The sequence below is a fragment of the Myotis nattereri genome (genome assembly GCF_964212035.1).
Source record: "Myotis nattereri genome assembly, chromosome: 11".
NCBI classification, from domain to species: Eukaryota; Metazoa; Chordata; class Mammalia; order Chiroptera; family Vespertilionidae; genus Myotis; species Myotis nattereri.
Window position 1 is genome coordinate 54,700,308 of NC_138086.1, and position 288,358 is coordinate 54,988,665.

The window sequence follows — 288,358 nt, forward strand, 5'->3', positions numbered from 1 at the left end:
GAAGAAGACAAGGAAATAAATGACCTATACCAAAAAGATAAAATGGAGGAATCTTTTCCTCTATTGTATCATTGAATGCCACTCCAAAATCCAACATCAATTAACAGATGTGATCTGAAACTCCCTTAGATATAACTAAATTTAAACCCACAAAGGGGGTGTTGTTTCTGGTTCTAACTAATCTAAAATTTGGCCTGTTCCTGCCTGTGTTGACTGATTTGAATTCCTACTCCAGAGTCTGTTCTTTTAATTAAATTGTTGATATTTTCCTTAACAGTCAGTGACCTAGATTTTTCTCCTTAATTAATTCATTCAAATATGTGTGAAGCACCTACTATATTCATTCAAATATGTGTGAAGACACTGTGGATAAGACATTAATGAGTCACAGTCCTTGAATCTAAGGGACAGGGTTTAGCAGTGGTTCTCAACCTTCTGGCCCTTTAAATACAGTTCCTCATGTTGTGACCCAACCATAAAATTATTTTCGTTGCTACTTCATAACTGCAATGTTGCTACTGTTATGACTCATAATGTAAATATCTGATATGTAGGATGGTCTTAGGCGACCCCTGTGAAAGGGTCGTTAGACCGCCAAGGGGGTCGCGACCCACAGGTTGAGAACCGCTGGTTTAGAGGCATATAATCATGTAGGAGAGGAAATATTTTTCCTTCCATTCACCTTCCAGGTCCATGGTATCAGAAGTTATGCAATGATAGAGAAACTGCCATTAGCTCTTTATAGTGTTTCCCCGCCCTAGCCAGTTTGGCTCAGGATAGAGCATTGGCCTGTGGACTGAAGGGTCCCGGGTTCGATTCCGATCAAGGACACGTATCTCGGTTGCAGGCTCCTCCCTGGCCCAGGCCCTGGTTAGGGCTCGTGCAGGAGGCAACCAATCAATATGTCTCTCTCACATCAATGTTTCTCTGTCTTTCCCTCTCTCTTCCACTCTCCCTAAAAATCAGTGGAAAAAAATATCCTCGGGTGAGGATTAACCAAAAAAAAAAAAATTACATATATATATATCGTGTTTCCCCACCTTGGTAAGGTAAGAGAGAATTCTAAGATGTGTATATTACTGATGGCTTATTGATTTCAATAATGTCCACTGAGAAAAAGTTTAAAATTATCAGGTAGATATTTGGAGCATAACCAATATATTACATGCATGGAATTTAGAAACAAACAATACAATGAATTGCAATTTGTGTATGTAATAATTTATGTGAAAAGTAGAATTATGAGTCTCATGTATAGATGTGCTCTTGGGTAGAATTGTTAGGGCAACCTTCATTAGTTCAGATCCTCATCATCACATATCATGTTGCTCTATTTTATACCTCATAGTTTTAATGGAGGGTCCCTTTCATTCACAACATAAAGCACTGAAGGGCTGAGTGGAATCCAAGGGTGGAGTGCAGCTCCACTCTGCAACATGGAGCCTGTAAACTTATTGAATACTAGAGGCCTGGTGCACAAAATTCATGCATTTGGGGGGGGGTGTCCCTCAGCTGGGCCGGTGCCCTCTTGCAATTGGGGACCCTTCAGGTAGGGTCCCTAGGCCTGGCCAGCGATCAGGGCCTATGGCAGTGATGGCGAACCTATGACACACGTGTCAGAGGTGACACGCGAACTAATTTTTTTGGTTGATTTTTCTTGGTTAAATGGCATTTAAATATATAAAATAAATATCAAAAATATAAGTCTTTGTTTTACTATGGTTGCAAATATCAAAGAATTTCTATATGTGACACGGCACCAGAGTTAAGTTAGGGTTTTTCAAAATGCTGACACGCGGAGCTCAAAAGGTTTTCCATCACTGGCCTATGGGGGCTTTTCTTCCCCTGGCTGCCTGCAGCTGGCCCTGCCCCCACCGCTGCCACTGCTTGCCATCTGTGCGGTGGCACCCCCTGCCCCACCACTGGTCACCTCCCTTTGCAGGCGACAGGCATGGGGTATGATTGCTTGGCTGGCTGGGGCCTCCCTCTGTGGTGCAATTGATCGCAGGGCCCCAGATCGATCACCCCACAGAGGGAGGCCACACCCACCCGCCGCAGTGCCACCAGCCTGGTGGCCTGGGCCTCCCTCTATGGCCACCAGCCGGGTGGACCGGGTCTCCCTCTGTGGGGCGCCCACCTCGCAGGGCTCCACAGTTGATCACCTAGCAGAGGGAGGCCCCACCCACCCGGCCGGGGCTCCATGATCGATCACAGCAAAAAGGTGGCCTGGGTGGGGCCACCCTCTTTGGGGCAATCAATCCCAGAGGTCCCCACCCCCGCCTCCCATCGATCCCCCAGCAGAGGGTGACCTGGGCCTCCCTCTGCGGAGCGATCGTGGCCAATGGCAGGGTCCCCCGACCAATCGCATCGCACCTGCCTTGGCTGGCCTGGCAGCAGTGCGTGTCATAGCGTGGTCATCCGGATGGTCATCAGGATGGTCGTTCTGCTGTTTGGTTGTTTGGTTGAATTGCATATTACACTTTTATTATTATAGATTTGACCACAGTGAATTTCATAGCATACTTTCATCTGTCTGTGTCTCTTTTGGTCTCCCATGTTTTCCCCCATATTTTAGCTCTTCCTCTTTCTCCTCCTCTGAATTGGTTAATGCTGTGCTGCTATTTGAAGGCAGGCCATGATTGATAAAATAGGGGTTTTCTATAAAGTTAATAAAGATTCAAGCCAAAATAAAAGAAATTTATTTCTTGAATATGAATTTGTATCTGACCCAGGAAGCCTAGAAGATATATGTCTTTACACCTAATATATAAACCTGGAGCTAAGGATTTCCCCCTCCTCTAATGTAATAAGAAAGTAGAAATTTTTACTTAAAATAAAAAAATACAGCACTAGGTTCAATTGATGAGAAATATATATAGATATACCTGACATTCAGTGCAGTTCAAAAATCATTTATTGAGCACCAAAAAAATTGTATTGTGATCACAAAGATAAGACAGTCCCATATATCAAGTCGGAGAAGTAGAAAAGGAACCAAGAGCTTAATCATGGTATAAATCAATTATTAAAAAAGGAAAAATATCATAAAACATACAGAAAATGAAGATCAAGGGGGTGGGGCAGGGTGGAGGGGGTCAATGGGGGAAAAAGGGAGATATCTGTAATATTTTTAACACTAAAGATAAATTTTGAAAAAATAAAGAGAATGAGTACCTAGCTCATATCAGACAATCCCTCAAAAGGAGGGTAAACTAACTCTTAAGAGAAAAGCAAAATTAAGGACACCAGTCCTATTGGATTGGGGACTCTTATGACCTCATTTCATCTTACTTATTTCTGTAAAGACCCTATCTCTAAATATGTTCATACTAGAGGCCCAGTGCATGAGTAGTGTCCCTAGCAGCTGCTGGCTGCCAGCCGGGTCCTCCCTTCCCCCTGGTCAAACTCCCAGTCAAACTCCCAGTCAAACTCCCAGTTGGGGGGATAATTTGCATATCAGGCTTTTATTATATAGGATTCGGGGGTTAGAGTTTCAACATATAAATTTTTGTGGGGACATAATTCAGTCCTTAACACCAACTAAAATAAACTTGATTAATTAAATTAAATGAATTCCATAAGTTGGATATCAAAATAATGATACAAACATACAGATGGTATAGCAATACTAATGTATTATTTATAATTTTATATATATTATAACTGTATTAACTAAGGAGCATAATTAATTAAAATTGCTCTTGTTCAAAAATGGAAAATGGAAAGAATCTGAATATTTTTTTATTTTTAATGTAACTGAGCTATTATGAGGTGTCACATATACAACTGTGATAACAGATACATTCATCTAGACTATATAGCAGTAAAGGAAATGGTATACTCCAGTGACTGCCTTAAAAATAAGGAGGCCTACATCATTAGTTTTTCTTTGTTTCCTACTTTGGATTACATTAAACTGACCAAAACTTATATTATAATTAATCCATTAAAACAAAAGCAAAGTTTAGACATAGAACATTAATCAATTCATATTTCAATAAGTACATAGGCCAATAAGTCATTCAACCAGCTGTGTCTTTTTAAAGGCATTGGTAAATAATCAGTGGGACTAAAATTAATTACATCTTTTATTTCCTCTAATCCCTCACACACATAGCAGTGTGAAAGTATCTGGAGACAAAGAATAAGCTGAGATTCAGTCATAAATAAGATTACCAATTTAGCATATACACCAAGTAGTACAGGGCAGGATCATAGAGTTCTTAAGTACAGGGCCAAAGCAAACCAAAGTGCTAAAAAATTAGATCATAGATTTTTCCCAGGGACATAAATATATATTTTTTTAATGTGTGAGATTTCATCCACATATAAGGACTTTTAAAAATCCCACTTGTGGCATGTCCATCAATAATTTCATTTACCAATTATGTTTTTTAAACTTTCATCAAATAATTTGATTCAATTATTCCTGATTTTAACACTTTATAATACCTCATACCCAGGGGCCTCAACTTTATTCAGTTTACAGATCAACATGGCAAAAATCCACGACCTGAAACTTCCTAAAAAATAAAGTATTTCCTCTTTAGAATGTAGGTGAGAGATGACTGGGAATACTTACGTTAAGTATCAAAAACCATTCCTTACTGCTGATTCTTCTTCCTCTAGGGACCAAATGAGGACTAATTCTATCTAGCCTCACACTCATGTTGGCTTTGCTCAACACTTAGTCTTGTCTCCCACAGCATTATCTCTAGGATTACTTAGAGGCATCCTAGCTGGGCAAAAAGGAACACAGATCTAGAAACAGGCTGCCACTTCCTATGACTTTGGGAAAATCCCTTAATTTTCCAGTGCTCAGGTTTCTCATCTGTAAAACTGGGGAAATAATGCCTACCTCACATGTCAGGAGGGTTAAATGATAATAGTGGGTAATATATAGAACAATGGCTCTCACAGTAGATCCAAACAAACAAATAAATTAGTACATTATATTCCCTAATCTGACCAAATGCTGCCCTCCCTCCCAAATCTTTTTGCTATGCCTGTGAAACACCAGAATAGTTAGTGCTGGCTTCATGGGCATGTGACCCATGCAGTCACACAGGATCCAGCACTTGGACCCACACTTGATGAAATCTTCATCTGCTGCCATTTTGAAATTCTTAATAATTTTTAACATAATGTCCTCCATTTCCATTTTGCTCTGGGCACTGCAAATTATATAGTTAATCCTAACGATATGTCATCATGAGATTCCCTTGTCACTTCAAACTCGTCTCTGAATATTCTCAATATCTTGTCTTAAGTCCATTTTCCTTGTAAGAGTCTGAAGTGGACGATTTTGATCAGAAGGTAACGAGTCGGGTGTGTCTCACTCCCTCCCATTTGAAGATTGCACTATCAGTCTAATGGTCCACTACATCTCTCACTCTCATATACTGATCCAGTCACTCATGAAGTTTGCTCTTGACTCCTTCTCTTCCTCTTCTTCATCCCTATTTGTGCATTAATTATTGGTGATTTTGGAATTTATATGGCTGAACCCTTTGAAGCCCAGATCCTTCTGTCAGATCCTTCCTCTCACTTCCAATCACCTGTTCCCCTCCACCTCTTCCCAGCCAGTGATGCTGACATTGCATCACCACTAACGCACCAAACCTGAAATCATAAAATCCAATCACCCCTTCTTTGGTTGCCATCTACTGTTCTTCCAGCTTGCATTCTCAAGTACTCATTTTGTAAGAATTTTTCAACCTCAATGAAACATCAAAACCACTGACTTCACTTTTCACTCTCCTTCTACCTACTTCCTTTTCCTATTTCCCGTTTAACTTGGCTTTTAGTCCACATTTCCTAATTGAAATAATTCTCTTTCAATTATTTTACCTTGCTTCTATTTTGTTTAGCACCCTTCTTCTCTCCGCGCCCCCCCCCCCCCCGCCAAAAAAACCCAAACAAAAACAAACAAAGAAAAAACACCACTGGTTGAAACAATTTTAAAACTTTTTCATCCAACCCCTGAGAAGCTTAATGAAATTATAGAAAATTACCAACTAATAAGAATAAAACCACTGAAGGTATGCTAAAATGTTCATATGGATTCTCAACACTTCCTAGTGAGCCTAATGCACTTCCAAAGTAGTTTCACTCCCCAAAATAGAGTCATACACAGCCCATTTATATTCCTCCAGTCTCTTCAAACTGTCCATTTCTTTGCTCCCCTCATTGAAAAGCTTCTGGATGAAATTTTACTAGTAGTACTTGCTAATCCTATGTCCTTCTCTTGAGTCTTCGATTTACAACATTATAGTCTTCCCCCGCCCCCCCCCCCCCATCTCTCCAAAGAATATTTTCTTGTTCATGTCACTTGTGGCCATCATTTTGCCAAATCTGCTTTTCTATTCTTACTGTCTCTTCCCTTGGTTTCCAACTATTTGAAACTTTTCTGTCTTCCTCACTGGTTATGCCTTCTAAAATTCTCTTTCATCTTAGTATTTGCCTGACTTACTCTTATCCAATCCCATGGTGTAAACACCATCTACATAAGGTGAACAAGTTCCTCATTTTGTCATAGACTAAGAGGGTTCCCAGAACTTGGGACTTTCCCTCCTAAAACCAGGACTGTCTTGGGTAAAGAGGACAATTAGTTACCCTACATTTATATATTAATGACTCCTAAAACCATGTCCCTAGTCCAGACCTCTCTGATGTGCTTTAATTACTCTTTGGTTTGTAATATATAGACCAAACTTCAATTTGTCCAAGTCAGTACTCTTGATTTTTGCCTGCATACTCTTCTTTCATTAGCCCTCATCTCCATAGATGTCATCATAATGTACTAGTTCCTGTGGCGAAGAAAGCTAGAAATCATTTATGGTTTCTCAAAAATGTTTTCCATCCCCAGTACAGCTGCCACCACCTGGTCCAAGCCACCATCATGGTCTACCTACACCATCATAATGTTCTCCTAGCTACTCTCCTTCTTTTAACCCTTGAGTCTTTTCCAATCAGTTTGGCTCAATGAAAGCTGGGATAACTCTAGATGTAAAGGAGAGAATTCTTTTGTAAAACATATTAAGACATTTCTTTGTAAACCATTTCAGTGGTTTCCCATTGCTCTAAGAAAAGCCACAGGGCTTCTCCACCAACCTTTGGAGAGGATGAGTTTGTTTTAGTTTTCATTTTTTTTTTTTTTTTTGGTTTGTGTTTTGTTTTCCGAATCCACCATGTACTGAAGTGATTTGCAACATAAGATACAGCACTCAATATGAATTGCCTGAACTGAGATGAGTCCAGTGACCAAATGCTGGAGTCGGAGGAATGTGAAGTTGCTATAAAGTTTTTACACTTATGTACTTACCTTGTTTGTTCACCATAAGTGGTCACAACTCAAAAACTTTTTTGGCAGTGACCTTCAAGGCCCTGTCTCTCTAACTTACCTGACACAACCTATCATGTGCTCCTGACATAGCAGGCACCCTGACTTCCTTTCTGCCTTTCAAACAAGCTCTCAGCTTAGAATGTTCTATGTCCAGCTCTCCACAATAAAGCTTATTCTTACCTTTCAAGTCTCAGCTCAGATACTCTCCTCAGAGGGGCTATCTCTAACCATCCCTCTCTCAACTGAGGGTCTCTAATGATTCTTTGAATTATAATATAGCTAACCCCCTTTAAAATGCCTTCTAGGATGCGCATATGTTTTTGTTTTTAATGTTTTAATTTCAAAATTAATTAGGATTAGTAGAATAATACCACCTTTTGCTTTCCAATACTGCCCTTTCTAAGAAAACTAGTATTAGACTAGTGTGCAGCATGTCATTCTTGCTGGTACAAATACAAACACACACACTTGTGATTTGTTAAAAAATACATTTTTATTTGATTTCAGAGAGGAAGGGAGAGGGGGAGATAGAAACCTCAGTAGCGAGAGAGAATCATTGATTGACTGCCTCCTGCACACCCCACACTGGGGATTGAGCCCGCAACTCGGGCATGTGCCCTGACCAGGAATCAAACCGTGACCTCCTGCTTCATAGGTCCGACTCTCAACCACTGGGCCACGGAGGCTGGGCACACTGTGTGTTTTTTTAAATGAGGTCATTCTTTACATATTATTATGTAAAATAATTGTTCACCTAACAAAATATTTTAGACATTTTTTTTTTAATTTAGAAACCTAGACTAAACTCCTTTATAGTTTCTCTTGAAGCAGGTACAGTAGTTTTATGTAAAGGAAATATTTAAATATGGTTTGAATTTGCGAGTCTTGTTTTGTTTTCTGTTTGTTTCACTAATTCTCTGTTCTTTTCTGCCTGCACCAATTCATCCTCTCTCACACCCACAACCCATGTGATTTTTATTAAAATCTTAATGTCTTCAGTTTCTTATACTGTGTTTTGTGCATTGATCTCTTTGTTTCTCTGCATCTTTTTTTTCTCATTCAGCAACTGTCAAAATCACTCTAAGACAAATGACATAGATCTTACTCATTGTTTGTGATTGTCTTTTAATAGCCTATACTGTGAATGTATTTTTTTTTAGAAGACCATTCACTCTTTAAGCCTTTTGCCTCTATAAATAGAATAAGCGTCCTTGTTTGTATATTTTTATATAGTGATGGTTTTACTTATAAGGTTCTGGTTATTTTTAATTTTATAGACATTTTAAATTTAATTCTAAAATGGTGGGAAATTTTTATAATTCTAGTAGCAAAGAATATGCCATTTCCTTCACAGTCCACCAGCAGGTTTATTGAAATTTTTAAATTTTGTCAATCTGCTTTGGTAAAGTGATTATCTCTTTATACTACATATAGGAAATTTGAATTTACTTTTTTGTGAATTCCCTATTCATAGCCTTGATGTATTTTTCCATTAGGTAGTTTCTCTTTTTCTTTACAAGTTGTAAGGACTCTTTCTGTATCATAGACACTAAACATTCATCTTCATCTAGGTTACTATCCTTTTAATATTTCCTCCCATTTCTATTATTTGTCAGTTAACTTTATTTATGTTAGTGTAGTGGACATTTGTCATGCTTATTGCTGTCCTAGGAATTATTGAACGCCTTTTCTATATGTGTAAAATTTCACATTTATGAGTCCTGTAGAAACTTGCTTTCCCAGGCTCTCTTGCAGCTAGGACATAAGAGCCTCTTCCTATTCACCTGCCCGTAACTTCAACTTGGAAATGATCAAGGCAAGATAGGTAGCTGTGTGATCAGTGTACTACAGAGGCAGTAATGGCACCTCCTGAAAAATAGTCCCCCATACAAGTTCGTTGGTTGATCTCTCCCCATTACTCCCACCCTCCCCTACCGGGGGGGTAAGGGAGGGATAAGGACACATATGTAATACCTTAATCAATAAAGAAAATAAAAAAATAGCCCCCCAGTTATTCTCCATTACAAATTTCTTTTCTGCATCATAACCCATGGGCACACAGCAAGAGGCTGCAGGATCACTACTGTCCCTAAGGGAAGCACATAGCTGGATCCCTCACCCCTTTGCCAATAACTTGCAAACAAAAGCTGTTTAACAGGAATGTCAGTCATTTTAAAAACAAAAACTGGCGAATAGTTGTGTCCTATTGGAGAGGGACAAATTGCAGTCTGTGGGCGGGTGAGTGAGAATGTTTATATAGTTTTTTATTAAACTTTAGTATGATGCCATAGAGTCTGCTTATTTGCATATCTGTTTTTTTAAGAGAACTGATATTTTCATTTCTTACATATAAATATGGTTTTAATATGGTCTAACAACCCATTTACTGGTGTTTTTCAAGTGTAATCTCTTCTGCTTACAGTGCATGCAGACAAAAAAAAAGAAAGAAAGAAAAAACACTTAAAATAGACGCTTTTGTTTTCAAGAATCCTAACTGATACTGGTATCTATGCAAATATAAAAGTTATAATTTTTATTTCAACTATATCTCTTTTTTATTTGTTTTATGTTTCTGGTAATGTTATGACGTTCCCCCCCCCCACCCTTATATTATATTTGTAACCTTGATAATTTTCTTCTAAATATTTTACATTTAAATTGTAAATCAATTGGGAACAATTAAATGTATATATACATATATGTATTTATATTTATATATTATTAGGTTATATTTCTAAGAAGATTTCTAAATAATATGTGTAAATATTGTATATATAGAGAGATATCTTGTTGCTAAAAGAACATCTTTTAAAGTTGGAAACCGTCTATAATCTTCACTAATAAACACTAGCCACACTTTAAAACATGGCTATTGCAGCTAAAGAACATAATTTTAAAATTTATTTTTAATTAATTTAAAAGTTAAGTTTAATAGCACTTGTGGCTAGTGGCTATACTATTGAACAGCACATATGATGAGGATGGACCCAACTTAGTTTTCTTTGGATAAATTTCTCATTGTAGCTGCATTTATTAAATGGCATTCTTTCCCCACTGGATAGAGATACTAACATTGCTATATGTGAAATTTTCATATATAGATGCTTATTTTCTAGATTCTCTGTTTTTCATGAATCCATATGGCTAATACCATATTGACTTGATTAAAGTGACTTTATAGTCTGATGAATAATGTGTGAAGCAGATTTCCCAGTTACTCCTTCTTCCAAATCAAACTCTTCTTGGCTGTTCTCAGACATACATTTTTCTAAGTGACTTTTATGTCATTGTATCCAATTCTAAAATCAACCTTAATTAAGTTCTATTTAGAAATGCCACAATTTATAGAATAATTTTGAGGAATTGGCATTTTTACCTTATTAATTTTTCCTGTCCAAGATCACAGTGTTATTCCATAGTTCAAATATTATTATATGCCCTTTCAATAAGATTCACAGATATTTTCACATAGATCCTGTGTTTTCTTTTTTAAATTATCCATAAAAATATAGATACACTTCCATTTTTATTGTTATTTGCTAAGATAACAAACAAAAGTTGGTGATTGATACATATTTGTTGTTATCTTTATGAATTCTCTTATTTAAGGGTTTTTATTGATTTTGATTTTAATTGGAATCTTGGGATTTCTAGATATACAATATTGTCATGAGAAGAAAACCCTTTGTTTTCCAATGTTTATACTGGCTTCCATTTTTTTAATTGACTATTCCAAAGCAATGTTAACTGAAGTCTTATCTCACTTTTGTTTTAATTGCAATGAAAGTTTTATAATTTAGAATAATAATTAGTTTTAATTTGCAATAAATTATTTTGTCATATTGTGTAGTTTACTTTTTTCTTTATTAAGGTGTTACATATGTATCCTTACCCCTCCATAGTCCCCCTCTCCCCTCCCCACTCGTGCCCTCACCTGCCTAGTGTGCCTTGTCCATTGTTAGGATTATATGCATGCATACAAGTCCCTTAGTTGATCTCTCCCCCTCACCCCCACCCTCCCCTGCCTTCCCTCTGAAGTTTGACGGTCCGACCGATGCTTCTGTGTCTCTGAATTTGTTTTTCTTCATCAGTTTATGTTGTTCATTATATTCCACAAATGAGTGAGGTCATGTAATATTTATCTTTCTCTTACTGACTTATTTTACTTAGCATAATGCTCTCCAGGTCTATCCATGCTGCTGCAAATGGAAGGAGTTCCTTGTTTTTTTACAGCAGCATAGTATTCCATTGTGTAGATGTACCACAGTTTTCTAATCCACTCATCTGCTGATGGGCACTTAGGCTGTTTCCAAATCTTAGCTATTGTAGATTGTGCTGCTATGAACATAGGGGTGCGTACATCCTTTCTGACTGGTATTTCTGGTTTCTTGAGATATATTCCTAGAAGTGGAATTACTGGGTCAAATGGGAGTTCCATTTTTAGTTTTTTAGGAAACTCCATACTGTTCTCCACAGTGGCTGCACCAGTCTGCATTCCCACCAGCAGTGCACAAGGTTATTCCTATTAATTTAAAGACTTCAGAATGTATTGATATTACCATATAATTTTGAATTTTTATAGATTGATGTAAATAATTATATTCGTAGTTTGCTGGATATTAAAAACATCTTTTTTTTTTTTTACAAAGATCTTTGCATCTGCATTTACATATGAGATTGGGCTATACTTTTTTTTTTAAATGCTGACTTCATAAGTTTTTATGTTAAGGATTTTTTTCCAGTGACTATAGGAGCTTAAATAACATGGCAATTATCTGTTTAAAAGGTTTGATAGAAGCTGTGAAAATCTGTGGTTTGAGTGGGCTTTATTAATGGGAGATTTTTAAACTTCTCAATCACTTTTATGATTTTTGCCTTCAGTATTTTTTGTTTTTTTACCTTCCCTTGGGGTAATTTTAAATAAGTTAGAGAAGTTTAAATTATGTTAGAGAAGCACTTATGTCAATATGTCTAATGTTTTCACATTTGTTGCCATAGAATTATCTGTAGAAATATTTTATTATTTAGTATTATTAGTATTTGAATCGCATCTCTATGTTTCATATCTCATTCCCATTCTTGCATATCTTTCTCCTTTTTATTCTCTTAATCAGGCTTCTTTTTCTTGCTTCTCAAATCTCACTTGACTTTCAATGTGGTTAGTTATTGAATGATTGATCTCTAAGACCTGAAGTTATAATTTTATGTCAAGCTTTTTATATAATATTTGTAATTCAATTTTTATTATACATTTGTCATTTATAAATGACACACTTTTTATTGTTACCTTGAGTCTCCAAATATAGCTCAATCAGAGGGTGTATTCCCACTCAGTGATCAATACTGTCCCCCAGGTAGGGCCTACTATGGGGAATCCGGGGGATACAGGGCAGGAACTGTATCTGGTAAAGAAGGTAATGCCAACTCTGTTGTGGGTGGTTAGGTGTGAAAGGATGTGAAGAGAACAAGAAAATTCTTGTTTGACATTGTTATGAGCTGGAGTGATAATCTTTGAGTTCTGCATATGTAAAGCTGACTCTTTCAGAATATTTCTTAGATTCCTCAGAAACCCTCCATCTGTAGAGAAGTGGCTCCTTTTTGGCTGGTTGATTATTCCTTCCATGTTCTTTAAGAATCCTTCAGGGCCTCTTCCGTAGCTCTCCCCTGAGATCACATTGCCCTTCAGGGAGTCCTGAAACTGACAGAAACTGAGATGCTTCGGTGCAGGTCTTCTCCCATGCATGGCCCACGCATGGTGTGTTCAGAATCACACAGGTCTCCTTTGCTTTAAAAACTTCTGAGCACAAGTGCTAGTCTCAGCTTAATTTCATTCTCAGTGTTCTCTTTAAAGCGCTTTCCTTTAGATTTGAAGTAAAGAACGAAGCAATCTCCATCCTCTGCCTTTATAATGTGGACTCACAGCACAGTTATTTCCAAACAATTCCTTTCTCTACATTATACAATGGTTCAGCCTCAGAAAATTTCTCTTAAGCAATTTTAAGCCGAAAGGGGATTACTTTATTTAATTAATGTGTGCCCAATTTTGGCAAGGCAGTAGCGTGGCTCCAAGTGAGCCTGCTGGACAGACTCCCAGAACCACTGCCTGATGTTCCATCAGGCAATGGCCACAATCAGGAAACTTCAACCAACACTTTATACCAGTAGTTCCTGAGGTTACAAAATGGGAGAACTCAGACAATGAATTCTGCAGTAATGCAATTTTGCTTTTTGGCCTATGGTGGGGATAGGAGACAGAGGATAAACAGGGTTAATATATAAAATATATATTATGCTAGAGCAGTGATGGCAAACCTTTTGAGCTCAGCATGTCAGCATTTCGAATAACCCTAACTTAACTCTGGTGCCGTGTCACATATAGAAATTTTTTGATATTTGCAACCATAGTAAAACACTTATATTTTTGATATTTATTTTATATATTTAAATGCTATTTAACAAAGAAAAATCAACCAAAAAAATGAGTTCGCGTGTCACCTCTGACAAGCGTGTCATAGGTTCGCCATCACTGTGCTAGAGGTTGATTATTGCTATGGAGACACACACAAAAAAAGAGTGTTGGTTCTTGCACTGAAGCGTCAAAGGTTAAATTCTTGTCAAGGGCACAGACCTGGGTGGCAGGTTCAATTCAGGCCCTGATCAGGGCACATGGGGGAGGCAACCAATGGATGTGTCTCTCTCACATAGATGTCTCTCTCTCTTTTCCTTACTTCCACTCTCTCTAAAAATCAGTGGAAAAAAAATATCCTCCAGTGAGGATTAAACAAAAGAAAAAACAAAAGGAGGGAAGGGAGTCTGGTATATTACTATTGGGGGAAAGAAAATTCCACAAAGAAGAGGAAGAATACCTACTATGTTTAAGAAACAAGGAGGCCAGTGGGGTTAAAGCAGAGTGAGAAAGGGTTGAGTCATAATAAAGTGAGGTCACAAAGTTATTGGCAGTGGAAGAGGGTGAAGCTACAAAGTAGGGGCAGATCATGTAGGCCTTCGGAGTCAGTGTCAGGAATTGGATCCTTACTGTGAGATGGAGACCTACTGAAGGGTTTATTCAGTGGAGTGACAGGAACTAACTTATTTTAACAGGATTCCTCTGGTTTTTGAGAATATGGAAAGATAGATTTATTGGTCCGCTACTGAAATCATATGAGTGAGATATGATGGTGATTTTGATGAGGACGCTGGCAGTGGATGTGTTAGATGTGATCAAACTCAGCATAACTTTAGCTTAAAAATGTGTTAGTGAATCAGATATGGAGTGTGAAAGAAAAGTCAAAGACAATTCAAGATTTTTATTTGAGCAGCTTGAAGGATATAGTTTCCATTAACTAAGATATGGAAGACTACAACAGGAAATTTGAGTGAGGAATGAAGTTTGGTTTTAGATATATTAAATTTGAAATGATTGTTAGACACTCAAGCTGAGAATTAAAAGAATTTGATATGTGAGTCTGGACATCCATGGACATTTCCTATTGAGATGTGAAAACAAGGTGCCACCTTGTTTCCCTAGGAAGACCCTTTCCCTTGTTTCCATCACTTACTTTTTATTCCGTTCATATTTTCATTTATTTATATTTTTGCTCTGTGCTTTAAGGTATTTCTTCCCCTTGATGTTTCATATCTTAGCAAGAATCATCCTCTCTTCATTTACTGATATTAAATTTAAAATAATTCAAGGAAAAAAATGTTATATATACACAGACACTGCATGTGAATGTCCTAAAATGTTCTTATTCTTATTGTGTTAAATCAAGCAGCCCCCACCCCTCCAGAAGCTCTGTATCAGAGAGGCCTGTTCTGAGTCCTCTATTTAATGTCTTCTTTGTGTACTGGTCCCCTGAGAAGGGGTTTTATCCTGTGTGCTGCGCTAACTGGAGCTCAGGGGAAAATTTTTACGCTATCAAAATCCTGAATGATGAAAAGCTTCATGGTTTGTCCTCTTGGACCTGGCGAAAGGCAGCTGGGAGGCAGTCAAATTGTTATCAAAGTACCAGCAAAAGACAGCGGGCTCCCAGGTTTCTGCTGAGGATTCAGTCCCTGGGGGTTATAAAAACCAAGAACCCTCACTGGGGCCTATATGGGCTATGGCTCAAGATATGCACAGAAATTCAGATCTTCTGTTCCCTATCCTTGCCCTGTATTCTGGACTCCATGCCAAGGATAGAAAGCCTCCATTTGTTCTTTCTTGATGTGAAAAAAAATTACCAGAATTGTCCAGACCTGAGCTTCATCCATTCAATATTTTATTGCCAATAGAGGACCCAAATAGCTATGGGAGGCCATAATGTGGGAAATCAAAGGAATATGAGATAGCATTGATTTAGTACCTAGGTACTTTACATCTTATCTAGTGCTTGGAACTATTTCACAAGGTAGATATTATTGACTTCATTTGTATATGAAGAACCCTGCTTTAGAGGGAAGGTAAGAAAATGCCTATAGTCACTCAGTTTCACCCTAAATCTTTCTGACCCTTAACCCCATGGCTTAGCCACTGAACTCTATACTCTTTAAATGTTGTTACTTTTCCTAAAATATTGATACATATAAATATGTCTGAATACTTTTTCAATATTTCTTGATATTTCTGCATGTACTGCCTCTTGGGATAATACCCTAAGTGTGTCAGCCAGTCTCTCTGCCAGTAAATGGTAGAGTGGCTATTGGAACCCAGGATTGGCTGTCTCCAAAGCACATGGTCTTTCCACTACACATTATTTTTTATAGTAAAATATACATGATTTCTATATTAGCCTCAGTTCCCTTTTATTAACATATATATATATATATATATATATATATATATATATATATATACTATTTTGAGAAATCACAGGCCTTAGGTAGATAAAAGCAAATTTCTCTGTGTCTTCCTAGCCATAAAGACATTCCTAGAAAGTTCTGATTACCTGGCTTGATACATCTCAGTTATTCCTCAGTCTGAATACATCGTGCTTTGAGTTGGTCCTGGGAGTATGCTAAACCAACTTGGCAGCAGAGCTGGTGAGGTGTGTTTGGCATAATCTGTACATCCTCCTAGAACTACCTTAGTCCTTCTAACTTATCATATTGATAGTGTCTGGAGTAGTCATCATTGTTAAAGGACTGGAACTTGTCCAGGCCCATATTTTTGGACTTCTCTCAATCTCTTATCATGGCCCCAGAACCATGCTCTATTAACTACTAAGGACCACCCAGGAATAGCATTTAAATTGGATGTAGCCATATCAAACTTCCCAGAGCTCCTTGGTCACCCAGGACCACCCAGAGAGAGCACAGAAGATCTAGCAAAGTTTTGGTTCAGGCTCAAATTGCAAAGAGTGTGATGTCTTTGGCATTGAGAAAGCAATTGGCTTGGATGCAGTATATCATCCCACCACTTGGCTTCAGTGATGTGTATGAGCATCGGCTGTCTTCATGTGAGGATCACAGCCTGTGAATCGTAAACTGCATCTTCCAAGAATGTTGCAAAAGCCCTCTCTCCAATATAGCCTACCCAATAGATTGAAGAAAGCTTTACCTTTTTCCTTTGATTGTCTTTGATTCTTGGTAAGTTCAGAACATTTTACTATCTATAGTGCATTGTGATTGTTTAGGTATATTGTATCAGATTCATGAAGGATATTGACATTTTCATTCAGCGTATTTCTGCCCATGAGTTTGGGGAACAACACAATATGAAACATATAATGTAAAGATAATATCAGGGTGAATCCTGTGAATTGTCAGGAGTAGGTAGGTACCTTTTTGTAGTGTAATGTATTTGTATGTCTTTGTTTTACAAGAGCAGAAGTGGGATGTAATGAATGAGCATATTGAATCATTCTCTAGCTAAAAAATTTTGACCTTTTGAGTATATATTAGCACTGGCATATTCCAAACCTTTCTATTAAATCCCTTGAGCAACCCCAAATTTATATTATTTAAAAGAAATTTTTCTTGTGTAAAGAGATACTAGTATAGTTACACTGCAAGTCACCATATAATCTGACCTAAGCATAGACATGCCTTTAGAAAACCCAGGATGCTGCTTTTCCTGCAACCATCCATCAACCTAATGACCGGGAATGTAAGAAAATTCTATTTATGATATTCCACTTTCCCCCAAAACCAAGGACAGAAGGTTTCATCAGTTTATGAAATATTTAAAATTTCATCTAAGATAGATAAATTGAAGCCCAAGTGATAGATCTAGTGGAAAAAGGTAAAATTCTGCTAGATTTATTTGTCTATTTCTTGAATAAGAGGAGGGTTAACCCAAGAGTCATTTGTCAACCACCATGTGGAATCACTTACACCAGACTGAGCCATCAATTAAATTGGAAAGCATTTCCATTTACTTTCTAGATTATAGAAAAAAACACAAAAAACAATGCTTATACAAATGAGAAAGAGGGAGCAGCAAGACTATGCCCGGTTGATCCAATCCCCCGAGTTCCACCAATTCTATTACCATAGATTGTCTTTCATCACCTCCTGGATTTTCACCTTCAACTGCACTGCAATACTAGCATCCAGTTACACATCCACACCACTGGTTCGCAGACAGACTAAGAAATCTCTCCAATTTAGTCATTTATGTGTCAGCAAGCAGGGAGCACAACTTCCCTCCTTGCCAGAAAGCTTACTTCTGCAGCACTGAAGTGATGGCCAGACATTTACAAGCCATTTTCTTTGGCTGACAATTTTGTTTTTAAACCCTTAATGGAGCATCTGCAACTACTGTTTTATTGAACTAATTTCAAATGCAGTCGTGTTTCCAGCAATCTATGACAGTTTTAAAAGTTTGAAGAGACCACTAGTTGGAGACAAGAGTAGAGTAGATGTCTTTTATTGGGATTTGTTAACATCTTACTAAACTATGCTATAGAGATACTTTAGGTCAAGCAACAAGATCCCTCTTTAAAAATAAAAAATTCCATGTCAAGTGATAAAATGAGAACACACAAGCCAACAAATTCCTATTCCAATATACAACTATCACAGACATATATAAAAAAAAATATAAGGTGAATAATTTAAAAGGCCCTGAAAATGCCACAACAGATTAATTTTAAAGAATATACACTCATTTATTAAAAAAAGAAACATTTTGCACCTATTATATTGTATATGCTAGGCACTCTTAGATTTATGGGACTCATCAGTGACTAAGGTATCTGAGTTAGGAACTGCCATTCTGGGGGTAGTGAATGCTGAGCATATTGAATCAAAGGTAATATATGAATTACAGATCTTGCTAGCATGTGATAAGTGCAAGGAAGAGGAGTTGGGTAAGGGAGCTCCTAAGTACAGGAATTGGGAAGCGGTGTCAGGCCACAGAATTTGGGTGGGTCAGTAAACTATTTTAGTCAGGATCCAGTAACAGATACACTGAAAAGTCTATGGCTTGAGAGGATTGATAGGTGCACAAAGTGTAGTGTTCTGTTATACTTAGAGAGAAATCAATCAGTCATTTTAATAAGTTAAACTACATTATTTATACAGTATTTCCACTTTACACAGGCTGTGTACTTGTCATATCACCCCTGTTTTTACTATATGTTAATATTATTTTAGGTTTTGTAAGTTATTTGGTATGATTTGATAGGTTATTATTTGGGTCTGGGAATGCTCAAATTTTTCCCATACATGTTAATGATAATTGTTTCTTCACTTATGTCATTTCAGCTTACGGAAGCTTGCATACGAGTGCCCTACTTTCAGACAGCATGGAAAACCTATATGACCAGTAAAAGTTTAAGAAGGTACTAACTACGGTATAGAAAATCTTCCATTGGAAATAAGAAATGTATATTATGTTACACTCCACAATGAGGTCACATCCAAAACTATAATAGTCAATAATCAATTATTGCAATGTAACACAAAGCCATTCTCGGAAGCTGAACAACTGGCAGAAGTTTTGAGTGATCTCCTTTGCCTGAATTACATGTTTACCATTGAGAATTGTATGAAGCCAGGTACAGGATGTCATTGCAATGTCTATTTGAATCAGAGGGGTTTTGCTTCTAGATTTACAGGACATTTGGCTTCTATTCTTTGTTCCTCTATCCCATCAGTTATTTCTCAGGAGACCTATATTGCCCAGTCTTGTAAAATGGTCCATGCAGTTAGCGAAGGATAAAGATTGATGGAAAATATCCAGTTCTTCTCTCTGTTCCTCCAGTTCCTACTTAATTTTAGCTCCATCTGTAGCCATGAGAGTCAGCCTAGCACAACTACAAAAATAAGCACACCCAGAGTCTGAAGAAATAAAAAGAAACTTTGAATGTGAGAGTGTAAGTAGTTGTAAGCTTAAAAATCAGGTATACCTATGTTTTCTCTTGAATATTTTTGTTTTACTCAGCGATTTTCTGGGAGAGGAGTATTCTAAGTTTATACATAAGAGTAAAAATGTTAAACCTTGCCGGGGTCCAACCCCAGCAGGTCCAGGGGTTCCCAAAGGCGTAGACGGAGTCGGCGAAGAAGGAAGGACACGGAGACAGTGTTCAGTTGATCAGCAGCCTAGCCAGGATCTCCAGCCAGGATCTCCAGCCAAGTTCTGGTCTGGATCTCCAGAGAGGTTCTGCTTAGGATCTCCAGCCAGGTTCTGTGTCCATGTTCTCTTGCTAGGTTCTCCAGCCAGGTTCTGTAGCCATGTTCCCTCACTAGGTTCTCCAGCCAGGTTCTGTCCAGGTTCTCCAGCCAGGTTCTGTAGCCAGGTTCTGTAGCCAGATTCTTCAGCCAGGTTCTGTTTAGGTTCTCTTGCCAATTTCTGTAGTCAGGTTCAGTCCAGGATCTTTTGCCATGTTCTCTCCAGCGAAGTTCTTCTGTCTCTAGGTTCCGTGTAGGTTCTGTCTTCTTAGTTCTGTGTGTAGGTTCTGTCTCTCTCAGTTCTGTCTTCTTACATCTGTATTTATACCAGTTGATTCCAATCCTATCAACCTCTATTCCAAAGGTTAGGGCGTTTCTTATCTCCATTCCAGGGAGTAAAGATTATGTAGCTTAAGCATGATTGTTCGTAGTTAAAGTGATTACCCACCTGGCACTTAGTTAAGAGGTTTTATTCCCTCCCTAACTTCAGGGGAAAATCCCTACCTGGGGAAACAACCTTTCTCAGAGACCTTGGTTAAAACACATAGTGCCAAGAAGGTGAGCAAACATATTAAGAACAGTATGCCATATATGCCAGGTCCCTTGAAATAGCAAGCATGGACCGGCTCCCGGCAAAACCTTCTCTGAAATTTTGAGAGACTGTGTGATAAGTTTGAGGAATATGATATGAACCAGGCTAGTATGGTCTTGCATTCCTAAAGCTTACAGTATGATGAAAGTGTACAAACGTAAAGGTAAAAATTAAGTTAAATGCAATAACTGCAATAGTGAGGCTATAGGATTCTGTGAGAGAATTTAGAATAGACATTCCCATGGGCATATTTAAGGATTAAATGCAGTCCATTGTATATAAACTTTAACTCAACTCAAACTTTCTCCTGCTCTTAAGAAAGTATGTGGGGATAAAAATTAGAGACAATAGCTCTTTTATAATAATAATTAAAATATATATTATTTTATGCTAAGATATGTTCCATATCTTAAATTGGGTGCATGTAGGGTATAATTCCATGAGAAAATAAAGCAACCCAAAATATATTAGTATGGTTGGAGATGAATAGCTATAGCTAATGTCCATTTATATTAAAAGTAAAGAAATTATATTAGTCTATAAGGTGGTCAGTGCTTTAGTATGGTCATCCAATAGATATCACATTTTCAAATTGCTCACCTAAATTCATTGTTAAAAAGTTATACATAATAATGACTTGATACTGATTTTAATACTCAAAAGTAACAATGAAATGGAGCACATTACAAATTACTTTCACAATTCACCAAATATAAATACCTTTTTTAAAGTATATATATATTTTTTTATTGATTTCAGAGAGGCAGGAAGAGGGAGAGAGAGATTGAAACATCAATGATGAGAATCATTGATCAGCTGCCTCCTGCATGCCCCTGACTGGGGACCAAGCCCACAACCCAGGCATGTGCCCTTGACTAGAATCGAACCCAGGACCCTTCAGGCCTATGCTCCCTGAGCAAAACCAGCCAGGGCTAAATATCTTTTTTATGAGAAATAACCAAAAGACCTTTGGAAAGAGTTCATATTGATTTCAAAATGTCATTTTAGAAATAGAACTTCTTATAGTAGAATCTTTTAACCTCTACTGCAAAAAGACTTGTCTTTGAGTTTATGTCTCAAAAAAACAACAATCAAGTTGAATGGTCAGAAATATTTAATTCTGTTTATGGATATGTACTATTATCAGATGTTTTAAAAAATTTTCCACAGGAAATTTATTGTAGTCATTCCAATAGCCAACAACTGGGACAGATGATAAAAGGTGCTCAAAGATTAGCCAGCTGGATTTTTAAGGTTTTTCATAATTTAAGATGCCTTTCAATTTCCACAGTAAGAGTTGAGTCCACTGAATTTTAGTCTTGAGTCAGACCAGAGTTACTGTGGTATGAATTGAATAAAGGAACACTTTTTAAAAGATTTATTTCTTTCCTGTTTTCTAACAGAATAAATGCCCACTCAATCACTGATGTAAATTTTACTATAGGGGACCCATGGAAGTAACAGAGATCACAGTCCCCAAAATCAGAGAATCTGAGCAAATCGTTGCTAAACTCAGGTTTATATCAGTCCAAAATAAATATCTTCTAATTTCTCCATCTAGTCTTATCCCCTAAAAGACTAAAAATTCTACAACTATAGCTGATCCCATCCTAGAGCAGATAGTACCAACAAAATAAAAGTTAGTACCAAAAAATAAAATAAAATAAATACATTTTTTCACTGTTCATAATCCCCAAGATAGTAGTTGTCAACTGGCCAGGGAATGTGTCTATGTGGGCCAAACCACAGATAAATATTTTATCAAGTGTATATTTATTTTACTATTTGGCATATCATAAATATGATCCAAATTTCCCTTTCTTCGTGAAATGTTAATATATGTGTTCTGATCTAAGGCCAGAAATCTCTGCCATATCAGTGATTTTAAAAGAATAGCAAAATAAAATTTTTATATTATATCCAGATATTTGACTTCATGTATTTAAAAACCTAGATTTATATAACTAGCCTCAATAATATTTAAACTATGCATGATATTCAAAAATAGAGTATTCTTATTCTTTAAATACATTTCTAAAGAAAATATTTGAATTCCTAAATTAAGTAATGTACTTTCTGTGAATATTTTTGTGTGGCATATGATATTACAGTACATGCTCAAAAAAGACTGTAGGATTTATTGAAAGATCAACAAGTATATAATGTCATAAAAATATCTAATCACATTAGCATAATGTTAACTGTGATATTATAAGCTTTCATGTATCCAGGTCAATGTAAAACCCTTTCTCACTAATGCACTTAAAAAATTCACTTTCTATATATAGGGGGGAAAGGATATCAAATTTCTTTTAAAAATGTTTTGCAGTATTCTATTTTAAAAATTAACTTTTTCAGAGTAATTAAAATGTGACTATAATTTGTAACTTAAGAAATTTGACTGAACACACATATTTTCTTTCCTTTCTTGTGGCAACCCACTTAAATTGACAGTAACAACACAAAAATAAAGAATACATTCATAACAGGGAAAGGAATGGAAGGATTAGTAGTATACTAGAGAATTCAAGAGCAACAAAATGTAGATGAGAATCCTTTTCTGGGCAGTCAGGCAGCCTAGGTACCCTAACATACCCTGCCCTAAAAAGAACTAAGAATGCTAGATACAATGTACATAGCATCAGTTACATTTGTGGATATGCTATAAAAGGGTAAGGATTATTTGAGGCCAAAAAATGAAGTGAGAGAAACTAAACAAAAATTTTGTTTTTACCTTGAAGATATTTGCCAAACTTAGAAAACCTTGAGACCTAGTTTTCAAGGTTTAAAAAATCAGGAAACAGAAATAAGTCCTAGAGCCAAACCAATGTGGAAAGTCTGATAGATGATTTCCCACATAGACTTGAGAAGACCGGGTGCCACATTCTCAGCTCATATTTAGTCAGTGTAGTTGGTATAATCTGGGAGTTCTAGCCAGTACAATAAGGCATGCATACATAAATATGTACATATGTACATAGAAAAATGCATACACATTGAAAAGGAGAAAATAAATTTATCTTTATTTGCAGATCATATGGTCATCTATGTAGAAAACCCTAAGGAATCTACCCTATCAAAAAAAAAAAAAAATCCTACCAGAACCCACCTCTCTAAAAAAACACACAAAACTATTAGCTAATAAAAGTATGAAACTTATAGTATATAAGTTCAATATACAAAAATCCATTATGTTTATACATTAATAAATAATTGGATACTGAAATTTAAAAAGCAGTAGCATTTACCACATTATTGAATAAAATGAAACACTTAAGGATAACTTTACCAAAATATGTATAAGATCTGTATATTGGAAACTATGAATTGTTGCATTAAAAAAAGAGCTAAATATATGAAAATATATGCCATTAGAAAATTCAATATTGTTAATGCCAGATCTTCCCAGTTTGATTTTTAAATCCAACCAACAAAAGTAAATTCTAGTAGACCTTTTTAAAATAAAAAGAGCACTATGCTAAGTGAAATAAGCCAGTCGGAGAAAGATAAAAATCACATGATCTCACTCATTTGTGGAATATAATGAACAACATAAATTGATGAACAAAAATAGATCCAGAGATATGGAAGCGTTGAACGGTCTGTCAAACCTCAGAGGGAAGGCAGGGGAGGGTGGGAGGCGGGAGTAAGAGATCAACCAAAGGACTTATATGCATGCATATACGCATAACCAATGGACACAGACAGTAGGGGGGTGAGGGCATGTAGCTTGGGGGTAGGAGCAGCTGGGGAGAGGTCAATTGGGGGGAAAGGAGACATATGTAATACTTAAAGAATTTAAATTAAAAAATAAAATAAAATAAAAATTAGCAAGGTGATTCTAAAATGTATATACAAATTCAAAGAACTATAATAATCTACTGTATTGGTCCACTATTTTGAAATAAAAAACAAATTGGCCGAAACCGGTTTGGCTCAGTGGATAGAGCGTCGGCCTGCGGACTGAAAGGTCCCAGGTTCGATTCCGGTCAAGGGCATGTACCTGGGTTGCGGGCACATCCCCAGTAGGAGATGTGCAGGAGGCAGCTGATCGATGTTTCTCTCTCATCAATGTTTCTAACTCTCTCTATCTCTCTCCCTTCCTCTCTGTAAAAAATCAATAAAATATATTTTAAAAAAAACAAAAAACAAAAACAAAAACAAATTGAATGACTTACAGTACATGAGTTCAAGACTTGTTTTAATGCTATAATAATTACAGGATTTTTATAAGATCAGTGGAAGAGAAGAGTCTAAAAATGGAATCATATATATAGTTAATTGATGTTTAACAAATATATCAGGGCAACTAAATAGAGAAAGGGTGATCTAACAATAAAACCATTTTTTAACCACTTGGGAAAAAATTAACAGGCAAGTGAGACCCTCAATGTGAATCCATTAAAATGATAAAAATTAAGAAATCTTTAATACCAACCAACCATTGGAGAATATGTTGATGAATACAATCTTTTGTATGTTACTGTTGGAAGCATCTTTTGGCTCACCACACTGCAAAATATGTTTTCATTCTTTTGAAATTGAATAATCACATACCCTATAGCCTCGCAATTTCACCATATGAGTATATTTAACTCTCATATGTATGAACTATGAAACATGTACAAAAGCATTCATTTTAGCACTCTTTGTAATATGAAATAAGTAAACTACTAAATATATATATATCACCAAGATGACAAATTACAGTATATTAACACAAGGAAGAATTATATGGTAGTAAAAATAAGTTAACCAAAACCACATGTGCCAACATAGAATGAATCTTGAAGCATAATGTTAAGAAAAATATCTAGAATCAAAAGATTACATATAGTATGGTAGCCTGCTTATAAAATTCATAACCAAATAAAACTTACTATTAGTCATTTAGTTCTTAGTTATTGTTGTGAGAGGGCAGTATAATGTAAATACATACATCAGCATGTGGACCAATGAAAATGAAGTATAAACCAAGAATTATGATTTAGTTCCTAGATGTTCATTTCAAATAAATATGTAAACATATAAATAGAAAGGAAAACAAATAAGCAGATGAAAGATATTAACAATATTCATTAAAATATATTTGTTTCTCAGTAGGAAAAAGAGAAATATTAGTAGAATCCTCAGGGAAAATAAAAGAAAACAATGCAGGAAAACAAGGGACTAATGAAAGTGAAGCATTGAGCTACCCATTGAGCACAATAATGAAAGATTGATAAGATGGACTTTATTAAAATTAAAAATGTATCTCTGCAAAAAACAATATCAAGAGGTTAGGAAAATAAATGACAGATTGGGAGAAAACATTTATAAATAACACATCTGATAAAGGACTGTTATTCCAAATATACAATGAACTCTTGAAGTCAATAAAGAAAAGCAACCTGATTTTAAAAATGGACCAAACACCTTAAGAAACACCCACCAAAGAAGGTATACAGATGGCAAATAATTATATGAAGAGATGCTCCACATCATATGTCAATGAGATACCAGTACAAATTATTGGAATGGCAGGAAGGGCCCAAATGCTGGTGAGGATGTGAAGCAACAGAAATTCTCACTTATTGTTGGTGGGAATGCAAAATTTGGAGAGCAGTTTGGCAGTCTCAAAATTAAACATATTCTTACCATATCATATAATAAACATACTCCTTGATATTTACCCAAAGAAAATGAAAACATATCCACACAAAAATACACACAAATATATGTATAGCAGCTTATTCATAACTGCAAAAACTTGGAAGCAACCAAGATGTCCTTAAGTAAATGGATACCTAAGTTGTGGCACATCCAAACAATGGAATATTATTCAGCAATAAAGATAAATGAGCTATCAAACCATGAAAAGATTTGGAGGAATCTTCAATCTTAGTATATTACTAAGTCGAATAAGCCGATCTGGAAAAAAAAAAGCTACATACTATATGATTCTAACGATATTACATTGTGGAAAAGGTAAAATTATGGAGACAGTAAAAATATCAGTGGTTGCCACGGGCTGGAGGTGGAAAGAAATGAATAGACAGAGCACAAAGGATTTTAGGTTACTAAAAATATTCTGTATGATAATATAATGGTGGACATGTCATATGCATTTGTCTGAACTCATAGAATAGACAACATCAGGAGTGAACTCTAATGTAAACTATAGACTTTGGGTGATTATGATGGTCAGTATAGGTTTATCATTTGTAACAAGTATACCACTCTGGCGGGATATGTTGGTAAAGGGGAAGTTATGCATGTATGGAAGCAGGGGTGTATGGGAAATCTCTGTAACTTCCCCTCTATTTTGCTGTGAACCTAAAATTGTTCTAAAAATGTTTTTAGGGAAATACATGTTTTAGATTAAGTAAAACAAGTAGCAGAACACAAAATTAAAAATTACAAGTGGCTGCCTCTTTGAAACAAGACTTAGGTAAAAAGATGAGTGAGTCAGAGAACTGCTGTTTTTCATTATAAGTCCTCCTGTACTAGGTGAATTTTTTCCTGTTAAAAGAAGCACTTTTGTCTAAATCGATAAATGGATAAATAAATAACACAGAACAAAATGGTTCTTGCTCAGAATTTTTTTCATTCCGGTAAATAGTGGCTGCCACACCTTACTTTACATCTCCACCCAATACTGTTTTTAATCCTGTGTGGAAATATGCTATTTCATATCATAAAGTAGAATCGTTATCTTTTTTTTTTTTTTTTCATGAGAAAACCTAAATAAACTGAGCTAAATTGCAGGAAATTTCTGCAATAGTTTGTAAAATATTTTATAATAATCTCTATAAGAGAGTTAAGGGTCAGTGTCAATCATAGAAAAGGAAAATAAAGAAGCAAGTGAGAGTCCCTTGGAATCATGCAAACTAATTTATAGCCAGGGCACAGCTGGAACTTAGAGATGCCTCAGGGCTGCAGGGACAATGGCTCAGCCTCCAAACAGCACTGCCCCCTAAATGGAACACACCCAAAGAGAGACAGAGATGCTCTAGGTCTGAGGTTCACTCAGAGACTTAGGGCCCTGGGACCAACCAGCAGAGAATCGAGCCACTGCTGAGTCAGCCCCATGCTCTGTTCCCGGTTAACTTTACACAAAATTCATGTGGTTTGTCTTCTTTGATTTTTTTCAGGTTTACAACTGAATAACATCTTGAAGGCCAAAGCACTTTTTTCTGCCCTTTCTTCCGGTAGGAACAGAGGTGACAAGTTGTGAACGGGCCCTCTAGTGAGGTGACTGATGCCTCACTGGGTGGTTGACTATCTCTGCTAGCAAAAGGACACAGATCTCTAGATGTTGTCAAAGAGCATATCTAAATCCCATCAGGGAGCCAAATGCATTCTCTTCCTTCTACATTTCAAAGAGATTAAAGGAAAATTCCAGTCTTGTCTTCCTATTGCTAGTTGAAATTTAGTCTTCCTTCCAATTTCCTTTTCAAGAGACTAATCCCAATACATAGCAACGCAAGTTCATGGAAACCCAAAATCCAACCTTTCTAAAATTATCCCATGTTGTTTAGCAAGTGTATAGCGTAATTGGGGATTGTACCAAATGGATGATTAACATTCAGTTGGTTTTTCTATATGTTGTTTACTAATTCACCATGTACTTTGCTCTCCTATCTTTACTACATATTCTCTAACCCTTTACTTTTCAGAACTGAGTGTATCTTGTGTTTTTGTATCATCTTCAAATTCAAAGAGGAATGAGGAGATAATTTCACAGACTGGGTTTCCCAAAAAAGGAATGATTAGTAAGAAATCACTGTAAGTCTCCTGATGAAATGTGTTTGTAGTTCAGAGCACTTATACTATAAAACATTAGCATAATATAATTCCTCAGATGATGAAATACAAGCACATCAGTGTCATCTTTCACCTCACTTTACTAGCTGATCCTTTCTCTTCTTGTACGGAGAAATTTTCAAAGAACATTTACCTATACGTGAATTGTGAATAGTATATCTTCATGTTCAGTGAGAAAGCTGTTATTGAAAGGTGGATCTGTTCCAAATCTCTCAAGCATCTTTTTATTTTTAATATATTTTTATTGATTTCAAAGTTACTGAAGAGAGAGATAGAAACATCAATGATGAGAAAGGTTGATTGACTGCCTCCTGCACGCCCCATACTGGGGATCGAGCCCACAACCGGGGCATGTGCCCTGACCAGGAATCAAACTGTAGACCTCCCTGTTCATGGATTGATGCTCAACCACTGAATCATACCAACTGGGCCAAAGCTCTCAAGCATCTTAAAGTATCTGCATATATGAAGGGCAGGGGTAATTTGCACACATGTGCAGATGAAATTGTGCTCAGAAACATACACACCATGCGCACTGGCCGTCATGCTGTTCCCCCAACACATCACATGGCCTCTTGGCCTGAGGCTTCATATTTACTCTTGTTCCTATGTATGAAGATAGCAATATGGATCACTCCTTCCATAACTTTATGCTCTGTTCAAATGCCACTTTCTTGGGTGTCACTGAATTACCAAATTTAAATGTACAACTCTCTCATCCTAGCACTCCACATCCTTCTACCCTGTTTCATTCTTTTCCATAGCACCCCACACCTTCTACTATATCTATACCTTATTTATTTTATTTATGTTGTTTTCTAACACCAATAGGCCTAGCACATCAAGATGCTCAGAAAACATTATTTGAATAAACCCATTTAAAGATGATGCAAATAATGCCAGCTTGGTACCCTGATAAACTTCTTAGTGTCAGTTCTCCACTATAAACATGCATTTGCGTTTACATTTCAGGAAAAGAACATGCTCTTTCCAATATCCAACTGTTGTTTTATTTTTTTCTCTCAAGAGACTTCTTACTTCCCTCCTTTTCAATGGCTAACATCTTTCTGGCCTTCTGGGCTGTCTTTATCCAGTGTTTATTTGATATTTCCTAGTTCACTGAGGACTACCTCAACGAAGGGGTTTTCCAAGTGAAAAAATCCCACAAAGAAAAAATAAATCAACCCTTCTGCAGGAGATCACATAGGCAAAGTGATAAATGGAATTATAGGCAGTGGTCTACCGAGAAGGAGGATGAAATTGAACTGCCCAAGGAATCCCTTGCTTCCTTTCCTCAAATGAGATGTGTCTGGCAGGGGTCCCAACTACCCCCACTCAAAGGGCAATCTGGACATAATGGCTACTTTCCAGTCACTCGAGAAGTTCTCCAGCAACTGTGTCCGGAGAAGATGTCTACAGTGTAGGTATGATTTCAGAAGATGGATCTGCCTGCATGACTTCTTGCCTGGACTTGGCTGGGACTTTTTCCATCTATTCTAATTTTTTTTCAGTCTAGATTCTTATGAGTATTGAATAATAAGTGTATTTTAGATGTCTCTAGTAGCTGAGATCGAGTCTGAGACAAAAGACCTCTGAGACTGAAATATAAATAGAGAAGAGTTCAGGATGACATCATGTTGTATGCACACCAGAAGTGACCACAAATAACCTACAATAACCTTTAAAATTAGTTTTTTCCTGACTTCATAAAACAATATTTTATTTGGCAGGCATGTATTGGCAAGCTCTTTCAAAAATTCTATTTGTTTTCTGTATCCAGGAAGACACAACCAGTGTTTTCACATAGGTTTCCTTCTATGCTGTGGTTTTGCCATTTTCTGCTTCTTTATGAGTGGCTGCTGCAGAATATTTTTCTTTGCGACATTTATTAAGAGTAACAAGGATATGAATGATAAACCATCCTCATAACAATACAGGGTGGGTTTCTGCTTCCATATGTAATGCTGACAAATCTAAAGGACAGAAGTAGAATTTGTCAACAATGATATGGTTGCTTTATTCTGAGGTTATATAATAACATGCAGCTGGATAAAAAATATATTACAGTGTATTGAAGGAAATCAGTCCATGTGTCCTTAGATGCATTCATTAAATCCAAGTTAGAAAAAGAATGAAAAATCACAACATAGCTTTGAAAAAGGTATAGGATCCTCCAAGTCAAATGAAGGTAGAGGAGTAGACAGTAGTAAAATATAATCTCAAAGTTACTGCATAGCGTAGCCAATTTGTTCTAGGGTGTTTTTTTAAGTTCCCACTATAAAATAAAAGTAATCTATTTCTAAATATTTTAACATATTATATCATCCTTTCTAAATCTGATTCATTTCATATCCCTCAGGTTTTCAAACTTTTACTTTTTCCTAAAAGACAAAGATGAGTAAGAAAATCTTTTCTAAATATAATAAAAACAAAATAAATATTTCCCAAATAAGCAGCACTTCTAGAAGAAGGCACTCTATTTCACTTTCCTTTGGTTACTGGTAATCTTTGACTCTCACACAGGCAAAAGAAGAAGGTTCCAATAATTAACCTCGCGCTGTTGACCTAACCAAAATTAACTGGCTATGCAACAATTTCGTTGTCCATATAAAAACAGGAAGAGAGATTTCCCCAAGTAACCCTTATTCACCATGAGAAAAACAGCTGGCCCTCTCTCCGTGTACGCCTGTGGGGCACGGATGAAAGGATGTATATTTCTGATATCCTCTCTTGTAAATGGGTGGGTGTGTTTTTTTTCCAGTGGAAATGTGCCAGCACTCAGTTCCTGAGAGGCGGAGACCCAAGAAAGTCTGGTCAAAATATTTAGAATTGTATCTTTATAAGATGAGGTCTGGGAAAATGAACAAAGTTTCCTTACCAGTGTCACAGGGACACTCACTGCAGAACCACAGTGGAAACCTATACCTTTTCTTCTGACGAGAGGAGGGAACAATTAATAAGAAACACTGCCCTTCCAACAACCAAAATCAAAGTTTTAGTACCAGACTTCTTTGTGTCCTGTTTTCCAGTAGTTCTGCTACATTTCCCACAGTACACTGCTGGGATTTTTTATTTTTTATTTTCGCTACGCATGCTCACACATCTGTTGCACATGTGTGATCAACCGACGAGATGTTTTGAGCCAAATGTCCTGTTAAATGGACAGAGTGGGCATAGCATTCCTTTGAGAGTTAGATTTGGCCTCTGGTGGGTTGCCTCTAAATGCAGTGGTGTAATAAAGGAAAGAAATCTGCTCATTTGAATTGCATTGAAATGAACTGTGTCCTCCCCTAAAATACCATATGGTAATGATCCCTGGAGGTATGGCCCATAACACCTAGGCCTGGCAGACTCCACTGGAAGGCTGTAAACGTCCCTGTGTAGTGAGACTGTGAAAGGCAAGATAGTTGACAAGAAGCATGCAGGGTGAAACAAGAATCCTATCTGATGTCCCTCAATCAGCCCGAAATGAAAGAGAGTAGATTGAACAAAGAAATCCTAGCAAGTCGGCTTGGAGAAATCCTTCTCTCATTAAAAAGCAGTTCTTGGATCTCACCTCCAGTAAAGTGAAACCGTATGGAAACAGAGCTGTTTCACCTGAGCAGTAGCCAGAGTTTTTTTGCAGCAAATTATCTCAATAAGACTCGAGTGCATGTCTGCAAAGCAAAATGCAGCCTTCGTAATCAAACCTCCACCAGAGCCGAGAGCAGATGGAACCAGTAACCGGAGACGCTGAGAGTCCTGCCTCTGCTTTGGCTAGCATTCAGCGAACCTGATCCTGCCGCAGGTAGTAGCTAGTGGCCTGCATGCCATTCTATGAAGTCTCTCAAGGGACACAGGTGCGCGTGCACACACATGCACACACGTGCACGCACACATGCACACACCAGGCTCTTTTACCAGAGAAATTATTCAGGTGAAAGTGGTGGTGAGATACTGAGGTGCCTGTGTGCCAAATAATAGGAAAAATAGGCTACTTTACCCCTAACAGCAGTGAGGCACTGCTATAGAAATTAGAGTATTATATTTAACTGCAATAAAACCCCACTAGCCATTAGTAGTTGTAAAATTTTCACTTATATCAACAGTTCAGTTCTGGCCTTTCCTTTTATCTTTCTTGTAAAGGGACAAATTTTCCACTGATTTAGTCTATAATCAAATATATTTATAGAAATAATATGGGAAACTTACCTTAAGACATGAAGTTATTCCTACCTGAATTGTTTCTATGTTAATAAATTCAGCATAAGTGGTGTATGTCTGTTCATGGGTGAAAGAATTCCTAAAGCTATAGTTTCTTCTCAATCCTCACTTTTCCTATTCTAGAAGCTTTGACAACTAAATAAAAGCCCATCTACTTACCCAACTTTCAATGTTGGATTTATGTACTTATTGTTCTTTATTTCCTGAAAATTTATGTGTTCTTTTTCATGTCAAATGTGACTTTGCACTTTGATTTCTACAATTCCTTTGTGATCATTTTGAGATATTCAGTTATATGTAACACATAGACATTGTATAATGAAATAATAGCAGCTAGCACGTATTGGGCAGTTTTATCTTAAATTAGTTAATAGTAACTCATTTAATCTTAACCCTAATCTAGTAAAACTGGTATTATTATTGGCCCCATATTTTACAGGTGAGGAAATTGTGATTTACCGGGATTTTGTAACGTGCCTAAGGTTATAAGTAGACAATGCAGCTGAGGTGTAAGCCATCTTGTTTCTGGAGCCAGAGTTCTGAAAGGCCTGTTACACCATCATGTCAGAAGGGGTTTGTGTTTTATTTTCTTTGGTTTGGTTTTTGAAATCCAGGCTCTAGAATGGTCATTTCAAACATGTCTTCCCTACCTTCTAAAACCATTGAAGGGGGAAATTCTCTTAACCTCAATCATTTCATAGTACTTTTCAAAACCATTCTGTAACAATATTTTTCCTCCTTCAATTCTGAATATTTGCCCTGACTAAAGTATTCATCTCTTGTCTTTAAATTCTGCCTCTCATGATATTATGAAACTTAATTTTTTCGTCAACCTTTTATTTCATAGGGGAAAAACAACAACACAAGTTTCTTTAATCTTACCACAGAAATCACCTTTTTCTCTTACTTTCTAAACCAAGCTATTTTGACAAAAGTAGAGACCTCGGAGTAAAAATAAATATATTTTGTTTTGAAATATTTTGAAAGAACTAAATGTGCTTTAATTGAAGTCTTCATATTGATAAGGTCTCTTCCTCTCCTCGTTTGAGTCACTTTTATTTGAGGACCTCTATGAATTGGGGGATCAAAATATGGCTCTTGGAAATCATGTAGCAGGCAACTGACAAGTCCAGTGATATCTATATTTCAGAATAACCCTCATGTTATTAAGACAGGTGTTTCTTCTTTTATTTATGGTAAGATCTTCAAATTTGATGCTGAGACACCACATAAATGTCAGCCTCTCTTTGCCACTGGAATCTGAAGCCGTCCTCAAATCTATACATTACAAACCTGTTTATCATTTGAACAGAGGAACCCAAGCGCAAAGTGTGTGGGAAGAATATTTATCTTATTTTTACAGATCAGAAAGCTAAGGCATAGAGATTAAACTATATTTATGGGGTCAATAAAAGATCAACAGAGCTGTGATGAGCCAAATCTGCATTCCACAATAAGTCTGAAAATAAATTGGATTTCCAAGTCATATATTACCAGCATTTTAAACATCTTTTAAAATTAATATATTCATATATTCATGCCTTTCATTTCAGCTCTAATCTAGGCTATCAACAATTTATCAGGTTCACAGGAAATTCCCAGCACAGTATGCCAACTGATTTAAAAGCATAAAGTCCAAAGGAGTCACATCCAGACATATATATATGCATTTTTTAAATTTATACGACATATATTTATAAAATGCTCATTATTATCTGTGATAAATAAACCTAAAAGTACTAAATTTGCTTTAGTACTAAATTTGCTTTATATGGGGACAAGACTACAGAAATACAAATTCTCACACTTCTCAGCTCATTTCTATAGCTGTTTTCTGTTAATAATGCTACAAATTGTTAAATATGTTTTAATAAAAGCAAATAGCATTCTCTACCCATGAGGATCTCCAAGACTAGAAGTAGGTCTAAGAATATTTTTTTAAATATATATTTTTATTTCAGAGAGGAAGAGAGAGATAGAAACATAAATGATGAGAGAGAATCATTGATTAGCTGCTTCCTGCACACCCTCTACTAGAGACTGAGCCTGTAACCTGGGCCCGTGCTCTGACTGGTAATCAAACCATGATTTCCTGGTTCATAGGTTGATGCTCAATCACTGAACCACACTGGCCGGGCACTAAGAATATTCTTAATAATTCTTCCAGATATTTCATTTTTGAATTAAAGTTAAGAAATTAACATTTATAGATTCTCTTGTCTCACACACATACAGAAATAAGCAAATAAACCAAAAATAAAGATTTTGCACACTAGCCTCAGAGGGATGCCTCAGAGACTTTTTGTTCAGTTTGCTCGCAGCTAACAAAGATGTGCTGTGTGCTAAAGCACTCCTGTATGTATAAGCAGGACTTTGAGCCCAGCAACATCTCTGTTTGCTTTCTCTTCCTCCCCCCTCCCTTCCCAATGTCCTTTTACTTCCTAATTTGCCAAATCAAATACTAAATCAGGAGCAATAGCCTACAATTAGCCTTTTCAATTAAAATGCAGAGTTCAAAGTTGACTCCAGAATGAGTAATGGCTTTTGAAAACCACAGCCAACAGGCAGCTGCCAGATTATTACAACAGTTTATTTAACCTCAAAACATCTGATCAATTTTATTATCTCAGCAGAAGGGAGCCATCCTGGAGAGCGGGTTTAAGATATACTGCTCATCCTAAATGCCTGAGAGAAAATAAAAGTTCTTCAATGCTATGCATGTCCTTCTGCCATCACTTCGCTGAGAAAACAAACTCGAATCACACTTTCTTCATGTGAAAGTCAACAGAATTAAAGAAACTGAATGCAAAAGCATCATGACATCAGCTGGGGCAGGAGTGCAAGGAAGGGGGCCAGGAACAGACAATTTACAAAATTACAAGGTTTAGAAACATTCAAACATCCGGCTCATGATGTTTGGGGTTTTTATTCATCCAGAAAGGAGACACAGAGAGGGCCGCCAGCCTCACCAAAACAAAAAAACATCACGTTTCCAGAATCCTGACTTGGCTGTCTCCACAATGCTGAATTTACTTTTCTCAGATCTGCTCTAGGGGTTGAGGGTTCCAGGGGAGTGAAATCTCATTCTACAAGTGGGCTGAAGGACCCTCAGAGCCCTGTCTCTCCGCAGCCAGGCCAGAGCACGCAACCCTCTGGCCTCCACAAAACGTCTGGGGTTTCTCCCAACTCCTACTTTCTGACCCTTCCCCCAGCCTGTGGGCCTCCCCTGCAGATCTTGGGATTCCGTCTCCCCCGAGCTTCTGGGAGCCCAGAACAACCTACCCCATAAACAGGTTGTGCTGCCTATTTCACCTTCCCTACCGGCTTCATCCAGGCGCCAGTGGATAGGAACCCAGATCTTCAGCAGGATTTCTTTTGTTGTTGCTGTTAAATGTATTTTTATTGATTTCAGACAGGAAAGGAGAGGGAGAGAGAGATAGAAACAACAATGATAAGAAAGAATCGTGGGTCAGCTGCCTCCTGCATGCCCCACGCTGGGGATTGAGCCCTCAACCTGAGTATATGCCCTGACCAGGAACTGAACAGTAACCTCCCGGTTCACAATCACTGTGCCACACCTGCTGGGCGGCCTTGCTGGGTTTCTATCCCAGTTCCATTATTCACTAACAGAAAATTCTTGGGCGACTTACTTTATTTCTCTGTGGCTCCGTTTTCCCACCTGTAACTTATCACTTTGCTGTGAGGATCACGTGTCAAGTGCTGAGAACTGGGCCTGGTGCGCAGGAAGTGCCATGGACGTTTTAGCTGTTTTATCTTTCACTCGGGAAAGGGATGCAGTCCTTCGTTCCCTTTGGCTCTGCACCTTGCCTGTTGGACTGTCCTGCCCACTCTCAGACCCGGCTCCCAGCTGTTGGAACGTCTCAAAGAGTCTGGAAGGAGAGGTCAAACAGCTAGCTACCTGGGCTGTTTTTGTGTCCAGACGTTGGAGTCATGTTATAAGAAAGCTTTATGTACCTCTCATCTTTCCAGCAATTTAACCACCTTGAACAATGTCCCAGGTAGACCGAAAATACAGGTGATCCCCAATGATAGTCTCCAAAATCTACCATAGGTCACAGCCACACAAATATAGCTAGATACTAAATCCCATCACTGCATTTAGTATTGCATGAGTATTATATCTTGTGCACTCATTTCAGCAACTGTCGACTTAAAAGAAGAAAAAAAAAACATTCAAAGAACAAATCAATTTAGAAAGTGTTCATGGGAAATAAACCATTAATTTTTACAAAAAGACATCAGTATCCCCCCCAAAAAATAAATAAATATATAAAAATCATGGAAACAATGTTTAAAATCTATTCTTTCTTTTTGTTTTATTTTCTGTCTTTTACGTGTATTCCCCAATCCCATTTCACTCTTCCTTCTAGAACTATGCGAACATATTTGATAGCCTTGAATTCGCAGGAATTTTATATAACATACAATGTTATATGTATATTTTAACATAAAGTACATTGATTTATACCCTAGTAATCAATAAATGTTATTGATTTATAAAGATTTTGAATCATTCTGTATTACTTTTAATCTTTCAACAGTGCTCTTACTATATATATATATATATATATATATATATATATGTATGTATAGTATACATATACATATACATATACATATATACATACATATATACATATACATATATATACATATATATAGATATATGTTATTTTGTGTACATCTAGTTTGTTGCTTTTAATTACTGCAGAATATTATAAAGTGTGTGCCCATGACATTTTTACCTAATCTCTCAATGCATGCTATTTAATTAACAACAACATAAATACTAGTATACAATAATCAATCTACTATTTGACCAACCTGGTCTAAACTCACAGTGATTCTGATAATTCACTGAAGGGATTCTTTTTCTTCCAATATTTTGCATAAGAGTTTACCACCTGAGTTATCCAGACAAATCATTCTCTTTCACTTTCCAGTAAAGATACACTCAGAAGCACTAGCATTTTTTTTTGTTTTGAAATCCGATTGTTGGCAACCGACATGTTTTGTTGGTAAAAGTAAATATCTTGCAGAGACACAGACCAATATAAAACACAGACATCTTAAAAGCTTTGTGGAAATAGGCCATGAATAAAAAGTAAATAATAAGCCAGCCATGTTTCCAGCATCTACAGCATTTTAATTATAAAAATGTAGGATATGCACAAGATCCCAAAGATGTTTATTCTTCTGCCTTGCAGCACTATTGGACATAATGCAAAACTGAAAACAATTTAAATGCCTTTCAATAAGAACCTGGAGTCAAAATAAAATATGGGATTTTATGCAACTCCAAAAAATGAAGTAATTCTGTAAGTACTGACACAGAAACATCATAAAAACACATTGTTTCTGTGGAAAAAGCCAGCCACAGAAGAGTATTTCTCAGATGACCCCATTTTTGTAAAAAAAAAAGTAAAGGAAATATACACGTATAATAATGTGAATGTATAAAAGATTGTGCAGAAAATATCCAGGAAGATTCAAATTGCACAGAGGGATAGCAAAGCCTAAGAGAAGGGGGAAAACATTTTACCTTTTAATTTTTGTCTGCTAGTACCATTTATATATTTCAGGTTGTCTACAACAAATATTAATTTTATGCTAAACTTTTCTCAACATAAATAAAATAAAACAAATAGGCCTGGCTTTTGAGGAAGGTTAGAGATTGGTTTTATTTTCAAATTGGGTAATGGACGAACCGATCCGACCCACTGACAGCATCATTCGGACGAGCAGAGGCAGATGTAAGAAGGAACCAGAGCAGATAGCTCCCTCACCCCGTCTCTTCCTAAAAGGCAATATAAAGTCAAAATAACATAGCTGCTTTCACACTGACATATCACTTGAAAAGATGTGTGTGTTTTTTATTGTAATGAACTAAGAGGTTAGGAAAAAAACTACTTTGTAGCCATTGATGCTGACAGTAGGGTAACTTAAAAAATTAAAAAGTTTTTTAAAATAGTTAAGATGCTAAGAAATTCACTTTTTATTAAAATACATTTGAAATAATACACCTGCACTGTTTCATTGATGAAAATTATGTAAATACAGTTTAAAATGTATATTGCCAATAAAAAGGTAATATCTCAAATTTTCATAAATATTTTACTTTTGAACTTTAAAAATGTTTTAATGTTCAGTGCTTCAAAATAGGTTATAAATTACTCTAAGATTTTTTCTCCAAATATTCAAACATAAAAAGTTCAATCCAAAACAGAACTTGGAGACTTATGTCAAAATTTGACTGTATTTCAAATTATTTACAGAAACTGGGGAAAACATAAGAAGTCTTTAATGGAAATATGAAAATAAAAAAGAGGAAAATGCAGAACCATGAATCCTAGAAAATGATTAAGTAGTGCATTTATCCCTGAGAAATACCCATTTTGAATTTTCCTAAGACAGGTAAGAAGTTGTTACTTTTTTTAACCTAAGAATTAAAAATTAATTTTGTTACTTTATAATCGAACCAGTTCTCTAGCGAAGTAGTTATCTTAAATGTATGGAAAAGCTATAACAGAAAGTGGTAAACTAACAGGTAAATATTGGAACTATATCCACGGCAAATAAAGCAATAACAACAACAGTCCTAACTAAATTTGGTAAAATATACTCAGTGTAAAACATCTTATTGACCTAGATCCATTTCCACACAATGATTTTAAATTCTGGCCTTTTCACATACATATTACTGTTACATAGAATGTACTACATGAGTTTCTTTGCAAATTTTTTTATCAGCACATTTCCTATTTTAAAGAGAATAATGTTAGAATACGAAATAAACTAGGTATTTGCAGTTGAATCTTGCTTTCTTGCTAGCTTACCAAAAGCAAGGCAGCTGAAAGGCAATATTTATGATGTTATACTCCCTCTAGTGCCCATTTTTAAAATAGAGCGTTAAGTAACCTCCCTACACACTTCAATGTATTTTGAGCCTCAAGACTAGCATGATCCTGAATGGCAAGGGTCTGTGTAGATTGTCTAGTCAATCATTCCTGTGATGCAGAAACCTCAGAGGTTGTCGGCTCATGCTCAATCCAAGTTCCATTCCTTCAAGGAAGCTACTGTTTCTACCTTGGGATAACTGTCGCTCGCAGGTCATTTTTTGCCCCTCATTAAAGCATAGTTAGAAAGAACTCATCATAAGAGTAGCCACTAAACAAATGAAAAAATTTAAGTATGTATTTTAATTATGTATTGTTTCAAGCAAGAGTAACAAAATAAGAATATACCATTAGTGATCCATGAAATTACAAACATAAAAATTGTCATTATCCATTACCGAGCATATCCCAAACTGAGTGTTGTACCTAATAGCAAAAGTTTATGCAGACAAATATGCCCCCAAAATGTTTGTTAATTTGCATTTTTAAAATGTCCCATTCACTTTGTATAAAACTACACAATGCATCGCTATTGTAATGAACACCTAGTGCAACTGATGATTTTTGCTAGCCCACAGTGGCCGAGGAACTCTGCGTGGAACCTAAAAGACCTTGAGGGACCTACAGCCCAAAGGGTAAAACAAAAATGTCTGTACAAAGGACCAGAAATTATTCATAGTAAAGGAACTCAAAGAGAACCTATCCTACATATGCTCCATTTCAGCTCCCCAATTAAATAGATTCATACTGACATTCCACTATTGTGCTATACACCCCTTGAGCAGGAAACTCCTCCTGCACCCTTTTCCCTTTGAACTAGCACAGAACATCCCACTGAGTAGATGTGTAAGTCATGCTAACATGAAGATGAAGATGAATCCCCAGGCTTAATGCTTGGGTTCACCAATATGTATTCATTCCCATTTACACGATAGGAGAGATTAACTTGCCTTTCAGATTATCTGCTACTGATATATTTTGGAAAGGTATGGAGAGCCACTAGACTTAGAACAGGTCTCAGGGTGTGTCATGGTGGGGGAAACCTTGGCAGTTAGGGGACCAGCAATGTAGGATGGAAGAGAGGTATTTAAAGGACTAGGTAGGAGCACCAAAGACACATACTTGTCTAAAGCCGCCCAGATCCACCATCCCACTGAAAAGGAAGCTCAGCTCTTATCAAAAGCAAAGTGCTACCCACCCCAGAGGAAAATTATAGGACTTTTTCTATAAATAATAATTTTATCAACCGTAGGTCTCCTGAGAAGCACAATTACATGATTGCTGGGGTAAGGCAGAAGAGATATACTGGGGTATGCACAACTAGATAGCAGATCTCTTTGTAGATTAGATTGCTTGGGCATGCATTGATGTTTGTACAACTTACTTATATGGTGTGGGGGATGGCAAAGGTGATCATAATTAAAAACATACTCTATGACCAGGTCAACTGCAGGGGTAAGAAAGAGCTATGTGAATTTTTGCTTTTATTTTCTAAACACTATCCTATCTAATAATAGGCAAACATGGTAATTCACTGTACCTCCAACACACTTCCCATTGGCTAATCAGGGCAATATGCAAATTAACTGCCAACAAAGATGGTGGCCAGCAGCCAGGCAGCTGAAGCGAACAGGAGGCTTGCTTGCTCCAGTGATGGAGGAAGCCAAGGTTCCCCGCCTACCGCTGCCGGCCTCTGAGCTGCACTCTAAGAAACAATGTTGGAATTATAGAGTTAAACAAACCCCAGAACCTGCTTTCAGCCAGTCGGCCTCGGAGCTGGAGCTGCAACAGTGTTTTAATTATAGAAGCCAAACAAACCCAGAGACCTGCTTTCAGCAGCCGAGGTCTCAGAGCTGGAGCCGAGCCTCAGAGCTAAAGCCGGCTCTCAGTTCCAGTGACAGCCATAGAAGGTAAATAAATCCCAGAATAAAAAATGAAAAAGAAAAAAAGGAGAGGTTGGGAGCTTCAGTCACCCACCAACCTGAAAATGGCCCTCAGCCCCTCACCCAGACTGGCCAGGCACCCCAGTGGGGACCCCTACCCTGAAGGGGGTGTGACCAGCTGCAAACAGCCATCATCCCCGCATCCAGGCTGGCCAGGCACCCAAGCAGGACCCCCACCCTGATCCGGGACACCCTTCAGGGCAAACCAGCCGGCCCCCACCTGTGCCCCAGGCCTCTATCTTATATAGTAAAAGGGTAATATGCAAACTGACCCTAACAGCAGAAGGACTGGGAATAACTGGTCACTATGACACACACTGACCATCAGGGGGCAGACGCTCAATGCAGGAGCTGCCCTCTGGTGGTTAGGGCACTCTCACATGGGAGGAGCTCTGCTTAGCCACAAGCCAGGCTGATGGCTGCCAGTACAGCAGTGGTGGTGAGAGCCTCTCCTGCCTCCTCAGCAGTGCTAAGGATGTCCGACTGCAGTTTAGGTCTGCTCCCCGCTGGTAAGTGGACATCCCCCAAGGGCTCCCGGGCTGCCAGAGGGATGTCTGATTGCCATCTTAGGCCCAATTCCCTGGGGAGCGGGCCTAAGCCAGCAGTTGGTCATCCCCTGATGGATACCAGACTGCGAGAGGGCACAGGCTGGGCTGAGGGACCCCCGCCCCTCCCCCCCCCCCCCCGAGTGCACAAATTTTTGTGCACTGGGTCTCTAATCTACACTAATAAAAGACAAACATGCAAATTAACTGTACCTTCGCTATGCCTTAAGCCATGCCCACCAGCCAATCAGAGCGACTATATGCAAATTAATCTAACCAAGATGGTGGCCGGCAGCCATGGAGCTGGAGAAAGCAGGAGGCTTGGTTGTTCCAGTGATGGAGAAAGTCAAGGTTCCTACCTGCCGCAACCAGCTCTGAGCTCCACTCAAGGCAACAAAGTTTCAATTATAGAAGATAAATAAACCCCAGATACCTGCTTCCAGCCAGCCGTGGCCCCAGAGCTGGAATGAGCAGGAGGTTTCTGTTTCCCCTGGCGATGGAGGAAGGCAAGCATCTCACCTGCCCTGGCCGGCTCTGAGCCATCAGCCCCTCACCCAGGCTGGCCAAACCTCCATGGGGTGAGGGTCCCCACTGGGTGGGGGGGAGCTTGACCAGCTTGCAAACAGCCATCAAACCCTCACCCAGGCTGGCCAGGCACCCTAGTGGGACCTCCACCCTGATCCGGGGCATCCTTCAGGGCAAATCAGCGGCCCCCACCGGTGCACCAGGCCTCTATCCTATGTAATAAGAGAGAAACATGGTAATTAGCCATACCTCCACTACCCTTCCCATTGGCTAATCAGGGTGATATGCAAATTAACTGCCAACCAAAATGGCGGCTGGCAGCCAGGCAGCTTGAAGCGAACAGAAGGCTTCCTTGCTTCAGTGACGGAGGAAGCCAACGTTCCCCGCCTGCCTTGCCGGCCTCTGAGCTTGCAGTTTAAGAAACATTGTTACAAATATAGAAGCTAAACAAAACCCCAGAAACCTGCTTTCAGCGAGCCGGGCTTCAGCCAGCAGGACCGCAACATTGTTTCAATTATAGAACCCAAACAAACCAGAGACCTGCTTTCAGCAGCTGAGGCCTCAGAGCTGGAGCCAAGCTTCAGAGCTAAAGCTGGCCCAGAATAAAAAAAAAGAAGAAAAAAAGGACAGGCTGGGAGCTTCAGTCACCCGCCAGCCTGAAAACGGCCCTCAGCCCCTCACCCAGACTGGCCAGGCACCCCAGTGGGGACATCCACCCTGAAGGGGGTGTGACCAGCTGCAAACAGCCATCATCCGCTCATCCAGGTTGGCCAGGCACCCCAGTGGGGACCCCCACCCTGATCCAGGACACCCTTCAGGGAAAACCAGCCAGCCCCCACCCGTGTACCAGGCCTCTATCCTATATAGTAAAAGGGTAATATGCCTCCCAGCACCGGAATCAGCGGAGCCACGAGGCCTCCCAGAACCGGGATCAGCATGACAGGGGGCAGCGCCCAAAACCCCTGATCGCCCTGCGTGACAGGGGGCAGGGCCACAACCTCCCTATCTGCCCTTCTCTGTTTGTGACAAGGGAAGGCACCCCAACCCCTTGATCAGCCCTGCTCTGTGCCTGATGGGGGGAGCTCCCCAACCCCCTGATCGGCCCTGCTCTGTGTGTGACAGGGGGCGGCGCCCCAACCCTCCCCCCCCCCCACGAGCCCTGCTCTGTGACGGGGTAGAGCCATAACCTCCCCATCGGCCCTGCCCTGAGTGTGACAGTGGCAGCGCCCCAACCTCCTGATCGGCCCCTGCTCTGTGGGTGATAGAGGGTGGTGCCCCAACTCCCTGACCCACCCTGCTCTATGTGTGACAGGGGGCGGTGCCCCAATTCCCCTATCGGCCCTACTCTGTGAGTGACGGGGGGAGCTCCTCAACCTCCTGATCAGCCCTGCTCTGTGAGTGACAGGGGGGAGCTCCCCAACCCCCTGATGGGCCCTGCTCTGTGCGTGACAGGGGGTGGCACCGCAACCTCCCCATCAACCCTGCCTTGAGTGTGACAGGGGACGGTGCCCCAACCCCCCCAATCGGCCCTACCCTGAGCGTGACTAGGGGTGGAATCGCAACCGCCCGATCCGCCCTACTGTGTGCATGACCAGGGGCAGCGCCCCAACTCCCCAATCGGCCCTGCTCTGAGCCCGACCAGGGGCTGCACCTAGGGATTGGGCCTGCCCTCTGCCACCCAGGAGCAGGCCCAAGCCAGCAGGTCATTATCTCCTGAGGGGTCCCAGACTGTGAGAGGGCAGAGGCCGGGCTGAGGGACCCCCTCTCTCCCCGGAGTGCACAAATTTTTGTGCACCGGGCCTCTAGTCCTATATAATAAAAGGGTAATATGCAAATTGACCCTAATAGCAGAATGACTGGGAATGACTGGTCACTATGACACACACTGACCACCAGGGTCAGTACACTCCCACAGGGGGAGCTCTGCTCAGCCACAAGCCAGGCCGATGGCTGCCAGCACATTGGTGGTGGCGGGAGCCTCTCCTGCCTCCTCAGCAGCACCAAGGCTGTCCGACTGCAGCTTAGGTCTGCTCCCTGCTGGTAAGTGGACATCCCCCAAGGGCTGCCATGCTGCCAGAGGGATGTCTGACTGCCAGCTTGGGCCCGATCCCCCAGGGAGCGGGCCTAAGCCAGCAGGTGGACACCCTCCGAGGGGTCCCAGATTGCAAGAGGGCATAGGCCGGGCTGAGGGAACCCCCCGAGTGCACAAATTTTTGTGCACCGGGCCTCTAGTTTTTGTGCCCCAGGCCTCTAGTTTCAATTATAAACCTAGAAGAGTCTTGATGCAGAGTACCTTTTGGCTAAAAGTACATTTCCCAATTGGAGAGTATATTTACATAAAGTGTTTGATGTGTGCTCAAATACATTCTATTGATAGATTCTCATTATTCTGATGGCTAAGCTGTAATATTTAACTTCCAATTCTCCAATACAGGTAGACTGTACTTCCTTCTCAATGCCTTCCATTTACTTCATTGTCAAAAATCCACACGCTAAGAACTTGAACAAGAGACCTTACGTCTGTAGTAACACAGGCTGTGGCCTTTCCACATATTAGATAAACTGTATTAAAATCATCTTTGTTACCTTGATATTTCTCCACATGTCATGTTCAAATGTACATAATCTATGGAGAGACTATAGGAATCTTGGGACAAATTAAAGAAAGCTTATCTTTTGAATCATATGATTCATATATGAATCATAAAAGCCTTTACATTCTTATTTTACTATCAAGGCCTGAATCAAGTCCTTTCTGAAAGCAATTTGACATGAGATAGGGGTGGAAGGAAAGATGTGGTTTGTGATTATCACACTAAGATTATGCTGGTCATTGCTGAGAACCCCAATGTAATGAAACATTTGGAATAATCAAATGCCGAATGCTGTGTTTTAAATGTCAATGTCAGTAAAATAAATAACAAGTACATTTCAGAGCTTTTGTGACAGAGCAAAGGTTGCAATACACACACACACACACACACAATATGTATGGGTACATACATAGAGATGTATACAGATTTTGTTTCACTGCTAAATTGATCTCAGTGCATAAGCTGAAGTTCAAACGAGAAGAAAATTCCACCACCAGGTGGAGCTTAGCTTCCATTAAAGCAGCAAATGCATAAAAAAGATTTCAAGGGATTAAATTCTTTGTATATCTTAGGGAAAGACTGAAGTAAAAGGTAAACAGCAAAGGAGCGTGAGTATTTTAAAGGCAGCTGATTATAAAGAACTGTAAGCATCCTTACGAGAGAGTACTCAACGGACCCGTGCTAGGTGGCCACCCCAAATGATTTGACAACTGCCTTCCTTCCTGTTCTTTTCCATTTCCTTGTGTGAGAATATTGTTAAATTCCTATGCATTTAGGCACTTGCTAGAAGAGGGCCTGTGAAGTAAGATTATCAAAAGAGGTAGCATACATTACGAAGAGATTGTACAAGTTATGTTACACATTAGATGAAATGAAATGCAACACCTAGGCCTCTAATGCAAAGCCTGATGATTCAAGTGATAAGAAAAGTAACTTCTGCCCTCTTCACAAGGAGACAAACCTTTCATATGAATCATGATTCATCGCCACCTAATCAATGTTTCAGGTGTCTACAAAATTGCTCACTGTGAGTTCAGAGTGTTTCTAGGCCTTGAAGAGCAGCCAGGTGTAAACTGAGATTCTGTGTTTGTCCTTCAACTGAAGAGAAAAGATGATAGAGAAATTAGCATGTAAGCTAGGTCTTAAGGTGTGAATTTATACCTTCTACCTCCTATCAAAATAAAGAGAGGTCAGGGAAGGTATCCCAGTCCAGCAGAAACAGGAATGGATATTATAGGAAGAATGGGGATTGAACCAACATAGGACAGGGGACATATTCTGGGAGAAAGCAAGAAAATGAGTCCCCATGCAGAGCAGGTGTGTGGTCTGCATTGCCAATGAAGATTATTATGTATGAATATGTATTTATTACATATAAATATGTACAATATATTTTCTGCATTTCCCTTATTTTAAAATATACTTTGATAAATCAGTGATACATAATCTCTATAAGTTCTTGTAGTTGTATATAAAACACAAGCTTACAATGCAATTGTTTTAGAACAACTTTCAAGAAAATGTTGACATGAAAAATATTTTTTTTCTTTCTCTACATTTTCTTTCTTTCTACACACATGCACGCACACACACACACACACACACACAATCAAGAGGAATTACTAAAGATATCATAATGGTGAAATTAAACTTATGGGTTGTCTTTCTCAAGAGGAAGTTTTACATTTAAATTTTAACTTTGGGTCAAAGACAATAAAAAGACCCCAATTTTCAACTCATGTGCTGAAATAGTTGCAAGAAGAGATTCCTATAAAAAAAGCTATAGATACCTCAATATATCAAAATGTCCCCCATCTTATTCACAGATTTATATAAATATGCAAAGAGAGTCACTAATTTGTCATTAATGATAAATTATATATGTATGTATATATATACTGAGTGGCCAGATTATTATGACTACCTGACATTTGTAGGCAAATTAGCTATAATTTTACACTGAAGTTGCTAGAGGGCCAGACCATTATAAGTAGGAAAGCAGGTTGTTTACCATGACAGTAGAAGTGGGGTTTTTTCTGAAGATATGGGTAGAAAATAATTGAATAGAAAATAATCCTCTTTAATCTCCCCCTGAGTTTTTAAACTGTATTATTGAACTGCCCAGTTCAAGAATTCAGTTGCCTATTTTACTGAATGGAGGTATGTATGACCTGATAGTCAAAGAATGCTATTCAAAGACATCTCGTGGAGTCAATGCCAAGAAGAATCGCCTCAGTATTGAAGGCAAAAGGTGGCCCATATCTTCAGAAAAATCACTTCTGTTGTGGTAAGCAACCTGCTTCCCTATTTATAATGGTCTGGCCCTCTAGCAACTTCAGCGCAAAATTATAGCTAATTTGCCTACAAATGTCAGGTGATCATAATAATCTGGCCTGTGTGTGTGTGTGTGTGTGTGTGTTACTAAAAGGATATAAAAGTGTTTTCAGAGTTTAAGGGCTGTTTGATATTAAGCATAAATTAAAAGTTAGTAAAATAAAAATAAAATTCCATTTAGGCAACATATAGAGTAGTAGTTCTCAACCTTGGCTGCACATTAGAATCACCTGGGAATCTTTTTAAAATCCTGATTTCTAGGCCTTATCCTCCGGAAATTCTGTTTCTTTGTTATGGGGTGGGGCCACAGCATTAGTAACAAAGAAACAGAATTTCCGGAGGATGAGGCCCAGAAATCAGGATTTTAAAAAGATTCCCAGGTGATTCTAATGTGCAGCCAAGGTTGAGAACCACCGATATAGAGGTTTGGGAAAAAGTAGTTTTATGTATAACCCCATAATTAACCCAAATCTTTTAATATCCATTAAGATTCCCAAACCAGAGCCAAGAATATTTGGTCTATAGTTTCTTCTCCTTGCTATCTTATTAAAGCATCTTGCACTTCTCTGAAGTTCCTGATTTATAGTGGAACTTGTGGATATTCCCACTGGGATTCTCCAAACTCTCCTAATTTGTTTACATATTTTGGCTTCTTTCCAGATTCATGTGAACAGTAACTGATCCAAGACACGAACAGGCGGAAATGTCTTTGAATAGCATTCTTTGACTATCAGGTCATACATACCTCCATTCAGTAAAACAGGCAACTGAATTCCTGAACTGGGCAGTTCAATAATAGTTTAAACACTCAGGGGGAGATTAAAGAGAATTATTTTCTATTCAAACAAGGAAAGCCAAAAGGAACTATGAACTTAACAGGGTCTTAAAAACACACACAGGATGAGAAAGAAATTCCTCCAAACTATTGAAAAAAAATTAGTAACATACAGATTTTATCATCTATTTCCTCCTCCTCAAAGGGATGTTTTGTTATCCACTTAGACTGAAGAGCTTGCTTTCAACCAAATTAAGGGCCCAGATGTAAAGAATGGGAAATAAGAAAAAGAAAAACCTGACATACCTACAAACCAACCAATTTTGTAATGAGGTAGAACAAAGACAAAATGGATAGCTCCAAAATGGCAATGTTCCAGAAACCTCATTCAGTTAATCTACTAGATGCTTTGCCAAACCTTATCCAAATAACCCAATTATTACAGTCTACAGACTAGGGGAAATTCTTAAAAAATTGGCCTCCATGTGGAATCTCAAATCATGTCTCCACTTGGGTCAAAAGGATCAGTAGGATTGCCTTGTTAAGCTTTTGCCTCTGGGCTTCACTGCAATTTTGCAAAATGGAAAATGATGGAATGCATCCAGGTAAAATTCTGGATGTAGTTTTAAATCAGATTTAAAAAAAAAGGAACTTAAGTAAAGAACAGTCCCTCCTCATTGTAATCTAATTCTCTGAAAAACTGTCCAAAATAAAGGCAGAAATTCTGCTCTGGGTGATCATGAGCCCTTATCCTGCATCTGCCGTTTTTCAATCATCGTATCACAAGGTTCATAAAGACCTACCTCACAGAGACCATGCTAGGATTAATTAAGGTTAAACTGGAAGGAAAAAAAATTTTGCACTAGACAAGCCAGGGTTTATCCATGCTGCTAAACAGCCCCAGATGTTTTAACAACTGTTCAGATTATTTGGTAGCATCCTCACTAAGTAGAGAATACATTTGCATAATGCATTTCAGCTGTGAAGACATTTTTAAAAATCAAAGATTCCAATATTTCAGATGGGAACAGAAAAACAATCTGGCTCCAGTCAGGTCGAACTCATACCGAGTACCATTCACCACCCCAAAGTTTTCCCACTGAGTAAGCATTGTGAACATATGTGCTGAGGGAAGTCTCAAGGCAAGGGAAGACTTCACACTTCATGCCTGAACAGCCTCTAGACCAGCGGTTCTCAATCTGTGGGTCGCGACCCCTTTGGGGGTCGAACAACCCTTTCACAGGAGTAGCCTAAATACATCCTGCATATCAGATATTTACATTACAATTCATAACAGTAGAAAAATTAGTTATGAAGTAGCAATGAAAATAATTTTATGGTTGGGGGTCACCACAACATGAGGAACTATATTAAAGGGTCACAGCATTAGGAAGGTTGAGAACCACTGCCCTAGACCTTCCTTTCTATCCTAAAGATGGTGATGGAGTTGAACTTCTCTTTGCATGTCTTTCTGTGTTGCTGAGGCATAAATGGCTATATGCAACTGCAATTCATCTTTTTCCTCTTATACTTTCATTATCCCAGTGTCTGATCATACATTGCCTGAGGAAATCCCAACAACTATAGAGCTCACAGAGATGGTATTGATAATACTTGTATGTGGGCATCAGTCTTTGAAGGTTTTCTTGGCACATGCAGATCCAAGGATGTTCCAAAATGTTTGTGTGTTGAGGGTGGTGATGGGCAAGGAAAGGAAGAGAAACACTGACAGTATAGAAACCATTTTCTTTTTCTTGCTATTAAAGGGAAAAAAAGAACCTTCTAGCACTTTAGGATCATTGCCATGACCAACATTTCTCCTTAGAATCATTTTGCTTTACATCCTAGACTTGTGAGGGCAAATATACCAAACACTGCCACACTTGGTTACCAACTAGTGTACAATACAAAAGATTCAAAACTCATTATTATTTTTAATATATTTTTATTGATTTCAGAGAGAAAGGAGACAGAGAGATATAAACATCAATGATGAGAGAGAATCTGATTGGCTGCCTCCTGGATGCTCCTTACTGGGAATCGAGCCTGCAACCTGGGCATGTGCCCTTGACTGGAATTCAATCTGGGACCCTCAGTCCGCTGGCCGCCGTCCTATGTACTAAGCCAAACTGACCAGGGGGAAACCTGTTATTATTAAAAAACAATGAACATTTATAGAACTCTACTGTTGGAAGTCAACTAAACAGCTGGGCTTGTTTATCCATTTGTCAGTTCTTCTCCTGGTGGTGGCAGACGTGGGAGAGAACAAGCAGCAACATAATAGTCTCTCACCTCTCGTCTAGATTTGATATCCAGACCTATCAAGGGTGCACTGCCATTTTGACTCACTCTATTGGTGAAAGCAGGTCACATGATGAGCCCCAAAGTCAAGAGATAGAAATATATTCCTCCCATGAAAGCAAGGGGAGAGAAGGAATATTTCTGAACAATAATTCAACCCAGCACACTCATGTCAATATTAAGTGATCACAGTATTATTTTACATTGTGTCTGAGTACAGGTTTTAAATCCTTAGCAGCCACTATATTGCAGGAAAGCTGCTAAATATAAGGGGAGAAAAAAATCTAGTTGAGACTTCTGGTTTTGCAAATATTTAATATATCTTATAGGCTAATAGATCTGGATACCACATTCTATCTTTATACCAAAGAAAACATCACATTGTTATATTTTCAAAATAAATGTTATATTGTTATTAAATTGTGACTAAGTTAGTATGAAAATGTGCATATATACAATAAATATCAATGAAAATTGCCATTTGATTTTAAAATATCAGTGGTTTATTTAGTTATTTATTAATTACCTATGTTGTTTGGTAAAGAGAATATATTGAGAATCTTTAATAGTAGTTTGGTACTTTTCATTTTAAAAATACCCATAGTTTTCTCAATTTTGAAACTAAAAACTAAAACTGTGTAAGAACATATATAAATGTTACAATATCAAAACCATCAACACGACCACTTCTAGTCCACTTATTTTAACCATTTTAATAAATACTAAAGGATATGTATTTTTCATTTATTCTGTTTATTTTTAATTAATCTTTTAAAATATCTCCAAGTATCCTTCTTCCAAATGACTTTCTTTACATTTTAATATAAACATTTTGATGCTTCCTTGACATAATTAGTTTAAACATTAAAAGGAAGTAAACTTTGCAGATTCAGTATAAAAATATTCTACTGCAACTTGAGTTTTATAACATAAGCATTGTGTTAATATATATAAAGTAAAATTTGCTTTTAATAAACCAGCATGAGAAAAGAAAGGTTTCCTGCAAACAAATGCAAAACGCTTAAACTGACCACAGAAAGAATGGATAGAATATGGATCTGGATAGAATATGCAGGTCTGGATTTTATCTGTAAATGAGTATATATGCAACAAGTTATCTCTCAAATTGAGCACTTTAATAAAACACACACACACACACACACACACAACTACTACCTCTTACCAATATGTCATTAATCTAAACAGTGGTGACACTGTTAAATTCCTAAAAAGGCTTTCTTTAAATTGTATTTATTAATCAGCATACATTTAGGTGGGTGGGGAGAGAGTCTTTTTACAAAGTTGTCCACAGGTAGAAAGCAATTTCAGCAACCTTGAGGCATAGTTAACTGAGTAGTTACTCTCAGTTTTAAGGGATTTTGGAAAATAAAGTGAAAACACAGTTCTCATGAAAGTAATTAGGTTTACAGAAGCTGGGATGAAAATGTAACTGTGAAGTGGCCTCTGAGTCTCCTAAACAATAGAAACAACTCATTAACCTTTCTCTCCTGGTCATTCATTTTCTCCACTCCCTTCATCCTTGGCTACAAGGTTGTATGTATGTTGGAAAGATGGCTGGAAAGCCAAGCGCTTCAGGACTTTCCTCTGGTAACTGGGCAGACTGACCCACCTTGTCCATTCTTCCAGGGCTCCCGTGGAGCCTCTGGCTTGTTCCCCACAGCCTCTCTGCCAGGTGCCCTCTGTGGCAATCGTGGTTATACAGGGAGCTGCGCTTAAAACATCTCCTGTGGTCCTGAGTCTAAGCCCTGCCTTTCGTTACTGGGCAGCCACGTGGCTCTGGGCAAGGTAGTTGAGACCCCTGAGCATAACTTCCCATCTCAGCAGTGAAAGATGTGGGGGGATTTCTTTAAGTGATTTTCAATGTTGTGAATCACTTGTAAACTATAAAGAAAAATAAAATTTGATGATGATGATGGTAGTGATTAGTTTAGACACAATTTCATATTTTATTAACTAAACCTCATTATACTAACTGCTTCCTATTACCTTAGGGTAAAGTCATACTGCTTACTCCCAGATAAAGTCTTGTCTGGTATAACATTCCATTAGCAGGCTAAACTTTAAAACACTCACCCTTTCTTTTGAATCGTGGTAACATTTCCCCATTGGCCTGTATAAGCAATTTCAAATTCTTAAAAACATTTTCACTTGAAGACTTTGACAGGTTTCAGAAGGGGTGAGCCTTCCACAACACAACTAGTTCACCACCCCTAGACAACCTAACCAAAATTCACACATTTCCCATAGATGTTCACCCTCAAGATTTGAATTAAATGATTTATTTTATATTTCTTAACATCCTGAGAGAGAAAGTAGCAAGCCCAGAAACTCAGATCCAAACTACATTGAAACAATGCCTTTTATGTAGGGGAATGAACTGTAGTATTCACTCCATGTCCATTGTTTTCTACCGACTATCACTTAAATGTAACATACACTCTCCGACTAAGAGAGATACTTGAGAAATATAGGAAAACTCATCCAACATGCTAAGAAGAAATTCCACTAGGTAGATATGTTATAGAAAACATCTCATGCAACTTTGATAGTTTCCATGTGCAGCCTAAGCCCTTGAATAATCTAATCTATTGTGTTCTTAGAAAGTCAATGTAGCCAGTCCCAGCCTTGTGGCCCAATGGTTGAGCATCGACCAGGAGCTCATAGTTCTATTCCCGGTCAGGGCACATGCCTTGGTTGCGGTCTCGGTCCTCAGTAGGGGGCATGCAGGAGGCAGCTGATCATGTTTCTCTCTCATCATTGATGTTTCTATTTCTCTCTCCTTCTCCCCTCCTCTCTAAAATCAATCAAAAATATATTTAAAAAATAAAAGTAAGAAAGTCAGTGTAAATATGGAGTAAAAGGCATCTCTAATGACTGCATGCACATAATTATACAATGTAATTAATATAGGGGAAATCATTAATATTTAAGGTGTACATACCAGTGGAAATTTGAAAGAATAGAAACTTGACTTAAAAAAATAGTATCTGTATCAAAAGAATAATTAAATTCTTGCAATGGCTCCCTGTCTTTTTGAAGACTAACTTGGGCTTCACTAAAATAACTTCACTTTTATGAAGCTTTCCAGTCTTCTCTTAAATGCATTCAGAAAGATCAGAGACCTTTTAAAATGAGTAAAAATTATGTAATCTAAGGAGTATATTACATCTCATTTAGGAATCGTGAGTAATGTTGAGGGCCAATAGTGAATATATTTAAAGAATCTCTACAATCTCATTGTTTTCTGTTTGTTTTTATGTTTTGTTTTGTTTTTTAAGGCATGGAAAATTAGAACACAAGTCAATATCTAATGATGACAACACAATTTTAAAGAAATATAATTCTGAACCTTATCTATTAGTTTCATTACAGTGTGATTTAGTAATTAACACAGAGAGAATAGTTTAAGATTTCTAAGTTCTCATTCCTTGGAGGATTAGCTCACACATGATTGTTTCTATTGATCTTTCATACTTTTGTAAAAAGATTATATGAAGGCCATTATTTTCCACTTACCTATCCTTACCTTACCTGTTTGGGCAATTTAAATATGACATGCATGAAAGTAAATTTTTATTTCACAAATATAAAACATTAATCTACTTTTATAACCCAAGCATCATATCCTACAAATTATGAGACATAAAAGACAACTTAAATATGCTACCACACACAACAGGGAGGGGAAGCAGGACAGAGGAACTTAAACATTTCTTTAAACTCAGTAGGCAATTTTCTCTGTGTCCTTCATGCTACCAGTAGCTGCCCAATGAATGCAGAATTTCTCTCTTTGATGAGTGTAGCAATTATTGTGGCCCCTTGCCTTAAACTGTCTTGGAGCTTCTGCTCATCCTGAAAAGAAAGGGTAAAACAATATTTTGGAAAGATGTCACATGCTAAATTTAGTAAAGAGTTACTTTAAAAATAAATATTCATTTATTTAAATGTTTTCCCCAGCTTCATAGAGATATAACTGACACATAATATTGTATAAGTTTCAGAGACACAACTCAATTATATATATATATGCATATATATATATATATACACACACACAACTCAATGATATATATATATATATACACACACACACACATATACATATGTGTGTGTGTGTATATATATACATATACACATATATATCATTGAGTTGTGTGTATATATACACACACACACACACACACACACACACACACACACACACACACTAGAGACCCAGTGCATGAATTCATGCACCTTGAAAGGAACTGTGGGCCTCAAGGCTGCGGTGGGCACAGGGGCTGGTCTCGGCCCATCCTCCATACCCCGCCTGGCCCCTCCCACTGCAGCCCCTGGTCCCATCTGCCAGCAGCCCCACTCCCACCACCACTGCTCCCATGCACTGACAGTGCAGGCCCCACTCGCACCCGTTGACAGTACGGAGCAATTGGGGCTGGCACCGTCAGCAGGTGCAAATGCCAGTTGCGGGTGTGAGCAGGGCCGGCACCGGCAGTAAGTGAGAGTGGTGGCTCTGGCGCCAGCAGTGGGTGTGAGAGGTGGCTGCTGGCCCTGATCGCCCCTCAGGAGCAGGGCGAGGTGGAGAAGCCCTGAAGGATGAGCGGGGCCAGCACCTGCAGCAGGTGTGAGCGCCAGGCAGGACTATGGCGCACAGGAGCAAAGAATTTTCAGTAACCACCAGAGGCTCACCCCGATTACAGCAACCAGCACCCCACCTTGGTCTGGTGACCCCACTCACCTGCTCCACTATCAGGCTGTGGCCGACACCAGCCATGTTCCGTGCGTACCCCCTGGTGGTCAGTGCATGTCATAGCAACTGGTTGTTCCACCATTTGGTCTATTTGCATATTAGGGTTTTATATATATAGATAGTAGCAGCCCAGTGCACAATTGGTGAATGGGTAGGGTCCCTCGGCCTGGCCAGTGATCAGGGCCTACTGGGGGCAGGACCAAGCAGGCCAGGGAGGGAGGGGCTGTGGGAGGTTGGATGGCGGGGGAGGAGGAACTGCAGCTGGGGCCGGCCAGGGGGAAAGTCCTCAGGAGGTTGGCCAGCTGGGGGAGGGACCAGAGGACGTTGGTCGGCCACGGGAGGTTGGCTGTGAGAGCACACTGACCACCAGGGGGCAGCTCTTGCATTGAGTGTCTGCCCCCTGGTGGTCAGGGCATGTCATAGCAACTGGTTGACCGGCCGTTCGTGTCGTAAAGGTTGCTTAGGCTTTTATAATATAGATATTATCAAATTATGAAGAGAATAGTTACCACATCTATCACTTCATAGTTACCATTTGATTCGGGCGGGGGGGGGGGGGGGCTATAAAAACATTTAAGGTCTACTCTCTTAGCAACTTTCAATTATACAATACAATATTGTTAACTATAATCACCATGCTGTACAATTCTCAGAACTTATTCACCTTGTAACTGGAATTTTGTACCGTTTGGCCACTATCTCCTCATCTCCTCCATCCCTCAGCTCCTGTTAAAGACCATTCTATTCTGTTTCTATGAGTTCAAGGAGCTACTGTTAAGGTCGGCTACTCTTTGGCCTTGGAATTCTATGAAGCTCAGCCCATAGCCACAGACAGGGACTTGGTTTTCCCCAAATAAAGGAAAAATGCTTTTGCAAGCACCTTTCATTAAAGATAAAAATTATCTAATGAAGATCACTAGAAAAAAACTGATGTAATTTCAAATGCTAACAGTACGAAACAAAAGATTCTCCTATTTAATAAAGAGGTAATATGCAAATTGACCATCACTCCAACACACAAGATGGCCGCCCCCTGTGGTCAAAGATGGCTAGCAGGGGAGGTCAGTGGTGGGCAATCAGGCCAGCAGGGGAGGGCAGTTAAGGGGGACCAGGCCTACAGGAAAGGACAGTTGGGGGGACCAGGCCTGCAGGGGAGGACAGTGGGGAGGGACCAGGCCTGCAAGGGAGAGCAGTTGGGGGCAACCAGCCCTTCAGGGGAGGGCAGTTGGGGGTGACCAGGCCAGCAGGAGAGGGCAGTTAGGGGGGACCAGGCCTACAAGTTAGGGCAGTTGGGAGGGACCAGGCCTGCAGGGGAGGACAGTTGAGGGGGACCAGGCCTGCATGGGAGGGCAGTAAGGGGTGACCAGGCCAGCAAGGGAGGGCAGTTGGGGGCAACCAGGCTGGCAGGGGAGGGCAGTTGGGGGAATCGGGCCAGCAGGGGAGCAGTTAGGTGTCGATCAGGCCGGCAGGGGAGTGGTTAGGGTGTGATCAGGATGGCAGGCATAAGCTGTTAGGGGCAATCAGGCAGGCAGGCAGGCAAGTGGTTGGGAGCCATCAGTCCTGGATTGTGAGAAGGATGTCCGATCCCGCTGGGATCAGGCCTAAACAGGCAGTCGGATATCCCTCGAGGGGTCCATATTGGAGAGGGTGCAGGCTGGGCTAAGGGACACATCCCCCTGCACGAATTTCGTGCACCAGGCCTCTAGTCCTATATAATAAAATCCCAATATGCAAATTGTCTGAACAGTGGAATGACTGGTCGCTATGACACACACTGACCACCAGGGGGCAGACACTCAATGCAGGAGCTGCCCCCTGGTGGTCAGTGCACTCCCACAGGGGGAGTGCTGCTCAGCCAGAAGCCAGGCTCATGACTGGCGAGTGCAGCAGCGGAGGGGATAGCCTCCACAGCAGCGCTAAGAACCCCTTGGGGGATGTCCAACTAGGATAGGGAGCAGGCTGGGCTGAGAGACCCCTCCCCAGTGGACGAATGTCATGCACTGGGCCGCTAGTTTTCTTTTAATCCAATATCTGACCAACTTTAGCTCTTCACTGAAATTTGACTATTTCATTGATAAGCCTTTTCTTCATCTTGCTCCTGGGTGTCCTCTGACAGACTTATAAACTGTTTGTACTAGTGTGGGGGAAGGGAGGGGAACTGGGAAGGAAACTGGCTTTTTTGTAAAGTAATAAAAGGAGTTTTAGGGATCAAATAAGCAGGTTTAGGAAATTTTAGAAATAAAGAAGGTCCATGGGGGAGGAATGCATAGGTGAGGGTTTGGAGCCACCAGAAGGCATACATTCAGAGACAAAAAAGGTGCCACAGGATAAGGGGAGAGGAAGACATACATTCACAGAAGATAAGGAAAAGCCACAGAGTATAGACAGTCCTTGGGTTACATTGGACTTGACATACCTTGTTTCGTGGTTACGTTGCCATCTCCCATTTATATAAAAAAAAAAGTTCTGTCATTTTGACGTATGTACGTATGTGCTTTATGTTTTTTATTATTTATTTACCACAAGTAAATGTCAGGAATTGTTATCTTTAAATTTTTTTTACTGTTTCACTTCATTACTGCTGTGTATGTGCTCCATGTGAGTGACGTAGGTGCTTATGTCGGTGGGTTCTGACTTAGGGCGAAAATCGTGTTATGTCGCCGTAGGAATGGCTCTCCCATGTAACCTGATGACCTGCTGTATGGGGAAAAAGGAAACAAACTTCCACAGAGGATAGAGAAATGACAACAAATGGCATAAAGAGGAAAACAGATTTTCACAGCAGATAGAGAAATGTTATAAGGTAAGGCGGGGAGAGGGAAAGGGGGTACCACGTGGGCTTTGGCCTTTGAAACTGATACGATTTAACAAAAGAACCAATGAGGAGAGCTTGGGGGCCCTAAATTAATGAAAGGTCCAATTAGAAAGAGTCAGGTTCAAACAAAGAACTACAGCATGTATAAACAGGAGACAAAGGGACACGAGGCAGGATTTTTTATTTTATTTTGCCCATTAGAGAGAGAGAGAGAGAGCGAGCAGGCATTTCCCATTTGGGGGTCTCTCCCGAAGAGATCTGCCCAGATGGAATTTGTATATGCTTCCAATAAACTTCTACATTTTTATTAAAGAAATCTGTTAGTCCACAAATTTATTCTTCATCTTTGTGGGACAAGAACCCACAAGAAGAAGTCTGTACCCTGAACCCCACGTTTCAGTAAGATCAGGCAAATTTGTGAAATGAGTTATCTCACAAGTTGTTAAGTGTTGTTTTGTCTTTGAAATCATATTGCCTATTTAAATGTATTTATTCTAATCATTCGGGCTTCTTGACACTATGAAGAAGTGGCACTATGAGGGGGAATGAAAAGTGGAAACTGCTAACATCTTTCAGGTGTCTGGGTGAAGAATTGTGCTATGTCCCAAAAGTGGGATCTGGTCATCAGTCTCTGAACCTGGCATCAACCTTATGCCTTCCAACAAAGTGTCACCAGCACCTATTGCTTCTGCTTCCTTCATATTTCTTGAATTAATATTCTCCCCTCAAACTGCCCCTGCCAGCAAAATGTCTCCGCCCTGAATTACTGGAACAATCCCATAAACAATCTCTCTAAAGCAGTGGTTCTCAACCTTCCTAATGCCGCGACCCTTTAATACAGTTCCTCATGTTGTGGTGACCCCCAAACATAAAATTATTTTCGTTGCTACTTCATAACTGTAATTTTGCTACTGTTATGAATCGTCATGTAAATATCTGATATGCAGGATGTATTTTCATTGTTACAAATTGAACATAACTAAAGCATAGTGATGAATCACAAAAACAATATGTAATTATATATGTGTTTTCTGATGGTCTTAGGCGACCCCTGTGAAAGGGCCGTTCAACCCCCAAAGGGGTCGCGACCCACAGGTTGAGAACCACTGCTCTAAAGTCTTATACTGTGTCACCCTGTTTCTCACCCAGCAAGTCAAAATACTTATTTTAAAATATCAATCTGACCCCATCCCTTTCCTGTCTAAAATCCTCTGATGGCTACTTCAAACTTCAGGATCAAGTCTGAACCATTTACCTGGTAAAGACAAGATCTTTAATCCTTCCAGCCTCTCCTTAAAAAAACACTCAAATCTCCAGGCCACACACAACTGGTGAAGATTACCCAAGCAAGCCTTTTCCCTAAGCTTTATCCCTTTGCACCAGCTCATCCCTTTGCCAGAAAAGCTTTCCCATTCCCTTCCCAGCTTAGCTGACCCGAGTTACTCTTTGTGGTTCCACCCACATATCAGTGACTCTTGAAATCGACCCTAACTCCTAGCCTCCAGCCAAATTTGGGTGAGACGAATCTGTTTCCACAGCTGTGAATTCCTCTAGCACACTGAATTCTAAATAGTCTTTTTAGTTGACCATTTATTTCACCACATGATGTTTCTTGATGTAAAGAATTTTTCATTTTATCTTTGAATATGAAACACTTAGCTCAATGCCTAACACATGGTTACACTCCATAAATTATAAGGAATTCAAAGCAAAGGAGGCTCTATGATAGAGATATCATCACTCTTTCAGTTTAACTCATTTGTTAACAATGACCACTATTTGGTTTCTTTGTTTACTCCTATTTGCATGTTTAGCCAGAAGCCTTGGCGGTAGTACAAAGAAGAATTTACCACTGCCACCATGCCTGGCCCTCAGTTTCTCATCTATGAGGATGGTGGTGAGAGACCACCTCTGTTAAGCTACTCTTTTCATCAACTTCCTGGATCTGGTTCTAAAGGGTGAAGCTGGGAAGGACACACAAGGGGCTGAATGGTGGCTACTTGGCTTCCTGCATGTGGGTTTTAAGGACATTTCAATATTGGATTTCAAATGCTGTACTGGCGTCCAAATATCACAAGACCTAAATCACATAAAACAAATAATTCTAAAGCCAAATATGTTGGGGCTTAAAATGTGATCCACTTATATGCCACATCACTCATGAACAAAGCAATAAGTATTCTCAAACTGAATAAGATACAAGCCAACTATAGATATATATTTGTCACTCTTGATTAATTAATTACAGTGTCACAGGGTTCATAATGCACATCTACTCCCAAATCTCATTTATTAAATTAAAACATAAAACAGATGATGCTAATTAACATTTCCCCTTAGAAAATAAATAGAAAAAGGCTATCTGTGTAGCCTCTTTGAAACCAGCTTATACTTGTCAAAGTGAAAGTAGCACAGTAACAAATAAAGGAGGAAAAAAAATCTATTTAAGATTGTAGGGTTAGAAAAATAACATTTCCATATCTTGAAAAAAATTTTCTATGCTCATTTTCATAGCTCCATAACTTACATATCTTTAGCTAATTAAGAATTTAAGTAGGAATATTCCTTAAAATTCATTTATTCCTGCATATTTTATAGGCATCATTTGGAAAGATTAGAATTTGGTGAGAATTTAGTGGAACCTGTTATTCCACTGCATATTTGTTTTTCCTGTCTGCCTCATCTCTATTGATCATTTCATCCTTAGAAAATATGGAAATTTAAAAAGTAATTAAATAAAATGGTGTGATACACAAAATTCTAGTGGATACAAAGATCAGATAGTCAAGCAATTATGGATTGCAAACTCATCTCACAAGTCTAGATGTCTATAAAAGTATTGATGACACAGGTTGAAAAAATGCACATTCAAATAGGTCTTTTAAAAAAGCATTTCTTGATGCCTGTGGGTATCCAAAACTGTCATTAACCCTTAACCAGGATGGAGAGTGAAAAGGCATTACAGGTGGTCATTTTATTATCATTCACACATATCCTATATAATAAAAGGCTAATATGCAAATCGACTGAACGGCCATTCAGAACGACCGGTGACTATGATGCGCACTGACCACCAGGGGGCAGATGCTCAATGCAGGAGCTGCCCCCTGGTGGTCAGTGCACTCCCACAGTGGGAGCGCCACTCAGCCAGAAGCCCTGAGCCAGGCTCACAGCTGGCGAGCACAGTGGTGGTGGCAGGAGCCTCTCCCACCTCTGCAGCAGTGCTAAGGATGTCCGACTGACGGCTTAGGCCCGCACCCCTGGGGAAGCGGGCCTAAGCCGTCAGTCAGACATCCCCCGAGGGCTCCCAGACTGCGAGAGGGTGCAGGCTGGGCTGACGGACCTCCCCCCCGCCAAGTGCATGTATTTCGTGCACCAGACCTCTAGTGTATGAATAAGTATATATACGTGAATGTCTTTGTGTGTTCCAAATATCATGTAATATAAATGTTTAATGTTAACACCAAGGAAGCAAGGTAAACCTGAACACTGGAAAATCATGTTGATGATGTGCACTCTTGATATGATGGGATGCAAATGTCATTCACCTTTGTGGTCTTCCTCCCCAAAACCAGTAACCCCAGTCTAACTCATGAGAAAACCATTAAATGAATTCCAATAGAGGGGCCTCCCACAATATATCTTTCCAGTACTTCTCAAAACTGTCAAGATCATCAAAAACAAGGGAAATCTGAGAAACTGTCACAGCCAAGAGGAACCTAAGAAGACCTGACAACAAAAGTCATATGGTATCCAGGAATAAAAATTAAAAAAAAGAAAGAAAGAAGGAAGGAAAGAAAGAAAGAAGGAAAGAAAGAAAGAAAAGAAACAACATTAGGTAAAACTAAGGAAATCTGAACAAACTCTGGACTGTAGTTGTTAATAGGGGAAACTGAGTGCAGGCCAGATATGAACTCGGTATGATCGTCTCAATATTTCTGTGGATCTAAAGAACAAATTGCATTATTTTTCAAAAAAGGTATGTGTTTAATTGCAGAGTCCAGAATAAACAAGAAATATTTGGGGAACAAGAAATTATGATTAACTTTTATTATGGCATGGAAGCTAGACTTTCCAAAGGTATTACAGGAAAAGTGGGTACCCAAATTCCCATAGTAAGAAGTAAAGAAAAAATTACCTAAATTAAATTTATCAGCACTTTATTTACCATCTGTAACTCTAGCAATTTCCAGGCTTCAGATTTACTTTGATTTCTACTCACCAGCCATAAAGAGCACTAGCTATAAACATGGCACAACAATGTTTACACACCCATGCATAAAAATCCAACATTTGTTGAATTTAAAGAAAAACAGGAATATCTTTAATGATATGTGTTAAAGTCTACATTATTGCTATAATTGCAATTACTTATTTTATATTATCACTAAAAGCCTGGTGCACAAATTTGTGCACATTGAAAGGAAATTAATTAGAAATATTTTAATATTGCTATTTGTCCTTTTTCTATAATAGAAGTGTCAACCAAATTCAAGATGGACAATGACTGATGTGGAAACACATGTGTGTGATTGGTGCCAGCAATATATATATATTTGTTTAATTAGACCTGCTTTCTGATTTAGCTAAACTTTTTCCAGACCAGTGAAGCACCCTAACTTCTCCTCCAAGTAACTGTCAGCAACACAGCAGTAAATATCAACATGAAGCAGATTATTATTGTAGATCATGCAGGGAGAACAAAGGGTAAAATATTTAACTGCAGTAGTGTTTGACTATATTCTGCACAGTGAGAAAACCTGAAGTAATTCTCAAGTTCCACATTTCTTACTTCTTTTCAGTCAGGTCAAGTTTCTAAACTCTCTAAATCTGTTTTCTGGCTAATGAAAAGAAAATAGGATTCTACTGAGTCTCCTATCTACCTACTCCAGGACTTCTATGAGGATCAAATGAGATGAGGCATGTGAAAATGCTTCACAGACATTTGGTTAAAGTTTGTTTGAATTTTTAAAAATTTCTTTATTGATTAAGGTATTACATATGTGTCCTTATCCCCATTGCCCCCCACCTCACTCATGCCCTCACCCCCATTGTCTGTGTTCACTGGTTAGCCCGTGGTCGGCAAACTGCGGCTAGTGAGCCACATGCAGCTCTTTGGCCCCTTGAATGTGGCTCTTCCACAAAATACCCCGTGAGGGCGCGCATACAGTGCGATTGAAACTTTGTGGCCCATGCGCAATAGTCGGTTTTTGGCCTGGGCGAGTCTATTTTGAAGAAGTACTGTTGATATTTGGCTCTGTTGACTAATGAGTTTGCTGACTACTGTGTTAGGCTTATATGCATGCATACAAGTCCTTTGGTTGATCTCTCCCCCTTACCCCCATCCTCCCCTACCTTCCCTCTGTGGTTTGACGGTCTGATCAATGCTTCCCGGTCTCTGGATTTGTTTTTGTTCATCGGTTTATATTGTTCATTATATTCCAAAAATGAGTGAGATCATGTGATATTTATCTTTCTCTGACTGGCTTATTTTACTTAGTGTGATGCTCTCCAGTTCCATCCATGCTGTTGCAAATGGTAAGAATTCCTTCTTTATTACCGCAGCATAATATTCCATCGTGTAGATGTACCACAGTTTTCTAATCCACTCATCTGCTGATGGGCACTTAGGCTGTTTCCAACTCTTAGCTATGGTAAATTATGCTGCTATGAACATAGGGGTGCATATATCCTTTCTCATTGGTGTTTCTAGTTTCTTGGGATATATTCCTAGAAGTGGGATCACTGGGTCAAATGGGAGTTCCATTTTTAGTTTTTTGAGGCAACTACATACTAAGGCCCAAGAAAGAATCATAAGAACAATTCACAAGGTCTCAGCTTTCTGCTGACAGAAGACGGAGAATGACAGCAGCACCTCCACAATTCAGAGGAGCTCCTCCTTTCTCTCCTCCCCACCACCCACCTCACAATTTGGACAAGGAAAGTCTGCAGTTCCAGAAGCAAATGACTAAGAAGCTGCACCTACGAGTGGGTACAAACAGTCACTTTCCTATAATATTAGCCCATGTCTTCAGAATTCTTACTTACTGTCCCTTTCAATATTCTCAAATGACACCTTTGGCAAAACTGTTACCAGTATACATAAACTCAAAAAACTCTTTAAAAGTATATTTTAAAACATTAAATGCTACCATTGTACTACACAGGTCTCAATATTTGAATGAAAGAGGTGTAAACAAATGATGGTATTATTTTACATATGATCTTATATGATAACAAATCAAATTTCGTTCTCTGAATACAAATGATGGTATGCTGTTAGAATTACGTTCATGTGGATTTTGTAGAACACTGTCTCAAAGAATAGCAGGAAGAGCTATGACATCACTGTTGTCCAAATCTTTATAGACAACCGGAAAGGAAATCTTAGAGATAATCATCTTCTATACATATCATACCTAAAGAACACAATGAACTTCAATTGTAACTCAGTTAAAAGGAAAACTATAAAGGAAAATATATGTATATATATATTTAGGCTTCAGATGTCTCAAGGGATTACACAGCCCTTCCTGAAGGGTAAACTTTAGGATGTCTCAGTAAATTCCATGCCGAAAGCCTAATTAAATTCTTATGAGCTACAAAGCTGTCCTGAAATTCAGATGCTTATATTTTGATATAAATATTCTTCTTCCTTCCATCCTTGTTTTGGTGAACTCATGCAAAAATCACCTAAGTGCCACAAATTTCAAACACTCTATATAAACAAATAAAAGTATATATACAGAGATCTACAAATATCGATATCTATCTATACAATATACAATTACAAAAGCCCTAAATTGTAGACTTTATAAGCATTTTAACAGTTTTGTTACATTTATAAAATAATTAATTTCAAATTTAAAAAATCTATACATTTTGCTGATTTGGAAGAGGGAAAAATCTAATGGTAACACACTGTCCCCTAGTGGAGATGAAAATAAATGTTTGGTGTTTGTAAATTTCCCAAATTGCAGGAAAATGCAGTCTACCTGTTGACAGAATTTGAGGAAAACAAAACAGTCTTTTCCAAATGAAAGCATTTTCCTCCTGCTCATTTGAAAGAACTATGACCTAAAATCTCAATAATAAAGTACTCGTGAAAATGCACTTGGGTTTACTTATGAACTCATGGGAGTTTTCATCTCCTTTATTCTCTATGCTTAGCACAATGCCTTGTCCATACTGTAGATGCTCAATCAGTATGTGTGGAATGAGGGAATTAAGAAAAAATCATTGTTCAATAAAACTCTGGGGGGCAGCACTGTGACTTTGTTAAATAGGAAAGACCTGAACCAATGCAGTGCAAAGAGCCAGGGTGCAGTGGGGTAAAACACGGCAGCCAAAAGCACCAGACGTCTGGCCTGAGAAACAAGCAGTTCATTATTGTGTCAATTATTCCTAGATCTGGGACTTGTCACACTGTCATGCTTTATTTTCTTACATCATTCATAATATAAATTCCACAATTTAATGAAGTTGAAAGAGCGATCTCATACACAATGTCCCTTATAATTAACAAAACTGTTTTGATCTTACACAACTCACCCCACAGTTACCATGTCCTGTGAGTTTTCTATTGTGACATCCTTCACCAGTCATACCCTGCCCACTCTAAGTCCACATCCACACTATCCTGGAGCTGGATTCCCCGAGGATGCCCTCACTGACTACTTCTCTTTGCCTTTGGCTACTGCTCTAACCTCATTACAACAGCCATTTTCCTTATATCAAACCCACATTACTTACAGCACAAACTTTATCTTAGCATTCCAGGCCATCCACAAACAACCTAATCAACTCCTCTAACCATAGTTCTCACTCTAGGATTATGACATCCTGGTATAATCCCTGTTATTCCGTCTCTAGTCAAAATGTTTCTCAGTAACTTGCTTTCTATTCACATTGATTTTCAAACACTTACCTGTGACAGTTTCCTTGTATGAAATCATCTATTTTACTGAATATCAGATATTTTCACTGTCATGGTCTCACAATTCCTTATTAATATTTTTCTTAGGTTCCCATATGTATATATCTTATTTTCTTAGCTAAATTGTAGATAGCAAAAGACAACTCTTTTGACTTCAATTGTAACTCAAAGTACTACGCTCATAGTAGGTACTCAATAAATATTCACTAACTGGATTAATTTGCTAATCAATTCTATAAAGATCTGACTTTATATATAACTATTAAGACATCTTTGAAACATTAAAGTTTTTAGATAAAGGATATATCATTATAAAATAAATTAAGGAAAAAAAAGTATCTATACTTTGAAACCAGAACGATGTCAAAAGCTAGAATTTTGTGCTATGTGATTCCCTCTTCTGTGAAAGAATGCCTGGTCTGCAAGATAGGCATAAGGGACCCTGGTAAATTTACACTAATATACCCAAGTGTGGGGGATAAAGGCAGACGATGAGGTGTCTGCACAAGAAGAATAACTACATACTACACGTTGGAGGATAATGGGTATTGTTTTTGTAATGCAGGAGAAATAATAATAAGGGCAGAAAGATTACTCAGAAATGTTTCTTTTTGAGTGGATGGGCCCAGATGTTAGTAGAAAAACTTGATAATTTCTCCTGAAGCAGAAAGATTGGTTAATTTCCCCCCATAAAATATAGTTTCAATTTTTTAATTACAAACTTAATGCAAAGAATTAAATTAAGTGATTCAAACATATCTTCCTGATAGCAACATGTGTGTGTGTGAGAGAGAGAGAGTGAAGAGAGAGAGAGAAGAAGTTTCTGTTAAAATAATTTTGAGCAGTGAAAAAAAGAAAAAGATGTCTGGTTAACTACCTTTAAACTCATATGTTGGTTAAATGGGTGAGTAGCTAGTATTCAAAGTCTTAATCTCAGAATCCCACAGAACAGTGTTTACCATTAAATTAAAAGTTCATTTTCTGATAGTGCCCTTGGGGGTCCGGATTTGTCTTGTTTCAACAATGTTTGGAAGGAACAGACCTAAGGACACCCCTTTTTCCAGCCTCAGACCACTCTCCTGTGTCTTATCCAGTCACCACTTTCAGAACCATCTCTGAGATCAGCCAACACACCGTTTTTTTCCTACTTTAACCATGAGCTCCCAAATTCATCAAAATTATTCCACCCAGGTGGAGGCTGCGGTCAACTGCCTGCCCAGCCTGCATCTGCGGGTCCCCCACACCTACCTCTCTCTGGCCTTCTATTTCCACCGTGACGTGACGATGTGGCTCTCAAGGGTGTGGGCTACTGCTCCCAAGAGTTAGGCCTAGGCCTAGGAGAAGGCCCAGGAGAAGTGCAAGGGCACTGAGCATCTCTTAAAGTTGCAAAACCAGAGCGGTGGCCGCATCCTCTTCCAGGACGTGCTGAAGCCTTCCCACAGTGAGTGGGCAAACCTCAGGACACCAGGGAAGCTGCCATGGCCTTGGAGAGGAACCTGAACCAGGCCTTCTTGGAGCTGCCTGCCCTGGTATCTCCCCGCACAGAGCTCAGCTCCATGACTTCTGGGAAAACCGCTTTCTGGGTGAGGAGGTGAAACTCATCAGGAAGATGGGCAACACCGGACTCAACTCCTCAGGCAACTGGTCCCCAGGCTGGGCTGGACAAGTACCTCTTCGAAAGGCTCACCCTCAAGCACGACGAGGAGCCTTTGGAGCCCAGAGGCCTTTTTAAAAAAATATATATATTTTATTGATTTTTTACAGAGAGGAAGGGAGAGGGATAGTGAATTAGAAACATCGATGAGAGAGAAACATCGATCAGCTGCCTCCTACACACCCCTTACTGGGGATGTGCTCACAACCAAGGTGCATGCCCTTGACCGGAATCGAGCCCGGGACCCCTCAGTCCGCAGGCCGATACTCTATCCACTGAGCCAAACCAGTCAGGGCCCCAGAGGTCTTTGAAGGGCCCTCTGCATCCCCTGGTGTCTGGCTTTTACCTGAGCTTCTCCCCAAAATTACTAGCCATTCTTTTAACCAACCTAAGCCCTCTTCCATGCATTGGACCAAATAAAACAATACAGCTTTTTTTCAGAAAAAAAGTTCATTTCCTTCCAAAAAGGAGGCTTTAAATGCAACCTAATAAAAAAAAAAGTGTTCTATCCTGACCAGACTGGTGCTGGTCAGTCTTAACTAGCAAAGGACTAGTCTGGCAAAACTTCTTCTCAGAAATGAAGCAGGAACAGGACCTTTTCATGGAGAAGACCACAGATGGTAGATTACCTGTAGTGCTTTTTCCCAATGAGTAACAAAATATCAGCAGATATGTGAAACAACTTTCTACGTGGAAAGAACTTTCTAGAATCTTCAGAATTAAATATCTTCTCTGAAATGAGACTACAAAGTGAAGACAACATATTAGATTTTTTCTGATTTTTAGTCTCAGAAAGATTCAAGAGAGTGATTCAATCATAGAAGTATGCACAAAGTAGGAATAATTTTATGTCACAAAATATTTCATGTAGATATTAAATAAATGTATTTGAATTAAAAACCTCATTTGAAATAGTGTAAACCTGCTTTGTCCACATAAAGATGAATTGGATAAATAGAAGATAGACTTGAAAATGTCTAGAACTCAGAAGAATAAAGAAGTGAAAATAGTATGAGAAAGTTCAAGGTGTTAATTAAAAAACTAAATTATACAAGGGAAACCTGGGGAGAAATCACAATAGATATTACAGAAGTCATTATAAATAAAATGCAGAAGGAAATTCCCTAATGAGAATAAAGATCAGTCTGCAGATAAACAGGTGTCATTTAGTGCTTTACAAAATTACTAATAGACACTCAAAAAGAAGCCAGATTCAGATGATACATTCAAACTTAAATATAAAAATTCAACAGCTTCTAGCAGACAATACAGATTATTTTGATTAAATAAGAATGGCTGATGTGTAACTTTTCTGGAATGCTAAATACCACCAAAAAATGAGATTTAAGAAAAAGATTACCTAAGAATCTAGGCTAACTGACAGGACAAAGTGAAAACATTGTGGAATAGGCAAGGGTGCATATGAGTGAAATATGCAATGAGTACATACCCATTAGTGGAACATCTCCTTTTTTAAGAAAGTATTTAAATGTTTACTTTATCTAACAGTGAAGTAAGTGAGAAAAAAAGTGGGGACTCCTTTCAATGACTTTATTTTAGGAACTCAGCTATACCAACTATAAATTATATATTAAATATTAAGATGTAAAGAAACAGACATAAGAGTTTTATTCCCTTATGAAATATGTAGCCAGCCAATTCAGATAAAGGCATAAATGCATTTGTAATTACAAGTTAAGAAGGTAACAACAAAACAATTTAACATCAAAAATAAATCCAGAATTAGAATTTTCATGCACAAAGTATTTTTTAAATATATTTTATTGACTTTTTATAGAGAGGAAGGGAGAGGGATAGAGAGTTAGAAACATCAATCAGCTGCCTCCTACACATCTTCTACTGGGGATGTGCCCACAACCAAGGTACATGCCCTTGACCGGAATCGAACCCGGGACCCCTCAGTCCACAGGCTGACGCTCTATCCACTGAGCAAAACCAGCCAGGGCACGCACAAAATATTTTTAAAACTATCTAAAAGACATCTAATTAAGTAAACATGAAATCACAAAAATGATGAAGCAAGACTAGACTTTAAAAATAAATATAGTCAGGCCGGCATGGCTCAGTAGTTGAGCATTGATCTATGAACCAGGAGGTCATGGTTCGATTCTGGGTCAGGGCACATGCCTAGGTTGTGGGCTCGATCCCCAGTGTGGGGTGTGCAGGAGGCAGCCAATCAATGATTCTCTTTCATTAGTGATGTTTCTATCTCCTTCTTTCTTCCTCTCTAAAATCAATAAAAATATATTTAAAAAATAAATAAATAAATAAATAAATACAGATTTTACAAAAGAAAAACATTGCTGAATTTAAGCCAAGAAAAAAAAATCTCAAAATAGGGGTCAAACAACAAATTAGACAAAGCTGAAAAGAGAATTACTGAAACTGAAGATAGAATTGAAGAAATTACATAGAAAGCATATCAGAGGAAACAAGAAACAGAAAACAAATAAAAGAGATTTGGCAGATATGATAAGAATTTCTGTATGTATTTAATTAAAATCCCAGAAATATAGAATGGACAAATAATAAAGAAGCTATTGCTAAAAAATATCCATAAGAAGTTATCAAATACATGAATTCATTCATAAAGGAAATCCAATGAATTCCATGATGGCAAAAACAAAACAAAACAAAAACAAAAAACCAACCCAAACTCAACAAGTAGACAAATTAGGAAAACTGATACAAAGAGACAATATTAATGCAGCTAGAGAGAAGAGACCAAAGAGGACTAACCATTAGACTTACAACAGTCTTTCTCATAGCAACAATGACAGTAAGAACACAATGACAATTTGCAAAGTGCTAATCACAAAATGCAAAAACTAACTCTCTGTAAAATATATATTTTTATATATACAGGGGTGGGCAGAAGTAGATTTCAGTTATAATATAAATAATATAATAATTAATAAATAAGTAACAATACAAAAATAAACTGTCCCACATGCTCACAACTATAAACCTACTTTTGCCCCACCCTTTATGTATCAACCTCAAATGCTTACACACATCTACAAACACTATGAAGAATGAAGACAGACTATGTGCTTCCTCAGATAAACAAAACATAAAAGTATTCCTAAAAATACTCTCACGCTAAAGGAGATATTCAAGTGCATAAGAAAAATGAATTTTAAATAGAAGTTCTAATAGGGTAAAATAAAGAAGTGCATTCAAATAAATACATACACCTTAAAAAAGGCAACATTTCCAAAAATAATCAAACTAACATTTAAATACAAGGGTATTTAATATAACAATAGAAAAATATTTGATAAGAACAGCATCATAAAATGTGAAAGGTGAATAATCAAACAATATGTTCCAAAACCCATGAAATTGTTGAGAATGTAATTAAATGTTAATTTTAGATGTTTGCATAAATAGGCAGTCATATTTCAAAACACATCTAAATGTCTAACAATTGAAAAAATATAAGTAAAAAAAAAATTGATGCTTCTGGGAGGTTAAAGCCAATGGCAGTTCCCTCACTACTTTCTCCAAAAGTTGTATCAAACAACAAGAGGACCAAACAAAACTACATAGACACACACACAGAAAACCACCAAATTTCTCATGCCTGTCACAAAAGGCAACATAAGGCAGGCTGTAAAGAACTTGGAAAGAAGGAAGAGGGGAACTACTGATGAGTGTAAAGTCAGTCTTAAACCATCATCAAAAAGAGTAAGCCTGCCTTAAGTGTGAAAACATCAGTGTGGATGTATAACTAGAATGACCAATGGAAAGTGACTTTAAGTGGCAGTCTCCTGCTGGCAGAGAAAAACACAAAAAGGAAGAGAGAAGCAATCTCTGGCAATTCAGTGGTAAAGGGGAAAAGAAGAAAGAGAAAAAAATATATAGAGTTCCAAAATGCAAAGACAAACTATAAAGCTGGAGGACACACAACTCCTTCCATCACCACTGAAAAAGAAAAATTAACTAAAGAAGCTGGGTTTTGCTACATTGACAGAAGAGGGCGGCATTGAATTAGGTATCCTGTAAACTAGCCAAATACACACACACAGAGAAAAATAGGTGAGAACTTAGTACAACTATACAGAGAATTACACAAATGAAAAAAACAATCAACCACTTCTACTAATGAACTACTCTCCACATCCCTCCCCGCAAAATGAAACAAAAAACAATCAGTAAAATAAATAAAGCAGACAAAACTCCAAACTGAATAGACTTTTTGCATAGTTTTGACTTCCAGACCAATGTTAATATTTCAGACATTCCAAAAAATAAGACAACCAAAATGGAGGGATAATCCAAAATTGATTACTTACAACATCAAATAAACTCAAATATATTATAAATAACCAAACAGAAGAGGAAAAGGAAATACATAACCTAATTAACTTTGTGAAATAGTATTTTGATTCTATACATTACAAAAAAAATCTGTATACAACTATCATACTCTAATAAGTAAATTTGTTATCCCAGAGATATGGATCAGCAATTCTGAAATTACATTTATGTGTATTCCAGGATTGAACAAGTAAATACACTGTTGATAATGAAAGCCAGATTCAACATTGTTTGAAAAAGAGATTACATATAAGGAAAAGGAAAGCCTAGAAATGTTGAATTGGAAACAGAGATTCCAGTACAAGCTTGTGGTTTACTTTAGATAAATGGTAGGTTATACATAAACACACACATATAGAAAGAGAAATAAGTGTATACAAATACATATTTTCCCTAGCAATATCTGCTGAAAGGGCTAACAAACAAAGATACTCTGGAAGCAATGAGCACCCTTATTGCCCAGCTCTTGGTTTCTAAATACCATTATCTAATAAAAGAAATTCTGGTTCCTTGGAGAAATTGCTGATTATAAGTCTGGGAGATAAAAAAGAACAAGATGAGCCTAAAACATCTTTTGGTGCCAAAAAGTAAGGAGGTGCTCAAAACCTGTTGAGAACATTTTGAAATACAACAGAAGGTAACATGAAGGGGCTTCCAATGACCAAATCTGACACAATTGGAGCAACAAAAATAATGAAATTTTAAGCAGACCTATGAAATAAAATTAATAGCTATACATCCATCTATATATACAAAAGCCTAAGTGATCACTACAACTGTACGACCGGATGACCGGCTGGTAGCTATGAAGCGCACTGACCACTGGGGGCAGACGCTCAACACAGGAGCTGCCCCTTGGTGGTCAATGTGCTCCCACGGCCAACCTCCCACAGCCGGCCAACTTCCCACAGTCCCTCCCCTCCACCGGCTGGCCCAGATTGGGACTGGGCAAGATGGCCCTGATCGGCCCTGATTGCCAGTCAGGCTGAGGGACCCCCACCTTGTGCATGAATTCGTGCACTGGGCCTCTAGTAGATGGATAAAAGAGAAAGAAAGAGAGACAGAAAGCATGAGTGTTAGAAAATAGCTCTTCCTTATTGAAGAATTCCAGTTAATTTTTGAAAGAAGGGTGGAAACAGAAAATCACCATTTGACAAGCACTACCATATAACTGTTTCTAGCAAGAACCATCAATACACACTAAAATTAACTTGTGAAACTATGTTAATTACTGTTATATTTACGTAGTCTTAAGGTAACCCCCACTAGATATTTATTACTTATAAAAGGAAAAATAATAAGTTTTAAGTGAATACACCTGGCAGGCACCACCTTAACTAAGGTATCATAATTAACATCAACAGTAGTGAGACACATAGACATCATGTAAGCCCTGATATAATGCACTGAGAAGAATACATTACTTTTGTAGAGATCTTGCCAAGAATGCATAGTCTGGATGTATTCATCAAACTTAAATTGAGAGACATTATACAATATTACAGGCCAATATTTATCAATAGTGCAAGGCCATCAAGACAAAGACTGATGATGTATCCCCGATTAAATGACACTAAAAAGAGATGACAACAAAATGCAACATGTGTTCCAGGATTGGATCCTGGACCGGAAAAAAGGTAACACTGGGAAAATTGACAAAATGTAATATGATTTGTAGACTAGATAATAGTGTCTCATCAATGTTAATTTCCAGATTTTGATACTGTAATGATGTAGGATTTAATACTGAGGATTCTGGACTGAGACTATACAGGAATTTTTTGTAATATTTCTGAATTTCACACTTTATACAAAGTCAACACAATACACACTGATTAAATCATAAATGATTTGAGGTTAATAAGAAAGGAAAAGGTAAATATGCAGGTGAAATTTAAGAAACAATCAGCAGTAGTATGAAACAGAATTATACCTTACAAAATCACTAGGGGGAAAAGTAAAAAAAATATAACATACACCATGAGATAAATCCTATTACTTAGAAACTTAAACTAAGGGAGATTGAATAACTTGTCCAAAGCCATATAGATAGTGAATGAAAAAACAGACTTGAAACCAAAATCAGAATCCAAAGCGTCCAAGCACTTAACAACATTAGGGACATTCTTATCTAAGAAAACATGCTTCTAAATGACTATATCCAGTAATTGTCTTGCATAGTTTAATATCAAATTTAAAAATATAATTTTTTCTTGGGATATTTAAAAGGCTCAGCAGCAAAAAAAAATTACTAATTTATGTTTAATGACATGAATACAAAGATGAGAGAACTCAATCTCTTGGGTCAAGAATAATAAAATCTCTATTTGTAAGTAATTGGGACATTGATTCCAGAATTTGTGACATTCAGATAAAAGGTAACGGCAAGAATTTTTCAGTGACTACATTTTAAAACAGGAGTTCTGTAAAAACAGATGTATGGAACATAAAGCAAAATTGTATTGAGTCAAAATGCCATTTTCCTTTATAGTTTATATGGTCAGACATACACATTGCAAAGGTAGGCAGGAAGCCTGTCAGTTTCAGGAACTGTCCCGCCCTAAAATAAGAAGTCATAGGGAACAACAAATCCCAGAGTCAAGTTGCCGAAGCAAAGGCAAAAATAAAAACTCAAACCAAAACATACATTGATTTGACTGTCATGGTTGGTTGGGTTTGGCATGATCCCTGGCAGGCTCTGTTTTACATTGAGAAATGATGAACGTTGGCTTTCTCTGCCGACATGTTTGCAGTGAGGTGTAGAACATAGGAAAGGCTAAGCAACATTTTAATGATTGCTCCAGCATTATAATAAACTGAAAAAGATCTGGGAGAGCACAAATAAGCAGCACATTAGAAATCTCCTGTGGCACCCTGGAAACCTTACAAAGGAAACGCTAACATGTTTTCCATTCACTCAGCCTAAAGCACAATTCTCCAGTTTCCTGGATATCCTAATTTCATAAAGAATAATTGAAGTGTCATATAGAACACACACAATCAAAAGGAAAAGAAGGGCTACAAAATCCTTCTTCCTTTTAATTGTTGATTCATTCTGATTGGGATTGGATGGCTTTTCAAAGCAAATAAATGCCTGCTGGCTATTAAACAGAGAGGAGTAATAATTATAAAATAAGGTGTGTCTGGGTTATGCACATATCCAATGAAAAGAGTGAGAGATACTAGTGAACACTGAACACTGAGTCATAAATGCAAAAAAAAAATGATAATCTTTATAGGAATGTATTAAAGATAAGACATTTAAAAGTAAACCCAAGTTCAGCAACAAAAAGGACTTACAAGTAATTGCATACATCATTCTTGTGAAAAAAACAGAGTCCTACCATAGAATGAAATGTTTATTTCTATAATTTGAAATATGAAAAGAAAACATGTACTAAGACATATAGCCGGCTCAGATTTGTTTTGCTTGGATTTGAGTACTTTACTTGGAAATAAGTTCTCATCATTTCAGCACAAAAACATATACTTACAGAGACTACCTATAAAGACTAGAGCTTACAGTGGCATTCTTCTAGATCATTGTTAGAAGTAAGCCTTGTGAAGTTTAGGAAAAGAAAGGTAGGGCAGGTTTGCCCAGTCATCATGGAAGAACCCTTCGGGTTTGTTCTTCATGTTCTTGATAATCAATAGTGGAGGAACATCCTGATTTGCAATAATTGTTTTCATTCTGAGGTAGCAATGTCTTGGCAATCCCTGTATAGCATGTTACCTTTCTACCTTTAACTGATTATGTGGTGGAGAGAAGAAATAAAGTGGTTGTTTTACAACGGAAGCAAGTAGGTTTGTTAGTCAAACAGTAAAAGTTCCTTGTTCTTAACTAGGAACATTTTAGGCATAGAATTTTTAGAGAACACAAGACATTGGAAAGAGTTTTTTATATCTCATAACATTATTTTGGCTGCTTATAATAAGCTTATTAATCCAAAAAAGGAAGTTATGGGTAGGTTGTAAATATAATTGATAAATGCTATATTTAAATATGCTTAATATTTAAACACTCTATGGAATGACACTAAGCTTTTTTTAAAAATATATTTTATTGATTTTTTACAGAGAGGAAGGGAGAGGGATAGAGGGTTAGAAACATCGATGAGAGAGAAACATCGATCAGCTGCCTCCTGCATACCCCCACACTGGGGATATGCCTGCAACCAAGATACATGCCCTCGACTGGAATCGAACCTGGGAGGGACCCTTGAGTCCGCAGGCTGACACTCTATCCACTGAGCCAAACCAGTCAGGGTGACACTAAGCTTTTAAGTATTTATTCTTCTTCCCTTAGTAACAAAATAATTAGTTGTCATTTCCTGCAGTCTGATATGTCACTAATTGCTAAGGCACATAGTTTGCTATAAAACAGCAAAAAATACGCTTAAGTTATAGAAGATGAATATCGAATACAGATGAACCATATGAAACTCAAATTTCAGATAAGTCCAAAGGCAAACTATGTTAGATTCATGAACAGTTATCTTGTTTGACAAAAAATAAGATTAAGAAACCCCAGTAGCTTAGGGCTCTCTCTAGCAATACCCATTTTTACCTGGACCACAGAGGCCAAGGATTTTTTTTTAAATAACTGATTTATAGATTTTAGCAGAGGATCACCCAACATGTTAGGCCACCAATAAAGATCACGTGATGATGATGATGATGAACTCTAAAATATCAACTGAGTGCCAAATTGTGTGCTGGAGAGACACGGGAAGAAGTCATAATGAAGTCTTGAAAATGTCAGGTAAATCACTGACATTTTCAAATTAAGAAATAGGTAGAGAGAGTATTTTTAAATATAAAGCGAGGGACACCTTGAGTAAAGTAATGAGGATAAGATCTATATGTCTCAAATACATAGTAAAGAAAGGTTATACAGAATTCCCTTATTGATTCAATTCTAGTTGCAGTTATGGAAAAATACTACTCAAAAAGGGGTGTTAGAGGAGAAAGTATATGTTTTAATAAGGTGAGGGGAGGTGTGAAAAGAGAGGTTGAGAGGATGATTTCTTCAAATGAAACCTAAGTCTACTGAGAACAACAGTCAATAACTTTAAGAACCTTTTCTTGCATTTTATCAGACAGGTAAAAATAAAAATAGAAGTGACACAGAAATGGTCTGAGAAGGTGACCAATTCTGATATTCCTAAATTTGTTTTTGTAAATTATGAATGAACTAGAGGCCCAATGCACGAAATTCGTGCAAGAATAGGCCTTCCTTTCTCCAGGTGCCAGCATCCAGCTTCCCTCTGGCACCCAGCCGAGACCCAGACTTCCCTCTGGCTGCTGGCAGGCACGTGGAACCCGAGCTTCCCTTGCAGCCCAGGCTTTGTCCGGAAGGTCATCCAGAAGGATGGCTGGTCTAATTAGCATATTACACTTTTATTATAGATTGCAGCCAGACCAAACAAAAATTTACCAGTCAAAATATTAGCAATGTCCCTAAAATGTTGTGAAAAATTAAATCTAATCATAAAGCAAAGGTATCAATGAGAGGTTCCATATTTAAGTGTATACTACATCAAACTTTTCTGATAAGAAAAGAATAATTTTGTAGTATGATTACTAATATGACTGCTTTAGAGTCTCGATTTTTATATTTAATTTCCCTAAATGGAACAGATGATTAAAATGGTAAATAAATACCAGTAAGTGTCCCTGGTCAAACTCAAAACCATTTTATTCCAATATACTTAAGCAAAGAGGGAGAATTTTCTGCCTTTTGATGATCATGTTTTTATCATTATGGTTGGGTGTTCTTGGAACTGTTCACGACAAAACAGAAAATCTGTAAAAGAATGTTTTGAATAGGCATAATTTCAAATGCACGGCCAGCAGGTTTTAATAAATTTAAACAAGTATAGTGTCAAGCAAAAGGTTAACATATACCTCTGTGAAGACCTCTGTTTGACGGGTCCTTGAATAGTTTGTGGTTAGGTAAGACTTTGTTACATAAACTATATATTGAGCTTTATGCCTTGTAATTATGTTAAGTGTTATTTGTGAAAGTTCCTTCAACGTATTTGAAATTGTGCTTCCTCAGCTGGCAACAATTACAGATTCAGAGACCACCAGAAATAATTCTTCAGTCCCTTTTGGGATCCACAAGCTTGTTTGAACACTGAAACAAGGGTACGGGAACATTCCACTCAGATAATGAATAAGGCCGGAGGGAAGGTTATTCTTTTCCATGAAGAAGAAAACACTGCTCATAAATGATTCAAAAGCCAAAAGAGAAATGATAATTCTACCAACATATGCAACTTTGTCTGAAATCAGAGCCATCCTATGCAGGATTTTGAACTTTGAAAGTTAACAGCTCACACAAGTTACTGACTACTTCTTGCCCAGTCAGTACATTCATCTAACAAAGCAATTTCCATATGAGCAACCACAAACATTTCTGGCTTTGGTTGTTAATCTCCCATGAAAAACTATTTCCATACTATTTTTAACTTATATATGGTAGTGATTATCTGTTTATCTCTGAAGCATGAAAACTCTTACAGTGCCCTTTATAATGTATTTATACCATTTTCCCTCCCATGTCCTTGGCAGATGGAAGTATTCACATCTTCCTCCCAGGAACAAAAGTTGAGAAGCACATTGCTTTTCTTTCAAAACTGGTTCCCCTTTGTCTCCCAGGTTCTCACACTAGTAGGTCCACTTCTCACTAGCTTTTCAATTTCAACTTCTGAGATAAAAAATGCAATTGTGTGATACTTAAAGCCAATTGATACCGAAAAGTAGGTTTGAGCAAATGTAATTCATAATTCACCTTGACCATATGTTTATAAAATTAAGTATTAAATATTTTACTAGAAATTAGGACTTGAATTTAAAAAGCATGGGCATCCTTTCAAGATATTTAAATGAAGATATAAATTAAGATTTCTTACACACATTTTAACAAATATTTTAAATTAACTCCCTTAGTACACTTAATATCCATATAGTATGAATATTCTTTTATCTTTACAGATGAGAAAAATAAACTTTAGAAAAATTACATATCTCATATTAGTTTAGAAACCAAATAAGTGGTAGTTGTGGGTATTGAATCCAGTTCCATCTAAATTTCAAAAATAACTTCTATGATTCTGTGCTCTATCCTTTCTGAAGTTCAAGAAGGACTGAATTACTAACTTGATAGACTTCAAATATGAAAAACCTAAAACAGAGTTACAAATTGATGCTACCAATTGCAAAACTACACATGGGCTTTATTCTTAAGGAACTCATAGTTGAGTGTTGGAGACAAACATTTTAATTTCCATGTTGTCTTTTAGAGCTGTGTCCTTTGCATCAATTACATGGAACATTAGCATAACACAGACAAGTTTTCATGGAAAAATAGGATATCCATTGTCTATTTGGGTAGAGTAAGAGAAAAGTAGTGGAAAGATATATAATATATGTAATTATATTAATATTGTATATAATATAAAATAGAATTATATTATGTAATATAATTATAGTAATTATATTGTATTAAATATAAAAATAACATAATTACATTAATATTAATCATATTAATAATTTAAAGCAATATATTATATACACATATGTAGATAGATATAGATATAGGTATAGAGATATAGATATAGATATAGATAGATATAGATATAGATGTAGCTATAGATAGGTATCTTCCCACTACCCTTATTTTACTTCATCTCAATAAACAATGGATACCTACTTTCTTCCATGGAAACTTCTCTGTGAAGTGCTAATAATCCATGTATTTTATAACACACATATATACATTTACACATACCTGTATAAATGATATGCCTATGTATGTGTGTATATGTAATATTTTAATATTTATGTATGTATGTACATCATTATTTTAATATTTATGTCTAGATTAAAATCTCTAAATGTATTCCCTCTATCTGAGAGCTCTGAGTTCTATACTTTGGGTCAAGTTTGAATTCACCAAGATTATTTCTTGAAACACTCTATTACAGAAAATAAGATTAAGGTACATTTTACAAAGGAGAACTGAGATGTTCAACTATAATATAACCTTTTTGATGTGGATAACCATGAATGGGAAATAGTTGGAATCAAAGAATGAAAAGGGACTTTTGCTCTTTATTATATACTAGAGGCCCAGTGCACAAAAATTTGTGCACTTGGGGGGGAGGGGGGTGGTGTCCCTCAGGCCGGCCTGTGCCCTCTTGCAGCCTGGGACCCCTCGGGGGATAACCACCTGCTGGCTTAGGCCGACTCCCCGGGGGATTGGGCCTAAGCTGGCAGTCAGACATCCCTCTTGCAGCCCGGGAGCCCTTGGGGAATGTCCACTTGCAAGCAGGGAGTAGGCCTAAGCTGCAGTCAGACATCCTTAGCGCTGCTGAGGAGGCGGGAGAGGCTCCCACCATCACCACTGTACTGGCAGCCATCAGCCTGGATTGTGGCTGAGCAGAGCTCGCCCTGTGGGAGCGCACTGACCGCCAGGGGACAGCTCCTGCATTGAGCATCTGCCCCCTGGTGGTCAGTGTGTGTCATAGAGACCAGTCGTTCCCAGTTGTTCTGCTGTTGGGGTCAATTTGCATATTACCCTTTTATTATATAGGATACTTCTATCTTGTTTTCTAAAAGAACATGGGTTTATGTATTGATTTTTGTAATGATAACAATGCCAAAGGCATATTGGCATTCAAAATTAAATACTCAAAGGAAATCTGACTTTAGACACAACTATATAAGATCTCCTTTATTGGCATATGATTGAGAACACTAATATTTAAATTTTATTTTCTATCATCCTAATCCAACAAGAGGTTAATTTTCCCGTTCAACCTTGATTGACACTATACATGAGTTTTTCATTAGAATACCCACTGCTTTAGAGGATCTATATTTTTCATAAGCTTTTCATACAGAAAAAATAATTTCAGAGTAAATCTAATAAATATTTCAGAGCCAGATTATAAATATTTCAGAGCTTTTTCATTACCATATCACATACAGTATACCAACCCATGATGAATTATAGTGCATGCTTGCAATTACTATCTTGCAAAAATATGAATATTTAGTGCTAGTTAAACAATTAATGCCTAATTAAAACTTTACTAAAATATCCTGTAGGAAAAATATTTTACTATGTAAGCTTTATTTATTAATGAAGGGACAAAAAAATAGATAACATAAATATTAAAACAACAATAAAATCAATATGCTATATAAATAAGCAAAGTTAACAGAACATAAAGTATGTCAATTATTCATATCGCTCTAACTGAACTCTTTACAGCTGAAGATAGATATGTGAAATCAAGATAATCACTTCTAGAGAATGTCTGCTGTTTACTTATCACCTATCATAATAATTCAAGTAGGACAAATCATTTACAGCCTAAATATTTATAATTCCCCCAAGAAAAGGATTTGGCTATTGAAAGGTATAACTGAATAAGGTACTATATCTTGGGGGGTGGGGGGGGGGGGCGTTAAATTATCATTGAATGTATCCTGAAAGATAGAAAAGTCATTTGAAGTATTTTAAAAAAACTATTATCCAAGATTGTTTTCAAATCATTCAGGAGCTTTTACAATGATATCCAAATTATACTGCAAGTTCACATTTACCTGTATTAATAACCTGTATTTTATGTTTTACCTTACATCAATGAGGTGCATATGCTCATTATAACTGCTATCCTACACATGCTCCAAACCATAAACATGAGGAGGAGGATAAGCAGTAGAAGCTGAAGAGCTGCACTGTAAGAACATTGTTACCTTGGGTATCTCAGTAAGCTTCTAGAATTCTATTTTCTTTTTCCTCTGCAACACTGGGAGAAGAAAACCTGACATGTCCACCCCTGAACCTACCCTATCACAAAAACATTTTCCTAAGGTTTAAATGTGAGTTCTGATAAAGTCCTGATCAAATATAACATTTTATGAAGTCACCACAATTTTTATTACTGATTCTCTTTATGCTACTGGGGGGTGGGAGGGAATGTTAAATTAAATTAAAATGGTTTAAAACAGTTTACTAATAAATAGTTTAAATCTTTTCAGAAAAAACAATACTAAAAATAATACTAAAATAATATAAAATAGAAATGTGATAACGGATATCAGATGCTTTTTGCTTTCTTTTCACAACTAGACTCCACCTGCCTTCAGATGTCCCTGGTGCCTTGCATATAGTTGGTACTTCACAAAAATTGATCAATAAAAGAAAGAATGAAAAATTTATCTCTTATGTTACCTAGACTGAAATCTGCTATATGGCTTAAGAGTTAATATAGCTTAAATACTCCCAGCTTAGATATTTGGCATAATTTTCTACCTTGGAATTCCATCTATAATTGCACTGCTCTCACAGAGCAGAAAACCTGTTTCAAAATACAGGGCAGTGCCATGGTTAACAGGCTGTTTGGTTAGCCACACTCTCCATAGATATAATTAAATTTAAGGTTATTATAATTTTGCCCTCATTAAAATTATTTGTAAATAAAAATATCAAATAGAATTATTGCTCCTGAAAAAGTACACCCGAAGGCGTACTATACAGACTAAAAGAAAATATAAGTACCATAGTTGTTATTCATCAATTCATTATAGGACTGGTTTTTAAGTAACTTTCCTTTATTCATAGAAATTACTATGCAGAGACATAAACAATTAACTACAGAGTTGAATGGCCTCAGTTGAAGAACCAGGATGGGGAGCAGAGAAACCTTCCTTCTCTGGCCCCTCACTCCCCACCCACAGAAGCCCCAGGAGGGATCTGACCAATATCTCTGCAGAGCACAGTTCAAACACCACAGCCTTATATAATCCTTTCTACCTCAGTCTTGTAAGAACACCCTTTCTCATTCACAGGGAAACATTTATGAGATTAGACTATTTCCCAGCATCTCTTGTATATCTGTTTCAATAATCCAGGACACACCTACACTAATAAAAGACAAACATGCAAACTGACCATACTTTTGCTACACCTTAAGCCATGCCCACCAGCCAACAGAGCAACTATATGCAAATTAACCCAACCAAGATGGCGGACGGCAGCCTCAGAGCTGGAGCAAGCAGGAGGCTTGGTTGCCCCAGTGATGGAGGAAGCCAAGCTTCCCGCCTGCTGTGGCCGGCTCTGAGCTCCACTCAAGGCAACAAAGTTTCAATTATAGACGATAAATAAACCCCAGAATTAAAAAAAAGAAGAGAAAAAAAGGAGAGGCTGTGAGCATCCGTCACTGGGGGGCTTGGCCAGCCTGAAAATGGCCTCAGCCCCTCACCCAGACTGGCCAGGCACCCCAGTGGGGACTCCCTACCCTAAAAGGAGTGTGGCCAGCCTGAAAACAGCCATCAGCCCCTCACCCAGGCTGGCCCAGCCTCCATGGGGTGAGGGTCCCCATTGGGGGAGGCTTGACCAGCCTGCAAACAGCCATCAGCCCCTCACCCAGGCTGGCCAGGCATCCCAGTGGGGACCCCCACCCAGAAAGGGGTGTGACCAGCCTGCAAACACCCATCAGCCCCTTACCCAGGCTGGCCAGGCACCCCAGCGGGATTCCCACTCTGATCCGGGACACCCTTCAGGGCAAACCAGCCGGCCCCCATCCATGCACCAGGCCTCTATCCTATATAATAAAAGGGTAATATGCAAATTACCCTAACAGCAGAACAACTGGGAATTACTGGTCACTATGACACACACTGACCACCAGGGGGCAGATGCTCAATGCTGGGTTAGTGCACTCCCACAGGGGGAGCTCTGCTCAGCCACAAGCCAGGCTGATGGCTGCCAGCACAGCAGTAGTGGTGGGAGCCTCTCCCGCTTCCTCAGCAGCACTAAGGATATCCGACTACAGCTTAGGTCTGCTCCCTGCTGGTAAGTGGACATCCCCCAAGGGCTGCCGGGCTGCCAGAGGGATGTCTGACTGCCAGCTTGGGCCCGTTCCCCCAGGGAGTGGGCCTAAGCCAGCAGGTGGGCATCCTCCGAGGGGTCCCAGACTGCAAGAGGGCACAGGCCAGACTGAGGAACCCCTCCCCCCCAAATGCACAAATTTTTGTGCACCAGGCCTCTAGTCCTATCTAATAGGGAATATGGTAATTGATCCTCATGCTGTTGCAAAGATGGCGGCACCCACAGCCAATAAGGAGGGAATATGCTAATTGACCACCCTGCCCTCAAAGATGGTGGCGCCCATAGCCAATAAGGAGGGAATATGCTAATTGACTGCCTCACCCTCAAAGATGTCAGCACCCACAGCCACAAGATGGCCGGCAGGGGAGGACAGTTAGGGTCAACCAGGCCAGCAGGGGAGGGCAGTTGGGGATGATCAGACCAGCAGGTGAGGGAGGTTGGGGTAATTAGACAGGCAGGCAGAAGCAGTTAGGGGCAATCAGGCAGGCAGGCAGGCAGGGCAGGCAAGCAGTTGGGAGCCAGCGGTCCTGGATTGGGACCCACAGGGATCGAGCCTAAACCAGCAGTGAGACAAACCCCAGAGGGATCCCAGATTGGAGAGGGAGCAGGCTGGGCTGAGGGACACACCCCCAGTGCATGAATTTCGTACACTGGGCCTCTAGTTTATTTATAAATTTAAGTCATTCTTAGCAAATAGAATGCATTGTTATTACATTTGAGGGTCACAGACTGCTGAGAACATTATAGTTTTTTAGAAACTATTTTTGAGCACCTAGCATGCCTCAGACGCTAAAGACAGGCATGAAACATTTTACTAGAAAGAGGAACCAATGCACATTTTGCATGTTAATACCCAATGCTGGTGACGAACCTGAGGACAAGAACCTTTTCTTAGTCCTCCCCACATGTTCCTTTAATGCCCTACTTCCTGCATCTTCCACTGCTATGTCATTGGGGTCCTACAGCAGAAATCAGAACAAATCAAGGCTACCGCCTGGTTTTGCACCAAATGTGCCCCTGGAACAAAGTCATCCATCCATTTTCTATTGGTCTGGGCTGCCTTTGCACTACAAGGGCAGAGGTGAGTACCCTCAAAGCCCCTTTATCTTCTTTCACCTTTTATAAGCAAAAGTAAACTATTTTATAACAACGTACAAAAAATAATTTTGACATGTAGGCTTAAATTATACAATTTCTTTAATATTTAATCAATGCTCGACACCTGAATTTTATGCAAAACACCAAGAAACCAATGTTGCTATATTTTTCTTCTCTTATTTATGTAAATGATTTAAAAAATAGACCCTAAATGAGCTAACAGCTGTACAGAACTTTTGATTTAGCTTTCTACAAAGACTAACAAATCTAAAATATTAAACACAAGAGATTTACGTGAGCTATGTAAGTATGAATATTAAAACATTTCATTTTAAAGGGCATACTAAAAAGGTACCATATATATTCTAGCATTCACTATAATTCTTATCCTTCCCAGAGAGTAATTATTATTACCAGAGTGTTAGGAAGATTATTTATTTAACTGCATTTGAAATTGCTTGATAAGAAAACTCTGGCAAAGCATTGGTATGAGTAATTTCAGGCAAGCCTAGATTTCACGGAGTACAAAATATGCACATGTTCATCTACCAAGTTCAAACATTCAGTTTCTATAGCAATTTAAATGCAGGAACATACTTAATGGGAAAAGGTTCTAATTTAAAGAATAAAGTTCCATATTGTACTATAGAGATTGTATAGGGCAGAGGTTCTCAATCTGTGGGTCGCGACCCCTTTGGCAGTCGAACGACCCTTTCAAAGGGGTCGCCTAAGACCATCCTGCATATCAGATATTGACATTATGATTCATAACAGTAGCAACATTACAGTTATGAAGTAGCAACGAAAATAATTTTATGGTTGGGTCACAACATGAGGAACTGTATTTAAAGGGCCAGAAGGTTGAGAACCACGGGATAGAGAGAGAAAGACTTTACACATTGAGATGCTTGGTAATTTAAACATAAATATTGAAGAAACTGTTGAATTTTAAGTTAGTCATGGGCAAACAATGGTTCCAAAATAGTCCCCATTTTCTAAAGGAAAGTGAAATTCGGGACAAGTTTCCCTAGGTTTGTATACACACGCTAATATTTTCAATTTAGTTGGCTACCTTCCTAGCCTGTTCAAAATGCAATGTCTACCATATAAGCATAGATCTGTAATAAATCTACTCTTGAGAATAATGTATAATTCAAAAACCTATCCTGTGTTAAATTTTAATGTGGTTTTAAGCACTTTTAGATGTTAGCACATTAATGCTTTATAAATCACTAGAGCAAATAGTAATGAGTTTCAACTCTAGTTCTTAGATGCTTCCTGCTCAGACAGGATTATGATAAGAGCTCACCAAGATGATTTAAAGATGAATTATAAATGCCTGAAATATATAAATAGAAAATTATAGTAAACATTTGTAACTGGGTAGCTGGTAGTCTTATACTGTATTTGAAGCTCCTGGTTAAAAAAAATGTTTGAAAAAATAAAAGATATTCCTTATCTTGTAACTGGCTATGTTTATGAGTGCAAAGCACTCATAAGCTATATACAGAGTCCATATTAATATCATTACCATCACAGCCAAAACCATCATCTCATCTTAGAAATAAAGCAAAATAAACAAGCCAAAAACACCCCTCCAAAACACATCTATAGACAATTTTCCTCTCTGGGTATGAAGCACTTGAAAGTACACATGATAGAAGTGTATGCTTCTGGGTGATCAGAAGGTGAAAATTTTCACTATTAAGGAATCATTTTACCATATGACACACAGGGAATTAAACACTTCTCTATAATTTTGAGACTAAAGTCAATAGAAATACAAGATCCCTAGTAGGGGGTGTGCAGGAGGCAGGATTTACCTAATAGTTTATTTCCTCTCAATTTAAACTTCCTCTATACTTTCAGAAAATTTTAAAATTTATTTTAACAATTAAAACAAAAACTTCCATCTTTTTAAGCAAAAATTGTTAAAATGAATAGAATGGCTATTCAGGAGCGATGTTGGAGTGATTCCATTCATTTCAAAATCACTGGTGATACCCAGGTGGGGTGGCTCAGTTGGTTGGAACATCATTCTGTACACCAAAATGTTGCATGTTTGATCCCTGATTGGGGCACATAGAGAAGGCTCTCTTTCTCTCTCTCTCTCTCTCTCTCTCTCTCTCTCTCTCTCTCTCTCCTCTCTCCCCTCTCTCCCCTTCCTTACTCTCTCTCTCTCTCTCTTAAAAAATCAATAAACATATCCTTGGCTGAGGATTAAAAATAAATAAATAAATCATCACTATTAAGGATGCAAAATGTTAGGGTTGAACCTGAACAAATCCTCTGACACACATTGAAAATATGAGCCAGCGCCTTTTAGTAACTGTGCATCTCACATTAAAAATCTGCTATAGGCAGAACCAAGATGGCAACATAGGTAAACACCAGAGAATGCTGCCTCGCACAACCACTTCAAAAATACAACTAAAAGACGGAACTGACATCACCCAGAACCACAGGAAAGCTGGCTGAGGGGAAATTCTTCAACTAGAAGGAAAGAGAACAGCATACCGAGACTCAGAGGAGGCGCAGTGTCTGAAATACAAAGGTGCAGAGGTGCACACGGAGCTGGCTGGCAGCTGAGGGCGCGGTTGTCATTTTCAATCGGGAGGGAAGCTCAGGCCCTGAGTTCCAGTTCTGGGCAAGTCTCTAGGGACCCAGACTCAAACAGGAGAAGCGGGACTGTCTGGCATCGGTTGGAACGCGAGTGCAGCTTTCTCTCCGAGGTTTGCAGCGGTTGCTGGGACTCTGAGAGGCAGAACCGCTGGGGACAGGACTGAGAGCAGCCATAACTGCTCCCTCTGCCTGCCCTGTTGATCCCGTGTGACCTGTCCCGCCCAAGCCCTGCACAAAGCCATTTGCCAGATAGCCTCAGGCAAAGGCTAGATTAGCACCTCCCCAGAGGACAGAAGTTTTCCCACTTCAGACACAGCTGACTCTCACAGCCAGTTGGCCTGGAGGTCAAATCCCCCCAGTATTAACTACAACAATCAAGGCTTAACTATAACAAGACTGCGCACAAAGACCACTAGTGAGTGCACCAAGAAAGCATAAAAAATGCGGAGACAAAGAAACAGGACAAAATTGTCAATGGAAGATATAGAGGTCAGAACCACACTTTTGAGGTCTCTCAAGAACAGTCTAGAAGCCGCCGATAAAGTTATTGAGATCTACAAGAAATCTAATGAGACCCTCGATGTTATGATAAAGAACCAACTAGAAATTAAGCATACACTGACTGAAATAAAGAATACTATACAGACTCCCAACAGCAGACCAGAGGAGTGCAAGAATCAAGTCAAAGATTTGAAATGCGAAGAAGCAAAAAACACCCAACCGGAAAAGCAAAATGAAAAAAGAATCCGAAAATACGAAGATAGTGTAAGGAGCCTCTGGGACAGCTTCAAGCGTACCAACATCCGAATTATAGGGGTGCCAGAAGAAGAGAGAGAGCAAGATATTGAAAACCTATTTGAAGAAATAATGACAGAAAACTTCCCCCACCTGGTGAAAGAAATAGACTTCCAAGTCCAGGAAGCACAGAGAACTCCAAACAAAAGGAATCCAAAGAGGACCACACCAAGACACATCATAATTAAAATGCCAAGAGCAAAAGACAAAGAGAGAATCTTAAAAGCAGCAAGAGAAAGAAACTCAGTTACCTACAAGGGAATACCCATACGATCGTCAGCTGATTTCTCAACAGAAACTTTGCAGGCCAGAAGGGAGTGGCAAGAAATATTCAAAGTGATGAATACCAAGAACCTACAACCAAGATTACTTTATCCAGCAAAGCTATCATTCAGAATTGAAGGTCAGATAAAGAGCTTCACAGATAAGGAAAAGCTAAAGGAGTTCATCACCACCAAACCAGGATTATATGAAATGCTGAAAGGTATCCTTTAAGAAGAGGAAGAAGAAGAAAAAGGTAAAGATACAAATTATGAACAACAAATACGCATCTATCAACAAGTGAAACTAAGAATCAAGTGAATAAATAATCTGATGAACAGAATGAACTGTTGATTATAATAGAATCAGGGACATAGAAAGGGAATGGACTGACTATTCTTGGTGGGGGGAAAGGGGTGTGGGAGATGAGGGAAGAGACTGGACAAAAATGTGCACCTATGGATGAGGACAGTGGGTGGGGAGTGAGGGCGGAAGGTGGGGTGGGAATTGGAAGGAGGGGAGTTATGGGGGGGAAAAAAGAGGAACAAATGTAATAATCTGAACAATAAAGATTTAATAAAAAATAAATAAATAAAAATTAAAAAAGAATCTGCTATAGAAAAGGAAGTGCCTTCTATTTTGTTATTTTTAGAATTAAAATAAATTATTAAAAGAACAAGACCACCACAAAGGAAAAACCACAAAGGAAAAAAGTTGCAAGTTAAGGCTGTCAGTCAGCAACATTTCCTCAGAGCACCATATGCTGTGAGAAAATACCAGGGGTGCTATTTTCTAATCACTAATAAAAAACAAATACTTGCCTTCTGAGAATTACGTCAGAGACCCAGCAGGGCTTCAGAATGGTAAAAAGGACAATGTCAGTGAGTGGGTGTTGTGCTCTTAATGCCTAAAAGAACCAAAGGTAGTAAATCATATTATTTGTTAATTTGTTGCCTCTTCCAAGGCAGGGGATATTTGGGTCCGTAACAAATATGACAAAGGAGTTTCAAAAAACTAGAAACCATTGCCTTAAATCACCAATGGACCAAAGCCAAAATTGGAAGAACTCAGTTTTCTTTTTCTTTGCTTAATAGTCTACATAAATTAAATGTAGATTTTGAATATGTAAAAATTCATATTTTAAATTACACCCCCACACGCACACACACACTCTGTAGTGGGGGTGTGGAAAAAACCACTACCTTGACCTCTAAGAGTTTTTTATTTGTGCAGCACCAATACTACTTACTCAGTAAATATATTGTTATATATAACATTTTCTTCAAAATATCTGCAGAAACATGAATTAGGTTTATTTTCTATCTTAAAGGAGCTTTTAGTTTCTAACTAATATATGCTTCCTAAGTTCAATGCATTTTTCAGAAAGAAACAAAACCAATGTTGCACATTATTCAGCATATATTCTGGTGTAATTAATTGTGATCAGCTTGATTATCAAAATTATTGATATTTTGGATTTTATATATTTAGAATTCCAGCTTCTAGGACAAATGAGCACTTGGTAGATTATTTACCTGACTTTTATTTATGCTTAGCTTTAAGTAAAACTAACAATGCGAATTTGAGCTTATCCAAAAGAATACAAATTACAGCTCTATTCACCTACCAGAAAGATTCACTGCCATTTTCTTATAACAATTTCTTCATATATAAATTACTTGTGAGGTATTCAAACTATATTTATAATATTAATATAAGTCAAGGGTCAGTAAATTACAATTATTCGAATCTGGCTCTGTGGCCCATTTTTGTTGAATTCATAACCTAAGAATGTTTTTATATTTTTAAAGGGTTGTAAATAATGAAAAATAAAAAATATGGGACAGAGCCTATATGTGGCCTGTGAAATCTAAACTATTTACAATCTGATCCTTTACAGAAAAAAGTTTGCGGATTCCTGTTATAAGTAATTTATCATCATTTTTTTAAAATTCAAAAACTTGATTTAGCCATCTTTCGGAATATATTTACTGTATAAAGTAAAGCAAAACTCCATAATTAGAATGCACAGACATATATGTTATCAAGTCATGTTTCTTAAACGTTTATCACACAGAGGAAGCTAATTTGTTCACTATAGCACAGATAGCCAGCAGGATTATACAAGAGGCTTTACATTCACTTAGTTGTATGTTCATTAGTCTCATGTCCTTGAAATTATAAGGTCCATTTATAGAGGAAGAACCTAAGCCTTTAGAAGACTAAGTAATTTTTCTTTAAAAAAATAAAGAATTTTTGATAAATTCACTATGTAATAATATTTTTATTTTAAGTAACAGTATAGCTCCCTCATTTTGGACTTTCCAACTTCCCTTGTTGTGATTAAGAAAAATGATATAAATGGAACAATTTCAAAATGGAGTCTGAGCCGCCATCCCACAAGAAAGGCCCTGCACATCTTGCCGCTTGAACCTTTGGGCGATTTGAACTGGGCAAAAAGCCTTTGGACTGAGCCAAACCAACACTGTCTTCCAAATAACTGTTTGTAAAGCTAATAGGAAAGCAGACATCCTGACTACAAGGACTGAAAATTAAGGACATTGTTTAAAATTGGCACCACCATGTATAGCTAAAGAATAACTTAGCTTATTAGCACCAATAGAAATTCCTTTCTTAGTTTATTAGCACCAATAGAAATTCCTTCCTTCTATTTTCATGTAATTATTTCCCTTCCGTTCCTCATAAAACCCTCTTGCCTTCACCCCATAACTGAACACTCTTTGATTTCTGCCTGAATCAGTGCTGCCCTATTGCTGTTCTTGATCACAAATAAATGCTTGTTGTGTCTCACTTGGACTGTTTTACTTTTAGATTAACATGCCAAACTACTCATCAGGCAGACCTGAGGAGCAACTACTAGAATTATTAGTAAATGTCAAGCATAAACAATATCTTCCTATATTGTATTTTTAACTTTTATCAAAATAATGCCAATTAGATTTGTGTTGTGTGTGGCAGAGCTAGACATTTAACCACGCAACTCAAGATTATAATTATAGACTAGCATTTGAAACAATTGCATCTAGAAAGCCATTTATTGGGTAAATTGTGTGAAGTTTAATGGTAAGTGGCTCTCAGGTGATTTAGTGTGCTAAAGTAATCCAACAAATAAGCAGTGGTAAATAACTTCTTAGTGGGTAGTGGCCTCCCCCCACTATTTGTAATGGGGTGAGCCCAAACCAAACAAAAACAGAGCTCAAGATTTCTATTTCCTGGAATTTAATATAAACATTTACTGAGCACTGGCTAAGTTTTACGGGTTTGATTCCCAACATATATTATATGTTGAATGGGAACGGATGCTTACTAAGAGTATATCATGTCTAACTACTTTCGTCATACAAATGTAACAGTAAAAATGCATGCCTGAATTTTTAATACATAAATAATCACTGATCAATTTATTTCTTCTTAGACTTAGTATCCAGATTCAAACTGGAGAACACATGTGAGATTTTTCTTATTTTTAAGACTTCATTACAAAGCATGAAAGTCTTTTTAATATAGTTTTCTTTGATTAATACTTTTGTATATTATTATTTTACTAGTAATTTCAAAAGTTTGAAAAATCACGTTATTGCACTTGAATTCTAACATATTGCTGTTTTGTGTGCATTGCTTTATTTATCATTACCATTAAACCATGGGCCAGCTATCACTGTCATACATCAACATCCTCTTGTTTTAATAGTGCAAAAATTCCTGAAAATCATATTTCTGCAATATCCAGTGAAAGTTATAAGTGGACTTACCTCACTGCACAAGCTACAGACCATTCAGATATTGCTGAATTTAAAGTGGTGGGACATGCAACAAGCTGCCTACTAGACATATAGAGGAGGAACACAATGATGGACTAAAGAAAATTAAAATTTAATAAAACAAATGAAAATGGGTTCTTTAAAGTCGAATAGTTTGAGAATCAATGATTTCCAGGATATAAGGGGAAGTCAAGCTGAGGGAATAGCATAAATATGATTCAGGTCAATGTAGATTCTGTATAAATTTCTTAAAGACTAAACCAGGTTTATAAATTAACTAAGCAAACACCAATGAAGCTAATCTCTGTATATTCTTACTGAGTTATTTAGCAGCAAAAAGTAATTTTGTTACCTGAAATTTAAGACATTGGTTGGGGTTAGTTTATTGAAGCATTAGCTAAAGATCATATTTAAAAATAGCTCAAGGGTCAGTCAACATTCATTCTCATTTTATCTCATTTGCTTTATCTCCGTAACTGTCACTCCTCTGTCTGAGTTAGAAAAGCTCTTGGCCAGTTTTGCCCACACTTGTACTTTGCAGCCAATTTCTGTGTCGAGGACAGACATTGGCAGCTGTTTCAAAAGGCTGTGCCAAGGTTTAACATTCTTTCTTGTGGTTTGCATGAGTGAAGGGAAGAAATTCTAAATATGCCCCTGGTCACAAGAGTCAGGTGGCAGAAGTTTGACCACACACAGAATGCTCCCTTTGGTGACCTAACTTCACTTGATGTTCCTACTCCCTCCGTTCTCTCAGGGAGCAGATGCTGGGATTTTATGGATGGCATCTTAGAAGACCAGAGATGCACTAAAAGCCTTATGAATGAATTTATAACATGATAAGCCTACTCTTAAAAAAATTCCATATTATATTATGTGGAATATTTTCACTGCCATCAAAAAATGGAATTTTATGGCAAGAAATCCAGTCCTCATGTCAAATGATCATAACAGTGTTGTTTTGTTTTTCTTTAACTTTTTGGGGACTCCCAGTACCCTAAGAATCTGATGAAAGCTGTGGATCTTGTAGAAAAGTGCATCATACATCGCCTGAAACGAGGCCAACAGCCCTAATTTAAGAAACCCTGATAGAATCCAATCCTTTCATTTTACAATTACCAGAATAAAAAAATAGCTCCAAAGAGGTGACATCGGTTGCCTAACACCACAGAGCAAAGTTAGCAGCAAAAACATACAAGTTTGTTCACTCCAAATCTAATGCCCTGAAGAGACTCTTAAATTAATTTGTCTGATAACAAAGACTTCAAAGCAAGTTATAGAAAGCTCCTGGGAAAGAGAAGAAATACTTCTCATGTTTTTGGAGATGTGGGGAAATCTTTCAGAGCTACTGTGTGTGGTGGTGGTGGTGGTGGTGGTGTTTTTTCTGAAGAGACAAGAAATGAAATTCATAAGCTTCCTCTTGTTGAAGAAGATAAGCAACTGGAGTTAAATAAAGTACCTGGAAGAACATCTAAGAGTTGGAAACAATATGATTCTGCAACGAGTCTGTAGTCATTAGGATAAAACCAAGTCATCCTGAACATTATCGTAACAAAAGAATTAATTAATAAAAGAATATTAATTAAATTTATAAAACAAACAAAAAACATGTCTCCACCCTCCACCCCCTTCTTGCTGCCCCCTCTCTTCCAGTTTGGACCCCAGGGCTCACTACCACCATCTACACTGATGACAAATCAGAAACCCAAACCATCGTAGGCCCTTCCCTCTCCTTTGTTCCTCTCACTCTCTAAACCTATCAATTCTAGCCTGAGTGGTAGCTCTTGAATCCACTTTCTGCTCCCTTCCCCATCAGCCATGCAAGTCTCAAACTCAATCACCTCTCACCTGGCCTTGCTTGCTTTCTACTCCCATCTCTTTCTACCTTTCTTCCCTTCCCATTCATCTGCCACGCTGCTCGAAAGGATCTTTGTATCAAGCAAATCTAATCACATTCCTCTCTGGCTCAACCTCCTTCAGTGGCTACCCATTACCTACAAACTTCCATTGAAATTTTATTGAATTTATGAAATATCTTCAAAATGTTATATGATCACTTTATCACCTTGCATGTTTTAAAATAATTCTCATTTTAGATCACTGTATTATCAAAGATTATATAAGTTATCCCTTATCCTTTTTAAACTCACTTTATATGTAAAAAGGAAATTTTTCTTGCTGTCATTGAAAAAGGATAGATATTTGTATTGATGCATACTTATTATTAAAGAAAAAAGATTTAGAGCATATTGCATATTAAATATAGACTAAACTATTATTCTGTTACATAATGAAAAAGAGATAAAAATACTATTATACTCTGAGATTTGAATTTTATTTTTTGAGCTTAATAAATCAGATTATTTCTTTTTTATAATAATTCTAGAGGCCCGGTGCATGAAATTCGTGCACTGGGGGGGGGGGTTGTTACTCAGCCCAGCCTGCCCCCTCTCACAGTACAGGAGCCCTCAGGGGATGTCCTACTGACGGCCTCCCTCTGCGGAAGGCAACTGGGCTGATCAGGGGAAGGTGCCATCCCCATCACCCTGCTGCTGCCACAGCCGCCAAGGTGTTTTCATCAACATGAATCCAGTTCCTTTACCACGAAAAAATGACAACTTTCTTTAGGCATTTTCAAGATGTGTCTTTCATAGGACATGACATTTCTTTTTTTTTTATCCTCACCTGAGGATATTTTTCTATTGATTTTTAGAGAGCGTGGAAGAGAGAGGGAAAGACAGAGAAACATCAATGTGAGAGGAACACTTCAATTGGTTGCCTCCTACATGAGCCCTGACCTGGGCCCCAACAAGGGAGGAACCTGCAACCTAGGTAAATGCCCTTGATCAGAATCGAACCCTGACCCTGCAGTCTGCAGGCTGAGGCATTATTCACTGAGCCAAACCAGCTAGGGCAGGATATGACATTTCTTAGCCCTCCAGCAGTGGACCTTCATTTTTTTCCTCCAGGAGTGAGGTGGAAAAACCCTAGATCACCTTCTTGGATTCTTATTAGCCAAGTTACCAAGAACACTGCAGGTGGCATACAGGGAGCTTAGCTAATGAGCTGTCAGAAAAGGTGTTTCCTCTGCAGCTGACACACGGAGGTGGGACTGCTGGCAAGCTGCAGCTGGCATCCCCACCCCCGTCTCTGGGCCTGCTCAAGCCTCCGCTGAGACTTGGGCAGGGCCCCCCTGGCTCTGCTCTGGGCCTCAAAGCAAGCATTCCTCCTGGCCACTCATGCTGCCTGCTCTCAGCAGCTGCCCCATGGGACTGGGGGACTCTGGCGGGGCTGAGAGGACTGGACGCTGCCATCTTGTGGCTATGGGCGCTGCCATCTTTGTGATGGCGTGATGGTTAATTTGCATATTACCCTTTTATTAAATAGGATGTCATGCTTAAAAGGTAAGATAAAAGAGTAAATATGCTAGAGTATCATTTGCAAGGACTTCTTCACAGTGACATAAATCCCAGGAAAATATTCACCTCCTCCACAGGATTCAGAATCACCAAATGGCTCATGAAGACTTACTAGCATTTTACCCAAGGACCTTCTGAATATTCTGCCCCATCACTGGGCCCTTCACTCCACTTACATCAACTAATATAGAGTTCCCTAGACCCATCCCCTTGAAAAATGCCAAATTTTTCTTAGTTTTCCTTTGATTTCCCTTTTCTAAATATAGACATTTCTATTCATTCTTTACACCCAAAATAGAAATCATCTATTCTCTGAGGCCTTCCTTCGTATTTATAGAAAACATGGCAGAACATATAGAAAACCTAACACAGAATAGACCCTGGAAGCTACTTTTATTTAGAGTGATTGTATAAGTCTACTTTCTTTCTGATCTAAAATTAAAATGCAGAATTCTTCTCTATGCATCTTCCCTAACCTTCTTCAAGAAAAATCCAATCCTTCTGGATAGTTTTAACTAATAAAGACTGTAAGTTTTGTTCATTATTACATATGATAAAAGAGAAACACTGAGAGATTAACTTATCTAAATCATATAAGTAAACCAGCAATAGTACTAGGTATATAATACATTTACATCTGTCTTATAAACTAAACTGAAGTACTTGATTTTTGACATCTGGGGAATAGAGTCCCATTTCTCAAATATGTTCAGCCTTCATCAGTTCCAGGAACTAGATCAATGCCATAAACATATTCTTGCCATTGAAGAGCAACATAAGACCATATATGCTATAGCTGCAATCTATGTATAGGACCACCCCACACGAAGAAAACTCACCCATTAACTAGCTTCCTATGTGCCTTTTGTCAGATGGAACCCACATGTACATGTACAATCAAAAATAGTCTTTTCATTAGAAAATACTTAGATTGAGGCTTTAAAAATGCCATAATTGCTTTCTTCTACCTCACTCTCTTCTTTCTCCCCTAACCCCAGTTTGACTGCTATAAAAATCATAAGCACTCCAAAATTATTGAAATATATAGCTCTTATAGCAAACTTGGTCAGGTCCATTTCTATACAGGCCCTAGCCTCTGTAGACTGAAGGAACAGACTCAGTTTATCTTCCTATTATTAAACCTTGGGGTTGAAAAAAGCCATGAGGTTTTAGTTACTTTATCCTCACTCTTTTTATATTTGAAAAGCTCCAAAAGCCGATATTAAATTTTTCTTAATTGAAAGAAAGTGCAAAATTCCCCTGATCACATTCTGTCTAAACATGAATGTTTTTATGGGCCCGCCTTTCATTTACTGCCTCTTAAATGTTATAATATCCTTGTTTGTACACAAAATTAAATTTTGTTCAATAGGCTTTGTTAATTACAATAGTTTTGCCTGTTTTCATTTGTGAAGTCTTAGAAGAAAGGAGATGTACTAATAAATAATTCTCTATTTAAATGGTTTTTTAAAAAAATAACACTGGAGTAGACAGTTGCAAGAATATCTCTAATACTGTTGTTATACCCTAAAGTATTTTTAGCAGACCATCAGAAAGAAGATTCTACAACTACTGTTATCTATCGGTGAAAAATGCATGGGTCTAGCTAGAGCAGCGGTTCTCAACCTGTGGGTCGTGACCCCTTTGGGGGTCGAACAACCCTTTCACAGGGGTCGCCTAAGACCATCGGAAAACACATATATAATTACATATTGTTTTTGTGATTAATCACTATGCTTTAATTATGTTCAATTTGTAACAATGAAATTGGGGGTCACCACAACATGAGGAATTGTATGAAAGGGTCGTGGCATTAGGAAGGTTGAGAACCACTGATCTAGAACCTCCAGTGTCTCCTTACTATCAATTGCGCCAAATTTAAAGTCTTTGGACTATTTTACAATACTCTCACAGAATATGGCCTTGCTGGGCCTCCACTGGGCCTCCACTGCTCTTGGATACCAACCCAGAACCTCTCTGCTCTAAGTATCTTGCTCCTTTCCATCTTGCCACCTTTGCCAATGCCCTTCTATTTGCTTTTTCCAATGTAACAATACAATCCTAAGATGGTTCATAACCTCTAGAAAAAAAGCCATCTCCATTTTTCTAACTTACTTTCATCTCCAATTTTTCTCCTCAACATGGTGAAAACAATTTATGCCTTTTCTTTGCATATGACAATTCCCCTCTGAATCTTAGGTAGCATTTATTTTTTTTTTTTGCATTAACATCTTACTTATTTTTTATCTTTATTCTTCAATCACAGCTTACATTCAACACTATTTTGTATTAGTTTCAAGTATATAGCATAGTGGCCAGATAATTAAATACTTTACACAGTGATCACCCAATATTTTAAGTACCCCTTGGCTCCATACATAGTTATTACAATGGTAGAGGCCTGGTGTATGAAATTCATGCATGGGTAGGGTCTCTAGGCCTGGCTGGCTATCAGGGACAATCGGGGCCTTCCTTCTCCTGGCTGCTGGCTGCTGGCTGGGGCCTTCCTTCATTCTGCACCACCCCCCAGTGGTCAGTGCACGTCATAGTGGGTAGTCGAACTCCTGGCTGGTCAAACTCCTCTCTGTCGGTCGATCTCCCGAGGGGACAATTTGCATATTAGCCTTTTATTATATAGGATTATTGAACATACTCCCCATGCTGTACTCCACATCCCTGTGACTATACCATAATTTCCAATTTGTAATTCCTAATCCCTTCACCTTTTTTACCCAGTCCCCCCCACATCCCCACCCCTCTGGCAACCATCAGCCTGTTCTCTGTATTTATGAGTCTGTTTCTATTTTGTTTCCAACTTCTCTAAATTTGTAGAAACTTTGTTAGGCCATAACCCAAACTGGCATTTATTTATATGCTGCCTCCTAGCTGATTACACTGAATCAATGCAATCTTGTCATCTGATTTCTAAACTCCGTCAGTACAGGAAATATGTCTTATACTTTCTTTGGGCATTTCCTACCAGATGCTGCCTATAAAGAAGATCAATACTATATCCAAATGTACCAACAGATTAAAACATCGCCTGCTCCAGGTTTTCCAAGACAAGCAATCCAGTCTGGAATAAAGGTACAGAGTCCAAGTTGTCAGTCTATCATTCATCAATGTGTTTCCTTCACCTTGCTTAGTGTGGTACTTTGGAAAGGGAATGGGCTTGTGGATATTTCAACTTTCTACTTCTTAGTTGTCTTATTCAGGCAAGCACTGTCATCTTTGAGCCTGTGTATAAAGTTAAAAATAAGAATACTTACATTTCACAACTTCTTTGATTTCCTTGAATATACTTGCATGTCCTGCCTCAGGGCTCTTCCCTCTGCCCTTTTCTTCTGGGAAAATATTTCTTTCCTATCTATTTATCTATTTAAATCCTATCTATACTTAAACATAATATTCATATAGAAGCTTTACTTCTTACTCCTTTCTCATCTCTATTTATTCAATGACCATTTTCCCCGGGAAGCTCTACCTTGCTAGAAAGCATGGACACATGGTGTTATTCCACACTGTGTATTCAGTGCTCTGTGTAAATATGTGAAGATTAGTTACTGAATATTTATTTCCCTTACTTTTTTCTCTTAGTTTATTTTTATGATTTATTATGATTTATTTCTCATAAGTGACTTTTTCTTATTCTTGGATGTGTTAGCATTTGATGATAGTCACCAACAACCATGCCATAATTTGAGGTGGAAAAATACAAACATTATGTTATTTATATAAGGAAACTGACAAGATCAGGCAAAAATGGGCCACATCGCCTTTGCATAAACTGGCTAAAGAGAGGACTCATGGTAAATGCTAAACTAGCTGCTCATTTTGACACCTATAATTACTTCTTACAACCTGATTCACCATAGACAACATGGTTCTTTTTTTTAACCAATTAATGTGAAACTATTTCATATTAAGTGAACAGAGAGAAAGAACTACAAGATGGAACATGAAAAGGTAAATCTGGAAATCCCTCTTTGAACACAAACCATTATTAATATGTACTTCACTGAAATATTCCTGTGACAGAGAATATGAAAATATTAAATTTACAAGCATTAATGTTTCATACCTGGCATCAGTGTGTTTGATCTCATTAAACCTGAATAAGAATCCAGGCTGACAAGTGAAGTAAAATACATATACCACACATACACACACACACACACACACACACACACACACACACACATGATTGACATACACTGAAATAAAAATTGACATAGACATTCTCATTGAAATGAGAAGACACTTGTTATCAAAACAAGAGAGTTCTAACATCATTTAATCACAAATAGTAGTGTGTTTATCTAAAATTCTAAAAATACACCATGTATACAAATAGATTATCTTGTTTAATTTGGAGTGAAGTTAAGGTTAATCAGTATACCCAAAAGAGGAAAAAAAGAAATATGTACTACTTGGTTTTATTTACACACTGTTAATTAAAATAAAGTTTCTCAACAAACAGGTAATGAAACCTACCCAAGCAGTTACAATTAGATTTGGCGGACAGTACCTGGCAAAGCAATGGTCCCTAGGGGGGCTTCTCCTATAAAATGACAACCACATACAGTTAAGGATTTGTGGGCAATGCCAGCACCTATGGGAAATTTTGTTAGGGAAGTTTCAGGCTGGAGGATGTCAGAAATTAAAAATCAAACTCCCAGAAACATGACTTTCTATATACTCCTTAGCTGGCAGAATTGCACAATTTATTACACACATTTAAAAAGACATCTTATTTCCACATTAATACCCAATTTATATCTTCCCTAACTTATAAAAGAAAGACTTCATTCAAATGGGTACAAATACTCTCAGGAAACACTAAAAAGTACATGTACCACATTAGTAAAAAGAAATAAAGCAAGGACAGAAAATTATAAGGTAGAAAAATTCAATCCTTTCTTATTTTAAGAAATAGAAATTTTGTTGAAAGATAAAGCATGCTTCAGCGGTACATTTGCCTAACCCTATAATTTGTCTAATGCATTTTTATGATTGAACATGGCTAATCATAATCTAAAACTGAGATCCAGGAAGGTGCATTATACAGAAATGGAATACTTCTCATAAACCGATAAAATTACTGCCAGTAAACATTCACAGGGAAGCATACCTACTCAGACAACAATATTGTAGAGAGCTTTAGGATGAAATACTAAATCTTTAAAATTCAAGAATAAAAGAATTCAATGACATTTAATTCAATGTCCAGCTAACTCACAGTGTGACTCAGCTACCTAATAATTGGTCCTAAATCAGAGACCTTTATGGGATCATCACTGCAGTAGTGGCACCCTCAAAGACTTTTCCACAAAAGAAAACTATACCATTCACATACTTCTTCTAAACAATTGTCAAAATGAGATTATTTCCAACAATCGTCCTTTTGTCTGCTTAGATCATGGGAAAACAACTCTCCATGGATCCAGAAAAATGAGGAGTACTTAAGAAAAATAAAGACAAACAAACAAACACAAATACTAATATTACATTATAAGCAAATGATTTAGACTTCCCTGGTAGACATGATAATATACTGGTTTTAGGATGCTCTAAATTTCTGACTAACAGCTAGCATTTCTAATTAGCCCATTTATTAAAGGGATCTTTTAAGCCCTAAACATATTAAAATAGGTTATTATCAGCCAATAAAATATAGAAGTACACATCACAAGTATCCCATAAAGTAAGATGTCATTACTTCTGTTATCTAATCTCTTTGAGAAAACTATTCACCCAATATCCTCCTATTTCCTTTGCAGAGGCAGAAAGCAATTAAAACAATTAATTAACAAATAAACCATAAATGAAAAGCCAGAAGAGAAATACTGGAAGCCAAGATCTTTTGAAAATTTTTATAGAATATATTTTTAGCTGAAACACATTATTTTTAGATCTCTCACCCTTGCATATCAGGAGGCACCTGCCCAGCATCAACAAACATTTTAAATGTCACTGCCACGCTTTGTGTAACAGAAATGACTGCCCAGTCCTTTATAATTAAAAAGCTCATTTAGATACAAATTTAAATAATAAAATATAAAATTCTCATATATTTTTATATTACTTGTTTCTTTTACATAACCTTTCTTTAAAGTATATCATTAATTTTTAACCTCAAAGGTATTTTTGCCCAGGCTGGGTGTCTCAGTTGGTTGGAGCATTGTCGGTACACTAAAAGGTTTCAGGTTCAATACCTGGTCAAGGCCCATACCTAGGTTGGGGGTGCGATCCCCGGTCTGGTACATATGGGAGGCAACCGATGGATATTCCTTTCTCACATCTATCTATGTTTCTCTCTCTCTCTCCCTTCCTCTGTCTCCAGAAATCAATAAAAACATATTGTCAGGTGAGGCTTTGAAAAAAATATTTTTCAAGAAAACCTAACTAGAACAAAGGATGAATTTCCCCTTAGAAGTAAGGGTTTCTGCCAGTGGTTCTGCATATTTTTCCCTTGCCAACATTTGAGATCTATTACACATTCTTAACAGGTACACTTGCTCATTGGCATCTCCTCGTACTAACTCTTTTGACAACCATGGTACAATTTTTTCAATAAGTTTATTTAAATAGATAAAGGTCAACTATGTTACAAACCGTAGTTTTCTTCCTTTCCTATTGAATATGCCATTTCAGTACCATATACTTTCTTCGCCTCCCTCTCCAAACTGGCAGAGTATGGCTGATATTCTACCTCCTAAACAATCTTAATTTGATAATTAAGACCCTCCTCCCCAGGACTTCCCTGCACTATTGTTTGTCCCTGGGCTATGCATATATGTTCTTTGGTTAATCTCTACTTGCCCCTCTCTTCCCTCTGAAATACCTCAGTCTGTTACATGTTTCAGTGTCTCTGGATCTGTTTTGTTCATCAGTTTATTTTGTTCATCAAATTCCACATATGCATGAGATCATGTGATACTTGTCTTTTGCTAACTGGCTTTTTTTGCTTATCAGAGTACTCTCCAGGTCCCTCCATTCTGTCTTTCTTATAACTGCATAGTATTCCATTGCGTAAATATATGTACCACATTTTTTTTTATCCATTCATCAATTGATGGGCACGTGGGCTGCTTCCAGATCTTAGCTATTGTAAATAATGCTGCTATGAACATAGGGCTGCATATATTTCACTGATTGGCGTTTCGGGCTTCTTAGGTTATATTCCTAGAAGTGGAATCTGGTTCAAATGGCAGTTCCATTTTCAATTTTTTGAAGAAACTCCACACTCTTTTCCATAGTGATTATACTACATTTCCACCAGCAGGGTACTAGGGTTCCCTTTTCTCCACATTCTTGCCAGCACTTGTTTGTTGTTTTATTTGTTGTTGTTTTATTTACTTGTCACATTCTGACAAGTGTGAGGTGATATCCCATTGTTGTTTTAATTTGCATTTCTCTGATGATTAGTGGCGTTGAACAATTTTTCATATGACTCTTGGCTATTTGTATGCCCTCTTTGGAAAAGTGTCTATTTAGGTCCTCTGCCTCATTTTTTAATTGGGTTGTTTGTCTTCCTTTTGTTGAGTTGTAGGAGTACTTTATATACTTTGGAAATTAACCTCTTATCAGATGTGTTGGGAAAATTAGACAGATACATGCCAAAAAAATTAATTATATCACCAACTTACATCATATACAAGAATAAACTCAAAATTAATAAAAGGTTAAGTATAAGTCATGAAACCATAAAAAAATCCTAGAAGAAAACGTAGGCAGCAAAATATCAAACATTTCATGGAGCAGAATTTTCACAGATACATCACCTAGGTCAAGAGAGACAAAGGAAAAAAATAAACAAATGGGACTACATAAAAATAAAAAGCTTCTGCACAGCAAAAGAAACAAGCATCAAATTGAAAAGGGAACCCAATGCATGGAAGAGAACATTTGCCAATGATACATCTGATAAGGGGTTAATTTCCAAAATATATAAAGTATTCATACAACATTTCATTAAAGCAACTCTGAAATAAAAAATAACTTCAAGTTTTCCCACACACTTACAGTGATGTTCAATTTATTACCCATTTTCCCAGTAAAATGTCATAGATAGCTTGCCAAAACAAAACAAAATATATAATCTTTCAATTAAGCTATAAGTGTAAATCTACACTCATGCACTGTTTCACTCCATAATCATTTTATATTTATTATGTAGAACAATTTTGTTTTTCACTTAACATTTTCTTGATCTCCCACCTACATGAGAGGTATGACATATGCTAAAAAGGTAAAAGGCCTCATATGAACTCAAAATTGAATATATATATACAACAACCATATTATTCTTAATCCATCAGAAGATATTGTCCGGGAATTAATTTTTTTACTGCTTCTCAATGGCAAAGACACCCTGGGATATACAATTAACAGACACATGCTAGTTTTCATTGATTGTTTTTAAAGTAAAGTAAATACAGTTTTGAGGGAAAATACATTAAGTAAAGACAAAGTCCCCCAATCTAGTCACTATTAGTAACTGCATTTACTTTCTTTGTTTTTTCCTAATGCTTAGGTGGGTTGAGATGTTTTTGTTTTCATTTGTCCATTCCTTTATTGTAGATTGATTATTTATAACCAGAATCATTTCTCATATGCTTTTGATTATTAGGCATAACAAATATTTCCCATAACTGTTAGTAACAATTTTTAATAAATTCATAACCTACAACTGATGTTATATATATCAGTTTAATAACCTTTCCTATGGAGTCTTTTAAGTAATTTCCAATGTTTCGGATATTTTTATGCTTATACTTTTCTACAGTTATAATAAATTGGATAAAATGTCAAAAGTAAAATTCTGGGTAAGGTAATATAGACAATTTAAGACTGATAAGTATTTTGAAGGCTCATTTTACTCTACACATTTTTATAGTTTTCTTGTCATGGCTTAACAAGGTTGGTGGTAGTAGGAATAGAAAGAAAAGCTCAATGATTTTGTATGTGGCCCCTCTTTATATGATACTAGAGGCCCGGTACACAAAAATTGGTGCACTCGGAGGGGAGGGGAGGGGAGAGGGTCCCTCAGCCTGGCCTGTGCCCTCTCACAGTCTGAGACCCCTCAGGGGATGACCACCTGCTGGCTTAGGCCTGCTCCCTGGGGGATTGGGCATAAGGTGGCAATCAGACATCCCTCTGGCAGTCCGGCAGCCCTCGGGGGATGTCCACTTGCCAGCGGGGAGCAGGCCTAACCTGCAGTCAGACATCCTTAGCACTGCTGAGGAGGCAGGAGAGGCTCCCACCACCACCGCTGTACTGGAAGCCATCAGCCTGGCTTGTGGCTGAGCAGAGCTCCCCTATGTGAAAGCGCACTGACCACCAGAGGGCAGCTCCTGCATTGAGCGTCTACCCACTGGTGGTCAGTGTGTGTCATAGTGACCAGTCATTCCCAGTCCTTCTGCTGTTAGGGTCAGTTTGCATATTACCCTGTTACTATATAGGATAGAGGCCTGGTGCACGGGTGGGGGCCGGCTGGTTTGCTCTGAAGGTGTCCTGGATCAGGGTCCAGGACCCGCTTGGGTGCCTGGCCAGCCTGGGTGAGGGGATTATGGCTGTTTGCAGCTGGTCACATCCCCTTCAGGGTGGGTCCCCACTGGGGTGCCTGGCCAGTCTGGGTGAGGGGCTGAGGGCCGTTTTCAGGCTGGCGGGTGACTGAAGCTCCCAACATCTCCTTTTTTTCTTTTTCTTTTTATTCTGTGATTTATTTACCTTCTATGGCTGTCACTGAAGCTGAGCGCCAGCTTTAGCTCTGAGGCTTGGCTCCAGCTCTGAGACCTCGGCTGCTGAAAGCAGGTATCTGGGCTTTGTTTAGCTTCTATAATTGAAACTCTGTTGCAACTCCAGCTCCGAGCCCTGGGCTGGCTGAAAGCAGGTTTCTGGGGATTGTTTAGCTTCTATAATTGCAACATAGCTGCTTAGAGTGCAGCTCAGAGCTGGGTGGCAGCAGGTGGGAACCTTGGCTTCCTCCATCACTGGAGCAAGCAAGCCTCCTGTTCGCTTCAGCTGCCTGGCTGCCGGCCGCCATCTTGGTTGGCAGTTAATTTGCATATCGCCCTGATTAGCCAATGGGAAGCATGTCGGAGGTACAGTTAATTACCATGTTTGTCTATTATTAGATAGGATATGCAAAACTTACACTTTAGATGATCATTCATTTAGTTTTGTCTCAAAGCCAACTGATGACTAGGAGAGTAACAGTAATTGCAAAATGAGAAACACTAGAAATATATGTTTTATGTTTCACAGGGGATTGAAAATCCTCCAGGTGTTAAGTTATAGAGGAAATCCTCCAGGTGTCACGTTATAGAGGAAATGCCATTTATGGCTAGTGGCATGGTCCCAAGGCATTGGCACAGTGAATAAGGGAAAGCAGTGGCAGTCACAATAATGAGCTACCTGTAGTCCCAATAACTAAGGAGGCCATTGTAAAAGAATGCACATGTTACTGAACCTAAGAATTCCACCTCCAAGATTCAACTATTTCTCTTTTACAAAAATAAACACACATGAGCATGATAGCACGTACTTACACACCTTAATCATCCCCACAGCATCAGTAGGTTATCAAAGAGCTTACAGCAATTGAAACAAAGGATAGACTTAAGTATATTAGCACAGAAAGTCCCCCAGGATGTAAAAATCCTTATGTATACATAATTACATAAATATAGACGGTTTAAATTATGCATAGAAGTATATCTAGGTTAGTACCACTAAAATGTAAGCAGTCGCTTTCCTTGGAGAGAGGGTGAGATTAACAGGAATTCATTGGCTGATGTATGATGCATTTATTACTTTTCAACAAATATACATGTTTGAAATGACAGTCTACTCAGTCAAATAAACATAATTATGACTATCAAAGAAGTCATAGCTTCAGGATATGGTTCCACACAATTCATGATTATCAAACATCTTGACTCCTGGTTTTCCAATAATAACAAGGACAAGAACAAAATGTGTGTCTGGATTTCCCATATATACTCAGAGGACACTGTTGGACATGCAGAGCCAGTGACAGACTCAGTGGAGGGAAATATCAAAGAGGGGACTCAGTCCCATCTTCAAAGGTTGCAATGAGCCCTAACTGGTTTGGCTCAGTGGATAGAGCGTCGGCCTGTGGACTCAAGGGTCCCAGGTTCAATTCTGGTCAAGGGCATGTACCTTGGTTGCGGGCACATCCTCAGTAGGGAATGTGCAGGAGACAGCTGATTGATGTTTCTCTCTCATCAAAGTTTCTAACTCTCTATCCCTCTCCCTTCCTCTCTGTAAAAAAATCAATAAAATATATATTTTTAAAAAATGAATCAAATATATTTTTTAAAAAAGGTTGCAATGAATTAAGTAATATTTGTTAACTTATATTGTAAATTTGCTGAAGCATCCATCAGAAGAGAGCTAAGAAAGATTTTTAATTTTCTAAGTTTAGCCTATAATTTTGTAATAGTTTTTCTCATGTGCAAAAAGTTGAAAATAAAGTATTTAAGTGAAAGTAAAAGCTCCTTGCTCATATCGTCATAATTTCCACTTTTTAGAAAAGGTTTTACAGTAATAATTTACAGGAGATGAGGTAAGCAGTCAATAAAATGAGAATCTTCCTTTTTTAAATTTCATAATGATATCAGAGTTAAAAACAAAATCTCAATTTTAATTTGTGTCATGAAATAATATGCGGTGATTTTTAGACCAAACAGTAGAGACAACGTTTTCTTTCCTCAGGTATTATTACCATCATGCTACCTAGCTCATAATTATAGGCCCCTTAAGCATATGGACCATGTGGTTTCCTTTCTGTTCTATTTCTGCATGCCTAATTAGTCACGGTATAGTGAAAACACACAGTCTTTAGCAAATTTCTAGGGGATTTTCTGTTCCTAAAACTTGAACCTCATAATAATATTTCTGGATTATGGCCCCAAAAAATGCACTTACCATTTTTTATTTAGTTTAGACAGAAATATTTTATTAGCATTTTAATAACCCATGCTAGCATAAGCACTGTAACAGAGAAAAACATATGGAATGGCATTTTCTAAGCCTATCAATATTTAAAATATTCTAGCTATTTCATTTTTTTTCTGTTAACCTTTAAAGATCTAAAGAAACTCATTCAACAAAGAGCAAGTATCTCCATTATTCAGTAAAATTATAGATGCCATGAAGGAAGCAAATACATAAAACACGAGAAAACATGTAAGGCTCCATATAAAGAGAAAACGGCCCCAATTTGATAGAAGCATATATACATTTCAGTAGTTGTGAGGGGATGTGGGATGGAAAGAAATTAAATAATTCCTTAAGAAGTGGGAGTTGCTGAAGAGGATACATGAACTTGATGGGAAGATGGAGAGGCAAAACTTCATAGAAGCAAAACAGGAAGAGTGTGAAGGAGAATCTGAAGATTTCTCCGGCCGAGGCAGACAGATGCTTACAGTTGATACAACATATGCAGAAGCTGGGGGAGTGCAAATACCCAGGATGAGTGTTTCATGCCACAATGTGCTCTAGTTTATGGTTTACAGATAAATGAGAAATTGCCTCAATGCCAGGAGATATATGGATTGGGGTGAAGTCATTATTTCCTTCTGTTTACGTAATCTTTGTTTTGTGCTATTTTACAATGAGGACAACAAGAACAAATGTGTGACGGTATGGGGTAAAGACATGACAAGCCTTCTTAGAAGTTTCAAGATTTAAAGGAACACCATTTCAGCTCTTCTAGCCATAATAATTGAAAAGAAAACAAAAGAAAAATAAACAAAAAAAGGCAAAGAAATGCAGACTGAATGACTGATTCCCATGCAAACATCTAGTATGTTTAGTACGTTGCAACCTCATTCAGTATCTTCTGGCCGCCGGTGGACAGACACACAGCAAGCCTACAAGGCTTCAGTGTTGGCCTTCATCTCTTTGGCTGATATAGGTCTTTGGGACTGGAGCTCATCTCAGCAAGAGTGTGGCTGAGCCTATCTCATTAAGTCCCAGTATCAACCAGTATAATAACAAAGGTACATATCCCCTAACGGTGAATAAAGCCACTGCAAATGTAGGAAGCCTAGGACCCACAGAACCTGGTTAGGCAAAGGAGAGTCATTTCGCTGTGACCAGATCTCATTTACTATTCCCTGAGATAAAAGGTACACGTGAAAAACTCAGAATCTAGATTGATTTCTACCCAGAGAGCAATATTGTCTGGAAAAGTGTGGCTGCATATTTACCAACTGGCGAGTGGGAAGCATTAGCGATCAAACATCAGATGTTTGAGCAAGAGCTACCACATACCCACTTGCGTGGAAACTCTGAATCAGCAGCAAAGCCAGAAGCATGCATCCTGCCAAAGAATGAATATTCACTGTTGCCAGTACCACACAGGTTGAAGTAAACATAAATGCAGACAACTGTTACCATTTCGTATTGATATTCTGCCCGACAGCAACATCAAAGATCAAAACACAGCACAATGTAATCAAGGACGTGTAGGTAGTGTGAAGAAATGAACTGGAGACTAGCAGTGATCAGAGGCTCGGCTTTCCCGGGTGGGAAAGAATGCTACACAGGAATAAAATACAAAACACAAGGAGAATCCCAAGTGAAAATACCCAAGACAAAGAGCAGGCTTTGGGAATCCTTTACAAAGAGAGCATTGCTTCAGCCAGTCAAATCTGTGTGTGCTGATTTCCATCTGTCTCAAGTCTCTGAAAATGTATGTATCACTACTCAAACCATTCAATAGTAAATATCAGAGGGGCCTTTACTGACATTACATATATATTTCCAAGGCTCTCATACAATAATTCTTTGGTTCACCACAGTTTATCAAGATCAAGAAAATAAGTTCAAAAACTGAAGCCTAGATTTGCAAACATGAGGCTAAAATGAAAGTTCACCCAACCATATAAATGTCAAGTCAGCTTGCAGACACATAAACCAGATATCCATCTGCTAGCATGTGCATAGACCCTCACAAGGGTTTGTTTTCACTGCTCCCAATGTTTCACTTTAAGATGTCCAGCCAAGGCCAAGCTACAACACTGCTTTTCATTGTTGACTTTTAATAGAAGACAACTCTTTCTTGGAAATACTAATTCACATAATGCATAATGCAAAAGATATTGGGATTTGAATCTCTTCTAAAGCATTAGGAACAAAACATTAAGTACAGTGCTGTTTGGATCACTGTGTTACAGAATGAATCAAGTAACTATAATTAAATAATATGCATTCCTCAATAGATTTATTCCATTTGGCTTCCTCTGTATAACTGACAATAAAAAGAAATCTTCCAAAAACACAGGTCTGATCATGTTATTCCTCCAGTTAAAACTTTCAAAAGCCTCCCTTGTCTTTAAAAACAACAAATTTTTAGTGTGGCTTTTGGAGCCAACTTTAAGCTGGCAACTTCATAGCAAAGAGCAGAAGTTTTTCCAATATTTTCCAGAAGGAGGACCCATTTCAACTTTAGAATTGCTCACACACAGTATACCACCCAGTATGATCACAGCAGAATTTTGATTATTTATCAGGTGAATAATGCATACTGATAAGTTAGCAATGTCATAAAATTAACTTTACCAATAACACCTATACAGTAGGCCCTCAGGTTACGTGGGAGATCCGTTCCTACAGCACCACCTAACGCAATTTTCGCCGTAAGTCGGAACCACCTACGTAAGCACCTATGTCACTCACATGGAGCATATACACAGCAGTAATGAAGTAAAACAGTAAAAAAAAATTAAAAGAAAGATAACAATTCCTGACCTTTACTTATGGTAAATAAATAATAAAAAACATAAAGCACATATGTACATACGTCGAAATGACAGAACTTTTTTTTTAATAAATAAATGGGAGATGGCGATATAACCATGAAATGACATACGTCGAGTTTGATGTAACCTGAGGACTGCCTGTATATCTTTGAAAATGACATATTTATTGTTTAGAGAAAAATTCTGAGAGCAAAACAGATTTAAACACTTTGTGGACCATGGTTAAGGAACCTCTGTCCTATGGTGAAAAGAATAAGGAATTAGCAATTTCTTGGGCACAATATGTATTTGTACTGTTGAAGCTCTGATGTTTAGAACTACACTTTCAGAAAGAGTATGCTCAGCAGCTTGGCTAATGTGGCTCAGTGGCTGAGTGTTGATCCAGAAACAAAGAGGTCAATGGTTCGATTCCCAGTCAGGGCACATGCCCTGGTTGCAGACTCGATCCCCAGTAAGGAGGTGAGCAGGAGGCTGCCGATTGATGATGTTTCTCTCTCATTGACCCTTCTATCTCTGTATCCCTCTCCCTTAGTCTCTAAAAGTCAATAAAGACATTTTTTTTTTAAAAAAAGAGTGTGCTCAATACTTACTTGTAAAAAGAATGAACTACTGAAGCCCAGGGTTCTAGTATTAGTGACTAGGCTTTGGGGCTTGTAGTAGTTGCTTCCTCTAGTGGACTGGCTTTCCTGCGGTCTCCAGGTCTCCACAAGACTCCTTCCCTTGGCTCCTCCTGCTAGTCACTGCCTAAATGCTGCCTTCATAATAAGGTAACCAGACGTGTGAGATTCTCATGGCCACTTAACTTACTCCAGTTAGGTTTTTCTTCCAGCACGTATCATCTTCTATCATCTAGCTCACTCACTAGAGAATTTTCTTTTGTATTATTTTTACTCTGTCTACTATCCACTGGAATGCAAGCTCTGCAAATGCAGAGACTTCCTGTGGTTTGTTCACGGGCACATTCCAAGCTTCTAAAACAATGCCTGGCAGAGTGAACTTTTTTAAAATGATTAAATATTTGACAAATCATGCCATCTCATTGATTCTGACCCTTCATCTGTAAAAAGCAAAAACAAAACAAAAAGTATAAAATCTCTCCTATTCAATTTACAAGAGTGGTTTGATGTGATCCAATCATTGTTTTAAAACTTATGTGATTAAACTTGTAATTCTTCCTAAACAGATGGTAAGGAAGAAGAAGGTGGGAGAAGGGAGCCTTCCCCTCTTGCCTAGTGGACTACAATTTGGAAATAATAATTCAGCTCCTCAGCCAACTGTGGTTGAATTCATGAACCTGATCTTATACATTTCATAGACATGACTAGTTTGACAATAAAGATAGCCAACATGTTTTAATTACAAATTATAAGCCATCCTGTTTCAATTTGGAATGTGTTCTTTTCCCCAAAATGCCTTCAGCTTGCCAAAGATGACCAGATTAAACAGTAGTCAAGAGTATGATCCACCTTAATACTCTGAAACTTGCACAAACTTTTGAAATTATGCTATGTGAGTTTAAAACCTTTGTTTTGTTCTTGGTGGGTTTTGGGTTTTTTTTTAAGCGGGGGTGGCGGGGGGTGATCTGAAAATGCCTAAAAGATATGGAACATTTTCCAGGAATGTTCCTAGGGAGTTGGCACTTGGCAATAGGTAAAGTGGAAAATCTATTGCCTGAGAAATTCCCCAGGTCATTCTGATAGATTCCTGCACCAACACCGTTACTACCCCACCCCACAAAGATCTGTGGAGACAAAGCTTAAATAAATAAATAAGGCATGGAAAAACACCGTTTAGAAGGCTCTTTATAATATACAATTAGGAGCCCAACCCAAAGCAAAGTAAGCTACACAATGATCCCTGGAAGCAAAGATAATTAAGATAAGCAGATAATTAAGATGAGCACTATTAGAAAAACAGTGTTATGGCTCCCTAGTACTCCCTGGAACATAGCTCACCAAGCCAATTCTGGCAGGGTAAGGGAGCAAGCATCTAAGAACAATTCCCCCTGGAACCGAGTAGTTCCATAGAGATCTTGCTTTAAGAAAACAAAACAGGTTTGATTTTTAAACTGACTTGAGATTGTGCTCTACTTCTCTACAAAATTGAAACTGTTTTTCTAATACAACCCCACCTCCAGCTGATGGAGGCAGCCCAGGGCAGGAAACAATCCCTCCGAGCGCCCATGATGACACAGCCAGGGTCAGATCTAACTGCACGGAGATGGGCACGTCCCAGAAGAGCCAAGACGGGCCTCAGCCTCTCCCGCATCCAACTGCTGCAGAACAAGTCCTGGGAAGTCCTCTGCTTCCCTCTGGCCAGGAGTAGGGTCTGAGGAAGTACAGTGATACCTGACCAAGCAAGTTAAGATCCTCTTCCTACCTTTGGGACCAGGCTGTGGGTGCCCTGTTATCAAAAACCTCTTTCCCTGATCTAACCTTTTCTTGGGAATGTCTTCAGGCTGTGCTCCCCAAGGCCCCTCCCGTCCCTGCACATCCATTCTTGTAGTTCCACAGGAATAACCACTTGCTACAGCTCCATTTCTTGTTCTTTGTGCCTCTGTAAAAACTGATGACAAAGACTGCTTCTGGGTTCCCAAGCACGCCCAGGCGAGGATTCCTTTGGTTACTCTCTGCTCCATATCCCATAGTTAAAGAAAAACCTTCCCAAGCTGCATGCCCAGCAGCATCCATCTCCACATAGCCAATTGAAGATTGGATCGCAACATAAACAATATAATCTAAAGAGGAATGTAAACTAGGTTGATTGTTAGGATAAAGGAAAAGTCCACAAAATGTTAATAAGTAACATGGCTTTCATTTCTCTCTCTCTCTCTCTCTCTCTCTCTCTCTCTCTCTCTCTCTCTCTCTCTCCCCTCCCTCCCTCCCTCCCTCTCTCGTATTTTAAAGAAGCTCTTCTATTAATGCCTCAGTGAGCAGGTGAGCACTATGGTCCAAATCCAGTTTAACCACTTATTAGCTCATGTATAGAGTGTTACAGTTTCTGTGTCTGGGATCCCTAACCAGTATGTGGTAGAGCTATTAATATCTATATGACAGGTCTATTCTGAAGTTTCAATGAAAGTGTATAGGTACTCACAGTGCTCAAAAATGTTAGTTGTTTTCCCCCACACAACTCTGCTTCTTAGGACTCATATTTTGGGTGAGGTAGATGGACAATAAGCATATTTTACATAAGTATAAAACACTGGGCACCAGATTGTGTTCAACTGCGATGGAGAAAAGGGATGAAAGGTAATGGGGGTTACTTGAGTGGAGGAAGGGCAGGATCAATACACCCTCGTATAATCTGGAAAAAAACAATATGATAAAGGAAACTAAAGCTAAGCAATACAATAAGCAGTACAAATATATGAAAGCTCTAATTATGTTTTTCTGGAAAGAAGACAATATGGCAAGGCTGACAGATATGGTAGAAGAATAGTTCTCAATCTATTCCCTTCCACTCTAACAAAAATAAGAATGATGTTCAAGGTATGAACTAGCTGCTCCTTCCTCTCTCCATGCAGCATGTTTGAACAGAAATGAAACTAATGGTTATTACTATTATCATAACTGATTATTTTTATTAAAATAAATATTTTCCAAACTTTGGAACTATTTTTAATAAATAATTTACAAGGCATTTCATGAGTGATTAAAAATAACTGTGATTGGCAATATTTCAAGAAGAGTTTTAAAGTCCCCTAAAAATCTGATACTCTGTAATTCCATAAGTTATTAGTAGACAAGCATCCAAATTTATACCATGTGGCCACAGCTATTGGGTATCTTTATCTTACACATTTACTAAGATGAAAAAAATGCCCTAAATAATAAATTGTCTTAGACGATTCAGGAAGTTATAATAAATCACCATTGACTGATTAGATTAAAAAACAAATATTTTCTTCTCACAGTTCTGTAAGGAGGGAAGTCCAAGATCAAGATGCAGACAGATCTAGTGTCTGGTGCAAGCCCATTTCCTGATTTGCAGATTGCTGTCTTCTACTATCCTCCCTCACATAGCAGAGGTTAAGGGTCCTAATCCCATTCACTGGGCTCCACCTTCATGACTGAATTACCTTCCAAAGGCCTCTCACTTCCTAATACTTTCAGAGTAGGGTTAGGATTTCAACATATAAATTTGGGATAAACATACATTCAGTCCATGACATAAACAGATAATCTGTTGTTTGGGTCTGTCCAGCATGTGTCCCCCAAGCTGTTGAAGTTGGTACCATAATTTTCTTTTGGGAATGCACCCAGTCCTTACACTCATCCATGTACTATGGGTAAGTTGGCCTGGCTCCAGAGACAGGCATATTAACTAGGCCTGGTTAATAAGATGAACACCCACATTGGACACAGTGGGTGTTGGGGGTAGGAGGGGACTTTGTAATGTATTTGATTGTCTAAGCACTATGCTTACACTTGTTAAAAACAAAAACACAGAATAATATTAAATATAATTAAAAATTAAATTAAAAATGAAAATAAATAAAATGGTACATTAAAAAATAAAGTTAAGAAACAAGTTGCAGGGTAAAGAGACAGACAACAGAGTAAAAAAGCAATCACCCTTTCAGTATATGGGTCCAGCAAAGTCTAAAGTCATAGATTTTTAATTCTATTATTAAATCAATTTGTGGTGTGTTTCTGACATTTGCAATTAAAAATTCCTGACTGATGAGCCAACTAGTTCACCAAATTAATGCCACTTGCTTAAAAATTCATTCTGCCTTGATTTTCCTCCAATAAATTTAATTGAAATTGAAAAAAAATGCTGCATTTTTTTAAAGTTGTGAAATAATAAAATTTTGTTCAGAAAGTATATTGAAATATATATTCTAACATATAGCTACATAAATATTTATACACATTTATTAATATATATGTTAAAAACAAAAAAACCTGCTTTTCAAAATATTAAGGTAACCAGTTGAAAATTTTAAAATGAAATTAAAATTGACATGTCTATGTTAAGTAACTAGTGTTTTTTTTATTTCATAGCTCATTAAAAATTATTACATTTACCTAAGTTATAGTTTTACAATTTTCAAACAATACATAGCCTTCATTTTTCTTTTTAAAATAAATTTTTTTAATAAATGTGGTATTCTGGTGAAACAATTTTACATTTCCCATTTAAACTCTTATAAGCATTAGTAAATACATGGAATTTAATACCCAAATATTATAAATCAATTAAAACTCTGACTGAGAAGGCTAGAAATTAGCAGTAATTTAGTCATGATACGCCAGACAAACTGGATACTTGATGAGACAATTACACAATTCTAAAATTTCCATTTAAGTTTAGCATGTAAAATTAAATTAAAGGTCATGAGAGAAAAATTCCCTTCTTTCATAAATCTTGTTAAAGTCAGGGAAACTATAACACTAGACACAAATTTAGTAATTTCTGTAACTTTTCTAAGATGTTTTAGAAATCATAATTTGGTGTTTTGGATTTTACTATTTTTGTTTACTGTATATGATAGGAAAAGCGCAGAGGAGGCAGCTCTTTGTTATTCTGCCTTCGAACATGTGCTTTCTAATACCTGAACCCCCGAAGGTACACTAGCTGAAAAGGTCCGCCAACTCAAGGCACAGGCTTCCACAGAACCAGCCACCCTGGCAAAGAAACTACTTCCTATGACTTATTTTCATGAATTCACCACAAGGGTCGCATTTGCCAACCTCTGGGATACACATATCTGTGAAAATAAAATCCAAATGACAAACAGCCGATGAATGTTAACACCCAATGAATCTGATACAGTTCTGTCAGTGAAACCTCTCTCATGCAGGGCAAGGGTCAGAGCTCAGACATCACGTGACTTCCTCCTGATGCCTGGCAAAGGGCCTTTCTTGCACAGACTTGAACACAAAACCAAAAAAACCTTTCTCTCCAAGGCCTTAAAACAATCAGCAAAAAGATGAGGAAAGGTAAGAAGCATTCACTTGTGACTTACTTGAGAAAGTATATTTGAGAAGAAAACCATGTTCTGAAGACATTGCTGGCAAAACCTTCTGTTCTTTTAATTTATGAGGGGCGGGGGGGGGGGGGGAATGCAAACCACAAAACAGAGGGCACAACTTGAGAAAATATGACTGAGGCTTTCTGAAATCATAGTGGCCGGTTCATTTTTTGAAAATTATTAAGCTCCTCCGCAACTGTGTTTATATAGTTCTTTGATTGGTAGTTTTTAGGCTAAATGCAATGCCTTCATTATTGAATTGCTATCAAGGTCTAGAAATGTGTCACCACATGTTTCAACCTTTGCTCTATGAATAGCATATTTCGGGAAATTATATAGTATCTTCATCTTAAATATTAGATCATACCTATTCTCTTCAAGAGCCAGAAAGGAGAACTCAGAAACTGCCTTTTTAGCAACTTCTTACTAGTAATCTAGGTTTTTAGTCTGTTTCTCCTCATGAGGGTCAGAAAAACAATCTGTGCGAACCCTGGGCTTTCTTACATTAAAAAGAGAGAGACCACCCTCCCTGAAGAGCCTAAATCCTTTAATTGCATCAAAACATCTTAAATATGAAGTCAGAAGTTTAATAAAGGGATGAGAGGATTAAGATGGTGAAGACTATGGCATAATTATGTTAAACTCTGGTATACATATTTAGCAGAACTTATTATTCCTATTCAAAATTCAAAACTAAACAGATTGAGTCAGACTTAAAGGCATCTCCATAGTAGACAAGCAAGAAATAACCTGATATTTCACTAGAAAGGAATTAGGAATATAGAGTATAATGTAGATGCCTCAGAATACTATAAATGCATACATTCATACACTAAAAAGAAGTTTTTATATAGCTTGGTATTTAGTAGTAAGTACCTTTTCATAGCAGCATACCCTCAAAATGCTCTTTTGTTATCTTACTTTATAAGAACAGAGCATAAGGTTGGCTCAAATCTGAAAACTGAATGTAAGGACATTCCAGTAAATAGCATTACATTAGTTTAATGGTCCCTATTTTAATATATTGCACATGACCCTAATTTTAAATTGAAAAACTATAAACAAAAATCAAACTTCCTTTTTTTCAGTACTTCCACCAAAAAATCTTTGTGGCAAACAATTTAAAAAAACATAAATAAAGCATGTCCCATAGTAAACAATTTACTGTGTTCCTGATACCTCTGTTTTAAGGTATGTGGCCTAGTTATAAAATTTATTATGATTTAGAAGCATTTAGGCCATAAAGATAGAATGAGAATCACTTTTTTTTAATCCTCACCGGAGGATATTTTTCCATTGATTTTTAGAAAGAGTGGAAGTGAGAGGGAAAGACAGAGAGAAATATCGATGTGCGAGAAACACATCGATTGGATGCCCCCATGCACAAGCCCTGACCAGGGCTCAGGCTGGGGAGAAGCCTGCAACTGAAGTATGTACCCTTGATGAAATCGAACCCAGGACCCTTCAGTCCGCAGGCCAACACTCTATCCACTGAGCCAAACTGGCTAGGGTCAGAATCACATTTTTCAAAAGGAAATAGAGTAAAAACTCAAAAGATTAAAATATATATAAGTTTAGCTGAAAAATGTGGTAAGTCATCTCTGGTTCTCTTTAAACACGACTTTCTTATATTCTTCCTAATACAGGTTTTCAGCATAATATGGTGATTAAAAATATACAAAATATAAACACTGACCAAAGCATAATAATAATAATCATGAATAGTGTCTTTGTGAAACATCTGTGTTTTTTCTGTCCATTAAAATCCAGATTATAAAAGAGTTGCTGTAGATATGTTTGTTATTAAACCAACTCATTTCCTAATAGCATTAGTATATAATTGCCATGATGCATTCAGTAAGAGGAAGTTGAAGCTTAATTAAAATATATCTTTACCAACTGTCAAAAGTGAGTAATGAGATGAAATGAAAACTAATAAACCTCACCATTTTCCAAACACAAATCTATATGCCAAACATTACTCATATCTCCCCGATTCTCATTGGAGACAGTCAACTCTGTATTTCCATTGTGATCATAATCAGAAATGCTGATAGGATTTTCAGAGAAAATAAACACATGTTCTAATTTTATAAACTATTCTCTTTTCTAAATATGGACTGTTTGGGGCAGATAATAAGAAATTTACATACAACCAACTCTTGTTGCTGGAAAACCGTTCTTAGTCCATGATTTTGGAAATCTTACCTTTAATCTAAATTACATGGAATATCTAACAGTCAATAGGCCACGAATATTTCAAAGTACTCAGACTCATTGACATAGGATGTCAAACCTCAAAATAATTATTTTGGCTTCACATTTCTCCTGTTTAGTTTTACTTCTCAATCTACTTGAGATTTTCAAGTCTCTAGCATGCACATCATGTGCTCTCCCTGATCCAGTTAAACACTGCAATTTTAGCATTCTTTGTACAGCTGCTTCTGCAGTCTGGATAATTAGTGTCCATAAAATGAAAATAAACAGTAAAGTTATCTCCCTCCTTCTAATGTTATTTAAGGAAAGTCTGCATAAGATTGCTACGAGCAGGATATATACAATGCATTTTATTGTAAAAGGTTGAAATAATGCCACATACGTTAGAAAAGTCTCCACTTTCTAGGGACTAATTATCCAATTTGTTCTTTCAGCCTATTTTTTTCTATTTTACTAATCCAAAACTCAGAAATTTAATTAAATGTTATTTTCAACTTTTTAACGACATTGATAATACAGCAGGAGTTTTACTGCAGGACAATATGACGCCCAATGAAGTTTCTCAGTATTTTCTACAAGTGCACAAACATGTCTTCCCTGAAGATTACCACCAGCAGGATTCCAGTTATCAGATTCATTGCCTTCTTTTTGTCTCTAGTCCTTCTCACTTACTATTTCAAGTCTGTTTCCTGGAAACTTTTCCAAGACTCTGAGACAAAACACTTACATACTCTTAAGGTAATGGGTCACTGAAACTGGTTTGGCTCAGTGGATAGAGCGTCGGCCTGGGGACTGAAAGGTCCCAGGTTCGATTCCGGTCAAGGGCATGTACCTGGGTTGCGGGCACATCCCCAGTAGGAGATGTGCAGGAGGCAGCTGATCGATGTTTCTCTCTCATCGATGTTTCTAACTCTCTATCTCTCTCCCTTCCTCTCTGTAAAAAATCAATAAAGTATATTTAAAAAAAAAAAAAAAGGTAATGGGTCAACTTTCTCAAATGCAACACTAAAAAGTCATTTTATAGCAATGATTTTTTTTTTATTACCTGGCTTCACTAACCTGAATTGAAATAATATAGCCTATTTTTAAATATATGCCCCCAATGCATTTGATATGTATCTGGCCTGAATCAAGCTCTTTAAAAACAACTATACAGAAAACGTAAAAACAAGTGTCCATGTCTTTGGCATTCCACCTCCCTGTTAAACCTGCCCTGGCTGTGACTATTAATATGTCAGGAGAAAAATATATGCATGTATGTGTAATCATATATTTAATTGTTTGTGGCAAACAATTAAAAATGTAAATAAAGCATGCCCTATAGTAAGCAATTTCATATATATATATATACACACACACAGTTTATGTGTATGGTTGTTGTTTTTTACATTTAAATATTTCTAGCCCTGTTTTGGTTACAAACCCCTTAATTTTCATGGGTACAAATAAATACAATTTTTAGTCTGCAATATGAGCACTCATATTACGGTGGTAGGCAGCATCCAATATGGCTCACAGTGGTCACCAGCTCCTGGTATCCATGCCTGTGTAATTGCCTCCCTTGAATGTGGGTGGAACGTGAACAGAATGAAATAAGGTGGCAGGGGTGTCACCTGGTGATTACATTACAGAAGACTGTGACCTCCATCTTAGTTCTCTCTTTTGCTAGCACTGATGTGAATGCTCTAAGGACCGGCCCCCAATGCAAGGAATACAGGCAGGGCCCCATCCACAAGCTTGTGGAGAACTGAGGCCTCATGAAACAGCCCAGAGGAACTGGTCCCTTCCAATCCACCTAAGTGAGCTAAGAAAGCACATTGTTCCCAATGGAGTCTAGAGATGACCACGCCCTTGAGAACTGCCCAGAGCCAGAGAACCCACAGAGACTGGGAGATAATCATGCTTTTAAGCCACTAAGTTTTGGGGTAATTTATTATGCAATAACAGCTAACAAATACACTGTTCAAAGGAATTAGTTCATTAAGAAATTTCCATGGCCGTTTTCATTCATAAAAGTTGATTCTTTTATTTTAAAAAAAAATTAAGGGGAGATCTGTAGCAGAGGTTTGTATCTAATATCCCATGTCATTTAGATGCATCTAAGTATAATAGCTGACGGCCACCCTCTCTAGTAGGTCTTCCAAGTAAGCTAACCAAACTCCACAAGACAGTTTTGTTTTTCAAACGTACTCAATTTTCAAAAGGCATTATGTTTTATGACCTTCACATTTTCCCAAAGAATGACTAAGTCTAACAATAAAAGCCAAAACAATATTGAAAGTGAAAAATATTTAGTCTCATAAACATTCCCACATCAAAAGAGCGTGATTACTCTGCACAGGGTATTATGGGTTTCTGTAAACAGATTTGGTGCTGCTTGTTTGGTGTGCATGCTCTGTGAGTCAGTGCAATGGAAAGTACTGTGTGTTTAGTAAATAATTCCCAATTGAATTCCAAGTAATTGCTCATTGTAGGAAGTAGAGTTTTAAGTCTAGCTTACCCCAAGATTATCTTTTTTTTTTTTTTAATCTGTGTTCTGCTACTTGACAACATATGCCTATTTGTTCTGCAAAGGATCACACACTTGCAGGGTAGCTCTTGTCTAGAAGACAAAAAGCAAATGAAGTGCATATGAGAGGGAAATATTGGTGCTAACTGTATTCTACAAATGCAGGTCTTTTGGCACAAAGGTATCCTAGAGTAGGGTAATTACAAAGAGATTCATGGTCAAGGATGTTTTCTGAGTATCCTTACAGTACATACTTCAAAACCCAGACAATCAAGGACAATAGAATTTAAATCATCAAACAAACAGATCTCATTTATATTTTGTGACAGATGAATTCACACAGCTTTATCTAATTGAATGTTGTTACCAAAAAAGCTTCGTTTCATTGTAACATGTCCTAATTTGGACTTGTATAGAAAGATTTTTATAAATCTTTTTTTTTTAAATACAGGGCTGTTTTTGGCAATGTTCTTCTTTTTTGTATGCCTTCTGGTACTATAGTTGCAGGAGCAGAAGTAAACGTGGCATTCAGGAGCAGGAAGAGTTAATAGAGCTCCTCTGGCCTATCCCCTGACCTCTTCAGGGCTTGGTTCTCATAGTTCTGCTGATTGGTGCACCCTTTCCAGTAACCCCATCTTGTGAAAACACTCATTAAACCAAACAGTGTTTGCAAAAGTGCTCTATCCCACTATATCAAACCCAGTGGAATGACAATTGAAAGGAGAAGAAAGGGGAAAGGGATAGACGAAAGTGGTGCACACTCCCTGGCATGCTAACATGTTCCCTCTTTTCTTTAAACTCTCTCTGATGGACAAAATTCCTAGTCATGGACTGACTGTTTGTGTCCCCCACCCCAAATTCATATGTTCAAATTCTAACCCCCAATGGGATGGTAGCAGAAAGTGAGGCCTTAGGTTGGTGATTAGGTCATGAAAAGTGGAGCCCTCACAAATAGGATCAGTGTTTCAATTAAGAGAGACCCCAACCAGGCCTCACCCTATCCCCACACTGTGAGGATAAAACAAGAAAATGGGGGTCTGCAACCAGGAAGAGAGTCTTCACCATGCCAGCCCCTGACCTCAGACTCCAGCCTCCAGAACTATGAGAAGTAAATGTCTGTTGTTTATGAGCCACCCAGTCTCTAGTATGATGCTACAGCAGCAGAACAAAGACATCCCCCTTGTCTTCTACTTTGAGGTATTGGGGGGGGGGGGAGGACCAATTCCCTCTGTGAACTATAATAAGAGATGTGAACTATAATGAATAATGTATAAATAAAATAAGGAAATAATAGTACAGTAAGTTTTGTGGTCACATATGAAGAAAAAAGAAAACCCAGGCTCAGCTCCAGAATTTCCTGTGTCAGAGGAGACGGTGGATGGTGCCACCTGGTACAGCCTGCACACCTCCTGTGTCTTCACCTTCTCATTCCACAGAGACTTTATATAGTTCTGACTTCTGCATTTTACATGAAAAACCGGAGGCCTAGAAAACTGGTATCACTTTATCAAGATCATAAAGCTAGTTTTTCAATCACAAGGGAAGACATTAATCCAGTGCAATAAAGAAGTTAAAATAATTTGGGGAAGCTCTTTAACCATGAACCTGTTCACTTTTATCTCTAAAGAGCATGTTAAATAGAAAACTGCTATATAACTTTCTAAATTTTATAGACTTTATAAATTTTATTATCATAAAAGTTCATATGCAAATTTATTTTTCAAAATGTATACTTGCAAATACTTCCATGAAAAAATATCATAAAAATATTTTAGACTTCAATTAAATTAGTACTGTGAACTCAAGGTATTGGCTTGAAGAGTTCAATCCGGAAATGCCAAATTTCTATAAGTTCACTGCTATATGATCAGACATAAATTTTCAAATAATTAGAACACATGCCCCAAACACATAATTTTATATCTTGGACCTCAATGATGACTTGCCCAACAAAGTTAAAATAATAGGATGAATGAAGAGTAATATTTTATGTATATAATTATTAAAAGGGAACTAAACTCCTATATATGGATTAAACTATAAGATCTGGTTTTAATACTATTCATAGTTGTGTCTGTATGATTATTTCAGAAAGAAAGATAAGACCTGATTTAAATCCATTTAACAAATTGTCAAGGTAAACTTTATGCTACATTTCTTGTCTAGAGCATAAATTTCAAATATTTTCTGATTTATTAACAATTTGAGGAACTGAGCACTGAATAATAGAGTCAGAAAATTTTATACTACATATAAATGGTCAAGCCAGGCCTTTGATCCTTAAGTCTAAGATACCCACAAAGAGCTTATTTTAAACTTTTAATTTTTTGAGTCACTAGAATATTTTAAACTGAGTTTTAGGGAAAAGGTTATTTAGTGCTTTATTATACTGATATAGCTAAGGAACTAGCATATTCAATAAATTAACAAGAAATATCTTTATGATTAGAAAAATGCATACATATGGAGCATATCTAGAGTTAAGCAAAGGATTTGTTAGTTTCTTGTGTCCATAGAGAAAATATAAAGAAATTGAGTTGAAATAGTATGCAATTAGATGCATTTGTCAGTTATTGAATTATCAAAGAATTATCATTAATTGATCACAAACAGTATTGTACAACATTTAGAGGTACTAAAAAAAAGAATCTATCTTAACCTTTTCCATATGAATGTTTCCCTAAAGGTGTTCAAAAATACAAACAACATCTAATTTGTAAATTATATGAAGAAAGAAACTATAGCTAATTAATCATATGCTATAGTTTACACCAAAAAAGGTAGTAAGACTGAAATACTAGAAAAAAACTAAGTTTAAATTCACCAAACACAGAAAGTCTTATACATGTGTATAGAAGAATTCTACACAAACAAAAGCTTAACAGCATCATGTGTTTAAAAAATAGACTTGCATAATTCTATTTAACTATAAACATCATATACATCAACACAGTGAAGGTGCAGCCAAAAAATCAAGACCATCTACATTATCAGAAAAATCATGTCATAACAAGGCTGGTCTTCTTTAAGCCAGAAAGACTATATGCGTAGCACAGATATTGAAGTCAGTTCACTATATTCTCTCTTCCTAGAAGGGAATATCATTAACTGGAAACCTATCCAAAGAAGCACTTGATGTTTTATCTTATGTAAAGTGGCTAAAAATCTGGAAAAGCTTCATTAATGAGAGACTTAAAAGCACACACAGTAACTATGTAAAGAACGTAATGGTTATCGCAGAGACGGATTAGATTCAGGGGAAAGTCTAGTGTGGGGACACTACAAAAAGTCGTATCTTACACCACCGTGGAAAGAACGAACCAACACTCTTTTCACTAAACAATAAACAGAAGATTCACCTTATATCTTTTCATATCCTTAGTGTTAAAAGAATGCCTGTTAAGTAAGCACTCAATATTAGAGATACCGATATAACTGAATGGAAAAATTAGTATAACTAAATGGAAGTATAAAAAGAGTGTGTCTGGAGGTAGAAGTTTCTTTACATAGGGCATATATGTGAGGAATGTTTCCCCAAGTTTGTTTTATGGAACATTAATCCCATGAATTATCTACAGTTAAAGGGTTACAGGAGAACATAGAAAATGACACACCCCTTGTCCACAATTTGAATAGATCAATCACTGATTTGTATGTAATGGATTTGTGAGAAGGCCTTCATTAAAGAAGTCTGTTTAACTCTATTCCTTGATGCTTCCCATTTTTTAATCATAGCCCCTTTTTAATGGCATAGCTACTGAACATCAGGGGATCTTTGGCAAATACTATTTAAGGTGGAATTATGCACAGGACAACTTGTTGGGCTAATAAGAGTTAATTCACACCTGGATCTTTGAGGACAAACATGTATTAAACATTCTCACATATCTGAAAACAACCTCATTATTGTTCTTTTAAGAAGAGATAAGCTGCCCTAAGTATGCTTCCTAAAATTATGAGAGGCATATATCTTTTTTTAAATGATAGCAATATGGTTTATTCAGCTGTGCCTTAGTACAGGCAAGGGGCTTGCCATGGTGCTCTTGATGTATAAAGGCCAGATTTTCTGCCAGTTCTTTTTTAGCAAAGACACCAGGAAATTGACAGCTATGAGAATGTTGTATACAAGCTCATCATCTGTCATCTTCACATGGCCAATAGCCACTGGCAGACAAAGCAACCTCTTCATCTCGAATTTGATCGTAGATTTCACTTTGTGGACTTTGGCTACCATGTCTCACTGGGGGTCAACAGGAAGGGAACTTGCCAGCCTTATTCAGGCCTGGGCCTGGGATTACTGGGATCTGTTTGATGAGAGACTCTGAAGCCAAAAAGGCATCATACTTCCTGGCCAGCTTCTTGGATGTCCATGGGAGGTTATTCACAGCCTTGGCCTCATCACAGTGCTGCTGGTCCCCAGAACACATATGGAGAACTTGAGGCGGGAGTGGATTTAAGCCTGAGAGTGCCCAAGAAGCATTTGTCCTTCTGAGGGTCATGTTACTTCAAGCTGATCTGCAGCTCCACTCTCTCCAAAAACTTCTCATGCTTGTGCTGGTTCCCATACAGAACTCCACACATCACCTCCTACAGAGTGTCCTGGGAGACTTTGCTGCTCATGGCTCCTCGAGTGGCAAAAAACAGAAAAAAGAGAGGCATATCTTGAAGTCCTTGCAGGACCATCTTCTCCCCACTTTTGGAAGCTTAGCAGAGAGCTGGCTTAGCAGATCCAACTTTGCTCAAAACAATGAAGCAGATACCAAGCAATAGACAGCAAAGGTTCCTCCTTTCCATTAAGGCCACCTCTCCAAACAGGTAGCCGTCACAGGTACAGAGTCACATATACACTCACCTGACTCCATTCCACAAATGTAGGGAACATGCCAGGGGTGGGAAATTGAACAGTTTTATTGCAAATATAAATTCTACAAGGGTTACTAGGTTTAGCAAATAAAAACGCAAGATGTCGTTATATTTAAATTGCTGAGTAACAACAAAGAATTTTTAGTGCAAGTACATTCTATATAATATTTGGATATCTATATATATAAAAGCCTAAGTGACCGTCGCAACCGAAACAACCAAACAGACAACTGAACAGGCTGCGTGGGACGACCAGGCCGGCAGAGGGGTTAGTGAGGGCTGACCAAACAACTGAGGAGCAGGCGGCATGGGGTGACCAGGCTGGCAGGGGGGTTAGTGAGGGCTGACCAAACAACTGAGCAGCAGGAGGCATGGGGCGACCAGGCTGGCAGGGGGGTTAGTGAGGGATGACCAAACTACAGGGTAGCAGGTTGCATGGGACAACCAGGTCGGCAGGGGGGTTAGTGAGGAGCAACCAAATGACTGAGCAGTAGGATGCATGGGGCGACCAGGCTGGCAGCGGGGGCAGTGAGGGGCAACCAAATGACTGAACAGCAGGCTGCGTGGGGCTACCAGTCTGGTAGGGGGGGCAGTTGGGAGTGACCAGGCTGGCAGGGGAGGAAATGAGGGGTGACCCGGCTGGCAGAGGGGGGCAGTGAAGGGTGACCAGGCTGGCAGAGGGTCAGTTGGGGGCAACCAGGCTGGCAGGGGAGGCAGTAAGAGGTGACGAGGCTGGCAGGGGAGGCAGTTAGGGGTGACCAGGCTGGTGGTGGGGGGCAGTTGGGAGCAACCTGGCTGACAGGGGGTGCAGTTGGGGGTGACCAGGCCAACAGTGGGGGCAGTTAGGGGCGATCAGGCAGACAGGTGAGCAGTTAGGAGCCAGTAGTCCCAGAGTGTGAGAGGGATGTCCGACTGCTGGTTTAGTCCTGATACCTAGGATCGGGCCTAAACTGGCCGTAGAACATCTCCCGAGGTTTCCCGGATTTGAGAGGGTGCAGGCTGGGCTGAGGTGACACCCCCCCCCCCCATGCACAAATTTTGTGCACTGGGCCTCTAATCCTATCTAATAAAGAGGGAATATGCAAATTGACCATCATGCCATAACAAGATGGCTGCGCCCACAGCAGAGGCAGGGATTCCATAACACAAAATGGCTACACCCACAGTGGAGGCCGAGTTCCTGTAATGAGCCTTAACAAGCAATCAGCAGTGGCAGTGGGCTGGGGCAGGGGACCTGAGGCTGTGCCCCCGCCTAGTGGGGCTTGACAGGGGACCTCAGGCCATGCCCCATGCCCCGGAACCAGACTAGGGGACCTGAGGCCACACCACACGCCCCAGTGCTGGGCCATGGGACCTGAAGCCGCGCCTCCCACCCATGGGGCTTGACAAGGGACCTCAGGCCATTCCCCCTGCCCAGCAGGGCTTGACGGGGACCTCAAGGCACACCTCCCACCCTGGCCTGGGCCAGGGGATCTCAGGCCACACACCCGACCTGGTAGGGCTTGACAGGGGACCTCAGGCCATGTTCCCTGGCCCAGGCCAGAGGATTTCAAGGTGCAACCCCTGGCCCGCGCCAGAGGACATCAGGTCGCGCCCCCCGCCCTGGTGCCAGGCCAGGCAACCTGAGGCCACACACCCCACCTGGTGGGGCTTGACAGGGGTGGGGCCAGCTGGGTCTGGTTCTTGCGCAATTTCGAGGTGCACTTGGGTGGGCAGGGACTTGACTCTGGTTCCCATGGCGCGCCCCAGACTCTGATAGGAAGATTTTCATATACATTTTACTAATTTTCTTTCATCTCTGACACTTCTATTATAGAGAAAGGGCAAATAGCAATATTAAAATATTAAAATATTAAAATATTTCCTCAAATTAATTCCCTTTTAATGTCCATGAATTTCGTGCACCAGGTCACTAGTCTATATATATATAAAAGCCCAGCTACTGGAACAGCGGAACAACCAGAACAACTGGTCACTATGATGCACACTGCAGTGGCCAACTGGCCCTATCCAGGCCCCAATCACCGTCCCCCCAACCTCCTGCGGCCCCTCCCCCCAGCCGGCCCCGCCCCTGATAGGCCTCCCCCACCCTGATCAGAGGCAGGGCCAGATGGCCAACCTCCCACGTCCTCTCCCCCCCACAGGCCCAGCCCCGATGGCACCCATCGGGGTGGGCCCACCAGACCCCACCCATGCACAAGTTTGTGCACTGGGCCATTAGTAGTTATACCAAAATTTATAGACTGTCTGAAATTCAAATTCAACTGGGAATGCTATAGTTATCTGGCAACCATACTCACCACTGGAATGCCAGCATGGTCCCTTTTTCTTAGCCTAAATAATAGAATGAAGAAAGTCCCTGGGACTGTGTATACTCTACCATTTCTCAGCTTCTGAGATTTTCCTCAATGAACTCTATTTTATGTCAGTATAGTGTGGCACAGGTGTGCATCTATGATCCTTGCATGACACAAAAGAAGGAACTGATTTATTTTTACCACTGTAATAATCTACAGTGCAATCAAAGACAATCTAATGAACAAAAAATATTCCTGAACTCTGACAGTTATATGTCCATGGACAAGTTTATGTATCCTTTAGGCTTTGGCTGTCCTAACACCAATAGCCCCTACAGCACTAACAGTTTACAATTCCATGATTCTAAGCAAAGTATGCCTTGTTCTTGATGACTAACCGGAGGTCATACTTTTATATTTTAGAAGCAGAGGAAACAAACTCAAAAGTTAAAGAAAACTAAGGGAGTCGCTAAAAGATAAACCTTATATTGATGAAAATTCACTTGCTTCAAAAGAAATGTTACCTTCAGGCTAAAAATCACCTTAAATATTTCAGCAACAATAGCTGTTATTCATCATCCATATAACTTTAAATACCTGTCATTTCCTGGGCAGTCAGTACCAAATAATCTTTCTTCCAAACCATTAAAAAAGCAGTTGACTATTTCATTTCTTTGACTGCTGTGTGGTACTTCTAAGAAACTCTAGAGCATTCTTCAAATTCCATGAAAGGTATCTATGTAAAATGAAAAATCCACCTTCTCTAATAGGTTCCAAAAAGTTTGATTTATATAACATTTCTCTGCACAAAGAATTTATAATGCTAATTTCTTTTACCTTCTGCTTAACTAACTTGCTGCTATTAAAAGACAGTGATGATAAGATTTTTCTGTAATTAAATAACATGTCCTCTGGTAATCTGAATGCCAAGCACTGTTTTCAAGTGATTAAGAACACATTCACCAACATATTTAGCCTAACATAAAATAAATAAGCGATTCCAAATCATACAAATGGCTAAGAATTATGACATTAGGGTTACCAATTAAATAAAAAAGTCCAGTCAAATATGGATTGCAAATTTCAAATTCCAAATTTGGAATATACTTAAAATTATTTATTATCTGAAATTCAAATTTAACTGGGCATTCTGTATTTTTATTTGCATATCTGGCAATTCTATTCTATGTGGGCCACCTAGTGTAAGACAATTCGCTGGCTTTCATGTTTTTTTCCCCTAATCAAAGCACTTCTTTTGATTTTTCCCCTCGAGTTGAGATAAGTAATTTTCCAGCCAATATTTTCCATATTAACACATCTCTTTGCTTTTAACAAAGTCGGGTTCCCATTACCAAATCTGTAGTCTATAGGACATACAATCTGAAGAGAACAACATTTTACCTACCTGTGGGTAATATATGAGAAGTCCACATAATAAAATATTTCTTTCTTTCACTTCCTTTGCTAGTTCCCTAATCTGCATTAGGTTTTCCATTTTATGATCAAAATGTACTGATTTATAATCAAGAAAATGCACCTGAAAAATAATATAAAAATTAACAATTAGAATACTTTTTCTTCGCTTTTCTTTGAATATGTAACATTAAAGAAACTAAAATTATAATATTATTTTTGTCAATTTGTGTTAATTTGTAGTTAAGCATTCCAAGCCATAAATATTTAATATGATTAATAAATCATCCTTTATAAATACAGATGCAGTAAACACTCAGAGAATAAAATTCTGAAAAACATAAAGTGCTAATATTGTTTCAACTTGTGACAGAGTTAAATGTATAAAAATATGATCATACCAATTCACTCAACTTAAATCATAATTTGTAATTTGAAACTTGGCAGAAGGTAAATATTTATAAATATATGTTAAATGAACAATATCAATAAAATTCAAGTATGCTTACTTAAGTACATGAAGTTCTTTAGAAGAATCTAATTCAAAGTAATTAATTGGATATCTAACAAATAATAAACTATTTCTTAAATTTAAAGGAAACTTATACAGAATTATTTTTAGCAGTGTTAAAATAACATTTTCTTGAAATTATTCAAACAACTTTTATAAACATTATTTTTAATTTAAAATTAAAGGACAGGGTGATCTTTCATAATTTCTCTAAATTATTGTGGTTTTACAGTACTATTTTTCTTTTATGGAATATAAAAGACATGAAGGCTTAAAATAAATAATTTAAAATGCAAGTGCATATACAGAATGATCATTCAGAAATAGGTATATTCTTTCACATTATCAAATTATCAAAACTTTCAAGGATTGCAATTTGTTCATTTATGTACATTTATTGACTAGAAAAATTTTAAAGTATACTCCACCCTGACTCTCTCCTACTAATCCCTTCCCTTTGTCTCTGCTCATACTAGAGGTCCAGTGCACGAATTTGTGCATGAGTGGGATCCAGCCAGCCTGGACCCAATAGGGATGGATCAGGCTGGGCCTGCCAGGAGGAAGAAACGGCAGGACAGGAGATTGGCCAGCCAGCCTGCCCTGATCAGAGCCCAAACAGGGCTGGGCCAGCTGGGGGGAGGGGCCACAGGTGCCTGGCTGGCAAGCCCCACCCCCAACTGGGGTGGGGTGGGGCCAATCGGTGGCAGGGCTGGCTGTGGGGAGGGGCTGTGGGTGGTGGGCTGGCCAGCCTGCCCCTGAATGGGTTGGGGGGCGATTGGAGGTCAGCAGCAGGGGAGGGACCATGGGAGGTTGGCTGGCCAGCCCCAACCCTGATTGGTGTGGGGGTGGGCAATCAGGGGCAGAGCTGGCTGAGGGGACAGACCTCGGGGTGATCAGGATGGGAGAGGCTGATCAGGGGTGGGGCCAGGTGGGGGGAGGGGCCACAGGAGATTGGCTTGCTGGACCCACCCCCTGATCAAGCCTGTTCGCTGGCTGCAGTGGGTGATATAGGGACTGGTCATTCCGTCGTTACGGCATTCTGGTTGCCATATATATGTAGATACACTGTTTTAGAAAAATGAAACAACAAAACATCTTATCATGTTCTTTCTGTAACACAGAGAATAATGTTTTAGCAATGACAAACATACAAATGACTGAATTATAAAAACATAATTTCCAAATCGATAAACATAGAAGGATGTTTTACCACATTTCTCTGAGAAACTAATATATCAATCAAACAAAAATGAATGGTATAAAGGCTTCTTGCATTCAGTGCAGCAACTGAGTTGAGGGTTTTTCATCGTTTCCTCCCAAGTTTTAATTCTATTGCTGTTTTTCTGGCTGTTCTTATCTAGGAAAAGTTGCATATGAGCTGATGCCACTTCCACATTATATGGACCTAACTCCTTTCTTTATCAATCACATATAAATTAATTTTTCTTATACAGATTTGTGCTGTAGCAAAAACAGATAGGTTGAACTGAAGGACATAGTACCATGTTTTTTTGTCAGCTTTTTAAAAGAATTTTTATTGATTGTTAGAGAGGAAGAAAGAGAGAGAGAGAAAAAGAAAAAACAAAAAAATCATCAATATAAGAGGGAAACATCCATTGGCTGCTTCTTGCAGGCTCCCAACTGGGGACCGAGCTAGAAACTTGGGCATGTGCCCTGACAGGGAATCAAACCCACAACCCTTCAGTGCATGGCACAACACTCCAACAAACTGAGCCATACCGGACAGGGTATTGTACCATGGTTTTTAAAAGTTGTCACCAAATCATGAGATATCTAAACAGGACTGGAATACTTTCACTCCAGCTATAGATGGTAAGAAACAACAAACACAAGCTCCTTGGAAAAAAAGAAATGTAACAACACTTTTTAAAAAATCAGTAGGCCAGCCGAAACCGGTTTGGCTCAGTGGATAGAGCGTTGGCTTGCAGACTGAAAGGTCCCAGGTTCGATTCTGGTCAAGGGCATGTACCTGGGTTGCGGGCACATCCCCAGTGGGAGATGTGCAGGAGGCAGCTGATCGATGTTTCTCTCTCATCGATGTTTCTAGCTCTCTATCTCTCTCCCTTCCTCTCTGTAAAAAATCAATAAAATATATATTTTTTAAAAAATCAGTAGGCCAATGCTGTTCACCACACAGTGCATGAATTCAATTAAGGAAATGGTGCATGAAAGTGAGTTCCAGGCAAGCTATTTATACATCTACAAACTGCCTATGTTATCCCATCAAGCCAAGTATGTACTTAAGTTATAGGGAAACTCAAGGCATGTAGTAATAGAACATAGAAGATTAATGCAGATCCTATACTTGAGTAATTATTAGATGCTGAACATTGTGCTAGGTGGCATAATTAAATTTTAAAGAAACAGATATGGATATTGACTTATAAAATGTATAATCAGGTTGAAGAACTAGGATGTATCTCCAAGTTCTCTTTTGCCAGAAGCGTAGGCCTAATGACATGAAAAGCATAAGATAACTTCCAGCAGGTGTACTTCCTACTACCAATCCCATGAAACCTGAGCATATACTTTTCATTGTGCTACTAATTTTGAAGCTCTAAAATATAGCAGCTACTTATCAGTTCCAGGAAAACTTTCAGCTGATACAAGAACACAATCAATTTTAATTTTAAAACTGGGCAGGTTTATATGACTACAGCAGAGGGTTACAAAATGATCATAATAACTCAAGAGAAATGTAAATGTTTTTGCCTTAATAAAACAAACTTACAGCCTGGACAGGCTTACATCCATTGAAATAGAGCAAAACATTTCATTTGGTTGAGTTCTTTGATCTCTTTCTGCACTGTTCACTTATTTGCTACATGTAAATTGCTGTAAAAACAATTTTTCCCATTTAGGATGCCATTTTTCATGCATACATAAATAAAGATAAGGATCTCTTCCTATCCCCCACCCAAATGTATATATTTTTTTAAAGGTAGCAATTCACTCCTATAAACTAGTAAATTGCTTAAACATATAACATGTGGGTAGCTTCATAGCTTTGTGGGTGGGCCAGGTTTCCACTCACAAAGTTTGGAAAAAAGATTCTCTGGGCCTCCTATCTTCTACATTCAGTCGTACACATGCTTTCTATTTCCAGCAACCATTTAATATGTCCCTGGTCCCAGAGGAATTCCAATTGATTTTTTATACTTTAAAATGTGATTTTTTTCACTTGTCTCTGAGGACAGGTACATTAAATAAAGACAATAATTAACATCACATACAATATTCTTAAAAACATTAGGAATGTTCCATAAACCCGCATGTAATACTTCTCTCATTCCAGAGTCCATGTTCACGCGAAGGCCTGAAAATGGGGTCAGGATTCTCGATAGGAGGGAAAATGGACTCTTTGTTTATTTGACAAAGAAAGTAAATTTGTGAAGCATAAATATATATTCAAATAATGCTTTGCCTAATGCCCACCAAAGTGGAAGGAAGGGCAGTCAAAATGAAAGTTCTGGTAATTATCAACTAATTGAATTAGAATGAATCGGTAGATAGAACAGAGGTCCTCTGAATCCACACAATAGATACTGCGAAATTATCTACATATGTGTACAGAAAAGTAAATTGTATGAATTAGGCCCAACATCTTCAAAACAGAAGTTTTCAAAGAAATAGGAGGGAAATCTAATAACCGATGAAACGGGCCAATACTAAGCAGATCAAAGTAAGAGTTCATCTTAAGGATTAGAAAACATTAGAAAAACTTTCATCTCACTTCAACTATTTATAAATTACATGGGTTCTATTAATGAAAATTGCTTTAATTTAATGAATTGTGCTTTTAAAAAGAAAAAAGGAACAAGCTTTCAATATTGAATCACTGCATTTTAGAACAAATTTAAATTAATGCCATCAAGAAATTCAACTCATACTTCTGATGAATAGAAACTCATTAAGTTATAAGCTATCATGGAAACTCAGAGCAAATGCTTAACAACCCATTTGTAAATCTTAACAGAATAAAATGCCACCAAAACTAGTAGACTGAAAAATAATGACATGTAACAAAAGGTAGGAAATAAAATAAATGTACTTTGCATAAATTATTAACCACACAAAAGATTTACATGTTTCTATTTATCCAAATAATTAAAAATAAATGAGTTTTATATCAGTACAAATGTTACATTTGTGTACACTTTTTTCAAATCTTATTTAAAAGATCAAAGAAGTAATGAACCCAAAACTTCACATTTTAAATAGTCAATAGAAAAAACTAACATTACTTTAAAAGATGTTTTAAAAAAACAAAATGAACATTTTTTTCAGTTACTTTAATAGTGATTTCTCCTATAAGAACATAATTTTGCCACTGCTGTATTATGGCACAATTATCTGAAGCATTACATACATCTACAACTAACATCTTTACTATCCATAAAATTTTTCAGAATAAAATGTTTAAAGCAATCCATTGATTAATATGAAGCCTAGATTTGTTCAGCTAACCTTATTTTTAAAATATAACTATATTTATTTACTAACTTTTCTCTGAACAAACATCAATCAATCAAAACCAACTTAAAAGTGAAAAAGATATTAAAATTAATAGAAAATGACATTAAGATCATTTAACAACTGTGTTCCATGTATTCAAAAATCTACAAGAAAGAATGAGCATGTTAGGTAGAGAAAAGGAAATGTAAAATAGTCCTAAACCTAACTTCTAAAGTGAAAAACAAGATCTGAGATTAAAAAATTTATAACATTGGAGGGCTTAACAGCATATTAGACATGGCAGAAAATATGATTAGTGAACTTGAAAATATAGCAACAGAAATAATTTAAAATGAAACTTTGAAAAAGGAAATAAAGACTATGACTCAAAGAATAAAAGAAAAAAGTAAACAGAGCACCAGTGAAATATGGATCAACTTCAAACAGCCTAATATACAGGTAACCAAAGTCCCTAGGTAAGGAGAAGGGCAGAAAAAATAATGAAAAAATAATGGCGAAAAGTTTCCAAGTTGAATGAAAATTTAAAAACCATATAACACACCTTAAATAGACACAGACCCCCACCCCCCAAAAAAATTCCAGGCTTATAAAGAAGCAGAAAAATAGGGTCCACAATAAGGAAATAAATACAAAACTTTTAACTGACTCAAAACTGAAAAAGATGTTCAAATTAACAAAGATATTAAAATTATAATGGTATCCCATAGATTCTAAAGTTGAGCACAGAAAAAGATATACAAAGGACCCAAATCAAACTTGTAGAGAAGAAAATTACAATGCCTAAGATGGAAAATGCACTGTATTTATTTTTTTTAATTCAGGCCTAGGCATGTCTGCACACAGAGAATCGAACAATGAGATACACTTTCATGACCTGTGAGTGCTGAGTGAACTTGCATGGCTGGAATGGTTAAGAAACATCTGCTTAGCACATGCGTTCATGATAGTGTAAGAGTAAGCTGCGGAACACAGATCACTGAGTGAAACATCACATTCTGTTGATATATTGTAATCATAGCATATAAGTTTGAAGATACCTTTGTTCCATATTATATTTATGATTATATTTATGACAAGGCCACATCTACTTACTGGATCCAGGCTTCTGGGTCCATTTAATTGAAGAGGATAGATTGCAAGAAAACAAACAAACAAACAAACAAACAAACAAAAACACCTCCTTCAACTATTAATATTTTAAGTATCTAATGGGCCAATCAGTATATTTCAAAATCCAAATAAAATGCAGAAATAGACTAGGAAAAGAAACCTTCAACTATCTTCCATAATCTTTGATTCAAAGTTTTGTCTTGGTCAAAATAACCTAATATTTCTTATTAATTAAATATATAAGTAAATGCTACACACATGAAAAGATAAAATTAGTGTTCCTAAATGCAAGTTTTTTACTTGCTCAATATGATAGTGATCCATTTAAAGTTTATTATTTTGAAATAATAAAGAATGCCTCCTCCGAAAATGTTGGAAAGTCACCCCCTAAATTCAGTTTACAAGAGAAAAATTGTCTCACTTAGGAATGAGAAACATTTAAAGTTTAATCCTATATTTAAGAGTAAAAAGAGAAAATGAATTAAAAGAAGAGCATAGTAATCATATATTGACACAATAAGGTATACTTTCTAACATGAACAATGAAGATAAGATTTATAAAAACTAAAACCATATCATCTGTAAATTAGACAATTATAATTGTTGAATGAAACAAAATTTCTTTTTCTAAAAGGCAAAATGGGAAAAAAAGGGAACTACCAAAAAGCAGGATAACATAAAACAAAATAGTGAAATTCATAAAATTTAAATTTATACAGAGCAAATAATGTCCTAAAACCTCAGGTAGAACAGTAATATCCTTCTTAATAGAATGTAGCTATTACTTGAGAAGTAATTTCTATTTAGTTCCTCATTTCCTGTCTCCTCCATTTCTGCAAGTTGCCACAAAGCATCTACCATATTTGTAGAAAGCAGTCCTGAAACAGGTGAAAGAAGAATGTCAAGGCAAGTTCAAGTCTGTAGTCATTTGTGAATGCCTGCTCACACTGTGTTGGGAAAGGGGTAAAGAGTCTGAGCACAGGGGTATGAAGGGATGACTCCAAGAAGAAATCCTTTTGCCCTATAACACTCAAATTTTAAGGATAACAACCATCAGGCAAGCAAACACTAGAATGATGGTGTTTCAGGTAGAAAAATTCACCAGAGGAAACATAGGTATGTCAGGTAACAGGGGACATGTGGGAACTCCATCAGATGAGAGCCGCCACAGGGCAAAGTGATCAGCGAGAGTAAGGACCGTGACATTGAGCAAGAGCCAGCCCAGGCCCAGCCTTTCTAATCGGACTGAGCTTTGTCCTGTAGGGTTGCAGAGCTTCTGAAGATTTTAATAAGGAGAGTGGCTTGAGCAATTTGCAATCAGCAAAAGTTGTAATGGTGGCTAGGATGTGGTCAAGATTGGAACACAGACACTTTGGGAAAGGGAGAGTTCCTGAGGGAAGAAGATGAATTCAAAATTTTAAACTTTAAGCACTTGAACATTCCTGTAAAACCTTAGAGAAATGGTGGAGACTAGAGATAAAAACATAGAAATTGGTACATGAGCAATACTTTAATCATGAGACTTGATGACTCAGGGAGTATATGTCCATTAAAGAAATATCTAACAGATATTTTAGGTCACGATACTAACTAGCTGTAGCGAATAGGTCATTTAGGAATAAGAAATCTAAACCAAAGTTTAGGAAACAACAGTTCATGGGTGCAATCCAGCCTCCTGTTTTTTTGTAAATAAACTTTTATTGGAATACAACCACACCATTTTTAAAAAATCTTATCCTTGACTACTTTTGCACTATAACAGCAGAGTAGAATAGTTGCACCAAAGACATATGGTCCACAAAGCCTAAAATATGTCCTACCTGGCCCTTCATTAGAAAAATGCGCCAACCCTTAGTATAAAGAAGTTATCTCAGATCCAGGCAAAGAAAATGGCCTGGGTTACCTCTGGCAAAATGAGAGCACACTAGTAAATGATTTTTAAATCATTTTCTCCTCTAACTATGTGGTTTCTATTACTTGAAAAGGGCAAGTATTGACATCCCTAATGAACGTCATGTGGTAAAGTGAAATGAGCATGAGGCATAGTCTTACAGTGAGATAATGGCATCTATGATAACCAACTCTCAGGATTGGTCTGAAGATTAAATGGGATCATGGATTTTAAAGAAAAGAATGGTGATTCATTATTTCAAGTATTCAGTAAGTGTCTGTTGTTATTAACACTAACAAAATTATACTAATAATATGCATTAGCAGGCAACATTTGTTGGGGAAGGGCTGAGATTTATAAATGTAGTGCAAGTTCCATCTCCTACAAATGGGAAGAGCTCAACACACAAGATTACAGTTGGAGTCTTGCTGGCTTAGCAAAAAATTCAGTACTCTGTCATTTCCATAATCATAGGAAACTTTTAAAAAATAGAAATGGATGCTTCTCTCTCAAAAGACCTAGAAATGGGAATAACACTCAAAGTATTCAGAAGAGACATGCAGATGACTTGAACCTGGCATGTCATTCCCACATAAGAATTTCCAATGCTGTCCTAGCTGGTTTTGCTCAGTAGATAGAGCATTGGCCTGCAGACTGAAGGGTCCCAGGTTTGATTCCAGTCAAGGGCACATGCCTGGGTTGCGGGCTCGATCCCCAGAAAGGGGCATGCAAGAGGCAGCCAATCAATGATTCTCTCTCACCATTGATGTTTCTATCTCTCTCTCCCTCTCCCCTCCTCTCTGAAATCAATAAAAATATATTTAAAAAAAAAAAACCACAGAATTTCCAATGCTGACACTAACATCTCACAACACTTGCTGCATCCCACCCTAGCAGGTACCAGTGAATCAAGTACCCCGGCATTTAAGTAGAATAAGTTAAGCTTCAAAAGCCCATAAAATAAAACCTCTCATGCCAGGAAAACTTCATCATACTATACTTTTCAAAAGTATCACACGTACATTTATTATAAACGGGGTTCAAGCCAAAGCATGTTTGGAGCAAGGAGCTTTTTGCACTGATTCTATCACCTTTCTATGCTTTCAATAAAGAACAGTTCAGGCTTCCCAGAAAACTGTGGAAGCATATTTATATTAGCATATGTATTACATGAATTTATTATTAATTATAGACATATAACATTTAATTTTAAAACTTCAATGATGTTAAAAATAGGTGGTTCCATCTTTTTAAAGAAATAGCATAACATATTAAGCTAAAGAATGTTCCCATTATTTAAAATACAAAATCCAGTACACACAAAAAAAAAACCTAACAAAATTCCCAGGCATATTTTTTGAAAAATTGAGTGACCAAACCAGTTGTTCAATTTCTTTTTTAGGGCTAAAATTAATGCTAGCTCACTGACAAAGAAGGCTAGTTTCATTTATTTTGCCTCCTGTGCATTTCATGTTAAATTTCATGCACTGATTTACTAGGACAGCCCTGGCAAATAACTTCACAAATAATTTTGCTCATCTGACTAAGCTCAGTAAAATATTTAAAATATCAAAATGAATAGTGATTCCAAGCCTGGTGCTTAATTGAGAAAAATAATTGTTCATAAAACATAGGAAAGGTCTTCTGCAATTCATTTATTTGCACATTCCATTAGAACATAATTCTATCTGAAAACGAACAACCTATATTCACTAACAGAGAGAATACTAGAAATGTGTGTCCTGTGAGAATCATGTCTTTACACATCATCAATTGCATATGCTTTACAATTAATCTTAGAGGATTTCTATATCCCACAACACACACTTTTCAGTGACCATTGAGTCATAAGCAAAGACCTCCTAAACTTAAAATAACAGTCAATTCTTTCTATTCAATACCTTCTACAAGAATGACTTCATTCCTCATCGCTGTGTTAGATATGAATCCTTTCATAACTGAAATTGCTAAAAGGTATTTTAAAGCACAATTCTTTAGATTTTATTATTGATTTAGGCAGGAAATACCTGTGACTTATAATATTAGCAGAAAACAAATGAAAACATTTGTAGAATTTGTGGAAATGATTGCATTTCTGCCACTGTAGCTGTGTACAACCATGAAAGAGAAAACTCCAATGTATCTTAAGTATAAACACCCAAAGATTTCAACATACAATAAAGTTATACTTTTCTGAAAGACAAAATCAAAGTAGCCATCAAGGTACAGTAGCAACATGATCGAGATGGAAGTAGAAGAGGTATTTGGACTTACTCCATAGTCATTCATTGCCTATTAAATACACATAAAATATCCATTCAAAAATACATACAAATAAGTTAGGGCTCTGTAATACATATGTTAAATATATCATTAATTATAAAAGTATAATATAAAAGCATATAGATATAAGTAAACCCAATATGGAGGCAGTAAGAATTACAACAGCTCTCTTTGTTTTATAAGAACTTGTGCCATAATAACACATTTTCTTAGCCTAGTGGTAATAGGGTTAACAGGAGGACACACACATAACAAAGAGTTAAGTAAAAGTTGAAAAAGATACATGTAAGAAACTTAACAGGATCACATGGTTTAAAAATTAAATTCAATAAAGGCTCAATACCCTGTGAAGCTAAAGTAAGAACTCATTAGCACTTAAAAGAAGGAATGTATATGCTTTTCAATTGTCATTTGTTCTTTATTAGGAAGAAATATTAAATTCATATATGTGTGTATATGTATATTTTTAATCTTGTTCCATCTTATTATTTAACACATAAAAGTAACAAGTGTATTTGATACACTGCATATTGGATTGATTCTGTTCCTGGCTTTGCCATTGGTGAGTTGTAGAACCTTCTGGAAACAATTTACATCTCTGTGACAGTTCCCCCAGATGTGAAAAGTATCAAGTGCCAATGGATGATGGTTTTCTATTTTTTTATTTGCTGACATGTTCAAATAGTAAACATTTTGAAATATTTTAAATATCATATATTCTGATCTGTTATGTCAATAAACTACTTTCCAGTAACTATAACCAAATTAGGCACTTTTGAAGGTTTATTTAAAATTTTCAAAGCATTAAAATCCCACATGATAATTTATGCTTTGTTGGAGTGAATTCATGAGGAGATTCTTATCTCTCATAAAGCGCCAATAAAGTTGTCTAAATTGTCAGAGGAAAGAACTCTTGTGTAACTGTCCAAATAGTTATTGTAAAATTATTTTGCTGTAGAAGGGTGATAAACTACTTCATTAAGTAAAATTAAAGTTTGTTTCAATTTTGAACTTCTATTTAGATTTGTTGCCAATTACTTTGGGCTATGTTCATTGAAAAAAAATAAGCTTTAAATAAGAATATACTGTTCATTGTCTCATCTGATAGTAGTACCAAGGGATATTTTGTAAAAATCCTACCAGATCCAAATAAATTAGAATCCCTATTTTACTTTCTAAACCTGTGGAGGTATTTTTCAGAGCTTTCATAATCTTGACTAGAAAAACAGATGTAGTTAGTTTTGTCTCCTGAAACTCTCTTATCCATTGTCACACACAAAATAACAAATCATTCTCAGCCAAGAATTCAGCCTATAATTCACTCTTGGCGCTTTTGAGTTTTGTTTAATTTAGACAAAAGCCTATGTTCTTTCAAGTGATTTTTATACCAGAAATTTTATGAAATTACCTAATACTATTTTGATAAATTCAATATATTGTTTTTCTAAATACCTGTTCATCATTATTGAAGTAGTGAACAAAACACATGATAGGAATAGAAAATAGAAAACTGAGCATGTCCCAGGTTGATGGCTATTGTAGCAGGTGATTTCAAAAAGAGCTTCCAGATAATACCCTTGAGAGTTGCCAACTGAAAGGTGTTAGCAATACTATATACCCCTTGGTAACCACAAAGAAGAGAAGGCTAAGAGTAACTTCATTCAACTCAGGATAAAGACTCTGGCTCCATGATAACTTAACAGGACGAAACAGCTTCAGAAATCACATTTGAAAAGGACTCTCAAACATAATTACTGCACTATTTAACTGTACGAAAGAAAGTATTGTTTTTCAATGTTCATAAGGTGTTCTTGTTGAGACATAGAAAGGATTCGAAATTTTTTAAATTCCTTTATGCCAATCAGTCTCGAATTTAAAAAGTGTTGTTTTTCTTTCAAGTAGGGCATATTCTCCTAGTACAAGGTGTGCTTGTTATCTGAGTATGTATTTCCAAAGGCCTGAAGTTAAAAGACTGCACAGGATACAAAATAGACCCTCATAGATTCTCTGAGAAACAGAGCACTTATTAAGTGACCCCATCAAACTATGTCTGCCCACTTTAATGCTGGCATGGAGTTTAGCCAAAATCGTCAACAGTCCCATTAGTCAGTCTCGAGCTGATTGCAGAAATTTGGAAAATTCTGATAATTCAATATAATTACAATGAAATTAAGTTACATCTACCAAGACATAGGATGTCATTAAGTTGATCAAATTAACATTGGTAAATTCCTTCAATCATACTCAACACCATCAACAAATAAGAACTTGGCAAAATTACACAACTTAAAATATATAAAAAGAAAATAAGAATAGAAGTCCAAAAGAGCATGTTGATAATCAAAGTATTAATAAAGGAAATGTTTACAAAACTGAATATGTCCAAAATATTTTTCAGAAATGATCACTTGAAGAAAATCACATTATCATATAATGTCTACAAGATTATGCAAAAAATTTTCATTTTTGCAAACATAACCTAATTTTCTTAAATAGAAGATAAAATAGAATAATTTAAATAAATATATTAGTTCTTTTAGGATAAAGTCACAATTATTTTTTTCTACTCTTCAAGTAAAGTTTTGTTCCTTTCTTTAAGTAGCCTCTACCTACACCAGTTTATCTTAGATATGAAAAAACCTTCTACACTTACTGTTTCCTAACCCATTTCACTTTCATAAAAGCCAGAGAGAATTTGACATTGTAACAATCAAAACCCATGCAGAACCTGAAATGAAATCTAACTATGGTAAATATCCATTCTTTATTCTACTTTCCCAGTGATTTGCTCCATCCTAAGGATATAGATTCTAGATATGTTCCAGTGACATATTCTTGTTGATTTTAATAATAACCTTAATATCAGCACACTGAGTCTACCTATGCAATAAGAAAATAACAGGTGAACAAATATTAATTATAATAATTGGAGTGACAACTCTCTAATTTAACGTAAATTTTTATAGTGTTTATAGAATGTAGATTTACAGTATACAGACTTATGATATTCACACTAGTCTGAAAGACATCCTATATAATAAAGAGGTAATATGCAAAGGGTCGTTTAGCTACAAGCGGAGGAGAGGTACAGGAGGGTGGGGCAGAGAGCTCTAGAGGTGGTGGGCGGGGTGGCCAACTGAGGCAAGCGGCAGCGAGCTACTTGCACACTGATTTGCACATGGATTCGTGCACAGATTCGAGCACAGGGCCACTAGTTTCCTCTATAAATAGAGGATTGTCCATCTTTTCCCTAGTTTGATACAGAACACCAGGTAGTCACACAAATTCTTGCATTTACTCTGATACATAAAATGGAATGCAACAGAAGCCAACAGAAAATTAAATTCAAATATTTACAGAAGCAATACAAAGGACTGAGTTTGAGATACAACAGTAGAAAAGAAACAGAAGAACTAACAGTTTAAAAACTGTGCATGTGTGTTTGATAAAGAGAGACAGAGGTAGAACAAAATTTCAGAAGTGACACAGATTCCCAGCCACCTGGGTGCCTGCCACAAGGGCACTGACACTAAGAAAGTCAACTTGATGGGGATAGATCGGATATGCCAGGTGTGAGAAGATAGCGAAGGAAGTATTTAATAGAATGTTGAAAAATGTATGACTGAAGCTGGGGAATCAGATTGAAGCAATGCAAGTACACTTTGAGTCATCTCATCCAAACTGGAAATAAAAGGAGCTAGACTGTTAAGTAAAACTAACATTGTGTGCCTGCCAAGGGCCCAGTACTGTGATGTCAACTAAACTTTGCATGCACTCATTTTAATCCTAAAAGATTTAAGAGGTAGGGTTATTAGCCTCATTTCTGAAGTGAAGAAAGTAGCCTCATAAAAGTTAAGAAACCTAATCAGGGAACTGAGTTATTCTGAGATCCAGGCCTTGCCCTCATCACAGCACTGTACTGCCTTTTCAGAATAATATTTGGGAACATGGACCAAATGAAATTTCTAAGCAAGTTATAATGTGGAGAAAAGAACAGAGAGCCAAACACAGAATTCTGAACTTATCACTATCCTACAGAGCCTTAGAGCCTTCCAGCACTGGGTACATTTTCATAACGTCCTTAAAAAACTTCAATTAAAACATCCATTAAAATCAGTCAAGTGGAACTTAGATTTCCATAATCAGCAGGACCCAAGCAACTTATCCTTGGGGCATATAACCAATACAACAAACAGGGCAGTGAATTAAGCCTCCTTCAATTGCTAATTTGTTTCTACTTGCACTGCTTAGTCTAGAGTTGCGTCTTTATAGTGCGAATTATCTTTATTCTGTATTAATGCTCTTACTAACAAGAATTAGGTTTCCACACTATGGAACAGGCCTGAGCTTTAGGAACTTGGCAATTGCTAGGCACTTGTTTGGAGAATTTCATGTTGGGAACCCCTTCCTACAGCAAAATGTTACAGATCAGACAGTGTGGCGGGCCTCGCCTCTAGTTTTCTTTCTTCTTGGTTTTGCTCTCAGATATTCCCCTCTGCTACACAAGTAAATTCTTTTAGTCTTTCACAGAAAGATCTCTCCAAAAGTTGTACGGGCTATCCTTCTGGGAATTCTCTTTGATTTGTTGCTCACTCTCCTTTTGCTGTCCATGAAACAGAGAAGATGAAACAACCTAAGAGTAAATTTTCTCTCATCTGGTTTTTTCCTCTCATTTTTTTTTAACTTCAGGATTTCTTCTCTAATGGGATCCTGGTAATATGCTAAATAAAGCTCTTTCACATTATCCAAACTGCTAGTCAATGCAGCAATACATTATGAGACTTTAATAAATAAAAAGAAATGAAATTGGTTCCTAGGTTGAATTACATTGTTTTCCAAACTTGTCAGTTCAACCAAAGAAGGAGAGGCAGTCGATAGAACTCATAGTAAGAGAGTAAGTTCAAGAATCTACAAAGAAGAGTTTCTTCTGTGGGGTTTGAATGGATTTCCTCTGTTTGATGGAATTGTTTTAAATAAAAAGTTGAATTCCAAAAAGGAAGCATATGTTTGGAGAGAAAAGTTTGCATTAATTCACTTACTGAAATAACAACAACAGGATACAAAACAGAAAGATGACTCTCTTTAAGCATATTCAGTAGTTTCTGGGTTTCTTCAAATGCAGAGGTCATAACCTGAAAGACCAGAAAAGCAAAAGGAGGTGAAAAGAATTTTTTAAATTATTTAAAAGTTAATTCAAGGAGAAAACATGAGAACTTCTATACAATCACTCAAAATATTTATAAAGCTCAATTTTTAATCAATTTTAAAGAGCACCCATAAGTTTATACCTATTAAATGTGTACCAGTTATTAATTTGTACCTGTGTAGTCTTATCTGCTTTATACCAAGTACAAAATAGAAAACTGAAAATACTGTCCAAGGAAATATCAACATCTTCTCATGATGAGAATTAGCTTGTTAGAAAATGTTATTCTCCGATTTCAAAAGATAAAAAATAAAACTTCCAAGTACATATTAAATGACACAACTCACCTATCAAAATCTTAAAATCAAATATTTACTGATCAAGAAACATTGATTCTCTTCCCCATTACATGTGTAAGATCCACAAGTGCTTTCGGTCATTTGTATTTACTACTTACATTCATGCAAACAAAACTGTAGCATTGCTCTAAGATGATTTGCTGGAGATCTCTGCCAGCATGACCCAGAGGCCCAGATGTGACTGTCACATGCTAGGAGAGAAAAAATAGAGGGGGGAAACAGAGTTTCCAAATGAGACAGAAAGACCAAACATGAACATAAACAACTTTGTTATAAATGAATACAAATTTGCTGCAGACACAGAGAGCCAAGGACCATATGAAAAATAAATAATTCTGGCTGAAGTTTATGAGGTTATCAAGAGAAAAAGCATTTGAACTAGTCCATAAATAATGATTATTATTTTAGCAAACAGGGATATTGGGAAATTATTTCAGATAAGAAAAATACGTTAAAAAGGCACAGGATATATTCCCGTACAGGCAAGTAGGTGGGGGCGTTTCTTACACAAAGAATGTATTGCAGAGAATGTTGGAATAAAATTGAAAGGTTGGTTAGCTTGTTGGAGGATTCTAGAAGCATGTTAAATTACGACAGTTACAAAGAATAGGTTTAACAAAACCTGGAGTGACTAGAGGCCAGCAAAGCAATAAGAAATTATTATATGTGACAGAGAAAAGAGTTGAACTAGGGCAATAATAATAAGATAAAAGAAGAGGTGAAGAGATAATTACTAGTGGTAGTCCCAGACTAGATTTAGAAGGAATGGGACATATATTACAAACACTTACCTAATAAGATTTTTATTCCATATAGTTCAATATTCTAATTAATTTATATTACAACTTAATTATGAAACAAGGGATCTGTTTGGAGATATATATTACATGAATGTGTGTGTAATTCCTTTTAGATTAAATCTAAAATTGTGAATTTGTAGTACTCCAGATCTACATATATTCTATTCAAATCTTAACCATCCAACTTCACTCTTCAACACAAATATTCTTTTTTTAAAGGTATATTGTATTGATTTTTTTACAGAGAGGAAGGGAGAGGGATAGAGAGTTAGAAACATTGATGAGAGAGAAACATCAATCAGCTGCCTCCTGCACACTCCCTACTGGGGATGTGCCCGCAACCAAGGTACATGCCCTTGACAGGAATCGAACCTGGGACCCTTCAGTCTGCAGGCCAATGCTCTATCCACTGAGCCAAACTGGTTAGGGCAACACAAATATTCCTAAACTCTAAGGTCACAAACACTGGGCTCATTCTTGCCTGTGATGGCCATCCCATGTTGACTTCAATATATACTGCTTCCTTATTAAAACTATTATATAAATATATATTTCTTAAACTCGATTATGAACAGTTAATAAATATAACATAAGCTCTTAGAAAATAGGATATAGATAGAAAGCACAGTACCCAGCATAAGTGTTAGTTGTTGTTATTATTAAAAATGTATTTGCTCTACAATTATGTGATAAATTAAAAGCTTCATGAAATGCACACACAATATTTTTACAAACGGTATTAAATATATTATCATTTTGGTACCCCCTTTAAAAAAACACAAAACAAAATTATAATTTTTTTCCTTCTTGAAACTGAGACTCTTTTAATAATTGTTTCCAGTTAAGTGTAATTATTTTATTTGGTTATATTGCTTTTCTCCCAAGCAGAAACAAACAGTGTTTTCCATGCTTGAGTAAAGAAATTTAGAGATTACCTAAATATAGCAGAGGAGTCTTTGACACCTTTGATAAACAAAGAGCGCATTAGACAATGCTATTAGGTTGTTTATGAAAAGGCTCTACAGCATCATCTATGCTGTCATTCCTAATGTTTCCACACTCAAACACAACAAATGGAACAATTTGCTGGCTAGAAGAACTCCCTGTTCTGTAAATATTATGGTTCAAAGAACATTTAAACAAAATTTAAAACAATCTTCCAATATGTTCAGTAAAACTGAAGTATACAAAAAATAAAATGAAATACTTTCCTTACATCATAATAAAAATTTTAAAAAAATTTAGTGTTAACTAAATGCAAACATCTGCATATTCAGAATATTACTTAAAGCATGAATTTTAGGCAAGAAGATAGGCTGTCAACAAGTGTTTTCCATTTCAAGAAGAGTTAAGGCTTAACTGAGGCTAAAAGGCTTTGGTTCATGTCCCATGAATTAGAGGTTCAAAAATCTTTTTACGGATAGAATATGTTGGCTATATCATCTCTGATTCTGAATTACTCAATTTCCACTCCCCTCCTGTTTAAACAATGGCACAAATGTGGGTATACAGAAGGGAACTGGAGAGAGATGCACTTTCATTCTACCCTGTAAACAACACTAAGAATTGAAAGTCTTAGGGTTGTCTGGGGCTGCGGTGTGGGAGAAATGGGGAGATGTTGGTCTTAGGGTACAGAGTTTCAGCCCCACTTCTAGAAATATATCCTAAGAAACATGAATCACCAATCAAAAAGAGTGTATGCACTCCTATGTTCAGAGCAGCACAATTTACAATAGCTAAGATGTGGAAACAACCCAAGTGCCCACTAGTGAATGAATGGATAAAAAATCCGTGGTACATTTACACCATGGAATACTATGCAGTGGTAAAAAAGAAGGATCTCTTACACTTTGAGACAGCATGGAGGGACCTGGAGAGGATGATGCTAAGCAAAATAAGTCAATCATAGAAAGGCAAGTATCACATGATTTCACTTATATGTGGAATCTAATGAACAAAATAAACTGTTGAACAAAACAGATCCAGAGACATAGAAGCATGGAATAGACTGTCGAATCTCAGAGGGAAGGTGGGGGTTGGGTGGGGGAAAAGAGGTCCACCAAAAAACTTGTATGCATATATGCATAACCCATGGACACAGACAATAGGATGGTAGAGGCCTGGGGCAGAGGACGAGGATGGGTTATAAAGGGGTCATTGGGGGAAAAACAGGGGATACATATCCCCTGATAAGTTTTTTTAAAGTTTCAGTTATGCAAGATGAACATATTCTGGAGTTCTATTGTGTATCATGTTGACTGTAATTAATAATACTGTATGTACATTTGAAATTTACTCATAAAGTAAATTAAGTGTTTTTATCAAATAAAAAAAGGAAGAAATGGTAACTATATGAGTGATGGATAAGTTCATTAGCTTGACCGTGGTGATCATTTCAAAGTGCATAGCAAAATATCAAGTTGTATATCTTAAATATACACAATTTTTATTTGTCAATTATATAGCTTCATAAGGCTGGGAGGGAAAGACTTTCTGTAATGCAAATCCAGGTTTTTGAAGGGAACCTTCTGTAGCTGTGACTGTGGCCACTGACGGCTGAGACTGGCCGTCAGCTCATCAGTCACTGCCTTGATCAGCGCTGTCTCTGGCCTGTGGGTGCTGCACCTGGGCCTTCAGCCAGAGGACAGCAGCCAGGGCCTCCCCATCTTTATTTTTAGAAATCTTCACCTGAGATACTCCTTTAAGTAGTACTCTCTATTTCCAAATTTTGAGTTGCCAATTAAACTTTTCTTCGTGGTTATTTTTAGACGTCTGTGGAGGTTTTCTCTACCTAGGATTCAGCATTTACTGCACTGTTTTTATTTTTATTTTGAGTTAGCTTTAAAGCATCGTTTTGTAGTTACAAGCCTCTGGAGCCAAGCTCCCTGGGTGTGAATCTAGCTCTGCAACAAACCTGCGGTTTATTCATTAGTAAAAGCAATACTTCAAGAGAGTTCGGAAGATTGGTTAATTTAATAGGTGAGATTTAAGGAGTAATTTTTACAGGAATTCATCCCTTAAAGGTTAGCCTCCTGGAAAACTTCAGAGAAAAAAAGCTTTCAGGCAATGAATCTCGGTAGAGTTTTGAGGTAATAAATGAAGCAGGTTCCTATTCTGCCATGTTAAATGGATCTCCAACCACAAACGACAGAGCTGCTGAATCATACCAGTGGCTACCACAAGACTCATACTCCAGCCTGTTGGATAGACCAGTGAAAGTCTTGATGTTCTCCAATCCTAAATGCTGGACAGGCAGAACAGCTCTAGGACCAAGGTGCTGCCATGTGCGCAGGTGCTGAATCCCAGGCTCTTACTACACTCGGGGAAGGGCTGATGCTTCCCTGGTAATTCAGCTTCAAAGCCACACTGCACCCAGGTTGGAGTCTGACATGCAGCCTGGAAGATCCATTTGCAGTGCCACAGAATGCACTAGATGCTGTCTGCATTCCTGAGACCAGAGACTTCTCAATACCACTGTCCTCTAAAGTCTAAAGTCTAGTGCGAATACTGCCATGTCAGCCAACCTTGCACATATTGCTATATTAAATGTTTGCTATTATCATTCTACTCACTTTCATTTAATTTCCACTTCTGAAAATTTCCTTTGAAGGCCAATTACTGTTCTATGCAAAAGTACAGGAATGTACAATGGAAAAATAGCCTTAATACTAACAAACCTGAGCACTACCACAAGAAATTCAAGGTTCCCATTTTATCATACAGCTTGTATGTCCAAATCTAGATAATGTCTAAACAAAAAAACAAAGCTGCCAAATGCACATTGGCTCAAGCTTATTTTTTCCATTGAGTTTCACTACCTTGATTAAGATAGATGTTAAGCTACATATAACTAATGGGCAATATTGTAGCAAATGAAAAATGACTGGGGTTAGCTCATATAAATTGTGTTTGGCAGGCATATTTTGTAAATATCATCCTTTTTTCCAGGATGATAGGTTAAAAAGATATTGCAGCAATATAACCTCTTTGTGTTTCATAGTAATGAATAAAACATTTGCAAGCTGAGAATTGGCAAGCTGACATAAACAAATCTTATCTGCCTTAATTTAACAAAAAGTCATGAAGAGTAGAGTATCCTATCCACTGATGGATGAGTTTCATTCATTCAACCAATAAATATTTATTGAAAGCTCTGATCCAGACACTGGCAATAAACTAAACAATGCTTCTGTGGTCATAGAGCTTACATCATCTTGGGAAGAGGAAATAAAGTTTACACCTGTGTCTCTCCAATTTCAATATGTATAAGAATCTCTAGGAATTTATTAAAAATACAAATTTTGATTCCATTAGATGTGATGTGGAGTCTAAGTATCTGGATCTATATACATAAAAGCCTAAGCGACCAAACGACTGAAAGACTGGTTGACCAGTGCTATGACGTGCATTGACCACCAGGGGACAGACGCTCAATGCACAGGGTCAGGCTCCCTCCTGTCTGGATTGGGCCTGTGGGGGTTGAACCGAAACCACTATCCGACATCCCCCGAGGGGTGCATGATTGGATTGCGAGAGGGCGCAAGCCAGGCCAAGGGAACCGACCAGTGTGGAATCCGTGCACCAGACCTCTAGTTTATAATAAGATACCAGCTGATATTGTTATAACTGGTCCGTAACCACACTTTGAAGTGGCAAGATGTTAGATCATTTGAACTCACCTTACCATAAAAGTCCTCTTTCATTTTCAGTAGACACATTTACTGAGGAGTGTGCTTCCAAGCAGCAATCAGAAGATAACTTTGACCTTGACTCTACCATAACTATTGCTTTCTGTAGCCCCTAAAATAAATCACCTATATCTTTATTAAATCTATCAGTATGACTAACATAAGTGACTAAATTAAAAAATTATTTATTTCAACTGTTTTTCCACTCAAATTCTTGCCAAATTTATAGCACAATCTAATTTACATTTATAAAAGCTTAACTTTTTCTAAGTAATACAGACATTACCCAAATGTATACAGAAGTATAATTAGAGCCTGTTTTCCATATAAATATGCCCTAATAAAGTATGTACAAGCAAATTATATTCTAGTCAAAATGTCATTAATTTGAAATTACTAATTAGAATCCATGCCAACAAATATTGTTTCCAATCAGTTTTATAGATGATTTAATTTGTCTACTAAAGACTATAGTTTATTACATTTAGCTATGTATTCATTTTAAATTACAAATATGATGTATATAGTTTTAGCCCCTAGCCAATTTAAAATTGAGTGTTCATTAAATGAAACAGGTTATATTAGCAGTTCTTTAAGTGTGGGTGACTTTGTCCTTAGGGGAAAATGAGCAGTCAGGAAATATTTTCAGTTGTCACAGTGGATTGGGAAGTAGTACCGGGGCCTGGTGGGTGGAGAAGACAGGGATTTTATTAAATATTCTATGATGCATGCACAAGGCAGCCTTCAGTGCAAAGAATTAACTGTATCAAATGCCAATAGCATAGCTATTGCAAAATTCAGAGTTAGAGAATTCTAGTTTTTGGTCTTTAGCACTTACTCATGAACCAATAACTGACACAAACAGCAGTAATATTCTAGTGACTTGAAGATTTTAGTATAGTAGCCATCCTTTTTACATGGGAAATACTAACATTTCACTTTACCAGACAAATATTTAATGTAATTTTATTTGTTTTTTTTTTCATGTAATTTTATTTTTTTATTTTTAATGTAATTTTAAAATGACAAATCACAAATGTAACAAGTATGTTCAAAATGGCTGGATGAGGTATATATTAAAAACAGATTCTGAACTAAATAAGCTTCATCTACTATCTAGTTTTCACTCTGTCTCCAATTTTAAATTAGGTAGGAAATAAACAAGGAAACTAAAATCAGCTATCAACATGTATGTATGAGCAGCTCACTGAAGAGTTCTGTCACATGGAATCACAAAGACACTATGCACTAGATAAGCTTTTTTATTTATAATGTTTTTTTTTAATACATTTTTATTGATTTCAGAGAGGAAGGGAGAGGGAGAGAGAGATAGAAACACCAATGATGAGAGAGAATCATTGATCGGTTGCCTCCTGCACACCCCCTACTGGGGATCAAGCCCGCAACCCAGGCATGTGCCCTTGGCCGGAATCGAACCTGGGACCCTTCAGTCCGCAGGCTGATGCTCTATCCACTGAGCCAAGCCGGCTAGGGCTAGATGAGCTTTTAAAGAATATTTAATACCATCCCCATAGATGTACAATCCAAATACCGCCATTATAATTCTTCAAGTACTACAGAGCAAGCAAACCATTTTTCACTATTGCATTTTCCACTCAAGTAAGAACTACAATTACTATATTTACATAAAAAATAATTTTTTTTTATCTCACACAACTTTCCATTATGAGTGAAATAGTACTAGCCTAGTGGATATATATTGTTTAGCCTATCGATCAAAAATATTTTTAAATAGTAAGATTAAATTACATTTTGAGCAAAAAATAACAAAAACATAATCATGTGTCTTATTTCAGAAGAATGTGAACATGTGTATACCTCAGGATGTTTTTCAAGTAGTACAATTCTAGATAAAGCAAGGCAGATTCATATCTTGATAGAGAATCTTATCACAGATTCTAAAGAATAAATCTTGAAGTGTTGTTTATGGGCCTAGTTCCCCACCCACTGTAACACCCCTGAGAGCTCATTTCCCCCTCAGTGCCTCTCTCCTTTCTGGCAGAAGGCTGCAGGCCACCAACTGACCACTGTTGCTAACTGCAGTTCGCCTGACCTCTGCAACATCTGCTCTTTCCCCTTCTTTTCCCTCCCTTTGTGAAAACAGTTTTCTTCGGGTTGGGAAATCAATTAGGACTTCACGGGTGTACTTTGTGTTCTAAGCGTCTCAACTGTTCACATGATTGATGGACGCCCAGCGGCTACCTTTTTATCTCCAGAAACATACTTGGCGGATGTCCAGGTGCAGAGGTATTCCAGAAGCTTTCTTATTTGTTATCGTATCACCATTAACCAAACTATTTATCTGGCTCCCACCATGTGTGCAAGGAGTCAGCATTGAGCAAGGGATCAGTGACAAAAGAGATAGTGAAAGAAATGTACATAATTATGATTAAAAGCAGGATGTGCAGAATCACACCATTTCTGGTGAGTAGGAAGTCCAAGAACCAGAAAAATGGGGACCACGGCATGTAAAGAGTAATGTTAAACTAAGCTTTAAATAAAACATGAAATGGACAAGCAGAGGCAGCATTCAATGAAGCAGAATATTGGAGCTATTATTTAGCTAAAGCCATAGAACAAACAAAAAAAAATCTACTTTTTTGGTGTTATAGAGCTATACTGCATGCAAATAGTTGAAATGACATACATCTTCAAAATTATTAGAGGAAATATATTAATTAATAAGTATAAAATAATATTTTAAAAACATGGCTTCCTATATTTGGAACAAAAAAACCAATAAAATCACAGTGAATAAGCTCTAAACCTGTACATCTCAATTTCAATGGCATAAGAAAATTAGTATATACATATCCATCAAAATCAACTGTTGAAGGTTAAAAAACTATAATTTATATGCCAAAAAGCAATTTTTTTCAGGTTTTTATAAGGATTTTCCTTCAAAACATATACTAACCATGTGTGTAAAATCAATTAATTTCCTGAATTAGAAGACCTGATTTTTATAAGTACAAGCCCAAAGCTAGATGTCATCTATTCTTTTGGCTTATTTGTTTGTTTTTAACTCAGTATAACAGCTGTCTAAAACTTGTGAACAAAAATCTCACTCCTAAATGGATAAAGATATACAAAATCATTTTTAAAAGTTAACCATCTGGTTCCTTTAGGAAGAGTAGTATTTCAATATGTCACTGTTTCTGAAAGATATAGACAGATATAAAAGGTGAATTAATGTTAGGTATATAAAGAAAAAATAGAGGAAGTAATATTTAGGGAGAATTGTCCCTATCCCCTCATTAATAATCATATTCTAAAATCATGACAACCAATTAGAATTCTAAACTCTTAATTTTATTAAATACAGCATGAACATAATTAATACCATCCCAAGCAACTAGGTGGTCCAATAATTTTGAACCTTCTTTTTTACCTCTGGAAAACTGATCAGGAAATCTGGCTAACATCCCAAATAAGCTGAATGGATTTAATTGGATGGTCTTCAGCTAATTTCTGTAGTCGTGTACATACACCAAAACCACATACACTAACTAAATTAACTTTGTTGAAATTGTTCAGAGTCAGAGGCCCAATGGGAGAGTTCACAATGTTATTTCACTGTTTTACAGTGTACAGCTTCAAAAAATAAAAAATCTTACATCTCTAAACTAAAATATTGTTATAATACGTGTCAAATAAGCACACAAGAGCCCTATTTTGAATGGGCCTTACAATGCTGCAATGGCTTAATTTGTCCTGTTTCTTTTATTTCTGCCTTTCTTCATTGGCTATTTTTGATGTTTTGTTTGATAAATATGTCATACACCAAATTCAGTTAGGTCAATAAGAAAAAGCAGAGACCCATACACTGGACACAACCTTGAGGGCATTAGGAAAAATAAACTAGGTACCACAGACAGCCTCAAAAACCAAAGCACGCCTGACACCCAGGAAAACACATGATTTTCAGACATTTCCTGCTTGTCATTTGTGGTTACACAAAACAATAATTAAATTATGTGCTTCAGGAAACAGGAAGGGGTGGGTAAGCAAAATACACCAAACGTCCCTGTAGTCCCTGTTTGGACAAAAGATAGATCAGCATTCATTCATTTTATTATACAAAAGAAAATTAGGTTGAAGTAACATGTGTTTTTAGAGGTAATGTTATATCGGAAAACATTTAAATCCTACATATCTTCTTCCATACAATTTTATTTTTTTTCTATGAAATTTTCTTTTTTATTGAATTTACTGGGATGACACTGGTTAATGAAATTATATAGGTTTCAGGTGTACAATTCCATAATATATCTTCTACATTACACAATGTTACTTTTAAGGAATATAGCACCCAACATAATCATTTTATAGAAGTAAATTGGATAATGTCTCCATTGTAGCTTGTCTCTATCACTTCATTTTGTTCTTTGGACAAAATATAAGCACAGTAGTATTACTAACAATGGTGGCAGTAGCCATAATCCACTTAATATGACTGCAAGGCTGCATCTAGGCATGATCCCATCTCTATCCTTGTCTCCAATCCCTCCACTGCCGGGAGCCGGTCCATGCTTGCTGTTTCAAGGGACCTGGCATATATGGCATACTGTTCTTAATATGTTTGCTCACCTTCTTGGCACTATGTGTTTTAACCAAGGTCTCTGAGAAAGGTTGTTTCCCCAGGTAGGGATTTTCCCCTGAAGTTAGGGAGGGAATAAAACCTCTTAACTAAGTGCCAGGTGGGTAATTAATCACTTTAACTACGAACAATCATGCTTAAGCTACATAATCTTTACTCCCTGGAATGGAGATAAGAAACACCCTAACCTTTGTAATAGAGATTGATAGGATTGAATCGACTGGTATAAATACAGATGTAATAAGACAGCAAGACACAGAACTTAGGACTCAGAACTAAGAAGACAGAACCAGGAGGCACAGAACCTACACAGAACGTTCTCTAGAGACAGAAGAACTTCGCTGGAGAGAACATGGCAAAAGATCCTGGACAGAAACTGGCCTCAGAACCTAGAGACAGAACCTAGCGAGAGAACATGGCAAAAGATCCTGGACTGAACCTGACTACAGAAATTGGCAAGAGAACCTGACTAGAACCTGGTGACTGAACCTGGCTGGAGAACCTGGACAGAACCTGGCTGGAGAACCTAGCGAGGGAACATGGCTACAGAACCTGGCTGGAGAACCTGGAGAACCTGGAGAACCTAGCAAGACAACATGGACACAGAACCTGGCTGGAGATCCAGAGCAGAACCTCTCTGGAGATCCAGACCAGAACTTGGCTGGAGATCCTGGCTAGAGATCCTGGCTAGGCTGCTGATCAACTGAACGCTGTCTCCGTGTCATTCCTTCTTCGCCAACTCCGTCCACACCTTTGGGGACCCCTGGACCTGCTGGGGTTGGACCCCGGCACTCCACCTCCATTCTGATCAAATCATTCCAATTGAAGAAATCTTATTTAAGCCACCATGAATGAAAGTTTTTACGTGCCTTTCACACACCATTCCATGTGAATTTCTCTTTAGACAGCTATTCCTGATTACCCTTTCAGACTTAACTAAATGGCACACATGCCAAGAGATTCTAGCTCACTACCCTCCACTCCCAACTTTAAATGATTTTCCAAAGCTCTCTTACATAGGCAGTTTACTCTTTCTTAAGAATAATTACCACCGTTGGTAATTTAAATATTTTTGTATTTTACTGTTTTATCCCCAAATTAACAATATGTTCCTTGAAGACAGAGAACCATATTTGCTCCCTATATCCAATGACTAAATCTTGATGTACATTTATTATTTGATAAATAAATTAGTGAATTAATTAACTAAAAAAAATATGATCACCATCTTTCTACTTTTGAATTCCTTACTACTCTCAGCACCATGTATAGCATAAAGTATCTTCTTAGGAAGAAGTGAGAGCAGTTTCTTCATGGGGTATCTCTGAGACCTCTATCTCCAAAGTAGGTAGGTTCTATAAAATACTTCAAATTCCTTAAGAATTCAAAGAAGGAATATAACAAGCCTGATAATAAAGCCTTGAAATTTAAGTATGAGTTTGAAATTTAAGAGATGTGCATGTGTATGAAGGGTGGAGGGGTGTCCCTTACCCAGTTAGTTCCTTGTTTTACTTTTTAACTACTTCTTCCATGTATGTTGTGTGTATCATTACATTAGAGTTTAGATATTCAGTTCACCTCTAAGGTATAATCTTAAAATCAAGCAAAGCATACCCAGTTTCAATGAGAAACATTTTTCTTTTCATGCCAATAAAACAATCCTCCCATTGTGTGCTGAGCAGCTCCACCCACACTGATCTTCCCTACAGGTGCCTGGATTTCAACTGTGGTGACTTCATCCTTTTTATATGTTCTTTTCAAGTGAGACAAAAGCTCTGGAAGGTTAAAATGTTTGAAGGGGCATTTGATGTTTGTCTGTAAGTTATGCGCTGAACAATGCCAGAAGATAAAGTTGCCCTTATATGGAGAGAGAAAATTTATATAAACTAGAAATTTCTTTCCTAAAGGGACTTCTTTCTAGATTTAGGTATAACGTCAAAAAGAAAAATCTAACTTTCTTTTATATCACCATTGCTTAGAAGAGTATTAAGTAGTAGAAACTATAAGGAATCAACTAGCGCCAACATTCATTAGTTATGTGATCTTAGGCAAATCACTAAACCACAAAAATTCCCTATTTCTATTTGTAAAATGAGGGGGAAAGTCTTAAGTTATTCTTAAGGACTGAGCCATGTGGCACTGTCTCTGGCACACAGAAGATATTCAATGACTGTTAGAGTTGCTGCCTGCAAGAAAACATTCTGGTAAGTCCTGTGTTGTTTAACAAGTTTTAGGAAATCTAGAAGCTAGGGCATATTTAAAAGAAGTGGATGATATCTCCTTCCAAGGTAAACCAAGATCATCTAATTAACAGGACACACAAAATTCATGTTTACAAGTTCTACATTATCTCCTAGTTTAAAAAAGAATCCAATCCATCTCCTCAAAGGCTGGTATTACAACTAAGCAGTACTTGAGAAACAGTGGTATTCCTTTCTTTTGAGCATCTGTATACATCTTGGCTTTGTTTATTATACAAATAAAATCTGTAAGTGCAAGTCAAGCCTAACTTTAAAAATAGCTGTTATCTGTAGTTATAAATTAGATACTTGAAATTAAGGAAGAAATTTAAGTGCTTAAAAATTAAAAATACTAAGCACAGGATAGACACTGAATAAAGGGAAAGAAGATTCTGGAAATACAGTATTTAGTCTTAAAATCTTTGCAGATTCTGCCATAAAAATAGTGCAAGGAGGACTATGATAAAGACAATGAAGAGGTATACTTAAGTTCAGAAATAATTTTTCGAAGCCAGAATGTTTTTTCATCTAACCAAAATAAATTTATGAATTTTCAGTCACAGAAAAATTCTGTTCATATGCACTAACTTGGGAATAATGTATCCCAGAGCCCTCCTGAGGAAATTTATAGGAGGATTTGTTTTGGAGAACCAAAACGGTTTGCAAGATATCAACATAAGGCTTCATGGTGAGCATTAAATATATATTTACTTATGGATCTAAGAATAAATAATAGTTTTGAAAGATATGATACAGTATATAATCACATGTAAATAGAAGAGAATATAAAATGTGATAAAAGTTTGCTATTGTTTTACAGGTATTAACTGGGAATTTAAAAACATCAATTCAAAATTAGATACTGAAAGGGAGAAGGTAGGAAAAAGAAGAAACTAATGTCAGAGTTGCCCGGACAGAGACGCATTAAACAATAGCCAAAACGTTAAGGTTAATAAACAAAATACAATGGTATTTCGTAACAACATTAACATAAAGGTAGTCATCAAGGAGGAGGGAAAAAGAAAACCTTAATAAATGCCAATAATTTTGTCTCTAGCATTATAGTCCATAGCATCTCTGGGGTAGAGGCCAGGGATACTGCTAAACAGGACAGGGCCTCACAATAAAATCATCTAACCCAGTAGCATTTGAGGAGGTTTCAAATATTCACTGAGGAGAATGGGGAGCTGACTACGAATCATGGTTGCTTTAAAACAGTCAGTGCCCACTAAAGAATGGTGATCAGTGCTCTTTAATGGCAACAATCTGCACTGTTGTATGATTCTCCCAAACATCATTAAGATTAAGTGTATAAGTGAAGAGAACTGAAAAGTTTGACTAATACCTGGATGGGATTTTACCAAATGGGTGCATTCAAAGGACAAGGTAAATGAAGATATTGGTAAGAGAGCCATGGTCCACAGAAGTGATGGAGCATGGAATCTAAGCTAAATAAGGGACAGTAGCTGTCAAAGAGTAGCTGTACAAAAGGTAGCTAAAAGAAAGAAAAAAGACAGGCAGCCTGGAGTTCCCTATAAATTTGAAATATTTGCAGTAGGATAATTTAGTAAATGATACGAAATGACAGCAGTAATGGTCAGACGTTGAGAAACAGCCTTAGTATTTAGTTTTTAGTATAGTTAAGATGATGGCAATACTTAGACTGGGCCCAACGGGTGGGTAGGTGAAGTGCACTGAAATAAAGGTCACTGGAAGGAGAAGGAGAAGGGCAGGGTAATGAATACATCACAGAAGGCCAGCAAGGTACAGTGTGTACCCCTAAATCCCATGTCATTTTGTCACTAAACATATACAGGATAAGTAGCAACAAAAAGTGAATACTGTAATAATTCTAACCAAAGGATTCCTTGCAGAGTCTAATACTAAAAAGACCAATCAAGGAAAGAGTGACACAGAATCCACCAGGTAGGTGTTCGACAGTTATATAAAAACCCAGCTCTTCAGCACTGGCTGGTGTGGGTCAGTTCGTTTGGCATCGTCCTGTGCACCAAAAGGTTGCTGGTTGGATTGCTGGTCAGGGCACATACCCAGGTTGCAGCCTTCGTCCCAGGTGGGGAGTGTGCAGGAGGCAGCTGATCAATGTCTCTCACATCAAATGTTTCTCTCTCCCTTTCTCACTCTAAAAATCAATTTCAAAAAACTTAAAACACACACACACACACACACACACACACACAGAAACAGCTCTCGAAATTTAGGGTTGGTTGATAGCCACAGTCCCAATAATATTCTTTCAGGGCCCCATATTGCTGGTTGTTGCATTAACTGGGTAAAGAATGAATGAGATTATTCAAGAGTAATAGACCATTTTTTGAGGCAAAAGGGTGCTTCAGTGGGTCAGGCAGTGATAGCCAGTTATCTACCGTTAAATATCCTGCAAGGTACAGCAGGGAAACTGGGGCACTGAACTTAGAACAGATTCTTAACAGGTAGAATTGAGACAGAAAGCAGAGAACAGGTGCTCAAATTTTCAAGGGTGAAGGGAAATTCCCAGAAAGTCATCAGATAAAAGCAACACAGGAGATTGTAGTATGGCCTGTATGCCTCAGAGACAGCTAAGATGTGTATTATTTTCTCAGCTTTGGGTTGTCACTCTCAATGCTACTGGTAGAATCTGGCACTGCTTGCTATCAAACCAGCTGAGAGAGCTTGTTAAAAACTTAAGGTTCCAGAGCTTATCCCAGACTACGGCTCATTAAATTTTTACATATTCCAGAAATCTACATTTCTAACAATTCATGCATCTAGTACAGGATGGAAGCTTGGGAATCAGTAGTATCTGCTACTTAATATTGCCACACCTCTTTTCAACTCATCCACGAAAGCATCATTATTATAGTTCACATTTGTTGAAAACTCACCATAAGCCAGAGGCATTTCTAAGCACTTTAATTCTGTTTATTTTATTTAATGCTTCCAACAAATTTACCATGTAGATATTATTAACATTTTTGACTTAAGACAGAGAAATTAGGTAATAAAGCTGACAGCTGAGCACAGGCAGTCTGATAAGAGAGCCTGTTCTCTTTCTGACTGTGCCATCAGGATAAAATTAGCTAAGTGAAGTGAACTTTTTCCTTCAGCTCTTTACAATTCTATCCTAGACGTCGTTTAAAAAGTCATCATATGTATATCATACTCTCTGATTGCTGGTGAGACATTTTAATGAAAACAGGGAAATTAAAAGTGAATAATTTCAGTTTGGCAAACAAAACATTTTACACACAATGTTGTCATAAAAATATATAATGGAAGCCCTTCCTGGTAGAAGTTGCATATAATTCCTAAAGAACGCCTCACACTTATTACCTACTTCTCCCATTTTCTCAGTTGTAATATTAGCTATGAGCTTAACTAGGAAGTTGATCAGTTCAAAAAACAAGAAATGTACATTCACCTCTTTAATCATTATATTTGATATTTGAATACTTACATTTAACTCATTTTTTAGCATTTCTTCAAGATGATGACCTACATGTTCTTCATCTTCCTTGGTGTCCATAACTATGCAAATGTGTTGTGAAATTCTTTCTGAGGTACAAAATTTAAAAAAGAAATAAGTTTCAAATATAATATGGAACAAAGTCCTAGTATACTGAAACCTATTCTTGCCTGCTGTTCATACATACTGAACAAGAAGAGGAAGGTGTTAACTTTGGGCTAAGCGGAGTGACTTGGACTACACATTGAGATGTCCTTGACTTTTTTAACCCCCAAATCAATAAGTCTATCTATTTTACACTTTGTGGGTAGCTAACCAGGACATGTATAAGCAACAGAAATAAGAAATTCTAGAATACATTTGAATGGGAGTAACTGAATGTAATAGCCATTCAACTCGTCGATTCAATCTGTCCACGTTTATAAGGAGTCTTACAGATTCTGATAAGATCCCATCTCCCAGGCAGATCTTCTCTAGGCTCTATTTCCTGTGTGCAGCTCACTGTGCCACCTAGTGTCCTGGTTAAGTACAACATTCCCCTTGGCATTCCTCTTAATTTAATTTAATATAAGTTCCTACCACTTAACCATTACCACAAGTGAAAATGCCAAATGGATTCTCTTCAAATTTGGAAGGCTTATTTGACATGATCTGATTTTTAAAACATAAGCTATATGACACAGTGATATTCACTGTTGTAAACCCTCAATGCACTCTCCCAAAAGATGTGCAGTCTTGCTCTACAGTAGACAGGTCTGACATACTAAGAAACAGCTAAATTGCTGCCAGTCAAGGAGACAGTGCATGGTATTATGTCATGAATGAAGGAGGAAATTGTAATTTTAAACAGAAATCCCAAATCAAAGTTAGTTTGATTAACATTTGACCCAGCTGCTTCTCACATGGGCAACTCCAGACAACATGCCTTAAGTAAACATTGATCTGGAAATAGTTAATGATTCTTGCAAGCATAGTTGGGGAGGACAGACTATTTAAAATAATATCTTCACAAGTTAGTAAGACTATTATTACTAACTACCTCCCACCTATCAAGAATATTATAGTAAACTAGAGGCCTGTTGCACAAAGAGATTCATTCAATAGGCCTTCCCTTCCCCTGGATGCCGGCAGCAGTTTTCCTCCAGCACCCGGGACCCAGGCCTGAGCCTTCAGTCTTCACTCTGCCATCATTTCGTGCCTATGTATGCAAATCAACCGCCATCTTTGTTGGGTTAATTTGCATACTCTCCTGATTGGCTGGTGAATGTAGCGAAGGGACGGTCAATTTACAAGTTTGTCTATTAGTAGGTAAGATGTTTAGAGAAATTTGGACTGTGTCATGTCCTAGCAAAAATTCAGACAGATTTTCAAATGCCTCACACACACACACAAAAAATTATGATTAATTTTTTTATTATATAGGAATAGTAAAGATGGGATTTTGATGATGATTAAATGAGTTAGTATATATAAAGTTATGTAGAGTACCTGGTTATAAGTAAATCCCAATAAATCACAGGGTAACTGTTTTTGTTGTTATGTTGACATATATTTAGTGATAATTGAATAAGATTCCTTTTGTCTACACAAAACATAACCCAATTCTAACTTCAAACTGTCCCATGAGGTTTAATGTTTCAGAGTTGGATAAATAATCTCTCTCAACTTTGTCCCACTAAGGCTTCTTTTCAAATTTAAAAGTTTTACCAAATATGCAGTAGTTATGTGTAACAATGGAATATTCATCTTGAGTAATAAATAATCCTGTTTCCACTCCTGAATTCCTTTAAAATTAACATGGATACCTTCTACTGAGGACTGTTTGTATCTTGGTTTGTCCATTAGATATAGGTTGAAGCATCCTATGTGATCTTTATTAAGAAATTCCACAAACACACTCTGACAATCTAAACTGGGAATGTTAATGTACTTAAGGTTTTCATAAAATAAATAAATAAATAACAGCAATGACTATATATTTGCCATATATTTGAAAGGCCAAAATGAAAAAGAATGTAGCTATAGTAACAGGGTTCAAATAAACTGAACCTCTTCAATTTATTGCCCAACTAATAGAAAGAGAAAAAATTTATATAACACTTAAAGTTCTTTTTTTTCAAGAAGCACAAAACTCTTTCCAAACATAACATGATTAATCCTCATTGCTTCTCAAAGCAACGTCTTTAACATCTTCCTTGAGGTTAATGATGAAATCAAAACAAAAAAATAGACGCCTTTAGAATTCTTAATCTGTGATTCTATTAATACAGCACGTCTTAGAAATTTTTATAGGTTAAGATAAAACAAAAGCACTGGTGAGAACTATGAAATCATGTTACTTCCCAGAATCATAAAAACTCTAACACAGGAACCTAGTCTTTGTTCTCTCCCCTGAAAAGACCTAAGGATAAATTGGAGAAATACTGGAATTAACATTAAATCCTACCTGACCTGTCAACTTGATGACTAATGTTAAACCCTAAGTTTTCATTTTCACACTACCTTCTAGCTTTTAAAAATCTTCCTAAAAGGACACTTGTGGCACATGATAAAATATTTTGATAATGAAACCATTAGGATACATCCCCCACCAAAAAAAATATATTTTAAATATGTACTCTCTAATTGAAACTGTATAACTCTTCATTAATATACAGCATCTGAGTGTCACATAGCTTAGTGTGATTTAACAGAGAGAAACCTCAAACTGGAACAAGCCTTGAAGTCTACAGGTTGGTATTAAAAGCCGTAAGTATTAACTAGTAAGTCCACATTTTTCAATTAATATCTTATCCCCATGCATGATAACTTTTAAGTGGCCAAGGTATTGTGCACAACTGCCAATGCAGTCTTCTCCCCTCTCTCTTATCCGCTGGGTATATGTTCTAAGATGTCCAGTGGATGCCTTAAACCATAGATATACCAAACCCTATATATACTGATTCTTGGTATATATGCATGCCATTGATAAAGTTTCATTTATAAATTAGGCACAGCAAGAGATTAATAGCAACAATAATAAAATAGAACAACTATAACAAAATCTATATATAAAAGCCTAAGTGACCAAATGACGGAACGACCAACCGATCAATCGGTCGCTATGATGCACACTAATCACCAGGGGACAGAAGCTCAACGCACAGGATAGGGTTCCCTCCTGTCTTGATCAGGCCTGAAGAGATCAAACTGAAACCAGCTATCCAACATCCCCCGAGGGGTCCCGGATTGCGAGAGGGCGCAGGCCAGGCCACAGGGCCCCAGCCGTGCACAGATTCGTGCACCAGGCCTCTAGTACTGTAACAAAAGTTACATGAATGTGTTCTCTACTTTCTTCTGTCTCCATGTTTCTGATGAGAAATATATAGTCATTCAAATTATTGCTCCCCTACAAACAATGCATCACTTCTGATGACTTTCAAGATTTGTCTTTATTTTTTAGCAGTCTGATTATGAAGAATCTGGTGTGGAATTGTATGAGGTTATCATGTTGGAGTTAACTGAGCTTCTTGAGTCCACATATTTAGGTCTTTAACCAAATTTGGGAATTTTTTCATCTAGAATTTCTTCAGAATTTTTCCCCTATACTGAACTTTCTCCTCTCCTTCCAGGATTGAGATGATCTGTTACTTTCCCACATATGCTGAGCACTATTCATTTCTACCCCCCAACCTCTTTTAATTCTGCAGTTTAGACTGAAAAAATCCTGATGATTGAACTAACTTCACTGGCACTTTCTCTGTCAACAAGTCTGTTTTTATTTTGGTTACTGTATTTTTTTCAGTTCTAAGTTTCCATTAGGCTCTTCTGTAGGTTTTCTATGCCTTTGCTGAGACTTTGCATCTTTCATTTCAAAAGCATTCCCATAATTGTCTAACTACTATGCTGTACAACTAAAAGTAATACTAAATAATATTGAAAGTAAACTGTAATTGAAAAAAATTATTTTTAATTTTTTAAAAAAATTCTGCTAATTTATTTTAGCATTTTTATAATCAGTGCTTTAAAGTGTTTGTCGGATAATTTCAACATCTATGTCATCTCAGCATGGGTGTCTATTGGTTGGTCTTTCCCATGTGAGATAGGATTTCCTGGTGGTTTGTATGCCAAGTGATATTGGGTTATATCCTGTATGCTTGGGTAATATCCTCCCTTACAGTCTCTACTGTACGTCATTCATTTCTCTAATGCAGCCCTTTTCAGCATGTCATGATGTGTTTTCATAAGTGTTTAATTCCAGTATTATTTTAACTAAAGTCCATCTAAATCTAATAGTTTATGAATGAGACCAAAATTTTATTTGTTATATACTCATTTATTAAGTTCCTCTTGGTATACATAAAGTATTCTGTCTTTGTTCAAGGGTTAGAAAATAGACACAATTGGGGTCTTTTCATTTAACTTCACAAAACAACATATACAATTTCTAAAATACCATATGACAAGACACACTGACTCAACATGGAGAAAAAAATATCTAGACATTTGCCTCCATTAATTAAGCATCAGTAGAAACTCATGAGTATTCAGGATGGGGTTTGTATTTTGCAAGAAATTTTCAAATAGCATGGAGGAGAGACAAACTTAAGTACCATGCTAGTTCTATAAGCAAGTGAGAAAAAATCCAGAAGTCAGCCTTCCACTTTATTAAAATCATTTAACACCATGTCGTCCATAAGACCTCATTATCCACTATACGGACCTCTTTCTTTCTTTCCTTCTTTTTGGCCTTGAAGCTAGAATTTGTTTATTTATTCATTTATTATTTTGGTTAATCCTCACCTGAGAATATCTTTCTTTTTTTCTTTCTTCTTCTTCTTCTTTTTAGTTACATGGGCCTCTGGAGCCAAAATTTCAGTGTTCTTAGGCAAATAAACAAGTATACCAAATCAACCATAATCCTTTCCAAAAGATGTTTCAAGCCTTGATCCTTTCAAAGTAAGGACAGTTATGTTCTATTCTCCTGTTGAGTTCCTTGAATCAAAAGCCAATGTTTTTAAAAAGATTTTTATTAATTTTTTTAGAGAAAGAGGAAGGAAGAGGGAGAGAGACATCCACATGAGAGCAAAACATAGCCCTGACTGGGAATCTAACCGGTAACCTTTCAGTGCATAGGACAACACCCAACCAACTCAGCAACACCAGCCAGAGCTCCAAAGCCAATCTTAAGAGTCTATTTTCTGTCTCATGTAAAAAGTTTTAAAGTATTATTATTAAACAGAACCACCACTGTTGAAGTCCCTGACTCAGTCTCACCTGTAAGTAGATGCCTAAGGTTCCTCTGAACACCCTGATAGAGGAAGCTATCAGAACAGGAAGCGGGGCAACAAGGAGTCAATAAACGAAAAGCAACCAACAAGCATGACTACAGGCCACGTGGACAACAGGGTCAATAAACAGAGTCACAAGAAAACCATACATCCCACAGTGAAAAGTCAAAATGGTCTTCTGAAAGTTAGCTCTACTGTTGACAATAGAGAGCAATGGTACATAGTCAGATTTTTTGAAAGGATGATTAATATCAGATCTTAACTAAAATTTGAAATAAGTCAATAAATATAGGATGAAGTTTCCTACCTTAGAACTAATAAGGATAGATATGTGACATCTTGTTTCCTGCACATGTTTTTGCATGTAAGTATATTATAGTTGTCCAAATAAATGATGCAGTACTTTCTTTTTTCCTTTTCATAGTATATATGAATTCTTAGTTAAATGAGAAAAAAATTTGAAGGAAATGCTAAGGAATCTTCAGTAGATTTACAAAATGTATAATTGCTTTGAGCATAAAAGTCATGTTTGTAGTTGTTGTTGTTTTTTCCTACCTACATCAGAGTAAAATGTAACTGGCTGGCTTTTGATTGTTATCAAATCTTATTAAGCTAGTTGCTTAGTACCTCACAGTGGCCTTAGAAGTTTTTGAACATGACAGATTTACTAGTATTTGACTGTGTTTGAATTAGCATCTCACTAATGATGTATTTTTAAAAATTATAAAATTAAACGAAAAAGTGAACTATACTTTTTCTAATCTTGACCCAAATATTTAACTTTCCAATTCAAAAAAAAATTTTTACAATAAGATTCCAAGAAAACCAAACTGCTATTAAATCATATTGCAGTCTTCCTGTTCTTATTAATTAAAGCTTGACGCAAATGTTCTTACAGATCCCCGTAAGATACAGTGCTAATACAATTATTTTCAAGAGAGTGAAGAACAAAAACTATATTATGTACAAAGAAATTATGGTATTAATGTGAAAATTTGGAAAATGAAGCATCATAGTAAAAAACCAGACATCAAAAATTACAATTTCTATGTAAGTCTTAGCTGTCACTTTGCATAGCCCAAAAAGCATAGTTAATAACACAAATGGCACCATGGCTGGGTATCTAACAAGAAAAACCTGAGAAGGACATACCACAGATGCAAAACACTGTCCAGTGAAAGATGTAGAAAACCTGATTTCAAGGTTCTCATCTTTTCAATTTGATTGAAAAGAAAAATAAAGAATATTTAAAAACGCCATGATTTTAAGTAAAAAATATTAATGTAACATGATAAAATTAAGGCATTAGTTTATTCATATGTATACAATATGCACTATAACACAATGAGTCTTCTTAGTTCTCAGTAACACTAAATCAATTTTATTCACATGTGATTTTACTTTATTCCTTTTAGACAGAGCCAATTTAAAAGTACATTCAGCTACTTTCAATGTATAAGCACAAAAGGATCCAACTGCTTTCTTATAGAATAGTTTTTTTAACTGTATTAAATATTAAAATGCAGGTTTTTCTGGATTTAGAGCTTGACTTCATAAATACTTAGCATTAAAAGAAATCACCTGTATCACTGATGTTGAAAATAAAAGCGTATTTTCAGAATATAGTCTAAACTTCTGAACCAACAGGCAATGTTCTATGTCTGAGAAATCTAATTCAATTAATTTCCTTTAAAATGAAGTGTTTATCAAATAAAAACATTACATATAACTGGAAAAAGACATGAAGTTTTACATGAACATTAATATTAGCCATTTGAAACTAATATTAACTAATGCCATTTAAAAATAAATAATTTTGAATTTTAACTCTTTTATTTTTCCATTTTTATATAAACCACTACATGAAAAGAGGTTTTTTTAAATCACAAGTTACTAGGTTTGTACAATCATAAACTAAAAAAGAATAAAATCTAGTGAGTTTTAAAATAGTCTTAAGCCACAAAATTACATATATTGAAACATTTAAGAAGAATGATGGTGGAAAATAAGCACAATCATTTTTTTTTAAAATATATTTTATTGATTTTTTACAGAGAGGAAGGGAGAGAGATAGAGAGTTAGAAACATCGATGAGAGAGAAACATCGATCAGCTGCCTCCTGCACATCTCCCACTGGGGATGTGCCCGCAACCCAGGTACATGCCCTTGACCGGAATCGAACCTGGGACCCCTCAGTCCGCAAGCCGACGCTCTATCCACTGAGCCAAACCGGCTTCGGCAGCACAATCATTTATTTAGGAGTTCCATAGGGACTTTTCTTCTTAGAAGATTTTAGAATACTGATCCTTTTGCCAGAATATGGTCAGCATATTAAATGTGGGTTGGGACTGTTTGAATGGCATATGAGGGTCTAGATAAAGTATGTTCCTGCTGGCATCTGTCATCACTTTAATAGTCTGAGTAGGTTTGAACATACAGAGCAGGCTTGGGTGGGCTCAACCAGCTTGTGTGACAAAAGCACAAAACTTTCTTTGTGAAGTGGCTGTTTATACACTTACCAGTCAGCCCAGTGTCTTGTCCCAATTAATCACATTACTCCCTAGAAAAGTTTATGTTTTAAATTTCACTCATAATAAAAGACTAAAAAGGATAAAAACTAAAGAAAAATTGCCAAGTCCATTTCTCATCCTCAAAAAAAAAAAAGAATATTAAGAATGTTGTGTGACATAACAGTAAATTTGTGATAAACTGTACATTTTTCATTGCAGATGACTGTGTAAAGGACAAATATGGAGGTGCTACTTTATACACATGTTTCCTATTGTTGAATAGTTTACTACAAATAAAAATCCAGCTGAATATATTGGTGCTAAAATAAACTTAAAAATAAAGCTTATCTAACAACATGAAATAAGTTCAAATTTTGAGACTTGCTATAAACCACAATTCAGGAATCTTAGTCAAAAGTTTATCTGAAGTTAGTTACATCAAAACTCCCATATTTGCCCAGCTGGTGTGGCTCAGTGATTGAGCATCAACCCATGAACCAAGAGGGCGTAGGTTTGCTTCCCAGCCAGGGCACATGCTAGGGTTGAGCGCTCGATCCCCAGTAGAGGGCATGCAGGAGGCAGCAGACAGATATTTCTCTCTAAACAAAGTTTCTGTCTCCCTACCTGTCTGCCTTCCTCTCTCTCTCTAAAATCAATAAAAATATACTTTAAAAAAAAAAACTCCCATACTGAACTAAAGATATAGACTTGCACATAAATTAAGATGGACCAAAATATACATGCTGTTCCAGTTTACAAGTACATTTGAGAGTATAAAATGCTCCTGCAAGACATGACACTTAACAAAGAAATGTTTTATCCAGTCTGTAAAAACTAAACTGAAAATAGTTACATCAAAATATAATTTTCCCCAGCTGGTGTTGCTCAGTGGTTGAACATCGACCCATGAACCAGGTCACAGTTTGATTTCCGGTCAGGGCACATGTGGGGTTTGGACGCAATCCTCAGTAGGGGGCGTGCAGGAGGCATCTGATCAATGATTCTCTCTCATCATTGATGTTTCTATCCCTCCCTCACTCTTCCTTTCTCTCCCTGAAATCAATAAAAACATTTTTTAATTAAAAATATAACTTTTAAACCAGCAATAATTGGTAATCAGGTAAAAAAAAAAAAAAAGCAGCTCAGGAGGAACAACTTACAGAATACTAGGCACCCATATCACAGCATTAAAAAAACAGTTCCACCCTAGAAGAGAAAAACTATTACAGCTAAATAACAAACGCTAAACTGGCGGAATTAGCACAAGATGGAAAAAACTAAACAGTACCCAACCAATCCTTTTAAAATTATCATTTTGATTTTGAATTTTAATCTTTTCTCTTTCTCTGGTCATTTCAATGTTACATGTTTTGCCCACGCTCTCTAGAAGACCCAGCATTGGTGCAAAACATTTTGAGTCTCAATTGTGTTCTTGTTCTTTATCAGGCCAACTGAAGATACGGTTTTAACCCAACAGAATCAGAGTTGGGCAGGCTGAATTTTTCAAGCCATCTGCTGTACCCTCCAAAGAGAGATACTGAATCCAGTGTTCACTTCAGTGGGGAGCATGAGTAGCTCCATGACTCAGAAGTACAAAGTGTCCAAATCCAAAGTGCCCACTTAAGGAAAGGAGAGATGTGGGTTTGAATTGTGGATCTGGCTCTTACTGTGTGATCCAGAGGAAGTACCCAAGCCCTCTAAATCTCAGTGTGCCCACCTGCAAAAGGGAGCAATGATATCTACTGTACAGCGTTATTATAAATACATGAGGATAACATATATAAAGTACATGCCATGGCTTTACACCCTGACAAAAATGCATAATCAAATATTATATCCTCTCTATTTTTAAAAAACAAAGATATATGATTTTGGGATAGATTCACTAGACCTCAACATGCATCTGTTGAAAGAAGGTAGAGTAGAAAGGTGAGAGGGAATGGCCACGTACCTATTCCCACAATTTAAGGTCCCCAGACTCAAAAGGAAAACACACGTGCAGCTGCACCCTTGGACATACTGCTCAATTCAATTCAACTCAATGTTAGAAGATGCAAAAGAAAAAAAGACCAGACATTCTTCCCACCTTCATTGATTCACAACCTAAAAGAGGTTCACATCAAGTTATGGGCAATGTTGAAATCCAGAAAGTTCTTAAAATAAATTTTTTAAACTGTTTCAATATATAAATTTGGTGGCCAAAGCAGTCCTAAACTTGAAATGGCTAGAGGCTCAATAGCCATTACCTTTGTATGGAATGTAAACATTTACATATTGCAAGTCTTGTTATGTGGTGAGGTCCCAAATCCCACTGATGATGTGACATAATAAGTGGCGTAATGCAGTAGCTTTGGAGAATATAAAGTATTCCAAGTTCCAAAACACACGTAGTCCAAGGATTTCAGACAAGGGAATCTGAACAATCTCTACTTAAGGAATAAAAGGGCGAGTAACATTATGAAGAGGTAAACTGCTTAAGGTGGAAACCTGGATTGAAGAATGTATTTTCTATCCCTCTTAAGTTAGAATTGGCTTAGAAACCTTGGATATTGTGTAACATGGAAAAATTAACACTACTTACATCACTGAGTTCCTAGAGAAGAAATGATCCATACAAAATGCTATAAACAATGCCTGGCACAAAGTAAATACCAATAAATACCGTGTAAAGAAAGTGCCTAGAAAAATACTTTGAACATTTACTAGGAAAAGGCAAACAGGTGAATACAGAGTTCAGATAGTTATCCGGCTCTATACCATATCATATTTTGGAATTTTATTTTTAAAAATCTAAGAGTTTTCTTTTTCCTCTGCCCAGAGGTATTTCTACCATCAGGCCTCAGAGGTAGTAGTATTAGTGCACGTCCTGGAGGCAGGTGGCAATCTCAGCGGAGCGAACAGGCATGTGGAGCTGATGGAACGTACAAGGATGCCAAGCTCTTAATGCACAGATATATTATTTGGAAAGAAATGAACAATGAAGAGCAACCTAGAGGAATGTTTCCTAAATTTAATGCACAAACTAATCAGCCAGAGTTTTTGTTAAAATGCAGATTCTAACTTAATGTGATGGGGCCAGAATTCTGCATTCAAGTTCTCTCTCAGGGAGTCAGAAGGCTGCTGACCCACACGGGGAGTAGGAAGGCCCCAGAGCAGTGGTCCTCACTGGGACTTGGCAACATCAGAATCTCTTGGGAGTTATTAGAAAAGCAAACCCTGGGGCATAAGGAAATGCTGGGAGATTGTTGATCTAAATCGGCTGTTTACATCCAGGCAGACTTTTCCTGGGAATAAAAGTAGAATACTTTTTAAATACATTAAAAATAAAAGGAGTCTAGGAGACTATGTCACCTAAATAAGAAAACGGACTTCTCTCTGCAAGCAATTACCAAAACTATAGGCCCTGCAATTACACTTAAAAGGTAGGCTTTGACATGCTAAGAAGCCTGCTCTGAGAATATAGAGGCAGAAGTGTATAGAACCACTTACCAACTAGTCATAAAATAGATCATTTCCATTTCACCTAGTTAACAGAGATAGGGCTTTGTAAAGAAACCAAACTGAGTTTTATATTTCCTTGTGTTGAGAATGTAACCCAACCACATCATGGTTTAGCCAACTTCTCCAAAGTAATGTTTACACATCCCCTGGCTCATATGTAAATATATGTCAACAGTTTGATTTATAGCTATAGGTGATCTGTTTATATACACAGATACACAGACACAAATTACAGTACATTAATGGTTTGAAACACAATATCCCTAAAGGACAAAAAACCTGGAGGGTAAACTATAAATAAAGAATGTCATGACCAGAAAAAAGATTTCAGTTTTTTGATTGTTAAATAGGTGGTTTTCCCAACACTTTATAATAGACTGATGCATTCAGAATTCAGATTTCGTTTTCTTTTTCAACTTCCAAGTTTGAATGTACAAGCTGACCTTTCAAACAAGTTTACAAGTTCACCTCTCAGAAACTGAGCACACAGTTCTGTCCTCAATCTATTCTTAAAGAAACCAGTTACTGACCTTGAAAGGCACTGCACTTGCTTCAGGGCTGGGGGTGGACCCTCTTGATGTCTGCCAGGACCATGACTTTCACACAGTGCTGTTCCCACCATGGGAGGGAGGGAGGGAGGAGTGTTTCTGTATGTGGTGAGCTGGGGCCAGGCTTGCTGCTCAACACCCAATGCAGGAAACAGTGCCCTCAACAAAGAATTACCCAACCTCAAATGCCAACAATGCCAAGGCCAGGAAACCTTGCTTTAAGCAATTGATGTTCTGTATAGGCATCATTATTATATCCCAAGCACAGTGTGAAGCACAGGGATAAATATTTGTTGATTATTAAATAAATCACCTCTGTGTAGCTGGGGCCTTAGAGTCATAGAGATGAAAAAGAATGAGAAAGGGGTTATTATACATGGAATGTCTCAAACTACCAAACAAAATTAGTCATTGTCAGAACCAGAAAAAAATTTAAAAAGTCAGTCAGTCCAATCTCTGTGTTTTGGGAATAATATTTTCATATGAAAGATGCTTTCTAATGTACTGATATTATAGTGATGGGGGATCAGTCCCCTTAACAGTAAAAGTAAAATATAAAATCTTTATAAATTTACTAAAATATCGGTTTCTACTTTGAATAGTGCCAATGTCCCATACTTTCTTCAAATTAATAAAGCATTTCCTCTATAAAAAGTAAGGCCAATATGACATAAATCACACATAATAAGTGATATTTCACAAGCGGGAAACAAAGCAACATGTAATTATTTTTCAAAAAAGCAAATCACAGACTTCCATGGCCTACGGGCATTTATACTTCTGAGAATTGTGAGATCTAAAATGTCATGAGAAATTCTGAACTGGCTTACATTTCTGAAACACAGGAACTGAGAGTCACAAGGCCAAACATACCCTTAATAATCGATTCAGCTGCATACAAATCTCGTTTGTAGGTCACCTAAAGGACAGATAAACCTCATTAGACTTAACAGAGCAGGAAGGAATGTGAGAGCAATAAAATTATGCCCCCAAGGAAATTCTTGATTTTAGAGAAACTATAAACACATAATACTGACAATTTCTAAATTACATCAATATCAGCAAATTCTGAATAATGTATTCTATTTCTACAAATGGTTAAAGATTTGTTTATTGAATTCTTATTAATGTAACAGAAGTTTATCAAAGAATATGTGGTAGTATTTATATTAAAGTATTAGAATTATTGTTTAATAGTGAGGTTTTTACTTAGGAAGTAAGAAAAGGTAAGTATAACAAAAATCACCAAATCACATTTTAGTTGAAATGAGGAAATTCTCAAAGGTCAATTCACATTAAGAAGGGAGTTTCTTCTGAATTGAGGATGTCTGTATGTACCCACAAGGTTCACCTTATGAGGATTTTATGGCTCTGATAAAAAGAGCAGAGAAGGCACCACCATGTGCATGAGAATAATCACAATCTTTCCTTAAAAACAGGCAGCCTCCTTGCAATTGTAAGGGGCTCTTTGTAATGTAACCTGACCTGGTCCTATGGCAGATCGTCCCAGGCCACATCAGTGAGCTCAGATATAGAACATGTCAGGTGTACTGCATCACAGAATAGTTCTCCTATACCATAGCACTGAAAATGTAGTAAGTAGTGAACTAACTAATAAATACTATAAGGTCTTAGGAGCTCATCATTCGAGTGCCCAGATGATTAGAATGCAAATGGTCTAAAAACCCACTTTGAGAAGTATTCACCAAATTAGTACCTTTCTATGCCTACAATTGAAACTATTTTTCCCCTCCAAATTATCTCATAGCTACACTAGTACAGAAACTTTGCTCAGCTCAAGTGGCCCAGGGCACTTCTACCCAAAATAGATTCCTGCGCTATGCCTTTATCCTGGCTGATAAATCCTAGCCCAAAACTACAATCCAGAATTAAAGTAGCAGTCAATTTGTAAGATAGATGAGAAGTTGCTCAAGCATTCAACTAATCTATTTAAATTAAATGTGACATTGCTACATTATCTCTAAATCAAGTACATGCCAACCAAAACTAGTACTATAGTTACTGATCTACTATCTGGAAAAAAATAGAAAACAGACATTTAAAAGTTCATGCTGTGCATTTTACCAAATTAAAGGATGTATTGATCTCATTCATTCATTTAACAAATACTTATCATATAACTACTGTGTTCTAGGTCCTATTCAAGGTCCTGTTCTAAGTGCAGGCAACAGAGGATTCAAAAGAATGGGCAAAACTCCTTCACTTGAGTGGATTACATTTTAGTGAAGAGATTTTTCTTATAAGAGACAGAGAATCATTGATCAGACTGTCAAACCTCAGAGGGAAGGTAGGGGAGGGTGGGGGTAAGGGGGAGAGATCAACCAAAGGACTTGTATGCATGCATATAAGCCTAATCAATGGACACAGACAACAGGCGGGTGAGGGCATGAGGGGGGAGGTGGGGGGGCAATGGGGGGCTAAGGACACATATGTAATACCTTAATCAATAAAGAAATTTTAAAAATAAGTAAGTAAATAAATAAAACTCCAAAAGAAAGTGTTAAATGTTTTTCTTTAGTTGTTTGAAAAATCAAAGTTAGCTAGGTATCTGAAATCAAGATTCAATGTTTGCAATTTAAATGAGAAAATGCCTTTTTTCTACATTTGTCCACTGTGTAGGATAAACTTAGAAATTAATGGGAAGGTGGTTAATTACCTTAATTACCATTATTCATCTCTATCCCCTCCTGCTTTTGTTGAGGGATAAGACTGCATTCCAACTTAAAATAGAATTGTGAAACTCCCTTTTTTTCCCTCAAATAAATCTTACTGATGGTTTTAATTAAAAGAAAACTTGGTTTCAAATACTAAAATGCTTTTCTAGCATACTTCCAAGACAACATTTTTGCATTTGAGTCTGTTTTATGAATAAAATACATGTCTTTATTGCCCAAAGGTCCTCTCTCCACTATTATTAAATAATTAACTGTGCAAACAAGAAAGAGTCCTAAATTTCCTTTTTTTGTCTACTTTTTTCTTATAGGCTATGAATACCAACTATGTGCTGATTAAAGGTTTTGTATTTTATTAATATCTTCAACATAAAGCCTTATTGAATACCTCAGCAATACTTCTCAAACACTGTGGTAATAAAATAAATAACAAAATATTCCTGTTAAACTTGTTAAGTACTGAGTCTAAAACAGCCCCTTTTTCTAATATATATCGAAGGGAAAAGTACTGGGAAATGTTATTCTGAATTAATGACTTACTCCTTTTCTTTCAGACTCTTATAGTAATATAGGTTGCCCTTTCCTTATTTTTAATTTCAAAAACAGTTTAATGATCAGTTTTGAAATTGATTTCCTCCTGTCAGCATGACCTGCAGTTTTTCTTTGTCTTTACATGACACATTATGACAGTTACTTCTTAAAAAAATCGACCTTGTAGCGATGGGAGGGAGCCCTGGTCCTCTGATTTACTTGTTTTCACACAGGGCTTTAGAGCCTCAGGGCCACCTGCACCCCAGGGGAGGGGCTCTGGGCAGCTGAGAATCTGAGTCCCACACCTGCCACTCACCTAGGGAACCTAGGGAAGCTCAAGTTCTGTCTGTGTAGCTCGACTGTGCTTCATTGCAATATTTCATCTGGGTAAAGTGTTTAGGTTATATATATATATATATATATATATATATATATATATATATACACACACACACACACACACACACACGAAATATACATACATATATACACATATGCATGTATACATGTGTATACATACATATATGTATTTTTTTCAATGGAAGAAAAACTTGAAACTGAGAGCCACAGACATAGTTTTCTTCCAACTACTAGGCCAGGGCTCTCTCAGCTACCTCCAGGTGAGCATCAAAAAAACGCAAACACTGTCACACCTACTTTGTGTTGTTCCATCTGCATTAACACTCAATATCATAAATGAGACTTTTCAGGGCCAAGTCCAGTTGGCTATCATCTTACATGAGTTAAGTTATACTACATTGAATGTTCTCCCACCTTTCACTGCATAAGGAAATGAATATGTAACTCCAGTAATTAGAATCCAGAAAATCTTAAAATTTAAAGATATATGATGTTTACTAGATACAAACATAGACTAGCGGATATTTATTATATTTATTGCTATTTCATCAATTACATCTATGTTGAAAATATTCTTTCCTCTAGACTGAATAGCTAGATGAAAACCTCCAAAAAAGGAATCATGCCACCACAGTGTCTTTTTGAGATTAAAAAAAAAAGGCAAAAAGTGAGACTGTTTTGTTTCTTTGGTTCTTAACAAGGATGCTAGAACACTTGGCTCTTAAAAAAAAGTTCACATCAAAAGGAATCCTCAAGAGTCAGCCATTCCATTGAGTAATACTATGATGACTCAAACGCTTCAGAAACTCCTAAAGAAGCCTTTTCAGACAACAGGACACAGCTGGATTTCTTAAATAACTGGTTATAAAACTCCTATAAATCTTTCAAGCCTTGAGGATGGTTTTACATTTAGAAACAGGAGGTCTGTTCAATTAGATCTGTACAGTGTAGTCAGTGATCAAATATTTAATTATATTGGGACAAAAACACGGCACATCCATACATTAAAGAGATGGAAGTCCTATAGGTGAGATGGAATTCCACTGAGTGCAGAATGTGTTCACTGAGCCTGACAAGGCACCAGCACTCAGAAAGCATGAGAGCTAACACCTATTCCTGGAGTCAGTCCTGTTCTCTTCTGTGGTTGGTCACTCTTTGGGGAGGGGATGGCTCATTTATGGGGATGTCCTCCTCTCTGCAGGGTGATTTGAAAAAACTGATGTTTCCTCCATGCCCCAGGGTACCTGCTGCAAGAACACTGGCATCAACTCTGAATTTTACCTTTTACATTTATTTCTACCAAAAAAAAATGTATGTAAAATACAGAAATAATAACCCTCCTGGGATTTCTGGTATCAGAGTAACAGTCCTAGTCATTCCCCACACCACTGAGAGGATGAACACCCTGACTTCGGAGAGGTAGGGGAAGGTGTCCTGGCCCTGCTTTTTTCTGGTAGTGCCATGCCTCTTGAGATGTGTTTGTCACTGTGTCAGATTTCTGAATCATGCTCCAGGTACTTGCACAGCCACCTGAGTCCAGTACTAATTTTAGCATAATTATACTAAATCTTTTCTCAAATCTGAGTTTTAGCCAATGGTAGAATCATTGGAATTATTATAGAATTAGAACACTAATGTCAAAGCACATATTCCATTGTTTTGGTTTAAAAGCAACTGAAATAATCTTTATCCATATGAAATGGTAATACCATAAAATTATTTAAATTAGAAGCCTATACTAAAGACATCTCATACAATGTCATCATAAGAGGTTAAATCGGGCTAAATAAACAGCTGGGAAATTATGAAAAAAGCTAGGGGCCCAGTGCACGAATTCATGCACCTTGAAAGGAACTGTGGGCCATGAGGCTGCAGTGGGCACAGGGGCAGGTCTCAGCCCATCCTCTGTGCCCCCACCCGACCCCTCCCACCGTGGCCCCCAGTCCCATCTGCCAGCAGTCCCACTCCTGCTGCCACAACTCCCACACGCTGATGGTGCCAGCCCCGCTCGCACCAGCTGATGGCGCAGAGCAATTGGGGCTGGTGTCAGCAGTGGGTACAAGTGGGGCTGGAGCCGCCAGAGGGTGCAAGCAGCAGCTGCTGTCTCGATTGCCTCTCAGGAGCAGGGGGAGGTAGAGAAGCCATCAGGGGCGATTGGGGACAGCAGCTGCCACTCGCACCCACTGACGGCACCGAGCAATCGGAACTGGTGCCCGGTGTCAGCAGTGGGTGTGAGCAGCAGGGCCAGCACCGGCAGTGGGTGTGAGTAGCGGCTGCTGGCCCTGATCACCCCTCAGGAGCAGACCTGAGGGGTGATCGGGGCCGGCAGCTGCCACTGGCACCTGCTGACGGCGCTGAGTGATTGAGGCCGGCACCAGGCACGGGCAGTCGGTGCAAGTGGCAGCTCCGGCACCAGCAGCAAATGCAAGCAGGGCCAGTGCCGGCAGCAGGTGTGAGCACTGGGTGGGACTGCAGTGCAAGGGAGCAAAGAATCTACACTAATAAAAGAGAAAAATGGTAATTGGCATATGGCAATACCCTTTTCATTGGCTAATGAGGGCTATATGCAAATTAACTGCCAACTAAGATTGGCAGTTAACTGCCAACTAAGATTGGCAGTTAACTGCCAACAAGATGGCGGCTAATTTGCATATGTAGGCACAATGCAGGGAGGCGAAATGGAAAGCAGGAAGAAGCCCCCTACCACTGACAGTGATCTGAAACCCAGGGGGGAGCTAAGAGCTGGGGGGCAGGGCAAAGGCGGCCCTGGGGCCGCCTTTGCCCTGCCCCCCAGCCATGATCGGAGAATCAGGCGCCTTTGCTGCCCTGGCCAGTGATAGCAGGAAGTAGGGGTGGAGCCAGCGATGGGAGCTGGGCACGGTCGAAGCTGGCAGTCCCAGGAGCTAGGGGTCCCTTGCCTGGGCCTAAAGCGAAGCCCACGATCGCGGCGCCACTGCAGCTGTGGGTCCCCGCTGCCCGAGCCGGACGCCTCAGCCAGAGGCGTCCTGCAGGGGCAGGGGTGGAGCCCGCGCGATCGCGGCGTCCCCCGCTGCCACTGCAGGTCCCCGCTGCCAGGGCCGGATGCCTAGGCCAGAGGTGTTAGGCCTGGGCAGGGGCGGAGCCTGCAACCACGGGGAGCTAGGGGTCCCCTGCCCAGGCCTGACACCTCTGCCGGAGGCCTCAGGCCTGGTCAAGGGGCCAATCCAGTGATTGGTGATCGGAGGGTGATGAGGGTCAACTCCTCTGGCCGAGGCATCAGGCCTGGGCGGGGGGCTGGGGGTCCCCTGCCCAGGCCTGATGCCTGGGCCAGAGGCATCAGGCCTGGGTGGGGGGCGGAGCAGGGGATTGGGGGGATATGATGGTCCCCTTGCCCAGGCCTGAAGCCTGGGTCAGAGGCGTCAGGCTTGGGCGGGGGGTGGAGCAAGTGATCAGAGGGAGATGGGGGTCCCCTGCCCAGGCATGATTCCTGGGCCAGAGGCCTCAGGCCTGGGCGGGGGCCAGAGCCAGTGATCGGGGGGAGATGGGGGTCCCCTGTCCAAGCCTGACACCTCTGGCGGAGGCGTCAGGCCTGGGCAAGGGGCCAATCAGGCAATCGGAGGGTGATGGGGGTCTACACCTCTGGCCGAGGCATCAGGCCTGGGCTGGGGGCAGAACCAGTGATGGGGGGAAATGAGGGTCCCCTGCCCAGGCCTGACGCCTCTGTCAGAGGCGTCAGGCCTGGGCAAGGGGCCGATCCTGCGATTGGAGGGTGATGGGGATCAACGCCTGAGGGCTCCCAGTATGTGAGAGGGGGCAGGCTGGGCTGAGGGACACTCCCCCACACACACACACCCAGTGCACGAATTTTGTGCACTGGGCCCCTAGTTTTCAATAATCACCAGAGGCTGGCCCCGATGATAGCGACTGGCACCCCGCCTTGGACTGGTGCCCTTGCTCACCTGCTCCACTATCCCACCCTGGCCGATGCCTGCCATGTTCTGCGCATATCCCCTGGTAGTAAATGCATGTCATAGCAGCTGGTTGTTCAGTTGTTCTGCTGTTCAGTTTATTTGCATATTAGGGTTTTATATATAGAGATATAATGGTGGAAGATAATGAATGACAGGAGGCAGGAGAAGGAAACAGGGAACCAGAAACAACTGCAATATTTATACTCTAAGTAATGTCACCTCACTTAAGAAAAGAAATGTGATATCTATAAAAGGCCTCATAACTGTCATATGAAATACTTTTTTTCCCAATCCATTGCATAACATGCCCCATTAGAATTCAAGATCCTGTTAAAGCACATCATAATTTCAAAAAAATTGGCACTCCCACCCCAGGACTATTGTGGAAAGCAGAGTTCTATTCTCAAATCCAGTTGAGTGTAAGGAAATAGAGTAAAAGGACACACATAGAGAACAAGAAAAAAAAAGTGAATTAAAGCAGTGTTACTGGCTAACTAGATTTTTAAAAATAAGTTGTGTCAAAGTAAATTTTCTTAAAACCAAACAATAGAAATGATACCATACTTTGATGGCTCAGAAAATCCAGTGAAACTCTTTTAAATCCCTTAATGTAGGCAGGCATACACACACACACACACACACACACACACACACACACACACACAGACCCTTTTTCTTCCAGAAAGTGTTTCAGCATGAAACCAAGTATTTTTATACTACATCCCCGTTTTCTAAAGCACCTGTATAAGGTGTTTGTACTTGCAACATGTGTCTTCAGGAATGACATAAGCACAGACAATTCCCAGAACAAAGTACCAACTCCATTACCTTCCAGAGATCAGGTGATCCTTCCACAAGTTTGGCTTTGACATGACAGTATTTTAGAGCCAGTTGCAAACATTCAGTTCCAAATTCCAGGTCATAGTCGCTACACTGGGTAGGGGGAAAAAGAGTTAACAAGTTAAAATAAAATTTTAAGGAAAATTTAATCAATTATTGTATCATCAATTACATAGAAAAAAGGAAGAGCCTAGAGAATTTCCAAGCTCTTTGATTAGCTACTGATTATTCAAGTTATAGAATAATTCTCCTTATGCCCTAAAAGCCAGTAGAAAATAGGAATGTTTCAATTGTAAGAGTCTCAAACTTCCTCAGTCATTTCAGGTGTCAGATAAACATAATATTTAATTTCTTTTGTTCACAAGCTATCTTTCCAAATGTGTTTCTAAAATGCCTGAGGATTTCCATATCATAATTTGATTTAACAAATATATGTATTCATAAAACTCCAAATCCCCTACCTTATTTATATGTATATCAATTTATAGTTGTAGGTCATATGTCTCTCATTCACCTTAATAGTTTAAATATCAATACATCCTTTTAAAATTATTTATATTTTTATTCTGAAACTGGACACGGTTTTACAAAGGTCTTTTATACATTTAGGAAAATATAAACAACAACATTTTAAAGCACATTAAGCAGAATCATTAAAATGACCAACATAATATAATTCAGCTGAATAATACTTAGTGCCTATTATATGCTTTGTATTAAGTGACACCATATAAATATAAAGGAGACATTTATTGTGTCCTCAAGGACTCAAGTCTAGAAGGGGAGACTGGTTTATAACAAACATTTTGCTACCAAATGTGACAGATGTAGCCCTAGAAGAGAATCTAGAAGTAGGTCAGGAGATAAAATGCTTAATGCTAAGTGAGGGCTTCAGGGAAGACCTAGCAGAGGAAAACCTCTATTTTGTACTTCCAGCATCTGCACAATCTCATCTATTAGTATGTGAGGGAGATGTATGTACAGTGACAGTCCCAAAGATGACTAGCAATGATGTTTTTCCTGACTCTTCCCAGAGGTAGGATACTGAGCACACCTGGGGACAGCCCTCAACACACTCACAAAGTGAATACTGAGAGGAGCCCATAGCAACAGCTACTCCTGCCATCCCAGCTGGTGGGGTAAGAATATTACTTGACGCTGTGCCCTGCCAGCCATGTGATGTACTAGACAAGATGGCAACAGCCTATGAATTGCATAAAGTCTCCAGGATCACTGGGAATCATGAAAAATTATGGGTCAGGTATAAATATATACAAGAAATAGAGGCTAAGTATTTTGACTGGAAGACTAGTCTAAAATTTTCATTCATTGGATAGAATGATATTACAACTATTCATGGAGTTTTTAGTAATTTTTGACATTAAAACCTTGCTTTCACAATGAGTTCGAACAATGCCTGCTTCATGACAAGTTGCATTTGAACTTCTGTGTCACAAGAACATTGACGATGACTTCCACTTTTCTCTAGGATATGGGAAGTTGGAAAAAATGATGCTCATTTCTGAAGAAAAGAAACAGCAGGTAAACTATACAAGCACAACTTTTTCTTGAACCCAGAACTGAGGCCACAGATAATCACTAAACAGACATTTTTAAGTTATGAATAAGAATTCAATAGTGATAAAATGAAATCATAAAAAATAAGATATTAATACAAAGGCAGAGAGGAAAAGCACAGATGGAACTAATAGAAAATACCCAGCAAGATGATATTTAACCAAGAAAGATAATGCATGTGTACTTGCACAAAATGTCAACATTTATTATCCAGCATGGGAGTCGTAGTGATATCATTTATCACATGAAACACACACACACACACACACACACAGATGCTGAGAATTCCATGCCTCCCTAAACTTGGAGCCCAAGTTATTGTGGAACAATGTTCTCCCCAGACAGAAGTCCTGAGGACACTCTTTCCAGAGGTCCCCAAATTCACAGTCCATCCCAGTTATGTTACAGTAAAGATCACAGTCAACAAGTTTCATCTTCAAACCTACCAACCAGTCTCCAGCACACAAACATGAGCAGAAAGCCCAGATTTAACTGAAACCCAAGGTAAAACTCAAACATAAAAGTTAAAAAGGCAAAAAGTAAAAATTTTTGGAGAAACAAGAAATTATGCAGTTAAAAAAAAAACACCCAGAATGAAAAAGGATATATACTCATAAAACAAGACAGGATAATATTTAAAAGGGTGGAAAACTGAAAAATAGGAGAGAAAAGAATAATTAATGATAAATACAAAGTCCAATATGTTTTTTATAAAAAAGAAGAAAGAAAGAAAACAGAAGGAAAGAACAGAAAAGGGTAGGACAAGGAAACAACCTAATAAATTTTTTAAACTGCAGTAATGAAGAACATGAGTCTCCAAATTAAAAATCCTTATGAAATAAAGAAGCTAATAGATGAAAGTACAATTAGCAGCAACAACAAAAGGTCTTATAAAGAAGCAGAAATCCAACTTAGTTGAGACTTCTTAATAGCAACAATAAAAATCAGAAAAACAATGGAATGGTTTCTTCATAATTTCGAAGGTAATGATTGTCAATGTAAAACTATACTCCCAGAAAAGCTATATATCATTTTTGAGGACAGAATATAAAGTTTTACAAATATTGGAGGTCTCAACAGAATTTAAATTTCTATGGGCTCATTTTTGAGCTTTATAACAGACTTTGGAGAGCAGTTTTAGGTTCATAGCATAATGGGGCCGAAGGTACAGATATTTCCAGTATACCCCCTACTGCCACATAGTCACAGCCTGCCCCACTATACTAGTAAAAACCCTACACCAGAGTGGTACATTTATTAAAATCAATGAACCTACACCACTAAATCATTATTATCCAAAGCCCAGAGTTTACATTAGAGTTTACTCTGATTGTTTCACATAATATAGTTTGATACAAATGTATAATAATCTATCTATATCATAAAAGGCCTGTGGTTGTGACACCGTAATGGTAGAATGACCAAACAACTGGTCACCAGGAGGTGCATGGAGCACCTCTTGTGGCTGGGACTTGCAGCTCGCGCGGGGCTGGTGAAGCTGGCGCAGCGGAAGTGGGGCCCATGGCTCCTGTGGTGGAGGTGGGGCCTGCGGCTCACACAGGACAGGTCGAGGGTCCCGTCAGCGTGGCGGGTCTGGGTCTTACACAATTTTGCACACTGGGCCTCTAGTCTTACCTAATAATAAGACAAACATGGTAATTTACCATACCTCCGCTACGCCTCCCATTGGCTAATCAGCGAGATATGCAAATTAACTGCCAACCAACATGGCGGCTGGCAGCCATGGATCTGAAGTGAGCAGGAGGCTTGCTTGCTCCAGTGATGGAGGAAGCCAAGGTTCCCCGCCTGCAGCGGCCCGGCTCTAAGCTCCAAAAGCAACAAAGTTTCAATTATAGAAGCTAAACAAACCCCAGATACCTGCTTTCAGTTGGCCCTGGCCATGGACCTGGAGCGCAGGAGGCTTTCCCTCCCACCTGGCCTGGTTGGCTCTGAGCTCCACTCAGGCAACAAAGTTTCAATTATAGAAGGTAAATAAACCCCAGATACCTGCTTTCAGCTGGCCATGGCCACTGAGCTGGAGCCTTGGGTTGCCCCTGGTGATGGAGGAAGCCAAACCCTGGCCGGGTCTGAGCTCCACTCCAGGCTACAAAGTTTCAATTATAGAAGGTAAATAAATCCCAGAAAAAAAAAAGAAAAAAAGGAGAGGCTGGGAGCTTCTATTGCTGGGCAGGCTTGGCCAGCCTGAAAACAGCCCTCAGCCCTTCACCCAGACTGGCCAGGCACCCGAGTGGGAAACCCCCACCCTAAAGGTGGTGTGGCCAGCCTGAAAACAGCCATCAGCCCCTCACCCAGGCTGGTCAGGCACCCCAGTGGCACCCCAGTGGGGGCCCCCACCCTGAAGGGTAAACCAGCCGGCCCCCACCCATGCACCAGGCCTCTATCCTATATAATAAAAGGATAATATGCAAATTGACCCTAACAGCAGAAAGACTGGGAATGACTGGTGATTATGACACACACTGACCACCAGGGGGCAGATGCTCAATGCAGGAGCTGCCCCCTGCTGGTCAGTGCGCTCCCACAGGGGGAGCTCTGCTCAGCCACAAGCCAGGCTGATGGCTGCCAGTACAGCGGTGGTGGTGGGAGCCTCTCCCACCTCCTCAGCAGCGCTAAGGATGTCAGACTGCAGCTTAGGCCTGCTCTCCACTGGCAAATGGATATCCCCGAGGGCTCCTGGGCTGCCAGAGGGATGTCTGATTGCCAGCTTAGGCCCAATCCCCCGGGGAGCAGGCCTAAACCAGCAGGTGGTCATCCCCTGAGGGGTCCCAGACTGTGAAAGGTCACAGGCCGGGCTGAGGGACATCCTCCTCCACCCCCCCCCCCCCCCGTGCACACACTGGGCCTCTAGTATATATATAAAAGCCTACGCGACCATTAAACCATTCAACCAGTAGCTATGACATGTACTGACCACCAGAGGGGCAGACACTCAACACACAGGCATGGAAACATGGAATAGACTGATGAATCTCAGAGTGAAAGGGGGACAAAGAAGGGCGGGAAGAGATTAACCAAAGATCTTATATGCACACTAGAGGCCTGGTGCACGGATTTGTGCACCTGTGGGGTCCCTTGGCCTGGTCTGTGGGGATAGGGCGGAATTCACGCACCGGGCCTTTGACATCCCCTGAGGGGTCCTGGATTGTGAGAGGGTGCAGGCCAGGCCAAGGGAGCCCATCAGTGCACAAATCCGTCCACCGGGCCTCTAGTATAATTCCTTTACTACACAAATCTTTGTTTCCCTAGAATTAGAACTTATCTTTTGTTTTAAGTGTTTAGTTGTCTATATACACATAACTCATTCAACAGCAAACACTTAGCTATTTGTCTATATCTACTCTCAAGATATTCACACACATAAGACATTTTGACAATTTTATATTCCTGAAGAAGTCACCTTTGTAGCCTTCTAACCTTTTTCAACACGGACTAGTTATCCTCTGCCACCACACAGATATTACCCAAAAAAACTTTCTATACCATCATCCAGAGGATAACCTCCATCTTTCCCCTGTCATGGGTCTCCTATCTCCTGTATCCCATATAACCTTTCTTGATTTGACTGCCTAACTTTTTTTGGAACAAATCATCTAGTAGCTTTTTCAGAAAGGGAGCATAAGAGGTAAGTTTTTTAAAACTCTTTTTGGTACATTATTTCTTTGATACTTCTTTCACTCCATTTTTTTATTTTTGGAAAATTTTGTTATAGAGTATTGGCTCTTTAGTCTGGACTTCAATTTCATTTCCTTTCCTATGTATTTTTTGTCCTTTGGGGGAAGGTTCCTCAGATTTATTTTTAACCCTAGATTTTCTTTTTCTCTAAATCTTTATTTTTCTAGCATTTTTATCTTGTTTTATGCTTCAAATAACTTTTCTCTCTGAAATGATACTTTTTGTTGTTGTTAATCCTCACCCAAGGATATTTTTTCCATTGATTTTTAAAGCAAGTGGAAGGGAGAGGGAGGAGAGAGAGAAACATCAATGTGAGAGAGACACATTGATTGATTGCCTCCCACATGCATCACGACCAGGGCCAGATCGGACCTGCAAGCCAGGTAGGTAACCTGGACTAGAAGTCAAGCCCACAACCCTTTCATGCACAGGGCCAAGTGGATGCTCTAACCATTTAGGCACACAAGCCAGAGCTAAATTTTTAAAAGATTTCCTTTCCCTGCTTCCTCCATATTATTCTTTTCTGTTTGTTTTGGTCTTTGTCTTCCACAGTAAGTGCATTCTTTAGATGGTATGATAATACTTGTCAGCTTATATTTAAGAGTAGAAGATTAAAAAGGTATTACATGATGAGTACAGAAGAGTGAGCTTTATTGTAGGATGATGTGGTTGAAAAGTTTACTGTGGAACCTCTAAGGATAGTATTTTTAGGGCTTTCTTCTTAGACTGAACAGATTCCCCAAAATAAACTTCCAATTTCTAGCCAGGAGGGAAAGGCAAGCCTTTAGGATACTGGCTGCTGAGTGGGAGAAGAGGCCATAGGCCTCCCCATTCATCAGGCACATGGTCTGTTAGTCACTATTTGGTCAAGATATTCATTCTCTTGACTACACCCAATATTCTCCCCTCACACGGTGGGTGCTTCACCCCCACCTGCCTCTGTAGGTAGAACCGTGGGGTCATAAAATAGAGAAGGTTATTTAAAGATCAGACTGCTTCTAAATAGTGTTCAGCAAAGCCACCTTATTTTGTCCCCTTCTACTGAGTTCTAGAGGTAGCTGGTGCTGCAAGGTCCTGAAAGTTTGGGGAATTCTACTGTAGGCAATTTCAATTTTTAGCCATCCCTACAATTTTTCTTAAATAATACAACCTTCTCAGATCTATGGCATTGATTACTACTCATTTATCTGTTTCCCAGGTATTTGTTTGCCATTGTCCTTTCTCTTATTCTCCTTGTCCTTGTGAGTCCATGTCATTTTTTAATCCCTTTCTAGTAGCTTTAATAAGGTTTGAGTAGTTGGAAAAATTAGATACACATTCAGTTGGTTATCTTTACCCAGAAACAGGAGCATGTGCATTCTAATTAGATAAATAATTCCAAGCTGTCTTCCATAAAGGTGGTTTCAATTTATGTTCCCATAAGCAGTGTAGGAGAATGTAGCATGGTTGTTAACATGAGGTAAATGAATAGGGCTCATAGGGACTGTAAAAACCTCTGAAAAAAAAATATTTTTTTGTATAATGTGGTTATTTTTCTTGGAAGATATTTCACAAGTTTCAGAGCTTTTATAATACACACAATAAAGTTAGGAACCATTGTTTTATGGTAATTATGTAATGGTCATGGCTACAAATAATCCGATTACATATCTATCCTTCCAGCTTTAACATCATTCACAGTATTATTTCTGCAAGGCAGCCCGGGAAGTTTGCCCAACAAAGAACAATATACAGTATACATTAGAGAAAAACTAAATCAAAGGCATGCATGCACAGGTTTCTCAGACTGCAGTCACAGACATCAGCTCAGAATGTCTCAAGTAGAAACAAAATAGGCTATCTTACAATTAGATAAACAATGAACACCTGCATTCAATTTATCACCTGAAAATCAAACTCAAAGCATTTTGCATACATTTACATTGTTTGAATTATGCAATGTAATTTTGGATGGCAGGAGAGACAGTTATCCAAGAAGCTTTGTTCTCACAATACATAGGATCACTTTATGAGTAAATAAATAAGTCCATATGAGACTGATAATAATAGATTCAGCCCTCACTCTTCAGGGAACAATGTTCAAATGATCTGGCGAAGGACAAGATTCCTCTGGGTATAAATTTTTAAATAAGCTTACATAGAGTTACATTCACAAGAGGCTTTTAAACACCTATCAGGTGAAAAAACAATCCTGTCAGTTTTTCACATTTTGCCAGCCCTACCCAAGCAAAATCTATTATAAACTTTGAGGCAAGCATCATCCAATCTAACCATACTAAACATTATCTAGAAGATGCTATTTCTTTTTCTGCACCCAAATAATTAAGGGAAGTTACATGGGAGAACAAATTTCACCAGTAATTCTAAAACTATGATTTTAACCATTTCTATTGACTTTCACAATCAAATATTATCAAGCACAATTAAAAACTCAGAGTCTGACTGGAATATTTTACTCTTGTCTCTTGAGTATCTCCTTTGGGGGAAAAACAAACAAAAAAAAAAACTGGTGAAAAGTTAGCAATAAAATTAAAAGGAAATTAAGATACTGCCCAGAAACACACTGAGTAGACATAATCTTGTCCCAATGTAAACTACTAAGGTAAAAACTGAATCCTATAGTGCTATCCAAATCCAGAGAAAAGGCAGCTGTAAATTCATGCACACACAATGGTTATAAAGCTCTTATCATAAACTCAAAAGGTCATGAGGATCTGAAATAAATTGAGGAAATATAGAGAAGAGAGGGCCAGAACCAGAAGTTAGTTCAACAGCAACAGGATTGGTGATGTTATTACCCAAGTTGGAAGATGTAGAAAAAAGAGCAGGTCTATTGGATAGGTTAATGGTACCAATTAGATTGAAGTCACCTGTAGGATATCTAGTAAAAGTAGTCAAAGGAAATTATAAATATATGCCCAAAATTTATGAGAGAAATCTGAAAAAAAAGAATGATCAGAAAAATTGGGGAACATATATCCATTTACTAAGCAAATAATTATGGAAAGTTTGCCAGACAACACAATAAGCACTAGATGAATAAGGTTGGAGGAAACCATACTAGCAAATGCAACACAAGGAAATGACAGCAATATTGGAGATGTATTCACAGACTAAGGAAAATGAAAAGAAGAAACAATGATTTCACAAGATCAGTTTTATTTATTTTGGCACATTTATAGATTGCAAAGAATTTAACCTGAGTTCAGTGCAAGCAGTTAAAATTGTATCTGCTTTAAATCCAAGTTAGACCATTATCTCAGGTCCTTTTATTGACCAAAAGTATAGTTGAAAAATTATCATACCTTCTACACAAACAACTTGTCCAGTAGTCTCTTTCTGACCCACTCCTTATATTAATTTTAATACCTTAAGCCTTCTGCATGAATTGAAAATTCCATGTTAATTTAACAAAGGAAGTGTATCCTAGGATAAGGCTGAAGAGAAAATTTTAATTCACAGTTTCAAGTGACCTAATAGTATTTTCTTTAAAAACACACACACACACACACAAAAACAGGTGTGCTCCTGCCCAGTCAATCCCCACTCTATACAAACTCCCATAGGAAATGCCCATTCACAGTGGAAGCTTAGACACAACAAATACCCAAATGAGAACTGCAATCAAAGCAAAAAGCAAGTAGCTCTGACTCAAGTAATAAGGATGCATCTCTCTTGTTTAACTTATAATACATTCTAATATATAATTGCTACATATGAATTTTAAAGGAAAAATATATATAATTGAATTAAAATGTGATAAGGCTAACATTTAATTGCTATATATATATATTTTAAAGTAAGAAAATGCATATTTTCGGCCGAAACCGGTTTGGCTCAGTGGATAGAGCGTCAGCCTGCGGACTGAAAGGTCCCAGGTTCGATTCCGGTCAAGGGCATGTACCTGGGTTGCGGGCACATCCGCAGTGGGAGATGTGCAGGAGGCGGCTGATCGATGTTTCTCTCCCATCGATGTTTCTAACTCTCTATCTCTCTCTCCCTTCCTCTCTGTAAAAAATCAATAAAATATATTTTAAAAAAAAAGAAAATACATATTTTTGTATATATATAAAATTGAATAAAAATGTGATATGGCTAATGTGTTTTAATTCTATAAGCTGGGGTGAGCAGCTGCTGAAGTCTCTGCTCATCTCGTTCAGGCTTCCAGTTCATTTTTCCCTCGGTCCTTTGGAATAGTGCCCCATATGAGCACAGTGCAGTAGTCAGCACATAATCCTGCCTCCCTCTGGGCTTCCTACATTCTGCAATATGTCCCTCAATTCCAAACTTCCCTAGCAGACCTACATTCCATCCTCTGGATTCTCAGGATGATAATAATAACAATAATAACAGCTGTCTGCCTTGCCACTACAGGCACTAAGAAGAGACAGAGGGGAAGAAGGGGAAGGCAGAGGAGGGAGGACGAAATGTATCATTCAGCACTCAGCCAGGAGTCATAAACTACACAACAATTTGAACAAAAAGATTTAATTTACAGCATGATTAACTTAGTACTAAAGTTTAACTACTAAGAAAGAATAAAAATTCTCAAATATACAGTAAATCTGAGGGAAAATACCCAAGGAAGAAACAAACTTGGGGAAAAGGGCAGGGGGGTGAGGGGAACTCTCTCCAAGGCTGAGATTGGAACCTCATTGAAAAAGATTTGGCTAGGGCCCCCTGGATGGTGGGGAGGTTTTGAAGCTTGACCAGTGCCAGAGATGGTGCATAGTGGGCAGGCCAAGGCTGGTGTGGTAGCCAAAATGGGGGAGGACTGGCAAGCCGGGAGCCTCCCTCTGATGGCCAGAGCCTGAGGCTGATGAACAGAGGGTTGCAGAGAGGGACTGACAAGCTGGCAGCCTGTCACTGGAATGCCAAGAAACCAAGGCTGGCAGGCATGGAGCTGCAGTTCAGGACTGGCAAATGGGCAAACCTCCATCATGTCAGCAGGCAGAAGCCAGCAGGCAGAGAATGGCAGGCCAGAACTGGCATCACACACCTGCTAAAGAGTGAAGGGCACTCAGTGCCACAGATACATGCCCGTGGCAGCTGTGGCAGCAGGAATAAAACCAGGAGGAAAGCCCCTTCTGTTGGCAGTGCCCCTGGAGCATCCTCTACTGATGAAGCTAAAACCTCTTGGCAAAGGAAAGATGTCCAATGGGTGCAGCAAGGCATAGTGAATAGTGGATTTAGAGCCGAGAACCACACTGTATAAATGTGGACCTTACCCAGTGTGACTCCTTTCCTTGAACAGTTAATCCCTTCTGATTTTTTTCCCTATTTTTGGTCACTCTTTACTGCCATCATACAAATGCAAATATATACTATACATATATACATCTCATATCTCTCTCTGTATACCTGTCTCGGTCTCGCTCAATAGGGACAGATAGGTATCGATTTATAATTTTTATAACTGGAAAGTTGGCTGTTCAAGCTATTCTGTTGTTACTAGGAGCCAGAGCCCTGGGTAATGATTTGACATAGAATCTGGAAAATACAGTAAGTCCTCACTTAATGTTGTCATAGTTCTTGGAACTGTGGCAAAACAATGTATAATGAAACCAATTTTACCAGAGGCCAGATATTTTCAGCCTTTTTCATCTCATGGCACACATAAATGAATTATTAACATTCTGTGGCATACCAAAACATATATTTTTGTTGATCGGACAAAAAAAAATAGGTATAATTTTGATTCATTCACACAGGATGCGGTAGTTGTGTAGGCTGTTGTCATTTTTTTTTTAATTTGCAATATAAGGGAAAAGAGGTCAGTGCCCCTTAACTAAATTGCATGTTTTAAGAATTCTTGCAGCATACCAGTTGAAAATCATTGCCATGGGATAATTGATATAAAAAAGAGTTAAGTTCTACAGCATCACATCAATGCTGTAACAAAATGATGTTGAATGAAATGATGTTATTTGAGGACCTGCTGTGCTGTAAGCAGGGAACTAGTACCTCTATTTTATGTTTCAGACTACCTACTGTGAGGTGTATGAAGTGCACGTCCACCTTGGCATTCAGCGGCGCATATAAATTTCACTAACAGTAAGTCTTTGTCCAAAATACTCTCAGTGAAAAAACTGATTTCCACTAGTCCTAAAAAAAATTTAGAAAAAATTTGGTTTATTCAAAAGCATATGAAAATATCTCTTTAACTGACCAGATAATGCTAAATTCCATCTCTAGATCATATTCTGAAATAGCAAACTCTTGCTCAGAATATCAATGCCCACAAATAATAATGGCCATACAATAATGACAAACTTTGAAATCTCGTGTAGGGAAATGATTAAATTTTTATTTGTCAAAGGTCCATAATGTTTAGTACATGTTGAAAGGCACGTAGTTAGAAGGGTTGGATCCCAGAGAAAGATTTCAGATCTCATTATTCTCTACAAGAAAGGTGGTTCCTAAACATGCCAGCTTTAATATTAGTATTTAATAACTTTTATGTCATTATATTTGATTTTTTCAATATTTTAGGCAACAGACCAATAAAAGTAAACCCTGCCAGCAAAATTTTGCTTCTGGTTCTTTCGGCAATAGTTTGTACAACACCCAAAATGATGGTAAAAAACAACAACAACAACAGTCAGAGTGGTTTGTACATGTTAGTGGACATAGTATGGACACAACTCTCTGGATGAATTAGATGATGTATCAGCCTGGGGAGCAGGGCCATTGTACACAGTTGTGTCACTGGAGAAGTGAAGACTGGAAAGGCAAGTTGAAGGATCAGAGTAGACATCCTTGACTAGTCAACCTGACTAGGTAAGCACATCCAGCCATTAAAAGGAGACCTTCAGGGGAAAGCCACGAGAACAGTTATTTCTGTGTAGCTACTGTCTCGGCCAAGTATCCAGTAATAAACTGGAGCTAGTGATACTCAATGGTCCTAGCATTCAGGAACACAACGAGATGGCAAGGACAGGTTGCAACCCACTAGGCATTCCTGTGACAATAAAAAAAAAAAAGAGAAATGGATTCTGCTTACTTCAGCCTTCTAAATTTCAGATGTATGGCTCTTTTGGACAATCTAACCAAGAGAAATAGTTCCCGATTTAACCAAACTCACACAGCGACATCTACTACAGGTGAATAGCACATAATTCAGATATACACAGAAAAACTTTCATTATCTCATCTGCTTAACACAACAGACAGTTTTCAAAAAAGGTAAAAATAAAGTTATATAAACTTTAAAATTCATATTCCTTCATGATAAGGTATATCCTCAAAGTATCTCACTATACTCTGCCCATCATTCTGCAATTTTTCTCAAGTAAAAGAGTATCAAATAAGAGTTGAAGTTCTTAGCTCTGCCCAGGAAATCCATTTTGTTTTGGCCATGAACTGCTAAAGCTACCACCCAGATGCTACTGTATACACTACACAAATTAACATAAAAGGTCAATGACAAAGTGTGACCAACATTTATTTTATCATCTGATTCTGAATGAACCCATACCTCGTGGAATTTTCTTTAGCGTTCAAGTGAACCAGAAAGATTTTCATTTTGAACCTATTTCTTCGCTCTAAATAATGGTATCTCTTTGCGAGGCACACATAGAGATCATGTGGTCATGGAATTGCTTGGTAATTGACAGCTCTGTCATCCTGGGAGGATGAATTAGAACTGCCTGGGTAGTAGTATCTGTCAGCATTTGCCTCATACAAAGCCTAGAAACTGATGGTCACTTATGTATGTCTTCAGTGTCCATCTGTGTAACTTCTCAACATCCTTGTAGCTCCTGCCCTCTCCTGACTGCCCTCCAGAAGTCAGTACCTAGTTTGACATGCAAAGTCCTACAGTAAAAAAAAAAAAAATCAAGAAGAGACATATACTATGTCGCTCAGTTCATTTCTGTTTATTTTTTAAAAGCAGATTTTCTTGCCAAAGTCTGTAACAAAGAGATCAGGGGTTTTAGAACATAAAACAAAAAGCCCTTGACAACTCCAAGAGGCCCTCCTGTCCATGACAGAATAAGTGTTTCCATTGTATGCCTCTTCCCACACATTCCATTCCCCACCTTGAACTTTCCCACCAGAAAAGCACAAACACAAGAGATTTCCAGTAATCTACCAGACTGAAAAAAATGTTTCCCAGGATCTTTATTTTCCATTCAATAACATGAACTCGGGACAAACCACTAGAAGAAAGTAACAAACCCTATTGTTTTTGCTATCCTCTTTTCAGTCTGATTCTGTATCCTCTGTTTGCCTCATCGTTTGTCTTCTCTTGTTCTTACAGACACTTACCATTGCAAGGCTCAGAGTCTAGTAGTAGAATCAGATATTTTATAAATGGCTTCCCAAGTAATTAATTAAAATTTTGATGCTGGGCAGAAAAAAACAGGGCACTGACCTAACCTAGACTGGGGAGGGGACCAGAGGGCAGAAAAGTGAACACTTACATAATATCTAAGGAATATGTAACAAGATAAGAAGGCAGTCAAGTTCCAGAAAGGAGGAAACTTTTATTGGAGCTCCAGCTGCATCAGGGCTTAATTCTCCAGAAAAAAAACTGCTAAAAATGATACTTTAATGTGAGGATTGTGAAATAATATTCAAATTTTTGTCTAAGATATAGCTATCATATCTTAATAACAAATTATTTCATTAATTTAAAGAAAGATGGCAGATATAGTCTAGCCCAGCAATATTTAGGCTATAAAATAGAATATTTGGATAAAAAAGCCAAAGAAATTTATAGTAGCATAACATTTATAGGATTAATGATGAAATACAGGCAAATTCCTATGCTTCATATTCAATATTTTAAGAAAACAATATAAACCATGGCTGACTATTCATATCATTAAGATGGATTCTAATTTACATAATCTCATTTTAAAACAGTAACAGGTAGTCAAGATTGAGTGATAATTTAATGTATGTGTGTGATTAACTACCCTCTATCAAAAATATGTGGTATTTTTCTATTATAAATGTCAATATTCATATTACTATTATCTCATATTTACTGACTGTCTAACATTGACCAAGCACTGGGTTAGTCTCTCTAACTTATATTTCATTGGGAAGTTTTGGACAAGAATAATACCTGCTACTCAATAACTGTATGGCAGTAAAATTTACATAGGTACAAAAATGTTTCCAAAACATGAAAAACAAAGGTCATCTATTATAATCGCAACATGAATAAATTATCTGACGTTTTCAAAGAACTTACCCTTTAAAATGTAATTAACAAAATGTCTACACAGCTGTGCAGCAAATTTATCACAAAAAGCCTGAGATTGCTGTCCTTAGAAACACCTGCTAACTAGGTGGGCCCTCAGCCAGCACACGGGAAACTGGTTCTTGGACTATTCCCAGTGAAGAGTTAACTGATAAGGGTGACTCTCTGTGCCCGGAGTGTTTGCATAAACAGTATGGTTTATGTTAAACACCTGCTTTCCTCTGAGAATCTGGATTTTACTTTTATGCGGTAGGCAGGATGTCTACATGACCAATCCCAACAAATACCTTGGACACCAAGTCTACAAAGGGCTTCCCTAGAGAGAAACAACATACACATGTTCATTTTTTTTTTTTGCTGGGGGGGTGGGAGGATAGGTGGTGTTTGTGCTACCCTTCAGGGGAGGGAGAGAATATAAGGAATCCTGCACATGGATTCTTCCAGAATCTGCCTATGTCTCTTTCTCACAGGATCCAGCTGTGCATCCTCACTACTTCACTGTAATCAACTTAAGCCATGAGTACAACTATAGACTGAGACCCACAAGTTCTAGAAAATCTCCAAATATAGAGGTGGTCTTAGGGACCCGCAACACAGAAGCTTTCTAAAAAAGCCAGAATTCTTACCTGCTGATATGCTGCATAGATCACATCATATAGAAAAGCCTGTGGCATTTCACTTGCTCTGTGTCTGGCACGTTCCAGGGAGTGGTCTAAGCAACCATCGGCAGATGGACTGATGACGGTGGATACAAGAGGGCGAATTGCTCCTGCTGCCTAAATAACAAACAGAGGCAAACAAGGCATTGTTTCACCTAGAAAATATTTTGAAGTCAAATTCTAAACTCTGTATCTTATTTTTGAAAGCAGATTTTATTCATACGTTTAACAAACTACCTCAAGAAAATATCTGAACAAATATTCATTTGGTTCATAAATCAAATCATGTCACACCAAGAACCAATTTCATAATATTACAGTTCCATATATAAGAGGTAGAAAATTTTCTTCATCATAGGTTTAAAATCCTTTTTATACAGGCCATTGAAGTCAAATACTAAAAATGGATGCAATGATATAATTGGGTATTCCCTAAAGATGGAAGAAAGAGAAACACTATATGAAAGAACTGAAATGAATTATACATGAATTACTAATTAGTATGCTTTCAAAAGATTTAACTTACACATTAGAAAATTAAGGAAACAGACATATTCCCTAAGATCCCCAAAATGACACTCAACAACCCACGTAACAATGAATTTATGTTTTGCTCTAATTCCTGTGAAAAACAGTTGTCTTCAAACATAGCATTAGTGGAATGCTCCCTCAGGCAAAATATCCATTAATATCAATTGCTCTGATAAAAGCTCTGTTTCATTAATAGAGGTATCCAAATTTTATTAAAAAACACATCTTCATATCTGACAATTTTTGCCTTTAGCTTTACTACAGTGTCTTTGTAATATAGACTTAGAGGTCATTACCAAACAGCTGTCTTAGAGAAGTAGCATTAAAATACAGTTCCTATGGTAGGCAATTAAACCAAACCTCCTTATATTGTATCCAAAATATCCTATCTTTCACATAATTGCTACAGGGGGATTACAGCACAAATACAACACATTTGGCCTGAAGACCAACATCTGAGCAAGAAAGACAGTCTATGAACTAGTTTACAAATGCCAAGAGATTGGCTAAAAATCAAAGCTAATGTATGAGCCATGTAGACAGTTTACAAACTGTGTCACCATTTCCAGTGACGCATGTAAAAATTTGGAACCGCGGCATAAAAATGAGGAGACCAGCCAAGGGTGACAGGGAGGAAGTGATGTCCAAGTAGGTGAAAGGTAAGTAAGGTAAGTAAGGAACAAGCCCAACTGGTCAAACCTATCAGTAGGGGTTAGAAGACAAGACAGGAAAGAAACACATGTGCACACGTGTATATACATACACTGCTTTTTAAGAAAAAAATTAAATTTCCATTGCAAGTACTTATAGCTAATTTTATGCCAGGCCACGAAATAAAAATTTACTTAAAAGAGAACATGGGACATTCAAGTGTCAACATGAGAAGCTCCACAGATTCTTCCCCAAGCAAATTATAAATAGTGAAAATTATTTAGAAAACAAAACATGGAAAAGCCATTGAAAATTGTCCTAAGGGCATTCAGCAAATTAGGAAACTTTGTTCAAAAAAATCTTCTAAATCTTGGGGAGAGTAAAGAGAGCCTGTGGTGCTCAAGTCATATCCATTTCTTCTCTTATTGTACACCCAGTTTAGTATGGCTGAAGTTCCTCTTAGAATAGGTATGGCCAACAAATGGGGCTCCCTCTCCCCCTAGTTCCCAATGGGAGAAGCAGAGTGCTATAATTTCCCATCTTACTCAGCTCCATGTCTCCCACAGAAGCTAAATAACAGGCAAGTGTTGCCAAGAGGTTAAAGACACCCACGTATAGGGTAAGGATCTGCCCCGGAAATGATAGGCAGAGAATACTGGGGCCTGGATGTCTCTTGCCCCAGATCACACATAATGCAGAGGTTCTATACCAGAAGAGGTAAAAAGAAATTCTGGGAGTCCCCTAATGCCCCCATGCAGCACCCTGCTCATGAAGTAGGGGTATCAGTCTGAAAGAAACAGTCATCATGCCCACCCACATCTCCAAAGTAGTGATGCAGTGACTGTTCACAAGGCAAGAGACAGGCTCAAAGAGCAGAGGGCTATGAAGCTTTCCCCCAAGGGAAATCACTTTATTTGGAAGTTTAAGCCCAAGGACACTCCCAGATGAAATGAGATTGTCATGATATGTAATTAAGAGGAGGCCAGTAGATACAGGAGACCAAAAGGCTAAACTGCAGGCCGGCTCGTTAACCAGAGAACACCAGGGAAAGAGACAACAAGAGCCTCCCTGGGATAAGAACACACCTCCAACACTGTTCTCAAATACCAGCCCTGCCAAGGGGCCAGAACTTAATGGATCAGGCTGTAGAGCAATTTATGCTCAGAGCACTGTCCTCTGCCCGCCCCCCCAAAAGAGAGTAATGTATTGGCAATAAATGAAGCTTATCAATTAGGGGTGATGTCAACAGTGGCAGTCAGTATAACAGAGATCAGGGAAGACGCTCAAAGAGAACCCTACAAAGATCACATGCCCAAGACGGTACCCTCTGAAAAGTGACACCAGAGACTTCACCCTGTAGAGGAAAAGACTTCACTAGAACAGACCAGCAAAGTTGCAAACAAATAAGCAAACAACAGCTCCTAGGGATGTGGGAAGAAGAGGATCCATATCTAAAACTTAAAAAATACACGATTCAAAATAGCCAGCTTTTCAAAATATTGAGATGCAATGAAACAGAAATTTTTTTTCTTTTCTATAGTTATTGCTATACATAAAGCAGTGATCATGAATGAACTATAGCTGCAGATTCACATGCATACAGTTCCCAAAATATGTTGTACAAAAAAAAGCTGTCAAGATATATGCAAAACATAAGATTTAGAATATCATACAAATATATGTTAATTATATGTCAATTATACCTCAAAAATATATATAAAAACAAATCATACAAACATAACAAATGTTCTTTAGGGATACATGCTACAAAACTGAAGAAAAAAGCAAGAGAGCAATAAAAACAAAGTTCAAGGTAGTGTTACCCGTTTGGGAGGAGTAAATAAGATCAGGGCAGGGACACAGTTTCAAACTGACTACTAAAGTTTGATTCATTATACCAAGTGACAGATCTGAAGGTGTCCAAAGTTTTCTGTATGTTTTCAGTATTTTTTAAAAGAAAATTTCTAAAATGTGTATTTATGGACTCTCATTTTTTATTATTAAATACTAACTTCTTGAGACCAGAAATCATACATATTTGAGATGTCATGGCAGAATGGGTGAATTCCGAGTTACTAAGTCCTTACCTATGGAATCCAAACTATCATTTAGAAAGTAGTACAATATGAAGACAATCGAAAACACAGGCAATTACCAGCTTCCGGGGTCTTACTAAACAAAAGGCCCAGAAAAAGGGCCACAAGTGAAAATAACTCCTTTGTTGACCTTTCTTTTCTCTGACTACTATTCCAGCTATCTGGTGTAAACAGTATAGAAGAAAGATGCTAATGCTAATAGACATGTATTCTATATTTAGTTCCCTAGTAAGGGACATTTGTTCAGAAATAAACATGCAATGAATCCTCAGTTATATGATTTTTTCTGAAATTCAAAGCATCAAATTATGACACAAGTTTGGACAAAGTTGGTAGTTGCCTCCCAAATGCAGCGATCTGGGAAGCCTGAAGTATGATTCCCAAGTGATCAAATACACTGTCTCCTTGGGAATTAGTATAATAAGCCTGAATGGAAGCTTAACAGCTCAGCACTACAGTGATTACTTGACTCTCAGGCTAATCTATCAAAGTATTTCCACATGTCAATGCATGGAAATCAGCATAGATATAAATCATACAATGTGGAAATAATGAACCCCACCTCTACTGTTCACCTTTTAAAGCAAAATTGAACAATGCTAATCATCCATCCACACAGCAGGTGCTAACAGGCATTACTCTTCAGGCATCTGCATTCAAGCTAATTACGACAATGTATATCAGAAATCCTCCAACCTTGTAACTACAATTTCAGTTAGCTGATTTGTCTTTATTGAAACACTACTTAATAAATATTTACAGAATAAGATCTTCAAAGCTAATCATTAGCAATTATAAGATTTTGGATATTTTCTAATAGAATACTTCCCACCTCCTTTTTGACAAAGTAAAAGAATCTATTATTTATTCAATATAGAAAATAGGTATTTTAGAAAAACCTCTGTCCAAGTTACTATATCACTGCAAAATACCCATAAAATTAAATACATAGCAGAAAGGAATAAGGAGTTCTCCTTTTATATACTACTGAATTTTAATTCTTGGAAGCTAAGCTAGTAACATTTACCTTAAATCTAATATGACCAGGTATGTCACACTTGGATATGTATGTAATAAGCTTTATTTCATTTTAATCCCTACATATACTCATCTTTGCCTTGATCTACCCCTTCTCCAACTTCATTTTAAGTAATTCATTGAACAGATATATAGAGGTTGGTAATTTCAAGTAATGCAGTAAAACAAAAGCTTTTTCACACAGTATCTTCTCCAGCATCAGAAACAAATCAAGTTTCACTCACTCCATGGCATTTAAATCTTTATCAAAGTAGGTCTAAAATTTACCACTAAATCAGAACTCACTGCTTACTCACAAATAAAAGTGATTCATTACAGCTAGGACTTAAATCAACACCAAAGTGTCTCTCCAATAGATAATGACACAAGATCCAATGACCCAGGGGAGCTCATTACCTGAACCCCACCCAGGACTAAACTCTGCCCTTCAGTGCACTTTCTCATGATCAAAACCATCCAACAGAGTTCAGAACAAGTGACCGTTAGCCTTGGTCACCTCATCCCAATGTCAAATGTCCACCAAGTAATTTTCCATCTCTATTTTAGAACATGCCCAGAATATACTGCACAAAGTTGTAAAATTGAGTGGTGGGAAAGTACATTCTTCGTGATGCACACATATGAAACTTAATAGAATTTCCAAAGTGCTATAAATCATTGATAAATACAGTCATGCTGCAATATCCAAACAGATCACATACAAACATACCCACACACCACATGTCAATGTTTCTGGTTATAATATGCAATTCAGTTTCTCTTTAGAAGATGACTCAAAAGACTTTCTAAGTAAAAACTAGTTAATGTTTAATGAAGAAATGCATATTCTTCCTATACGAGAAAGGAGGTCTACATAAACCTTTGATTTTAAGCCCTCTGTAAGATTCTACCACTACTAAAGTTCTTTAACTGTTCAAGAAACAAAATATCCAGAGCCATTTTTAAACTGACATCATACCCAATTGCTCACTAAATTACAGAGAAAAACTATTTACCTTAAGAAAAGTAATAAGGTGGTGATCACAATCTATGTTAAGTCAAGACGTTATGCTGTATACCTTAAACTTATTTAGTGCTGTATGTTCATTATACATCAATAAAAGGGGGGGGAGAAGGACAAAATCATGTGTAATATTATGGTTAATTATGCTCTAACCCTGTAACTTTATTATCCACCATATAACTGGTGTGGGGGCTGGGGATGTAAATAGGGATACTGCTAACCACCCTACAGTGCAGGACAGCCCCCACAACAAAGAGTTATGTTACCCAAAATGTTAGTCATGCCAAGCTTGAGAGACCCTCATCAGTGTTCAATTATAGAAAGAAATCACATCAATATTCAAATATAGAAAGAAATTACAGTGTGGAGCCTGCTATCAGATGCAAAAAATCCCTCGTTTTAAATATTAGAAAGCAACCCAATTCAAGGGGACCTGGTCTTATGAGAATTCAGTAAAATGTACCATAAACCAGTGCTCATAAGGTCCTAGGCAATTAGAACTCTTAGGTAAATACAATATCCATAGGTAGGTCTGCAAAGTTGTGGCAAGCAAGATAGTGCCTAAACTGTAACATAACAAAACCTTGGAGAGATGTTGGGATGGGGAGACCAGGAGCACAGGGATTTCAGGAGAAGACATGTTGAGGCCTTCTGTCAGAGAAAGGGAGGAAAAGTAAAAGCACACAAAATACATGTCTTTTCATAGTTTGCCAACTTCCAAAAGCTGGATAAAAGCCAGGAAACAATTATATCCTATGTTTTCAAAGTATTGGGAGTTAAAAGCTGAAGCCTTAGAATTTGTATACCCAGACAAACTATCATCAAGAGTAAGGATGAACAAGCACTAAAAGAATTTCACTGCTGGTCCTACTGAGGTCCTGTCAAATCTGTGGAACCCAGGAATGGTGCATACACAATGAAGAGAGCAAAATTGTGTCCTTGTGATACTTTTGAGTTCCTGTATGCAGGCAACTCTAATGTTAGCCTTAATATTGGACATCTTAGTCTCTTGAGGTAATTAATACATCTACATTAATTTGTCTTGTTTTGTCCAAAATGTAATATAAGTTAAAAAATCATAGTTATCTTTAGCATGTATACCACCTCAGGGGCTGTCATACTGTGTAGCTTGCTTAGAAAATGATTTATCTAAATAGGACCTTTGGTAGAGCTTGAAAATTTGGGGCTAAGAAAAGAAGAAAATCTGTTCAGAGTCTATAGAACACAATTTATGAGAACAAAGGACAAGGAATCCATGGAAAAGAAATTGTAAAGTGTCTTTGACTAAACAGTCACACTCTTTTCTTACCTTAGATAGTATATTTGATTCAGGCCAATATTTTGCAATTTATTGGCCAGTGGTTATAAAAGATGCCAATTCTTCCCACCAACATAAGAACTTCAATTACTAGGATAAGTTTCTATTAATTGCATTTGTTTTTTTATGATTAGAACAGTATGAGGGTTGGCAGGAAGTAGTACCTGGATTTTCTGAAGCTATTGGATCACTATCCTAACCATTTCAAGGAAATTTAGAATATATACACACACATTCATCATACATATTGGAATTTTGACTGACTTCTTAGTCATTTTCCCTACTCTGATGACATTATTACTACATTCTTCTCCAAATAGCTCATATTACATTATGAGGATAAATGACTATAGCAAAGATAAATTCCAGAACAATCTCACAATCTACAAAATTCCTAAAACAAATTACCCTAACCTCTTCAGATCATCATGCCCACTTTAATAATTTCACATTTAAATATCCTAATATATAAAAAGCCAGGAGCCGTTATGACATAAATGACTGGACGGAGGACCGAACAGCAGGATGCCTGTGGGAGGGAGCTCCCTCCTGGCCCCGGCCGGGGCGAAGCGGAACTCTAGGTCTCGCACGATTGGGGGCATGGCCAGCCTTCAAACCAGACCCTGACAGGAGGGAGGAGGAAGCCCCATTCCTCGCATAATCAGCCATTGGTCAGCTTGCTTTCAGCGGCCTGCCAGCCAGGAATCCCATTCCCCTGTACCCCGGACCCTGACAGGAGGGAGGAGGGAGCCTCTTGGCTTTTTCACAAATGATTGGTAACCTCCTGTCTTTTTCACAAATGACTGTTTACATCAGTGTTGTTTTTACATCATGTTTTTGTTGTTTTTATATCATATCTTTGTTGTTTTGTTACATCAACAACAACAAAGATATGATATAACTTCCTCTAATTAATTCCCTTTTAATGTGCATGAATTCCTTGCACCGGGCCACTAGTAATTCCATCAAAACTCAGCAAATGAACCACTCTATATGGTGTCTGCCTCTTTTATCCATTCACATAAGTATAAATACTTACCCCATGTTCCTTAGCAGCTGTGGCCACTTTAAGGAGAATATCTTCCTCCACAAAAGGTCTCACAGCATCATGGATAATCACTACTTCTGGCTTCGAGAGCTTGGAGTCTGGCTGATCCTCAGCCAGAGCTTTTAGTCCATTGAATATTGACCTGTGGCGGGTCACTCCAGCTTCAACCAGTGAGATGCGCTTATGCTGGTACTTCTGAATAATACCCTTCATTGCTTCCATGTTCTCTCTAGTTACTGACACAACAATGTCCTTTATCCAACATACTCTAAAAGTAAAGTACATACACATTTTATATAGATTGATTTGGCTGCAACAACTAAAGTTAAGCTAATAACAGAAAATTAATTTTAGTAAGTACTAGTATATCTTCATAGAAAGATTAAGAACTGAAAGTTAATCAGTTTTATGAATTTTTATCAAGTTTAGTAAAGAGATTAAAAAATAAAACATCAGTGACTATATCACACTATATAGAAACAGACAGATATAAACATAGTATTTCACAATATATAGTGTGAAATTATCTATAGAGTGAAAATAGATAGATATGATATATAGATATACGGTATAGATTTCTGTCTTAAAAGTTAAATTTAAATAATTACAATATCAATCAGTAGAGAAAAAAGAATATAACAAGAATATGCTTTTAAATTGATTTTCTCCAAATAATTTTTTTCCTCATAGAATAGGAACCCTTCAAAGCACTTTTAAATTCCAAAAGCTCTGTCTCTTTCTTCTAGAAAGTTTACTGAACTGACAAAAAAGCTGGATAACTAACTCAAACTTTGCCAACACCAGGGTGAAATACTGTAGTTTAAATGGGGAAACTATAATAATTAAATTAATATAAATATAAATCCAGCTTGAATAAAATGGGAAAAACTCATAATTTAGTAAAATATAAAATTGAAAAAATAAATTAATCTGTTGAGTCAGATATAAAATATAAAACTTTTTTTTTCCTGTTGTAAAACATTTTCTTAAAAGAGAGCCACTGACATACATTGAGTGATGGCTGTGTTAAAGAAGTTTGGCAGACTTCTCTTGAACACCAGTGCTAACAGTGGTGTTCCACAGCCCAGGAAAATGCCCTCTGAACCATGACATCAACTCTGAATGAAGTCCACTTTAAAATTTAATGGAATCCTAAGTCTATGAGATTCTATATGTTTAAGTCAAACATAGTTTTAAAGAGATGGAAGAGGGGTCTTAAAAGTACTAAGTAGTGAAATTAACTCTCCACTTCATTGAAAAAAAAATGAATGAACAACATTGGGTTGCTTTATTCAATAATTATCAATCTCCTACTGTCTGTTATTGAACAAATCCTTTGCATAACCCAAAACTCCATTCTGCCTGGGGCTACAAGAATACTACACTGATTAACAGAACCAAGAGCTACTCAACAGGCATGCTGTCTTTTCATTTTAAGTCCATTCCCTTAACAAATATTTACTGAGCACCAAATAAATTATCAGCATTGAGTATACAATGGAAATAGTCACTGCCTTCACAGAGCTTACAGATGAAACACATAAGAACACTAATAAACAATTGCAAGTTGTGACCAAGTGCTATGAAAGAGCAGTCCAGGCTCCAGGACTGTGTGCAAGTAGAATATTTAACCAGCAGAGAAAAGTTCAAGATGATGCCCCTTTAAGAAGCGTTTGCTCTACCATCCAAGCTGAGAGTGGCAGGAAAACAAGCAATGGGGTTTGGAGGGAGGGAGAGAGGGCTGGTGTAAGCAGAGGCCACTGCAAGGTCCTGAAAAGCTGGGAAGAAACGGAGTTCTATGAGCAAGTGGGGGGGAAAGAGCTTGATGTGGATGGAGGCCCAGAAAAGCACAGGGCTGGGGAGGCCATGCGGACCTTCCAGGCCAAGGTAGGAGTTTAAGTCTTTAATCCTAAAAGTATTAGGAACCCATAGGAAAGCTTAATTCATAAGACATTCATGCAATAAATAAACTAACTAACTTATTTCCACCAATGTTCTAGACACTGTTCTATGACATGATGGTAGAATAAAGGCCCCCGAAAGATGTCCATCCCCTAGCTCCCAAAACCTGTGACTATGTAACCTTACACACCAAAGTAATGATGCAGATGTATGAAGGGTCTTGAGATGGAAAGTTCATCCTCAACTATCTTGGTGGGTGCAATATACTCATGAGTCCTTATACGTGAAAGAGAGAGGACGACCAGTCAAAGAAGGAGGTGTGATAACAGAGTGATTCAGGACCACAAGTAGAATCTTGAAAATTCCAAATAAATGGATTATCCCTAGAGCATCCAGAAGAAACATAGCACTGTCAGTATCTTTATTTTAGCCCACTGGGAATGATGTGGGGCTTCTGACCTCCAGAAGTGTAAGATAAACTTCTATTGCTTGAAGCCACTAGGTTCATGGAAATTTTTTACAGAAGCAATAGGAAACTAATTTAACAGCATAAATTTTACTCTGACTGCAAGGTGAAAAATAGATTTAGTAGACAGAGAAAGAATGCAGATAGACCAGGTAGGAGACTACTGCTAAAGTCTGGGCAAGACAATGATGATAGTCTGGCTACCAGATGGAGCTTCTAGATGGGAATTAAGAGGTAAATTAGAGGTAATCTACATTAGCCAATAACATTAGCAATATAATTATCATATAATGTAAATAATAATAGTTAACATAAATTAAGCACTATATCCTAAGCATTAGTAATATTCTAACTCTCATGTAATCCTCACAACAGTATACTATCTCTCATAATCTGGGAAACAAATCAGAAAGATACCTGATACCTAATTTTCCTACACTACCATCTTATGCCAAAAATAAAATGCTTTGATAAAAAATATGTTTTTATCATTTTTCATCAAGATAATACAACATGCCATCCTTTAGAATGTAGGTTCCATGATAGCAGGAACAATCTGTTTTGTTCATTGCTTTACACTTTATACCTAGGTACAGTGATGGCGAACCTTTTGAGCTTGGCATGTCAGCATTTTGAAAAACCCTAACTTAACTCTGGTGCCGTGTCACCTATAGAATCTTTTTGATATTTGCAACCATAGTAAAACAAAGATTTATATTTTTGATATTTATTTTATATATTTAAATGCCATTTAACAAAGAAAAATCAACCAAAAAAATGAGTTCGCGTGTCACCTCTGACACGCGTGTCATAGGTTCGCCATCACTGACCTAGGAGGTATTCAATTATTTGTTGAATGAATAAATGACTTTAGTCTGTCTCATCAACCAGAAGCAGTGCAACATCTTACAACATTGCATAGTTTCAAAGATTATGAGAATACAGGAAGTTCTCTTCATTAACCTGGTTAACTATAAAAATCAAGAATAAAAACAGCCTTCCCTGTGCAATGTGGTTTTGTGGATTGTTTTGTTTTGAGATGTTTTACTCTACTCTAATTCCTAGATTCTAAATCTCCTAGAGGGCCAAATTACTTACACATGTAAATCATTTGAGGGAATTAACTCACAGAATACCAAAGAATAAAATATATGGCAATCTGTGCAGGCAATAAAAGGAATTTTGGAATAAGCTAAGTATGGGTGCTCTTTGTTTTTTAGCCCATCCATCCTCCACTCCTTTTATTGCAAATTTAACAATTGCTATAACTTACACTATACTGATACGGTTTAGAGTTATACTATACTTAACAAAGCCCTTGGCAAATAACAGTGACAGTTCGTCAGTGTTCCCAAAATATGGGGTTTCCCAAGATTCTGTCTGCGTTGGCACAGCTCTCCCATAATGCATTACACAAACCTCTCTGCTGGTCTCCTTCTCATTTTATCTCAACAAAAACCATTCTCACCAGTTCTAGGTGGTTTTCTTCAAGTGCAAACCTGAGGCCTACCCCTGCAGGCTCTTGAGCAGGGCCCTTCAATTCCTGACCTCAGCCTACTTCTCCCTGCACCACTTGATCTCTCCATATCCCTCTTACTCTACTGACCACATTCTCCCACACCCATGACTTTGCTTGTGCTGCTTCCTTTGCCTCTCAACACTATCCCCTGACCCTGTCCCTGTCCCTCCCCTACCCCCACCCACTCTAGGGTGAGTCCTATTCTCTTCAGCTGTCAGTTTGGATATGGCCTCCTCCAGGAAGATATCCCTGTGATTCTGGGTGAAGCATTGCTTCCAGAGGGCTCTTATCAAGCTAGGGAGTCTTATCAAGCATCATACTGTATTCTTTTCTATATCCTTGCTAACTCATAGAAAGAAAAGACTACACCCCAGGGCCTGGCACCTACTAAACTTCCAGTAGCATTAATAGTAGAAACAGCAACTATGATGTACTGATTGCCTTGTTTATTAATACAACATCACACTAAGCTTATTTTTAAGATAGAGAAATTATAAAAGCATGCCCAACTAAATCAGTGGGCAGGATTGTTTCATAAGGCAAGAGCTTAACTTGTACCCTGTTATTCATTTCTGTTGCTTTTCATATTATAGTCTACCAGAAAAATAGGTTAAAAGCAACTTTTAAAGACATAATATTGCTGTTTTTTATCGAAAATTAATTTGAATTAAATGTTAATATATGGAACAATTAAGAGGGAGAAAGATGATGGGACATTGCTTGACATAGTCATTCAAATATCTATTCAATGAATTAATGAATGAACTCCCAAAGGTAAATCCCAATTTTACCAGAATGTCTTAAAATAGCTATAAAATAATCATCTATGGTCCATGAGACAGAAAGCAAACTAGATGGATGTAAATAATTACCAACAGATAAACTCCTGACTTTAGGTTATTTCACACAATTGTATGAAGTTCTAAAATAGAAAAGTGTTTTAAACCAGTGCTTCTCAAACTGCAGATTTCAGGACCCACTAGTGTGCTATAAAATCAGTTTAGTAAGATTAGACTAATATTTCTGAGTAAATGAACTAGAAGTTAATAGAAAAATTAGAATGTATAGCAAATAGTAAAGATAGGTTGTTTTCATGAAATTCTTTCCAATGTGAGTGTGTATAATAATTATGTGTTTGTCATTGAGTCATGAATCAAAGTGTAATTCTTATAACAGGTCACAATAAAAAAAGTTTGAAAAACACCATTTTAGACCATTCTTGGAGATAATGGGCTTATTATGCTGTTTTGTTCGGCAACCCAAGCATATCCCCAGAACTTGCAAGCCTTTATAAGTACTGTTTGTGTTTCTGAGGATTTATTCACATTCTTTCCTAGTTATAGAATTAAGAGCCTTTCACAGTATTAAAATTTAATAATGTAGAATCATGAAACGGAGAAAGAACCTAAGTACCTCACACAGTGCCTACTGCACAAATATTTGCTGAATAAATGGATCTGGTTGACCTCCTTAGCTGAAGGCAAGTCCACACTGAACCCCCTGTGTCTGGGTTTTATCAAGATCTCCTGAGTATTTCCTTCCTAGCACATTCCATGGGAAAACTACAAACCTAACCACAAGCTCCATTACACCTACAGATATTTTCGGAAAAAAATATAATATCTCAGATGTTATTTTCTCCTAGAATAAGATATTTAGAGAAGCACTCTGCTCAGATAGTTTAAGAAGATCAGCTGAAAATAGATGATTTAAACAAATGTTTGTAAAAAGAAACAGATGGAAAATCGGGCCCTGTTAACACCTCTAAAGTACTGTCTTGAGGCCAAAAAGTTTGGCCCCTAGGGACAGTGGCAGCTCTGACTCGTTGCCATGACAGTCTTCTAGATTGTACTGTGGCCCTAATTTATGGATTTCCATTTCTCTGAACCCATCCTGATATTTTAGAAGCAAAATGTTGAATCTGTTTAAAAGGGCTGGCTTCTGATTGCCTTCACCAGTCACGTCTCCGTACTACTGCCCATGAAGGCTTCCAGCGGTCAAGCCAAGTCCACCAGTCCTGATCTTATCTTTAGTGTTGAAGGAGCCTTATGAGAGCCACTGGGAACTTAACACAAATCTCTAATCATCTGATCTCTACAAAATGTAGTCTTTTTGTATTTTTTTTGTACAAAATATAGACCCATTCCTTCCTCTGACTCAGACCTGACCCTTTTATTAATGAAGCATTAAGACAAAATTTTTTCAAGTCAAATTCATATATCTGAGCAATCAATCAACTAAAAGCTTCCTAAATGCCTTTCTATTTCTGAATCCCTTATCCAATTAATCACTAAAACCTGTCAATTCCTGTCTAAATATTTCTCCTGGCTTCCCTACTCCATTCCTACTTTCAGCTTAATTCAAGCAATCAACATTGCTCATTTGGATTAACATTTATGTACTTATTTCTGTTCTATCTTGTTCTAACAGAATTTGCAGTGGTTTCAGAAATATCGGAGAGAACATTTTTTTTAAAGTGCACAGAAAGCAAAAATGAAAGACAAGGAGAAAACATAAAATCATATAATCCATAAATTAATAGACTGAAAGACATACCATGGAGTCTTAAACACTTAGTAAAATTGGGCTCTCATTGATTTTCAAAGTGGTAAGAAAGCAACCCAATCTCAATCACAAAATAGAATTTCCATAACAAACACATATAAATGGATAAGACTTTTTTTTTTTTCAAATTCATCTGGAGTTACCAAATTCAAGAAGACTAACTCATATTAACCAAACTAATGAAGGATTGAAACATGAATTAGAATACCAAGGTTTTAATATAAAATGATATGCATTACTTTCACAGTGTCTGGAATGCTTTTTATTAGTGGGATAGCACATTTTCCTCCTACAGAAGATTTGTATGGGAAGCCAATTTATAATAAGGTTTTGATGAGCATGGGACCCTATCAAGGAGCAAGTTATCTTAAGCAGTGTCCCCTCCTAAGAGAACTGGAGAAACTTCAAGAGCTATGGGGAAGGCTATGCCAGATATTGTTCAAACCTATTGTCAGAAGAATTATAACCCCACCCAGCCCACTGCCACTGCCAAAAATCTCAATAAGCCAAAATTTGCATCTTTAACTTGCTTTTGTTGTGGTTGCCATTTTAATCTGTTTAGCTAGTCCAGGTTGTCTAGCTCTCCTTAATGATGCTTTCTTTCCTTAGATATTTAAAGCCAAAAATTAGATTACTGGCAGAAATTTTTACTTCCTCCTTTAGATCTGAAAAGACTTTTTTTTAAAGTAAAATTTAGATGTATGAGTCTCTCAGTTGTGAGCCAATTTTACAATTTAACTGTCAGAGCTTTATGCCCCTGCCAATAATACTACTTTCCCATGATTTCTTTTCTTAGAGCAACATTTCCTTTTAGAAACTCAAGTCATAAAGTAATAATTATATAAGAGATTAATACCCTTGATCTCAGTTCCTTGTTAGTAAAATGAGAAAAATCAAAGTTCTCTTCAAGTTATATAATCTGTGGTTCAATAATTTATATTGCAATTCCTTCTAAAAAGCCAAAATGAAATTTTCAAACTCCTAAATACTTTAATCAACTTCTGAAAAGCCCTTCTTTCTAGTACAACCTAAAAATTAGTTGTTATTCTTGATTCTTTTAATCATACCCATAATGTACAGATCTGAACGACCAGTTGCATAAGATTAATATAGAACATATATGAACATATATACATACACATTTCTACATGTCTATACATATGTACATAATGGATAATTATAATAAATGTACCTCAACGCAACTGATTTAGACATATATTTGTCCAGATAGAACCTTTAGCCAAATACATCAGTTTGTAAGGGTTCAGAGATTCTTTTGAATCTCATTTAATCTGATAAATTGGTATCTAAGAAATGACACACAGGTAGAACTTGGCTAATCTAGAAAAATGTGTATTTTTCCAATTTCACCAGCAGGAAAACACAAAACAAACAAAAACAATATGAAGACCCAGATGATTCAAAAGATAGATTTTTCTCTCAATATTTTTCCAACTTCTAAATTATATATGAACAGGTTTTTTATATGTAACACTAGAGGCCTAGTGCATGAAATCCATGCACAGGTAGGGTTTCTAGGCCTGGCCGGTGATCAGGGACAATTGGGGCCTTCCAGCTGCCGGCTGGGGCCTTCCTTCATTCTGCACCACCCCCTGGTGGTCAGTGCACATCATAGCGAGTGAATGAACTCCTGGTGTCCCGGTCAAACTCCCTAGGGCAGGGGTGGGCAACCCCTGGCATGCGTGCCAAACATGGCATGCCAGTAACTTTTGCTGGCACACGAAACCCTCTCTTATAATCTTCCATTTACAATTTCTGTGACGATTTGAATGACTTAAATGTTAAATTACAAGGAACTGGCAAGACACGATGTTATGTTTGGTTACATAAAGGCTTTTGAAAAGAAACTGGAAGTCTTTAAGAGGGATGTGAATGGTGAGAGATTTAGATATTTCTCAAACCTCAAGAGGCACATCAAAGACCTCCCAAAAGATAACAGAACAGACTGTCAAAGCCTTCAAAAGCTGTTTTTAAATATCATCGAGTCAACTATTGAGCAGTTCTTCTCAAGATTTGCAAAATTCAGAGAACTGGAAGAGACAGCAAAATTCCTGAGGTTTCTAGACAGCATGAAACTGGAGGAACTAAACTTACAAATGTTTTCATGGATAGACTTTGAAATGTAGTTAATTGAATTTCAGAGTAGCTCAATTTGGAAGCAGAAATTTATTGACCTTAGAGTTGACTTGGAAAACATTGAAAAAAAGCGATTAGAGATAGGAGTACCAGAGAGAAGTGTCGAAAACAAACTATTGAGGACTTGGAATGCCATTCCAGAAAATTTTTTCTGTTTAAAAAACTTTGCAACACATTATTCTCCATGTTTTCATCCACATACGCTTGTGAATCTTTGTTCTCAGTGATGAATTTTGTTAAGTCTCGTAATAGGAGTAGCCTGATGGATGAAAGTAGTAGCTCGTGCATATCTCTGAAGGTCATGAAATATAAACCTGATGTAAAACCTCTGTCATCAGTGATGCAGCAGTAAAAGTCCCACTGATAATATCAAACGGAGTCATAAAGTTTTCTGTCGGACTATCAGTGTACATGTATACATTAAAAAATAAATGTATTTTTCATCATCATATACTGTGTTTTTGTCGCTCAAATGAATTTTATTATTTCTTCAAGGTTCTTCACATACATACACCTTAAGAGATATCAAATAGGTGTAACATGTTCTCAAAAAATTAGGGCTGGCACGCAGAAGAATTTTGAGTCAGAGATTTTGCTGGTTTTGGCACGCACTCACCAGAAGGTTGCCCACCTCTACCCTAGGGGATACTTTGCATATTAGCCTTTATATATATATATATATATATATATAGAAGATATTGTTATGTATATCTCTAATATATGTATCTTTAATTCCTGAACCATTTAAAGGTTCTATGACCAATCAACTTGCTTCTTCATGGATGTTCCAGCTGAGGGCTTCAATTTCCACTTTCTTGGGTCTGTTAAATCTGATTTGTTAACATTCCTTTATTACCTTTCTTTCTTCTAGAGTTTTATCTTTTATCTGCTCTACTTCCTCTTGCATTCACTAAAAATGGCTATATATTTTTAGTCCCTTTTAGTGGGTAAATGAAGGAATGGAAATTAACAGGTGTAAATGGCATTGCTAAAAAGCAATACTGTTCATGTTTCTTCACATTTTCCTACCCCAATTCAGAAATTTGAGGTCAAACTTTGAGGGTGCCCTCCTTCTCAATCCTAAACCCTAAAGAATTTGTTGGTTCAAAATTCCAAAAAAAGAGAAATCAAGTCATAAGGGTTCTTTTTCAAAAAGTATTCCTTAATTTCTTAGTCAAGAAAGAACTAAGTAATAAAGATTACTCATAAAAACATCTCAACCTTCTATAGAGAGATGGCAAAGCTTGAGCAAGGAAAATCCTACCTATGAAAGGCAAACTCTGGACATCACATACTCACAACTCTTAAAGAGCAAGGAGAGCTGAAACCTTCTTAATAGCACCTGGATGACTGACAATGATAACACCCAATTACATGTCCTTTAATATAGAACATTGAGAGCTGTGCTACACTTTAAATAAGTAGTAAGCATGCATAATTTCTCCAAAGAGGAAAAACTAAGAGACATTCTACGCTTCCATTTCCTTTCCTTATTTGAACTTGCAAAATTTATCTCAGGGGATGAAATAGCCTAGGCCTTTTAGCACCAGGCTGTAGGGAAAACTATCAGCCATGTATGGATCCCAACTTTTACCAAGAGAATGGCTTCCATTTGGCAAATAGCTTAGAAGCACCAATACATACACTCCTGTAATGCAAGGTTTGCAAGGATTTCCTGAAGCATACCCCAAATATAATATTCCATACTTTTTCATGCATTGTAATAGTGAGAAAAATGAGCCCTGATATATTTCAAAGGGAGGTTTTGATTAGTTACCATTAGGATTTATGACTGCTGTTATCAATTAAATAAAAATGGAAAACAAATATTGCCTTATTTTCCATAAACAAGGCCTTCCAAGAACATTATTTTACTTTAAAAGTTGGTTTTATTTTATTTGTATTTTTTAGTACGTATCTCAGGCTGCCTCTAAGTTAAGATGCAAACCTGCAAACCACTACATAAGTTTTCCTAGAAAAAAAGTTAAATGTCAAAATACACTCCCTTATATCTAATTACTAAATAGACAAAAATCCTGCTGGCCAAGATCCATTCTGTTCCATAAGATTACCTGTATAAATGAGCTACTGTCACAATGTCTATCACACCAGAATATGGTAGGTGCCTGGTCCATACAATGGTTTCAAAGAACCCACCCTCAACTACTAAGAGAAATGGAACACCACAGAAGGAAGAGAGGAAGCACTTGGAACTGTTTCCATGTTTTTATGAGTTTCAGATATAACCACAGGGCAGATTACATGAATCAAGGGTGATTGGGGCTCTTTACAATTCCACTTTCCAAACGACAATATTAAAAAAGTAAAATAACAATATGCAAAGCAACTTGGGCCCCCTGGCTTCTTCCGTGTGTGAAAGCATTGTGGGGAGAGGGGCGGGCGGGTGCTACTATCCTTTGAGTAGAATCTCACTAACTTCCTTTTCCTTAAAGCTGCCAGAAAAGGCTGTGCTAAAAGATGCCATCTATCTTTAATTCAAACATCTCACATCAATCCAAGGTTTAAAATACTATCGTAGCTCCCCACTAGCTTCAAGAAGCTTAAACACCTCAACAACACGAACGTGGACCTTTGCAATCCCCGTGTTCCCCCCTCCAGCCTCACCCCATGCTCCCCTCACAGTCATCACCCAATGCTAAAAACAAGGCTAAAAAAACGGCATACCCCTTTCCATCTCCTTAGCCCCACACTACAGCTCCTCTAATCCGCTTCATCCCATCCCTCTCTCTCCTTCATTTCCCCAACGAGCTAATCAGCCCATCTTCCTAATAAAATAAGGCATGTGCTGGCCTCAAAGTAGAACCCTTAAATCTGTTTCAACCATTAAAATACTAAAAAATCAGCCCAGTGTGGCTCAGCGTGGACCTATGAACCAGGCGGTCATGGTTCAATTCCCGGACAGGGCACATGCCCAGGTTGCAGGCTGATCCCCAGGGAGGGGCTTGCAGGAGGCAGCCCATTGTTGTTGATTCTCTCTCATCACTGATGTTGTTGTCTCCCTCTCCCTCCCTCTTAAAAAAGGCTTGGATTGCCCTAACCGGTTTGACTCAATGGATAGTGCGTTGGCCTGCGGACTCAAGGGTCCCAGGTTCCATTCCGGTCAAGGGCATGTACCTTGGTTGCGGGCACATCCCCAGTAGCGGGTGTGCAGAGGCAGCTATCGATGTTTCTCTCTCATCGATGTTTCTAACTCTCTATCCCTCACCCTTCCTCTGTAAAAAATCAATAAAGTATATTTAAAAAAAAAAAAAGGCTTGGATTAAATTCTCCTCAGTCCACCTTCAACACCTAGTAATCAGCAGTGTATCTTCTATGAATCGCTCAGTTGACCTTGGTGAATGCACGGGTAGAATGAATGCGCAAAGGCCTGCGCGCATGCGCAGCAGGGAGAAAGCCTAGGCATGGGAAGGCGGGAACGTGCGAGGCTGTAGGAGGGACAGGCAGGGACAACAGGCCTCCTGGCCCAGCTTCTCCTCCTGGGGCCACAGGTAGAACTAACGACCGTTCGCCCACCCCATGCACCCTCAGCCCAGCTTCGCGTCCAGCAGGCTTTCCCCGCCGCTCGAAGGCCTGGCCCCGGGCCCCACCGTCACAGGGCAGAGCTGGCCGTCTCTGAAGTGCGGGCGGGAATGGCGCCCAGGCTCCAGGGACTGCTCCGGGGCAGTGGGCCCTCGGCCGCCGGGAGAAGGCGCCCGCGCGAGGGCAGCCGCGGGGAAGGCGGCGGGCGGGCCCGGGCGGAGGGCGGGGGGCGGGGGGCGGGGGCGGCGGGAGCGGGGCGGGCGGCCGGGCCGGGCGCGCCGGCGGCGCGGGTTACCTCTCCAGGGCCTGCAGGGTGTAGCTGATGAGCGGCCGCTCCAGGACCGGGCAGAACTGCTTCGGGGTGGGGACGCCCATCCTCTCCCCGCTCCCGCCCGCCGGCAGCACGGCCGCCACCGCCAGCGAGGCCGCCGGGGCCGCCGGGGCCGCGCCGCACCCGCCGCGCACGCGAGGCCCCGGCTCCGCGGTCCCGGAAGCGCCCAGAGGCCCGGGCTCCATGGCGGCGGGTCCCGCTCGCTCCCGACCGAACCGCCTGGGGCTGCGGAGGCCGCCGGGCGGGGTCGCGGGGTGCCGGGCGGACACGCACAGGGGTGCAGGGCGCGCAGGCAGACGGCGCCCCCGGAGCTGAGCGCCGGGCAGGCGCGGTTCCCCGGGGAGCGGCGCGGCCGCGGACCTTCCCTCTCCGCCGGCCGGAGGCCTCTGCGCCGCGCCCAGCGCCCCCGGCGGGCCTGAGTGTCCCAGCGCAAGCTTCCCCTCGGGCCGCCCGGCGGGAGCCGCGGGTGCCAGGGTTAGCCCCCAGCTACCTCACAAGTGTGCGAGTCTGTGGAGGTCTGGCCTCCCTCTGATCCCTTGAAGATTTGAAAGAACGTGGACTCAAGTCACAGGCTGGGACAGAGATGTGCCTCTCGGTGCTCTGATGATCTGACTTTCATTAAACTACGGTCCAGACAGGTAGATGGAGAAATGCTTGGGTTAAGGAGGCATCAGTAACCCAATCTGCAAATTGAAGCCGCCGTGTCCCTCCCTTAGAGATCAGGGTTAACAAATGGGCAAATAGGGTTTGAGAGGTTTTTAAAGATCCCCAGGTTCCAATAAGCAGGTACATTGTGGAACCACAGAGCAAGGCCTTAATGCGAATCACTGCTGAACGTTCCACGCACATGGCCGCATTGAGTCTCTAGGAGGGCCCAACTGCTCCTGCGTCCCTTTTACAGAGGAGGAAACAAGGCATAATGTGGAAGTGCCGTGTGTAAGGTTGCACGCCTAGTGACAGAGCTGCCTCAGGCCCTTGCACACAAGTACAGAGTTGAAGAATATCCAGCCTGAAACATATCTTTTTTAGTACTGTCCTTGTTGGCCGAGATTAGCATGAAAATGTAGTAAGTGTGTGGAGTGTCAGAACATATTATATTAGTTCCCTGGGATGTAAACTCCAAGAAAGCAAACTCCTTACTTTTTCTTTATTGATTAAGGTATTATATATGTGTCCTTATCCCCTCGTTACCTCCACTCCCCTCATACTCTCACCCCCCTGGTGTCTGTGTCATTGGTTAGGCTTCTGTGCATGCATACAAGTCCTTTTGTTGATCTCTCCCCTTTACCCCCACCCTCCCCTACCTTCCCTCTAAGGTTTGTTGGTCTGATCTATGCTTCTCTGCCTCTGGCCTTACTTTTTTTTGTTTCAGGTTGTATTCTCACCGCTGGAATATAGCAGAGGCTTAATAAATATGTAATGAATGAACTACTGATTAAATTAATGTGAATTGAAGTATATATAATTAAATATTTGCTAATTCATACTTATCCATCTTCACCCAGCAATAGTTAATATAAAGTTCATAAAAAGGGAATCTTTTAAGCACTGAAAATATTGGGTTATAATATTCCGATTTGTTATTTTTTTCCCAATTAAGATTAAAGCATACACAGCAATGTAGAAGGAAACAAAATTAACAACCAGAAATTGATGGCTTTTTTTATATACCAATAATGAACTCTCAGAGAGAGAAACTTAAAAAACAGTGGAGTCAAGATAGTCTCTTCAAGAAATGGTGTTGGGAAAATTGGACAGATACATGCAAAAAAATGAAACTAGACCACCAACTTACACCATACACAAAAATAAACTCAAAATGGATAAAGGACTTAAACATAAGATGGGAAACCATAAAAATCTTAGAAGAATCCATAGGCGGCAAAATATCAGACATATGTCATAGCTTTATGTTTACCGATACAGAAATTGATCCAAGCCAATATTTGACAAAGGAGGCAAGAGAATACAGTGGAGTCAAGATAGTCTCTTCAAGAAAATTGGAGAATCCATAGGCGGCAAAATATCAGACATATGTCATAGCTTTATGTTTACCGATACAGTTCCTAGAACAATAGAAACTACGGATAAAATAAACAAATGGGACTACATCAAAATAAAAAGCTTCTGCGCAACAAAAGAAACCATCAACAAAATAACAAGAGAGCCCACTGCATGGGAGAACATATTTGCCAATGATACATCCAATAAGAGGTTAATCTCTAAAATGTATAGGGAACTCATACAACTTAACAAAAGGAAGATAAACAATCCAATTAAAAAATGGGCAAAGGACCTAAATAGACACTTCTTGAAAGTGGACATACAGAAGCGCAAGAGGCATATGAAAAAATGTTCAAAGTCACTAATCATCTGAGAGATGCAAATCAAAACGACAATGAGATATCACCTCACACCTGTAAGAATGGCTATCATCAACAAAATGACAAGTGTTGGCAAGGGAACCCTCGTCCACATCTGATGGGAATGCAGATGTTGCTGCCTCTGTAGAAAACAGTATGGAGTTTCCAAAAAATAAAATTAAGAATAGAAGTCCAATTTGACCCAGTGATCCCACTTCTAGGAATATACCCTAAAAAATCAGAAACACCAGTCAAAGAATATATGCACCCCTATGTTCATAGCAGGGCAGTTTACAATAGCTAAGATTTGGAAACAGCCTAAGTACCCATCAGCAGATGAGTGGATTAGAAAACTGTAGTACATCTACACAATGGAATACTACCCAGCTGTAAAAAAGAAAGAACTCTTACCATTTTCAACAGCATGGATGGACCTGGAGAGCATTATGCTAAGTGAAATAAGCCAGTTAGAGAAAGGTAAGTATCACATGACCTCACTCATGTGGGATCTAATAACATAAACTGATGAACAAAAATAGACCCAAAGACAGAAGTACCAAAGAGACTTTCAAACCTCAGAGGGAAGGCAGGGGACGGGGGTTGGGAAGAGATCAACCATATGAACTTGTATGCATATATGCATAAACCAGTAACACAAACAATAGGGTGGTGAGAGCCTGAGTTGGGGGGTGGGGGCAGGCTTGGAGAGGTCAATGGGGGAAAAAGGGGACATATGTAATACTTTCAACAATAAAGATTTTTTTTAAAAGATTACAGCATACACAATTAAAATATAAATTTTCTGCTCTTTTTTTAAATTTCATCTTGTTATTATAAGCACTCTAAGTTTCACTTGTGTTCCTGTCATTGTAATTCACATTTAGCTCCATTCTAGTTGAAGATTTTTTGATCACTGACTCTTAACTCATAAGTAGGCATCATACTACACTTGACTCTGTAGCACCACTACCACACCTATGTCTGGCTTTTCTATGCATTCAGTTAATATCTGTTGACTAACCAGATGAATAAGTGTGTCTATCTAGAGAGGCAGAAAGACAAATCAATTAATTGTTTCTATTAATATTGATCTTTATACTTCCCTTTTTAATCTAACAGGGGAATTAAAGCTAGTGTTCATTTTCTTAGTCTTGAGGGGACAAGAGCATAGAAATAAAGGCTTTATTATGCCAATTGCTATATAATTATTACATATCCTAAACCTTGACAACTTTTAGCCAGAATCTTATTTTATTTATTTTTTTCTTAGAGCAAATATACTAATTTTCCTCTGCTCACTATGAATCGTTATGTTTTACATACTGTATATTAATAACATTTAGCAGATAGACTTGTATAGAAAAAAAGGGACAGACTATTCATTTGTATATCACAGTATAAGAAGCAATATTTTTTCTGTATCTTTTTATATAGATATAAAAATGAATTCCTTATAATGCATCCTTTGGGTAAAAGATGTAATTTCCTTATTATTTTATACCAAGTTATAGCAGCCACATTATGAGAATATCTTCTCCGCAACAGGCATTTGAAAATACTGATACCTCACTGCTGGGCATTGCTCACCCTGAAGCTGCTGCAATAGAGAGATCCCAGAACCACTAAGATGAGCCAGCCAAAACGATAAGAATTCTTGCCAAATCAGACTCCCAGATATCTGTCTCCAGAGTTCAGAGGAAGCACAATGGTAGGAGTCCTTTTTCTTCCTTCTTTACTAAATACAGATTAGCAGGAGAAAATATTTGTGAAACTAGTTTCTTGGGTTTGGTGACTCTTGGTTACTTAGTACTCCTGCATTTGGTTAATTCTCTTTTTCTCTGTGTGTCGGGTGTCTCTCCTTTCATCTTATATAATATGTCCTGAGAGCTTAGTTTATGACCAGTGAGAATATTTTCTCTCTGGCCTCCACCATACAGTGAGTGCACCTGCTGGGGTGCATCTTGCTTTCTGGTCAGCCGTTCCAAGATCTCAAGGGAGTTTTCTTTGTCTATCCATTTCCTCCCAGAGATGTTAAAAACAGGGCCCCTCATTTTTGTTTTCTCCCCGTCAAAGGATGCATATACATCTGGCAAGTAGTGGAGTAGGCTATAGGTCTGAGTTTAGAGAATCTAAACACCTCATTAAAAACAGGGGAACACATAATTCCCAGTGTTTTGGAATAGCTGTTTCTAACTCTGGGAATTAACTTTTTCTTTTGAAGGTTGAATTTTTTTGCACTTTCCTTTGGGGATGCTTCTTGCATTCATGTGTTCATATTGATTTGAGTCACTATTAATAGATCCGAGTCATCAAGACAAGACAGTGGATCCTTTTAACTGGAAAAAGCTCTAAATTTAAAAGAAAGAAAATTTTTTAAAGATTTCTCTTATTGTTACAATGGCTAGTCATTAAGATATGCTATTTAGTGAAGAGCTAATATGCTAATTAGGCCAGATGGTGGAACCACCTTCTGGAACAACCAGTGGGAGGGGGGTGGGGCTGCTGCAGGGCCACAAGGCCGCTGGGGCAGCGAGAGAGCCAGGGCTGCGAAGGCCAAGTCCCTTGCATGAATTTCATGCATTGGGCCTCTAGTCCTTAATAAGATGGAAGGACAGAAATGAGAATGAAAACCAAAGGCCATTCAGATCCCTTTCTAATTTGCCTTTGGACATTGGCAGATATTATAAAAACTCAGAACATTGGAAATACAATTGTCCTATACTTAAGGAAATGAAAGGAAAAGAAAAAAGGCAAAATCTTAACTAAAGACAACCTAAAAATTTTATGTCCAAAAAAGTTGACTTGGTAACTGTTAGGTTGGAAGCTTCAAAATATGGCCAAACAGCAATGTGAGCTAAACTCCATTTACTGTGGGGTCCTATGAAATTGCTGCCAGCCCTAAAGGATATTATAGCCTAAAATTACAATAGCAATTATGAGAAGCATTCCAATTAGTTGAGATCATTTAAAAGTGCACTTAAAAGCAAGGGCTTCCAAATCAAATATACAGAATAAGATACCTATATTTTATTGGAATGCAAGAGCCTCCATAAGGCTTCAAAAAATTCTAAAATAGCTTCATTGACAGATTTGTTGCAAAAAGCCAATGAAATGTTAAAGGGGACCCAAAATAAAGTCTCTTTGATAACTTAATAAGACTTACGTTACCCCTTATAGGTGATTGTCCTCTGATAGCTTTTACTTCCTATCGAAGGGCCATCTATAATAATAAAAGAGTAAAATGCTAATTAGACTGAACATCTTCCAGACATCATTCTGGACATCCTTCCTGATGAAGCCGGGGCCTGAAGGAAGCCAGCCCAGGTCCCAGGTGCCTGCGGGCAGCCAGAAGTAAGCAGCCTGTGTCCTGGCTGCCTGCCAGCACCTGGAGGAGGGAAGCAGCCCAGGTCCCAGTGCCAGAGTAGGACTTGCTTCACTAGGGCTTTGGTGCTCACCGAGTCTTCCCCTTGAGTGTGTTGCTTATGGATGTGTAGAGTTGTAATCTGGTATGGTCTGACACTGACCACTGGGTATGCTGGCTCTTGGGTCTCCAGGGAGGTACAAAGTAAGCCACTGCCTGAGGCCACCCAGCAGGAGCTGCAGAGAGATCTACAGATTCCTCCTCTTTGTATCGGCTTTGGAAGTGTTCAGATGAGGCCTAGCTGTGAATCAAGGCAGGCAGGTGCTGGTTCTGGGTCTTGAGCCTTTTATTGATAGGTTTGGGGCTCCCTGACCCAGCTGCAGCTTGTTTGAGAGATTTTACCCTGAGCAAGGACCAGGCCATTCATATGCAAAAGCTGCTTCACACAGCTTGGATAGGGTTGTAAATTGGATGAGGTGGGATCTTAGGGAATCACCAGAGTGGAGCAAGCAGAAATGGCTGCCAGTAATGCCTGCTGCCCAACCAGGGAAGTCCCAGCATAGGAACAATGATCCCTTCAAGCACCTCCAGTCTGGGAGAAAGCCACCCCTGAGTTCCTACCCTGATGCCAGACAATCCATTCCTCCTGGTATGTGACTGTGTTCCCCAGAGCCTTGCCCTGGTGCTGGAGTTCAGAGGAAGCAGAACCTTGTACTAGTAAGTTCAGTTAGTGGTGCCGGCCTTTTAAGAGGAACAGCTGGGTCTCCAGCAGCCCCTGTGTCACTGAACCCCAATCCGCACTGGTTTTTACAGCTCGTAGTTCTTCTTTTCCCAGCTCTGGGACCATGAGCTGGGGGTCTGGTGTGGGGATGGGACCCCTTGGTCCTCCAGGTGGGCTCCACAGAAAGATCTCCCTTCCAATTAAGAAAGCAGCACACGTGGGTGCCTGACTATCCCATTCCATGCCTATGCACCTCCTACGAGTCTCAGTGTGCTTTTTTCTTTACTTTTATGATTGTAGGACCTCCATTCAACCAGCTTTCCCATGGTTCTGGATGATGGTTGTTCTTTATTGTAATTTTCATTTGGTTGTGGGAGGTGGTGAATACAGGTGTTTGCCTACACTACCATCTTCAAAAATCTTTTATAAAAATAAATCTTGAGAAAGAAATTTTATGTGTGATCAAGCTGGATAAGATTGAATTCATTTGTTAGAAGTGATTTTTTAAATAAGGTTTAATATAAATAGTGTATTAAAACTTAATATTCAACGTTTACTTGTACTATTGGTCTGCTTCTGATAAGATAACTAAAAAGTTTTCTGTCAAGAAAGCAAAGATTCTACGTTGTGTCAAAACAGTTTTCTTGCCCTGGCCAGGTGACTCAGTCAGTTGGAGCATTGTCCTGTGATCTTGGCACATACCTAGGTTGTGGGTTGGATCCCCAGTAGGGGTAAATATTTGAGGTAACTGATCAATGTTTCTCTCTCAAATTGATGTCTCTTTCTCTCTCTCTCTCTCTCTCTCTCTCTCTCTCTCTCTCTCTCTCCTTCCCTCCTCCCTCTCTCTTAAAATCAATAGAAACAAATCCTCGAGTGAGGATTTAAATAATAAATAAAACAGTTGTTTGTGTATTAGGTCATCTTAATCAGGTCTTTGCTTACTTAAGAAATCTGAATTTTCTCATTAGTAAAGGCTTAACCCTCTGTATTTAAAATGCACTAGCTGGCTTTGATGCAAACGCAGCAGTAAAAAAAAAAAAAAACAACAAACCTGTGGATGGGTACCTGACATTATTAAAGGGAGCAGTGATTAAGATAAAGTTCTTAAGATGGGGAGAATATTCTGTATTATCTAGATGGGCCCAGTGTAATAAGAGGTCAGAATTAGAGAAAGAAATGTGAGAATGGAAGCAGAGGTAGGAGTGATACAGGGAATCTTCTAGAAGCTGGCTAAGGCAAAGAACCAAATTTTTCCAGGAAATTCCAGAATAACATAGCCCCACTAACCTATTTTCAGACTTCTGATATCTATAAAACTAAGCTAATAAACTTGTACTGTTTTAAGCCACTCAATTTATGGTAAATTGTTACAATAGGAAACTTATAAAGCTTCATGATCAGCAATAGCTTCAAATTTACATGTTGACTATGATCTGCAAATGAAGTTATATATTGTTAGAAATACATGGATGTGATTGAAGAAAGAAAACACTGTTCATTCAGCTTTGTGTCCCATAACTAGGTCCTGGGTGCACTATGATCTATGATTACTTAATAAATGCTTTAATTACCTTGTGAATGACAAAATGTATTCTAGTGTACTTGGGATGTTTAAAGTATAGTTGTAGTCAATGTATACCACAATTTTATAACCTTACATTGGCATGTCCTTATTTTTTAATACATAAAGAAGCGCTCTCATCTTTTTATGTAAAAGGCTTAAAGTTCCCCTTTTTGTTTCTCTGTTTCTGTGTGCCAGTATACCTTGGAATATTTACCTTGAGAATTTAAAAATTATTATTAGAGAATTTTAGATCAACTTGGGTTAATTTTTTTATTGTTAATTCAAGCATCATTAGCACTGTCAGTCATCTCCCTCCTCTCCAACTGCACTTACTGTTTTAATAGTATTTCTAGAGGTTAGTTGGGGTGTTGCTCACAAATGCTAATGAGCAGCTTAAAGGTTTACCTTTAACTCTTGAAATCTGAGCCAAAGAAAATAAATTATTGTTTTACCATGGGCCAGCCCAGCATTTCTGTCAGCCTATGAATTCTAATTTCCGCTTTGCCATTATGTATCTTATTTGGACAGTACTATCTATTGAGCTCTGACTTTTAATCTATTTATATACATATGAAAGGTGACACTGAAAATTGAAGTTCTTCTGTAGAGAATTCAAACTAAATAGCACATGACTACAAGATTATTATCTTTCATTTTCTCAGTATTTCTTTTACAGTTAATTATTAACTGGCTCACCTGTACACTTTGTTTTTCCTATATACCTAAAAAAGTAAAACTAGTGAATATTTAGCCTTTGGACTGAATGATATATTTGACATCATTAATGCTAACAAATTTTCACTTTTCATAGGAACCACTTGGGTACAATTATTAATATATATAGTATTTCTTATATATTTGTATAATATAATCACTTACATATCACATATAATAAAACCCTAATAGGCAAATCGACCAAACGGCAGAATGACTGGTCGTTATGATGTGCACTGACCACCAGGGGGCAGACCCTCAACGCAGGAGCTACCCCCTGGTGGTCAGTGTGCTCCCACAAGGAGAGCGCTGCTCAGCCAGAAGCTGAGCTCACAGCTGGTGAGCGCAGTGGCAGTGGCAGGAGCCTCTCCCGGGGAGCAGGCCGAAGCCTGCAGGCAGACATCCCCTGAGGGGTCCCGGAATGTGAGAGGGCACAGGCCAGGTTGAGGGGACACCCCCCCCCCCGACCCAGTGCATGAATGTTGTGCACCAGGCCTCTAGTTATCCTATCTAATAAAAGAGAAACATGGTAATTGGCGTACGACCGCTACCCTTCCCATTGGCTAATCAGGGAGATATGCAAATTAACTGCCAGTCAAGATGGCGGCCGGCAGCCAGGCAGCTTCAAACTAACATGAGGCTTGCTTGCTTCAGTGACGGAGGACTCCAACGTTCCCCGCCTGCCGCTACAGGCCTCTAAGCTGCAACTCTAAGCAACTATGTAACAAATATAGAAGCTACACAAAACACCAGAAACCTGCTTTAGTCCCGGGCGTCAGCCAGCAGGATCGCAACATTGTAAGCAAAGGCCAGAAACCTACTTTCAGCAGCGGAGGCCTAAGAGCTGGAGCCAAGCCTCAAACCTAAAGCTGGCCCAGAATAAAAAAGAAAAAAAGGAGCAGTTGGGAGCTTCAGTCAACCCCAGCCTGAAAACAGCCCTCAGCCCCTCACCCAGGCTGGCCAGGCACCCCAGTGGGGACCCCCACCCTGATCCAGGACACCCTTCAGGGCAAACCAGCCAGCACCCACCCATGCACCAGGCCTCTATCCTACATAGTAAAAGGGTAATATGCCTCCCAGCACCGGGATCAGCGTGACAGGGGGCAGCGCCCAAACCCCCTGATCACCCTGCGGCTCTGTGTGTGACAGGGGGCGGGGCCACAAACTCCCTATCGGCCCTGCTCTGTTCGTGACAGGGGAAGGCGCCCCAACCCCCTGATCAGCCCTGCTCTGTGCCTGATACGGGGGAGCTCCCCAACCCCCTGATCACCCTGCGGCTCTGTGTGTGACAGGGTGTGGTGCCTCAACCCTCTGATCAGCCCTGCTCTGTGTGTGACAGGGTGCGGCGCCCCAAACCGCCCCCCCCCCCCCACGGACCCTGCTCTGTGTGTTATGGGGTAGAGCCATAACCTCCCCATCGGCCCTGCCCTGAGTGTAACAGTGGCGGCACTCCAACCCCCTGATCAGCCCTGCTCGGTGGGTGATAGAGGGCGGCGCCCCAATCCCCTGATCCTCCCTGCCCTGAGTGTGACAGGGGGCGGTGCCCCAACTCCCCTATTGGCCCCACTCTGTGAGTGACAGGGGGGAGCTCCTCAACCCCCTGATTGGCCCTGCTCTGTGCATGACAGGGGGGAGCTCCCCAACCCCTTGATTGACCCTGCTCTGTGCGTGACAGGGTACGGAGCCCCACCCCCCTGATGGGCCCTGCTCTGTGCGTAACAGGGTACAGAGCCCCATCCCCCCTGATGGGCCCTGCTCTGTGCATGACAGGGGGTGGCGCCGCAACCTCCCCATCAACCCTGCCTTGAGTGTGACGGGGCGGTGCCCCAACCCCCCAATCGGCACTACCCTGAGCATGACTGAGGGTGGCATCGCAACCTCCCAATCTGCCCTGCTCTGTACATGACAGGGGGCGGCACCCCAACTCCCCAATCGGCCCTGCTCTGAGCCCGACCAGGGGGCTGCACCTAGGGATTGGGCCTGCCCTCTGCCACCCGGGAGCAGGCCTAAGCCAGCAGGTCGTTATCTCCTGAGGGGTCCCAGACTGCGAGAGGGCAGAGGCCGGGCTGAGGGACCCCCCCTTCCCCCCTGAGTGCACAAACTTTTGTGCACCGGGCCTCTAGTCTATAATAATAAAAGCATAACATGCTAATTAGACCAGACATCCTTCCGGATGACCTTCCAGATGAAGCTGGGGCTACGAGGGAAGCCCGGGTTCTTGGTGCCAGAGGGAAGCTTGTGCCAGCAGCCGGGGGAAGGAAGGCCTACTCTTGCATGAATTTCATGTTCTGGGCCTCTATCACATAATAATCTTAGTAAACGTATTACTAGCAGCTTCCTACATCTACTCAAAAGATATAGCTTCCATAAATTCCTGGTCACAGCAGGGCAGAGGATTCAAAGGATTTTTCCTTGGCCTTCTTCCCAAGATAGGAAGAGGTCAAAGGATTGGAGGGTAATCTGTATGGTCTGATCCAGTCTTTGCAATCCTTTGTTTCTACAGGTTATTCACAATGGGCTATTCATAACTATGCCAAACCCTCTTCTTTACCATTACAAAAGCTAAAACCAGGGCTGAAATATTAACAAACTGAGTATATACCTAAGAAATTATTTCTGTTACTGAAAACCCTCTGGTTATAGATCGCAAGTGACAGACCAAGAACTGATTTCCAAAATGTGACAAATTTTTGGTCACTTGTAAGTGAAACTGTCCTCAGAACCATACTGTTTGGCCTATGCTTTATTAGAGAGTGAAATAATGATGTGAAAGTTCTTCATTATTTGTATTTTTTTCATTACAATTGTGTTAAATATAACTTTAATCAGAGTTAAAACTATTTCACATGATGGTCTTAATTTAAAATTCAATAAAACTAAAAAATATGGGAAATTTTGCAGTAACACAGATGGCCAACACAATTCCTTTGAAAGTCTATGAACAATTTGGAAGGTGGCTTCTATTACCCCCAAAAGGGCCACACTTTGCTGTGCCCATTTATTTGACGGAAGAGCCATGACTTCAACATGAAATGGGTTTTTTCTTCACCTGCAGTGACAGACACCCAACAAAGAATTTCTTAACATTAAACCTACATTATCTTGAAAAGGGAGCCAAAGGGCCCAGTATCTACTAGAGATGCACAAACTTGTTTCAAATGAATGACTCCATGGTTATCATTTTTTGATAAACAATCCTATGGTGTTAATGATAGAGGAGAAATCATGTATTTTGCCCAATTTCTTTCTTATGTTCAGGTGGTCCTGTTTCAACAACCTCGGCTGTCTAAATTACACATCTCTTGAAATCATGTGTGCTACATTTGAACTGTGAATTGCTTCTTCATATCTTGGGAGTGGAACTGGTTTGAGTCCTATCTTGTGGGAGACTTCTCTCCAGTTTCAAATCCTCTGAACAGCATAAGTAAATGTGTCAGACCAGAGAAACTGTGGAAGAAACTGTCAAACAGAAGGGGAAAATCAGATGGAGTCAGGAAGGAGGGTGACTTTGACTTTTGCCATCACCTTGTATATTCTAGTTTCTGATTCCATTGCAAGTAGACTAACAGCAACTAAGGCAAAAGCAGCTTTACCCTGAGAATATGCGTAGTTGTGGTGGAAAAGGCAGGTCCAGGCCCTTCTTTGCACATAACCTATTTCTTACTAGTAGTTCCCAGTCAGGCTACACATCAAAATCATCTGTGGGGGTTTTACAGGTGCAAAGTTGGAATCAGAATCTGAGGCAAGAGCTTGGAAGTGATTATTCTAATGAGTTCCTCTGTTGGTAAACACTTTGCTAGATCATATACAAAGGTGAAAAACCTGGCCTACTTTAACAACTCATAATTCATCAGGGTGAACAGAGGGCCTTATTGTAGCATAATGGTTTGAGCACTGAATCAAGGAGTAGGTTCATTTTACTCTGTGGTGACATACACTTGTTGAATAATAGTAGCTAATTAAATATATATATATATATATATATATATATATATATATATATATATATAATTTCACACACAGTATTGTGTGCTTATATCAATAACCTTTCAGGTCTACAACTGCTTTTTGTGGGACAAAGCTTATCACTGCTCCCTTTTTTCTGATATGGAACTTAAAATTAGTAACTTGACTATTAGTTCTGTTTAAACTATACTGGCCTCTGAAGGAGAGTGTTTCCAATGTGTTTTCAGTACTCCTCATGGTGAGGTTCACCTCTTTCATGCCAATAAATCTTGACAAAATGTTACAATAAACTATCCTTCAGTGAATAGTGAGCAATATCTCCTACAGCAAACTTTTTCATATAGAATGAGATAAATTAAGTGAAGAAGGGATTGAAAACTATAATATACCTTAGGAATTAAAATTTCCTTTTATCTTAAATGTTGACTCTTAACATCATCATCATCCTGTAATATAAATTAAAAATTTTCTCCACATATTGCTACTTCTTCATTCTATTACCTGAATTCAACATTTTTATTATTTCAAAAGTTTTATTTCAGTGTTTTCTGACACTAGCCACCACGATTGTTCTTGAATAGAAGTGTAATATAAATAAATAAATTGACATTGAACCCTCTGTTCATGATGAAATATTCCCAGAAATTGCATAGTGATTCGACGTTTAATGGCTTTTGTTGTTGGATTTTGAAAAAGCTTTTTAAAAAGTCTTAAATATGTTCAATTTATTTTTCAAAGGTCCCTAGTATAACACTGAGGCCTCTTACAAAAAATCCTATTTTCATTTCCTCATTAACTTGTTCTAGCTTAACACTTAGGAACCAAGGCCACCATGTTGCAAAATTCTTAAAGAAGCTTGCCCAGGAAATACCGTGTAGACTTTGCCTCCTCAAGTTGGGCAATGCAGTGGTACAGACAAAACTTTCATTCATTATTCCATTCTGTTGTTAACTAATTTTAGAATGATGAGATTCTACTGTGTGTGTGTTAGGTTTGGGATTAAAAAATATAATTGCAAATGCCTAAATTACATGTTTTAGATTCTTCAAAGAAAGGATGAATTAAATTTTGCTTATTTTTTCTAGTGAAAACTATTCATTGAGCTAAATCTTAAAAAAATGGATTTCAATATCACCATAAAGTGGAAGTGGAAAATGTTTTTCCATGAAGGAGGAATTTGTGGAAATTGTTAAAAAGTTATTAAAATGGTTTTCAACTAAAGAGTTTACTGTGGGAGGGAAAGTGATCTCTTCTTCATGAGTGGAAACTAAAAGTTTTCATAAAAGTGGTGCAGTTATTACGACAGCATAAATTATATTAATAGTTAGTTGGGAATTGAATAAAATGTTACCAAGTTTCAAAGGCTCCATTTTTAATTGAGTTTTGTGTGATTGCCACTTGAATGAAATCAAATCTAAGTATTTCTCCTTTTTGTGTTTGTGGTGCAGACATTCATTTGTTCAGGATTTTCCTGCTTATAATCATTAGCATTCAAACTTTTTGATTGCCATGTTGTCAAAAACTGAAAAGTGCAAACGAGAAACAAACTGGTAGGAAGGAATATAAAAAACTTGCATCTCTAGTGTTTAATAGAGATATTAATGACATCAAGGGCAGATTTTTTTTTTTTTTTTAGATTGCTGATTATTCACTCCTATAACTTAACAGACATCCAGAACTCAATGATAGTACCCCCTCCACTGTAACACCATTCACTTTGCCTGCCCCCCCCTTTTATTACTCATTTAAATTCACTGTCTGTTTTTACAGTGATCTCCAAAAAAGGTATGTACACCCTCAGGAGTATGCAAGATAATAATTTGGGTACAGAAACGAAATGTTAAAGCTTCAATTTGTATTTGCTTTTCTTTTTCAACCTTTTTAAAATTTATTTTTTTGTGAATTTTGTAATGTGTTAATCTTAGTATAATAGCATATGTATATAATTTAATTTTTATATTTTATTTAAAATATTTTTATGGATTTTTTTATTTTAGAGAGAGAGGAAGGGAGAGGGAGAGAAAGAGAGAAACATCGGTGTAAGAGTGAAGCATCAATGGGCTGCCTCCTGCACACACCCCCACCAGGCATGAAGCCTGCAATCTGGCCATGTGCCCTGGGAATCAAACTGGTAGGTAACTTTCAGTGCACGGGACGGCACCCAACCAACTGAGCAACACTGACCAGGCCAGTGGTTCTCAACCTTCCTAATGCCGCAACCCTTTAATACAGTTCCTCATGTTGTGGTGACCCCCAACCATAAAATTATTTTCGTTGCTACTTCATAACTATAATTTTGCTACTGTTATGAATCATAATGTAAATATCTGATATGTAGGATGTATATGAGAGCCCTCCCAGAGTGGCTGTTGGTTGAATGTCCTCCTGTGCACTGAAAGTTTGCCGGTTTGATTCCCAGTCAGGGCACATACCTGGGTTGTGGGGTCATCCCTGATTAGGACACATATGGAAAGCAACCTATCAATGTCTCTCTCGCCTCTCATCTCTCTCTCTCTCTCTCTCTCTCTCTCTCTCTCTCTCTCTCTCTCTCCATATCCTAGGCTGAGGATTAAAAACAACATTCTTATGGAAAAGAGCAAGCTATGATGGAAAACATAAATGATCATAAATGAGAAGATCCAAGTTAAGTTTTGCTTCATCCCTATCTCTGAATGACTTTTTCTTTCATTTTTACTAAGCTCAGTTTCTTCCTCTAAAAATTTAGCATAATGATATCATTTTCCTGCCCTACACAGGGTTGTTTTTAGAATAAAATATATGTGAATTATTATATAAAAGTTTTTCCTGAACTCTAAAGAAAACTCTATGCTAACATTGGTGATTCTTCATTGTGGTTCTATCATCTTCTCCTGGTAAATTGTACTTGACTGGAAGGAAAGGTTTCTCCCTGCTTTATGCTTTAGTTACATTCTCTTCCATGTCTAGTAAAATTCTTTACCCATAACAAATTCTTTAAAAAAGAAGTAAAAGCTTTTAAGGAATAGTGGCCTTCTGTTTTCAAAACTGCTCATGCTTTTGAGCAAAAAGGTGGAGGTGTTTGAGGGGTTCCTACCAGTACCAACTTGTGTACCCCGAAGCACTTTTTATCAGTAAAAAAGGAAAGCATGTACTGGAGAGAATGCTTGATTTATACCTGTCTAGGCAATCAACCTGCCACCCACAGAAATGTTGGAAGTTTGGCAGTTAATCAGCAAGGCAATGTTTTCTGCTCTGTTCTCTATTGGTGATCCTTGGAGTTTGTTCCATAATGGCGCACCCTAGTCATTTTGTCCCATAATGAAAGCTCTGTGGGTAGGGGTTTGCTCTACATCTCCAGAGCATCTCCAGTGCTGGAACAGTGTCAGGTGTATCCCGAGTGCTCAGTAAATACCTGGTGGATTAATGAATCAAACAACTTATCATGGAAATGAAGGATATGTGTACGCTATTAAAATGTTTAATATTTGTGCAACCGTTGATTTGACTTAATTCAGTAAAAGTTTTCCCCAATTTTTGTCTTCATAGAAGACTTAAACTAGTTTGAGCTCAATTCTTTCCTAGTGTTCATCTTCCCCCTATATTCAAATTATATTGCAGTTTCTCTTTTATGTTAATGTGTATGCATATTTCTTTTAAATGTACAAAATAATGGACATCCTTTTCATTAAAACTCAGTTCTATCTAAGCTACTGTTTTTCTGGGACCACACTTTCTTTTTGAGTAAAATAAAAAAACAAGCTCTGTGTTTGAATATAAATACATCCATTCTCAAGGATATGCCTTTCTATGGACTAATTACACTTTTTTCCTCAATTTATAACCCATTACATTTTCACACAAAGGCCAGAGAGGTTATAGAATTTAACCATTCAAGATATCATTATATTTACTTTCAGAAATTGAACCATGAATTTGAAGATTAGAAAATAATCACATTTTTAGGTATTATTTAAATATGCTAAGACTCAAAATTTAGATGCATTTTTTCTCATTCTCCTAAATAGCACTTTTCTAAAGCAGTTGAATAGTATCTCTATAAGGTTTATAGAGTAACAATTCATAGGGTCCCAGATTTGTATCTAGTTGCTCAATTGACCAATTGAGTTATTTTCTCTTTTCTCACCATGCCCACCTTTTGGTGAATTAATTAATGAGGTGTGAATTGGCCAAAAGTCAAGAAGTGAGGTATGAAAACAGGGGAAATTCTGGATAAAAAGAACTAGATAATTAAATCCTGGCTAGTCAAAAGGGTTGTTAAATTGTTGTCTCCTTATCAGAGTGGAGAACTCAATTTATCAACATTAGTTGATTCTCTTGCAGATGATGTAACCTGACAGACAGCAACACATAGGGATCTGGTGACTAAGGCAAGTAATTTGGTAGCACAGGGTAAGTGGGGATGAATTTTTTTTAATCAATTAGGGTTACATTTCTTAGAGGTTATTTAGCCTGTTACACATTAATAGCATGTTTTAAACACATTTTGTGCTTTTTAAACATTTCTATAATTATAGAAAATGAATTTTTCTGCTCACAGCTTAATTATAGGAAAAAATGATGATGAACTCTTAGATATTGACTCTTGTTCATGTGGTAGGATGTCAGGGATATTTTACAGGCGATAGGCATAATTCAACTTCCTTTGGATGGATGACTACATTGGGTTCAACTAAAACTTAATTTAGAGTTCAACCATAAATATTCATTTACCGCAGTACAATGGGGTTCTTTTTTAAGTGACAGTTCCTACTCTCATTATTATATATATGCAACAAATTTCCCAGATGCCTAAGAATATAGCCAAGAAAAAAATGCTTTTGAAGATTGAAAAAAGATTTATATACTATCTGGATCTCAGCTAGCAAAAATTAATTAATTCATAGGTCTAAATCATGTCTTTCCATAACGAAGCCAAAGTACCAGCTTCCCAGATGCGTGTAATGTCACCATCCCATGTAAGTCCTCAAATGCTGACAGCACCTCCTTTGGGGCAGGGAGATATAAAAGAGAACATATGCTAGCAGAACGGAGAGCGCAATCATAGGCATGTTGGGCAGAAAATTATAGTTCTTAAAGCAAGAATAGTCAAGGAATATTGCATAATCATGCATTACTGAAAAATCACAGTGATCCACTGACCAGTCTACAACATCCTCCACTGGAGACAGGGCACCTCCTGTCAACAAGTGCCCTCAGTACTGGAAGACAATTGCAGTGTCAATTGCCAAATGTTCTGCATATGTTGACTGTGATTGTCAAACAAAGGATTCTTTTTCAGTGTGCTTTCACCATTGTAGATACTTGATTATTTCTTGTGCTCTCTTCACTTCCATCATTGCCATTGCACTTACAGCCATTTATGTATTTTCTTATTTGTATATTTGTCTCCGACTCTAAACTCCAAACTACCCATGGTCATTTTTCTTAAAAAGAAAGACAATTTTTAAAAATATATTTTTATTAACTTAGAGAGGAAAGGAGAGAAATAGAAAGAAACGTCAATGAGAGAGACACATGAATAGGCTGCCCCCTGCATACCCTCTCCCCCTCACCTCCCCCCCAGCCCCACTGGGGATTGAGCACGCAACCTGGGAATGTGCCCTGACTGGGAATGGAACTGGGGACTTCTTTGTTCATTGGTCAACATTCAACCACTGAGCCACACCAGCTGGGCAAGGAGACAATTTTTTAACCAAACTATAATTTATGCAGGGAAGTACACATATCCTCATGTAGAGGTCGATGAATTTCACAAAATAAATATAACTGTATAACAAGTATCCAAATTAAGAAACAGAAGACTAGCAGAGACTAGCAGGGCCCAGAATACTCCTCTATTCTAAGTTGGTATGCTCTCTTGGTAAACATTTTTGGACTTCGAAAAGCCAACACTTCTTTGCCTATTCTTGGACTTAATATAAATAAGATTATATAGTATATACTATTTTGTTTCTGGCTTCTTTGGTTCAACATAATGTTTATGAAATTCGTGTTGTGTGTAGTTATAAATCATCATATTTTTCTACCATATTACTTGTGTGACGATGCCTCAGTTCATTCTGTTGCTGATTTCCCTTTGGGCAGTTTGTAGTTGAAACTATTACAAGTGATGCTGCTATAAGGATACATTCACAAAAGTCTGTGTGTTTTGGTGCACATATGTATATAGCTCCGTGGTGTTTATACCTTGTAGTGTAATTGTTGAGCCATAGAGTATGCATCTGTTCAGTTTTGATAGCTATACCAGAAAGTTTTCCAAAGTGGTTAAGCCAGTTTCCACTTTCACCATCAGTGTATGAATGAGGAGTCATATCTGATTTGTTCACCATTGTGTCTCCTACACATGTCACAGTGCTCCACACCTAGTGGGCACTAAAGAAGTCTTGGTTGAATAAATTCCATTGATATGTGTTAGAAGTGTCTAAATGACTATTATAATTTTGTTGATTTTTACCAAGTTTGTAAGAAGCCAAAACCATTACTAGCCCATTTCACAGTTTTGCCAAAAGTCATCCCTAGATAATCAGTATCTAAACACACACACACACACACACACACACACACACATACACACACTGAGGGGAAAAGGAGACTTATGTAATATATTTTAAAGAAACTAAATTTTTCAAAAAAGAGGAAATAACTGTTCATAAAGGAATAATAATAATAATAATAATAACATTTCGAAGAAACTAAGATGGCGGCATAGATAAACACCGGGAAATAGTTGCCTCCCACAGCAATTGAAAATTATCCCAAAGGACGGAGCAAACATCGTCCAGAAAAACAGGAAGGCTGGCTGAGTGTAATTTCTACAACTAGAAGAAAAGAAAAGCACGCTGAGAGCCAGAGGAGCTGCGGAGGCTGAGTGCAGAGGTACGGCAGTGGCTCGCACGCGCGGAAAGGGGGTGGCACCTGAGGACGCGGCTGTCTTTTTGAATCGTAAGCTCCCGACTGCTCTGAACTCCAGTTCTGGGAAGTCTCTGGGAACCCAGGTCTCATACGGGGAGAGGCTGCTCTGTCAGGCGGCAGCGGGCGAACTTGAGGGCGGATTTCCCTCAGAGGTGCTTGCAGCCGTTACCGGGACACTGAGACGCGCGACTCCGGGCGCGGAGAATCAGCCATAGCTTCTTTCTCGCCCTTTTGACTCCCTGAGACCCCGCCCCACCCAGGCTGCAGCAGAGGCTTTTGCATATGAATGTACCTAACTACAGCCCAGCCAAGCAGACCCGGAACTTCCAAGAGAAGGCCCAAGGCCCCGCAGCGGCTTGCATTGCTTCACAGCTGAGCCTCTTCGTGGCCCGGCTGTGAGGCCTCAGGCAGGGGCTGAATTAGCACCTCCTTAGATCCAGGAGCCACTGTACCCAGTGGTCAGAGGGGGACCATTCTCCCACTTCAGACACAGCTGCTTCCCAAAGCCAATTGGCCTGGAGGTCAATTCCTCCCAGTGATCCTACATCAACCAAGGCACCAAGAGTGCACCAAGAGTGTCCACCCCAGGTAACTGGGGAGGCTGAGCTACTGGGCCCTACAGGACACCTGGCGCGCAGGGCCACTCTATCAACACAGGGAAGCAGCCAAAATGCGGAGACAGAGAAACAGGTCACAATTGGCAGAAATGGAGGAGGACAGACGACTGGATATAGAGTTCAAGGCCACGTTTATAAGGTTTTTCAAGAATTTTATGGAAACCGCTGATAAATTTAATGAATCCCTCAAGGAGTATAGTGAGACCATGGAGGACATGAAAAAGGACCAACTAGAAATTAAGCATACACTGACTGAAATAAAGAATATTTTACAGAGATCCAACAGCAGACAAGAGGATCCCAAGAATCAAGTCAAAGATTTGAAATACAAAGAAACAAAAAATACCCAACCAAAAAAGAAAAAAGAAAAGAGATTCAAAAAGTATGAAGATAGTGTAAGGAACCTCTGGGACAACTTCAAGCGTACCAACATCAGAATTATAGGGGTACCAGAAGGAGAGAGAGGGCAAGATATTGAAAACCTTTTTGAAGAAATAATGACAGAAAACTTCCCCCACCTGGTGAAAGAAATGGACCTACAAGTCCAAGAAGCACAGAGAACCCCAAACAAAAGGAATCCAAAGAGGACCACACCAAGACACATCATAATTAAAATGCCAAGAGCAAAAGATAAGGAGAGAATCTTAAAAGCAGCAAGAGAAAGACAGTCAGTTACCTACAAGGGAGTACCCATCCGACTGTCAGCTGATGTCTCAACAGAAACCATGCAGGCCAGAAGAGAGTGGCAAGAAATATTCAAAGTGATGAATAGCAAGAACCTACAACCAAGATTACTTTATCCATCAAAGTTATCATTCAGAATTGAAGGTCAGATAAAGAGCTTCACAGATAAGGAAAAGCTAAAGGAGTTCATCACCACCAAACCAGCATTATATGAAATGCTGAAAGGTATTCTTTAAGAAGAGGAAGAAGAAAAAGGAACTCTTACCATTTGCCACAGCATCGATGGAACTGGAGAGCGGATAAATACCACAAGATCTCACTTATTTGTGGAATATAATGAACAACATAAACTGATGAACAAGGACTGATCCAGAGACGGAGAGGCTTTGATTGGACTGGCGGGCCTTGGAGGGAAGGTAGGGGAGGGTGGGGGCAAGGGGGAAGGATCAACCAAAGGACTTATATGCAAGCATATAGGACTAACCAATGGACACGGACAACGGGGGGGGTGAGGGGATGAGCAGGGGGGGGGGGTAGAGGGTACACATATGTAATATCTTAATCAATAAAAATAAATAAATAAATAAATAAATAAATAAATAATAACATTTCTTCATTGAATCCTGTTTTCTAGCACAAAGAGTTAACTCAATCTAATAAACAGAGTATGTATATATTAGGACAGAAAGGCACTTTAGTCTCAACTTTCCCAAATGTTCTTTATACATTTGAAGACATAAAGCCTTAAACATATCAAATTAGGTGCTCTAAAATTAAGAAAGTATCCTTGGGATTCATAAGTTAATATTCTTTATTTTAATCTTTAAAACTTGGGGTTTAATGATTATTTTATTTGTTCAAGGTAATGAGTTTTGCTAAGAACAGTCTGGAGTTTTTATTTTATTGGTATAACATTCATATTTTTACTTTAGCCACCCCCAAAACACATTTTTTTCATTACTTAAATAGAATAAATTATTTTTGTCAATATGTAAAATTGTTTAGATTTTTAGCTCTGGAATAATATTTGCTTTATTTTTCACATCATATGGTTAGAATCAGTTCTGAGGATTAGTGGTTTTGGTTTTTGCATGGACTTTTTATTTGTTTGTTTCTTTTTAGCAAATACACCTAATGAATAAAACCATGTTGACAAATAATAATGCTCTAAGTCTTTCATCCAAAGAATTAGTACTTTATAGCAAATACAGTGAGAATTGAGAGAAGTTCAATTCAACATATAATATGTTCCTACTCAACAACTGCAAATACCCCCAGGATGCTTGAGTCATTGCAATGTTCCAAGGTCTAGGACAATGACCAGTTGTGGATGAAGATGAGTGTAGTAAATTTTACTAATTAATTTAAATCTTTACCCTTCTTCAGTATCAACACCCTTTGACATGTTACTTTGCAGTTTCTTCCAATAAAGAGACAGAGTACACTTGCCCACCCTTTGCCTTTAAAATCAGTTATGTGACTTTCTTTGAAAAATGGAATGCTAGTGGGGATGAGTTACCAAAACTTAGAAAGCACCTGTATTATTAAGATTTCTCTTTTGGGCCTTCCCTATAACCATGAATACCCTCACTAGCAGGCTAGTTCCCATAGAAAGTTGAGAGACATGTAGAACAGAGTCCAACTGCCCTGGCTAAGCCTGACCTAGATCAGCTGAACTCCAGTTGACCTCCAGATGTATAAATGAGTCAAGATCAACCAGGCTAATTTAAACCCCATCTAGATCAATTGACACCACCCCATCCCACAGAAAACCCTCAAATGTCTGATTTAAATACGTGCTTGTTATTGTGTGTCGTGGTTGCTGTAATGCAATGGTATCTAAGACATAGTTAACTGATACAATACTTTACTAAGTATATATTGATAATGATCATGTTTACAGAGGATGGTAAAAAGGGCAGCTTGTCTGTAGATAAGAGGCTAATCCAAGTTAGGTATAGAGAGTCTTCAAAATAGGACTGCAGTTAGGCATGTAAGGAACTTAAAAGTCACACTCTGTCCTAACAAGTAAAACCCTAAACAAACTGGAAAATCAACAATTCTCTTGAGATCTGTCAGAGAAATGAAGTCATAGGGTAAACCCTGGCCCACAAATAACTTTTATAATGTCTTGTAGTTCAGAGGTGGGATTGGAAATCCACCTTTGGGATCCTTTCCACTTACTTAATCTTACTAACACAGTTTATGTGTGATATTTTGTCTTTCCAGAAATATGTTAGATCTTGTGTCAGCGTTAACTGTTTAACTCACGCCACTGCTAAGGCTTATTAAATCTCAGGTCTCATCTGTAGTGGAAAAACACAATTTTAAAAAATAAAAAATCTTAGTAAGGGCTAAAGTAAAGGGTAGTCTAAGCTATCTCAAGTTTTATCAAGTCAAAAGAACATGTCAATATTGACAATTTTTTAGAAATGACTCAAAAACAATTTTTACTATGAGCATCCTTAAAAGGAGCTTAGGACCAAGAAAGAAGAAATAAAACAATCAGAATATAACTGCCTGACTCAACTAACCCTATTTTGATATAGAAAACCATATTAAAGAGAGCATGCATCAGTTAGACTTGCACAAAAACCTACTTTGTTTCACCTACATTGTTGAGATTTTTCTGGTTTACTAGACAATGATTCTTTGTGTTCAAGTCATTGTGTACACACTGTAACTAGTCATCTGTCTGAGCTTCAGAAACCTGCTTGGGATGCCAATTTCACTTCCATAAAGAACTGAATGACAGAACTGAGAAATACAGTAGAGAATTGGGTGTGACATGGCATGGATATAATGAGCCATTTAAAGAGTAGGGGGGAAAAATAAGAAACATTAAGGGAAAACATCATCCACATGAAATATACTTGCTATAAATCCCTGACAAATGCTGGATCCAGTCTTAGCGTTGAACTACTCCCCCCCAATCCCCAGCAAACCTCACCAATACATGTCATTTTTTTTTTATTAATTAATGTACGCTGTCTTTTTAGCACTCATTTGTTAGAGGAGGATCCCAGACATCTGAGAAGCAGGGATTGTGCAAGGCCCACCATTAACATGGCTTGGGAGATGTTTCCGCTGGTGGGAAGAATAAAAGGAGGCACTTCTGACCATCTTGCTCTCTGAGGGTCTCAATAGCTTCTGCCTGTCTCATAGCAAAAGTCAATCCCTCCTCCCTCTAAGGCAGCGGTTCTCAACCTGTGGGTCGCGACCCCTTTGGGGGTCAAACGACCCTTTCACAGGGGTCGCCTAAGACCATCAGAAAACACATATATAATTACATATTGTTTTTGTGATTAATCACTATGCTTTAATTATGTTCAATTTGTAACAATGAAATTGGGGGTCACCACAACATGAGGAACTGTATTAAAGGGTCGTGACATTAGGAAGGTTGAGAACCACTGCTCTGAGGGATTCTCTGGTTTGGAAGAACAAGATAAATTCTTTCTCATCAAGAGAGTACCAACCTATTATGCAAGAGCTATAAAGATGTGGTATAAGTCATCAATTTCTCTCCCAGAAATTTCAGTGTAATTGAAGAAAAAAATGAGGTACACAAAACCTAGTGCAATTAAAGGGTTGATATGTGCTTCAGGTTATAGAGGCAACAGATGAGAGAGGCATCAAATAACAATGTTATTTCTATTTCCATTTCAAAGACTTTTATTGTTATTCCAAAGTTTATGTGCTGCTGTTGTAATTGAAACAGCTTACTAATCAAAACTGGTTTAACTTGTGTGTGACAGTAGTCTCACTTATGGAAAGCAGACACAAAACAGGAGAGAAAAGGGCCATTAACAGCTAACTACCATTTTAAATTTGCCAAGCCATACCTTATTCCTACCATAGAATAAAAAGAAATGAAGTTTTTTTGTTTATAGAAATGAAAATTCTAATGTTTCTAATGCGCCTTTTCAAATATAAAAAAGACACAAATGGGGAGTTAATACCCATTCTAAATACAGACATTAATTAGGAATAGAATATTTCTCAAGGGTATGAAACAAATTTGCCAAGCATATTAAAAATATACTGGTATAAAAAGTTTCATCATTTTGTATGCCAGTAAACTATATTGAAAGAATCTTTAGCAACAAAGCCTTTATGTATACTTCTGAATATTTTCTTATGAGGCCAAGGATAAAACATACTTCCAAATATAGAAGGATACTTTCCTGGTATTTTGCCATTACTTTTTAGAATGGTGATAACTACATTATTTCCATTTATGTTATTGTCTTCTGGTTTCCCCCCACAAAACCTTGACAAAGAACTTAGTAAATAAAGGAAAGGTTCATCAGGTTGTGATCTCAAAGGAAACTAATTTGTAATGTACAATTACTGATAACACAGAACATTTCAGGGAGTAGGAATAGAAGATTCAGAAATGTACAAGAAATGCATAGAAGTATAGTTTAAATAGTATAAAATGTATAAGTTTTCTAAAATTATTTGGTGTTTATTATTTTCAGAGAATATAGTAAAGCCTACTTGTTCTTGTTCTTTTATATAATCATTTTTGAAGTTTTATTAAACTATTGGAGTACAGAAAGAAACTATTCAATTTTATCATTTTATTCAATTCCTGTTTCTAAATGTGTTTCATGATGTGCATAATATATTAATACTAGAGGCCCAGTGCACAAAATTCGTGCACTCAGGAGGGGGGGAGTCCCTCAGCCCAGCCTCAGCCCTCTCGCAGTTCAGGAGCCCTTGGGGGATGTCCAACTGATGGCTTATGCCTGCTCATGTGGGGAGTAGGGCCTAGCCATCAATTGGGCATCCTTAGCCCAGCTGCAAAGGCAGGAGAGGCTCCTGCCACCACCACTGCTCTCGCCAGACATGAGCCTGGCTTCTGGCTGAGCAATGCTCCCCCTGTGGGAGCTCATTGACCACCAGGAAGAAGCTCCTGCATTGAGTGTCTGCCCCTTGGTGGTCATTGCACATCATAGCAACTGGTCATTCCACTATTCAGTTGATTTGCATATTAGCCTTTTATTATATAGGATAGTTATATATAATTTATAAGTAAATAAATAAATGTGCATTTGAGAAAGGTGCTCAAAACTTTTTTCTGTGGAGAACATGTTTAAAAAATTTAGAAAATGACTTTAGAGATATAAGCCAGGAGTTAACACAAATTATAAGAGAGAACAATAAAATAATATTCTGAACATTTAGGATATGAATAACATATTGTAGTAGAATTATGGAAAAACAAGAATGAAATAAAAAAACTGCTCTGTTCCATTTTTGAAGAAATGAATGATAGAGGGTGAGCCCTGATGTGACATATGGGTAAAATAAGCAAATAACAGTAGTAGTCAATGTTAAGTATAAGGACAAAAAGGAGAATGTATGTTTGAAAATGTTTCCTACATCCATTTTTTGTCATGAAAATACATAAAATAAATGGGAAATGACAACACAGCTAAGAAAAGCAAACTTTGGGTAATTTAAAAAAAAGAAATGTATAAAGGCATTGGCACAGGAGAGAGAGAGAGAGAGAGAGAGAGAGAGAGAGAGAGATCCTTCCTGGAAAACTACCATAATATCAAAGCTTTTTATTTTTATTTAAGTCCACAGCATCTTCCAAAGAAGCTTCTGTTTTCCATCTTGCATTCTCTTACCTTGGTACTCTTCCTTCTTTACTCTGCTTCTTTCTGTCCTACTCCTAATTTAGTTTCTGGACCAAGGGCTTGGAAAAGATGAAGTCCCTAACCAAGTCTGTATTCTTCACTCAGCTATCTGTTCTCAACATAAGAAATATAATAACAATAATAATAACAGTAACAACTACAGTGGGGCCTTGACTTACGAGTGTCCCAACTAACGAGTTTTTCGAGATACGAGCCGTCTCTCGGCCAATTTTTTGCTTTGAGTTGCAAGCTAAAATTCGGGTTACGAGCCAGCTTCAGATACCCCACCGCTAGTTGGCGCAGCGAACATCACAGTGAATGCCACAACATCAGCCCAGCATCACGTGTCATTGTAATGGTGAAAATTGATTTGACACACGAGTAATTTGAGTTACGAGCTCCATCACGAAATGAATTAAACTCGTAAGTCAAGGCCCCACTGTAACACTATAAGCCCTTACATTTGGGAACTCTTCTAAAGATAAATATAATTACCCCATTTTACAGATGTAGAAATTTCAGCATTTATTGCTCAAGGTAGACAACTATTAAGGTCAAGCCCAGGATTCAAATCCAGGTTATTCCAGCTCCAGTACCTGCAATACTACCTAACAATATGCCAACTAAAATACAAATGAAGTCTGAACGGATTCCCCATTTAATCTTTTCTCTGTATTCCTGTTCCTAGGATGCCAATACTCTTGAATCTTTGTTTGGACCAAGTACTGGATTAAGCCCGACGTACGATCTTTCAAGTGTAAAAGAATAGAACAAGAGGAAAGGAACTAGCCAGTTACAGATGTTACTTCTGTGTATTCAGATGTAGGTGGAGAAGGAACTGCAAAATTGGCAGTACTTCTTACCTTTGCACAACTAAAGGCTGTGCTCAGCAGAGTAACCACTAAGCAGAGCCTGGCACAGCTGTTCATTCTTTCTCATCCTCTTTTATCTATGTAGTGCTTTCCCCTTAAAGTGAGTCTTTGAAATTCTGAAAGCCAAGTGCTTCCTTTCCCATCATTCCACACCTAAGCCAAGTTTCAAAATGGACTTTGATGTGTATTTAAAGTGTCTTGGCATCCTGCTGCTATCATTCCCTGGATCCGACCCACTCTGTGAAACTGTGATATGGCATCCCTGTCCCAAGTGAAGACACCAGCTGCGTCTGGAGCCATGACGAGGCCCTCCTACAGCTGTATGTAGTTCAATGGTTAGTATGATGACTGCTGGAAGGCACAACAGTCATGGTAAGTGTCACATGGCTTGAAATCAAGTAGGAGTTATGTAGCTAACCTCCTTTTAATCCATAGACCTTGAACCTTAGGATTTTAGTTCTGAAGTTTCATACTCACCATTAAATACAATGGCAGCCAAGCTTAAACACTACCAGATCCAAATGCTTTCTTTTCTAAAGTTGAGAAATAAATTAAACACAGTACATAGTATTTGTATTATAGATAACGTCTTTTACTGATCATTATCATATTTGGTGAAATGGATTTATGGAATAGATTATTTCTTCTTCCAAGTTGCTAGTTCAAAGATTGGATGGTTTTCATGAAACAAACTCCCAAATAGAAACTGATTTATAGTTAAATCACCTATGAATGCATGTTCTAATGACATGGTTGTTATTAAAACATGTAACAACAATAATAGCAAAAACAAACACCCAAACCCTATCTTTCACTCTATCTATAGGATATAAATAAGTGAAAATTTCTGAGTATATAGGAATCTACAGTAAGTATGCTCCTGTTTTTTTGTTATGTGCTACATGAGGTACTGCTGGAAAAAAAATATTCCTAGTTGTTATGTCTTTTTGGCTTTAATAGGCTAATTTGTTTCTTGAGGTACATGATATCTAACCTTAAGGTAGGCCATTCAAAGCTCTCAGAATTTCTCCCAAATGTCCTTTCAGATTCTTATCTCAAGTGTAAAATGATGAAATTGGAAGATTAATGTGGAAACTGACCTTGGAGAACATCTTAAATATATACATTTTAGAAACTAAAACAGAGAGAGATTCTATAATGATTCAGTGCCTACTGTTAGATCTGATCAAAGAATTGAATCAATACCCCCTCCCCTGGGAACTGACCTTTAGGCCGTTTCACAATGGACATTCCACTTGCTTAGACCACATTCCACTTGCTAAGACCATTATCTCTGTCCTCCGGAGTTTCCCAGAATCCAGACCTGCTCAGAGTATTCTCCGCCCAGAAAAAGCCCGCCTAGAGTCCTTTAAAAACCTCTGACTTCCCTCTGGGGGCTGGTGCCATTTTGGGGCTCAGCCCATCTGGATATCCAGATGACCTAATAAGTTCATAATTCTTCACCCCATTTTGGTCTCCTGCATTCCTCCTTCAGCGACCCTAACACCTTCTCAATGCAATACACTGTTCCAAATGTTGTAAAGAAAGTATGTGAAGGGAGATTGTGCCAGGCAGCTTATGTTTGGCTCTCCTTATCCAGCCTCTACTCTTCACCCTGCCTTTTGCCCCAGGCTGACCAATACAAATTTCACTCACCAGTGTCCAATCCAATGGCCTCCAATAGAGTTAGCCAGTGGGGATCCCTGGCAGGACATCAGTCAGAAGGCGAAGGAGAGAGGAGAGTAACCAGGGTATTATTCCCCTGGCTCTCTGGCTCTGCCGGTTCCTCTAGACTCCTCAGACTGACTATAGCCACTGTTCCCCTCTGTGTGCCCCGACCTTCCAGGCTCAGATAATTGAATCCTTCCCTATTTTCTTAGGGTCTTCTGTTGTGGCAGCACTGGTGTTGCTGGCCCTGGGCTCCAGTATGCCTATGACTTGTGCTTTCCCTAAACCCCACCCAGACTTTTATAATTAGGCCACCAGTAAATAATCCTGCTTAACTTAGTCTGAGTGTGCTGTCTGTTTCCTTTTGGGATGCTAACTAATACCGAGATGTCAACTCAGATCTCAGGAAGTTTACAATCTTAGCTGCATTCCTAAAGGCTATGTAGAAGTAGCTGATTTGAGATTAGAATTCAGGTCTCCTAACTCCTGATTGAGAGATTCTTCACGTACCCCATAAAACAACTTAATCTAGCCCAGTAAATGGACTTACTTTCTTTCTTTTATTTACTTATTTTTTTACTTTGTATATTTAGTCTAGTACAGGAGTTTCTAAATCTACTTACTGCTGGTATTACAAATTAGGGAAATTCATATAAAATATTTGGATTTTTGGTGGGATTTTGCTGCTAAATGTGTGAGTAGATCTGAAGCTGCCCTCTTTTATAAGGGGCTTTTTCCATAGTCTCCACCATTTTCCCTTGCTTTACTCCCAACCTATTAGTCTTCGTAGGTCATAAGGTTGCAGATTTTATTTCAATGTGTTTTTTTCTTCCTGAGATGTTTGTTTGTGAGAGAAATTACAAATGTTAAATAATGATTTTCTAATGGTGGAATATTAGGTATGGGTAGTTACAAAAAGAGCTGGAGAGAAATTCTTTTGTTTGTTTGTTTGTTTGTTTGTTTGTTGTTTTCACCCAGAAAGCAGGGCAGTAGGCTTCTCATAGCCTGGAAACTATACAGCGTTTGAAGGTTCCTATTCTGGGCAGCGGTCCCAAGAGACTGTGGCTTTTCAGAACTCATTCCAGAGCTATGCTGTGGTGTTGACAGCGTGTCCTTACAAGCCTTTTCTCCTTGTCATCAGCCTTTTCCAGCTCTTCATTTCAGCTCAACATACAGCTGCCCTGGTGCTGTGGCCATCTTCCCATTGAACATGCTTATCTTCCTACTGGTAATAAAAGACATAGTAAAACACAATAGAAAATCTTTAACCTGGAATGTTCAGGAACCATACCTATTTCAGTTTAGTGATATTACTCAATCGTAAATGTCTTAATTCCAAAAGAACACACTGATCAAAACATAGCCTTGTTCCAGCTCCAGTGTCTGTTGGTGGCATTCTCTTGGATTTTTCCACTATTGTATGGGTTAAGTGGGGATATAACATACACTTACACAAAGGCTATTTACGTCTTTTAAAAAATTATTAGCTTCAAACATACAGTAATGACAGAGAACTAACTTAAGTTATGCAATATCAGCGTGGGTTGCATGATATCACTGCAGCCATCTGGTGTAATCCATAAAATTCTCCATATTTCTGGAGGCTGCATTGCTGGAACATTACCATACACAGCCAGGCAGATCCCCACTCATGTGCCTCTCTCCAGGTCAAATGAAAACAATGGCATTTTTCAGAAATGTATCATTATTTTAAAATATCAACATAAATGTTGGGTACAAGCAATATTTATATGAACAAATCTCTACCTAACTTGTTTGCTGAAGCGGTCTGCAGCCTTTTCCTTTACTCATGCTGTCATTAGCAATAAAATGTTTTCACCTAATATATGGAAAGTATCAGGAAACAGGAATATTTTGTTAAAAATCAATGTTTAGAAGAAAATGAACTGCAAAGAGCAACTTATAAATACAAGAATATTTAAATAATTAAACTGAAAAATCTATATAAAATTTCTAACAGCTTTATACAAGGTAAGTTCTTTTGAAGAATTTAATGCTAAAATTATATCTGTTTAACAATGAAATCTTCAGGCTATGTTTTGATCAATGTGTTCTTTGGAATTAAGACATTTACGATTGTTAGGCCTGTTGGCAGGCCTAACAATCATTAAGGTAATTTTTTCAGTATATTTTTATTAAAAAATCTTTTCTTAACTAAAGGAAGTTAACATACATGATTATATTAGCTTTAGGTGTACAGCATAGAGATTCAATATTTGTATACCTTATGATGTGATAACCATGGTAAGTTTAGTAACTTTCTTTCATATTACAAAGTTATGATGATATTGACTATATTCCCTGTGCTATACCCCCATGGCTTATTTATTTTACAACTGGAAGTGTATACCTCCTATTCTTCTCTATCTTTTTTACCCATTCCTCTACCCCCACTCTCCTTGCTATCATTTTATTCTTCTACCTATGAGTCTGTTTTGTTTTTTTTGTTACTTTATGTGTTTTTTTTAGATTCCACATATAAGTGAAATTATATGATACTAGAGGCCCGGTGCACAAAATTTGTGCACTCATAGAGGGTGCAGGCCAGGCCAAGAGACCCCACTGGTGCACTTTTGGGGTTGGGGAGGGACGCAGGAGGTTGGCCAGCTGGCAAGGTACCACGGGAGGGATCCAGGGCATGTCCGGACCATCCTTGCTCAGTCCCGATTGACCGGAACGCAGCAGCAAGCTAACCTACTGGATGGAGCATCTGTCCCCTGGTGGTCAGTGCACATCATAGCGAGCAGTTGAGTGGCCTTAGCATATCATTAGCATATTACGCTTTGATTGGTTGAATGGACACTTAGCATATTAGGCTTGTTTTATATAGGATTTGTCTTTCTGTGTCTGACTTATTTCACTTAGCATAAAACTTCTAGGTCCATCCATGTTATTGCAATTCCAAGATTTCATTTTTTTGTTGTTGCTAAGTAGTATTCCATTGTGTATTTTATTGCTATGTAGTATTCCATTGTGTATAAACATATCCATAACAGAACTTCTTTACCCATTTACCTATTGATGGATACCTACACTGCTTCCATATCTTGGTTATTATAAATAATGCTGCAATGGACATAGGAGTCTATATATCTTTTCAAACTAGTGCTTTAGATTTCTTCAAATAAATACCCAGAAGTGGAATTGCTGGATTATATTGATAAGTTTATTTTTAATTTTTTGAGGAAACTCCATATTATTTTCCATGGTGGCTACACCAATTTACAATCCCATTGGGTGCTCGAAGGTTTTCTTTTCTTCACATCCTTACCAACACTTATTGTTGACTTTTTTATATTAGCCATTCAGACAGGTGTGAGGTGATATCACATTGTGGTTTTGATTTGCATTTCTCTGATGATTAGTGATGTTGGCATCGGTTCATATGTCTGTTGGGCACCTGTGTGTATTCTTGGGAGGAAGGTTCTCAGCCCATTTCTTGACTGGATTATCTCTTATTTTTTTTGTGTGTGTGCATTGTATGAGTTTCTTTTATATTTTATGTATCAACCCTTTATTGGATATATCATTTATGAGTTCCTCCCATTCAGTAGGTTGCCTTTTTCTTTTTCGGATTGTTTCCTTTGCTGTGCAAAAGCTTTTTAGATTGATGTAGACCCATTTATTTTTGCTTTTGTTGCTTTTGTCTGGTGAAACATATCCACAAAAGTATTGCTGAGATTAATGTTAAAGAGCTTACTGCCTACATTTTCTTCCAGGAGTTTCATGGTTTCAGGTCTTACGTTGAAGTCTTTAAGCCATGGTGCCTACCCCAATTTATAATCCCACTAGGCGCTCAAGGGTTTCCTTTTCTTCACATCTTTACCAACACTTATTGTTTGTTTTCTTATAAGAGTCATTCAGAAAAGTGTGAATTTATTTTTTTACATTTTGTAAGAAAGTGGTGCAGTTTCATATTTTTGCATGTATCTGTCCAATTTCCAGTGTGTTTTTTTGTTTGTAATAGTCTGCCTTCAATTTTTATGTCAATAATAGCATTGCCTTCTGAAATATATTTTCTCTGTTTTATGTCCACATAGTACAATTTAGTTCATGGATCATAGCAATGATGTTCTAGAGCAGCAGTTCTCAACCTGTGGGTCGCGACCCCTTTGGTGGTCGAACGACCCTTTAACAGGGGTCGCCTAAGACCATCCTGCATATCAGATATTTACATTATGATTCATAACAGTAGCAACATTACAGTTATGAAGTAACAACGAAAATAATTTTATGGTTGGGTCACAACATGAGGAACGGTATTTAAAGGTCCAGAAGGTTGAGAATCACTGTTCTAGAGTCTTGCTCAAAAGTGAGATTATGTGTAATTGCTTTTACATTTAGCAGTAGGGCATTTATTTTCTTAATTGGATTCCCATTTGTTCCCCAATGTGTTCTTAGAACCTAACAAAAACAGACCAGATTTTCAGTATTACTAAACAAATGAGTAAATTAATAATAAATGTCAAATATCATAAAATATTTTGACTAGAAAAATCACTATCCCACTTATATGATAGTATGTATGATTTTGATTTTAAAAATGAAAACTTTCAACAAAATCATTACACATTACTTTATAATAAAACACAATTCCTAGTATAGGTCACAGGTGATTTTTCTTATTTTCTGCAGAAATGAGTCGGTAATAGAATAGCAATGGTGTTTTCTATGGAGAAAAATTCTAATACATTTTCCTTGGTCCTTAACATCTTCCTGGTGTTTGTTCAAGTTTGGACAAAATACGGGAAATGCTCCCAAACAGATACTGTCTCAGCCCTCCTAGAGCTGGATTTCTAATGTCATCTTACATGGTCTGCCTTAACCAGGCATTTGTATGATGGAATCTGTCTATTCCATCATATGTCTGATCAGCTTATTCTGAAATTTCACAACTGAGTGACCTGGAAACATTAGAAGTGGACAGTAGCACTAGTCAAATCTGCCTGTGTGAATGTCAGTGTGACTAAAAATATGGCCATATTGTTTGGGATAACAGAACATGAGTAATTAATCTGGAAGACACTTTAGACTTTATCCAGTTCAGCTCCCTTACTTTATGGGTAAAGTCATTGAGCCTTAGGAAGTTTAAGACACAAGTGTAAGTTCACCCAACTAAACCATATCTCAAGTCTTGTTTCCAAGATCACATGTCTTGAAATCATTTGTATAAAATTGCTAACTTAAAATTTGCAGATGAGTCAAATTGAAAAGTCTATTACTACTTTTTAAAATGTCAAACTAAGCAAATTAAATGTAAAATGTTTATCAATTAGTATTCAAAGTGAACCAACTCTTGGGAAAGATAGTGTCAACAAACGGGCAAAATGGCAACCCTTTATTAAATTATTAAATGCACTTGGCAATTTTTGTCTTTGGTTTGCAATAAGGAAATTTGAGGCAAGAAAGAGTTGGGTGTTTTTAGTTGTTTTTGTTATTGTTGCTTAAACTCTCTAAGCTTAAGGAAGTAAAACACACACACACACACAAAATATTTTATCAACCACATACTAGTATATAAAGTAAGAGAGCAAACAAATACACAGAAAGCTTTATTTAGTAAAAAATTTCAACTGATTAACATAAAGTATAATACTGATTAAACATTGTAAAGGATTGTTTAAAAAGTGCTGTTTCTAACTGTGCTGCTGGGTTGTGTTTTAGGCTGGTTTTGAATACCTAATTTAGGTTAACACTTCAATGAATAAAAGGACTCATGATGATTTTGTGAAAATTTGCCAATATTATAATGCAAAAGAGTTTTAAATTTGTGTGAATTTAATGACAAATTTCAAAAAAGGAATTTATTGCTACTGAAAATAGTGATGCTTATATTTTAATAATAAGTTATGTTTAGGCCATGAAACTCTTATTCTGCTTTAATAATAATGAACATTTGCTGAGTATGGCTGTGTCACTGACTATGTCAATGTAGACATTCTCTCTCAGATTCAAGCACCTAATCCTATGCTAAAAAATGAAAGCAATAATACAAGGTAACCTTTGGTTTGCAGTTACTAATATTCAAAGGAAAATATTTAAGTTCCCTTATAAATCTCACAGACTGTTTCAGTCTTTATTTGTAACAGAAAATAAATCCTCCAGCCGATCTGCTAATGCAGATGATAAACTATCACTCAGTCTAATTTGCACTGGAAATAATTATGCAGTCAGCTTTGTATTAATTCATTTTAATCAATTCTTGAACCTGGAAATTTAAACATCTTCCCACTGGGATTTCTGCAATAGCTGTTACCCTGTAGCTCTTCCAGACAGTTTGCAAAATATGCAGGCTACAGCACCAAGTGCCATGTTAGCTCAGGAGTCAGGAATGATGGAAAAATCAATAACATTGAAAATGATACAGAGAGAATGATTTTGGGTATATCTATTATTGTGGGTCTCTATTTGTAGCTGTAACAAAAATTTCTAGTGGCAAATGTCTACCTAGTTCACAAATCTAGACTCATTTCAATTTGACATAGAGCTATATTTAATGGTTTCTCACGAAACCAAAATGGGAGTCATCTCTATCTGCCCTGGAGGGAAGGAAACATTCTAATAAGAGAGTGCACTCCAGCACTTCAGATCTTAAGTCATTTCACCTTGAACTCTTTCTGGGATTCTGTAAGGATTCTATCAAAGACTTAACATACATTTCATTTTTATCAGAATGATATGACTACAAAAAGCACATAATTGCTGAATTTAGATTATGCAGTGAATTGCCACTTTAGTGCTAAAAACATGTTCAAGAGTTAAATATAATCCAAATGATGTTTTAGTCCCAAATATAATGAATTAGATTTTGATACTTAGATTTCATGGTGATTGCAAAAAATGGATATTGCAACATACTAAATTTAAACTTTCAAAGGCTTTCATTTTAGTCAGCAATTTGGAAGTTACCTGATTTTGCTTCAGCAAAATATTTTTCTTCCTACTCATAATTACCTAATATAACCAGATTACTGAGTGTCTATTAAAGTAAATATCATGCTAAATAGATAGATCATGTTACATAATAAAAAGAAATAGTTCTAGTAGCATAAGGTAAATGAAACAGCTAGATCTCCTGATAATACCTTACTAATTTCATACAGGGCCAGAATGGATTAAGATTCATTCTTAAGTAAAGAGACTGAATCTTACCTTAAAAAAAAAAAAAACTAATTTTCATTGCTTTTCAAAAATATACAGTAAAATAAACATGACTATTGCCAATTAGTGGGTATTTATAACTAGCATAAATGAATAAATATAAATAATTTATAATTAAAATATTTTTTTGAAAATAGATATTTATATAGGCTTCATGTCTATGTTTAGTTTATATATAGCACACTATATATGTTATATATTTGTATATATGCTATTAATTTTTCTTTAATTCTTATTATTGGTATATATATCTAACTATATTTCTAATATAATTATGCATACCAATATTCATCTGTTCATCTATGTATCTCTATCAATCTAACTAACCATCTACTATCTATTCAGCCACTTGAAAAAGTCCTTTATCCATAGTGGCCAAAATAAATTTGATTCACAAATCTTTTATAGATAAATATTATGAATGTGAATCAGAGGTCATTCTGCTAAAATGATCACAATTCACCATTTTGAAATGATAATTACTAAGGTGAGAATACAATTATGCAGGGTACAACCAATTGGAACATGTGAGTTAACTGAAAAACAAACAAACATGGAAATATAATCAACAAATCAGAGGCAAGTGCACTTTAGCACTTTTAAATAATAACTACAAAGCTACTCTTTCTGTTGACTTTTAGTGTTTACTTCACTGAGAGCCTGATTTTATCCTCAGCCTTTCTTACTCATTGCTGACCTTTTCCTGTCGTTTGATGTTAAATACCATGCAACAAATGCATCACCAATGCAACATGGCCTGAAGTAGATTAGTACATTGAGTATGACCATGAGCAGTAGATCTAATTCTTGACTTAGCAGAGACTAAAAAGGTCTTATTTATAAGCTTCCTTTATTCCTTCTCATTTTTCTAGTACATTCATTTACTAACACATACCTTGAGTAATAAAATTAGTGATTTTAGCATTTCATTATCACTAAAACCTTTGTTTTAATGTTTATCAGTAAAAGGCAATGACATAGTCTTCTTGATTGTGAAAAATCATTGTCAGGACAAGTCCTTTCTATGCCTCATATCTTAGGACACACTAATTTTGAGATCACCTCTAAGGCCTTCTATAGAAGGTGATATCTTATTGAGAAGGAATAAATGGTTAAAGTGTCTTTAGTTTTCTGTGTTATGCTTGTATTGAGCAATGATGAACAAGTAACGTAGACATATGAAACAATACAGTTTTGGTATATTCAACCTATGATATAATTATCATGAATATCCCACGTATTTATATGATGATATAATATGAAATAGTTTAATATCTTAGTTATTAAGATTGGAAGATAAATCAGTAGTGGACTTAGTGGACTATGACTCATTGTTTTATTTGATGATACAAAAGTTAGCATTATTAGAAAATCTAGAGACGTTTCCTTGTCTTTACATATGTTGAGACTCTCCCACCTCTCATAGGCAAGAGACAGAATGATATAGGAAATAATACATGTGACTTTTAGACTCATTTATTTACAAAAACAACAACCTACTACAAAAATGTACTAAGGACTCCTTCATGCTTAGCATTCAAAATGGGAAAACCCAGAAGTTCTTACCAATACATAACCAAGCCTCTTTGGTTTTCTTTATTTGGAATGATGGGACTGATCATTTGATTGAATTGACACATGTCATTTACCTATAAAATCTGTTTCAAGATTGTGATTATGTTGCTTAAATAGCAACATGTCAAACTTGAAAAATTAGTTTTTGTTTCCTTTGTTGTTTATATATATTTTTTTATTTTTTGGTTTGCAGGCCATGCAATAGTATTCAAAGTTCCCCAACATGCGATAGTGATTTCTGCACAATTTATTCCTCAAACATAGCTGCACAGTGGAATCACCTGGAAAATTTAAAAAAAAAACTGCCAATATCTGAGTTCTACCCCAGATATTATGATGCATTTAGGATGGCAGCCTGGGCATTGGGTCTCATAATATCTCCCCCAGGTGATTATAATGGGCAGCAAACTGGCATCTCTGGGGGAATATAACTATGATATTCTTATTACAACTCATTGCTGGATTGCCACCCAACTTTTTCAATCATTCCATTTACTGAAAAGATGGTCTCCCGCTCTGGTGGTGTAGCTTAGTTGGTTAAGCATCATCCCATTCATCAACAGGTTGCTGGTTTGATTCCCGGCGCATACCTGGGTTGAGAGCTTGACCCCCAATAGAGGGCGTGCAGGAGGCAGCCAGTCAATGTTCCACTTTCACATTGATGTTTCTCTTTCTCTCTCCCTTTCCCTTCTTCTCTCTCTAAAAATCAGTAAAAATATATTTTTTAAAATGATGGTCTCCCCTTCCCTTTCTTCTTTCTCACTATAGAACTTTCTGTCAAAATTTGAATGTGCCTTATCTAACATTATCAATTACTCTGGCACATTTATTCTGTAATTTTTGTAAACAGGTACATTTTTATACATGTTATAGACAAAGACAATAACTTTTAGCAGTATTTATTTTTGTTAAAAGAAACTGATGGAATTGAAGGTCAAATTGCCTTCTGATTGCACAGATTAAACAAGAAAGTATTTCATATTTTAGCTTGACAAAGCATCTTATTGATTTGAAAAGATCCATACTATTGATAAAGTTCATGATGCAACATATATGTAATAAGAAGGCTAAAATATTTATTTTACATATCTACAACATGTATTCTCATCTTTCTAGATCAACCACAAATCATACAGGAAAATATTTAGGTACATGAAAAAGCTTCATAACATAAGAAAATTACATTTTGAAAAAAAATCACACGTAAAAGCTCATTAAATAATAACATTGACAAATAAATAGTTAATCAACTTTACTTATTAGCTGCTGCCATGCATTTCTGGCATTCCATTCCAAGCGAGGGTCAGCATGCAGGGTATAATTTCATACTATGAGACTGTAAAAAGCTTCAGGGCTTATTTTTGAAGTGAAATGTCACAAGGTCTTTCACTCTGTCAAAGGAAGATCACTCATGGCTGCTAAACTGTTCCATGAAGATTGCCAAGAAAAAGAAAAAGCACCCTTCTGAAGTATTGTAAATACTCAAGGCAACAATTTTTTTAACTTTTCACTTTGGGAGTGGTTTGCTGGGTAGGGGGATAGGTTGGGGAGTGCAGGGTAACTAAGAAGCCCTTTCCTTTTAAAAAGTGATTATTCAATATATAGTGTGTGTGTGTGTGTGTATATATATATATATATATATATATATATATATATATATATATAGTATCACCGGTCTTTCAAGAATCATGGGAAATTAAAACTACGGGATGCATGGAATTTAAATACAAATTGCACTCATGGATATGTGTACATCTTGAAAAACCTGTAAAGGACAAGCTACTCCCAAAGAAGGTCCTGATACTTAGGACAGCTTGCTGGGTTTGATTAAAGCAGAAAGCATATATTTTCAAGTAAGAAAATAGCAATGGCAGACTTGAGTCTTCCAAGGAATCAAATCTGTAAAGCAGATGGTTACCAATCAGTCCAGTTTTAGAGTCTGAGTTCTAACTCATGCTGTGCTTGCTGGGCCTGCTGGCTCTCTTCCGCTCTCTGTGGTGCTGGGCCGGCTCGGCAGGCGACATGCTCTCGAAGTTATGGCTGGACTCGTTGTGCTGCCGAGTGTACCTCTTACACTTGCAGGCGGTGACCACGGTGATTTTGTAGGTGCGCGTGCTGCCATCTTGGCACTGCAGCTGGATCCTCTGGGTGCGCGTTTTGTCGTTGACACACCGCCACTCCTGGGAGCTCCTCCTGCTCCAGTACTTTGTTCCATAGCCTCCTCCGATCCAGTTGGGGAGCAGCGGCAGGGGCAGGCACTCCCCAGCGCACACCAGCTCCTTCAGAGGGCTGAGGCTGGTGCACTGGCCATCAGAGATGTATTTGGTGGAACGCAGTTCCCGGCAACCCACTTGAACCCGAGCTGCGGGAAACAGAGAAGAGAGTGTACAGAGGTATCAGCAGATGGACATTTCTTAAACGTAATCTGCAGTGACAAAGATGTTATGCAAGTGATAGCAAATTGCCCAATAGAAAGAAAATACCCATTTTATTTCCACAATGCAAAAATCTGCCTGAATGGTGGTAGAGACACTTTCATGGAAATGATCCGTTTACATGGCTATAATTTTTTTTTTGGAATAAAGTAAACGAGGCCATATTTTTGTTCACATATAGCATTAGCTAATTGCTTACTCGAGGGAGTATTTGAAAATCCCATTTCTTAGTCTCACTCCCCAGTATGGTTTAAGCAGCTCTTACATTTAAGTGTAAAAAAGAGTATATTTTAATGTTCGTTTTGCTCACAGGTCATATTTGTTAATGTCTACAATTGCTTTTATTTATTTTGTTTAGAAATCTATTGAGTAAATGTAGAAAGTATTTAAATACTGTGTACAATGCAGATGATGTCTGTAATATTTTGTTTCAGTTATAAAACTTAGCTGCAAAGAATCATAAATACATGTGTACAGTCTGACATCTTGCATATCACACTTAATAACTACATTTTAAACATAAATTCCCAAGCTATCCTTTAAAAATGCAAATATAAAAATGCTTGAAATGCAACATGTCACTACAACTCAAAATTTAAAGACTATAAAACCTTCTAAATCAGGAACGTATGGTTGCCATAACAACTTGGCTACATTTCCATGAATTTTATGGCAGAAAAATGCCTAACATGTCTGATTTACAACTGCAAAAGGAACCACAGTGCTCATTTAGTGAATATTGGTCATGGCAAACTTTTTGTTTAGTTATTTGAATTTAATAAGAATGTTCTTTAATTGGCTGCTTCTTGTTGCATGCTTTATGTAATTAAAGCAAAAATTAATCTTCAAATATTTGAGGTTTCCTTTCCATTGCTTTGTTATCTAAACTTGAGGAAAATTGCCTGTAATAAGCTGGGGAAAAAAAAAGCAAAGCTTGTTAACCAGAAAATAAAAGTTTAAAAGTATAACTGCTGACATTTAAAACATTAAAAATTATCAAGGACTCTGAAGTGGTCTTGCATAGACTAGTGAAAGCTAATTTGAAGTAAGTCTTGAACTAGGAGTTTCACTTCACCTCTGTGTCCCAGTATTTCTGAGGCGAGAAATATAACCTAAAGGGATGTGATAGTTGTAGAAAACGTACGTATGCATACATACATACATACATATAGCTATAGAGTGTGGGATTAAAATCAAAGGGTACAATAGCTGGCCAGACAGTGTGCTCTCCTGTCTGCCTCTGATTCCAGCGCACCTTCCGGCAGCTACCTCAGGAATGCACCTGGAATCAGCCAGAGATGATTCTGACTCATCTGGCTTTTTGTTCCTGTGTACATAGAGATTCAGCATTTTTGCAGTGACAGTTCGTTGACCGTGAATACCCACTGCATTGCTCAGTAATCTAATAATTATCAGATATTTCCTGTGTATGCAAAAGCAACCATCTCCATGAAAGTTAAAACACCTTGGTTTTTTTAGCCCTTTGCAGTCATATGTGCTTTGACCTTTCAAAGGTCAAAACTACTTTTCACAGTTGAATGGAGTTGAGGAGGAGGAGCAAAAAAATGTTGTAAGATTTCCTGTGCACTATTTCTCTGGGTCTCTCTTAAAACCTGATTATTAGCATGTGAACTCTTCTGACAGATAGAAGTGAGGAAAAGAAATTTACATCCCTCTAACTAGTGGTCAGTGTGTCAATTAAGCATGCAGAAAAGGGCAAAAATGCTCCCTGTTTCACAAAAATATACAATAACCTGAATTTTGACCTGGTTAATAAGAAATTATCTCAGAAAAATATGATTCTCCAACCTGTTTAGTTTTAGCCCTTATTTGCATTGATTATCATCAAAACTTTCAACTATTTCCCTAGACATGTTTTAGAAATTCATGGTGAGCAATTATTCCCCCCAGAAAGCATCTTTTTTCCTTTGTGATTTCTTATACATACTTTGGTTAGTTACCTTTATGCATTTTACCAGAATTGCACATGTCCTGAAATAAACAGAAAACAACCTCAATTTAAACTATCTAGAACAACACTTTTTAAAAATTCTTACTGTGCATGATTTAAAGAAACAACAGTTTAATTCCTGGAAATATTTTCTCTTTGGATGTTTGATAAAACTTACTAGTAAGTCTGTGCCTGCATTATCAAATCACTGTTTTAGTTATGCTAACTTTATAGAAACAATGCCAATCTACACATGCAGTAGATTACTCCCAGATTATTTAGCAAAATATATATGGTTCCAGTTAGAAAGCAGTGAAACAAATTTACAGGACTGTGAGCTAAATGCTACCAAAAAAGAAAAGACAAAATCCATAGAAGTGAAACATACTTACTGTTCCGATCCAGTCCAGTGTTACTGAAATGCCTGCCTCCATTTCTGGCTTGATTCAGCGTGCTGTTGCTGCTGGGGTGTGCTGGAACAGGTTTAACCACATGTGAATAAAGAATTTCTGTGGCATCATTTTTAAAAGCCAAACAGCTTTTCATTAGGATGCAAGCAAGGGAAATGAGATAGAAATGAATGGCAGGAGGAAGCATGGTGAGTAGAGGATTTGCTTGGCTGGAGAGCTAGTTAATTCCTTTCCCTCTGCTTCTGCACTGTAACTGTGAAATTCCTCCTCAAGGTTCCCTTTATATATCCCTGAGGTTTGGCGTTCATTCAGGTGTAAAGTTGTGTAGAGCTTCAGAGTGAAAACACAGAGAGGGGGTGGGGTCCCTGCATGACCCTGCAAAAGAATTTTACCAATGGAAGAGGAGACTACAGAGAAGGAGGAGCGTGGTATACAAATTGCCTGAAATTTCCGAGTTGGACTTCATCAGTCGTCTGTCAGCTGCAGCAGCCAGGCACATTCTATAGCAACTACAGACTCTTTTCCTCTCTCCCTGCCGTTTCCTTTCCTGAACCTAGTTCCCATTCGGGTTTAATTTCAATGAAAACACACTGCTGCTCATTTGAAAAAATTTACATTTCCACAGTTGTTCTGTACTCCCCTAAGAGTTTAAATTATTTGGAATAGGGAGCGGGTTTGCCCTAGATAATAAGAGGAATTAAAGCGAGTTTAAATATTGTAGAACTGGCCTGAAGCACCTAGTTTTATTTTGTTTCTCAAGAAGCAAACCAATATATATTTTTTCTTTAAAGTGTGAGGCACAGGGCTAGAATCTGCCCCCTGGACACACTTAAATAATGCAGCTTTGATCTGCATGAACTGTGGCACAGCTAGGTAAATTATTGCCAGGGGTCTGTGCAAAGAATAATGAGCATAGCTCTGTCTGCATTAAAGTAATTAATATCCATTTTTATCTTAAAAATATGTCACGAGCATTAACATTCATAGCACCATTTTACATTAAAGAAAGCCCATTTCTGACAGGTTATTGTTTAGCAAATTCAAAATAATGTTTTGTAGTGTTCTACCCGTATTTACTAAGTATTCCCTTGATTCTGCTGCCCATGTAAGAAACATTTACTTTTATGAACTTCTTTATCACACCTGGAACAGTGTTCTATTAATTAATACTAGGCCACTCTTCTCTATACTTAAATTTCATCGGATTTATGGGACACTTAGATTGGAATAATTACATATTCTGAGTGGTCTTTTCAATCATAAATCTATTTTGCCCTTTGTGTGGCTACTAACAATGACATTGTTATTGACATTGTTAGTAGCCACACAAAAAGCATGGATATTTTGTATTGCTCTTCTTTATAAACTTTTGCCCATTTTAACTTCTATTCAAATCTATCTATCTATCTATCATCTATCTATCTATCTATCTATCTATCTATCTGCATTTTTCCACAGTAACACTATTGACATTTTGGGATAGATAATTCTTTGTTATGGGGCACTGTGTGTTTTGCAGCATACGTGGATTCTACTCACTAGATGCCAGTAGCAACCCCTAGTTGTAACCAAAAATGTCTTCAGATATTCACAATTGTTCCTGTGTGTGAATATCACCTGAAGTTGATATTAGTAGAACTACTAATTATCTATCCATCTACCTATCTCACTATAAAAAGAAAGTAGAGTTAAGAAGAAGAGACTAATAATACTAAGGAATTATTGTTCTTTTATTTAGGAATAAAATGGGATTGTGGTTTTGTTGAAAAACAATAACTCATTTAGAGTTATATACTAAAATATTGCTAGATGAAATAATATGATGTCTGTAATACACTTCAAAATAACACGGGTGTGGGTGGTTAGAGGTAGGAATGGGGCAAGATTGGTTATGGGCTGGATGATGGATATTCTACTGTTTACTCGTGGGTATGTTCAAAATTGTACATAGTAAGCAATTTAAAAACTAGAATAAAAAACTCAATGTATACATACTGCCTAATAACAATCAGATCCCTATCTGAAGGTTGTATATAGACTAATATCATTCCTGGAAAATAATACATCAGTTTATTAAGTACAAATGGAGAATATATGTCAGGCATCCTTTTAAGAGAACTTGACATAAATTCCATGAAGTGTGTTAATATTAACTACTGAGCAGTAGATCCAATGCCTAAAGGAGGTAATAATCTAATCTCTTTCTCATAACTATTTTTTTGTGTGTGCCAGGAGGAGATATTTTAATTTCAAGTTAATTATTAGGTTGGGGTAATCAGATTGACCAAAGTAACTCATAATTGTTCCATCTTCCCTTCACTTAGTAGTCTGCAGACTCAGCCTTAGGATATTGCCTTAGGCAGATGACAAATTAGGAATGAAGGCAATGTGATTGGTGCATGTGGACAGGAACAATGCTGATTTCTTAGGCCCAATATACCTGTCAGAACCAAGTTAGAAAACTACTATGATAAATTAGACATAATTATAAATTTGATAGTTAACAGTTATCCTGATCAGTTTAAAACTACTTCATTCAGAATAATCATAAACTGTAATACTCTGATAAGATTATGGATATAGATGAATAATATAATTGATTAAGGATGTATTCCCCTAAGCAAACCATGTTCTTTTCCACGTTCTTCTCCTTCTTCTTGGAACATCCTTCTCTCACCTTTTCTCATTCCCTTTTTGTCTCCGTTAAGTCCCATTTTTTGATGACAATAGGACTGAGAAAACTTCCCTTGCCCTCTACCTCCGCAGGTCTAGGTTCAGTACCCCATCCATATGTACCAGAGTAACTAGCTTTGATAGGACTATTTTTACGAATATTGTTGAATAAGTGGGTAAATTAATTTAAGAAATATAGAAAAAAATCTGTTCTTTTATATATAAAACAAATTGGTTAACATTTTTAGTGGGCAATTGTTAAGATGGCCCCTAATAATCCTCTTCTCATGGGATTCACACCCTGGAAGCTATCCCTCCCCTTGAGTGTAGGTTGGACCTAGCAAATAACTTCTAATGAATATAATATAGTAAAGTGATGAGATGTGACTTCTATGATTAGGTTACCAAAAGACCGTGACTTCAGTCTGGTTTGCCTGCTCTAGCTAACTTGCTTTGATAAAGCCAACCAATATGATGTAAGCTTTCCTGTGCGGAGGCCCACATAGCAAGGAACCAGTGTCTCTCACCAACAAGGAGTTGAGGCCCTCAGCCAAACAACCCATCTGGATCTGAATTTATCAATAAGCACATGAGTGAAAGCCAATCTCCCCATAGTCAAACCTTCAAATGAGGCTGCAGTCCTGGCATCCACACCAACTGCAACTTTAAGCCAGAGGCACCAAGAACTAGAATTAATAAATGTTGTTTTAACTAAGTTTGGGAGTAATTTGTTATACGGCCATAGATAATTAATATAATATTATTTGCTTAAAAGTGAATATATAGTAATTATGCCATCAATTTTGTGCTAGGGCTTTGAAAGCATCAGATGTGGGACTATCCTATCTAATAAAAGAGAAAGACGGTAATTGGCATACGACCGCTACCCTTCCCATTGGCTAATTAGGGAGATATGCAAATTAACTCCCAGCCAAGATGGCGGCCGGCAGCCAGGCAGCTTGAAACTAACATGAGGCTTGTTTGCTTCAGTGACGGAGGACTCCAACATTCCCCGCCTTACTCGCTGGCCTCTCAGCTGCAACTCTAAGCAACTATGTTGCAAATGTAGAAGCTAAAAAAACCCCAGAAACCTGCTTTACTCAGCCCGGCTTCAGCCAGCTGGACCGCAACATTGTATCAAATACAGACAGTAAACAAAGGCCAGAAATCTGTTTTCAGCAGCCGAGGCCTCAGAGCTAAAGCTGGCCCAGAATAAAAAAGAAAAAAAGAAAAAAAGGAGCGGTTGGGAGCTTCAGTCACCCGTCAGCCTGAAAATGGCCCTCAGCCCCTCAGCCAGACTGGCCAGGCACCCCAGTGGGGACTCCCACCCAGATCCAGGACACCCTTCAGGGCAAACCAGCCAGCCCCACCCATGCACCAGGCCTCTATTCTATATAGTAAAAGGGTAATATGCTTCCCAGCACCGGGATCAGCAGAGCCGCGAGGCCTCCCGGCACTGGGATCAGCATGACGGGGCAGCGCCCAAACCCCCTGATCGCCCTGCGGCTCTGTGTGTGACAGGGTGCAGCACCCCAAGCCCCTGATCGGCCCTGCTCTGTGGGTGATAGAGGGTGGCGCCCCAACCCCCTGATCCGCCCTGCTCTGTGTGTGACAGGGTACGGAGCCCCAACCTCCCTGATGGGCCCTGCTCTGTGCGTGACAGGGGGCAGCGCCCCAACCCCCTGATCCGCCCTGCTCTGTGCGTGACAGGGGGCGGTGCCCCAACTCCCCTATTGGCCCTACTCTGTGCGTGACAGGGGGGAGCTCCTCAACCCCCTGATAGGCCCTGCTCTGTGTGTGACAGGGGGAGCTCCCCAGCCCCCTGATCAACCCTGCTCTGTGTGTGACAGCGTACGGAGCCCCAACCCCCCTGATGGGCCCTGTTCTGTGCATGACAGGGGGCAGCGCCCCAACCCCCTGATCCGCCCTGCTCTTTGTGTAACAGGGGGTGGCGCCGCAACTTCCCTATCGACCCTGCCTTGAGTGTGACAGGGGGCGGTGCCCCAACCCCCCAATCAGCCCTACCCTGAGCGTGACTAGGGGTGGCATCGCAACCTCCAGATCCGCCCTGCTCTGTGCATGACAGGGGGCGGCACCCCAACTCCCCAATCGGCCCTGCTCTGAGCCCGACCAGGGGCTGCACCTAGGGATTGGGCCTGCCCTCTGCCACCCGGGAGCAGGCCTAAGCCAGCAGGTCATTATCTCCCGAGGGGTCCCAGACTGCGAGAGGGCACAGGCTGGGCTGAGGGACCCCCTCTACCCCCCGAGTGCACAAATTTTTGTGCACCGGGCCTCTAGTTAAATATAATGGCTGTGCACCTTTCATTCTTTGGACAAGACTTGAGATCTATTTCCCAGTCCTCAGCCGAGAGTCATCAATGTGTTGCCATTATTAACAATCAAATATGATATTACTATTACTAGTGGTCTGATATGCACAAGCTGGAAAGTTATTTAAATGCTCTAATTAGTATTGGTTACCATGTGACTCTTGGCAATGGAATCAGAGCATCTGAATTTGAATATTATTTCTACCATTTACAATCTGTATGAACTTGGATATATTTCCTGAAACTCTCTAAGTCAGTTTCTTCATCTGTAAAACATAACCAAACTAAAGGAATAAAGAACATTAAAGTGTCTATAGCCCAAAACCTGGCCCAGAAGAAATATGGAAAATATAATCATTGAATGTGAGTCTAAGAGTACTGTTTCTCATTAGAGTCTTTGAATTTAAAAATGAATTTGGAGAGATTCAAGAAATCTCAAATACAATTACCCTATTTAAGGTGGACAACAAAATGTTGAGAGAAAAGAGATTGTTCAGCCTGATTAAATATGAGATAATGTGTAAGTGTCATTTTATTTTAAAAAATATATCCTGACCAATTGTTTTTTATATTTGATAGAAAAAGAATCAGAATAGGGTAAATATAAATAAAATATATTTATTGAATGCAATGTTAAGCTATATCTGGTTCTCTATGGATTTAAACTATTTTCAGAACAATCCAGTTAGTAAGATAGAACTCATAACTAGAAAAGTAATTAATCATCATTATATTAGACCAAAAGAAAAATACTAATAATCTTCATGTATAACACTGTAGAATCTTCATGCATCAAAATTCTTAAAAAGAGGACGGACTAACATCTTTAATACATTTTATTGTTTTCATTCAACATGTGGTAAGCCCAGAATTTGTCAGAGCTGTAGTCCAGGAACTGACAAGCTGACTGAGACATGGGCCTGCCCCCTTCCCTTTAGAATTCCACTAACAGAACTTCCTCTAACCTGACCTCCCTTCGTGACTTTCTTTCTCCCTCGCCACCTTTATTAGTTGTTCTTTATTTTTATTTTGTTTAAATGCTTTTGAGCTTTATTTGTAGAATCAATGTTCTTTTTATTATAAGCTGCCTTAACAGATAACAGTAATTTAGATAATGCTGCATATAATGCCCTATGTAACCTGATATACTAGTAAAACCCAAGTGGAAATTCCAAACCCAGTTGATATATTTCTAGATAGAGCTTCATTTTAGCACCATTGAAATTTTGTCTGGATAATCCTTTTGGGGGGAGCTGTCTTGTCTGATGTAGAATGTTTAGCAGCATCCCTGGACTCTACCCACTAGATGTCAATAGCAGCTCCCTCACCCGGTGATGTTCCTGTGTGCAAAATCATCCTGGGTTATAAATTACTGGTTTAGGCAAATTCTCCAGTAAACTTCCTAAAAATGCCAGCAAACTGCTATTAAGGAAAGCCTTACATGCAAGCTCTCAGGAGCAGGTTAGGACAGCAGGGAAGGGGCTTTCCTCTGATTGCACCAACAAGGACAAGTAGCAAGTTGTCCTTTTCACTGACATTTGCTACTGTGTGCAGTAGGAATTGATGTCCTCACTCTGCATATTCAGCCCACACAAGTTCCTAAACGAATTTGGTCCAAGGCTGGCAGCATATTACATATCCTGTCTCCACTGGTGGGTGGGAGCTGGAATTAGTTTTGTTCCACAAGCCTGACAGTTGTTCTAAAGCACCATGTTTCACTTGGGAGCTTGTTAGGGCAGCACATTCTGGCCCTGACATCAGACCGGAGTCAGAATCGCCTGGTGGAACCCAGGAGCCCGAGTTTTAATAAGCTCTCCACATCACCCTTATACTTGCTAACCTTGGAGATGCACTGTTCTAGAACACACATGTGCCCTCCTGTGGCCTGTCCCATAGTCTCCACTACAGTTGCCTAATCTATTTAACTGGGCCTCTGCTCCAGATTCTTCTAGTTTGCACAATCAGATGAGAGCCCTAAAGCTCAGCCCAATTGGCCAAAACCCAAACCAATTTCCTTTTCCTGTATGTATTCCTCCCTAGGGACAGGATGCTCTCGGTGTCCCCCAGAGACTGATGAATGCTTTGTTCCACAGAAATGGCAACAACAATGCCTACAGTGTCATCATCACTCCCTGGAAATTTAGGCAGCCATATCTAATATCAGTGTTGACCCAGATTTAGGCAAAATACTTTTGATCCCTGTGGTTTTGGTTGTTGCCATCCACAGGAGCATCCCATAACCAAATGAGGCTCCTAGCACTGGCAACACCCAGTCTTGCTTCATAATTTCCTGGAGTCTCTTACTCTAGTACCAGTGGGTTTCATCACCAAGCCTAAGTTGGTTATGAGCTTAAATCTCCAATAGGGACTTAACAGTTTGCAACTTCTTGGTATGTCAGAAAACTGGAGCCGAAACCGGTTTGGCTCAGTGGATAGAGCATCGGCCTGCGGACTGAAGGGTCCCCGGTTCGATTTCGGTCAGGGGCATGTGCCTTGGTTGCGGGCATATCCCCAGTGGGGGATGTGCAGGAGGCAACTGATCGATGTTTCTCTCTCATCGAGGTTTCTAACTCTCTATCTCTCTCCCTTCCTCTCTGTAGAAAATCAATAAAATATATTTAAAAAAAGAAAACTGGAGAAGATAAATAATTTAGCAGAGGATTTGGCCCAACAATGCCACAGTCTTATGTGGAAAATAAAGTTGGTGAAATTTCTAATTACACTTCTGATATTTTTAGTGAACTGATTTGTGTCTAAGTTATATGAGGAATGAAGCCAGCATATAAGGGGTCCTATAGCAACCATATAGCTGGAGAAAAGGAGATGTGATAGGGAACATGGGAATCAAATTTGACTACATTGATCGGATGGATAGATTGGAGCAGATCATTGATTACAAGCTTGCTTTGTAGGTTTAGAAATTTGGACATAATTTGGTAGAGTTTGGAAAGCCATTGAAGGTTCTATATGTGTATGTGTGTGTGTTTATTTTTATTTTCCCAAAGTGAAAACACTGTGTAACTTATACCCCGGTAAAGAAATAGAAAATTTCCAGTACCCAAAAGTTTCCTTCCTGTCCTTTTTAGAAATCATTTCCTTCTTCCTCCCTAAAATAAACTAGTATTCTGATTTCTGACACCAGTTGTTTTGCCTGTTTTAGAATTTGATATAAAAATGACTTTTTTTTGTTGCTGTATACTATTGCATTGCATGGACACTCACAACCTTTTATCCAGTCTAGATTAGATTGATTTCAGCTTTTGGCTATTATGAATAATGCTGCTATAAACATTCTTGTCTCCTGATGTGTATGACATACATTTTTGTTGGATATATACCTAGTTGTGAAATTAACAGGTTATAGGATGTGTATATGTTTAACTTTAGTAGATAATACCAAAGAGTTTTCCAAAGTGATTTTATTAAATAAAATTTCCACTAGCCCTGACTGATTTTAAACAGGGGAAGAACATGATCCACACTATGTTTCAGGACACTGCATCTAGCTGCAATGTATGAGATGATTTAGGTGTGGTTGTACTGGAACATAGGGAGGAGGGGACATATTGCAAGAACTCAGGCGAAAGATAGTAAGATCCTGCCCAGCCCGCATGGCTCAGTGGTTAAGTGTTGACCTATGAACCTGGAGGTCGTTGTTCAATTCTGGTCAGGGCACATGCCTGGGTTGTGGGCTTAATCCCCAGTGTGGGATGTGCAGGAGAAAGCCTATCAATGATTCTCTCTCATCATTGATGTTTCTATCTCTCTCTTCTTCTCCCTTCCTCTCTGAAATAAATAAAAATATTTTTTAAAGAAAAATTGTAAGATCCTGAACTTCAAGGAGAGAGACTAGTCTAGGACACAGATTAGACATACTGTAGGGGTAGCTTGGCAGGTGACTGGAGATGAAGGCAAAGGTGAAAATAAAGTTCTAAAGCTGGGTGACTGGGGAGACTGAGGTGTCAGGACACCAGGATTGGCAGAGTTTAGAGTTCAGTAATGAGTTTAGACTATGTTAGAATGAGGTGCTGGTGGGCATCTAAGAGAACATGTCTAAGAGACAGCTGGAATCAGAACTCAAAAATTTGTCCAACTGGCAGCAATTTCACTAGCATGCTTTCTTATGACATTACTAGAGGCCCAGTGCATGCATTCGTGCAGCAGTGGGGTCCCTTGGCCTGGCCTGTAGGGATGGACCAAAACTGGCTCTCCCACATCCCAGATTCCAAGAGGGCGGTTCTCCGGTGATGAACCCTGGAATTGGGCTCCCTCCTCTCTGGTTCTGGGTGCCTCTGGTTCCAGGTGTGTCACCCGAGAACTGAGCATCTGTCCCCTGGTAGTCAGTGCATCATAGCTACCGGTCAGACAGTCACTTAGGCATAGATAGATAGATAGATAGATAGATAGATAGATAGATAGATAGATAGAGAGATAGATAGATAGATAATGATATCACTTGTTTTAGAAACGTTTTGTCAAATGACACTAAGACTTCCATGTATATATACTCTGTCATCTAACTGTGCCCCTAGATTTTTAAAAATATAACTCCCTACTCTCTAGGTAATTCCCAAGTAGTATGCATGATGGTATAGATATATTTGTACAGTCTTGTAAAATGTATACCCTGTATTTTATGTGGCACATAAATAAGCAATATCTCTCAATATCTCTTCTTTTATTATCCATATAGTCACTAGCTTAGTTCAAGTTTTCATCATTATTTGCCTGAACTGCTGTCATAATATTCTTAACTGATATCTTGCCTTCCATTCTTATCACCCTAAAGGTCTCTCTCTGCAATTAGATACAAAATGATCTCTTTAAAATGCTTATCTAACATCTCATTATGAAATGTCAGTTCCTTTTACTTCTAGAATGAATACCTTCATGAGCAAGCTACCCTCATTTCTTGCTACTCTCTTACTTGTATGTCATGCTGCTATAGTAGATTTTCATGCTCACAATTTGACTTGCTGCTTTTTATGCCTCTAATTCCTATGACTGTTCTTTTCATAATTCAAAGTGCTGCACTTTGAAGACTTTCTGTAATATACAGACTTAATTAATCAAACAGTGAGAAACAAGGAAAATGACAATGGGGCAAAGGAAGCTTTTCTGAACATGTAGGAGATGACATTTTAAAACGAAATGTTGAGATAAGCATTTTTAAGAGATTGTTCTGTATCATGTACTATGATTTAAAATAATAAAAATACATTTAGTTTAATTTCAATAAAATTGTATGATTTATATTTCCAGCCCTCATATAAAGCAAAATGCATTTAGAATCAGTAAAATAATTTAATGTATAACAAAATGAAGTATAAAATAATAGAAGAAAGAATATATTCAGATTTTCAGGATAGAATATTTACTTAATTTCTGAAGCATGAAAAAGAATACTGCTTTAAATTTTCAAATTTTTTTGAACAAATATTCTTCTTAATGCTCTCATGGTATTAACAAGGAAATTAACATGATTACTTAATTGTTGTGCCCAGATTTCAAGATTCCCAAGGGCCCACCAGGGAGCCAGCGAGTCCGATGCAAAAGCAAAGAGTCATTTATTTCAAACCTAGGTCTGGCTCCCCTGCCCCCCTTACTGGCACAGCAGCAGGTGGCAGAGAGAGACCAAGCCTGACGGGACGGGGGTTTTATAGGAGGGTGGAGTAAAGGCAGGAGAGGGGACTGTGGGCCCTGCCGATTGGCCAGGCGCGACTTGGTGTCTCATTACACAGGATATAGTCATATTGATGGCGTGCACTTCCCTTGATTATCATTGGTTAGTCCAGAGAAATCCTGGGCATGGCCAGCAGAGGTCTGGGCCTCCGGGAGGAAGCCCCCACCGAGCACATGGCTCTGCCCAAAAATGGAGGACCCAGGGTAAGATGGAGGGCGCAGTCCTCGCCCCTCCCAGGGCGAGCTGAGCCCGGGGCTCCAGGGGCCAGTCCGGTTGCCGGGGGTCCAGCAGATCGACCAGTTCCAGCCCAGACAGGAAGTCCACATCCTCCGTCTCGTCCCCGGGGGCGCCGGCGATCGCCTCCTCCTCCATCTCCTCGGGCGAGGGCACACGCCCCGCCCCGCCGCCGCAGCTGCCGTGTGGGTCCGGTCTGGGGGCGGCGGGCGGGTGGCGGCCTGCGCCGGGCTCCTGCCATGGGCTGGGGAGTCGGTGCCCAAGGCCGCCAGCAGCATGGTCAGGCTGTGCCTCATGGGGCCCGGCGGCCGGCCCACGTAGACCCCGCGACAACTCGCCCTTTCATTAATAGTTCTTAATTTTATTTAAAATGTATTGAACAAATACAAAAATTTGGAATCATGGAATTATTGTCACATCATCAGATATCTGCTTTTTTAAAATAAAAACTAAGGTTGTAAAATTATGAAAATAAAATATATATGTTGTAAAAAAAGTCAATAATTTTTAAATAGAAATACAAAATTCACCCTTCCCATCCATCCTGCAACTTCATTCTTTAGACACAATCAGTTAAAATCTTTGGGGATGTTTTTCAACATTGTCTGCATTTACAAGCACATTTAGGTATATGTGTATGCACATATGTATTTTTTAAAATTTTATACAGACTGGATCATATATATGTGATTTCTCAAATTGCACTTAATATTTAATGACCTATCTTGGACATTTTCCTATATCAAAATGTACAGATTTACCTCATTGATTTCAATGAGTTATATGGGTGTTACATAAATTATTCATGCAGTTCTCTATTGATGGATTATAAAGTAGATTCTCTCCTTTATAAATGTTTCAGGTTATTTGTTTTGAGCAATTATGTTTATAGTATCCCTGTTTTCCCCCTTTCCTTCATCCAGGGTAAAGGAGGGAATAAAATTGGAAGTGGAAGAACGAAGTTGGGTATGTGTGCTTCATGAAAGATCAGAAGCCAAGCCCTATTACCTGATAATCTCTTAGATAGGTGGCCAGACTTCAGAAAGGCGTGATAACCACATTCATTACATATTATGATAAGATAGGTAGTTCCAGAGCCTTTGGACCTGAAGAGATCGTGTAGATCAGAAATGGATAGCTCAGAAGTAACCAGTGAGGAATGATTGCTGATGATCAGTGCCTAGAGGATGATCAGTCCCTTGGACCTATGCAAGAAATTTTACAATGTCCTTGATGAGGGGCAAGGGAAGGAGAGAAAGGAAAATGAGGGCCAGGGTTGTAAATTAAATTGATTTAAAAATATAAAGAAATGCAATATATATTTTGTGCCCATCTAAGCTTCTAGACTAGAATTCATACCATATTCATAAACATTTGCAGTATCTAAGATACCAAGATATTTTGTATATCCTGATATAAAGTTGTACTTTTACTTTTAGAGCTTTTTTATACATAAGAGAATAGGGTTTTTTCAATGATTAAAGAGAAAACTTCCATTTAAAATAGTCTTCTTTTATCTTGACATAGTTATATGTGCAATTTTGTGATATCCATTGGTTCTTTTAAAATATAACTCCAACAAAAATTAATCATGCTTTTACTACAACCTTAAGTTGCCAAGGATTTATTATACCACTTTGATTTTATACTGACATCAAACATAGTTTGGAACGTAATATGAAGAGTCAAGATTTAATAGTTTATTTTGAAGAGAAAAAAATAAGAGAAGCAATGCCTGCATTATGACCATTACTTCTTATTTTGCATTGCTTTTACCTTTAATTGGTACTTTTGCAATCTTTATTGAAGGCTTTAGCCTGGTTTAAAGTTGGCAAAAGATTAAGTCAATTAAAAATCTCAGGGAGACAATTAACCACTATTCTCTGATTAAGAAGCATTGATTAAAATTGTTCTCAACAAAGAGAGAGTGGGTCCTTAAAATGTCTTATGGCTTAGAATTTTATGTCAACTAACAGTTTAGATTGTCTTCAGGCCTAATTCTCCAACATGTTTATATAGCAGTTGGGGGTTGTTGGCCCGACAAGCGCTTGGGGAGGCACGAGTCCACTGACAAACAGCCAAAGAGGAACTTAAAACAGGCTGGGGAAGGTTCACTCCTGCCAGGACATTGCTAGTTGTTTAGTGACCATCTAAATGTTCTGCTAGCTTTGTTGCCATACTTGGTAGTCCCAGGAATCTGGCTAGCCTAAGAAGTTGAGCAAAACAAAATACAACTGTGCACAGCCACGCCCTAGAGTGACTGTCTCCAAATACCATACAAGTCCAAGGCTAAAGCACTTGAAAGGCTTGTATCCTTGCTGATCAAATCTTTATAAGATTGAGTCTTTAAAGACAACCCTTAAGCATATAATGTTGTCATTTACAGGACTGTTTCGACGCTGTTTTACCTTTCCAATTATATAGGTGGCTAATGCACATGGTAATTATAGTTCCTTAAAATTTATTCACTCTCAAGCAGATCAGCTCAGAACTGTTGGCACAGTGTCAGGGTTCCTTAACAACTGCTTGCCAAACCACTCTTTGATCCAGTGAAATCATCATATGATTCAAAACAAGGCCTACAGCCTTTCAAGAATTCACATCTTTAAATCCTCATCTTCTTAGTCGCCCAACCTCCCCATGCTCAACCTAAGAACTGATTTTTCCTTATCAATGCCAAAGGAATATTTATTTGCCCTGTGGGGTTTATATTATGCTTCCTTTGTTCCCCTTCATTTATTCACCATTTCTAACTAACACATATTGAGTGCTTATTATGTACTATAGATTGCTGCTTGTCCTGCAGTGATAGAAGTAAATTCACTACATGAAGCCTCTTACTCTGATCTTTTCGCACATACTATAATGATGTCCACAGGCAGGAGTGGATGTGTTATTGTAGATGCTTCTTGTTGGTTTTCTAACTGGACTCAGATACTGGTACAGTCCACAGAGAGGCTTGTCACAGCACAGTAAACAGCCCAACTCTAGCCTTACCCTAAGTCTTAAATATTTGGGGTTTGTATCCTCATTTTGGAACAACTTATATCAACAATCTGCTTCCACTTATGGACAGTTTTATTAACATGAAATTATCCAGGTTGTTGTTGATTTTTTAAACAAACCTAATTATCAGGAAGGCCACAGCCCTATGAGAGTGAGCTGTAAGAATAGACAGTACCCTAGTATTGCCTTAATCTTCTGAGTATCTAAAAATAAAAGGACACAAAAAACTGTTGCCTCACAATCATGCACTAAATATTTATGTATACAGAGGTTGTTTCTGGTGTTCAGATCTGAGTCTCTGAGTTTTCAGTCTACACCTATGACAATACCACGAGGCATTAATGAGGCTTTTAAAATGTTTTCATACCTGGCAGAGCAAATCGCTTCTCATTATTATTCTTTTTCAAAGAATTGTTGGCTCTTCTGTTTGCTTATTCTTCCAGTTGAACTTTAAAAATCACTTTGTTAAGTTCTTCCAAAAATGTGGCAGACACAGAAATACATCACCAGGATGCCCTTGCAAGGAATGGCTTGTTGCTCAGCTGCAAGGACTGCATAGACACATTCCAGCTGTCACATCCTCTGGAGTCTCACTTTTCCAAGGCCATTTCCATTGGGCAACTGGGGGAGGTGGTGATGAAAAATCAGTCATCTCAGCTGGCCCGGGATGACTCCATGGGGCAACCAGCTCCCAGATGGTTGGCTGAGACTTTGCTGCATTCACATCTCAGTTCTTTTGTTCTCAGTCCTGCTACTTTCCCCTTCTTTCCTCAGACATCAATCCTTAACAAATGTTTGATATTCTGAATTCCATCTCAACCTCTTTCTCTGAAACACTCAACCTACAACAAATGTAATTGCAATATAGTGCCAAACCTGTCGATTAATTGGTGAAAACTGAGTCTCTTTTAACACTCAGGTTTCTATTTGGAAACATGAGATGTCTCCAAATTTATTTAAGTCTTATTATATATTTTTTACAAACCTCTCTTCATATGGGGTTTACAGGTTTCATTTTAAGGTTTTTCCCGGTTCTCATATTTATTGTTATTATTTCTTTCTACATTATGAATTGAGAGCCCTTCATTATATTTTCTATGTTACCCATAGCTATAAATTAATTTATAAATAATATTATAAATGTCATAAAACATTTTTTTAAATATATTTTTTTGGTTTTTTTACAGAGAGGAAGGGAGAGGTATAGAGAGTTAGAAACATCGATGAGAGAGAAACATCGATCAGCTGCCTCCTGCACACTCCCTACTGGGTATGTGCCCACAACCAAGGTACATGCCCTTGACCAGAATCCAACCCATGACCCTTGAGTCCGCAGGCCGACGCTCCATCCACTGAGCCAAACCAGTCAGGGCTATAAAACATTTTTAATTGTATCTTTACTAAATTCACTTATGAAGAATGCTTATTTAAAACATTGTATACATTTTTCCTGGCACACTTCCTCTATTCATCTATTATAATTTTTATCTGGCTTAATACAATTATAAGCATATATCAAAAAGATTTCATTCCAGTTTTCCACATTTTATGAGTGGTCTCCAAGTAATAGCATCTATTGAGTGCTTCTAATGTATCTGGCAATGGTACTTGAATGGACCTACAGTCCTCACAGCCACCATATAAGATTACATTGTAACTTATGCTTTTTAAAAATTTATCTTTATTGTTGAAAGTATTACAGATGTACCCCTTTTTCCCCCATAGGCCCCCTCTACCCTACACCTGTCCCCTCCAGGCCTACTGCACTATTGTCTGTGTCCATAGGCTATGCATATATACATATAAGTTATTTGTTATGCTTTTAAAAGAATGCATGTAACTTACTCATTAGCTGCTTCTAGCAAGTTATTGAACCAGAAGGCAAACCTAGGGTGACGCAACTCTAAAGTAAAACAATCTAAAGACTGTTCCTTAGGCAACATAACCAAATTAAACCTTCCTGAGTTTGCTTTTACCTTTGTCATATATAAATAGTTAAATATTTGATAAATATATATTTCAATTTCAATAATATATGTATATTTAAATTTCAACACACATATACACCACATATATACACAGAGGGTTCCTAACTTATGATTTTCAACTTTACAGTGGTATGAAAGTGATACATCCTATATAATAAAAGCCTAATATACTAAGTGCCCAGTCAGCCGGTCAACCAATTAAAGCATGATATGCTAATGATATGCTAAGGCCGCTCAACTGCTCGCTATGATGTGCACTGACCACCAGGGGGCAGACACTCCAACCAGTAGGTTAGCTTTCTGCTGGGGTCCTGCCAATTGGGATGGAGTGAGACGGGCTGGACACACTCTGGAGTCCTCCCATTATCCCCCCCTGGCTGGCCAACCTCCCAAGTCCCTTCTGGCCCCAATCATGCACCAGTGGGCTCCCTTGGCCTGGCCTGCACCCTCTCACAATCCGGGACCCCTCAGGGGATGTTGAAGAGCCGATTTTGGCCTGATGCCACAGGCCAGACCAAGGGACCCCACTAGTGCACGAATTTGTGCACCGGGCCTCTAATGTACATAATAAATTACATGAAATATTTAACACTTTGTTGTAAAATAGGCTTTGTGTTAGATGATATTGCCCAATGATAGGCTAATGTAGGTGTTCTGAGCATATTTAAAATAGGATAGGCTAAGCTATGATGTTCAGTAGTTTAGATGTACTAAATGCATTTTTGACTTACAGTATTTTCAACTTACAATGAGTTTATTGGAACATAAGCCCAGACGAATCAGTATATATAAAACTTCATAAGTAATTTCCAAATGCATAGTCTTTATATAGCATTTGAACAAAAAGAAACATACACCAAAAAATTAAATTTCACCTCCACCTTACTCCCTTCCAAATGCTTGCCCTTCCCCAGAAGTAACTGCTAAATATTTCCTTCTTGTATTTATTTAGTTCACTGGAAAACTAATGGGTTCTTACCATATTTTTGTCTCCAAAAGCATTCTATCTTGTCCATTATTTTATAGAATAAAGATTTGCCTCTATGTACTATAATCCAAAATCACAGGGATTTGTATAAAATTGATTTTTATTCTCCTACCTTTAACAACACAATATGAATTCTACACATCACTTCTGCTCATATCTCATGGTTCTAAAAATCTGGTCACATGGCCACATCTAGCTTTGAGAAGGTTGGGAAGTTTAATCTGGGCCACCATGAGCCCATCTGGATTTTTTTTCTGAGGATGAAGGGAGAACTAGTGGACTGTGACAGGCTGTGCTCAGTAACCTCACAACTTAGTTTAGAAAAGCATCCAGTTACTTTTCCAGGGAAGCTACCTTTTTCTTTAAATACCTGATCAAATCCCTTAAAAAATGTTTTAAAAATTGAATTGAAAGTGCTAGTAATGCAAAACAGGAAATCTAGTTTGTGAAGTTTCTTTACCTAAATCTATTGGCCATTATGAGCCGGGTCAACAACTTCATTAGAACTATCACAGTAACTTACTCAAAAAGTCATTCACCCTACCAAATATTTATTGAGCCATAAATTCTTACATCAGTTCTTAAAAACACTCCAAAAATAAAGTCAATTCCCAATAGTGTTTATATTCATCATATGATTTCATCCATGTCATCTGAACTGATAAATATTAATGAAGACATAGAAGCCAGTTTACTAATTTCATTTCTATCCTGAAGAATTGTGTATTTCTGGTTTAATCTAACATTTTGTTATAAGATTCAGAATATAAGGTTTTTATTTTTACAATAGTGAAATGAAACAAAAATAATAATATTCCAACAATCCTGTAGCCAAGAAATTCTTAACATAATTTATTTGAGTAACGCATCTGGTGGAAATATGTTACACATCAAAATTAAGCTGTCTTAAAAGTTAAAGAGCAAATTTTACTTGAAAGAATAATTCAAGGTTAAAATAGAATGAGCAATGAGTTTGGAAATGAATTCAAGAATATGGAACACCCTGTTATCATGATGAATTTATACATTCAACCCTGACTATTTGAGAGGGTATATTCTTTTTTGTTGTTAATCCTCACCCAAGGATATTTTTCCATTGATTTTTAGAGTGAGCAGAAGAGAAGGAGGGCGTGGAGAAGTCGGGGGGGGGGGGGGAGAGAGAGACAGAGAGAGAGAGAGAGAGAGAGAGAGAGAGAGAGAGAAGTCAATCTGAGAGAGACATATGAATTGGTTGTCTCCTGCACGTGCCCATACAGGGGCCAAGCATCGAACTTGCAACCCTTTGGTGTGTGGGCCAATACTCCAACCATTGAGCAACACTGGCCAGGGCTGAGGGGGCATATTCTTGATCCTAGTTGAGCTCATGTATATTGAGGGTGTATATTGATGAGAGGTCCCAGAGATTGTCCTTGGGAACTGAGTAGTAAAGTACATCTCTCTGTCAAGTTGAGTTTATAGAATAACACAGTTTAGGCTCCTGAAAATTTTTCTAACAGAGATTTTTATTGTTGTTCTGGATCATCATTATGCAACATACTATGTCAGATGACTTTTGTCCTTAGGCAATTTGCACCTCACAGGACAATGATAAATTTATATACAGGTTTCTTCTGCTTGGTCTCATTCAGTCTGTGTGTGTGTTTCTTGGTGCAGATGCATTTGCTGACACTAGCATTTACATTCTTGGAAAAGAATATCCAGACAGTAAAGTATATGCCTTTCTGAGCTAAAAATAAAATCTTCCAATGCATACCCCAACCAGGCTATGCTAAATGTAATAATTTGCACATATGGGTGTCTGCCCCATTTTCTTACTGCCCATTTGCACATAGCACTTACTGACCCATGAACACAGCATTCCAGTAGACCCATGATGTGTGGGAGTTCAGTAAGGCTCAAAAGGAGCACAAAGTAAACATGGTAATGTCTACTATGAAGTAATAGGGGTGCGGTGGGAGACACTGACAGCCCCCATTTAAGCCAGAACTTGTTTTCAACACCAAAAGAAAGGGCAGTACCATTCTAATAAACACAGACAGCCAGGAACCTTATCATAGCTTCCTTACTCCTGTTACTCCTGTAGGAGACCATCTCTTACACTGAAAATGATGACATAGGAGGAAAAAGAAAGTTAGGGCAACCCATATCTCCTTTTCCTTTCAGTTTCCCCTGCTCATCATTGTGCGGAAGGCAGAGAGTGTTGGTAGAATGCCCATGCATCAAGGAGTGGAATTAAAACAGTTCATTTTGTATAACTTCTACTCTTCAGGTAAGAATGAAATACATGATGCATGGACAAACTGTGATAAATGAATTGTGTAATTTTTGTAATTCTGCATGTGAGTGAAGTGGTCTTATATTTGCATTTTAGACTGACATTGTACAACATAAAAGTGAATGAAAAAGTCATATATTAAATGTTTCAATTTCAGTTGTTTAGTTAGAACAACGTGAAATAACAAATAAAATAAAAATAAAAAACACCATGCCAAGTTGTGAGAGAGACTGCAGATAAAAGGAAAGAGCTCTATATTTTAATTTATTTAGTGGAAATTTTCCTATTTTTTGAACAAGTGGCTCCTATTTTATTTTACACTGGGCTCCACTCCTTTTATAGCTCCAGTTTCTGTGTACCTCAGCCACCTCTACAATATGATTTAGGCATTCTCATTTTTATGTCACTTTTAAATGTGATTCTCTGACCCTTTTACCTCCAGAATCTATGATCCACCTGGTCTCCTTTCAAAATTTATTTTCTGTTTAATCCAGATTAAATAGATGGGTGGATTCTATTCTTTACAACTAAGCACACCAACTAATAATAATAATAGTAATATTGATAGCCCTAGCTGGTTTTGCTCAGTGGATAGACCATTGCCCTGTGGACCCGGGTTCAATTCTGGTCAAGAGCATGTACCTTGGTTGCAGGCTTCTCGCTGGCCTGGGCCCTGGTCAGGGCTTGTGCAGGAGGCAATCAATCGATGTGTTTCTCTCACATTGATATTTCTCTCTGTCTTTCCCTCTGTCTTCTACTCTCTCTAAAAATCAGTGAAAAAATATCCTTGGGTGAGGCTAAAAAAAAATCCACAAACTAATATTGATAGATTCTTACTTTATGCCTAGCACATATTTTTTAAATAGTGAGAAAAGTTCTATTATCTTTAGTATACAGATGAGAAAAATCTAGGGTTAAAAATTAAATAAATTGGATGAGTTTCACCAGCTAATATGCCCAAGGATCAGGAGCCAAACCCAAATAGTCTATTTCAACCCTTTGGGAAGCCACATTTATATTACTGTTTGTCCTTTTTAATACTGTTGATCCCTATGGCAAGAATTTGAATGAGTTCTAAATAGACATTGTGCCACCTAAACAAATAGCCATTGTTAGAATCCAAGACAGTAAATGTTTGAAACAAGTCTTGTTGCTGAAAACATTATTCTTAGGGAAGATCCAATAAACTGGCTTTTCTGAGAATCCATGTCCGTGGTGATCAAGAATGTTCAATAGCTTTTCTGTCTATGGGATTTGTTGTCTCTAGATTTTATTTCCCCTGGTTTTATAAGATTTACCAGCATATGATTTCACTGATTAGGAAAGGCCGACAAAGTGAGAAATTTAGGAGGCTTTGAATATAAATATTCACCTTTCCAGAGGTGTTAAAACTGCTTTCTGAGCAAGTTGTTTTCATGCTGCTTGTGTTATTGTTGTTCTTATGGGAGTTCACAGACATCCTGGCAGAATACAAAATTTGCCAAATATGACTGATTCTTGGAAGGTTCTGCACAAATAAGTGAGGGACTAAAAAGATTAAGATTGTTGGAATCTGTTGGGAGCTTGGACAATACCTATCAGTCTGAAATTTTATCATTCTTCCAGGGAGTCCCTGAGTCTGTGAGAATTAAATCACTTTATCTTAGGACACATATCATTTCAGTTTTTAGATGCTTCCAATATTTGCTGATACAAGGTAACAGAGATGTGGTGCTTTAAAAAAAAGGTTGCAATTTACTGTAAAAAAAAAAAAAGTAACATGAAATGTGGGCTGAACTGTGCAAGTTAAAACACTACAAACCACAAAGGTGAGGATCATAGGACAAATATTTCTTTACCAACTATGGGTGGGATGGTGTCTTTATGATTTATTCTGAAATAACAAAACAATCTGAAACAATGAAGTGTTTCTCTGTGCCTCATGAATATATATGAATTCAGTTCATGACAGAACAAGTCATTGGCTGTCTCTGCCAAACAGCCAAAAGGGGATGATTGATTGCTTTATGCAGAACCTCTCACAGTCTAAAGGTACTTGAAATCTGTGGTTGACGAAATGCAAAACACTGCCAAAAATGAATGTAACTCCTAAATAGCATCACAATATTTATACTGATGGCCCGAGTGCTTAAGAACTAATAATCCCAAACGTCCAAATCCACTGCAGATATCCTTACTCACACTATTACTTCTTTTATTACTTCTTTCAACAAAACTCTTATTGCCTTTAAATCACATATACTAGAAAACAGATTTGATTGGCTTTGGTTAGTCACACCGTACATACTGGTAGGTCATTATTTCATGACAAAAAAATCTTTTTAACCATAAATTAACTAGTGGTCTGGTGCACGAATTCGTGCACATTGAAAAGAAATTAATTAGAAGAAATATTTTAATATTGCTATTTGCTCTTTCTCTAAAATAGAAGTGTCAACCAAAGTCACGATCGACAATGACAGATTGAAACATATGCGTGCAATTGGCACCAGTGAGAGCTTATATGTATCACACATGCACGAGTCAACATTTATTTTTAAACTAGAGGCCCGATGCATGAAATTCGTGCAAGAGTAGGCCTTCCTTCCTCCAGCTGTCAGCACCGGCTTCCCTCTGGCACCCAGCACCTGGGACCCAGGCTTCCCTCGCATCCCCGTCTTTGTCCAGAAGGTCATCCAGAAGGACGTCCAGCCTAATTAGCATATTATGCTTTTATTATTATAGATTGTCAGTGCATGTCGTATGTACCGGTGCAGACAGGTGTGGACATTGGATGATAGCAGCTGGGCTCCTTGCAGTGGTGGAGACCCAGGTTCTTGGCCAGTTGCTACACAGTAGCTCTCACAGAGATGGGTGCAAAACATGTCTGCTGTACATGGACTCATTAACTAACTGACCATCCTGCTTAGAGATGACTTAAATATATGCAAGGTTCATATTCATGAAATTGAAGTAACTGTGATGTCTGACTTGTAGAGATTTTGGGAACGGAAACTTTGTGGCATTTTTTTTCAAATCACAGCTACTTGAATACCTGCTTATTTCATCAGCTCCTTAAGAGTTGTCTTGCAGTGAGCAGGCAAAATAAAATAGTAGTAGCTACTTCTTAGGGTTCTTGTGAGGATTATATGAGTGCCGGAAGCCGGTCCATCCTTGCTGCTTGACACAGTCGCTGCAGGAAAGAAACATCTGCACAGCATATGTTTCAAGGGACCTGGCGTATATAGCATACTGTTCTTAATATGTTTGCTCCCCTTAGCGCTGTGTGCTTTAACCAAGGTCACCTCTCCGAGAAAGGTTGTTTCCCCAGGTAGGAATTTTTCCCTGAAGTCAGGGAGGGGATGCCTCTCCTAGAAAGGTTGTTTCCCCAGGTAGGAATTTTTCCCTGAAGTCAGGGAGGGGATGAAACTCCTTAACTAAGTGCCAGGCGGGTAGTTAATCACTTTAACTACAAACAATCATGCTTAAGCTACATAATCTTTACTCCCTGGAATGGAGATAAGAAACGCCCTAACCTTTGTAATAGAAATTGACAGGATTAAAATCAACTGGTATAAATATGGATGTAACAAAACAATAAACAGCAGAACCTCTCTGGAGATCGAGACCAGAACTTGGCTGGAGATCCTGGCTAGGCTGCTGATCAACTGAACACTGTCTCCGTGTCCTTCCTTCTTCGCCGACTCCGTCTACGCCTTTGGGGACCCCTGGACCCGCTGGGGCTGGACCCCGGCATCTGGCGCCCGAACAGGATTCCCTTAGGTAAGTCCCCCCCCCCCCCCGTACTTGGGACGGATAGGACTGTACCATAGGGTGCTTCAGACCCCCCCCCTATAGAGGATAAGTAGGGTAAGCGGGTAGTTAGTACAGAACTTGGATTGACAAGATGGGTCATACTGAGTCTAAAGAAAAAAGACTCTGTATTAATCTTTTAACGCATATGCTTACTAGCAGAATTGGAGTTGAGGTTTTTCCCAGTGAGACAGAAAGTTTTATAGAAGAAGTATGTCAATGGCTTCCAGAGGATGGAACTGTTAATTTAAAAACTTGGGTTGAAGTAGGAAAGCAATTAAAGAAACACCATGAATCTGAGAAGGTCCTGCCATGTTTCTTTTCCCTCTGGGATTCAATCTGTGACACCTTGGCACCAGAGGCAAAAACGGTTGAACTTTCTCAAAATTTAAATAGTCCCTCGGCTCCACCCAGAGAGAATACATCATCATTGTCTTCAGCTCAATCTAAAAGCAATTTAGCTATGCCTACTGATCGGGAGGAGAATAAATATCATAAACATGACCATTGGTCCTTTCCAGTCAGTAGAGAGGAGAGTGGCCCTCCCATTCAAAACAGGCTCCCCAAATTAGAAAGGAAGCCTAAACCAGGTCCTGTGGCTCCTATGAGCTCCATGTCTAAATTTCAAAGGGCGATAAGAGAAGCTGAAGCTAATGGAGATCTTGAATTCTCACTCTGCTTCCCAGTTACATATGAGAATGAGTCTGGTGGGAATAGAAACCCCACCTTGGAGCCTATACCTTACAAAGTACTTAAAGAATTAAAATTGGCCTGCTCTGAATATGGACCTCTAGCTCCTTACACACAAACCTTGGTAGAAACCCTAGCCAGTAAATGGATGACTCCTTATGATTGGTCACAGGTTTGTAAATCCTGTCTCTCAGGAGGCGATTACTTATTATGGAAAACTGAATATGAAGATCTTGCTAAGAAAGCTGTAGCCACTAGCGAAAAAACCAGAAAAAGAATAACCCTAGACATGATATTAGGAGAAGGTGATTTTAACACGGCTGAGGAGCAAATGCATATGCCCACAGAGGCACTTACCAAAGTAACCAGTTGTGCAGTAAGTGCCTGGAAATCCCTACCTTATACGGCAGGAAAAACAACCACCCTTACAGAGGTTAAACAGAAGGTCGAGGAACCATATCAGGATTTCCTTTCTCGCCTCATGCAGGCAGTCAAGAGAGTAATCAATAACAAAGAGGCAGCCGATATCCTAATCAAACAACTGGCTTTTGAAAATGCTAATAATACCTGTCAGGCTTTATTAAGGCCGATTCACAGAACAGGAACTATAAATGATTTTATAAAACAGTGTGCTGATGTAAGTCCAGCATTTATACAGGGTGTAGCTATAGCTGCAGCTCTCAAAGGGGAGACATACCCTCAATATGTACAGGCTATAGGACAAGCCAGCAATAATACAGGTAATAAAAGAAATATGAACTGCTACTCTTGTGGCTTATCTGGGCACTTTAGCAGAGAATGCCCAAATAAAAATAATAATACTCAGGCCAGATGGCAAGCTCCTCGACAGCCTGGAAATACATTAGGGAATAATATTAATCCTCCAAAAACCGTTTGTCCCCGATGTCAGAAAGGATTCCATTGGGCAAAGGAATGTAGATCAAAATACCATAGAAATGGTCGGCCTTTAAACTCTACAAATAGCTCCCAAGTAGGTTATATCCCATCACCTCAATCGGGAAACTTGAGAAGGGGCCAACCCCAGGCCCCTGCAATAATAGGGGCATCAACCTTCAACCCCTTTGCAAATTTCGATCAGTCAGTGACCTCTTCAGGGCAACCCCAGGCAGTGCAGGATTGGACCTCCACTCAACCACCCATGCAGTACTAACCCCAGACTCGCCAGTAGCAGCCATTCCTACAGGAGTGTCTGGGCCGCTGCCTGAGGGAACCGTGGGTTTAATATTAGGACGGAGCTCCACCTCGTTACAGGGGATCTTAGTCATCCCAGGAGTTGTTGATGCAGACTACACAGGAGAAATACAGATTTTACTTTCCCCACCCACCACAACTATACAGATTCAGCCCAACCAGAGAATTGCCCAATTAATCCTGTTACCAATACATAAAATAGGGACAGCTGTTACCCAGGAAGCTAGAGGGGCCGGAGGCTTTGGATCTAGTGATGCAGCATTTTGGATACAAGAAATCCATGCTACTAGACCTACAAAAATTTTACAAATTCAGGGAAAACCAATTGAAGGTCTATTGGATACAGGAGCAGATGTTTCCTGCATAGCAGAGAAGGATTGGCCCTCTTCATGGCCCACGCACACCACCTCCACTTCCCTAGTAGGACTAGGCAAGGCATCTAATGTAAAAAAGAGTTCTCAGATTCTAACTTGGGCTGATGAAGATCAACATTCAGGAACATTCTGTCCCTATGTAATTACGACTATCCCCTTTACATTATGGGGAAGAGATATCTTGTCTCAAATGGGAGTTGTATTATATAGCCCCAGTGATAGAGTAACATCACAGATGCTAGACACGAGATTTAATCCAGGAAAGGGATTAGGAAAGGAAAGTAATACCTCACACTCCTCGACAGGATCTGTAATTGGGGCCATTGCCCGTAGGACTGCTGATCCCATAGTCTGGAAATCGTCACAACCAGTATGGGTTGAGCAATGGCCCTTAACATCTGAGAAAATATCAGCAGCCCGACAATTAATTGATCAGCAATTAGCAGAGGGACATATAGAGCCATCAAATAGTCCCTGGAACACACCCATATTTGTAATAAGAAAGAAATCAGGCAAGTGGAGACTTTTGCAAGATCTAAGAGCCATAAATGCCACCATGGAAGATATGGGCTCCTTACAACCTGGATTGCCCTCCCCTGTGGCAATTCCACAGGAGTATTGTGTTGTTGTTATTGACTTACAGGATTGCTTTTTCACTATACCTCTTCACCCAGCTGATTGTCAAAGATTCGCATTCAGCATACCATCAGAAAACTTTAAACAGCCTTATCAGAGATACCAATGGAAGGTTCTCCCACAAGGGATGAAAAATAGTCCTACATTATGTCAAAAGTTTGTAGATCAGGCATTGCAAGTTATTAGAAAGAAATTTTCAGATCTATATCTAATTCATTATATGGATGATATTTTACTAGCTCATAAAGATCGGGCTACTTTACAGGAAATTCTTACTCAGACCATCCTTGCTTTAGAAGAACATGGTCTAAAAATAGCCCCAGAAAAGATTCAGACTGAACCTTCTTTTTCATACTTAGGCAGAATATTACATACCTCTACTATCACCCATCAGCCTCTACAATTAAGAAAAGATCATTTAAACACATTGAATGATTATCAGAAACTATTAGGTGATATCAACTGGGTCAGGCCATATCTAAAAATAACCACTCTTGACTTAAAACCTCTATTTGACATTTTAAAGGGAGATTCTAACCCTAAGTCTCCCCGACAATTAACTGCAGAAGGAGAAAAGGCTATAGCAAAAATAGAACAGGCCATCAATAAACAGCAACTACAGTATCTAGATTATTCCAAATCTTGGGCCTTAATTATTCTAGCCACTAAATATACTCCTACAGGATGCTTGTGGCAGGAAGGACCATTAGAATGGATACATTTACCTGTCACTCCTAGGAAGATTGTACCACCCTATCCCTCCCTAGTGGCCACTCTCATTATCAAAGGTAGACGACGCAGTATCGAACTCTTTGGAAGAGAAGTTACTGAGATAATAATACCTTATAAAAGAGAACAATTAGACACACTATTACAATTTGAAGAAGAGTGGCAAATAGCTATAGGTAACTTCCCAGGACAAATTTTACATCATTTGCCAAGATCACCTATATTGCAATTTCTCTCCCTACATCCGTTTATATTTCCTATTAAATGTTCAAAAGAACCATTATCACCTCCTGCCTCCTTAGTATTCACAGATGGTTCCTCTAATGGTAGGGCAGTAACAATCATTGACTCAATAACCCATGTTCAACAAACTCTAGAGACGTCAGCTCAGAGAACAGAGCTTTTGGCAGTCATTTATGCTTTTGAACAATTGCAACAGGTTCCCTTTAACTTGTACACTGACTCTCAATATATAGTTAAATTATTTCCTCATATTGAGACCGCCTCTCTCCCACAAGGAAGAACAGCCATTTTCTCTTTGTTAACTCAGCTACAAACTTGCATTCACAAACGAGAAAAGGCTTTCTATATTGGACATATTAGAGCTCATTCCTGCCTACCAGGACCCTTAAGCGAAGGAAATTATCAGGCGGATTTACTAACTCGCCCAGTAGTTTGTACAGCTCTAGAAGAAGCCCGGCGGTCTCATGCCATTCACCATCAAAATGCTTCTGCTCTCCGTCTATATTATCGCATATCTAGAGAAGCTGCTCGAAGTATTGTGCGTGACTGCGGCCATTGTCCTACTCATTTTCCTAGCCCTGCTACTGGAGTTAATCCAAGAGGACTTAGACCCTGTGACTTATGGCAGATGGATATTACTCATGTCCCATCTTTTGGCAAACTTTGCTATGTGCATGTTTGTATTGATACCTTTTCTCATGTTATCCTTGCTTCTGCACGTACAGGAGAAGCCTTTAAAGATGTAAGTCAACATCTATTCCAATGCTTTTCCTACCTAGGAATACCAAGGGCACTTAAAACTGACAATGGGCCTGCCTATACCTCTAGAGCTTTTAAAAACTTATGCTCTACATTCGGCATCGCACATACTACAGGAATACCCTACAATCCTCAAGGCCAAGCAATAGTAGAAAGGGCTCACCAAACTTTAAAAACACAAATTAAAAAATTACAAGAAAATGAGTTTAAATATTCCTCTCCTCATCATGTTCTACAACATGCTCAATTTGTAATTAATATACTAAATGTAGATTCTGAGGGAAATTCCCCGATGTACAGGCATTGGAACCCTGATCTAACTAAACCTAAAGCCCTCGTCAAATGGAGAGACTTGCTTACAGGAGCCTGGAAGGGACCTGATGTACTTTTAACCCAGGGGAGAGGATATGCTTGTATATTTCCACAGGACGCAGACTCACCTGTGTGGATTCCAGACCGTCTAGTCCGACCTTATGTCTCACCACCCGCCATCTCTGCCTCATCATAGCACACCTGACCAGTGCCCGTCTGCAGCAGATGTGCAGCCCTGAGCTGGAACAATCTGTCCATTGGGAGGATCACATGTGCCTCCGTTTTGTCTTTCCACATGTCCCAGCTTTGCCCCACATCTCCTTTCCTTTTTCCTTTTTTTAAAATCTAACTACTTGTTTGCTGGTTCTTTGGCCTTTCTCCTTCTTTCCTGAACACAGCCTTTTCTAGAATCTCCCTACCCTACTGTTCCAGGAAGGGCATCTCCCTTTTATGCCGTGACTAGGGGTGTTTGCTATATGCCCCATACATGGAGTTGTCTTGTGCCAAGAGCCTGACATCCTGGGCTGAGAAAGCCCTGTTCCAGGACTCTCCTTTGTCCTGTATTGGCGCCTCTTACCCTTGTGCTGAGAGGGACCCTCTTCTTACAATCCAATTGCCCATAGCTGTTGCCTGAGCTCTCTGTTCATGCTGAGGTTGAAGCCTCATGGTGGCTGGTACCATGGATCTGTCTCTGGCCCAATGGCGTAAGCTGGGCCCTCTCTA

At 38.2% G+C, this 288,358-nt stretch overlaps 2 protein-coding genes and 1 pseudogene across 3 annotated transcripts; all 3 read right to left on the reverse strand.

Annotated features, from left to right (window-relative positions):
• Positions 1-53,770: 53,770 nt before the first annotated feature.
• On the reverse strand, positions 53,771-217,250 carry CRPPA (CDP-L-ribitol pyrophosphorylase A; the record flags this gene model as incomplete). The annotated part of the gene is made up of 10 exons (XM_081101934.1): positions 53,771-54,347; positions 129,940-130,071; positions 145,279-145,371; positions 145,843-145,935; positions 161,548-161,645; positions 174,259-174,304; positions 181,748-181,852; positions 196,868-197,017; positions 204,577-204,853; positions 217,030-217,250. 10 exons carry the CDS (start codon positions 217,248-217,250, stop codon positions 54,243-54,245), a joined length of 1,320 nt encoding a protein of 439 aa, XP_080958060.1. The 3' UTR covers positions 53,771-54,242.
• On the reverse strand, positions 125,386-125,994 carry LOC308526732 (large ribosomal subunit protein uL1-like; annotated as a pseudogene). Its single transcript has one exon. The product of its transcript is annotated as a large ribosomal subunit protein uL1-like (transcript).
• Positions 217,251-256,737: 39,487 nt separating the features above from the next.
• SOSTDC1 (sclerostin domain containing 1) lies at positions 256,738-259,913 on the reverse strand. Its single transcript, XM_081101941.1, has 2 exons — positions 259,694-259,913; positions 256,738-257,277 (listed from the first exon to the last, which is right to left on the reverse strand). Exons 1-2 carry the CDS (start codon positions 259,896-259,898, stop codon positions 256,862-256,864), a joined length of 621 nt encoding a protein of 206 aa, XP_080958067.1. The 5' UTR covers positions 259,899-259,913; the 3' UTR covers positions 256,738-256,861.
• Positions 259,914-288,358: the final 28,445 nt, after the last annotated feature.

Bases quoted from the DNA above. Each gene is read 5' to 3' on its own strand.
- SOSTDC1 (XM_081101941.1), bottom strand. From the start codon at position 259,898: ATGCTTCCTCCTGCCATTCATTTCTATCTCATTTCCCTTGCTTGCATC. The intron at 257,278-259,693 runs GTAAGTATGTTT...TGTTTCCCGCAG, and splicing joins CACTGGACTGGATCGGAACA to CTCGGGTTCAAGTGGGTTGC.